Below are 288,358 nucleotides of genomic sequence, written 5' to 3' on the forward strand. Positions count from 1 at the left end.
CATTATAACCATGACAGTGTTATAGCCGTTTGAGGAGGTCAGATCAGTAATGAAGTCTACTGCAATATAGGACCAAGGCCTTCTGGGAATGGGGAGGGGTTCTAGAAGTCCTGTGGGGAGTTTACGAGGTGTGCGAGTTTGTGCATAAACTTGACATAATTGGTGAAATCGGTGGCCAGGGTTGGCCACCAGAATCATTGTCTGACCGAAGCACTGGTGCGGTTGATGCCAGGGTGTCTGGAACTAGGTGAAGTGTGAATCCATTGAATAACTTGGGTGCACTGGTTTTCAGGCACAAAGAGTTTGTATGGGCAGGGCAGTCAGTGTGAATTATGCCAGGTTGTTGGGAGTTCTTGATGTCTGTCATGATATCCCACCTAATTGGTGCAACAATTCTAGAAGGGTCTAGAATGTGGGAGTTGGAAATGTTCACTTGAGCGTTTTTGTAAATATGTGTTAAGACATCAGCCTTGCCATTCTTGCTCCCAGGTGACAGTAAAATTTAATCTTGTGAAGAACAATGACTGTCTTGCTTAACGAGGATTCAAATGTTTGGTGGAACGGATGTTTTCTAAGTTCTTGTGATCAGTGAGTACAGTGAATGGGAATTTGGCCCCGTCTAACCAGTGTCTCCATCCTTCTAATGTGGATTTGATGGATGTGAGCAGAAGTGAATTGGTTCTTGAGTGTTTGAAAGGCTGTATTAGCGGTGTGAGTTCACTGCAAAGTCTTGGGTATGCCTTTTAGCATATAAGTCAGAGGACTGGCAACAGAGGTGTAGTTGCATATGAATCGCCTGTAGAAGTTATTGAATCCTAAGAAATGCTGTAATTATTTGATATTTTGAGGTTGTGGCCACTGCTGGATGGCATTGACTTTGGCTTGCTCCATTTCTACACCACTAGGTTTGTGAACATAAACCAGGAAAGTGATGGAATTTTTATAGAATTCTCTTCTCTTTTTTTTTTTGCTTTGGCATACAGTTGTTGAGAGATGAGACATTCCATGTGTTCCTGTTCACAATTGGAATATATGAGAATGTAGATGATGACACAGATGCAGATGAGGTTATAGGCATTCCTTAGGGTCAAGCTTGGTAAGAATCTTGGCGGATCTCAATTGTTCTAGATCTGCTTCTACAAGGGGGAAGGGGAAGGTTTTTTTTGAGTGAATAATCAATGCATGATCTGAAGCATCCATCCTTTTTCTCTTCAAAGAAAAACTCTGCTGCAGCAAGGGAGGTGGAGGGTGTGAATAAGTTAGACTTGAGCGCATCCTCAATGTATTTCTCCATAGCCTTATTTTTAGGTGTAGACAAGGTGTATACTTTGCTATTGGGTGGGTTAGTGCCTGGTAGTAGGTCAACGGTGCAGTCCCATGGTCGGTGAAGAGGAAGCTGTGAAGCTTTGGTTTACTGAAGCCTTCTGAGAAATCTTGATAACACTTTGGGAGGATAGCAGAGTGGTTGAGTTTGGGACTGCAGTTTTACAGAGCTTTGAAGACAATGAGTGAAACACTGACTTGACCATTGGAGGAGTTCTCTTTCAGACCAAGAGATGTCAGGATTGTTGAGGGCTAACCAAGGATAGCCAAGAACGATGGGGTTTCTAGGAGACTGAACGATATAAAACTGTAACTGTTCTTTGTGCAGTAATCCCACTTGCAGTTAAATGGCAGCAGTGATGGCTTGAATTAGGCAGATTCCAATGGGTTTTCATCAATAGCGGTAATATGGATGGGGGTTGACAGGATAAAGTAGGAATCTTGGGGACATCCCAGCTGAAGATTTTCCAAACGGCTACATATGGCACGCGCGTGCACTGCTCACATAGGGATGATCACATAAGGCATAGGGATGATCACTTGCCCCATGAACCGTCCGGTACGAATACGCGAGAGAAATGGAAAGCTCACAGGAGGTGAGCCAGGAACCATTTATCTAGCCTGCCAGGAACCATTTATCTAGCCTGCGAGGAGTGTGTTCCTGTTATTCCACTGACCAGTTTAGATTTAGTCTGGTGGTGACATGAGTCATCACATCCAGAAACTCCTCATTTGTGACATCCCGGACCAGAAAAAGCCAGTGAATGGGCTTCTGGATTCAGCCTGAGAGCATCAGAACTGGCAAGAGAGGATTGGGAAAGGGAAAGACCCATCCCAAGCTCCTCAGCCAGATCCATCTGAGAGCCCCATGGCTTCAGATGCTGCGCTGCCTCGGCACACAGATCATGTGTGTCATATAACAATCACATGGAAGCACACAATTTCTGAATCACTTTCCTGCACTTTTCCTGACAACAATGAAACTGATGACATGTTCTCTAAGTAGTCTCTAAGTAGTCTCTCGTGTAGCCAGACCTTCAGACTGATGGCAGAAGGTCTGCTCTCTATCGCAGCTTTCATTGATCAAGGACTGCCCAAGAATACGTTTGACATGTAATGCAAATCAATCACAGTTTGAAACTGCAACAATGGAACCGCAAACTTCCCATACGTTTGAAAATCCAGCGTTTATTTGATCCTGGTAAGCACACGTTGTCACAGTTGTAAACACAACGGCTTTCTTCTTGCGTGAGGGACTTTGGCTTCATGGCATTTGTTTCCAGGCGGACCGTTAAAGAACGCAACACACATATCTCCCGGACATCCTCTAGAATACAACCAACCAGATGACGACTTCGAAACTCCTGAAGTTTCCAGATAAGTGTGCCATATGCATCAGACGTTCTGCCAACGGTCCATGAGCGTGACGTCTGAGGCTGAGACTACCCCCTAGTAGCCGGCATGCAGTTACCTGACGTTACCTGACTGCAGTAGCCAATCAAGATTGGCGTATAGCACACGTGCTTCAGACACCAGTTCACGAGGAGCGTCATCTTATCGATGCAGTGTTAAGTTCCACTTTGAAAAGGAACAGATACCTAATGAGGGGGGGGGGGGGGGTCGACACTTTGGACTCTGACTCATACTATAAGCAGGGTTGCCAGGTTTTCACAACAAAACCCACCCAACTGTTCCTCAAAACTGGCCCAAAGGCATTTCAGGGGGGTCCCATGGTAGAAATCGTGTTATTTGGGTCTACTCAACCCGCGGACATGAAAAACAACTCGCGGTAACAGCGTAAAAATAGCCCAATTCCACAGGGAAACTGCAGACTTCGCAACACTGACTATAAGCACTATGCCGTTACTCTAAAGAATTGCATTCTTTTATCAAGAAATACAAAACTAATATTAATGTCTATAGGGGAATTTTGTACAGCAGAGATGTGCCAGTTAAGGACAGCTATTAAGCAGCAGTCTCGTTAGATGCAGACAGCTGGCAGAGAATGTGCTTTATAACTAACCATTCCAAGGACACAGCTGGGACAAATGAAAGAAGGAATTCTTTCCCATGAATTAGCTCTATTTTGCATGCTGGATAAGAGCAGGATAAACAAGCACACAGTTTCATAACAGAGCTCATTAATAGCACCCCGACTGATTTGAGGCATTCAGAAATACACAAAGCAGAACTTGAAATAACTAAAATGAGATAAATATTGTTTACTTATGATCCTCTTTGTCTATTTATTACTATTTATGTCTACTTCAGCTAAAACAAAACTCAGCAAAAAGAAGAAAAAAAAAACACCTAGGCATAACTATTACATATATAAAATACTAGAAATTAAACAAACCTGTAATTGTATACCTGTATAGCAAACAAAATCGGCTAACAAATATCTGTTGTCATTAAATGTAAGATAATCTGTAAGAAGCCCTAAAAGTGGCTTTTCAACAGGCTAAAATAAATGATAAAGAATTAATATTATAAACTTAAGTTACACACAACAACAGGGTACAAAACTAATTGCAAATTAACTCTTATCAAACGTCCCATGCATGTTAAAATTTATAAGCAGCAGGAGTGTGACAAGAAAAACCAAAACGCGTCTCTAAACGAGCAAAATAGAAAGAAACGTTACAGCGGAGTAAACGCTTATGTAAGAAAGTATGGAGAATGCACTGACCATCATTCACTCACCCATGTTGCGTTCTCTCCGTTAGAGGGGCGTTAGTGAAAGTTCGGCGAGTGTTTGGGGTGGAAAGAGTTTCGCTCAGCTGAAAAAATGTGTCGCTCCAGGTCGGGACCATTGCTACTGTGACGTCACTAGTTTGGGGTACCAGCACGGGGCCACTCTTTCTTCCACCAGCACAAATTAACTTTGTACTTCTAGTACCAATCAGTCATTAGAAACATATGAGTGATAAACCGTGTTACTATCGCAGTGTACACTACACACTGTGTAGGCTACACTTAAATGTAATATGACTTAGCCTATTCACTACATGTTCCATATTGAAAGGAAACAATGAAGGGAAAATGCGGATTTTTCTTCTTCTTCATTAGTAAAGAAAATTTACATTATATGCATACTAAACAGGCGCAATTTTGTAGCATTGCATGTTGTCGTAAACTTTGATACTGAACTTGGGTGGAGAGCCATAGGCTACAACAGAATATAAATTGCGGATGCTCAGAGAAAACCACCATGGCAACCAGAAAGCAGGCTGGGAACTCTATTCAGTTTCAGCCATTTGGCATTATGCCAGCAAAGCCTCACTAAGTGGGCAAACAGAGAAGCTCCAAATTTCTCAGATCCTGATGCCTGTGGAGAAAATGTCGACACTTTTGCAAAGCTACATGTGGGTTTTTTTAAAGCACTTTTCATGTTTTAATTTTTTTTTTTTTTAATAGCTAATTTTGCTATTTGCTGTTTTGAGTGCCAGAGTTTACCAATGGCTTTTTTTTTTTTTTTTTTTTTTTTAAGGACAATAACAGACAGTTTCTAGGTCAGGAGACCGATAGTTAGTTCTTGACCAGTGTTGGGTAAGTTACTCTAAAAAAAGTAATTAATTGCTAGCTAGTAATGACATTTTCAACTGAGTATATTATTGTACTAATTAAAAAGTATTTACTAATTACTATCTAAATCCCATACAAACTTCATCAGTTGAGCAATACAAGGATAAACATGAAACTGCTCTTTTAATTATTTCAAATAAATAATATCAAACTTCATAAATTATTCTTGAACTGACCAAAGTTTTTAAAGGGAGGTTATATCAAAAATATACATTTTAACATTAGATTGAATTTTGAGGATAAATCCACTATTGTTTAATATAGAATTGTTCTAGTCTATACAGTATTTAATGCAATTACATCAGAAATAACTGTAATTAAATTACAGAACAATTAAGAGTAACCCCTTACTCTACTTTTTCAAAGGAAGAGTAATTAAATTACATTAAATAATTACTTAGTAATGAATTACACCTAACACTGTTTTTGGATAAGTTAAGAAGTTCTTGATTAATTTAAGAACCTAGTTCTTAACTAATGATTAACATGAAGCCTTTGCCTTGCTTAGTTGGGGACACTTGACATTTGATATTCAACAGTGTTTTGATCTGCCTGAATAGAGTGCCCCAGGGATGGCGCGTTTTTGTAGGCCAACCAGGAAGTTAGCGGCGCACGGGGCCTCGACTGAAAGCCTATTCATTTTTCCCATAGACTTTTGGAAAATCGCAGAAAATAAGCTCTGTGTTTAAAGGGTTATGACACTTACACATTTTGTCTATCAAGATAATCTTTACAAGTTAACACAACATTTATAGATTTTCAAGCCTAAATAAAGTCGTCAGATATAAAAGGCTAACAGTAGGCTATAAACGAACTACAGCACACCATGGTCACGGATCAACGTCGTCACCACCAAGCTTCCTCAAACTTTATTTAGAAAACAACTCTATTTAAAAACATGCTCACTGATTATAATCTGTGCTGTGTATGAATACTTATCCACTTTTTCATGACAAATGCTGTCCAAATGTCCTGTTTGTCATGATGACGTCTAAAGTCCCCGCCAAAGGAAGTAGTCCCTTTTAGCAATTTGTTAGCAACCGCCGATTTGAAGACACAGTAAAAGTTTAAAAAATCACAAGTGGGTTATAACTGGTGTGTTTTATGTCATAGATCAAAACGTGAAAGTATTTAGAGGCTTTGTTAACCACAGACCTTATTTCAGGCGATTTACCAAAAACCCATTCAAAAAACCCATAGACTTTACGGCGTTGGAACCGGAAGTCCTAAAATGCTAACTCGCTTGCGGGTTTTGCCTACAAAAACGTGTCATCCCTGGGGCACTCTATTGACACTATTGTATGCGAACTGAATTGAGCTGGATGATGACATTACTGTTCACTCCAGTGCTTATATAGATAAATTAACTAAACTAATAACTATTGATGCTTACAACCGAATGAATCAATACTGAATTTACTTAAGATGGACAATGACACTATTTTCTTTAAGAGCTGTTATGCAGCCAAAATGATATACCAGTTATCACTGTAAAGCTGCTTTGACACAATCCGCATTGTAAAAAGCGCTATATAAATAAAGGTGACAATGAAGTACAGTAAAGTTCTTGACAAAAATAATGAGCAAAACCTTAACCTCACTAAAAAAAACAAAAAACATTTTAATTGTTTTAATTGATTTCAGAAGCAACCACATGTAAAAAAAAATACTGACTTATGTGATGTTTGTAGCTACAAAATCAGAGGCTCTTCCCTCAAAATCTATTCAAACGTGGTCAGAGGAAACAGCAAAAACAGCAATCTTTTTTTATTTGGTCTCCCAAGATGGATGTTAAAAACAAGTGTAAATGGGCAAAAGATCTGTTGTTTGTTTTTTATTTGAAGAACTGTCCGATACGAGTATCATCTCTAAAACACAACAAGCATTAAATACACCATACAAACTGCCACGCCCACACATATTTAAATGCAATACATTTATTAATCAATCAAATCAAAAATCAAAAAATGACATCTTTGCATTAAAAAAGAGAATTCTGCATGTAAAAACTGCACCAGAGAATAAGCAGCACTCTCTCAAGTGCTCATCTGAGATGCAAAAAGAAGAGACAGACAAAACACATTAACCAAAGACTGTGGGGGAGGCAATGACCTAGTTAGGGAGAAATGACTACATCAGAAGAACGGCACTGAAACCCAAGCAGTGTCTCCATCATCGTTTACGTATATGAGAAACTTAAAGAAAACAGAACCGTGTCATCTGTGGATACCACTACATATAGACAAATGTACAGATACCTCAAAAGAAAGTTAATGTAAATGACTTTTACTGATCATGTCTGAATATTTGAACTGAATTGGATATTTATTAAATGCAGTACAGTCAGTACAACATAATCCAAACAGTCTCTGATCAGTTCAGAAAACAGGTTCATCATCCTGTGATGTCATGTCAGGCATACTATTGATGGAGTCTGATCATCCTACAGGTTTAGTGGTATAACAGGCCAGTACTTGGGCTGCTTTTTGTCACAGTTGCGATCAAAGGTGAGCTGCATGGCTGTTTCCATCCCCTGAATCTTTGCTGCATCTTTACCATAAAGCTTCTTCATTTCTGAGGTCCTCCTCTCTCCTGGACGCTCTGAAGGAGGCAGGCTGCTGCGCCAGGAAACTCTGTGTAAGTCTTGGTCAGCCAGTACATAAGAGTCATGCTGCTCTGCCTCCATCTGCTGTTGTTTCTCTACATAGCAGAGAAAGAAGTATTGTCATGACTAGGAACATCATTTAAATGGCTAGTTCACCCAAAAATGACATTTCTGTAATCATTTACTCACCCTCAATTTGTTCTAAAACCTGTATAAATTTCTTTATTCTGCTGAACAAAAAGAAAGATATTTTGAAGAATGTTTTTAAACAAACAGTTGTGGGGCACCATTGACTTCCATAGTATTTTTGTTTTCCATACTATGGAAGTCTATGATGCCCCACAACTGTCCTGTTACAAACAGAACAAAGAAATTTATACAGTTCATAAATGATGACAGAATTTTCATTTTTGGCTGAACTATCCCTTTAAGGCTTAACTCCTGACATTGTAGATTTTATATCAGACATTAAGTGGCAACCATATATAGTACCAAAATCATAAAGTAAACAAAAATGCGATAAAAAAAAAAAAACAACAACACTGAAACTTCCTGAAATAGGAATAATAATAGGAAAACTGGCAACTTAGCAAAACTGGCAGCCAGTAATTGTGGCTGGCACAAACCATACTTATTTTAGGTGAACCCTTATTTAATGTGGACTAGTCTGTATGTTTATTTACCTTTTGTTTATCATTTCTGAGAATGAGGACATGTCACAAAACATGTTGGAATCAGCCTCTGTCAGTTCATCTCAATTGATTTTTTTGTTTTGTTTTGAGTGATTACCTCTATGAATTAAATTATTTTAAGACTTCTATTACGTCCACTTTTGAAGTTCACAAAGGCCTCCTTGTGACCACCATCCTCCTGCTTTAGACCTCATTAGCTGTATTTCCATCCAAACATGAAGCGAATATTTTAAGTTAAAAAAAAGAAGCCAAATTAGCTGTGTTTCCATCAAGTTGTTAGAGCAATTACGGTGGCATTGGTAACCTAGTAACAGTAAATGAAACACTGTGACCGAGTGTTCGTGAAGGGTTCGCCTAAACACTTATGAATAAGAAAACAATAAACAAAAGCCATCCAGACAAGTAACTTTTTTACTTGGACAAGCAAATGGCAGAATTTTCTTGTCTTAAGGACAAGCACATAACAAGGCTTAAAACTTAAAGGGTTAGTTCACCCAAAAATGAAATTTCTGTCATTAAGTACTCACCCTCATGTCATTCCAAACCCATAAGACCTTTGTTCATCTTCAGAACACAAATCAAGATATTTTTGATGAAATCCATGATGTTTTTTATCCCCCATAGAAAGCAACATAATTACTGTAATTTAAGGTCCAGAAAAGTAGTAAAGACATTGTTAAAATAGTCAACGTGACTACATTGTTTCAACCTTAATGTTATGAAGAGATGAGAATACTTTTTGTGCACAAAAACAAAACAAAAATAATTACTTTATTCAACAAATTTGTCTCTCCCGTCATTCTCCTACGCTCTCTACGTTTAGCACTTACAGGTTCTATGGCTCAGTATACCATCAGTTCAGTATTCAACAATGAATAATCTCACAATTATTGCAATGAATTATTAGGGCACATCTCTCCTTTAAGCAGGCTTAGTGAGTAAAACAGATGGCCAGTGTGCAGAGACTGCATGACAGTGGGGACATTCTGGTATAATGAACCTGGCACAACACTACAGTTCCTCTCAAGCTCTCATCCATTAGTCACTCACATAAAAGAAACATCTAAGCAAAGCAAATTTGAGAAGAGAAGACTTTGGGTTGTCTGTATCTTCAATCTGTTTTTCTAATATTTTGCAATATTTTCTAATTTTTCACAAATGTTGCTGCATCTTGACCAGGTCACTCTTGTAAAGGAGATTTTTTTTTATTTATTTTTTTTTAACTCAATGAGTTTTCAACCTTGGTAAATAAATGATAAAGGATATCCTTTGTAATGCAACCTTGAGATCCTCAAAGGAACCACATAAACATTAATTATTATTATTCAATAATGTAGCTCAAAAGAGAGGACCTATAGTCAGTTTTAATAAAAGTTTCCACATATGCTGTTAAACACTTACTGAGCTCCTGCCTGTGTCGCTCTGTCTGGGCAAAGTATTGTCGCAGCTCTTCCGAGATGTCCATGTTGCTGACATCACACTCTATCTGGCTCTCATCTGAACTCTCCTCCATCATCTCACGGTCTGAATCAGTGGCCTCATTCTCCCTTTTTTCTTCTCTACCTGTCACTCCATCTCTGTGATTGTTCCTCCATCTCTCATCTGCATGCCAGTCTGAGTAGCGCTGCATGGCAGGGGGGTACATGGAATACAGTGCCTGGAAGTAGCCAAACTCCAATGCCTTCCTGTATGCCCGCTTGTGCCTCTGGTGCCAGTGCATGGCCTGCTGGTAGTGCTGCCAATAGCGGGCATAAACTGGATGGGCATACCACACCTCCCCATCACCCTGACTGGCCTGTAACATCACAAATGCGGTTCATGTTGACTTCTTAGGAGTATATAGAGTTATTGGAATGGTCACAATGTGTTAAATTTAGAATCAATCATACAGTCTTGAATGACTGTATAATATTGATGAAATTCTGAAAAACTTTACAATAAGGTCTCATTTGGTAAAATTGGTTAATCCATTAACTAGCATGAACTAACAATAAACAATATATTTTTGCAGCACTTAACTTTTGTTAATGTTAGTTAAACGTTCATGTTAGTTCACAGTGCATTAACTAATGTTAACAGCCCATATAACTTACAACTTTTAATAATGTATAAGTAAGTGCTGAGATTAACTTTAGGTTAATAAATGTTGTATAAGTACCTGAGATACTAGTAACACAGAAGTGTAAGACGTACCATTATGAAGCGGCGACTAGTTAATAGAATCTATTTCTGTGTACCTGTTAGAGAGAAAGGTTTATTTCAATCACGAGTAAACATCTATATATTCATATGCAGCAGTGGAGAGGAAGTGAATAATTTAGCGATAATACATGTAAATGAAGTAGGTTATCTAGTAATTTCACAGAAAGGAGCAGGAGTACTCTTTAAACAACAACATGCGTACTATAACCAATAATTAAACGTATTACACATTAAAACGACAGCATAGTTTAGTAGCACTTCTCACCACTCATACCGTCCCCTAACATGAGCGTCAGTAGAATCAGAGATTGTTTTAAGGAGGAGATGGCAGTCTGTCGCGCAACAACTCGACCACGTGCCCCTTGTAAGCCAATCATATTATAAGACGCTGGTGCCATCGAAGAGTTTTACTACAGTCATCGATCGCTGGCAGAGAGTAACAGAAAACTATTCAATTGTACAGGCAATAATCTCCTCTCATGTCATGTGTAATATTGTGTAGTCCATCTAGAAAATGTATTTATTTTTCTTTTTGTTAAAACTCTTTATATATGGTTTTATAGTTAATGTATACAATAAAAACACATTGGCAGAGTGTGGATAGTGCCTAAATAATTCATAAATCATACTGAGGCATCTCCTTTACTGACTTCCACTGAAACAGAACAGCATCTGGTTTCCTGTTTGGATCTCGCTGTGCATTGCTGAGCAAGATTAAAGGCTCCCGTGTGTGGCAGTGGCTCTGGTAACATCTATCGTTCTTCCAGTAGGTGTAGAAGAAAAACAACTGACAAATTAAGAGACATTTTAATGTAAGTGCAAATAAGACATCTACAGGTGGGCATGTGTGCGCGCTCGCGAAGCCGGAAGATCAGTCATAATGACGTAGATCGCAGATTCGTAGCCGAATTGGGCCGTTCAAGATGGCGGAGTATCTTGCGTCCATTTTTGGTACAGAAAAAGACAAGTAAGCGATATTGAATTATTTTGTTCCAGCAGTGCAATATTAATTAATTTGTAATATAACACACCTATATGAACTGTCTGCTGAGTGTTTACACATATTGAACACAAAACAACCAGTTTTTGTGTGAGATATAAAGCATCCGCAGTGCTCATGCTGCAGGTTAAAGCAGTGAAATCAGACACTGGCGCCAATTTCATAAATCGTTCTTTAAATAAATACCTGATGTACAAACAACATTCATTGAATGGGGAAAAAAATGGTTTATGAAGGGTTTCAATAATTGGGATTGAAATATGAATATATGTGGCTTTTATAGTGGTAGAATCTGACATTGTCTGATCTTTTGTCACCTTTATGTCATTGTCCATACATACGTACGTGTCACAGTTTAAAACAGTCTGTCCCTTTTCTTTTTTCCAGGGTCAATTGCTCATTTTATTTCAAAATTGGAGCTTGTCGTCATGGAGATCGGTGCTCTAGATTACACAATAAACCAACTTTCAGTCAGGTATGTTTACACCTCAAACTTTACTTTTTTGTATTAGTTTTCACCTCTGTAGAATTGTCTTTGTTATGTTTAAAGTGAAACAATACTTTATTTGTTTCCAGTGTAGAACGTTAGTATGAAAGAAATATATATTTGAACTTACATGTTACATTTACATTACATTAAATATGTAAATGAATTAAAAATTTCTAGCCGTTTCTAGCCATAGAGGATCTAGGCGATTGCCATGGGGCCACCAGCTGGAGGAGGCCCCAGTGATCACCTCAACCACTTTTAATTTTAGCAAAAATTCACTTGCTAAGTACATTTAAGCAGCTGAATATTGTTATTAAATAGTTTTATAGTTTTTAAATATAATTTTTTAAAAAAATGGTTTTGTTCACAGAATTATAAAGAAAGGTTTGCTAAATGCATATTTGTGTAACAAAAGGCATTAGTAGCCTATGTGATTTGTTTTTTTATTAATTTAATTTACAGACCCCCGGTTTCACAGACGTGCCTTAAAGGGAAAGTTCACCCAAAAATGAAGATTTGATGTTTATCTGCTTACCCCCAGCGCATCCAAGATGTAGGTGACTTTGATTTTCATTTTTTGGTGAACTATCCCTTTAAGCTAGTCCTAGACTAAAATGCATGTTTGAGCTGTTTCAACTGAAAGCATTTTGCACTGACATATCTTAAAATATGCCAGTGTTATTGTTTTGTCTCAAGATGCACACCAGTAAAGTTTTTTTCTAGGGTAAGTTTATAAAAGCTACTTACTTGTCCTAATTGAACTAAGACCTAATCCTGGCTTAATCTAAGCTCTGTCTATGAAACCGGGCCTTAGAATGTCAAGTAATATTACAAAACAATAATTTAATATTGGGCTAATTTGAGTGTTACAATATTGCATGTTTACATTTCATTGAAAAATAATAGGCTACTTTTGCATTACTGAAAGTGAAAAAAACCAATGGGGATCTTGCCTAGCGTGTGAAAATGTTCAGAAACGGCCCTGCTCACAGTAATTTCTTGGCACACTTTTGATGCAAACTTCAGTTTAACTGAAAGTAGCCCTGTATTTGCATGTTCAGTTCTACATGTATGTTGCACTTGATATTTGATATAGTGCTGCATTGTAATGTAACTGACACATAATCAATTTTACTTTGCAGACTGCCTTTCAGTCACGCAACACTATTTGGTGTACAGAGTAATTTGTAGTTCATAATTCATTCATGGTTTCAGAAGCATTCAGGACTGTTTTGTCTTAAAGCACCTGAGATCTGATCTATGAGTGTTGTAGTTTGTCAGACTTACCAAAGGAAGTGCATCTTTCCTTAATAATAAGATGACTATATCATCTAAATGGTCTGCTTTTTACCAGGCTTTTTTTGCCACAACAATTCCTCTCCAGTACACTGGTTGTAGTCAGCAGGAAGTTTTCTGTTTTTTGTTTTTTGGGGGTGAATAGTGGTCCTTCCAAATTTCAGTCCATTGGATGCGCAAAGACAACTGCCTCAGCCGTTTGCATGTGCAGCTCTTTTTTTAAATAGCCAATTTGGAATTATTTATATACATATTTTAATTTTTCCCTTTGCAGACCATCTTGATTCAAAACATCTACCGTAACCCCCAAAACAGTGCACAGACGGCCGACGCCTCTCGCTGTAAGTCCCGCTTTTCCATGAGATAATGCTAGCTTGTGGGGTAAGCAAGAAATCCCCATTTTAATCACAGACAACTGAGATAAAACTCTTGCAGTTTTCATGGAGAGGCAGCCTCAGCACTGATCCTCTGGACCACTACTGTACTTTAGTACTTTACACACATAAGTAAAACCTTATTGAAAACCTCAGTGCTATTTCTATCAAACAGTAATTGTGTTGGGTTTGTTGTTTTATAAAAAGACCCTTAATCTGCAGTTGTCCAGGCAAGTGTTTGATGCCCCATTTCCACCGACATGTTTCCTGGACTGACATGATTCCCATTCTTGAACCGTTCTACACATTTCCACCAAAGAAAATGCAGTTCCCTTTATAGTTCAGAAGAAGTATGACACTCATCATCATGGGCAAGCATATATACAGTGTTTCCTATTAATTACCTAGACTGTGGAAGCCCTGCCATAGTCTAAGCTATAAAACTTCATTATATTATATTCAAATTGTTTTTGCTTCCTAAAAACACTAGTGTAAGTGTAATGTGGACTGAGACACTATATCTCAACTACAAAGAGGTTTGAGTCCATTAAGTCCAGGTACAAATCAATCCAAATACTTTTTACTCTTTTTACTTAACATTTCTCTCAAAAAGTGCACCAGATTGATGTATTTAACTTTAAAATGTACAATATTTTCTTTCTGTGGGCCCCCAGAGAGACCATATTTTTTTCAGGAAGTCATTTATAATTAAAGGATTAGTTCACTTCAAAGTGAAAATATCCATATTTAACAAGTTAGTAAGTAAAATATCTAGCTTCCGCCAGACTGCCTTCCGTATTCAACTTATGAAGAAAGTGTAAATGTCTCACAGTTCAAAATGCTTACACTATGTCCTACGGCTTCTTTTTTCAAATTACGAAGAAAAAGTAACTGACGTTGCGTAAGCATTTTGAACTCCGAAATGTTACTTTTTTTTCTTCCCAAATTGAATATGGAAGGCGGTCATTTATTAATATAACTCCAGTTGTGTTCTTCAGAAAGAAGAAAGTCATATACATCTAGGATGGCTTGAGGGTGAGTAAAGCTTGGGCTAATTTTCATTTTAAAGTGAACTAATCTTTTAATGAATTAATTAGTTTGACATAATTTATTACAAAGCAGCTGCTCATTTGTGCATATGCTTATTTTAATGCATATTGTGATTGTCTATTTAACTTTACATTTTTATATTTACATTTTAATAAACAATGTTGGACTTGGACTATATTAATTCCTGGTGTACATGGATGCAAAAAGTTATACACATACTCTTCAGTTGCTGAAGGCATGCGAATACGTATTTTTTTGCCTTTATAAATCCCAATGTGTTCCTCACTTTTGAAGTAGGATGAAATCCATGGAATTTAGGATCAAATCCGATTATACATGTGTTTTATAAATGAAGTCCTAGGAACCAATTACATCAGGGAGCCGCGGGCAGGGCAAATGTTTTTTTCATTAGGTAAAGTTTCCTAAACAAAAACATCAATAAGTTGTCTAGCTACTGCGTTAATGCTTGCGGTATGTAGCAGCTTGTAATTGTGCATGCAATAAACAACAATGTCTGATAGCACAAGCATTCAGCAGTGATTTGCGTAGGCGATGTGTGCTCTACCTGCAATATGTTCTTCTACAGAGATACAAAAAATATTGGAGAGCTTGCAAAAAAAAAAAAAAGAGTAGAGTAGGAGTTATGGACAGAAATGCTGAATGCCCAGGCACATAAAACCCATTACGTCACATTTGATTTGATATGACAGGCTCCCAGATTGCATGAAAACCAGCAACATATTGATTGAAAAGGGGTATAGGAGGTGCTGGGTTTTTGTTGATTCCTGCCTAGTAGAGCTGATTTTTTTTAAATTTAATGTCAAGGTAAGTATGAGTGCAGACTCCAGTGCCACTCATATTAATTTCCCTCCAGAAAAGGACTCAGTACTTTGAAAAAAGCAGATGTCTTGTTTTTGTTTGGGACATTATGATAACTATAATTTAATGATCTGCATGATCTTATTTAAAGCCCTTGTTTAAAATGTTTTAAATAAGCTGTACTTATTTACATTATTGTTTACAGAAGATACTCTTCTGCTTCATCAAAGACCTGAGACCTTTACGTACAGGTTCTCTTGTCATTTCGGATGGATCTCTGACCTGTCCTGCTGACCCCACTCTTCCCAATTCACTTGTTTTCATTAATTGCCTAATTTATAATGTTGATATCCCATGTGGTCTATAGACCTGGATGCTAAACAGTCTTAGAGTTTGTTTTTCAAAAATGCACATTTTGTATTTCAGACTATTGTCCTCATGAACATATACCGTAACCCTCAAAACTCTGCCCAGTCTGCTGATGGTTTACACTGTAAGTTGTCCCCCCACTTGCTTGCAGGAGTCTGCGGCATTGATCATTTCTTTACGACTGGCACATATCAAAAGCATCCATAAAAATGTGCAATTATTTATTCCCTTTTCAGAAAATGCACTTTTCACAAATACTTCTAAAATACTGCGGTTGTTATTCCATGGCCGTATGTTTAGACGTATAATGAAAGTGTATTTAGTTAAGGATTTAGATTTTGCAGACACTTTATATCCCAAAGTATGCAACACACTTAAAAACATTTGCTTGGGAATTTTATGAATAATGTATAACAGTGAAACCTATAATCAGATGTAAAGTTGTTTATCAAGGGAACAAACTTGTCTTTGACCTATATTATGGTTAATTAAAAACTAATAAATACAAAGGCTTACTGTGCCTGACATGGATTTGCTTCCTCTCTGAATTCTCAGTTCCACATGTTAATAAAAATAATAAATAAATGTCATAGTAAATTCAATATCAAGTCTTATGATCAACAGATCATATATTATGTAATTTGTTGGTTTGTGTTTTAACACCATCCAGTTGTTTTATGGTGGGCCAGTTATTTATTTATTCTTTTCTTATTTGCATGATATGGAGGTTATATCAAAATATCTTTCTCTCTGATACACTTTGCTGTGTTCTAATTGTATTTTAAAAATTGTTGCTAGGTGCTGTTAGTGATGTGGAAATGCAGGAACATTATGACGAGTTTTTTGAGGTGAGTTCTCATCATGGGTGAGCTTTTTGGCTTCATTAGACCAGTGGACCTGATTTAGAAATGACTTGATGTTCCAAGGGTCAAAATCCCACACATAAGTAAACAAACACATTTACTATTAATGTGCACATCTAACATCTACTTAATGCGATGTCCCAACAAGGACAAGGCTAATATTTACACTTGGATGAAGCCATTAAAAGCCATGCTGGGTGGGTGATGGAGAATTCCTGGCAACACATGATTTTTTAGTTGTGGAGGTCTGAGTGGTGCATTTTACAGTAGCTCTTACTCAGTTTTTTTTCCCAAAATCTTTTTACATAAAACATTTTTATTTATTTTTTTCTTCAACATTCTTATGTTGTGTTTATAATATATTTTGTATTACTTTGTAATACTTGATAAGAATCAGTAGTTAAATGAAAGCAAGAGTTCACCCAAAAATAAATTGTAATCATTTACTCACACTCATGTCCTTCCAAAACTGGAAAAAAGAAAGACTTTATTTCTTCTTTGGAACAAATATAACTTTTTAAAGAATGTTAGATTTCCTGTTAGAAATCTTTTTTTGTGCTACAAAGAAGAAATTAACTCATACGGGTTTAAACAACATGAGGGAGAGTAAATGGCAGAATTTATTTTTTGAATTAATGATCCCTTGAAGTAGTTACTCCTACATTTTCTAATGCTGATTGTTTATGATTTAAACAGGAAGTCTTTACAGAAATGGAGGAGAAGTATGGAGAGGTCGAGGAGATGAATGTGTGCGATAACCTTGGTGATCATTTGGTTGGAAATGTTTATGTGAAGGTAGACTTGAAAATGTGTTTATTAATGTTTTGTGACATTTTCATGATTTGAAAGGACCACTTTATAGAATATTTAATTTCAGTATTTCAAACAATGGAACTGTAACAGTCTGCGTTCAAATTAGACTAGGAAAGGTTAAACCATTTATTTTGTTTTATTGTCTGAACAGTTTCGGCGGGAAGAGGATGCTGAAAAAGCTGTATTGGACTTGAATAATCGCTGGTTTAATGGCCAGCCGATACATGCAGAGCTTTCTCCAGTTACAGATTTCAGAGAAGCCTGCTGCAGACAATATGAAATGGGGTCAGTGTCTCACAAATTATTTTACTATAATACATCACTTTTTAAGGCATGACTGATTGAATCTTTTTTCTTTTTAAGACTGTGTTTAAGACTGGGGGGTAGTGGTCTGTATTATTTAAATCATAATTAAAGCATTTAAGGGAAACTGGAACTGTAACAAAACTACAATTTTCACATAGCGATCAACTTGAACTTGTATATTTTTAAATATACATTTATCCTGTTGTCATTTTCTCACTTTATGTGCCTAAGTGGGTACCTTAGTGATGTAACCCTAATACTAGTGTTTTCCTCAACATTTAAAGCAAAACTGTCTACATGAATTCCATGAAATGGAGAAAAAAACGTTTTGCTCTAATAACAATGTTTTGTGCTGTACTTCATCTCACCACAGGGAGTGCACTAGAGGCGGTTTCTGTAATTTCATGCACTTGAAACCCATTTCTCGAGAACTGAGGAGAGAGCTTTATGGACGTCGTAGGAAAAGGTACTGAAACCTTTCTTTATCAAAGACCAGACTAGTCCCTTTAATTGTAGTTGGCATTTTTGTTGTAACAGAAATTAATTTTCTTTCCATTAGACATCGTACTCGGTCAAGGTCTCGTGAAAGACGTTCTCATTCACGGGATCGTAGCCGTGGAGGTCGTGAACGTGAGAAGAGGAGATCAAGAGATCGAGAACGTTCTGGAAGATTTTGAGCTATGACACAGTTTTGATGCCTTTTGTTTTGTTGCTTGTCTTCAATCAATGACCAGCACTTGTTTGAAACATCAGATGTCATCTTGTTACATGCTTGAAGCCCTTTTGTTTGTCCCTTTGTGTTTCTTTACATTTTTTTTTAAGTGTACAATTATAAATTTTGTTTCTCAATAAAAGTGATTTTTTTATAAATTGTGTCTGTCACAAGTTTACTGTTTATATGTTTTGGACTGTTAAAAGCTTAGTCATCATTAATCAGTCCTGCAGGTCATCAGTGAAATGTTGTGGGTGTGAAGGGGTGTCACACTGAAGTTCATTATTCATTGGTTATGTGTTTGTCCATAAAATGCAGTGGTATCAGTTTGGAGACAATAGCACTATATCAAGGTCAGGAATTATGTTTGTCTTTGTAGTATAGGTAGGGATAGTGTTGCAATTTTGCAGTAGTCCAGCTTAAGATACTAAAAATCATGAGTGTATTGGGAAAAAAAAAAAAAAAAGGTTATTATTGTATTATCTCAAAAATCATAAAACCTGCTGCCATGATTCTGGTTCACCATGATTCATGGTGACAATAGCTAGAATGCATTTGAATAAAAAAACATGTAACAAGTTTTGTCAATTAATCATTCTCACGTGAGAATGATAAAATGCTTTAAAATGTAAAATATTTGACATTTTAGGTGTTTTCCAACCCAAAGCTACCTTGTGTAATAAGTTGTTTCCAAATGTTTCACTCAAGATGTTTGTATTAAATGTTGGACATGACCCAACTTCTGATAGGAGAGCAAACGACAGACGCCCTCCTTCCAGCCAATCAGATTGAGCGCCAACACATGGCCAATTCCCAAATAAGTGATCAACCCACGTTCATATAAATGACGTGACACAGGTACTTGTGTATGTACAGCTGTTAAAGTGGACGATCGGCGCGCTTATCAGCAAGGTAAATGTGTATTTTAATCGTACAATAGCTGTAGTAGACTTGTGCAATATTCCATCAGCGATGTATTTGTGACAAAGACAGAAAATAAAGATTATATATTTGTGAACATGGTTTAATGTGTATTAAAATTCTGTTTAAATATTTGTATTATTATTATTAGTAGTAGTAGTATGTAAAAATCCCTTGTGCTTAGCAGACCAGGAAATGAGATTTGATATAATAACTGCGAAAATTTCTTTATAAGTAAGCCAGTTCCATCAAAACCGACAGTGTTTTACGAATTCACTAAAAGAGATAGTCTGATGATAAATCACAAAAACGGTCACAATTATTAAAGGTCGAAGTGCACGAGTTTTTTTCTTTTTCTTTTCTTTTTTTTGCAGGTAGCCTGCATGAATGGCTGCCTCGTGCTCGAACAGATTTGTATTTAAAGTATTTTTTTCTGTAAGTCCTATGAGAGTGATTTGTGGAAAGAGAGTATATGCAAGAAACTGTCTGGATTGGGTCTGAAGTGAAAGTTTTTAGTTGAAAGAGTTTCTAGACTCATTTCTTCGAGCACATGGACACTTTAAACTTCCCCATACTCGACGCTCATGCGTCCTAGACTGGGTTGCCAGGTGTGTGACAAAAACAGCCCTGTGACATAAAATGTATTATTTTTTTTATTTTTATTTTTTACATAGTAACAAAAACAATGCATTATTGTTATTAGTATTTACACAATATTTCCATACAGGGAAGGCATGGATTATATTATATACAGAACACCTGTATATATACACCTAAATAATAACTGGTCTTTGAAAATAGGGAAAGGCTGCACATTCGGCAACCCTAGTCCTGTAGTGTCATATTCTGTGATACACATGCAGTAAAATTTTGATCAAGCATAATGGAAGATGTTCGATAATGCTCGATAATGCTAATGTTCAGTAATTTCTGTTTAACATTTTGAGAGAGGAATATTCATATATGGGTGCCAATCCATCTTTGAAAGTGATTCTACACACTCCCTCCCAACCATTCTTTCACGACTTGAGCCTTATGAATCTTGACATTGTCATCCTGAAATATGGCCATGATGTGTGATCCTGCTACCTGTTTGTTAAGAAATGAAAAGCTACACACTCCATCAGTTAGGATTAGAAGAACTGTTGCCAAACATTCAATATGCTAGAAACATATATCCAAACAGCATATTTTTCCTTTTTTTTTCTTTTTGGCCAAGCAGTGTATATGAATATGGCCTGAAACTTAATGCACTTTTGTGTAAATGTGTCAACCTCAAACATTTTTTCAGGACACACAAAGACCATGTTAGCTTGCATGCATTGTATTATGGTCATTTCGCATTAGAGCAGTCAAGCATGCTTTTCATCTTGGAGAGGCTCAAGTTTTAACAGCTGGTGTATTATATGCATGGCTTGTTGGGTGTTATCTATTAATGGTTCTCATATTCTGGAATTACCTGATGGTTAAGCTCTGTGTATTCAAGGGGTCAGGGCTGCGTTTCCCAAAAGCATCATAAGCCTAAGTTGATCGTAGCTCCATTGGTTTCAATGGAGCTACGATCAACTTAAGCTTACGATCCTTTTGGGAAACGCAGCCCAGATTTGTTTGCCATTTTCTGATTTCAAGTTCATGCTATAAACTGTTATCATCATCTGGGGAATTGGAGTGAATCAACATGCGCTGTACAAGGCTGAAATCGTCATGGCATTGTGGTGATGTTGCTTGATTGAATTGATATAGGCCCTGTTTACACTTGGTATTAAGATGCATTTTGGTTGATTGTTTTACAAGTGAATGACGCTAAATACAGGTGTACATGGGGTCTAAAACGTTTTGAGCTTGTCCACATTCGCACTCACAGTGTTCGGTGATGTCTGCCGGCTATTAAAGCAGAAACGAAGCTGCTGCTTTCTGTGTTTTTTTTTTTTTCCTTCGTTTTGCCAATTTAAAATACCCAGTCACATTCATATTTAAATTGTGTGAGCTTATTTCGTCCATTAGATCAGAAGATCTGAAAAAGCCCATACATTTACCTGCCCATAGACCCTCCCTTCAAAGAAATGAGGACAGAAGTGGTTGAAAGTGGACAAAAGATATGGATTAAAACACCAGGTGTAGACGGGAATGTCTTTCTCATCTACTTATGATCCAATCGACCAAAGCACATCTTAATACCAGGTGTAAACAGGGGCATATAGAGTGGTGCAGAAATCACATATTTTTGTAGAGGCCAAAATCCTCAAACGAGTTCCGGTTCCACTGTTCGAAAGTCAATAGTCTTTTTGATTGGGTTTTTGATTAAATGAAATAAGGTGTGGTTAACATAATTTCAAGATATTTTCACATTTTATTCTACAACATAAAATACATCAGCAAAAACCCCTTGTCTTGAAAAAGACAATTGCTAATAAGTGGCTAAATGGGACTACAGAGGTTGTCAGGGAGATTAAATGTCATCACGTTGAACAGGAAAACTAATTTACTGACTAGTCCACTTTCACAGCCTTGTTGTTTTTATAATCGAGCTCTTGTGAACTATTCTTACTCAAATTTTCAGATTATTATAATTTTTTTTTTTAATAAATATTAAAAGAGTTAGGAATAGTAAGGAAGCTTAGTGAAGGTTGCGTTCGTTTATAGACTACGTTTAACTTTTTACTTCTGGTGATTGTATTTAGGTTTCAAAATTTAAAGTTGTGTTCATTTCTGAAGATTATCATGATGAACACAATGTTGGCCACAGAGCTTATTTTCTGCAATAATCTAGAAACCAATGGAAAAATCATATTTGACTTACAAAAATATGTCATCACTGCATCAATCTGTTACTTTCTTGTTAATGCTGTGGACTATGTACTTTATCATGGGTTTTGATGTTTTGGTCATATTCCACAGCCTGGAAGTATGCCAGCTCCAAAGTCTTTGGAAATTTGACTAAATAAATGGGTGATAATGTAGGAACTGTTTTGATTAAGATTAAATTATCACGTCTCCATCATGTATCTTGCATATAATCACATTTATTATAATCATGTTCATTCCCCATGTGAAGATGGCAAAATTGCTTAATCTGCAATATGTAAATTCTATTGTGAACAAATTATCCTGGGTTAAACGTCAAATCTCTTCACAGGGAACTATAGAGAAATCATGCCCTCAGTCCCCTCCAACAAAGAGAACGACACCCCTGCCTGCCCTTTTGCTGGCAAGAAGACAACTGGCAAGAATGGCGTAGAGAACAAGTTGGTTTCGGATGATGTAGACAGACCCCTGCAGCTGAATAGAGAAACTGGGGCCGCCGACCCAAAATGGATTCGTCCTGACCTGCCAAGCAGATGTACTTGGAAACCGGGAATGTCTCATGAAAATTCTCCTCACAAATACTTTCCCAGGTGATGATCACTCACTTTGGGAATCTAACCTAAAATCACAAGATTTTTACTTTAAATCAAGTGACAGGGAGCCTAACAAATTAAGCATTTCTTTTTACTTTTACTCATAAGTTTCCTATTAAGAAATTATTCCTCAGCATGATAAATGTGTTACATAAATGCATCCACTGTAATGGACTTTGCAATGTTCAATAAGCAATATATTTGTTACAGAAAAAAATATATAATTGTGTGTGTGTGTGTGTGTGTGTGTGTGTGTGTGTGGACATTCCATTTACTGTACAAACATTAAGCATTTTTACATTTTTAATAAAACATTGTTTAGTATGTTTTTAAAGCTATTTTGAATATGATGACTCATGGAATGTCCTCATATTTCATGAATACGTCATAGTACCAGTGTAATAACCATGTCATTATACAAATTTGTGTCCTCATAAATAGGGTTTCAATATTCCGGGAATTTTCAAAGCTGGAAACTTTCCATGGGAATTAACAGGAATATATGGAAATTAACGGGAATACATGGAAATTAAAGGGAATATATGGGAGTTAACGGGAATTAATGGGAATAAACAGGGAATTTGCAAAATTGCAGGTTAGCCTTTAACAGGGAACTTAAATGTAGTTGAAAAAAAAGACATCTTGCAACATAATTTTGGTTAAAACAACCTTATTTAATGCAATTTTAGTTTAATTTTTACCCTGCAAATTCCTCACACAGCACACTACTTTACTGCAGGGCTATTGAGGCCACACCCCCTGCATGCACTGTGCATTCCCCCAGTCCATAACATGCACATTTGATTAAAAAATACAGAAAAAAACTGTAATATTGTAAACATAACTACAATTCAAAATAATGGTATACTAACTGATATACATAAAAATATAATTTATTACTGTGATCAAAGCTAAATTTTCAATTTTCAATCATTTCTCCAGTCTTCAGTGTCACATGATCCTTCAGATATCATTCTAACATGCTAACACAACTGTTTCCAACAATGATAATAACAAATAAGTATCAAATCAGCAAAATTAGACTGATTTCTGAAGGATCATGTGACACTGAAATAAATAACACATAACAATTGCTGCAATAAAAATATATTTAATTTACATATATTTACTAAATTATAATTAATTGAATGCGAAAAATAAATAACTGTTATTTCATGTTATGACCAAACAAAATGTTTGTTTTATATGATACATTTATATGATAAATTTTATATAAATATTATAAATTAATGTATAATGTATAAATTTCCAGTGAATTCCCATAAATTCCTGTTAAGTTTCCAAATTGGAATATTTCCAAAATTCCTCAGGTTAAGTTCCCGTGGAAAGTTTGTCCCTTTGCAACCCTACTCATAAATCACAAAAACACGTGCACACACACACACTTTGTGTAACGAAGCGGGACTCATGGTAAGATCCAAATGCAGCGTTTTATTAAATGTAAGCGTGGTCGTACAGGCAGGGTAAATCAGGAGCAAACAGGTACAGCAGAGGGTTAGGCAGAATCGTAGTCAGGGCACAGGCAGTAGATCGAGGCAGGCGGATATCATTCACAGAACAGTATACAAGGCAAGAGTCAGGACAGGCAGCAACGGGTCAATAAATGGGAACAGGCAAGATCAATCACAGGCAGACAGGATACAAGGAAACGCTCAGAATTGTCACAAGGAATCAAGACTTCGCGGTGAGGTGGCGTGTGTGTGAGTCCTTTATAGTCCTGGTAATGAGTATCAGCTGGGTGTGCTGATTAGTGTGGAGTGTGCATGGCTGTATGTAGCAACAGGTGATTGGTGGAGTGAGTGCATGTGATTGACAGGGAGGATTATGGGAAATGGAGTCCGGAGTGAACAGGAACAGACTGTGATCGTGACACTTTGATAGCAAAACAAACATGTGTGTGTTTGTGTGAGTGTGTTCTTGTATACATGATTTATGAGACACAAATGTGTATAATAACATGGGTATTACAATGTAAACATAGTTTATGAGGACACTGGTTGTGTCCTTGTAAACCAAATGGCTTAAAAAACATACAAAAACTGTGTTTTTTTTAAATTCAAAAAATGTAGACAGTTTTCTGTGATGGGTAGGTTTAAGGGTAGGGGTAGTGTAGGGGGATAGAATATACAGTTTGTACAGTTTAAAAACCATTACGTCTATGGAGAGTCCACGTTAACCACATATACCACGTGTGTGTGTGTGTGTGTGTGTGTGTGTGTGTGTGTGTGTGTGAGAGAGAGAGAAATCATTATACTTCTCTATGGATATTTTAGGGAATATATATTTCTTAGGTTTTAGAACAGTGTCCACACAGTTTTAGTCTCATATTATATATTTTAACAGGCTCTAGATTTGAACCAGATGTCAAAGAACTCACAACAGAAATTTGACAGCGTACTCCTTTAAGATTTTTAATTTAGACTGTCACAAATTTACTTTGTTGTGTTTATTTTTTCTTCAAGTGACCTTGAGTTTTGTTTGTTTGTTGTTTGTTTTTTACCATTGGAGGACAAAAGCTGAGAGCATTCTGCCTACCATCCTGGACAGGATTGGAGACACACCCATGGTCCGCATAAACAAGATCTCTAAGACTTTTGGACTAAAGTGTGAAATTTGTAAGTGAATAATTCATATTTTTACTTTTAAATTTGTAAATCAATTACATTAAAAATCAATACCATTTAATCATAGGGGTATTACAAATGACAAACTTAAAAAACTTGGAATCCTTGAAAGACAAGGGAGTATAATCATACACTTGTGTTGTTTCCCCTGCTATGTGGCTTTAATTTTACATAAAACAGTCATAAAGTTTTGTTTGTATATGTGTCTGCAGTGGCCAAGTGTGAGTACTTTAATGCTGGTGGCAGTGTGAAGGACCGTATCAGTCTGCGTATGGTGGAGGATGCAGAAAGGGAAGGCATCCTCAAACCTGGAGACACCATTATAGAGCCCACCTCTGGAAATACAGGTAATCACACAGGGCATTTTATTACTTACAGACTGATGTTCTGTTTTGAGACTTCACGATTTTTCTTTTAACTTCATCTTATGTTACCTTTTTTCATAATTAGGGCCCAAGCGAAAATTCGCGCAGGGCCCTCTTGTTCTTCTAAGGATTATTATTAGGGCCCAAGCGAAAATTCGCGCAGGGCCCTCTTGTTCTTCTAAGGATTATTATTAGGGCCCAAGCGAAAATTCGCGCAGGGCCCTCTTGTTCTTCTAAGGATTATTAGGGCCCAAGCGAAAATTCGCGCAGGGCCCTCTTGTTCTTCTAAGGATTATTAGGGCCCAAGCGAAAATTCGCGCAGGGCCCTCTTGTTCTTCTAAGGATTATTATTAGGGCCCAAGCGAAAATTCGCGCAGGGCCCTCTTGTTCTTCTAAGGATTATTATTAGGGCCCAAGCGAAAATTCGCGCAGGGCCCTCTTGTTCTTCTAAGGATTATTATTATTATTTTTTTTTTTTTTTTTTTTTTTTTTTCCGTCTTCCGGGGCTTTTTGGGGGCCTTAACATGCTCAAAAACTCTTGAAAATTGGCACACACATTGGAATCCGCGGCCATTAGGACGCCGGAGAGGCTGGTACCCGGGCGTGGCAGGGGCTCGACAGCGCCCCCTTGAAAAAAAGTCTGAAAATTTGGTCCATATATTAAACATGCTTGCACGTATTAGTATGAAACTCGGTACACATATAGACCTCATCGGGCCGAACAACTTTCGCGCTCTAAGTTAATCGCCACGCCAACAGGAAGTCAGCTATTAAGGGTTGTTTGAAAAACGCATGCTCTGGAATTTGATATACTCCTCCTAGACGATTAATCCGATCGCCACCAAACTCGGTCAGCATGAAGTCAAGACACTGATGATTAAAAATTGCCAGGGGATTTTTGATATCTCGAACGGTTTGGCCGTGGCGAGGCAACGAATTTATGGCGAGAAAAAGGAAACAGGAAATGTGTTATAACGTCTTAATACATATATTGATCTTTATGAAACTTCACGAGTGTGTTCGTTATAGGAGTCTGATCACATGGATGTGACTATTGTGAGTCAAAGTTATAGCGCCACCAACTGGCAGCAGGAAGTGTATCACTTTTTGAAATGTTTTGAGATCACCCTCTTATTTTTACCTGATTTGCTTCAAACTTCATCAGTGTAATGTCAATACACAGCAGATGTAGACCTATGACAGGATTTTTGATATTTGAAATATTGTTGCCATGGCAACAGGTCAAACTGTAATAATATTCTTGAGTGTTTTTGAGGCTCTTAACATGCTTTAAATTGCATGAAACTCGACACACACATCAATATTGTCAACCAGTAGACATGGACAAAGCCATAGAAATGGGCGTGGTGGAGGGGCTCAGTAGCGCCACCTTTTGACAAAAGTGGGGGTTAGTTTTTCCTACAGTCACCAAACTCGGTACACATATTATTCTCATCAAGCCGGACAATTTTCTAATTTACATTCATTAGCTCCGACCAACAGGAAGTCAGCTATTTTGGTTTGAATGTTAATTTTTTGAAAAAACAGGCTATGAATTTTATACTACTACTCCTACAGGGTTTATCCAATTTACACCAAGCTTTTTTAACTTGTTGCTAACACATTGAAGTTGTTTAATTGCAAACGGATTTTGGATATCTCAAACGGTTTGGCCGTGGCGAGGCAACGAATTTATGGCAAGAAAAGGGAAACAAAGTGTTATAACTTCTGCATACATTAATTGATTTTGATGAAACTTTGGCTTAGCCTTCGTTGTACAAGGCTGATCACATGGATTTGACTATTGTGATTCAAAGTCATAGCGCCACCAACTGGAAGCAGAAAATGTGTCACTTTCAGCATACATTGAGATCACCCTCTTATTTTTACCTGATTTGCTTCAAAATTCATCAGAATAATGTTAAAACTTGGCACATGTAATCCTTTGAAAATGGGAAGGGAGGAGGGGCTCTATAACGGCACCTTGTAGTGCAGTAAATGTGGAGTGAATTTGACATAGTCCTTTGATGTTTAACCGTTTTAAGTGCCTATTGCCCGCTGTGCACAGTTGCCCTGAAGCCACCGGGGTGGCGGTGCCACCGGGCTTGGGCCCGCCATCGCTGCTCGCAGCTATATTTATTTATTTTTTTTTTATTTTTTTTTTTTCCGTCTTCCGGGGCTTTTTGGGGGCCTTAACATGCTCAAAAACTCTTGAAAATTGGCACACACATTGGAATCCGCGGCCATTAGGACGCCGGAGAGGCTGGTACCCGGGCGTGGCAGGGGGCTCGACAGCGCCCCCTTGAAAAAAGTCTGAAAATTTGGTCCATATATTAAACATGCTTGCACGTATTAGTATGAAACTCGGTACACATATAGACCTCATCGGGCCGAACAACTTTCGCGCTCTAAGTTAATCGCCACGCCAACAGGAAGTCAGCTATTAAGGGTTGTTTGAAAAACGCATGCTCTGGAATTTGATATACTCCTCCTAGACGATTAATCCGATCGCCACCAAACTCGGTCAGCATGAAGTCAAGACACTGATGATTAAAAATTGCCAGGGGATTTTTGATATCTCGAACGGTTTGGCCGTGGCGAGGCAACGAATTTATGGCGAGAAAAAGGAAACAGGAAATGTGTTATAACGTCTTAATACATATATTGATCTTTATGAAACTTCACGAGTGTGTTCGTTATAGGAGTCTGATCACATGGATGTGACTATTGTGAGTCAAAGTTATAGCGCCACCAACTGGCAGCAGGAAGTGTATCACTTTTTGAAATGTTTTGAGATCACCCTCTTATTTTTACCTGATTTGCTTCAAACTTCATCAGTGTAATGTCAATACACAGCAGATGTAGACCTATGACAGGATTTTTGATATTTGAAATATTGTTGCCATGGCAACAGGTCAAACTGTAATAATATTCTTGAGTGTTTTTGAGGCTCTTAACATGCTTCAAATTGCATGAAACTCGACACACACACATCAATATTGTCAACCAGTAGACATGGACAAAGCCATAGAAATGGGCGTGGTGGAGGGGCTCAGTAGCGCCACCTTTTGACAAAAGTGGGGGGGTTAGTTTTTCCTACAGTCACCAAACTCGGTACACATATTGTTCTCATCAAGCCGGACAATTTTCTAATTTACATTCATTAGCTCCGACCAACAGGAAGTCAGCTATTTTGGTTTGAATGTTAATTTTTTGAAAAAACAGGCTATGAATTTTATACTACTACTCCTACAGGGTTTATCCAATTTACACCAAGCTTTTTTTAACTTGTTGCGAACACATTGAAGTTGTTTAATTGCAAACGGATTTTGGATATCTCAAACGGTTTGGCCGTGGCGAGGCAACGAATTTATGGCGAGAAAAAGGAAACAGGAAATGTGTTATAACTTCTGCATACATTGATTGATGTTTATGAAACTTCAGGAGTGTGTTGGTTGTAGTAGTCTGATCACATGGATGTAACTATTGTGAGTCAAAGTTATAGCGCCACCAAATGGCAGCAAGAAGTGTATCACTTTTAAAATGCTTTGAGATCACCCTCTTATTTTTACCTGATTTGCTTCAAACTTCATCAGTGTAATGTCAATACACAGCAGATGTAGACCTATGACAGGATTTTTGATATTTGAAATATTGTTGCCATGGCAACAGGTCAAACTGTAATAATATTCTTGAGTGTTTTTGAGGCTCTTAACATGCTTCAAATTGCATGAAACTCGACACACACATCAATATTGTCAACCAGTAGACATGGACAAAGCCATAGAAATGGGCGTGGTGGAGGGGCTCAGTAGCGCCACCTTTTGACAAAAGTGGGGGTTAGTTTTTCCTACAGACACCAAACTCGGTACACATATTATTCTCATCAAGCCGGACAATTTTCTAATTTACATTCATTAGCTCCGACCAACAGGAAGTCAGCTATTTTGGTTTGAATGTTAATTTTTTGAAAAAACAGGCTATGAATTTTATACTACTACTCCTACAGGGTTTATCCAATTTACACCAAGCTTTTTTTAACTTGTTGCTAACACATTGAAGTTGTTTAATTGCAAACGGATTTTGGATATCTCAAACGGTTTGGCCGTGGCGAGGCAACGAATTTATGGCAAGAAAAGGGAAACAAAGTGTTATAACTTCTGCATACATTAATTGATTTTGATGAAACTTTGGCTTAGTCTTCGTTGTACAAGGCTGATCACATGGATTTGAGTATTGTGATTCAAAGTCATAGCGCCACCAACTGGAAGCAGAAAATGTGTCACTTTCAGCATACATTGAGATCACCCTCTTATTTTTACCTGATTTGCTTCAAAATTCATCAGAATAATGTTAAAACTTGGCACATGTAATCCTTTGAAAATGGGCAGGGAGGAGGGGCTCTATAGCGGCACCTTGTAGTGCAGTAAATGTGGAGTGAATTTGACATAGTCCTTTGATGTTTAACCGTTTTAAGTGCCTATTGCCCGCTGTGCACAGTTGCCCTGAAGCCACCGGGGTGGCGGTGCCACCGGGCTTGGGCCCGCCATCGCTGCTCGCAGCTATATTTATTTATTTTTATTTATTTTTTTTATTTTTTTTCCGTCTTCCGGGGCTTTTTGGGGGCCTTAACATGCTCAAAAACTCTTGAAAATTGGCACACACATTGGAATCCGCGGCCATTAGGACGCCGGAGAGGCTGGTACCCGGGCGTGGCAGGGGGGCTCGACAGCGCCCCCTTGAAAAAAGTCTGAAAATTTGGTCCATATATTAAACATGCTTGCACGTATTAGTATGAAACTCGGTACACATATAGACCTCATCGGGCCGAACAACTTTCGCGCTCTAAGTTAATCGCCACGCCAACAGGAAGTCAGCTATTAAGGGTTGTTTGAAAAACGCATGCTCTGGAATTTGATATACTCCTCCTAGACGATTAATCCGATCGCCACCAAACTCGGTCAGCATGAAGTCAAGACACTGATGATTAAAAATTGCCAGGGGATTTTTGATATCTCGAACGGTTTGGCCGTGGCGAGGCAACGAATTTATGGCGAGAAAAAGGAAACAGGAAATGTGTTATAACGTCTTAATACATATATTGATCTTTATGAAACTTCACGAGTGTGTTCGTTATAGGAGTCTGATCACATGGATGTGACTATTGTGAGTCAAAGTTATAGCGCCACCAACTGGCAGCAGGAAGTGTATCACTTTTTGAAATGTTTTGAGATCACCCTCTTATTTTTACCTGATTTGCTTCAAACTTCATCAGTGTAATGTCAATACACAGCAGATGTAGACCTATGACAGGATTTTTGATATTTGAAATATTGTTGCCATGGCAACAGGTCAAACTTTAATAATATTCTTGAGTGTTTTTGAGGCTCTTAACATGCTTCAAATTGCATGAAACTCGACACACACATCAATATTGTCAACCAGTAGACATGGACAAAGCCATAGAAATGGGCGTGGTGGAGGGGCTCAGTAGCGCCACCTTTTGACAAAAGTGGGGGTTAGTTTTTCCTACAGTCACCAAACTCGGTACACATATTATTCTCATCAAGCCGGACAATTTTCTAATTTACATTCATTAGCTCCGACCAACAGGAAGTCAGCTATTTTGGTTTGAATGTTAATTTTTTGAAAAAAACAGGCTATGAATTTTATACTACTACTCCCACAGGGTTTATCCAATTTACACCAAGCTTTTTTTAACTTGTTGCGAACACATTGAAGTTGTTTAATTGCAAAAGGATTTTGGATATCTCAAACGGTTTGGCCGTGGCGAGGCAACGAATTTATGGCGAGAAAAGGGAAACAGGAAATGTGTTATAACTTCTGCATACATTGATTGATGTTTATGAAACTTCAGGAGTGTGTTGGTTGTAGTAGTCTGATCACATGGATGTAACTATTGTGAGTCAAAGTTATAGCGCCACCAAATGGCAGCAAGAAGTGTATCACTTTTAAAATGCTTTGAGATCACCCTCTTATTTTTACCTGATTTGCTTCAAACTTCATCAGTGTAATGTCAATACACAGCAGATGTAGACCTATGACAGGATTTTTGATATTTGAAATATTGTTGCCATGGCAACAGGTCAAACTGTAATAATATTCTTGAGTGTTTTTGAGGCTCTTAACATGCTTCAAATTGAATGAAACTCGACACACACATCAATATTGTCAACCAGTAGACATGGACAAAGCCATAGAAATGGGCGTGGTGGAGGGGCTCAGTAGCGCCACCTTTTGACAAAAGTGGGGGGTTAGTTTTTCCTACAGTCACCAAACTCGGTACACATATTATTCTCATCAAGCCGGACAATTTTCTAATTTACATTCATTAGCTCCGACCAACAGGAAGTCAGCTATTTTGGTTTGAATGTTAATTTTTTGAAAAAACAGGCTATGAATTTTATACTACTACTCCTACAGGGTTTATCCAATTTACACCAAGCTTTTTTTAACTTGTTGCTAACACATTGAAGTTGTTTAATTGCAAACGGATTTTGGATATCTCAAACGGTTTGGCCGTGGCGAGGCAACGAATTTATGGCAAGAAAAGGGAAACAAAGTGTTATAACTTCTGCATACATTAATTGATTTTGATGAAACTTTGGCTTAGTCTTCGTTGTACAAGGCTGATCACATGGATTTGACTATTGTGATTCAAAGTCATAGCGCCACCAACTGGAAGCAGAAAATGTGTCACTTTCAGCATACATTGAGATCACCCTCTTATTTTTACCTGATTTGCTTCAAAATTCATCAGAATAATGTTAAAACTTGGCACATGTAATCCTTTGAAAATGGGCAGGGAGGAGGGGCTCTATAACGGCACCTTGTAGTGCAGTAAATGTGGAGTGAATTTGACATAGTCCTTTGATGTTTAACCGTTTTAAGTGCCTATTGCCCGCTGTGCACAGTTGCCCTGAAGCCACCGGGGTGGCGGTGCCACCGGGCTTGGGCCCGCCATCGCTGCTCGCAGCTATATTTATTTATTTTTATTTTTTTTATTTATTTTTTTTTTTTTTTCCGTCTTCCGGGGCTTTTTGGGGGCCTTAACATGCTCAAAAACTCTTGAAAATTGGCACACACATTGGAATCCGCGGCCATTAGGACGCCGGAGAGGCTGGTACCCGGGCGTGGCAGGGGGGCTCGACAGCGCCCCCTTGAAAAAAGTCTGAAAATTTGGTCCATATATTAAACATGCTTGCACGTATTAGTATGAAACTCGGTACACATATAGACCTCATCGGGCCGAACAACTTTCGCGCTCTAAGTTAATCGCCACGCCAACAGGAAGTCAGCTATTAAGGGTTGTTTGAAAAACGCATGCTCTGGAATTTGATATACTCCTCCTAGACGATTAATCCGATCGCCACCAAACTCGGTCAGCATGAAGTCAAGACACTGATGATTAAAAATTGCCAGGGGATTTTTGATATCTCGAACGGTTTGGCCGTGGCGAGGCAACGAATTTATGGCGAGAAAAAGGAAACAGGAAATGTGTTATAACGTCTTAATACATATATTGATCTTTATGAAACTTCACGAGTGTGTTCGTTATAGGAGTCTGATCACATGGATGTGACTATTGTGAGTCAAAGTTATAGCGCCACCAACTGGCAGCAGGAAGTGTATCACTTTTTGAAATGTTTTGAGATCACCCTCTTATTTTTACCTGATTTGCTTCAAACTTCATCAGTGTAATGTCAATACACAGCAGATGTAGACCTATGACAGGATTTTTGATATTTGAAATATTGTTGCCATGGCAACAGGTCAAACTTTAATAATATTCTTGAGTGTTTTTGAGGCTCTTAACATGCTTCAAATTGCATGAAACTCGACACACACATCAATATTGTCAACCAGTAGACATGGACAAAGCCATAGAAATGGGCGTGGTGGAGGGGCTCAGTAGCGCCACCTTTTGACAAAAGTGGGGGTTTTAGTTTTTCCTACAGTCACCAAACTCGGTACACATATTATTCTCATCAAGCCGGACAATTTTCTAATTTACATTCATTAGCTCCGACCAACAGGAAGTCAGCTATTTTGGTTTGAATGTTAATTTTTTGAAAAAACAGGCTATGAATTTTATACTACTACTCCTACAGGGTTTATCCAATTTACACCAAGCTTTTTTTAACTTGTTGCGAACACATTGAAGTTGTTTAATTGCAAACGGATTTTGGATATCTCAAACGGTTTGGCCGTGGCGAGGCAACGAATTTATGGCGAGAAAAGGGAAACAGGAAATGTGTTATAACTTCTGCATACATTGATTGATGTTTATGAAACTTCAGGAGTGTGTTGGTTGTAGTAGTCTGATCACATGGATGTAACTATTGTGAGTCAAAGTTATAGCGCCACCAAATGGCAGCAAGAAGTGTATCACTTTTAAAATGCTTTGAGATCACCCTCTTATTTTTACCTGATTTGCTTCAAACTTCATCAGTGTAATGTCAATACACAGCAGATGTAGACCTATGACAGGATTTTTGATATTTGAAATATTGTTGCCATGGCAACAGGTCAAACTGTAATAATATTCTTGAGTGTTTTTGAGGCTCTTAACATGCTTCAAATTGCATGAAACTCGACACACACATCAATATTGTCAACCAGTAGACATGGACAAAGCCATAGAAATGGGCGTGGTGGAGGGGCTCAGTAGCGCCACCTTTTGACAAAAGTGGGGGGCTTAGTTTTTCCTACAGTCACCAAACTCGGTACACATATTATTCTCATCAAGCCGGACAATTTTCTAATTTACATTCATTAGCTCCGACCAACAGGAAGTCAGCTATTTTGGTTTGAATGTTAATTTTTTGAAAAAACAGGCTATGAATTTTATACTACTACTCCTACAGGGTTTATCCAATTTACACCAAGCTTTTTTTAACTTGTTGCTAACACATTGAAGTTGTTTAATTGCAAACGGATTTTGGATATCTCAAACGGTTTGGCCGTGGCGAGGCAACGAATTTATGGCAAGAAAAGGGAAACAAAGTGTTATAACTTCTGCATACATTAATTGATTTTGATGAAACTTTGGCTTAGTCTTCGTTGTACAAGGCTGATCACATGGATTTGACTATTGTGATTCAAAGTCATAGCGCCACCAACTGGAAGCAGAAAATGTCACTTTCAGCATACATTGAGATCACCCTCTTATTTTTACCTGATTTGCTTCAAAATTCATCAGAATAATGTTAAAACTTGGCACATGTAATCCTTTGAAAATGGGCAGGGAGGAAGGGGTCTATAGCGGCACCTTGTAGTGCAGTAAATGTGGAGTGAATTTGACATAGTCCTTTGATGTTTAACCGTTTTAAGTGCCTATTGCCCGCTGTGCACAGTTGCCCTGAAGCCACCGGGGTGGCGGTGCCACCGGGCTTGGGCCCGCCATCGCTGCTCGCAGCTATATTTTCTATTGCATTGCTCAATGTAACAGTATGTATGTTTTCAAAATCTTCAACATTTGTTCGAACTCTAGTTCATAAATATGGTTAAAATATGAGAATTTTTATTTTGCTTCAGTCTTGGTGTCCATTGTAATGGACATGAAAAAAAGTCTAATAAAAATGAGTTGGTACAAATTTTGTTTTTTTTAGACTCATTTCTAAACTGCAGAAGAGAAAATATTAAGTGGGTGAAAAACTTTGCTCAGTAAAAAAAAAAAAAACAGAAGAAGGAATTCAGGTCTGAATTTATGTGCAAATATTTGCATTCTATGCAGGTATTGGTCTTGCACTGGCTGCAGCAGTGAAGGGTTATCGCTGCATAATTGTTATGCCTGAGAAAATGAGCATGGAAAAGGTAAGATTTATTCCAATTTAAATTAGTTTTCTCCGCCCACCAAGAATGTTAAATGTGATGAAGTTAAACAAGAGTCTCATTATAGGTTGACGTGTTGAGAGCTTTAGGTGCTGAGATAGTCCGAACTCCCACCAGTGCGCGGTTTGACTCCCCAGAATCCCATGTGGGTGTGGCTTGGCGCTTGAAGAATGAAATTCCTAACTCCCACATCCTGGATCAGTACCGCAATCCCAGCAACCCCCTGGCTCATTATGACACCACTGCTGAGGAGATTCTGGAGCAGTGTGATGGTAGTAATTGCATAATTTCCCTTGCATTTTCTTCGGGACTTAATATGGTATTGGCAGTGGGGGGTGGTTTGGGAGGGGGGGATTCGCGGAGGATTTGCCGCAGAGGCCCCTGAAAGCGCGGGGCCCGGTGCATCAGTGGGATGGCTCTGTAAGTGCATAGTTAAAGGTGCCCTAGAATCAGAATTTGAATTTACCTCGGCATAGTTGAATAACAAGAGTTCAGTACATGGAAAAGACATACAGTGAGTTTCAAACTCCATTGTTTCCTCCTTCTTATGTAAATCTCATTTGTTTAAAAGACTTCCGGAAAACACTTGGATCTCAACATAACACCGACTGTTACGTAACAGTCGGGATCATTAATATGTATGACCCCAATATTTGCATGATGCCAGCCCATTCGACGCATTAGACAAGGAAAGGCAGTATTAACGTCTGGATCTGTGCACGGACAAGGTAAGCAAGCAAGAACAACAGCGAAAAATGGCAGATGTAGCAATAATAACTGACATGATCCATGATAGCATGATATTTTTAGTGATATTTGTAAATTGTCTTTCTAAATGTTTCATTAGCATGTTGCTAATACTGTTAAATGTGATTAAAGTTACCATTGTTTCTTACTGTATTCACGGAGACGAGAGTCGCTATTTTCATTTTTAAACACACGTGCAGTCTGTATAATTCATAAACACAACTTCATTCTTTATAAATCTCTCCAACAATGTAGAATTAGACGTTAGATCCATTTGAGCGTTATATTAGCTGTGTGAACTTTGTACACTGTAATATAGTCGAGAGCTAGTGGGGCAGAGGAAACGCATCTCTTAAAGGGGCCATGCTGAAAAAATCAGTGCATATTTAATGATGCCCCAAAATAGGCAGTTAAAAAAATTAATTAAAAAAAATCTATGGGTATTTTGAGCTGAAACTTCAGACACGTTCAGGGGACACCTAGGACTTATATTACATCTTGTAAAAAAACAATCTAGGGCACCTTTAATTAATATTACTCAGTAGTCAGTACTTAAATGTATAATTAATTACAGTGAAACAAGAAGACTTTAAAATGGTTTAACCGCATTTAAAAAAGTGTAACTGACGTTTTGTTCTTCTTCGGAACATTAAAGATACTTTTAATAAAATCTGATAGATTTCTGTCCCTACACTGAACGTCCATTCACCCAAAACTATGATGACTAAACGTTCATAAAGAGATTGTAAAAGAAATAGATATGAATCGAATGTTTTAATCCAAGTCTTTTGAAGAGACACAATCGCTTGATCAACAGATTTAATTTAGGCTTTTATTCATGTACATAGAGCACTCAAATTTGATAAACGAAAGCTCAGCCGTACTTGCTTGACGCTTCTCATCAGAAGACTTGGATTCAACCGCTCGATTCATATGGATTCATTTTACAATCTCTTTATATCACTCAGATTTCATTAAAAATATATTCATTTGTGTTTCTACGATGAATGAAAGTCTTATGGGTTTGGAATAACATGAGAGTGAGTAACTGAGGTGAACTGTACCTTTAACTCTCTACCCGCCTTACCTGTGTCAACAGGAAAAGTAGATATGCTGGTGGCAGGAGCTGGCACAGGTGGCACCATTACTGGCGTTGCTCGCAAATTGAAGGAGAAATGCCCAAATATTAAGGTAGACACTGATTGTCCCTGAGACCTGATGCACAGCAATTTTTTTTTAAGTTCACCTGTTTTGTAACAAAAATACTAGTACTAGTTTATTTTAAAATGTCAAGAAGCCATAAAAAGAATAACTGGAAGAGTAAACCACATCATGGGAATACCACTGAGTCTGCATGCATAAGAAATCATATAAATTGCAGCTGTAAAAGTCATTAAGGCATAAAGTAACAAGACAACACTGAATGTGCGTCTTCACTCGCCTGAAGTCTGTCTGTGTTTTGCCAGATTGTTGCCGTGGACCCAGAGGGCTCGATCCTCGCTGTACCTGATGAGCTGAACCGGACTGATAAAACCCAGTATGAGGTGGAGGGCATCGGATATGACTTTATACCCACCGTCCTGGACAGATCTGTGAGTGACTCTACATAAGTGTTAGATTATGTAGTGTTATTCGAATATAAGTCTAATGTCCTTTAAAAATTAATGTATTTGTCAATGATAGAGCTCTTCAACTGGTAATCCTACAAGATCTTGACTTTATTTTAGTTAAATCTCTGCACTGCTGCATACGTTAAAGCATTCTATGTGCAAAACCTAATGATGAGATCAACAGTGAGTGAATCATGATCCGTATTTGAGTTGTAGTGAGCATATTTAACCTCAGGCCATTGTTTAGTTACACACATCCAAACATGAACCAGCCCTGTTATAGGTGCACATATTCAATCATGTCATATCAGATGTGGTTATGTATAACTTGGAAAAATATATAGAGATGAGGTACTGCAGTTGATAGTGGAACATTAAGAAAAAATTAAACCAATGATGAAAGCTCATCCTTCAAATTTAGACTTGCTGGTAAAACTTTACAACAAGGTTCCATTTGTTAACATTAATTAACATGAACTAACAATGAAAAATACTTCAATAGCATTTTTAATCTTAGTCAATGTTAAATTTAACATTTACTAATACACTTAAAATCAAAAGTAGTATTTGTTAATAATATTTATTGGACCTGAGCTGAAATTAACTAACAAATGAGCTAACATGAAATTTTTTTTTTTTTTAACAAAGATTAATAAATACTGTAACAAATGCTCATTGTTAGTTCAAATAGCTCAATGTTTATTAATGCATTAAAGGTGCCCTAGAATCAAAAATTGAATTTACCTTGGCATAGTTGAATAACAAGAGTTCAGTACATGGAAAAGACATACATTGAGTTTCAAACTCCATTGCTTCCTCCTTCTTATGTAAATCTAATTTGTTTAAAAGACCTTCGAAAAACAGGCGAATCTCAACATAACACCGACCGTTACTTAAACAGTCAGGATCATTAATATGTACGACCCCAATATTTGCATATGCCAGCCCATGTTCAAGGCATTACACGAGGGCAGCCAGTATTAATGTCTGGATCTGTGCACAGCTGAATCATCAGACTAGGTAAGCAAGCAAGAACATAGCGAAAAATGGCAGATGGAGCAATAATAACTGACATGATCCATGATTACATGATATTTCTAGTGATATTTGTGAATTGTCTTTCTAAATGTTTCGTTAGCATGTTGCTAATGTACTGTTAAATGTGGTTAAAATTACCATTGTTTATTACTGTATTCACAGAGACAAGAGAACCGTTGCTATTTTCATTTTTAAACACTTGCAGTCTGTATAATGCACAAACACAACTTCATTCTTTATAAATCTCTCCAACAGTGTGTAATGTTAGCTTTAGCCATGGAGCACTGTCAAACTCATTCAGAATCAAATGTAAACATCCAAATAAATACTATACTCACATGATCCGACGCATGCATGCAGTATGCATGACGAACATCTTGTAAAGATCCATTTGAGGGTTATATTAGCTGTGTTACTGAACTTTGTAAATGCACTGTATTATAGTCGAGAGCTCGGGGGGCAGGGAGCGCGTTTTTTAAAGGGGCTGTGTGCTGAATCGGTGCATAGTTAATGATGCCCCAAAATAGGCTGTTAAAAAATTTAATTAAAAAAAATCTATGGGGTATTTTGAGCTGAAACTTCACATACATTCAGGGGACACCTTAGACTTATATTACATCTTGTAAAAACGTTAAATAATGGAACCTAATTTTGTAAAGTGTTATTTCCAAACATTTGCTTTAGTTTTCTCTGCTTCAAGTGCATAGCGTTCGTTATGAAAGGGAAAAAAAAAGAAAGAAAGAAAGAAAGGTGAGTGTCAGGTGCCACTGAACGTACATATACATGTAAACATCATGACTATTTGGTTCATACTGCTGTGAGTCAGCAGTCTCAATCCTGAACATCAAGTCAGGTTCTGCTTTAACCATTGATTATCTGCACAAATGTCTGACAATTGCACTGGCAACATTTTTGCCAGAATACTTTTAAGATGAGTAGAGGCACTCACTAAAATGAAGCTTGAAATATTTTATAAAGAAGAAAAATAGATATTAATTTATTATGAATGTATTTTTATGTAAATTTTTACAGTTTTACACAGTTTATAAATAAAGTTTAACTTTTTTTCAAAGTAAAGTTTAACAAAAGCTACTTAGTTAGTTATTGAATCTATCTATCAATATATATCTATCTGTGTGTGTATATATATAATATTTGTTGCTATTCTGTCCTTTTACCAGTAGATAGCAGTAGTAGTATAGGGTTGGTTTACAGCATCCTATTTGGTGGGAAGCAGTCATGTACAAATTATGCAGGTCTACATTGAAACCTCTGTGTGTTTATTTCAGTTGGTTGACAAATGGTACAAATCCAAAGACGAGGAATCATTCGCCATGGCCCGAATGCTTATAAGAGACGAAGGGCTGTTATGTGGTAAACACATTATCTTTTATTAAATTGCACCTTTTATATAAATGTCTATGAATTTTTCAACATGTTAAATTGTGGCTTAATGTTTATGAGAAGTAATATCATTAATGTAGTAGGTATATGCTACATTGTTTATCAGTCTAAGGCTCTGTTTCTGTTGTCAGGTGGTAGCTCAGGCACTGCCATGGCAGCTGCAGTAAAGTTTGCCAAAGAGCTGAAGGAGGGCCAGCGCTGTGTGGTGATTCTACCAGACTCGATTCGAAACTACATGTATGGAGAAGTCTGAGAAATTAACAAGATTTAGCTGCAAGCTTATTCAGTTTCAGTTTGTTTCTTCCAGGGAACACAAACTGATAAATTTGACCTTAAAGGATTAGTTCACTTTAAAACAAACATTACCCCAAGCTTTACTCACTCTCAAGCCATCCTAGGTGTATATGACTTTCTTCTTTCTGAAGAACACTATCTGAGTTATATTAATAAATAGATGGCATAAACGTTTTTAACTGCAAGAGGCTTTTCACTTTCTTCATAAGTTAGTCGTCGTCATCGGCTGGTTTATTAGAAGCAGAGACCGTTTGTTAGCAGTAAGAAGAAACCTCATTGCTTTACTGGATGATGCACTTTCTGCTGTCTCAGAACATGACATCTTTATGTCGGCCAGACGGCCACCATAGCTTCTCCGAAAGCGAGGGGTACGAGGGTGAGTTTGTGTTCATCAGAAAGAAGAAAGTCATATACACCTAGAATGGCTTGAGGGCGAGTAAATCATGGGGTAATTTTCATTTTAAAGTGAACTAATCCTTTAAATGCACTCTAAGTTGTTTTAGTTAAAAGCATCTGCCAAATTGTGTGTGTGTGTGTGTGTATGTTCAGTTTTTGATATGAATGCAAATTATTTTGTGTTTGAAATTTACTCTAAAGGTCCAAGTTCTTGAGTGATAAGTGGATGTTCCAGAAGGGCTTTCTGAGGGTGGAGGACATCATGGTGAATAAACCTTGGTGAGGAGAGAATTGTTTTGTCAATTTAAGATTTAGTGGAGTGTATAGGTGAGACTAGGGCTATTTGTCATACTTTTTATTTGTTGAATATTCGTTAGGGTATATTTATTTATTTTCTAAATTGAAGTAAATTTCTCTTTAGGCATATAAATTGTCTAGATATTGTACATTTCCACAATCATTGCCACAGAAAAAAACATATACATATTGACCTTTTTCGACAACATGTCATAAAAACAGAAAATGTCCTGATCATTGTTGTCAAAAAAGGTCAATATGTATATCTTTTATCACACTATATGGGATAAGTTGTTTAAGTGCATTTTAATTTATTAAATAGTAAAATGATTATTAAAAACACAAAATAATTAATGTAACAGCAAAATATGTACAATTTAAAAACATCAGACCATTAAATTGAATAACAAATATTGATATTACTAAATGTGTAACATTTTAAACACAACTTGCCCTTGTCCTGTGAACACTTTTTAACTTTTGAGTTAAAATCTGTCTCATCTATAGAGACAGAGTGCAAGGTGTCATAATCTGAAAACCACGCCCACCGGGGGGGGAAACAATCCAACCGTCTCCATTGACTTTGTATTGCGTGAAGCTGCCTCCTTGTCATTTCTGACTTATAACAAAAAAACAGAAAAAAGTGGGTACAGGCAATTGAGAGAGAGTGTGACATGTTATATTACACTTAGAACTACGTCCACTGGAGGGGAGCGTAATCAGCTATAGGAAATATAATATATGACATTTGGATATTTGACTTATCAGTGATTAAATGTTTACTGCACATGTAGGCATACTGAGTGTCGGGATCCCAAAATGTATCCATTCTTCCTGCTGATGCTTCACTTCTTATTGCCTGTATCCACTTTTTTTTCTCCTTAAAGGCTGGCTTTTATGGTTCGGTAGCTTATAAAACTTAGTTCTGGTTTCTTAGCTTGGTTGCCTCACACCTTGTCTCATATCAGCTTTTAGACATTGTTCTTTTTTTAGTTATAAACACAGTTCACACACTTTTTTTGAGATATTGGGGATATGACAACTTCTCTGTGTGAAAACTAGCACCATTTTTCACTATTTTAAATGTATACTTTATTTATGAACATTTATACAAAGTTTAGGTATTTGGAACCTGGACAGACTCTCATTTGTTATTGGTTCTGTGTTCATTCTTCATTTTTCTTCATAAATTTCTTTCAGGTGGTGGAATTTGAAATTGCAAAGTCTAAACCTCTCTGCTCCTCTTACTGTGCTGCCCACAGTCACATGCCAAAAAACTATTAAAATCTTGAAAGAAAAGGGCTTTGACCAGGCACCTGTCGTAAATGAAGCTGGGTGAGTGAAAATGCCACAAAGAACATTCTAATTTGTCAGAATAAATTCATATTAAAATGGTGACAACTGCACCATATTTTTCATCAGTACCTATTGTATTAAAACATTTGTCAATGTAAATGACGCTGGTTAAAACTGTGTATGGCTTCCTCTCTGCAGGTTGATTCTGGGTATGGTGACCTTGGGAAACATGCTTGCTTCTGTACTTGCAGGAAAGGTCAAGCCCTCTGACCCTGTCAGCAAAGTGCTCTACAAACAGTTCAAGCAGGTGGGACTAGTGCAGCACTTTTAGAAAGGATGGTTTTTGCTCACTCAATCCATCTGTCATTACTTAACTATGTTTTAGATTCGTCTAACTGACAATATGGGAAAGCTGTCTCGGATCTTGGAAACTGATCACTTTGCCCTGGTGGTCCATGAGCAGATTCAATGTGAGTGTTTCTCATGGACAGACATATTGAGTAATAATTCTTCATTGACTGGATAATGTGCTCTTATGTATTTTATTTTTTTATTTTATTTTTACAAAACCGCATTAGCTATGCATTCAGTGTAACCCAGATGTTAGAAATTCTGATTTACGCTGCTTAAACTTTTGACTTTACATTAGTCTTCTTGTCAGGATTTGCAGACAACTCAAATACAGAACAACCAGGGAAATTCAAAAAGATATTAGACAAATAAAAGGCAATACAAAAAAACTGGGCAAAGACAGACCAAGACATTAGTCAACCCTTACGCAAAGAAAATATATATGAATGATCAATACATTTACTGATTTAACATTATATTTGAAAATATACAAAATTATATGGGAACCTGTATATGTACAATAAAGGATAAAACTTTATGAATATTAAATGTAATGCTATTTTTGTCTTAATTTCTAAATATTTTGTATGTATCAATATATGGTCAATGCATATTTTGCAGTATATTGAAAAATATAAGCACTAGTTTTCCATATATGGAAATGTATTATGTAATATATCGCATTATATTTTGAAGTATATTCCCATATAATTTTGTTCTGTAAGAGTAACTAGTAATATATGATTCCTCCTGTTGTGACCCCTTTAAAGGATTTTTCCTCCATGTAAAAATGCTTTTGGCTTTTTGCTTTGACATAGAATCGTGAATGCCGCCAAAGGCATTTTTTTTTACCTTGTATCTATGGTGTCTTGTCCTCCTGATCCCATATAACCACTGAGAGGATGATGAGTTGTTGTTTTTTTTTTTTTTTATTGCTTCTCTTTTTTTCTTATATTTTTTTTCTCCAAGATCTCACAGATGGATCCTCTACTCAAAAGCAAATGGTGTTTGGAGTGGTGACAGCCATTGATCTTCTCAACTTTGTGACCGCTCGAGAGAAAAGAGAGAGATCTATGTCTGAATCAACAGATGAATCCTGAAGGCATTTGAGCACTTCCTGCCTCAAACTGAATGTGATGCACTACAAAGAATCATACTTTAAAGTTATAGATAACGTATAGTTATTACATCTAAAACTTGGGCAGTAGGGTTGGGTGGAACTGCTTTTTACAATCACGTTTTTTGTTTGTCTTTTTTGCATAGCCAATAATTATTTACAGGTTTACAAATGTGTGTTTACAAATTTACAGTGATGTTAAAAGGCATCAGAACAGGGTTTAAAATAAAATAAAAAGCCAATGTTTGATAAATTTACTAAATTTACTGGCCAAAAATAGTTTGTACTAGCCATGGCTGTGTATTTTGCATTGTTGTTATTCAATATATGTTTAAATTACTATGACAATGGAATTTTTGTGCTTTGTTTTCCTTGCATAGTTCAAACACTGCTGACAAAAAATGTCCTTTGACTTGTCATGTTGCAGTTCCTAATAAAAGTATTGGCCAACCCCCCAACCCACCTGCAGAATCTGTGAAAATGTGACTTGTTATTTTATCAAAATAACAGAGATCATACAAAATGCATGTTATTTTTTATGTAGTACTGTCCTGAGTAAGATATTTTACATGAAAGATATTTACATATAGTCCACAAGACAAAAAAGAAAAAGAAAAAGCTGAATTTATTAAAATAACCCCATTTAAAAGTTTGGGAACCATTGGTTCTTAATACTATGTGTGGTTACCTGGATGATCTATGACTGTTTGTTTGTTTTGTGATGGTTGTTCATGAGTTCCTTGTTTGTTCTGAGCAGTTAAACTGAGCTCTGTTCTTCAGAAAAATACTCCAGGTCCTGCAGATTCTTCAGTTTTCAAGGATTTTTTGCATATTTTAACCCTTTCCAGCAGTGGCTGTATGATTTTGCGATTCATCTTTTTACACTGACAATTGAGGGACTCAAACACAACTATTAAAAAATGTTCAAACATTCACTGATGCTCCAGAAAGAAACACGATGCATTAAGAGTCAAGGGGTGAAAACTTTTGAACAGGATAAAGATGTCCAAATTTTTATTTTGTTGAAATATCTTCTTTCTTTTTTTTTTTTCATTTAGTACTGCCCTTCGGAAGCAACAGAAGATACTTGCATGTTTCCCGGAAGACAAATTAAGTACAATTTACCTTGATCTTCAAAAAGTTATTTACAAAAAGTTAGGTCTTAATGCATTGTTTCCTTCTGGAGCATCACTGAATGTTTGAACCTTTTTTAATAGTTGTGTTTGAGTCCAAATTGTCCTCAAAACAGATGGATCTCAGAATTATACAGTCACTGCTGGAAAGGGTGCAAATATAAAAAAAAAAAAAAAATCCTTGAAAACTGAAGAATCTGCAGGGCCTGGAGGATTTTTCTGAAGAACAGAGCTCAGTCTAACTGCCTAGGACAAACAAGGAACTCATGAACAACCATCACAAAATAATAATAAAAAAAAAAAAATTGCAGATCATCCAGGTAACCACATAGTATTAAGAACCAAACTTTTAAATGGGGTCATTTTAATAAATTCATCTATTTGTCTTGTGGATTATATGTAAACATCTTTTATGTAAAATATCTTACTCAGAACAGTACTAAATAAAAAATAAAAAGCCTTTTGTATGATCTCTGTTATTTTATTAAAATTATTCACATTTTCACAGATTCTGCAAGTGGTTCCCATACTTTTTCATGCAACTATAAAATAATGAACATCTGATAGCCAATGCGAATGTGAAGGGGGCATTTTGGACTTCTAATTCATCAATATTAGTCTCCAAGCCAGCAGAGTGACAAAGTCAATTGAATCTTGTTTAAGAGTTGACAAGGTTGGTACTGCAAGGCAAACTCCGAACAAAGCAATGAGAGCATTCAGTTCAGTTATTTCCACTGTAATGATAAAGTTTCAAAAATATTGTTCCAATAATTTTAAAGTGAAGGGCAAAGCCAAAACATATGAATCAGGTTTGCTGGAGTTTGGAATATATCAACAAACAATGGATGAAGGCCATAAACAGCATCTTGATTTTTTTTTTTTTTTTTTTTTGAAGATATATGATGCATGTAAGATACAGATGTTTGCATCTTCTCTCCAGGCCTGACATAAAATATCCTTTCACCTCAAGCTCTTGTAATAGTTCTGTTCATGATACAGTCCACTGAGAAAAGCTTCAGACAAAAGCTGCTGACTGAGCTGAAACCTGGCCAAAGATTAAACCACCCATCCGGTGGCCTGGTTGCCCATCCTCACTCCATTGGCCAATGCACCCCTCCCATGGCTGGGTTCTGTTTGCCAAGGCTGTTGAGTATGTGGTATGGAAACAGGGCCTTGCTGGTTTACAGTTAAGCCTCACCAGCGTGCCAGGTGAAAGCCCCTGGGGATTACCCTAATGCTGCCCCACAGACCAGAGGGGAAGTCATCACATCTAGGATCAGAATTATGGGTTCAAAGCTGCTCTGGTCGGACAGATAGTACATGAGTTAAATATTCCACACCTAAAGCCTTTGTTAAGCCATTCCACTGTACATGTATATGTGTGTCAGTGCACTTACTATATGCAGTATTGAATCATTTCCATGATAAACACAAAATCATGTAATAATTTGTGTAGTTTGCATTATTTCAATTTTTACTACTATTTTCTCTACAGTATTATCCAGAAAGGAATAGTTTGCCCAAAAATGAAAATTCTGTCATCATTTACTCACGACTCATGCCACTGAAAACTTGTATGATTTTCCTTCTTCTGCATAACACAAAAGAAGATATTATAAACAATGTTTCAGCTTCTTTTGTCCATCGTCAAAGGGATCCAAATATTTCTCCAAAAAGGAGCGTAAAAAATAATCCATACAAATCTGAATTTGAAGTGTTTATTCAATCTGAAATCACTCATAAACTCATGCATGTAGAGACCAGATCAAATATAATGACACTTCACTGTAGTAATGATATGAGCTAGTGACACAAACCATTTTCACAAACAGCTCTTATTTTGATCTGTTTTGCAGTGCATGTGATATTCATCTTGTTTGTTTGCCCATGGTTCTGAATGCTTAACCCTATAAAGCCTGCGGTATCATATTTGATACATATATTTATAAGGCCTCTAAATTATCAATGGTCAAAAGAATCCTTGATGAAAATACAATCTGTTGTATACAATCTGCTACATGCCTTTTGTCGCCTTTTACCATAATTGTAAACGGTACTTTTTGCAGAGAAATTCTTAACTTTTATATTCTTAGTGTTATTTCAAGATGAACACTGAACTGAAGCAACTTAGATTTACTTGATTATCCATACATTTATATATATATATATATATATATATATATATATATATATATATATATATATATATATATATATATATATATAAATGTTATACAAATATGATACACCAGGCATTTAAGGAATGTTTATTTGTACATCTCTCAATCATGTATTGCTTAATAAAGAGCTTTGTTCACAAAACTAAGCTTTAATTATCATCTTTCTAAGATATATTATTGGGAGTTATAGACTGACAACTGGATTTTATGTGAATAGTCTGTTATAAACATTAATTTACATTAAAGAACTTTATCTTTTTGGCCATATAAATATCAGCAACTGCACCCAATTATTACAAGAAATTTTTTTTTATTTATTACACAAAATATATTGTCTAACAGTACAATAAACTGTTCTATTTTTTTTTTTTTTTTTAAAGATTTTTTTCATTATTATTTGAAGGTTTAAAAACATGTTTAGTTTCATTCTGCAGAGCATGGGAATTGCAGTCATTCACTACATTCCCTCCACTAATCTCTCTCTTTACTAACTGTAGTGCACATGCATTTCAGGATGTTATGTAATTTGTGTTCTGTAACATTTTAGCATTGGTTTCCATAGAATTTTGCAGAATAACAACTTTTAAAATTAACTTTTTTTAGTGAAGCTTCAGTTTTGAGGATGAAACATCTGGTGAATCAAGTGGCCATAACACACCATTAGTAAAGTTCTGCAGCCACTCCACTTCATCTGTTTGGTCTGGTTTGTTTTGGCAGGCACTTATTTTCCGGTGATAGCTGGCCACCAGGCTACTGCCGGGAGCCATTCAGGGCTAGACTGTCATTCTCAGGTCAGTGTGCACCCCACCGATTCTGCTGACAGCACTGTTCCCACCATGAGATAATGCCATTCCAGAGGGATCCACTTGTAAGCCCCTCTTTCTGAAGCACAGGTATATAACCAGGAGGTTTTCTCCATTGAGCACGGCACACATCATTTGGGGATCTTTGTCTACTGTACCAGTTTCTAAAAGCCTCCTACTCTCCTTCAGTCCTCAATCTTCTCCTTCGAAAATTTCCTCAACATCAGGAGCAAATAGTCACAGTCAGGCTCAATCGCTGAGATTTGCTAGTCCACTTTTAGCTAATTGAAGTTGAGAGTTTCCAAGCCTGACATTATGGATATTGCCATCCAACACCCCTGGATCAGACGCACCATGGGCTACCCCACCCGGCTCTTCGATCAGTTCTTTGGAGAAGGCCTGTTCGACTATGACCTCTTCCCCTTCGCTGCCTCAACTATCAGCCCTTACTATCGACACTCACTCTTCCGCAACTTCCTGGACTCCTCCAACTCAGGCATCTCTGAGGTATGAATTGCTTTATTGCAAATTGAGAAGATTTTAAATTGTATAATGCCACTGTTAATGCTAAAAGCCCAATACAGGTTTGATTATCATATAGAATTTACAGTATTAGTATCACCTCAAAGTGAGGTATATGGTGAACTTGAAACTTCTTACCTGAAAATACATTTCAAGACTTTTTCCTTACAGACTCCAGGAATTAAATAACAAATAAGACTAATAAAAAAAAAATCTGGAAATATTCACAGAAGACCAAAACAGAATCAGGCTAAAATTTAGAAATGAACAAAACTGATGAATACAAAAAAATCTGTAGAAAAATGGATAATGTTCTACAACAAAATTACCAGTACCTTTTCCGGACATTTCCTTCATCCCAAAAACACTACACAATGCATAATTCAAAATACAGGTAAAATACCAGTGAAAAATAAATGCAGAAAGTCCCTTCATATTTATATGGTACATTGTGCCATATCTTACGGACTCAAGCGAGTGAGGAATTAAGTTACATAGTGGCATGCTAAAGTACTGAGAAATTATTAAGAGACACAAGGCCTTTCATATTCATATTCCAGCATCCCTCCACCAACCCAGCTCCTGGGGGGATACGGGGGAGTACTTTGGGTTTGGGCCAAATTCCAATCTTGGAGCCCTCCCCTTTAGACAGCGTGCCAAATCTGATTATATGTAAGTGTGAACTTGTGAAACTGCAATTGACACCACATCAATGTAACCACTGCTTGACCATATTTTTTTTCCAGGTGAGGTCTGACAGAGACAAATTCACAGTGTACCTGGATGTGAAACACTTCTCTCCTGATGAGCTCAATGTCAAGGTGACAGATGACTATGTGGAGATCCAGGGCAAGCATGGAGAAAGACAGGTGAGGTCATAACTCTTATGACAGGACAGGGAATGTATTCTTCTCTCCTCAAAAGAGGTTAGCAATTAGAAACTCACAATTAAATTAAATTAACCATCCAAATGTGAAAGAAAGTTGGTAGTTGTAGTAGTGAATCATTATTTAATCCAACTCTAAAGTTTAATGCTTCATTTACAATTATTTAGCTTGTATTCAAAATGTTCAGTGTGCGGTGAACTATGAACACTATAATACTAGTATACATGGGCGGCATTAGGGGGGGGGGGGGGGGGGGCATAATTTTTCCCGATGTGAGCCGTCAGCTCGTCCACTACAATTTGGAGCGGTTAATATATATATATATATAATTTCTCGGGTAGGCTACAGCTCCATCGCTCCTTCTCGCGCACAGTTGAGCGCGAGCTTTTCAAAGATAGCCTACTCCGAGTCCTTTGCCCGTGAGCGCGGAAAGACCGTGGTCACAAAAAACGCGGCCACTATTCAGAGAGTCAAAGCTAGTCCACCGTCTAGTAAACGTTTCTGAAAACACATGATAAACATCAGATACAGGAGACATGCAGTACTGAACATTGGACGGTCCATGCATGTGGATTTGGATAAAACAGTTAATCGCTTTGATGCCGTGCCCGAACGCCGTTTATCCCTTCACAGTGGCGTATATCGGACGGTGCATGCAGGGCTATTAAATTCTTCTTATTATTATTATGCTACTTTTATTATTCAGATAATATTGTAATTAATTTTCCCCACAATATCATAGCGCATCACCGCATAACCGATGCGCTGTGAGTGAGGATAAAAGATTAGTTGGATACTCCTCATTTAAAAAACAACTAGTTTATTTTCGTAAAATTTTACATTTTTTTCCTCACTATGGACCACAAGAGAAATATTAAGAAAATAAATTAATAGTCTCTAAGAGGATATGCGCCGACAGATGCCAAAAGCTCAGTTTTTACCACAGTCTATGGTTTTTACTTACAGTTTCTGTACCAGCCGCGGCTCTGTATGGGCAGGTGGGGCAGAGCCTTACCAAAATATTAATCCTAAAATATAGGCCTACCCCTATGTACACTGAATTAATAATACATTATAAATGTGTTCAGCATTCTGCAACAAATAATTTTCAGATTTTCTAGACTACTTTAAGTCATAAAGTGAGCTGGATATATTAAATTGTAGCGCATGGATTCGACAGGCATGTATTCATAATACTAAGCGGGGAAGCCCCATCCCAGCTCTACAGCGCCACACAACTGTCCTATGTAAATCTGTGGTGAAAAATGGAATTGCAGCACCCTCTCATAGAGAGCCATAGTGGCAGATTTCTGGCTGCCCCGCTTCCACGTTAAACACACCTCACGTACACCTCGCTCCAGACCAAGACGATATCAGTCCGCTTCATATATGTATCTGCATCAGGTCAGTAACTGTTTGGCATGTCTGTTCTTCCTATGTGGAGTAGCGTATAACATTAATGAGGGTATAAACCCTTTAATTTAAACATGCTCATTTCTCGAATTCCTACATAACTATTCTAAAACAATATTCTAAAAACAAAAGCAATAAATACAATTCAAAGATTTTGTGTGTTGTGTGTACTAAAGTCTGTCAATCATCATTAGAGCGCCACCCTCAGTCTGAATAACGCAAGGACATTCGAATTCTGCCAAAAGTGTGTCTGATGTGTTCAGCGATTAGAATATAAAGCTTGCAAAATGTTTATAATAAAGTAGCGTTAACAGTTAACACCCAGAATCTGCCCTACCTACACTCTTAGAAGAAAAGGTTCTATATAGAACCTTAAAAGGTTCTATCAGGCGCTACGTATTTGGAACCCCTAAAAGGTTCTATACAGAACCCTTTTTAAGGGTTCAATGAAAAGAACCCTTTAGGGTTCTTTATTGCCAGGAAAAAAGGTTCTATATAGAACCTTTTATATAAAAGGGTTCATTTTATTGATTTAGTTTTTAATTTATTTTAATTAAATCTTATGAATTATATAATTTATATAATTTATTATATATTACTTTATCACTAGAAAAACTTAAATACCTATAGGCATAACACAACAAAATAATATGTAATCATTTAAGACATTTTTATTAGCATTTACAATGACACAAGCAATATAAAACAATGCAATTCATAGAGCGATAGTTAGTAGACTTAACATAAATAAATGTTTCTAAAAAAATGAACTAAAAGACTAGCTAGTAGATTTTTTTTTTAAATTCATGAACGTTAAATGATAACTTAACATTCAGATAAGCATTTAAACAATAAAAACAAATGACCCATGGCAGCAAATTCAGTACTGAGAAGGGCTAAATAGTGCTGAATGAAAGAAACTGGCATTTGGATGCTCCATATTGAACAAAAAGTAGACAGCCAACAGATACTTTTGACATCTCTGTGTTTTCAATTAGGGGCACGTCCATTTTGATGCAGACTCTCTTTGCGTTCAGGGGGCTTGACATCCTAAGATGGAGATGCAGGTCAGAAAAACATTTATTAGACTTATGGAGAGTACAGTACAACAGAAAACAGAAAGGAATCTCTCACAATTACATCTTAAAACTTACTTGAATCATACAGGTGTGTTATTTTCATCTTATTGAAGTAATGCTGCACTCCAGAGTCCATTTCTGCAGTGAGAGTGCAAACAGAAATATTTATTTATTATTATTAATTATTGCATTAAACATGGAAAATAGAAAACAAATATAAGCCACTTCAGTTTAGCAGATTTACAGGTTTCCCAAAGTTGGTACTGTGAGTAAAAATAATGTACATTTTTGTGTCATTGGTTTGCAGTTGAAGGTCTTTTCTTCATCTTCCTAATGCATCTTCAAGAACCAAATACAGTGTTTAGCATAAATTAGGCCTTCAATTAATTCAGAAAAAAAAGTGTGCTATAACTGCAAACACCAAATACTCACAGCTATATCCACAGAAGAAACATTTTCATCAGCTCCTCTCTTTGTTCTTCGGGGTTTCTCTTGAATTCATGTTTATAACAGTCTGGGTGTACAATGATTTGACTGCTCCTGAAACATCGTTTTCTAATACAATCTACAGTACAAAGAAAAGTGTATTAGGATATAACATGAACTCTCGCCACCTTTATTGAACAGCCCGCAACCGTTTTTTAACAGAGATTTTAGGAATTCATTTAAGAAATGACAAACCTCCTGGCGGAGAATAGCGCAGGCCCCGACAGCACCGTAAACCACATTTTTTCTTTTTGATTCTTGAAAAAAAAAAAAAAACCATGTAAGGTGTGTAAAAATATCAGGAATTTAGGCAAATGTCATTAAAATAACGTAAGAGATATTATTTTCTCACTTACCAATTTAATCGTCGTCCTCTCGAGCGCTGAGCTCAAACGGACGTCCGTAACGGTTGAAGTTTAAAATGCTGCGTTCACGCGCATTCTAATTACTCGCGCACGACTCGCGCGGCTGAAATCCGACACTGCGCGTGCAGACAGTTCAGAACTGATCAGCGCATACGCATGCAAGTTATTTGCTGTTTATGTCGAAGATCATTTAATGCATTTGTTTGGAGGGTTGAGTTGTAAGAATTGACTTTCAGAATCTAAGTCATTCCTACAGGATTTTCTTTAACCAGCAGATGGCAGAATTCTGCCCCTAGCGCCTAGATCCAGAAACAATTAGATTTTTTTTTTTCATTACAGGATAATGCGGCAATTATTATTTTCTAATAAACCTATTAAACTTGAAAATGTATATAAGTTTGTTTTCTTCAGAATGAAAGGTGTGCCTAAGTAAAATTGAAGTAAAAACGCAAATATAATGTTCAATTGTGTAATAATTTAAATAAAGCACTAATAATGTATATAAAGCACATTTAGCCCAAAGAACCCTTTGGTTCTTTCTCCTTATATAGAACCTTTTTGGCAGAAAGGGTTCTATAAAGTTGGTTAAAGAACCCTAGGGTTCTATGTAGAACCCCAAAGAACCTTTTTTTCTAAGAGTGTATATTTATGGCAAGGAGCCGCTACTGTTCTCTAGTGAGACTTCATCCGCATAACTCTCACGCAAAGTTTGCTCATTGTTTGTGTGATATCAACTGGCTCGGCTTCATGGTTTAAAATCGTAATACCTATTATCAATATTGCGACGTGACATTTTTCTTTATCATCAGTTGCTCGCAAAATGATGAACTCTGATTCCAGATATCGTCCGCGTCATTTCCCGTGATAATACAATTAAGTGAATTATTAAATAAATAAGTTAAAAAAAGAACAAGCAAACTTAAACTTGTTTGCTTAAAACTTCCGCGAATAATTTGCTGATGCAGGTAGGCCTACAAAAAGATGTTTAGGCTACCTGCAAAAAAATAAAAAATAAAAACATTCTTGCCCCCCTTAACTCGAGAGTCAAATGTCGCCCATGCTAGTGCCTATGTATGTGTGTGTTCAACAGTCTGGAAGAATTAAATAGTGCATATGCAGTAGCCAATAATAAATTCTACAAATTGTCAGTGGATCAGTCAGAATTTGTCAAAAAATAAGACTGCTCTCTAAAAATCGCAACTAGCATTATATGTATAACATAACATCTGGATCAACATCTGGAACAACTATAGGAGTGAGTGTAATTAAACTATTGACTTATGAACTATTCTCAGACGTTAATGCATGGGGGAAAATAATTCATGATTTCATGAAATCACATTGTCCAAAATAAATAAGTCATACTGAGGCAGACTAATGCAGTTCTAGTAAAATGGTTTAAAGCAAAATAAATAATTTAAAAGTAATGGAGCAAGTTAAATTTTTATATGTAATAAATATGTATATAATATGAAATCTTGGATTATTTCAGCTTTTATGAGATCATTATTTGAAAGCATCAGCCATTCCAAGCACATTCATGTTTGTATCACTCTGTTTTTCCACCTCTTCTCCTCCCCTTTTCTTTCCCAGATGTGTTTTTTTCAGTTCCTTTTCTATTTTTATCTCCATCCTCCCATCCCCATAGCCAGTTTTTCAGCATGGTGGGTTTATTCATGTTTTAGAAGCCTTAAGGGAGGCACAGATGAGGAAAAAGTGAGCAGATCTCTCAGAATGCTTGTGTCAGATTGACATCACTTCTGCGTCATAGCCTGCCACCCTATTTGGAGTCCCAAAAGCCAGTAAATGGCTTGTGGGTAATCTTTTCAAGGCCTTTCTGGTGGAGTGTGTGCTACAATGCCTTAACCCTAAAGCTGTTGTTCTGTCTGACCTAATCAACAGCAGACGGTAAAGTCTGGTGACTACTGTTTCAGTAGTGCTTGTTGAACATATATATACATGAGGATTATATATATATATATATATATATATATATATATGTGTGTATGTCAGGTTGGGTGGGTGGTGGAAGGAGCGAGGACTCAATTGCAGGAAGAAGAGAAGGGCTTTATTTATAATACAAAATAAAACAAAATACAACAACAAAAACTACCCCGTGGGGGAAAACAGACATGACAAAAACTTGACTAGGCTTGACTTGACTTGACTACAAGAGGAAAACATACGATAAAGAACGACAACGAACCAGCACAGGACTGCAAACACAAGGAGAATAAATAGGAGAGCAAACAAGGCAGGAAATGAGGGAGGACAGGTGGGGCAAATCAACCAATAATCAGGTAACAACGTGGGCGGGGTCAAGACAATAGACATGAGAGCACATGGCACAAAGAAACATGACAAGCCATTGAAGACAAATCACAAGCCATGTGCTTACACAAGACGAGACATGAACACGTGACTATGAAAACTCATAAGCCACGTGTTCACACAAAACAAGACAACATGGAAGCATGCAGCCCGTGAAACACAGACTGCGTGCTAACACAACACAAGACAAAAACACAACATGAAAGCACGCGGCAGATGGAAATTACCGCGTGCTACACAAAACATGAGACAAGAGCGCACGGCAAGTGAAAGTACACACAAACCGTGCGCTCACAATAAAGACAGGACTGGGAGCGCGAGTGTCCGAATCCCAACACGAAACCGAAACCAAACTAGACACGAGTGCCGGGATCCGAACGCCACGCTCCCAACATGAAACAAGGCACGCAGACAAGAGAGCGCACAGCCCCGAGAACACTCGAGACCGTACGCTCACACAAAAACACGACAAGAACGGGAGTGTCAGAGCTCTGTCACAAAACCAAGAAATAAACAAGACTGAAGTGACAGAACCCTGACAATATATATATCCTCATGGTCCAATTTTAAGTCTTTCCTGGAAATATCTCTAATCATTTAAACTCAAATGAATACAGCTTTACTCCAACAGAACAGGCACCTCTTCACACATAGTAATACATGTTTACTCAGGTCATCTCTAATGAGGTAAAGTGTTAATAATATCTGTGCATGATGGGTTTATGAATATGGTGGCCTTTTCTGACATTTTTCTCTGTTTCTGTTGGTTGACTCCTCAGGATGATCACGGCTACATCTCCCGTGAATTCCACCGTCGCTACCGTCTGCCTTCCAATGTGGACCAGTCTGCCATCACCTGCACACTGTCTGCTGATGGCCTGCTCACTCTTTGTGGACCCAAGACTGGTGGCATAGACGCTGGCCATGGAGACCGCACCATTCCTGTTACCCGCGAGGACAAGAGCAACTCAGGCTCCTCCTCCTAGACGGGCCGCACCCCACAGCCAGGTGGTGGTTTGGAGGTGTGAGTGGGGCTCACAGGGGGTCTAGGCTTTAATTTCAGAGGGCATCTAAAGGTGGATTTAAACAAATCCTTTATTTGTTTCAAATTAAACAAGCCCTTCCTCCCACTTCCACTTCAAAGGGTGTCAGTGTATATCTGACCTAATACCTTCTTTCATTAGACTACACTAGCTAAAAATCTCCATAATCCACTATGATTGTTTTCATTTTTTTCATTACATGCTACTCACACAGGGAATGGATCAGGATGATTGGCTGGGGGTCTTAAAGAAAGAGGTGAAAAGGTTTCTTCACTCAACCCTCTACCCTTCTCTCTAGTCAGATGTTACGCGACAAGCAGTCATTGTCACACTGGCGATATATTAGGAGAGTAATTATTATTTAAAAGCATAATCCTTTACTGTATAGGATCAATTGGAGAACTAAATGCTCTGAGGAAGGTTAACAAGGGGAGGTGGAGAGCTTGGTTAAAATCGCCCTGTTTGAAGATTTCTGATCCGAGAGAGATTCCATCACTGGCACCAGTCAGACCTCCGCTTCCTCTCTTTCCTGTGTCAAGACCTCTTTTCTAGATCTCTCTTGTCATTGACTCTTTCCTGTTTTGTAGGTTTTAGCCCTGTTCTACTGATTACAGACTCCCAAGTGATTAAAAAAATAAAGTTGTACCATTAACCATTAGACATACCATGTTTGTCTTTTTTTTATGCTATATAATACAAGTCACACTATACATAAATAGTAAGTAAATGTCTAGCCTTTGACTAGCCGATTTAGAATTGTACTATTGTGGAGAAGTTGAATGACGCATAATATATGTAAATAACTTCACATTCTTAATGAACTGGCGAGAAAGGATCCAAAATGTTCTTTCTCTCTCTTAAACCCTTTGCCATCAGCTCTTTGTCATAAGAGCTACTGATTGATTTTCTATTGACTACTGGATTCCTTCAATTGGGACTACAGTAAAAAAAATGTTTTTAGTGTAAAACTGTGTTGCCAGTAGAATAAATCTTTAAATATAGAACATGCATGGTAACCTATAAATGGTAACTAATCTTATCTAAAATAACTTGAGGATAATTTAGATACCACGGCAGGTTACCACTTTTTAATGAACTGGTAATATGCAGGCAAATAATGCAAGCATACTTTTTTTAAAAAAAATAAGTGATAAAACATTTGAAAATCTGATTTGGGGAAAACAAATATGAAGACATCACAGACAGATGTATAAGTAGACTCATAGCCCCATACATGAATTAGTATTCCACTATTAAAAACAATAAATTTCTGCATAATAAATGTCATGTTCTAACTAAATCACAGTACGAACCACAACTAAAGTAGTCTTCAATTCTTAATACTTTTGGGAACAAATACAACAAGACATCCATCATAGTAAAATGTTTAATTAATGTATAATAATATATATATATATATATATATATATATACACACACACATACATATCACTTTCTGGACATTAACTAAGCAACTACAATCATGATCATGCAATATGACGTCTCAATAAAACTATTTGCCTCTATACAAACACACATCTAGCTAAACCAGATCTAGAGAGTTTATTAGTCAGGTCCAGTCGCTCTTAAGCACTGCTCCATTGTGGCAAATACTAAATTATACGTTATTAATGATTAAAATCAGGGTCACTTCACTGAGGGGGATCCTGAGGCAGAGACTGAGATTGTGGACTTATCTGCAGTCGAGTCTCTAGAAGCTTTGTGTCTGGTTCTACAATGGAGGAAGAAGAGGAGAGAGAAAATTGAGAATGCAGAGGGTTCTGCGAGCAGGCGGAGTGACTGATGGGATTTCTCTGATGCTGTGGGGGAAGAGGTTGAGTGAAAAAGCTCTGTGAATCCAGGCCTGTTTTTTTTTTCAGTTGAACATAAGAAGTAGAGGCCACTGGGAGAAGCTGCTGCTGGCTCTGATGCCACTGAAAGGGAACCATCCTAAAATACAAAGATACAGAGGTTATAAGTATTTGATTTTAGCTGTTTGAAATTTACAAATAAATTTGTAATAGCTGAAAGTACACTTGAGAAAAAGTAATACACTTACTGAAAGGGTAGCTACTTACAGTATTACAAAAATAATCTACTTTAAAAGAATACTTAAGTGCAAACTGAATATAATGTTTTTGGACACTTAATTTCATATTATTTCCAATGATAGGAAAATGTATTATAGTTTACATTTATATTAAACGCAATTAGTTGAACTTAATAGTGCTTTTTTTGACTCACTTAAGAAGGACTTAAGTACATCTTTATATCTTTTCATAATTCTATCGTCTTTGAAATATAAGTGTACTGCTGAATGTACTGACAAGCATTTGTGGTAAACTAAAATATGATTTTGATTTCTACTGAAACTTGTATGTCACGCATTTAAGTATATTTATATATATTACTCATTGCTAATGATATTAACTTCAAATGTAATACTGAATAACACTACTATACAATTAAAATTAGAATCCAATGCAATTAATCACTTCTCTTTTTGTAAATCATTAATCAATTAATTATTTTCACCTTTTATTTTCTAAAAAATTCTCCTGGACACCATTGTGGAGCTTCACTCGAGAGCATGGAAGGCTTGTTAAAACCGCCAATGTACTACCGCTTTGGGCACTGTCATCTAGGATCCACATGTGTCGCACAGGCCCCTCAAGTTTATTCCAACTCTGGCCCTTAATACAGACATTCTTTCTCAAATGAGTTGGGAAAGCCTTCACACCTTAATAAAAAGAGGAAATATTGTTTAATTTATGTTGTTTACTTTTACAATGATAGAATTTGCTATGTGCACAATGTACTGTTTCCCTGACCTTGTATAAGAGAGGTATCTGAAGATCTCCTTCCCTCCTGAAAGCTGGGTAAGGGCAGACAACTCTGGTGCCCAAGGGTGGATGAGTGAGTGCTGGAATTCCCTACTAATATCTGTGAACATGGATGTAATCCCTGAGTCATGCGGCCATTGGTTCCAGTGCCCATCTCTAATGGGGTACAGAGGGCAGTGAAAGAAGAACTAGCAGAAGCAGAGGAAGAGGACCTGAGGCAGCAGTTTGAGGTGGCCCCATCTACATGATCTATGACTATACCTGAAGAAAAAGACAGGGAATACTAATAAAATAGAGCCAGACAAAATTTAATATCAATGTGTCACAGTTTGTTTGGCCAGCATAAATGGACTAATCATAATGAATGAAAATATCTATCCCTTACTTGGTAAGCAGGAAAAGTTATGTGAGGCATCTGAGGGAGTGTGTCTCTGTGACTTTCTGGACCCCACAGAAGGATTGATCGTTGGTTGATTGTCCTCCTCCTCCTTTTTTAGATCCCCAGGCTGTGACTCTTGATATCCTGTAGTCTCTAGCTGGCAGGTAGCAGAAGCTGAGCATGTGTACTCCAGTGTGCTAAGATCATCCTCCAGAGGCAACACTGCTGAAGGATTTTGCCCCGGTACTTTCAGCCACTCAGTTCCCAGTTTGTTTTGTTGCAGTGCTTGACGCTTCATCACTCTTTCTAACAGCAGGCAGTAGATAGCAGAAAAGTGGTTGAAGCTACTGTTCTGAAGAGACTGAATACAGAGGCATGTTTTAGTCAATAAAGTGATTCACGGTAAGTACATTTACAAGCGTATACATATTATAATCAAGCTACTGTATAGTGTCCAGCTACAGTCTTCATCTGTCTGTCCCAGTACAAATGACACAATAAATGTGTAACCCAATATTTGAAGAATTAAATACATGCATCACGTCATAACTGTCTTCAGAGCAAATGCACAACGCCGAGGTATTTTAGTCCAATTAATGTGTATGCATGCAGGACAAAGCCAAGCTTATCAAGGTCTCTGAGTCTGACTTCACAAAAATCAGACTGGTACTAAAACGTTACATGATATTTTACAAAGACAAAATATTGTTTTAGTCAGACTGATATTGAAGTGCAGCCAGAAACATTTAGGAATTAGAATTGTTTTAATGGCATGTTAAACAGAATTTTCTGAAATTTTCAAGAGGATATTCCTCAGATCTTTCTGTGCTTTTGTAAATAAGTCTGGGTTATCATTTAGACCAGGGCTGTGTCGAAAATCACCTCTATACCCTTAAACAGGGCACTATTTGAGGGGACAGCCATTTGTAGTGGTGTCCGAAACCATAGCTGATGTTATCGTGTGCACTCATTCAATCCCATAATGCAACACAGTAACGGGTGTACAACTGATGTACACTCAATGGCTAGAGAATTCTTCAGATTCTTCAGGTGTGTTTGATAAGGGTTGGAGCTGAACTCTGCTGGATGATGAGTGTGTCTCAATCAGTACCCTAGTTCAGTACGCAGGGCACTGATCAGGGAGTCTGCCATTGTATCGCAAAATCCTACCAGGGCATCGATGCTCACTATGTTTCCTTAACAGAAGTTCTGAAGCACAGAACATAAATCACGTGAGCAAATTCACTGCACATAATGACGTGATACATGTAAAAAAACAAAAAAAAAAAACATAATTTAATTATATTTCAGCATAAACATATATCTCTAGGCAGGTAATGAACATAATCTAGCTAACATTTAGAATTTATTTATGGACGAAATTTTGCACATATATGTAACAAGCTAAGTATTTATCATAATGTACTTTAAATAACATAAAAAAATTATGTCAAAAAGATATCAGTTCTGTTGTTCATAAATACCAGTAATGATGTTGTACAATGATGACACTGTCATGTCGCCGGAAACAGAGTCATCAGTGTCCCAATGTGTGCTGAGCCAGGGTCCTTACTGTCCTTACTAGTGCCTGAATTAATGTCCACAATATACTGATTCATGACTGAGAAAAATAGGGAGCTGATTGAGACACACCCGGTAACTCTCCAGGAGCAGGGTTGAAGACCCCTGATTTAAACTTAAAGGAATAGTCAGTTCTATCATAATTTACTCACCTTCATCATTTCATTTCAAACCTGTATAACTTTCTTCCTGTGTACATAAAAGAAAATTTTAAGAAATGTCTCAGTGTGTTTTTTTCACCATATAATGGAAGTAAATAGTACTTCCATTTGGTTACCAGCATTCCTCAAAATATCTTCTTTTGTGTTCCACAGAACATGAAGGTGAGTAATGATGACAGAATGTTCTTTTTAGGGTGAACTATCCCTTTGGCTTTTTCCCACACAGGCCTTGATCTCTGGACTCCTCACCTCTATTGTTCTCTTCCTGTCAATGCCCACTGTCTGCATAATACTCAGAACTGCTTCATTGTAAGTCCCTTGTTGGAGATGAGCCTCAAGGCAGGAAAAGGGAAAAGAGGAATGGCAGATAGCAGAGGGATCAGCCTGCATCCAACGATGCTGTTTGATTTGAGCCACACTGAATCTCTTGGCAGGGTCAACAGCCAACATCCTCCGTATAAGGCTTTCACAGTCTGTGGAACAATGGACAGCAAGGATGAAAGAAGGGCTAAAGACACCAGATTTCATGAATACACAGGTAAGACGACCATGAGAATGGTGTTAGGAGGAACCTTTTATATTGAGGCATACCCTGTGACATGAAGAAGGGCACTCTGAAGCGTCCATCAGTGACTCTTCTTCTTAAGGCAAGGAGAGTGGTGCCGTCAAAAGGTAGTGTGCCACAAACCAATACATACAACAATACTCCCAGACTCTAAGAAGCAGTAGGGAGACACAATTCAGATGTTTCCTTAATGTCAAAGAGAACATTCTGGAAATTGGAGGAGGGTCAGAACAGTTATACAAAAGCTGATTATACAAAATCTTACCCAGATATCCAAGGGTGGTCCCTCATATTTCTTTCCCTCAAAGACTTCTGGGGCGGCATAGGGAGGACTCCCACACCAGGTAGACAAAGATTTACCAGGCAGATAAAAGTTCCCAAAACCAAAGTCTAAAGAAATACAAAATATATACAGTACATTTGCCTTTAGGTGTATCTAAATATGGGCACTTTTAGTAACAATAAAGGTGATGATACACGGGACAACTTTTTGAGCAATATTGCTGGGCAGTGTTGCCGAACGATGATGCTTGGGCACTTTCCTATTGAGAATTTCGATCTAAAGTACTATCCAGATAGAAATTTGTTGCCCATTTTCAATGGGAAAGTGCCAAAGCATCATTGCTCGGTGACACTACCCGGCAACATTGCTCAAAAAGTTGCACCGTGGGGCGGGCCGTATATCATCACCGTATGGTCTCTCACAACAATTTTCACACTCTCATTAGTGCAGTGGTTCTCAAACCTGGTTCGTTAAGTGATGTATTGATGCTAATGGCATTAGTGGTGCCCTTTGAACTGAATATGTACGCTCCTTTTGTATATTGAAATCTTACTTATGTGAGATGGGGGGTGAAGGAACAGGATTGAGAACCACTGCATTAGTGTAATCTGTACATGACACTAAACATTTTTGGGATAAATTGTCAGCCATAGTTTGCATTCCCAAAGACACAGTTAAATGGTTAATTGTTCACCCAAAAATGAAGCGTCAGCGTTAGTTCAGGCAGGCCTCGTAGTCAAGCTCCGCTATCAGCTGATTCTCAAATTCCAACCCCACTCATATCAGCTGATCCAATTTCTATGGACTCCATTGGCAACTCTAAAATAAGGCGCATTACTTAAACGCAGCTTCCGTCTCTCTGCCTGCTTGGCTGCTTCCACTGCACGCTGCTTGCAACCCACCTCCTCCATAATCTTGTGTATAACTTAATCAGTGTCATTCTGTTGTCACTGATGCATGCTCTGTTCTCAATAGGGGGATTTTCTGCTGCTCTCCCAGTTAAAAAATGGGAGGTTGTCCCCAGAAGCTGCTGCTGTTCCCGGTCTTGGCTTTCATGGAGCTCATGAAAGGACGGGGAATTTAGAACAGAGTCATACCGTTCAATTACACACATTGTAACTTTAGCAAATATGCCAATAAAAAATTGACTAAATTTTGTCTCTTGTGATTTTTGACTTAAGTGTAGGGGTGTAACGGTACACGTATTTGTACCGAACCGTTTCGGTACAGGACTTTCAGTACGGTGCACCTGTGTACCGAAGCATTACATTGCAACCAATATTCACCACCAATAACCGCAATAAGCTCTGCGTTTTGTTACTTTCGATAAGAAACAAAGTGTCATCCTTCAAATTCTGTCCACGAAATCATGAAGTTTAAACAGAAAATGCCATTTTGACGTACTTTGATGTGGGGTGACAGATCACTGTACAGGCGCCTCAGTTCAACCGGCAGCGCGAGCGCGAAGCGCAAGTGAATGTGTTCATCTCTTCCTCCTTAATACTAGTTACAGAATAAACATGAAAGAACATCTGAAGGTATGTTGCAAGATTCAGTACAATTTACTGAAACGGTCATATCTCATGTAATCGCTCATTCAGTGTTTCAACGGTGGAAAGACATCAATGAAAGCTTCCGTATTCAACAATATGTCATGATGCATTTACCTCAGAAAAGCCATTCAGTGTTCACAGCTTGTTAGTTCGCTAGAGAAATGAACTCTTTCGCTTAATATATGCACTGTATTAGCCAATATATTCATTATTTTACTTAAATCTTTTAGTGATATCCTGATTAGGCTATTTAATGTATGTTTAAATAAATCTGATGTTAAAATAACAGCCACTGTGTAGAAATGATTATATTTCAACAACGAATTGGAGTAAAAATATTTAGAAGTTAATGCAAAAACTGCCTTAGGTGCAGCTTACAGGTTTGCATACAATTTGTTATTTGAGTGTTGATTATTTTATCTAAAAATAAAAAGCAATTGAATTTAGGCTAATAGTTTGGGCTTCTTTCAAGTTAGGGCTCCCTACATAGTTTATAGCATTAGCAGAGATCCTTTTTTTTAATCCGTAAGAAACTTTTAGTTTTAATTTAATTTAATATATTTAAAGACAAAAACACAATTTGTTCAGTAAACCTCTGTTTAATAATAAAAAAAAGCAATTTTATGTTTAGTTTTCTCTCCACCTGCTGTACCGAAAACTGTACCGAACCGTGACTTCAAAACCGAGGTACGTACCGAACCGTGAGTTTTGTGTACCGTTACACCCCTACTTAAGTGGTCCTGACTGAAATGAAAATGATGTCATTAATGACTCACCCTCATGTCGTTCCAAACCCATAAGACCTCCGTTCATCTTCGGAACACAGTTTAAGATATTTTAGATTTAGTCCAAGAGCTTTCTGTCCCTCCATTGAAAGTTTTTGTACGGTATACTGTCCATGTCCAGAAAGGTAATAAAAACATCATCAAAGTAGTCCATGTGACATCAGTAGGTTAGTTAGAATACAATGCTGAATAAAGTCGTAGTTTTTATTATTTTTGGACCAAAATGTATTTTCGATGCTTCAAAAACTTCTAACTAACCTACTGATGTCACATGGATTACTTTGATGACATTTTTATTACCTTTCTGGACATGGACAGTCTACCTTACATACATTTTCAATGGAGGGACAGAAAGCTCTCAGAATAAATCTAAAATATCTTAAACTGTATTCCGAAGATTACGGTCTTACGGGTTTGGAACGACATGAGGGTGAGTCATTAATGACATAATTTTCATTTTTGGGCGAACTAACTCTTTAATTACTTTTTTAACACATTTTGCATATTTTTGATAAAATTACAGCTTTAATTTGGAAATGGCTGATATCTACTGTATTTTCATCACTCATCACTTTCAACTCGCTTTTCCATGATATGGTCGTCTCCTTGGTTACCATATACACCAACATATAGTTATTGGCTGTGGTGAAAATGCCACAACTCATTGACTCATTTTTTTTCTTACCTGCCAGTTTTATATTCATGTTACTGTCCAGGAGTAAATTTTCTGCTTTCAGGTCTCTGTGTACAATGTGATGGTTGTGACAATATTCTACAGCATCAAGGAGTTGCCAGAACTTACTACGAGCTTCTGCTTCACTTAGATGACCAACTGAGGTAAGATAATCTTTGAAAGAGAAAGATAATAGCAGTATAAGTTACCAGCATGAAAGGCAATGACATAAAGAGCCTAAAAAAATACAGATTTGTAGGTAATTAAAATATTTTCTTCAGGCTCACCAAACATCTCTCCATTTTTTGCATACTCTGTCACAATATACAGCATGTCTTTGGTCTCCATAACCTACGTGATACACACAAATTCTTCACACTAGTAACAAGCAACCATAAAAAAGTCATTAAATGCATTTTTTTATTTGATATAGATTTTTATAAATAAAATGATGAATCAAAATTAAAGGTAGATCTTGGAGTCATGCCACAGTAGGCAGTACACGTGTTTGTTTGTTTTTTTGGTGTGTTTTTTTAGAACATGGCTCATTGTTTTTCTTTTTCTTTCTGTTTTGCTTTCTTACAATGTCATGCATCTATATGGACTTGGAACAGCAATATTAAATAATTATTGAGAAAGCAGTTGTATCATGAACTTTCCATTGTGAGGTCATTATTTTCCCCCTTCCACATACTCCTGAGAGAGCAGCCATGGGAAAGTCATGGTGCATTAGAATAAACTCACTGTAAACTGGCTTTCAGCCAGCTTAGTGAAGTGAAAAGTCAAAGGTTATACAGATATTAGCTGGTAGATATCAGCAGTTGAGATTTAGGAAAATATAAGAAATATTTAACTCTAATTTAACTGAAGTAAACATGGATAACTGACGAAGGTCTATCAACACTTTGTGTTGTAATCAACCCAATGACTGAAAAACACAAGCCTACCTGGTAAAGCTTGATTATGTATGGGTGCTTCAAAAGCTTCATAATCTGAACCTCCCGGTTAATCTTCTCTAAATCAGATTCATCCAGTCGAGTTTTATCAATGATTTTAATGGCAACCTGTTAAAGTACATCCAGAGAATACGCTTGTTTATTAAAGAGGTTTCCAGAGGTAAATTTATTACACTTGTGATAAAAAATAATTGAAATAAATAAAAACGTATTTTAGCATAAAATAAAATTAGCAATAATCCCCTTTTTAATTTATGCTAAGTAATGTAATTGTACAAGTGAAACGACTTTGTTAAATGATATCAAAAAACCACAACATACCTCTGTTTGGGTGACTTTGTGTCTAGCTAATTTTACCACAGCAAAGTTTCCTTTGCCTAATGTCTTGATGATCTCGTAGAAACCCACTTGCAGTGGTCTCCCGGACTGCCTCGCTGCCTTTTCCTCCGACAAAATCACCATTGTGATAAAGGAGGACTGAAACAGTTATCAAGATCAGGTAAACTGTTATCACATCATTTCCTAAGTATAGCTATATCACACGCATTACATACTGAAATAAAAAGTGTTTACTTTACATACTTGACCTGAACAATGTGCGTCATTCAAGCGTAGCCAATCATAGAGAACTGCCAAACCAAACAGACAAATTAGCTTTTAAAACGTGCATTTCATGTGTTGATAAATAATAATAATAATAATAATAATAATAATAATAATAATAATAATGAATGAAAATAACAATTGTTCTTTGTTTCATATTCACAGCCAGAAAGAAAAACGTGATTCCTTTTGGCTGAATTAATTACCTCTTGGAGCTCCAAGATTAATCCATTTTTAAGTTATCTTCGTATGCTAAAAATAAACAATGAAATCAGTAAACCTTTTGATTAAATTAATAATTGAATCATTTTCTTGTTTATCTCACGAGTAACCTAGTCAGTTGGAGTAGTCGTCTCGCGCTGTCATCTCTCCAACAACCGGTACACGTTTCGACCATGCATATTCCCTCCAGAGTTCGGGTCGGTGAGATCGGTTCAGCCTCCGCCTCATGCAAACATACCATTGCAAACTCATTCTTACTTTATTAACGTCACTTTTGCGTCAGAGAGCTGATACGAAATTTCATGTTGCCCAGCAACTTAACACAGCATGCGTTGTGCACTGGATTGCAAGTTGCCAGACAGTTACTTCGATTAACGGGGTGTAACACTATCGTCCCTCCTAGGGAAGTGTTTACAAAGTAGTCTACTAGTTCAGTGCTCAATTATTTGTCAAAATAATTAGCCTTCTCCCTAATCTGCCCTATTTACTGAGAGTTTCAGACTACGCCATGATACCTACGCCCTTACAAAAAAGTTTATTCAAGTGTGCTAGTGCACTTCTTATAAACTAAAGATAAAGTATAGCCTACTTGCAGTCTACTTTTTTATGTACTTCTCAGAAATATACTTTATGTACTTAGAAATATATTTAACATTACACTTAAGTACATTTCAGTGTTTTGAAAATCAGTTTTTGGTCATATAATCTACAACGTTGCTCTCAGTCACATGCCACTTCTCTTGTGATCTCAAAAAGGTTATTGGAGTGTATGGTATTAATGACATCACCACAGCTCTTTTCTGACTTACTAGTGTACATAGGAATTTACAACAAATTTACTTAAAGTACAAGTATAAAAATTAACAACTAAATAGGAACAGTATACTTAACACAAAATAAGTGCAAAATATATAAATAGTAAACTAATGTTAAGTTCACTTAAAGAAAATTTAATGTAGCCTAAAACTACTAAACTAGTAGTTTATACTTCAAAATTTACTTTCATAAACTAAAAAATGTGCTACAAGTATTTAACTAAACTATAGTACATAGTTGTATACCTAAGTTCACTTGTAGTACAGTTGCTGTACAAACTAAAAATGTAGTTAACTAGTTGTGAGAAGCAGCAATAAAATAATTTAAATATATATGTAAAAAAGTGAAACAGTTGACAGTAAATGTGTCAGTTCTGATGATCAAAATATTCTCTTTTTTATCCCATTTAAATTAATTTACTAATTGTCAAAATTTAATTTATACTACAATTAACTAATATATTCTGTCACTATGTGCTAAAATCAATAAAATTATGAAAATCAAAAGTCTTTCAAAATGTAATGAAATCTTATGGGTGACAGTTTTGACAAACAGTTGCTTATTTATATAGCAGTGTTTAGTTATTAACTTAGTTGATACAACTTTAGAAGACAACAGCAAAGTGATATATTTAATACATTTAGAAGTCTAGCACAATAAAAATAGATTTTAAGAAGAAAACAATTTTCACAACTCCATTGCTCAAATGATTCAGAGTACAGAAGAACTGTAATTCAAGTAATTCAAGTACATCTGCTTATATGAGTGAACACAGTACCACTTTTTTTTTTTTTTGGATTTACTGGGTGGACTCTTACTTGGGCATGGGAGTGACTTCATACACCTCACAGGGGCAGGAAAAATTTGACGCAAGTAGAAAACTGTTGGGTGTCCCCCAATGAACTAGTCACTTTTGTGCACTAAAATTGGACATTGCGGGCGGTAAGACACTCATATTGTGTGCGGGTTGCCGGAGAATAAAATGATTTGTGGGACTTCCACAAAATAGATATCAAAAAATAAAATACCTAAAAACAAATTAATTGTTATTTATCTTTTATACAAAAGTAAAAAGAACTACAAAAATATAAAATAAAACAGGTGCAAGCACAGGCGGAGTGTGTGTAAGGCTAAAAAAGGCTTTGCCTTCCCCTGCTGCTTCTGATTACTTTTAGAGGGAAAAGCCCATAACTGCAGGTCTAGGATCAGTTTTCTCCAGAATAGCATATTGGCGAAACAGATTTGGCAAGCTATCCAGTGGATATCTGTATTTGCACTCAAAGGTTTCTATTTACAACATGTTACAACATTGAGCAAAGAGGCTTTGTTTAGTGCTTGGGGGCCTAACTTGAAACTATTTAACGGAAATTTCATGGATACTGAAAAAAAAATAATAATAAATAAATAAAATATATATATACTGTTACCTGCAGGCTTTTGCGTGACAAAACATCTAAAATCTAAACATCTAAAAATGCGATAAAATGACGAAGTTCGTAGTAGCCTACCCCTATCTAAAAAGGAAGAACCTCAGTTTGTGATTTACACTAGCAGCAACACCCAGCCTCCTAGTGTCTTTCTACCCTTACTGGATTGGAGCATCCAAACCCAAACAGGACATACATACATTTACACCAGCCTGCGTCCTCGTCCTGCAGTCTCACACTCACGTCTAAGTGCGCATTCAGAATATCACTCCCCAATTCTCTCAGATTCCTCCTAAAGGCTGACTCACCAATTTTTAGCTGTGTTCTTGGCACAACTAACAAATTATTATTTGCGAGGTGGAGCTGTCATGGATCGAACTTGTTGGTCGAGCACATCCCACAGATGCTCAATTGAATTGAGACCAGGGAAATTTGGAGGCCAGGGCAACACCTTGAACTCTTCATTATGTTCCTCAAACCATTCCTGAACAATGTGTGCAGTGTGGCATTATCCTGCTGAAAGAAGCCACTTCCACCAGGGAACACTACTGTCATGAAGGGGTGTACCTGGTCTGCAGCAATGTTTAGGTAGGTGGCACACCTCAAATTGGCATCCACATGAATGCCCATTGTAGGTGCTTTCAGTGGTGGACAGGGGTCATAGGCACTCTGATTGGTCCGTGGCTATGCAACCCCATAAACATCAAAGTTCACTGCTCTGTGTATTGTGACACATTCCTCCCACAACCATCATTACAATTTTGTGTGACTTGTGCCACAGTAGATCTTCTGTTGGCTTAGACCAGACGCGTTAGCCTTTGATGTCCTCGTGCATCGATGAGACTTGGGAGTCCAATACCCTGTCACTGGTTTGTGGTTTGTCCCTCCTTGGGCCACGGTTGGAAAAACTCTCACCACTGCTGACCAGGGGCAACCCACAAGCCTTGCTGTTTCAGAGATACTCTGACCCAGTTGCCTTGCCATATCAACATGGCCTTTGTCAAAGTCAAACAGATCTTTATTCCTGCCCATTTCTCCTGCATCCAACAAAACATTGATTACGAGAACTGATTGTTTGCTTACCATCTAATCTACCTAGTACTTAATATGTGGCCTTGTTATGAGATGATCAACGATATTCTCTTCATGTGTGACTATGTTTTGGCTCATCAGTGTACAGCCACATAAAGATAGCACAGGGTTAGTTGTACAGTATATAGTGGGTTGTTGAGTGTGTGATTATCGTGTACTATGTTTACAACTGGCTAAGCTGTTTTGTTACTATATTTGATACAACAAAACATCTGATTAACCTAATTAATCAACATGGATGCATAATAACCTCAAAAACCATTTCCAAAAATTCCATTTACGTTTTTTGCTGAACAATCCTAAAATGTCAAAAGAGACCAATGAGACATGAATTTGCATGATAAAAGCAGAATACATACGTCAATGAAAGGGGCTTTCTCATCAAGCTTTCACTAAAGGGCTTTTATCTCATGATTTAGTTATTGTGTGTCATTTACTCCACTACTGCATAAAGTGACTACTGTACAAACAAATATCTTCAGGAAAAGACTGCTAATGGACTTACTGGACTTCATTATGAGTTGATTACAGTCAGTTTAAAACATGAAACATTACATAGATTACATTCATGTTATGAACCTGTTTTTTTTTTTTTTAATCCTTTGAATCATATTTATTCAACGGTTTTTGAGTGACATGATAAAGTCTGTTTATTATTTTAAGTAATAGCCAAGATGCATTCAGAGAGAGATCATTTTTGAGCCTGTATGTACCCATCCTCTCCCATTCACAAATGCTTCCTAAGCGAACAACAGTATGTAACAAAAGTATGTCCAAATTCACAGTACTCATAAAAGAGTAGGCAATAAGCAACCAGATGACCTACAAAATCAAACGAGATTCTGAAGTGTGCATACAATATTCAAATAAGCACCTAAGAAAGGCCTGTGAATTCAGACATACTGCTTTTGTCACATTCTATTTTTATAGAGACGTATATTGAATACAGCCCTCATGTTTTTGCCTGTTTAGCTGACTGACGTCAGCTTTTATCTCATCAAATGACCTCATTTCCTCATTCTGTTATCATAATCAGCCATTCAGCTTTAATGATTGGTCACAAAATTATATACACAACAGGATTATGTAATTTATAAAGCAACACACGTTGTAGGTTGTGAGAATGTAATAAAGTAAAGAGAAAGACATCGTGAAAACCTGGCTGATGGTCTTTTTTGATGCATTTCTCTGAGATGGACAAAGGAATATCTTACTAATTGGCTTCACTGACAAACACTTTTACAGCAGAACAAATCATCAGAGTAAAAAAAACCTTCTAAAATCTTTTAATTGTATAACCTGAAACATACTGTTGCAAAATAAATATACAGATGAACAGTAAGGGTTAAAGGAGAAATAACTCAAAATAATAACTCAACTAGAACATTCTATTTGTCAAACATTGGGGGAAAATTTCAACCTAAAGTACAACCGTAAAAAGCTCTGCATTTAACTTTTTAGATACACTGGGCACAATTATGTCTAACATTATTGCTGCTGACTTCCAAAGGGCTATACTTCAATTGGTTCTGTGACATCTGACCCCTATCTGCTGATTATTCTGCTGCTGTCCTAACAGTGATAGAAAATTTATAATTCCACGTATGCTGGACAACAGAGATGGCTGATGGTGCTAGAAAGGGCAGCACACTTTATACAATGAATGAAATTATCATCAAATCAAAGTGATGTAAAGGGCACAAAGAGTATGCCAGCATGTGGCACAGCTTCTCTGGCATTAAAAGTGTATTTTTTTACACTTCTCTTGGGTCTAAGTAAAAGATGACTAAACTAATCTGTTTATATATATATATATATATATATATATATATATATATATATATATATATATATATATATATATATATATATATATATATATATAAACAAACTAAACTGTCAAATGAAAAATAATTCTTTGTGTACAAAAAAGTTTAACACTTGCTTCCGCTTAGTTTGGAACTGTCTTCTTACATTTCTTTAGATGATTATGCCTAGAACATGGCAAAGACTCAGAACTAGAACAAAATTTGTGGTTTGCTGGACCTAGTTTAAACCTAGACATCTCAATATTTAAGGAAGTATGAAAGCCTGGGCTTCACTGCTCCTTCTCTGTGACTTTAGTCTGGGTGTTGGTAAAGCTAGCCAGATCTTCAAGTGTTTCCTGGGCTGTTTGTTTGAGAGCGGAGTGGCAGCTTGAAGCTAGATGGTGGATACGATGGAGTGGGAAAGAGCTGAGAAAATCAGTGGTCACATGTGACATGATGTCTCTCTCTAGCAGTAAAGACTGTAGGAGCCTCAATGACTGCAGACACACTTCTGGGTCAGGGTCTGTGGGAGAGGGAGAGAGTGTGTTTCTTTATATGTCATGGGGTTAGAATCTGTAATTCCCAAACTTTTTTGTCAGCTGAACCTCTTAGACACAAAATACACTAGATGGACAAAAGTATTGGTACACCTGACCATTACATTAACAGGGATTTAATGACATTGCATTCTTAATATATAGACATTAATATGGAGTTGGTCCCCCCCTTTGCAGCTATAACAACTTCCACTCTTCTGGGAAGGATTTCCACAAGATTTTGGAGTGTTTTTTTGTTTTGTTTTTTTTTTGTGTGGAATTTTTACACATTCATCTAATAGATCATTAGTGAGGTCAGGCAATGATGTTGGACAAGGAGGCCTGGCTTGTAATCTCCGTTCCAGTTCATCTTAAAGGTGTTAGATGGGTTTGAGGTCAGGGCTCCGTGCAGGCCAGTCAAGTTCTTCCACACCAAACTCATCTAATCATGAGTTTATGGACCTTGCTTTATGCACTGGGGCACAGTCATACTGGAATACAAAAGGGCCTCACCAATTTGTTCCCAAGTTGGAAGCATAACATTGTCATCGTCTTTGTATGCTGAAGCATTAATATTTCACTTCACTGGAAGTAATGGGCCTTGCCCAACCCCTGAAAAACAGACCCATACCATTATCACTTCTCCACCAAACTTTACAGCTGGCACAATGCAGTCAGGTAGGTAACATTCTCCTGGCATTCACCAAACCCAGACTCGTCTATCAGACATAAATAGAGAAGCGGGATTTGTCACTCCACAGAACAGCTCCAGAGTTCAGTGGCAGCGTGCTTTACACCACTCCATCCGTCATTTGCATTGTACTTGGTGATGTGAGGCTTGCATGCAGCTTCTCAGCAATGGAAAACCATTCCATGAGGCTCCTGCCACAGTTTTTGTGCTGATATTAATGCCAGTGGAAGATTGGAACACTTCAGCTATAGAATCAGCAGATTATTGACTTTTACGCACAATGCGCCTCAGCACTCGGGGACTTTGCATGGTCTTCTGCTTCGTAACTTCAGAACAACCCATTTTTTCCACAAATGTTTGTAAATGCAGACTGCATGGCTAGATGCTTGATTTTATACACCTGTGACAATCAGTCTGATTGAAACACCTGAATTCAAGAATTAATACTTTTGTCCATATAGTGTATTTGGGTCACTGACAAATGAGGTTTTTAAAAGAAAACAAAAAAACATAATGGAGATAGAATTAATTTAAAGTTTTATTAAGTGTTAACAAGTGTCAAACAATGCTAACAGGCTGATTTCTAAAAGGACAATTAAACATTTTATATTAAGTTAAAGTTTTTAAAATATTACAACATTTTCCATGTTTTATAGCGATTGTACCGAATGACCTGATGTTTCGGGACATGCATATGAGCAATTGAAAACATGAATTTTTCAGATAGTTAAGGACCATGTGGTCCTTTGCGGGTATTTGAATGATGTCACATCCTGTCACATGATATTGACCGCATGACTTGATCCAAAATGGTCCCTTTATATTGGTTACTCCGAATGAAAATTTATTTTTCAGGACGTTCTTTCTCATAATAAAGCAACGACTTCTACACATAATTTTAATACCATTTTGAACTATGTTGATATATGATGTTATAAAATCATGTCATAATAAAAAATATATACTTTTATTACATTTTACGATATTTTAATCACAAATGAAATGGTTGTATTGGCCTTTGGATGGTTAAACCGAATGACCTTTTGACATTTCAAATACTGGAAAAATGTTGCAAAATTCTATCCAAAAAATTGTCCAAAAATACAGTGAACTTAGAACACATTGCTTTCCCAAAATGCATGTTAAACTCGCTGTACAAACAGAGATGGCATTTGTGAGAAGGCAAGGTGTAATCAAGGAATTTTGATTTCAGTTTTATTTTGACTAATTTTGGATTTATTTTTTTCGTCAACTCCCAAACCCCGCAGTTCCCTTCCAAACACCCATTTGGGAAACCCTGGTCTACACAAACAGCATTGTGATGGTGTCTGACTGGGATTATATTCGAGAGGCATCAGGAACTCACAAACATATACATACAAACCTTCCAGAAGGGTGCACAGAAGAGGTAGAAGTCCATGACTCTCACTTATAAGCTTCAGTCCATTCACACTGATAGTGATGTTATATAAAGCCATTAGCATCAATCTGCACACAAAAATATAAAGTTAAATACTTCAGGAAGAAACACATACATCGACTTACTTCTAATAAACCTGCATGTGAAAGTAAGACTGCATATTGGGTCAATTACATGTGTCCACAATACGGAATAGGAAAAATCTTTTAAAAATCTAGTTAAAACGTTTTTATTCATGACATGAAAAAATGTCATGTGGTGTAACCATCATGTAAAAAAAGTCACATTTTCCTTACACCCTGAAGAGTCTACAACTTGATCATTATTTTCACAAATAAATAATTTATATCACAAATTTCGGATGTGTATTTTAAAGTTGTGACATACACTTTGAGTTTTGGAAATACTCCTGGTTTCATTAGTCCCAGTAGCCGCATCAGAGTACCCAACAGGATGTGGGCAGAAGAGGATAGGAAGTCTCGTCCACAAGATACAGCAGCTACATCTAAAACCAATGAATAGATGAAATTACCATTTCTCATGTTCTTGAGATGGTAATATATAAATATGTCATGACAGTTAGATGGAACTAGTATTTAGAACAAACTCTGTGCCCTCACTGGTAACAACACCAGCCAGCGCCAGAACGAAATGATGCTCATGTGAGTTGTAACTCTGTTGTGGCTTTGCATCTTCATCCAGAGACTTGATGAAAGACTCCAAGGTTTGACCTGCTATGCTCAGGAAGGGCTCCAGTTTACCCTGTGGACAACAACCCGGATTCAATTTTACTGGAAGTCATCACTTAATAGTGTCCACTCTCAAAATGGTACAAACTTACATCAGTCAATATGTCTCTGATCGCTTCCTCCCTTTGGGATGCACTCCAGAGCAGGGTGCAAGATGCAGCACCCAACTCAGTACAAAAGTCTTTCTGTTGTTGCAGCTGCTCTCTGCACTCCCATAACTGCTGCTTTAGAACCAGCTTCTCCTACAATTGTACAAATGTAAATCTACAACCTTCTTGACTGCAAAGGTCCCAAAAATATTTCTGGTATATTTTCAGAAAATAACAAATGAATATATTAAAATATATATGGGTCATTGATGAATAAGGTTCTTAAAAGTAAAAAAAAAAAACAAAACAAAAAAACCCTAATGGACATATAACTAATTTTTAATTGTTATTAAGTGTTAACAATGAGATTATGTGGTTTTTATAATCAATTAACACTGCTTTTGTCATTTTTACAAGGACAAAATTTGACACCAAAAAGTGTATTCGGTTTAACCAAAATTTCAATTATACCGAATGACGATATCTTCAAACAGTGCAAACAGGCTGATATCTAGCTAGCAAAAGGACAATCAAACATTTTATATTTATTTAGTTTTTAAAATATTACATTTTCTATGTTTTATAGCGATTGTACCGAATGACCTGTTTTGGGACATGAGTATATGCAAGTGAAAATGTGAATTTTTCAAATAGTTAAAAGAGAGTTGGTTACTTTGCTTCACGACCATGTGGTCCTTTGCAGGCGTCTGAATGATGTCACATCCTGTCACATGATATTGACCACATGACTTGATCCAAAATGGTCCCTTTATATTGGTTACTCCAAATGACATCAATGAAATTAATTTTTCCGGACATTCTTTCTCATTACAAAGCAATGACTTCTACACATAATTTTAATACCATTTTGCACTGTGTTTATATATGATGTTATAAAATCATGCAAGAATAAAAAATATATACATTTATTACATTTTAAGATATTTTAATCACAAATTAAATGGCTGTATTGGCCTTTGGATGATTAAACCGAATGACTTTTGATCCTTCATAATCTTTAAAATACCTTTATATGTGGAAAAATATAATTAAAACCTTTTGGATTCAATAAAAGACATCTAGTTGTACTACCTTACATACTTTGGATATCACACATTTGTTTTTTATTATTATTAAGGCATTTGGACAAAAAAATTACCAGTCACGTAATTGACCCAAATATTAATTTGATTAAATAAAATAAATATAAATAATTGAAATTAATTTCATAATACTAGAAGTTTCAATGACTCAATGTTCTTCAGGGTTTACACTTTTTATTACAAATTAATTTACACAAATTTTCTAGTTTTTTTTTTTTTTTTCTCACAAATTTCTAAGCAATTTCTACCTGAAAACATTTTAGAGTTTAACATAAATGTATATACATTGGGTTAGGGTTTCCGTTTCCATTTTCAACACACACACACACACATACACACACACACACACACACACACACACACACACACACACACACACACACACACACACACACACACACACACTTTGTTTTAACTTATTTTAAAGTTGATTTTGTCTTATTTTAGATAATTGTAAGCTGCCCTTTAGTCCCTTTGGAAGTGTTATGAGGCCCTCTAGTGGGTCCCAGCACTCTGGTTGAGAGCCACTGCACTAGTTAATAGATATACAGTATATTAATGAAAAAAAAATTGTGCAGATACTTTCCAACAATCTTCCTATAAATCATAAGATTTCTTTTCAATGTGATCTCATACATTTCGTCTTTTTAGTACCTGTCTCTCTCTTTGACAGTCGCTGAGTGCAGCTTCTAGTCTGGAGCGGATGTGCAGACAATCGTCTCTCTGTTGCTGCTGCTCACGTTCACTGCGCTCTTTAACTATAGAACAATCAAGAACTTTTTAATAAGTCAACAGTCAGAATGAACAGATAACAGCATTAGATTAACCATTTAGTATTGTTATAAATGCTGTTAAACAGGGCTGTGCACCATTCAGAACTGAATTGAGACAGTCTTAAACTTTGGTTTAGTTTCAGAATTTGCACTAAATTTGAATTGATACAGGGAAAAGGATGCCTAATTGCAATTTGAATTTGAATCCAAGTAGTTGAAATGAATGGAATAATAACTGGAATTTTTAACTAGGATAGTTAAAAATTAGAAGAGATTGTCTTTGCAAAGACTAACTTTGATTGCTGGCTTAGAGCTATGTTCATATTGCTACTGTAACTTCTGTGAGCCATTGAATGAAAGTGAGGCTGAGGAATAGACATCGTTTCACTGGGTTGTGCTGTCATATAATGTGTTTTTGGATTGTTCTGCTGATGAAACACTACAAAAATATCTTTCAAAAAAAAAAAAAAAAAAAAAAAAAACTCCAGACAACAAGAGTTATGGAAAATTAAAAGTGATCTGTGAGCTTTATACAGCGGATGCCATTGAAAACACAGCAAGTCTATCCCTCACAGCCTCACTTTCATACCTGTCATGGTGCTGCACTTAACAGTGGAAGAATGCTTGAATGTTTTTTCAGAATGCATTAACTGTTCCTCTTCCTGTTGTTCCAATTCAAATTTCAATTCAACTTCCTATGTGGCCAATTTCATTCAAATTCCAGCTCTTGAATTAAAAGCTTAAGTTCAGCTGAATCTACAGATGTCTATAGTACAAAGCACATATGTTTCCATATTAGTGCATATTCTTTTGTCTTAACTGAGCACAGATACTATAAAGAGTTTTTGCTTACATGCGTCCAGAGACCTTCCTTTTTGAATAGTTTCAATAAAGTCACTATTGATTACTTTTGGCATAAACTCTCGTAGTGTTCTGACTTCTGCCTCCAATTTCTCCAAGTCTCGCTTTCTGACTCGAACGAAGCAATCTGATCCCACATCCTTTAAACACACAGAATCATGTTTGTTTACTGTTAGAGGTAGACAAACGTTACAGGGCAAGTTTGACATTGGACAGGGCCACCTGCTGTATGCACGGTACCAAATTACCCCTGAAGTGTATTTTGTGTATTACTGAACGTGTGTTAATGGTAGAACACTGACATCTTGTGGTAATGCGCATACTTGTTTTAGTCTTGATCCTAGTTTATAACAGAACAGTTGGTCTTGAAAAGCGATTATAATGTTTTTGTGTTGACAACATATATTTGAAAAGTCTTGATATGGTTACAGGAGTATAGAAATATCAAACAAATATTTAATTAGCTAACTAACGTAGCTAGCTAAACACACTAAGCACAGAAGCTTCCACTTAACTTAAACTAATTTGTCAACAACAAGCTTGAACTTGTAAAAATAGTAAAGTTACCTCTCCTGCAGATGACAAAGCCGAAACAATAACTGTATTGCTTGTTTTCATTTCAAAAAGTGCAAATTTGATAACGTTGGACGAAAGACCTCTGACCTATTAAAATGTTTAAAATATGTCTTTAGCGCCCTCCGCTGGTCATCTCCTTGTCACCCATCCCCCAAATCGAGAACAGACATTGGCGCCTCCGAGAACTTTTTAATAGTGTTGCCAGATGGGCAGAGTAAAAATCAGTCGCCGTGATTTTGCCAAGACATGTTCGTAGATCAACATATTTTCAACAACATTCCTGTCCAAAAATATACTTCTAACCCTATCCCCACCCCTAAACCACATTATTCTATCCATAACGCCTCCCTAAAATCAGAGGGAAATGACATCACTGTTGTAAGCCTAAACGTGAGATAAACTGTAAACTTGTCTCTTAAATCGGACTGGTCGATTGAAATGTTGTTCCAGGATCAACATAATTGTTCCAGTGAACTTGGTGTTGTGTTACCCTATGATTTTTACCTGTAACGGTTTATTTGTATGGTCCAGGCAGACTAACGATATAGTCAAATTAAAAAACATGTTTGACTTGCATGAAACCAGATAATTTAGATGTTATCATATATAAATCATGCTATTCAATTTACATTTAGGCCACCTCGCGTTAGTATATTACTTTTATCAATTATTACCGCCATGTATTCAATGTTCGGTGAAACGCGTCTTTTGGTTTCAAATTCAAACCGAGTTCCTGAACATGAGAGTCCATGACGGGTTTTCCCACACGTCATTATATTGTCTGGGTCAAACCGGATCCCCAGCCCCAGAAGAACTCCAGCACGGGATTTCCAAGCAACCACTCAAGATACACTTTGAGAGAGTGAGCTCTGCTCACTCGCAGTTTAGTCTCACTGCCTCCTTTGTGTGTGTGTGGACGGTGCTATTTGAGCACATAACGCCTTGCTCAGCTGTTGGGCGTTCATAAGCCAAATAATTCGGGTTTTCCGCGACACAGGAGAACTGCCGGAGCATGTCTATAGAACTGGAGCCCGGTTTCTCTAACGACGAGGTGCTGAACGTACGTTACCCGCTTCACCGCGCGTGCAGGGATGGAGACGTCGGCGCACTGTGCTCGCTGCTTCAGCACTCCACCAACCAGGCGGACCTGGTTGCCGAAGACTCATTTTACGGCTGGACCCCCATCCATTGGGCAGCACACTTCGGGAAGGTAATACAAATACATTATTCTTATAGATGTATGTTTTCTTCTGCAGTTCTTTTCCAAGTAAATGTTGTTACTTGTAGATGTGTATGCGCGATGATTTAGGGAATAACAAGGGTGTAACATCATTACTTAGGCGTGCTGTCATCAAGAACTGAACTACAGCATGTCCACATACAAAGAAAACTCAAATTCGTTAACAAACATCTCATCAATAAGAAATGGGTTGCCGTATCCGCTGGACGATAAGGCCATCGGCAGAAAACAGGTCATATTCGCAGCGGCTGAGTGCAAACTCGTATGCTGGGGGCAGAGATTAATCACTTAATACATGTTTGAACTGAGAGTGAGAGCATTATGATTTCTGTCCGAGATGAAGCAGACTACAGCGTCAGTGGCACTTACGTCGTCTATCTAAAGTGTGTATGGTGTTACGGATAAACCTCGCTAGTTAAGTTGAATAGAATAAATCAAGTCGAGTATAGACATTACTGGCTCTTTCTTTGTTTCTGGATCACATTACTTGGAAAAATCAACTTGCATGGACAGTGGCCAACGAAGCAGCAACATCAGGCGCCAGCACGCACTGGCGCGAGCTCACTGATTCATTCATTGGCTGAGTGAAGACCAATAAAACATCACGCGCCAAAACCGCGAATTTAAAATACAAACTGTTTTTGCGAGTTGTTGTTTTGTTGACACAGATATCACTAGTATCGAGAGAAATTATTGCTTGACAGCTTTGATATTTTTTTAAGATTTCGGTGCCTTTAGAATTATTGAATTCATTTAAACAAGATGATTAAGACTGTACAATAAACGTCAGTAAATGTCCAATGACTGTCTCTGATCAACGTGTCATTATTATGCCTAAAGTGTCTAGTTTACAAATGCAAACCAAAATGACTTCATCAGCAAAAAGAAATGCAGCAAAATCCAAATTCACTGAGGAGTGGAAGTGTTTAGTGACATTCTGTCAAATGTCTACAATTAATCTTGATGTTATTTCAAATACATTATCTCATTATTTTTCAACGCCAGCATTCATTATGGAAAAAAGGAAAAGCCTTAGTGCTTTTTAGCATTATTCCTAATGGAAGTTTCCACAGAATGCAAAGAACAAGTCCTGTGAAATGTACTGTGTTTTCCACACTTCAACACATTTGTCACTGTTTTTTGTTTGTCATTAGAATTGTCAAATTCTAATTCAGCTTTAGTACATTTCTAGTTTCTCTGCGATGACCATTCTATACTTATGTTCACCTCTGATAGTTTTTTTCCCCCCCACCTCTTAGTATATTTTTCAGTGGTGTGTTGTCATAAATTTTAGTTGTTTTTATCCTCTCCCTCCTCCCTTTTTCAAAATCACCAAATATTAGATGAGGAGAGGAGTGTAAGTGTTTCTGCTTCTAACATCTGCTGATTATGCACATTTCACAGATATTTTGGCCATGACACAGTTTCAAACAGTGGTGGGATTCGAAAATGATTAAAGGATTTACTATATTTTTCCATGTGTTTGAGAGTCTGATTAATGTCAAGAAGGGAGAACAGAGCCAGAGAACAGGGTAATGAGTTGCCCCATTGTAAATGGTTTTGTCTGCATTGTCTTTTGAAGTAATAAATAGATGGACATCAACTGATAAAAGATAAAGCAGTCTTTTACAATGTGAGTTCACCCTTTACATTTCTCTCCCAATCCCATATAGAATGCAGAAAGGGAAAGGAAACATACAAGCAATAAAATTAGAAAGAATTAATAATGTGAATGACACACAACACACCTGATGAAAGATGAAGCAGTCTTTTACAATGTGAATTTGCCCTTTTCATTTCTGTGAAAAAAATGTTTTTTTTGCAATGCAATTAGTTTGAACTTAAAGTTAGCTGATTAGGCAAAAAACTAAACATGACCTTCAAGTGAAAACATCAAAATAATCAAACATATTTAATTATTTTCAAATCAATAATGGAATTAGATTAGTTAGAGCTTAATATAATCCTACCTTTTAACCTGACTCTCCCATACAGACACAACACAGAAAGAGAAAAAGAGCAAAGACAGGAAATAATCAAGATTTGTGCAGTCAGAAAATTAAAGGGAAAGATGCACACATTTACAGATAAGCATATCAGGTATACATTTGAACATTTTGTGTAATTCTAAATATGATAAATTTAGGCTATAATACAGTAAACTTCCCATGTTGAAGCTGCAACACAGCTGCTGGCCCCTAAAAGCAAAGCTGGGAACATGAGCCTCAAATAGCTGGTCAGAGAGATCAGCGGTCTGGCTCAAACTATTTGATTCAGATGGGACTAGTCTTCATGGAGGACTTTAGAGAAATTTGTGTTTCACAGGTGTACTTTGTGATTTTAATCCTGTCCGAATCTGCCATGTCTGTGCTTTTCTCAACACAACCTCAGTAAAAATTCCAGGGCAAATTACCTTCTTTTTTTCGGCAAACTCAACGGTCTTCTGAGAAATCTAATCCCGTTTGAATGTGAATGTCTGTGATTGCCGATTGTATTATTTATTAATTTTATTTTTTTGTATTTTTATTCTTTTCTGTCACAAACAGCTGGAATGTGTTATAAGGCTGGTGCAGGTGGGATGTGAAGTTAATGCACTGACGACACGGTTCGCCCAGACCCCAGCTCACATTGCTGCATTTGGAGGACATCCAGAATGCCTGCTGTGGCTTTTACACACTGGGGCTGAAATAAACAGACAGGTTGGTCCACGTACAATAATAATAATACTATACTATACTGACTTGACGCTCTTAAATGTGGAATGACAGATCACTGTAGTGCCTCAGTTTAAGCAGCAGCGCATATCACACATTAACCGATCGTCTCTTCCTCTTTACTACTAGTTACAGCACAAAATAAACATGAGTGAAAATCTGAATGTATGTTAAAAGAAACAGGACAACTGTATCAAGTGTTTCTACATCACTCAGTGTCAAAAAGATGTCAAAACACAACAGCTTGTAAACAGTTTGTCATGTAATGTTACATTTACCTCTGGTAAATGTCCATAGCTCATTAGTCAGCTAGAAAAAAATGAACTCTAGAGAGGAGCATTTTGAAAATATATGCATTATTGCATATTCGTTATATTTTTACTTAACCTGCTGTCTTCATTAATGTATTTTTGAATAAATCTGTCATAAAAACAAGTTATTACAGCCACATTTTTTAATTTCAAGATCAAATTAGAGTAGAAACATAATTAAAACATTAAAATGTTGATATAAAAACTGTCTTGTTTGCAGTTTAAATGATTATATTCCACTCCTGTTTTTATTTGAGGGTTTATTATTGAATACATTTAATTCATTATTAAATAAACTTTTGGTTTTCAGCTAAATTAAAAGTAATTTCGATTTCAGTGTTTTGGTAAAAATAAATTGTTTTTTTTGTTACTGTCTTCCTCAGTCAGTTAATTAATCTGTGAGCCCTTTCATCTTATCAGTTGCCCTAACTTATCATCCCTACTTCCACTTCCTTCATTTCTGTATCCTCTCTCCAGTGTCCTGGTGCACAAATCTCTGCTAAACTGATCCTATTGCTAGGGATGATCCTGTCTGTGATGGACAGATCTTTGAATGGTGACGTCTTTCCCCAAGGGTTGAACACTGTAGTCTGTGATTTAGCCCAAAGGGCATTGGAGGTTACTCACCCTTTAACAACAGATGAAGGCCAGCAGACTAAGAAAAAAAGGAGACATGCATATCAGATTGTCATTTTTGGTAATAAGTTTTCATTTGTTAACATTAGTTGACTACTACTATTATTTGACACAAACTTACAATGAACAATAATTCTACAGCATTTATTAATCATATTTAATGTTAATCTCAACATTTACCAATACAGTTTTATGGTCAAAAATTGTTTCTGTTAGCAGTAATAAATGCACCGTGAACCATTGTGAACATGAAAATTTTAATTAACTAACATTAACAAAGGTTAATAAATGCTGTAAAATGTATTGCTCACTGTTAGTTCATGTTAGTTAATGCATTAACTAATGTTAATAAATGAGACCTTAAGTCTGAAGTTTTAAAGTATAGGTTCAGGTGTTTTGCATTAGAAATTGATTAGAGCTGCACGATTATTTGTTAAAAGATTGTGATCTTGATTCAAACACCCACTCAATCAAATTCTTATATGACAATGATTTGACTATGTATATTGAATCTTTGACAAGTATGATCACAGCGAAACATTCAAATCTACATTTGCACTGCCGCTGACCCAGAGAGAGCAGTTGTCATGATAAAACAGCTTCACAAACAGTCTTTTCAACCACACAATATCTTTATTTTATCTTTATTTTGTTGTTAAGCGAAGAGTTCCCTTCACAATTTGGAACTGGTTTGGTTATAGAAAATCAGATGTGGAACAAACTACGGTAATCACTATAAACAAATGTTCAGTGAATGAGCCGTATGTCGTTCAGTGAATGAGCCGTATGTCATTCACGCCATCATCACCCGGGTTTTGATAGCGCGCGAGTGCAGGTGAGACCTGAACATGTCAAGTTGCTACTGTTTAAACTAAACTCATTTAAACCTTGCCAGTTGCCACTTTAAACATTCAACTGTAAGATGCAAAAGAGAACTTGCGCGCGCTGTGAGGAGATTTGTGTGTACTCATAGACTGTAAAAAAAGATGGGCGACGCCGCTTCCTTCCATTGTAATGAATGGCCAAAATGGCTGACGATGGGCGCTGACATGTTACGCAAAAACGTCATTAAAAAAAAAGGTTTGCAACCTGGGCATGCGCAGATGGTATCGTCCGTGGAACCGGAGGCGGAGCCGCTGTATCAAACTTCCGCCCAGACGACATCATTCATGTATTTTAAATAGACTATAAAAATTATACACAATTTAAAATTCTACCTATAAAATAATAGGCTATTCTGTTTCTAGAGCAATAATATTTTTGAGACAGCAAATTCAGTAGATAAACTCAATATAATATGCCACTAGAAACAACTCTAAATCGTCAGAAATGGTCTTGCCATTTTAAATCAAGTTCAACTAACGTTACAGGAGATCGACTGTAATTAGAGTAAGCTATCATTAGTTTTGTCCTGCTAATTATTATTTTATACCCATAAAAATAACAAGTAACTGCCAGATAACGATCACCTGCTTTTTCCCGACATGGTTAACATTAGGTGTGTTATCTTAACTAATAACATTTATTAATTAGCTTATAACGCCCATATTTGATGTTACAGAAAAAGGTTCAGTGATCCGTCAGATCCTGTAGGTCGGTTAGTACAGTATACTGCTGAACAACTCATTTTGTTGGTGTTAAATAATCAATCTCCCCTCGAAGCTCCGACAGTCCTCAGACAAGCTGTCAAACAACTTCGAATCATGATGACACGCCCCGTTTTTATAGCATCAAATTGCTAGCTAAAATCGAAATCATCACAAAAACGAACAATTGAATATATATATCAGCATGATAACAACTACCTTAAATGACCAAAACCATCTTTCAGAAAGTTTTATTTGAAGCAGAATTTATTTTTAAGTTTTCACTGAAGTCTCATTCGACTGCATTGAGAGGGCGGGGTTTATGACCTGTACTGCATCCAGCCTCCAGGGGGCAATCAAAGAGCCCGCAGCTTCACTTTTCAGGACGTATGAGACACACCTGTGTGTACTCATCCGAAGCGCGTACACGGAGAGCTGCGTCAGATATATTTTGTAAACTATCTGGATTGTTACTTTTTGATACAGTTAGGGCTGTTACGGTCAGCATGACAATCGCGCCACCGCGGTTGTGTGACATTATATATATATATATGAGGTCGCGTTAACTGTTTTTGTTTTTTAACAATGGCGGAAAAAATATAAAGGCCGTCCGTCATTTTGAAAGATTACTGAGGCTGATGTAGCTTGTAAATGTAATTCCCACCCCTGCCCAGTAGGTGGTGAGCGTGCTCCAGTGTGGCAGCAGAGCGCGAGTTCAGTCTCCAGAATAAAATGATGCGTTTGATTACAAGCACTCAGTTTAGGTATATTTTATAATAATAAAGTTATTATACTTATACTTAAATAATTTAGTTTCTAATCGTTTTGTTCGTTTTGTTTTACATGGTTTGTTTTGGTATTTTTCTTGCTGACTTATGACTATCAAGTTTATGGTGTGTGTGATATATATATATATATATATATATATATATATATATATATATATATATATATATTATCGTCATTGGTATCGTTATCGCAATAAGTACCTGAAGTTATCGTGATAATTTTTTTAGGCCATATCGCCCATCCCTATCGTGCAGCTCTAAAAGTGATTACTGGACCATTCCAATAAGCAGCCAATCAATCAGGCATCCCAAATCAGTCTCAACTTAATTTTGCTTGACTTGCATTTACTATAATTTTGTTTAATGGGTTAGTTCACCCAAAATTGAAAATTCTGTCATTAATTACTCACCCTCATGTTGTTCTACACCCCTAAGACCTTCGTTCATTTTCGGAACACATTAAGATATTTTTTGATGAAATCCTATGGCTCAGTGAGGCCTTTATTGAGAGCAAAGCCACTGAACCTCTCAAGGTCCATAAAGGTACTAAAAACATTTAAAACAGTTCATGTGAGTACAGTGGTTCTACCTTAATATAATAAAGTGACAAGAATACTTTTTGTGCGCCAAAAAAACTAAATAACACATTTTCAACTAGGACTGCACGATTAATCGCATGAGATTGTCATGCGTGTCTCATCAGTAAAGCCGGTTCTGTGATTAGCTGTAAATCTCCTTCACCTGCTTTCAAATGGAGCGGCACTTTATATACAGAGCCGTAGTTCGCGGACAAGCTACGCAATATCGTGTTCATAATCGAAGGCGATTCATCTGCGATTATGAACGCGATATTGCGTAGCTTGTCCGCGAACTACGGCTCTGTATATTAAGTGCTGCTCCATTTGAAAGCAGGTGATGGACATTTACCGCTAATCACAGAACCGGCTTTACTGATGAGACACGCATGACAATCGCATGCGATTAATCGTGCAGCCCTATTTTCAACAATATCTAGTGATGGCCAATTTCAAAACACTGCTTCTGAGCTTTACGAATTGAATCAGTGGTTCAGAGTGGCAATGTCATGTGATTTCAGCAGTTTAGCCGTTTGATAGGAGATCTGAATCACTTATTCGAAACAAAAGATTCATAAAGCTCTTTTGTTTTTTTTTAGGTGCACAAAAAGTATTCTCATCGCTTTATAATAATGTTTAATTTGGATTTGTCTAAGCAAGTTTTATTTACTCTTATAAAAGAAGTTCCCATTGACCGACATTATATGGCTGACAGATGGCAACGGTTGGAGTTAAAAATGATAATTTGTGTTCTACTGAAGAAACAAAGTCACCTACATCTTGGATGTGCTGGGGGTAAGCAGATAAACATCAAATTTTCATTTTTTGGGTGAACTATCACTTTAAAGGGTTAGTTCACCCCAAACTGAAAATTATGTCATTAATTCCATGTAATTTGTAATTTAGTTCCAAACCCGTAAGACCTGTAGACCCGTAAGACCTCCGTTCATCTTCATCTTCAGAACACAGTTTAAGATATTTTAGATTTAGTCTGAGAGCTTTCTGTCCCTCCATTGAAAGTGTATGTACGGTATACTGTCCATGTCCAGAAAGGTAATAAAAACATCATCAAAGTAGTCCATGTGACATTAGTGGGTATGTTAGTATTTGTTGAAGCATCGAAAATACATTTTGGTCCAAAAATAACAAAAAAATTTATTCAGCATTGTCTTCTCTTCCGGGTCTGTTGTCAATCCGCGTTCATGACTCCGCAGTGACGCTGCTTGTGCCAGTGTTGCTGCTGTGTAGGAGCTTCTTCCATCACTCTTAGTTCTTCGTCCGTGTATTCGGGTTCAAATAAATATGGCTGAGGAAAAAAATGCAAATCTTCCTCTGTGTCGAAATCCTTAGACATGTTTGCGAAGGTTGTTTTGTTTACAGTGTGCGTCTCCCTCAGACTGTAAACAAAGCTCGGGCGCACCGGATAACACGTCAGTAGCGTCTTACGTCAGCAGCGTCACTGCGGAGTCGTGAATGCGGATTGACAACAGACACGGAAGAGAAGACAATGCTGAATAAAGTCGTAGTTTTTGTTATTTTTGGACCAAAATGTATTTTCGATGCTTCAAAAACTTCTAACTAACCCAATGATGTCACATGGACTTCTTTGATGTTTTTATTACCTTTCTGGACATGGACAGTCTACCGTACATACATTTTCAATGGAGGGACAGAAAGCTCTCCGACTAAATCTAAAATATCTTAAACTGTGTTCCGAAGATGAACGGAGGTCTTACGGGTTTGGAACGACATGAGGGTGAGTCATTAATGACATAATTTTCATTTTTGGGTGAACTAACCCTTTAATAGTGACCTCTCTTAACACCGAATACATTTAATCAGACAAAAATGCACAGAGACTTAGGGGGCTGTCCATCCTGTATTATTGCATTGATTCAAGAGGAAGTGAATGAGAGAGATCCCTGTTGTTTTACTGCTTCTGCAGTAATTGTGTAGTTTGACCTACATTATGTGGTATTATCTGGGTTATTTAGGAGCAAATTATCATCTGAGCTTCAGTTTACCGCCTTAAGGGGGAGCTGTTGTGTTAGGGTGAAGAGTTCAATGTCTTTCTTATGACTCACTGGCTGAGTGTTCTGTTAGATTCTCTTCTTTAGATTTATATCTTCCAGAGCTGCAAACGTAGACTTTAAACAGCATTGTTAATCCACATTGTTTTCAACCATGCTGATATCAGGCTTTCAGGCTGTACCCTGAAAGCCTGATTTCAGCCTGATATTAAAGCTTTTGAATGATATTAAATTGATGTGATATTAAATTGATGTACAGATTGAAGTCAGCCTGTCTGTTGCATGGTAAGTGTGAAGAACTGTTCAATTAATGTTGTGAAAGCCTGTCAAAATGTTGCATTTCCCATATGGTTTCAGGACTATGTGGGTGAAGCTCCCATTCACAAAGCAGCACGGGCCGGTAACATGGAGTGTATTAATGCCTTGTTGGTCCAGGGAGCCAAACCAGGGTAAGTCACTGTCTTATTGTGTTTTTTTGTTTTTTGTTATTTTATTTTTTTTATGGTTTATTATGTGAATTTATGAGGTGCTTTTTATGTGATATCACAGTGTGAAAGGGAATCTCCATAAATAAAAAAGCTCTGTCATAGAGTCTGCATTTTGATTTTGACCCTTGAAAGAACCTGATTGGCTTTAAAAAAAAAAAAGGTTTAAAATCCTTGGAAGATATGTATTAATTTAGTCCTGAAAGATCATTTGACTTTATGCCACAATCGGAAGAATGTAAATGCAAATATTATTGCAAGAATTATTTTGCACACAAAATTAGTAATTGTCACCATTGTAATGCAGGGTCTATACTTATACATTTGCGGAATAAATGTTATTTGTTATAGGCATTTCCCACAAAAGTGGGAAAAAAATGGAAAAGATTCCTAGAGTTTTCTTGGTGGCAGATGTACAACTATTTAAATATTAATTCAATTAATGAAAGAGTTCACCCCAAAATGAAAATTGTCTTCATTTACTCACCCTTATGTCATTCCAAACCCATAAGACTTCTGTTCATCTTCAAAACACAAATGAAGGTATTTAATAATGTTATTTAATTTGTCCATCCATTGAAAGTCTGCACAACCAAAACTTAAGTAAAAAGTAATAAAAAGAGACATTGTAAAGTAATCCATGTTTGTTGGTAAATATGGTAAACAGAAGCTCGACTGTTCTTGATGCCCCAGAACAAACTTCATTCTTTTTTTATGGAAGCTTGAACGTGTTTGTGTGACACTTAAGAACAAGCCTTCTCATGCTTCAAGTAAGCATGATTGAGCTTCTATTTACATTTGTGCTTTATGTATTTTCTTTGATCAATGTTTAAATGTAAATAAAATAAATCAAATCTGTTGATCATATTCAAGGATCATGTCTCTTCATTAGACTTAAATTAAATTGGTTTATTCATAGGGATACTTTTTGATAAGTCGAAGTTTTGGTTGTGACTATCATTGGATGGACAAAAAATATGAGAATATATAAAAGCATCTTCATTTGTGTTCTGAAGATTGACGGCAGTTTTATGGGATTGGAACGACATGAGGGTGAGTAAATGACAGAATAGGGCTGGGTATCGTTCAAAAATGTTCGATACCGAGACGATACCGAAACCTTGACTTCGATACCGATACCTAAACGATACCTTTTTCGATACAAATTTTATAAAATCTGTTTAAACAAGATTACATAACCTCAAAAAAATCTTTGGTTTTATATTTTAACTTTGTTGACCTTTTTTCAGACTCAGAGACTCATCTCCTGAGCCACTGCGGGGAATAATAAAAAAGCACAAATTAACAAAATTGACCACAATAAACACAATAAATCAGTGCAAATAGTTTTAATAAAGTTTAGTTTTCAATGCAAACATTCAGTATGTGAGGCTCTTTTTAAATCACTCAGCAAATGTTCTTCTTCAAAAAATTAATTATTATTAACAAGATCAAAGCGGAAGTAAGAGTGACGCAAGTTTGTTGCGTCTTACCGTGAAATAAGAGTTCTGTGTCTTTATTAAAATCAACACATTAATGATTCATCTCTCATCCACCCGCAATTAATTTGAATGTTATTTTTTTATTACTTGGCCCGACCCGCAGATTATCCGCAGTATCAGGAGGACGCGGATACCCCTTTTTCAGCAGAATTGTTCGCGTTCTGGAGCCAGAGGCAGAGCCTGTGCTCGTGCAGGCGAACGAACCTGTCACGAACCGGTCGCGTGTTTCCATAGACTTGAGGGACGAAAGCTGTAAAGCTGCTGTGTGTTGTACCTGTCCATAACTAGTCTAAAAACATTGCGCGTTCCGCTGTTTCTGCAGGCAGTGCTACACTTTTGTTTTCTGTTAACAGTATCTGTAGTGAACCGGCTGCTCACATAAACAGCCGTTTCTCACCCGTCCATTCGGAGATAAACTGAAAACGAAACCGTTGATTCACTCGCCCCGTCGTACATAGGGTCTCTCTCACGCGTATAGTTTTATATATTTAGATATAAATAATAATGTAGCGCAACGTTACTTGCTCCTCAACGAGACAGCGAAAGCATTTCTCCGCCCCTCTCCTCGGCTCCATTCTGAGGTACCGAAATTTGGTACCGAATGACAAGACACTTTTCGATACTCGATAGTATCGAGGCAGTTCGATCGGTACCTAAAAAGTATCGAGTTCGGTACCCAGCCCTATGACAGAATTTTCACTTTTAGGTGAACTATCCCTTTAAATGTACTGCTCTGTTTTATTGGATACAGCTACAGTCAGCAGTAGGCCAGCAGAGCTCTTTTAATGGAGTTTTTCTTACTTTAATTAATGTGTCTACCTAAACCTGTTGTCCTCTTTTAGCTTAAAGGTGAATGTTTGTGTTTAGTGATTCAATTTGAGGCTAAGATGAAATTCACACAAAACAAATGCACATTTCCTCATATCACCCCCCCAGCAGATCAGAGGTCTTTTACTAATCTTGGCATAGAACGTGTCATGAGCTGCAATTTGGAAATATTCTATATGAGAAGTAAAGGATCCATTCTTTTTTACTTTCAAATGGTATTACTCTTGTCTTGTTTAGCCAATATGTTACACTGACAGTATGCAGATTCTCATATTGGCTGTGCTGAATTACTGGAGACCTCTTGCAAGGCAATTACATTTTGTTTTAGTGAATGAGAGTTCTTAAAGTAAATACTGGTCTTTTAAAAAAAATAATATTAAAAAAAGGATTTTTTTTTTGTTTGTTTTTTTTTTTTTTTTGAGAATGCTCATTTATGAGGGTTGAAAGATGGGTGGATGTTTGAGTAATTATGCATTTGTTTTTAAATAACTTTTGTTGGTAACCGTAAAAAAGCATGTTGCCTTGTGTTTGTGTGTTTAATGACATGTAATGTTTATTATACTGTCTTAAAGAAATTACTTTTCTCTCCAGATTATCTTAAAACTAAAGTTTAATTGAGTTCTCTTTAAAGAGATATTTCACCCAAAGATGAAAATTCTGTCATCATTTACTCCCCCTCAAGATGTTCCAAACCTGTATGAATTTCTTTGCTTTGCTGTACACAAAGGAAGATATTTGGAAGAATCTGCTTGGTTACAAACATTCATCCAAATATCTTCCTTTGTGTACAGCAGAACACAGAAATGTATACAGACTTGGAACATCTTGAGGGGGAGTAAATGATGACAGAATTTTTTTATTTTTGGGTGAATTGTCGCCTTAAGTCTTACAAACAATTCTAATGCGTTAATGGCACACTCAAACAGGTACTGTTCATAGATACATCAGTCAGTCAGTCAGTCATTATATACCAGCACATGCCACAGAAAAGATTACAAACTTGCATTAACAATCTGACAAGCATTAGTAATAAACAGGCAAATCTCTCTATTGTGAAATAAGTTCTTATGTTTTCTAGTTTGCCTGTCCTTTCAAATTAAATCATTTTCTCTTGAGTAAAAATTTGGCAGTGATTTAAGTCTGTCATATTTAGCATCAAGGACCTTCCTGTAGACCAGACTGAGAGGAGTGAATTTAGCTGGATCCGGGTTAGATATCCTTGGCAAGTTGGTGTGAAAACTGGTTTGGCACGTTGTAAAGTTTTTCTCATTTTTCAAAACCCAACCACAAAATTATACAGTTGTGTAGTTTGTGGCAAAATTGAAGCACTGCTTTTCTTAAGTATAGACATTTAAAATAAAAATAATAATAGTAATAATTACAACCACTGAAATTAATTACGTGATAAACCTTGTAAAGCTCAATTCTAAAAAGATTATTTCTTCAAAACAACATGTTTATACATGTTTTTGAAAAGCAAAACCCAAAATAATCTAAATTCTCAAAATATGTCAAATTGTAGACACATTTGCTAACATACCAAAAGCAGTTTGAAGTTTGATTTATCTGTTGATTTTCTTTGTCGAAGACAGCATTGTCTGTAATGGATTTCTTTGTTTGCTTTTATGTTTTAAATGGCCCAGTTCTTCAAAACTTATTAGAGTTTCAGTCGAAACACTTATTGATATATATTGTGATAATTGTCCTTATAACCGTAAATAAGACTGGTTGGAATAATTGTCCATAGAATTGTCTATAGCATCAATATGTAGCATAGCAGTGCTTCATTTTGTTGTAATTGAGGTTTTAACTCTTTCTTACTACAGAGCCAAAGTGAGTGACACCATTTACCAAACAAAAAAGTTTTCAAGCTGTTACATCAAAATGTGTTATCACTCTGCCTGTCAAAGTCAATGTATTAAATGGTTAAAGGGTTAGTTCACCAAAAAAAAAATCAAAATTCTGTCATTAATTACTCACCCTCATGTCGTTTCACACCCGTAAGACCTTCATTCATCTTCGGAACACAAATTAAGATACTTTTGATAAAATCTCGATGGCCTGCATTGACAGCAAATTAATTTAGATAAAGATATATTTAAAATGGTTCATGTGACTACAGTGGTTCAACCTCAGTGTTATGAAGCGACAATAATACTTTTTGTGTGCCAAAAAAAACAAAATAACGACTTTATTCAACAATATCTAGTGATGGGTGATTTCAGAACACTGCTTTGTGAAGCTTCGAAGATTTACAAATCTTTTGTTTTGAATCAGTGGTTCGGAGCAGTTACGTCATTTCAGTAAAAAAAAAAAAGTATTTCGAAACTTCAATGGTTCACGTGACTTTGATATGCGCTTCATGAAGCAGTGTTTTGAAATCACCCATCACTAGATATTGTTGAATAAAGTCATTATTTTGTTTTGTTTTTTTGGTGCACAAAAAGTATTCTCGTCGCTTCATAACATTAATGTTTAACCACTGTTGTCAAATGAACTGTTTTAAATATGATAGTGTAAATTAACTTTCTGTCAATAATAATAATATTTATCAAAAATATCTTAATTTGTGTTCCGAAGATGAATGAAGGTTTTACGGGTGTGGAACGACATGAGGGTGAGTAACTAATGACAGAATTTTCATTTTTGGGTGAACTAACAGTTTAAGTCTAAAGAGATTAAATCTGTTAAACACCATTAAATTGTATTTAGCAAAAACTACAATTTTCCCAATTTGATATAAAAATGGTTCAAGAGCATTGTTGTAGGTTTTATTATTAAAACACAGAAAGCCCATAGTTGGGATCATGAGTATTAGAAAAGTTTATTAGTAAATTCAGAGACTTCCTCAACGGTAAATTCATTTATGAATAAAATCCAAACTTGGAACAAAAAAATAAATTTTCTGCCACTGCAAGTTGTAATACAGTTGTATAGTATACAGTTATATAGTTCAGTAAGCCAGAAAGATGAACTGAATGCATTAAAACTGAATAAAAGATTAACTGTGATTATTTGAATGTGACAGCCTTAGTTGTGTCCCAACTGACTTTAATATATAGGCCATGGATTTTTTTTAAAAATGTTTGTGTCCATCTTTCTAATGAGCATATAACCCTCAGAAAATGCAAGAGTTCTAGGAAGTGGAACTTACTTTCAGTCAGATCTGCATAAAATCAGTCCTTAAGAAAGATGGTCTAAGGTTAACAGTAGCTAGTGCAGCAGAACACAGGATACTTAAAAGCAAGGATGTGTCAACACTTTATATAGATAAGTTTCATGAATGTCTGCTTGTTTTCTATGCCTCTTAGATGTGTACTTTCTCATTTGTTTGAAATATCTGTTACCTTTCTGATTAAAGTAGCATGTTTGCAAAAAAAATATTGAAGATACATTGTGAACCGTTACAGAGAAGGAAAATCCCTACACATCTCAATGTTTTGCAGTGGTTGAATTTGAACATGACTTGATTTTCTCAAGTAAAGCCCAGAAAAAGGGGGGAAGCATTCCAAAAACTGCTGCCACACGTTCTTCAGCGAACACCCTTACATTGAGTGTTCTCACTATCGCTTCCTTCAGTATCTACACACTGGCAATCTGTCGAGGTATTTCTTGTGGTGATTGGTTTTGATTCTAGGAGAAAAGTCATGATAGCATTTAGACCTGCATGCTTTGCCTAGACAGCAATATCTTGTTACTTATTCTGCAAGATTTTTTACTTTCTTTCTTTATTTGTTCTCAACTAACAAGACTAAGGGGAGGCTCAATAATAAATGGTAATCATACAGCAAAAAGCTTGAATTTAGCTTGAATAGGAGTACATTTGTAAGCAAAAGTAGCAAGCTATGTTAAGATTACAAAACAAAGAATGTTTTAAAACGTTAAATGCTTCCTTGAGCAAATATACTCAAGTGTAGGACCACTTCATTTTCAGTGCCAGACAATTAATTGTAGCGATGTGTCTTTCATGCCAAGCCAGTCTTTATTAAGAACTTCATTCTATGTGCAGACCACCTTCTTATTGACTATTAGAGGGTTTAGCATAAAATCCTATTACCATTGTGTTTCCAAGTAAATGCTTGTCATTTTATTTGTAATGAATTTAAAGGCATAATTTGACAACTTTTGTATTTTGTATTTTTTGTATTTTTTTTAAAGATTTAGATCAATGATTTAACAAATACTGATGATGGAAAAAACTAAGTATTTTAAATGAACAAGTACATTTTTGGCAATCAGGCAGCTTCTGTAAATGAGTGTGATGAAGGTTAAAGATTAAAAGCAAACCATATTCAGGGCTCCAGACTAACATTTGAGAGCAGTGGCACTTGTGGCGATGTTTTGCATTAATAAGTGCAGTTACTAATAATAATACGTTTGTTTATTGGTCATTTTAAAGGGTTATTTCACCCAAAAATGAAAATTCTGTCATTAATTACTCGCCCTCATATTGTTCCAAACCCGTAAGACTTGTTCATCTTCGGAACACAAATTAAGATTTTTTTGATAATCTGAGAGCTCTATTGCATCATGTTGTCTATTGTGTCAAAGAGCTCTTGGATTTCATCAAAAATATCTTAATTTGTGTTGCGAAGATGAACTAAGGTCTTAAGGGTGTGGAACAACATGAGGGTGAGTATTTTCATTTTTGGGTGATCTAAACCAAGTTAGTTAACTGAAGCACTGAGCTTGAATCGATATGCAGATAAAATGAACTTTTATTAACAACAGTAACATGCAAAAACCTAAAATATTGTACTCTTATTAAATGTACAATTGTTGTTTTACAGTATCATAGCCCACATTCACACAGCATCAGAATACGGTTGTCAGTCCTGTATTTGAGTCCTTAATATAGTTACGTTCACACGCAGTATGGATATTTATGGGAGTGACAACCGCATTCTATAACCGAACTTGCACCCGTAAATTTTCAGGACTCACAACCGCATTCCCAGAAATTCCGCGTTCTGTAAACGGAACAGGACTGGACAACTAGTTGTCTGTCACGTTGTACAGTGCAAGAGAGCCTCTCTTTTAAGGTGTTTTGTGTGTGGTTTTGTTTTCGGTAACTTACAGCGACAGAGATATAAGCTGTGCATCATCTTAAGGTGTTAGATTCAGTCACTGTTCTCCATCGGAGCGGCTCCCGTCAGTTTTGTTTCTTTTCCAAATTCAAATGCCGTGTAATACGCAAGACGTCGCAGAGGACGTGACATGCAAGTGCAGTGGTTAAAGACTCCAGCTAGGGCGTGACGTGTTTACATGCTGCTATTGGTAATAAAGTTTGAATGGATAAACTCGTGGTTCAATTGGTCTCTTGTGTCAAAAGTGATGAGACTTTTCAGTTTTATGGACGTCACCATCTTTAATATTACATTGGTCATTGTCATTATGGTTACTAGTAAGAGAATACGGGCTCTCGCTGCACGTTCATACAGTCAGTGTTCCAGACGCTACTAAGTTGCTGTGTGAACGGGACATTTCGAGACTCATACCTGTAAATAAATGCGGTTGTCAATCCCAAAAACTGACAGTGTGAACGTGGCCATAATGAACTGACCGACAGCTTCAGTGATTATAAAAGAAGCCCTCTTTACTTACTTTCTGTCACAATTTGAAGAAAAGTTTTTGCTTTTCATGAGATTTTGTGACTTTTCCTACTTTTCCATATATTAGAGAGTGGAAATGGCTAATAAGCCAAAAAGTGCTCCTCAGCTGCCATCTACTGGTTATCATGGTAGTTTCATGTCTGTTTTAAAAATAAAAGTGCATGTTTGCCTCAAAAGGTTGTACGAACCCTGAGATGAATAATGTGAAAAAAAAAAAAAACCCATTACATCCAAACACGCTACATTAAATCCATGGTGAATGTTGGTGATTTGTGAACTGAATCGCTTTAACTTTGTTCATGGCACAGTATTTCTCCTGGTTTCCACGTCAGCGCAGTTTGATCTGATATGTGTGGTTTATAACAGAGAATTCTGTGGCGAATGCTTTCCACTAGATCTAGCAGCGTTATTAATATTGCGGTGGATTCAAATGCTTTCTCACTGGTTCTCCCAGCGCTGTACTCTCAAAAGGTTGTACGAACCCTGAGATGAATAATGTGGGGGGAAAAAAAATGTAATGGTGTTGCATGCGTGATCGAGATCATTCTGCGAGTAAACCTGTTCTGAGCTTGTGTCTTGCTGTCTATTGTTGCTCAGAGCTGATAAACGGTTCATGCAGCACAACTCAAAACGGTTTCGTTTCATTTGCCGTTTTATGTTTCTCGTATGCAACTTAAAAGCCAGCTCTTATCACTTGGGCAACATGGTGGTTGCACCAGTGTGACCTCTGACCAAATTTGGTCACACCGACAGGAAAAAAGGTCGCAGTCTGGAGCCCTGATATTAAAGGGTTAGTTCACCCAAAAATGAAAATAATGGAATTTATTACTCAACCTCATGTCGTTCTCCACCCCTAAGACCTTTGTTCATCTTCGGAACAAAAATTAAGATATTTTTGATTAAATCTGATAGCTCAGTGAGGCCTGCATAGACAGCAATGGTATTTCCTCTCTCAAGATCCATAAAGATACTAAAAACCTATTTAAATCAGTTCATGTGAGTACAGTGGTTCTACCTTAATATTATAAAGTGACAAAAATATTTTTGTACGCCAAAAAAAAAAAAACTAACCCTTTAAATTGTTTTAGAAATAACTTTCTTTGTCACAACTCCAACATTTCAGTATAATAGCAAATATTCAATAGCAAAAGGTAATTTGCTATTAAACTATTAAACTAATAATTGTAAATAAATGCATTAAACGATACATAATATCTGCAAACAAACAAAATATCTGCAAGTAAGCATTTGAAAGAAGCTTTCTGTCAGCCTAGTGTACAGAAGTCTATATAGTATTGTAGAAAGTCTGGTATTGTTACATTTTTATTTAATTGATACTGAAGTACCAGTACTTTTGACTTTTCTACTTTGGACATAGAAATGGTTATTTTTAACTCCAGTTCAGTGAATTCCTATCCTTAAGAATTGTCTGGCATTGTCTGATGTTTTGATTAATGTTTCCAGAAGATTAAAAGATTCAGTCTGACATACTTGGAAGCATTTAATATTTTATTTGATAGTAAAGGGATGTTTAGGCTGGAATGTGTGAATGCAAGCCAATCATATAACTTTGAAAAATTGTCTTAACTTGTCTTCCTCATATTCTGAGGCATTGCCATATATTTTTGTCCACTTGTTTTTCATGTAAAACTATTTTAATATACAAAGGGAGAGACAGATAGGTGAAACCGAATTCATAAATGAACCAACTGCTACCCAAGTGTCATTCCTTCTCATTACTTTGTGCAGACATTGAAAAAAGACTAAAATGGTCACGAGTGTGTTAGATTTGGGTGTGGTTTTCCAAATGCCAATTAAAACATGTTCAAGACAAAAAGGAATTAAAGGGATAGTTCACCCAAAATTGAAAATTCTGTCATCATTTACTCGCCCTAAAGTAGTTCAAAAACCTGTATGAATTTCCTTGTTCTGCTGAACACAAAGAAAGATATTTGGAAGAATGTCAGTAACTAGTGATCGACCGATGTATCGGTTTACCGATGTTTTTCCCGATATTTAAGCATTTTTCCATAATCGGGTATCGGTTTTGTAATATCGGATTCGCCGATTTACTGCGCCATCTTGTGGCCGTTTTGAGACTACCTCCGTCTGAGGAGATCAGTCAACAACAACTCAGTGCACAGGTAAAGTATATGTTCTACTTGGTTTGCTTTAATTAATCAACTTTATTTAACATAACAGACATGCACAAATGAGATCTGAGACATAAATTCCTGATATAGTTAATTTATGCAGCTTGTTTCTAAACAATTGAGACGAACTCATTGAGTCACGTAGTGTAATTCGTCATGTCCTGCCCCAATAAAGACGCAACTTTACATGAATTAAATAAAACAGACGTGAATGAGTGCATGTTGAAAATAAAAGCGCTGAATTTAATTCTCTATCTGTTGTATTTGCTCACCATTAGTCTAGAAGAAAAAGTTCGTTCATATTTCTTAGCAACTGACGGATGATCAGGAGGCTTAAGCACGGCCACTGAATGAAACTTTTGACAAGATTATCTTGTTTAAACACCATAGATTATATTATAATTTACTACATAACAATTATTTCGCTAATACACATATAAATATAGCCTACCACTTTGTGGAAATTAATTATTTATTATCTCCATGCGCGATCGCGGTTGATTAAGTTATAGTCAAACAGCACTTTGTCAGTTGGCATTTCATGATTTAACGTTAGATTAAATTTAGATCATAAAATGCCAACTGACAAGTGCTGTTTAACTTTATTAGATTATATAATCATTTGATTTACTACATAACCATTATTTAGTTAATACAAATCTAAATAAATGCAGCTCTGTGGAAATTATTTAGTATCTCCACACGCGATCGCAGTTGAGTAGCCCAATTTATAGTTTTGTATAAATGCATAGATAAGTTACAGCACTTTGTCAGAAAGCATTTCATGATCTAGACCGACAAAACATAATAATTAATAACACTAGTTGGAAAATGCAATGATGTATGCTGTTTTGTTTGTTACTTTCCTGACAATGTTATATATTCCAGCTAATATTATTCAGTAAAGTTTTTTTTTTTTTTTTTTGTATGCAAGGAGGGAGTGATTGTTATAAATAAAATGGTTTGTTCAGCTCATTTGTGTTGTAATATTTGTCAAAAACAGAAGTATAACAGTAAATAAATATCGGTTCTGCATATCGGTTATCGGGTACATAAACATGCAAATAATCGGTATCGGTTATAAAAAATCAATATCGGTCGATCACTATCAGTAACCAAACAGATCTCGCCCCCTATTGACTACCATAGTATTTATTTTTTCCTACTGTGGTAGTCAATGGGGGGGCGAGATCTGTTTGGTTACTGACATTCTTCCAAATATCATCCTTTGTGTTCATCAGAACAAAGAAATTCATACAGGTTTTGAACTACTTGAGAGTGAGTAAATGATGACACAATTTTCATTTTTTGGGTGAACTATCCCTTTAAAAGGATCATTGTAACACCATTCAAAGGCTTTGAATATCACATATGATATTCAAAGGTATTTTTGAATATCAGTGTCACACAGACTGGGCTTAATCTTATGTCCATTTGGCAAAATGGCAAACATTTGACTTTAAAACAACGTAGAATGTAATCTGATTAATATTACTGTCTAAATATCCTTTATTCATTTAACATGTTGGTTCATGTCTGAATTCTCATTTAAGTGCACGCACTGCATTTGGAGATAAATATGCTCTGAACATTTCTGTAACTTTCTAATGAACTATGGTCCATTTGTTCTGGTTTTAGCTACCTCTTGAAACAAACATTGACTGCCTTTGGTACTTTTGCCTTTGGTACTTTTGGTACATTACAATACTCCAAATCATCATGTTAATATTAAACTTGTATCATATTGTCATATTTTGTTCACAAAAATTATAATGTAATGTAAGAGGCAGATATTTTAAGACAAAAAAAATGGTTTCAGAACAATATTATTTCCTGTTGCAGTGTGTGAAATAATTAACTTTTTGGGCCTTTCCAAAATTAGCTTATAGAATAAAAGGGAAAGTATTTGCAGCCTTAATTTAAAAAAATGGAAGCATAACATTAGCTTAACAGTGCTAATCGGACAATTCCAGATCCGACTAATCATCTTTTTTTTTACTCACTGTGCAGCTTGAGGAATGCGAATGGTTTGACTGCAGCTGACCTGGCCCAAGCTCAAGGCTTCCATGATTGTGCTCAGCTCCTCTCTAATGCACACAACCAGCGAAATCAGCTAAATGGATTTGCCCACAATGGGACTGACCACACGCATATCCAGGGCCGCAGTCTTCTGAATGGGACAGCCAACAGGAAAAGATTTCTTGATTGCACAGAGCCAAACCATGTGAAAAAGGCAAAAACTGAGAGTATGTAAAAAAAAAAAAAAAAAAAAAATTGCGTGCAAAACATCAATTGTAAATCAAGGAAAAACCGATATTTTTTAACTATATTGTATGCTTTCCTTTCAGGCATGAATTTCTCAGTGAAGAAAAACAATGGAATTGGAGAGGAGCTTGAGAGTATGAATGTGGAATCAACTGCTGAAAACCAATCAGGTGGGACTGGACCTTCTCCACCAATGTCTATTGACCTTGAACATCATGAAGACATTGTTTCTTTGAGGAACCCCTCTCCCACCCAAAAAATGTTGGAGCCCACATCCATGACTTCTGTTCCTGGCCCCTGGCTATGGACAAACTCTTATGCTTATTTATGATGGTCAAGTTATCAGCAGGTTTCCCCAGGCTTATCAACAAGCTGTCAGAGCAAATGACTGGGATAATATATTCTTATTTGATGTATTCAGGCTTCTGAAATACCTGCAATATAATAGTATTTGGGATGAGATGTCAATTTTTCCAAATCTAAAAGAGCTTTAAGTATGCACACACAGGGAGTTTGACTTTTATAATAGAAGTTTCCCAGTACTTGCAAAGACAAAACAGCTAGAATAATACAGAAAGACACGTACAGAAGAGTTGCTAGTTTTCTTGGCTTTATTTCCATGAACTTTTGCCATATACTCTGTATATGGTCATTCTAAATCAATTTTGTAAAAGTTGTTGATTAGTTAACTGTTATCTTAAATACAAGCTTGTGTGTAATAGTTAATTATATATATATATATTTTCTGAAACTTCCAGCAATATATTTCACAATGAAAGCATTTACTGATTATTATTAGGATATTTCATAGAGATGATGTCCTATTTATAAATGAAAGAATGCATAGTGCAATCTTTTATGTTAATTGTGCTTCCATTTTCTGGCTGTTTATTCAATAATTTTAAATATTCACATATTCAAAGATTTCAGATGTAATCTGCTTGAATTCTGTTGAATTGTTACAAAGGTTTTAAAAAAAAAAACATTTAAGGCACCTTTATGTTATGACTTTTTTTATTTTTTTTATTTGATAGTTATGATTTCTCGGAGTAAAAGAAAAGCATTCTGGAGTTTCTCTCTGCTGACTTTTGCAGCTAGGTGTTCCAGTGCACTCCAAAAAAAAAAAAAAAAAAGAAGCTGCCCCTCTTTCCCTTGTGACTATTTGGAAGAGAACAGTCGGCTTAATGATTTATCTTCTTAAATCATTTTTTCTAGGGATGTCCGATCAAGTTTTTTGTGCCCCCAAACTGTTAAAACGGAGTACCGATCCGATACTTGTGTTTTCCTAGTGCTTGGTGTACACTTCAAATACATTCAAGTTATTCAAATCAATACATGTATACAGGGACGTATAGAGTTTTGAAGGGGCTCAAATTTAAAAAGGGGCATCTATCACTATGGAGTATTGTATTTTAAATGCACAATTAGCAGAATAATTGCAACAATAAGAAAAAAAGTGGATATAAGGTTAGAAAGCATAAAGCTCGCTGCGTCAGAATGCCAATCGGTCAGTCAGGCAAGACGCAACCCATAGCAATGTGTTATGTCAATGATGTCTCATACAATCTGACGGCTTCTTTTCCTTTTAATGGCAGTTGACAAACCCACTTGAAGGTGCATACCACCACCTACTGCATGACAACCAAAATAAAGGATCGGGCTTAGGATAGCCGATATCCATCAGTAAAAAAAATAAATCGGCTCAGGACATCCCTAACTATTACATACTGTACACTTTAAATATGAGCAAAAAAGTGCTCATACTGAAAATAAATATTTTTTCAACTACAATGTATTAGTAAAATGTTTTTGTTTCTCTGTTCTGACCCAAGCTCATGTGTAATCAAGACCATTTGTTCATCATCTCTTTCTGACGCATGTTTTGTTTTGAATGACAGATGAAGCCATAGCGACAGGTTTGAGGAATGGTCATGAGCAGCAGAACATTTTCACTGTCAACAGCTTCGCCACAAACGGGCAATGCTATCAGTCCCCTTTCAATCCAGTTGAATCAAGAAACGACATGTGTGGCTCACTGCATCTCAACGGTAGCCCAAGCAGCTGCGTATCTCACCGGCCTGCATGGGATGCGTTTCTGCCTGATTCCGGTGAACATCTTCGCTATGGACACTACCATGGCTTTGGAGATACAGCAGAAGACCTGGAAGATGCAAGCAGCGGTCACGAGCACACTACAACCGTGAAAGTAGAGCAGCACTATGACCAAGAGGTTCTCAGTGCTGTGCAGCTGTTCCATGGATCATAAAAGTGAAAATTATATCCGTCCATTTGATTTAGAAATGGTCACGTTGGTGGCAGCACTATCCGCCTTAATTAAACTAATTAAATCTTGCACCTTAATGCAGGCTATAAAAGATTTTGTTGTTTTTGATAAAGGGGAAAATCTTTCTACCAAAGGGGAGACATTGTATTGCATTTTGTATCTGACCTAATGAATTTATTTTATTATACGTATGTGTTTGAACTCAGCCTAGCTATCTTTTTTTCCCCTTTAATGCAAGTTTAGAATGTACAAGGAGGTGATTTTTATGTGGATTTATTGTGAGTGTGTAGTTTTGTGCCAATGAAAAACAGCTTTTTGGAAAAGGAGAATTTTGTATATAGTTTTTGATTTCACCCTGAGACGCAAAGCTGACATGTTGACTGTAAAACAGTGTTTTTTTTTTTAAAAAGAAAGCTGAAAGATGTATGACATTTCTTTGTTTATATTTCTACCCTGTGTTCTGATTAAAAAAAAAAACTGTAAAACACAAAAGAAGACCCTTTCATTGCCACCGCCTATTAAACTGCAGAAAATATATTTTAAGGTAGGCCCAGAGATGAGAAGCTCACCTTGCCATATTTTGCTGTTTTTCTTGTGAGAAAGCTTTCTTTTTCTTACTAATACTACTTTAATGCACTTTGACCTTGACCCTCGTTTTATCTCTGACATGCATTTTGTACAAAATGCTCTCAGAAAAGCACGTATACTTTGAAAGTGAAAATTTCCTATGCGAAAGCCCATTAAGTTAATTAAAAAACTGCTATAAATTAATTTGTTAAAATAAAATGTGAACTTATTCCTTAAATATTAACGTATCATATATTTTAAAAGTTTTGTTTTGAAATACATCGTGCTGTATCTGAAATAAAGACTGGTCGTCGCGAATAACAAAAGGTGAAATTTGATTAGCAAACTGTTCCCATGGGAAGCTGATACGCCCACCTCGGTTTCCTGCCTCACGTGTTTGGACACAAGGGTGTCACCTGTCGTCTACGTCGACCTTTACTGCGATGCCTACAACGTCATTAGCGCTCCGCCTTCGACAGATGGATCTTCGATTTTATACTTTGTAAAAGGGGGAAACATTTGTAATAACATGTGGTTGAGCTTATATAATGAATATAACATAATACATTTATCTAATTAAATTACAAATATTGCATTTGTAGATTATTTAAATGGTACAAGTTTCTTTTGAACTACAATCTCTACACTATTAACGAAGGTCTATAAACGGTTAATGATGTACCACTCCCACACATAGGAAAGTGGTATCGTCTGCAATTCCGTGTTGAAATCCTCCAAGCTGAGCCAAAAAGCAAATTTGAGTCGAGGACCTTTCAAGTGGAGAAAAGGCACATATTATTGGAACAGTTATATCACAATTTTTTTTTTATCTTACACTTGTACAGTTTAAACAATGTCTACTCCAGCACGAAGGCGACTCATGAGGGATTTTAAAAGGTGAATATTGAAAGAAAAATATAAGAGGAGCTGTTGTTTACTGCGCCCGGATGTACCTTATAAAGACCGGATAATGAGGAGAAATATTTAGATGGGAACTATTTTGATAGATTGTAGGAAATGTAAAAAAAAAAAAAAAAGTTCATTTTCATATCCGACATTCATTTTTTTAGTAGAAATGAAGAGCTGTAACGTTAGTCTTAGAAAGGAACTAATTTGTTTTGTGTTTATTTGGACCTTAGTTTCCAAAAACTGGCCTGACTCCCTTGTTTGTTTTGATACAAACCCAACAGACTTCAAGAGGATCCTCCGGCCGGTGTTAGCGGTGCACCGTCAGAAAACAATATCATGGTATGGAATGCAGTGATATTTGGGTAAGTACTTATTGTGAAAAGGTTTGTGCTGTGAACTAAACCAAGTGTATTACCTTTTTAGATTCACGTTTCTTTGTTCTGAAATGCGAGCATTTTTATGTCATTCATGAACACTTCTCCAAATGGCATAAACGAAGACCGTCCTTTTATAAAGTTCACAAATTTTGTGCTTGTCACTTGAGCATTTGTTGTTATCCACCTGTGCCTGTTTTCACATTCTGAAACTGAAAGCAAATGATGACGTGTCGTGGTGACATTATTGTGGTTTTCCAAATGTTCCCAATTTAAATGTTTTTTTGTTTTTTTTCCAGACCAGAAGGAACTCCCTTTGAAGATGGTAAATATAAACATGCACTTCTTAAAATGCATAATTTCTAGTAATTCAAGTCATGAATATGATGCCGTGTATTTTCTATTCATGTTTTTACGTTTTTGTTGTTGTTGTTTTAGGTACATTTAAATTGACAGTAGAATTCACAGAAGAATACCCAAACAAACCACCCACAGTTAGATTCATCTCAAAAATGTTTCATCCTAATGGTAAGGTTTAGTTTTTTTTTTAAAGTTTATATTTTCCAATTTGGACTTTATAATGCATGATTGCGAGTTTATGTCTTGCAATTCGGCTTTATAACTCACAATTCAGACTTTTTATCTCTCAGAATTGTGAAGAAAAAAAGCCAGAATTGTTCAAAGTCGCAATTACCTTCTTTATTTATTATTCTGTGGCGGCAAGAAAACCTCCATAATATAGCAGATTAATTCCGCCACACTACGAAGGCTACCGTCTCCTTGACGTGATTTAACCACCCCTTTCTCTTTCAATGATACTTATAGTATATGCAGATGGAAGCATATGTCTTGACATCCTACAAAACCGTTGGAGTCCAACTTACGACGTGTCATCAATTCTTACCTCAATCCAGGTAAAACATTGTTGTGTTGATGCTTTTTACCATAATAAGCATCAACGCAAATCAAAATACAGCTTGATCAGCTGTTTTTCTGTTGACTTTCCCCAGTCTTTGCTTGATGAACCAAACCCCAACAGTCCAGCTAACAGCCAAGCAGCTCAACTTTACCAAGAGAACAAACGGGAGTATGAGAAGCGTGTGTCCGCTATTGTCGAGCAGAGCTGGAGGGACAGCTGACCTTACACTGCAGAACACAGGACTTTGTGTGGTTATAGTTTAGTTGAGTGAATTGTGAGGAAGTTTTTTTTTTTTTTATCTTTCTTTTTCCTCTCTCTGTATCCCACACAACTCTCATACTGTTAAAATGCACTTTACTCAAAATCCATCCCTTTTTCCCTTTGAGAAATTGTGCTCAGCCAATATCACCTGGTCATTTTCTGTCCAAAAAGTGACTATACATTGTGTTAGCCTGGACTATATGATGATATATGCAAGGGCCATGTTTTTTTTTCCAAGAAGAGGAATCGAACACCTCTGAACGGACACGGTGCCGGCCTGCCATCATTGAATTGTCCATGCCTCAATCGGAAATGACCTTCAAGTGATCCTGCTATGCTGTTTTTGTGTGTTGTTACATGCCTGGAAGTGTGTGTGTGTGTGTTTTTTTTTTTTTTTTTTTTATTCCGTGTGTTATTGAATGCCTCTTATGTACTATATTATAATAATACACTTTGAATTTTGTGTACAGGATCTGTGTATGATCAGTGTCTGTATATTTTTAATTTGCTTGTTTTTTTATGGTCAAAAAAAAACAAAACAAAAGAAAGAACTATAAATACATTGAGAGAGAATGAAGAGTAAGGCATAATAGGGATATTTTGCAATGTTTAAAAAGCAGGAAGTAGTAAATTATTCAAAGACGTTATTGTGTGTGAAAGCTTTTTATAACTCTCTTCTCATACATTAGCCACATGCTGCATGTGACTAACAAAGAGTGGTTATTCACAAAAACAATACAACCTACCACATGACTAGACTTATTCAGTTTTCAAATGAAAAATCCATATTTCAATTAAATGCTTTTTGGAAAAAAAAAAAAAAAAGATTTCTGCCTCTGAAAGAGGAGATTAACCACTTGGATGATACTTCCCTAAGCGATTATCTGATAGGTGTCTCCAGATGAAACAGAAAATAAAGCATAAATCTGATCAGTTCTTATGAGGTCAGCCATTATGGGTTTCCTATTATATACCCTCTCCTTTTTTGCTTTTTCCAAGGCCTTGTCCATGGTTTTCTCTGTGTCTCCCCTACATTTTGGACAGTACCACTTTCCTTTGGGTTTGTGATTAAGCCCAACACATGAAAAATGGAACCATTCAATTGGACATTCATCATTATCACAACCAATCATCTCTCCAAATGACATCTCTCCAAGCAGTAAGTAAGCTCATTCGGATCAATAGGTAAATCTGTAGTTGAAGGCTGTCTGTCAGCTTTGGCTTTGGACCGTTTTTTCTTCTTTGAGGTTTTGTTCCGCTTCTCCCTGGCAATGCCACCGGTGATCCCTTCATCATGGTGAACTGTGGCAATGTTCTCCCGAGTTTCATTATTGTTTTTCTGACATCTGGAGCCCCGTTTGTTAGCCCCAGAAAGCCTATCTATGGAACCAAGGGATTCTTCTCTTGGTTTCTCCTCCTCCCTTCTCTTGCTGGGAATAATGGAAGATGTGGTAGTAGCCGTCACACTTTCATGGGATTCATGTCAGGCTTCGATTCTCCACCATCTCCACCATCTGACTAGCGAGTTGGATCTTCTCATCGCCCAGCTCCTGACTTCGGATAAGGGCTCTTTGGATAAAATGCAGCAAACGCCTTTGCTGGATGGGGTCTTCTTCCAGGCCATGTTTCTCATAGGCCTCATCTAACTCTTTGAGGAGCTCTGGAATTATACAAAATATTTATTGTGAATACATTTTAATATTTAAACTTATATTTACTATTCTGAAGGTGTGTTCACATTAGTGAAACTTCACAGGCAAAAATGGTCCATTGTCTATTATTGTAAATAGTGCAGTGATGTATGAAGCACAACTCACACAGAAGCCTCTTTTAAACCAAGCAGCTTTCTGTTGGTCAGCACTGCAAATAAAGAGAGAATATTTGACAAACAATGGTAAATAATGTCAAAATAATATGTCAAAAACACCTTAAGAATATTAAAAATCAGGTGTTTTTGAATGGTAAGATTTTTTAAATGTTTTTAAAAGGAGTCTCTTCTGCTCACCAAGGCTTCAATTATTTGATCCAAAATACAGCAAAAACAGTAATATTGTGAACATTTTTAATAACCGTTTTCTATTTGAATATATTTTAAAACACATTTTATTTCTGTGTTGGCAAAGCTGAATTTTCAGCATCATTACTCCAGTTTTCAGTGTCACATGATCCTTCAGAAATCATTCTGATATGCTGAAAGTTTTTTGTAACATTATCACTACCATTCAAAAGTTTGGGGTCAGTAAGTAGGGTTTTTTTTGTTTGTTTGGGTTTTTTTTGGAAAGAAATTAAATGAACACTTTTATTCAGAAAGGATGCATTGAATTGATCAAAAGTTGCAATCAAAAGTATAATGTTGCAAAAGCTTATTAGCTAAAAACTAATATATATATATATATATATAACTCTCCTCTTTTTTTTTTTATGGATTAGCTACTAACGAGGGTCTACCACTTTGATCGAATAAATATTTTTAATGAACCTCAGCAAACATTTCTAGTGTTTCTTAGGTGTTTTATTCCCACAGTGCTGGCTCATTTCATTTAATGTGACTCCTAGTTCAAATTAAGTCCTGATTTCTCACACAAAAAACAAAAAAAAAAACAAAACAAAAACAATCATCTCAAAGTTCTAATCTTCGATGAAGGTCTGTCCATTGAAAAAGAAAAAAACAAAACAAAATTATACAACCTGATGAAAACATGGAGTGCGTTGAAATATGTTGCGATGAAAAAACATTGAGTGCGTTGAAATATATGTTTGTTCCTCACATTGTCCATTTCTTGTTGAGCTTAAAACCCTATGGTTTCTCAACCAGTCTATGGTTTTGTTAACCACCAAAAAAAACACATGAGTTCTCAAACACCCCAAAACTCTCTCTTCTTCTCCCAAATTTTTCCTTATATCCCCCTTATGAGCCTCTCTAGCGCACTCTAATGTCTCGTAGTATAACTACATCATTCCTTCTTACAAGGATGTGTACACAACTGTTACAGATATTTCACTCTGTTACATACCCCCTCCCATGTTTAAAAATTTGTCACATCCGTGACAAATTTTCAAGTTCTGCACATGATATATATCAAAGACTGTAGGTTCAGAAAGAAAAGAAACCCGATAGTTCACAGATCCTAACTTCTTTACTATTTTTGCAGGCCCCTTCCACCTAGGAGATAATTTGGCCATGAAAGCATCATCTGCCTTAGATAACGGATGAGATCGCACCCATACCACATCTCCTTCACGGAATTCTTGGTTCCTTCTTCTCTGGTTGTAATACCTTCTTTGATGCTGTTGTGCTTTCTCCACATTAGCTTTAACCAGATCAATTAGCTGAGCATGCCGTTCCAGAGTACTGTAACTTTTGTGATCTGGATCTGGTGGATGTTGAATTGCTCGTTCCAGTGGCCCTTTCAACCTCCTTCCAAGAGCGATTTCCGCTGGTGAGAATCCAGTGGTTTCTTGCCAAGCTGAATTCAGTGCAAAGCGAAATTCCGGAATCCACTGATCCCACCTTCGGTGGTTTTCTTTTACATAGGAAGCTAACATTGTTTTAAGATTCCTATTTACTTGTTCTGTCAAATTACTTTGAGGATGGTAAGCTGTTGTTAACCTTTGAATGACTTTCCATTGTTTGCAGACAGCTGTGAGGAGATTCGATGTGAACTGCCTTCCACGGTCTGAGACCAGGTAAGTGGGTGTTCCCCAGCGAGTGAAAATCTCTTCAATAAGAATTCGAGCAATGGTAGGAGCTTTTGATGCTCTAAGCGGGAATAATTCCACCCATTTAGAGAAATAGTCCACGACTACTAACAGGTACTCATGTTGCTTTGTGCTTCTGGGAAACGGACCCATTATGTCAATCCCCATCATGTATCCAGGCTCTACTACCGGAACACTCTGCAGCATCCCTGCCGTTTTAGTTGTAGATGGTTTGTATTGTTGACATACAGTACATACCTTGCAATACTGCCAGACATCAGTTCTTATGCTGGGCCAATACACAAACTCAAGCAGTCTCATTAGGGTCTTAAAGCTTCCTAAATGGCCACTCAGTGGATTGTCATGAGCATATGATAAAAAAGTATTTCTGAAAACAGCTGGAATCACTATTTGCATTTTTTGTCCTTTCTTTCCGTCAGGAACACTCCTAAGCACTACTCCATTTTTGCAAACATAGTGAACTCGCATTGCATCATCACTTTTCCTCTGCAGATTTTGGGAAATCAAATCCTGGATCTCCTTGTCATCTTTCTGAGCTTTACTAATCTCCTCAAGGTTAACAGGTAAATTGTAGTCAGCTGAATTCTTTCTTTGTGCTGTATTTAAAAACATTGGCTCGGTTTCTGTATTGTACTGTCTCGACAGAGCATCAGGTACCACATTGCACTGTCCCTTACGGTAACTTACAATGAAATGAAACCCCTGGAGCCGTATAGTCCATCTTATTAACCTAGAAGATGGCTTTGGATGTTGGAATGCCCAGACCAATGCAGCATGATCAGTCACCACCTCAAAAGATGTGCCCTCCAGGTAATGTCGCCATTTTTCTACAGCCCATACAACTGCGAGACACTCTTTTTCCGATGTAGAATATGCTTTCTCTGCTCCCTTCAAAAGTCGGGAGGCATATGCCACCACTCGTTCTTGTCCTCCTTCTTCTTGAGTTAAAACGGCTCCCAACCCATTCTCACTGGCGTCTGTCTGAACTTTGAAAGCACGGTTGACATCAGGTGAGATTAAAACCGGAGCACTGATGAGATCTTGTTTGATTGTCTCAAAGGCTCGTTGGCAGTCTTCAGACCAGATCCATTTTACCCCTTTTTTCTTTAGAGCATGAAGGGGAGCAGCTTTCTCAGAAAAATTTTCAATAAACCTATGGTACCAACCTGATAGACCCAGAAATCTCTGGACCTCTTTGACTGATGCAGGTACCGGAAATGATTGAACAGCCGATATTTTCTCAGGATCGGTCTTAACTCCTTCTGCAGAAATGACATGCCCTAGAAAAGTCAGTGATGGCTTGATGAAATTGCACTTCTTCAAGTTAAGAGACAACCCCGCCTTCTTAAGACAAGAAAACACTTTCTGGAGGTGTTCGATGTGAGTTGACATGGAAGAAGAGTAAACCACAATATCATCAATGTAGACCAGACAGAATTTGTTTTTGTGCTCCCTTAGCACCTGTTCCATAAGCCTTTGAAAAGATGCTGCTGAGTTTTTAAGGCCGAAGGGTAGACATAAAAATTCATATAGCCCTGAAGATGTACAAAAAGCCGTTTTCTCAACACTGGAATGTTCCATCTCCATTTGCCAATACCCACTTTTAAGATCCAAAGTACTGAAAACTTTGGCTCCATTCATTGATTCCAGTATATCAACAATTTGTGGCATCGGATAGGCATCCAGGTGAGTCTTTGCATTCAGTCCTCTGTAATCTACACAGAGCCTCTTGTTCCCATCCTTCTTGTCCACCACTACCACTGGTGCTGCCCATGGAGAGGTAGAAGGCTGTATGATTTTCTTTTCAAGCAACTCTTTCACTTGCCCTTCTATGAAATCATTCTTAGAAGCAGAGACTTTGTATGGTTTTTTTCTTACAGGTTGCTGGTCAGTTGTGATGATCTGGTGTTGTATCAAGCTGGTTCGTCCTAAATTTTGTGTACATACTGTTGGCCACTTTACCATGAGGTATTTAAGCTGTGCTTGTATCTCAGGAGTTGTCTCAGCATGTCTTACTGCTTCATCAATGAGATGATGGTCTTCTTCAGTTATGAAAGTATCTTCCTCGGTCTCTGGGATAGCCATGAAAAAATGGTTGGTGGATGGCTCATCATGGAAAGAAAAAGGGATTATGCTTTTCTTTCGTGTCACCTCAGGAAGATGAAAGTGCAAAGTGTTAAAATCCAACACCATTTTTGATTTTTTTAAAAAGTCAAGACCCAGGATTACTGATACTGCTAAATCCTTATCTTCCATCACAAAAAAATCCACTTCAATCTGTTCTTCTTTGATCTCACACGTCAATCTCACCTTTCCGATAGCTTTTTGACATTGTCCATTTGCTAAAATAAAGTTCTGATTAATTGGAGTAAACTGATCATTTTTTGTCCTTGCTCAGTTCCTTCCAGATCTTTCTCTGGACAATCGAAAAAGTGCTACCGGTATCAATTATGGCGTCAATGTTAGTGCGGTTGATGGTCACCAGCAGTTGAAGAGCTCTGTACCCTTGGCTAGCATTATGATGATCTACCAACATCAGTTGATTTTCTCTCTTTGACTTTGCTGCAGGTAATTTGCTGTTTTTCCCCTCACTGTTGACTAAACTCCAATGGTTTTTAGCTCCCATCCAGTCCTTTTCTATCTGCGTCCCCAAACAAACTAATTCATCAACTGTCTTGGCAGAGCTTCTCAGTAAACTGGCTAATCTTGGGTTGCAGTTTCTGAGAATTGCATTCACAATATCTGTTTCATTCATTTTCTGGTTGTTTCTCATACAAAGAGCTCTGTAGTGATAGGCAAAATCTCGAATGCTCTCCTTATTTTGTTGTCTCCTGTTTATGAGCCTCTGTGCAGCCACTTCTTTAAAATCCTCATTTAAAAATGCAAACAAAAACTTATCCTTAAAGCATTTCCATGTACCTACATTCTTTTTTTCGGCACTCCACCAATCTTTTGCTGTCCCTTTTAGTACCGCAGCCAGTGACGCCAGCAGTTCTTTATCAGGTAATGGTCGAAGATTAACATACTCCTCAACTCTCTCAATAAATACAACTGGATCATCATCACTTGCATTGGTGAAGCTGGGAAAGTCTAATTTAACCGGCGGATTGTAAGGTGCTGGTATTGTAGGCAGAGACATATACTGTTGACTCGAAGAAGACTGCTTTTGCATACTTGTAGTTCTCTGACCAATCGTAGTTGCAGAAATAGGAGTAGATGAAAGTGGGTTTAGAGCTTGTATCCTCTGATCTAGTTGTTTATCTCTTCTTTTTAGACAATCAACCATGCTCTGACCTAAATCAGCTATCTTACTGTCTATTTGTGTTTTAATTCGATCAGTTTCTCTTTGGATATGATAGTTAATTTTATCCTCTAGTTTTTTCATCATGTCTATCACTGTTTCTTGACTTACACAATCACTCAACCGATGTTCAATGTCACTAAGGTGTTCTTCAACATTGGTTAAACGTTGCTCTGTGACCATTCCATTTGAATACACCTGCTCCTCCTCATATTCAACTAGTGGTGGCGGAGGTGGAAGTGCATTAAAATCATCTGGTTCACCAGGCTGGTCTTGCATTGCAGATTTCTCTTTTTCTTCTTCTGAATCAATATAAAGTCCACTAAAAGTATCAATCATTTCACACACTGGATCTCTCATCTGAATGAATGCTTCTTCAGAGAAATCCACAACAGATGCGATCTCATCCCTATCCATTTTAAGCTATTATGTTTGCTATAAATTCATTAATTTGATCCTTTCTTAAATTTATTCAGTGAGACACCCTCTAAATTTAAGTATCTCTTAATCAGAGTCCATGTTCGGGCGCCATTTTGTAACTCTCCTCTTTTTTTTTTTTTTTTATGGATTAGCTACTAACGAGGGTCTACCACTTTGATCGAATAAATATTTTTAATGAACCTCAGCAAACATTTCTAGTGTTTCTTAGGTGTTTTATTCCCACAGTGCTGGCTCATTTCATTTAATGTGACTCCTAGTTCAAATTAAGTCCTGATTTCTCACATAAAAAACAAAAAAAAACAAAACAAACAAACAATCATCTCAAAGTTCTAATCTTCGATGAAGGTCTGTCCATTGAAAAAGAAAAAAACAAAACAAAATTATACAACCTGATGAAAACATGGAGTGCGTTGAAATATGTTGCGATGAAAAAACATTGAGTGCGTTGAAATACATGTTTGTTCCTCACATTGTCCATTTCTTGTTGAGCTTAAAACCCTATGGTTTCTCAACCAGTCTATGGTTTTGTTAACCACCAAAAAAAACACATGAGTTCTCAAACACCCCAAAACTCTCTCTTCTTCTCCCAAATTTTTCCTTATATCCCCCTTATGAGCCTCTCTAGCGCACTCTAATGTCTCGTAGTATAACTACATCATTCCTTCTTACAAGGATGTGTACACAACGGTTACAGATATTTCACTCTGTTACAATATATATATATATATATATAGCAAGTTCAGGGATAGTTCAACCAAACATGAAAAATTCTCATCATCACCTGAAATGATGACGACTTTGAAATGAAGAAATGAAATGAAGACTTATCAAAAAGCTCAAAGGCATCATAAAATAAATACATGTAAACAAAAGACTATCATATAAAACAATTGTATCTTCACAAGACTTGGATACAACTCAAATCATATGGATTTATTTTTAAGTACCTTTGTGACCATTTAGATTTTAATAGAGGAACAAAAACCTCTTGGGTTTCATTAAAAATATCCTAAACTGTGCTTTAAAGATTATTAACCTCGACGTTGAACATTCAGTATGAAATCTGGCTACACTGGCAGGTAAACACCAATCCCTGTTTATTGAAAACGGCAAATGAAATCACACAGCTAAGCATCAAAAAACAGAGATCCGCCCATGTAATATTCAAAAACCAATCACACTCTATGAACTCGCCCAAATGCGACCAAAATGGGCGGATTCAATATGAACTGACAGTTTCTTCCCGCCAACTGCAGCCCTTTCAAGCCCGAAATGTTGCTTTACATTTATATCTACATGCTTAAATCCAATCCAAAAGCAAAGGAGGTGGAGTATGCGTGCTACTGTAATAAAAAACAGTGTTACACGCGCATTTCAAGATACGCACTTCATCTGACAACATCCAAATGAACACATGCACGAAATACTCCCAGCGACTATGAAAGGAGTATGACCCCCGAAATTTGTTTTAAAACACAAGAGCATCTGAAAATACAGCCGACAGTGGGGTACATGTGTGTCGAGAATAGGCGTTACAGGCTGCAAGTGACTAAAAAGTGCAAGCAATTCGATTTTCTGGTAAATAATTTTTCCTTTATTTTTTTAATCGCAGAATGGATTTAACTATCGGAGACTTTCGTTTTTCTGTAAGTATAAATATGACCACACCAGCTAGTTGAATATGACAAATTCCTCAAGATCTGACAAAACAAACACGAGACCAAGGACTGACTCAAAACGACCGACAACAAAGTAATAAAAAAATGAAGAGGCCGGTCTCCATTTTTCCGAAATTGTTGCGATTTATGGTACGAACGTGTAGCCTACATCAAATGTACATTAGCCTACAACGTAATCTTAATAATGGCAAGTGAATGCAAACGCATCACTGACTTTAAGATGCTTTTGTTTCGCCCAGCATTATTCCCACAATTGCAACAACACACAGTAGAATTTATTGGGGGAAAAGAGTGAAACGTTACCTTGGTATTTGGAGTCCATTTCTCTCATAAGAGACACGTTTCTATGTAGGTCGAAAGGCAAAGACTCAACCAAGTCCAAGTACTCTCCCACATAGTGATGTGTAGTGGGTCCCAGCTGGCAGTATTCAGCATTTTAACTACGACTTTGTACTTTAAAGGAACACTCCACTTTTTTTGAAAATAGGCTCATTTTCCAACTCCCCTAGAGTTAAACAGTTGAGTTTTACCGTTTTCGAATCCATTCAGCCGATCTCCGGTTCTGGCGGTACCACTTTTAGCATAGCTTAGCATAGTTCATTGAATCTGATTAGACCGTTAGCATCGCGCTTAAAAATGACCAAAGAGTTTTGATATTTTTCCTATTTAAAACTTGAATCTTCTGTAGTTAAATCGTGTACTAAGACCGACGGAAAATAAAAAGTTGCGATTTTCTAGGCTGATATGGCTAGGAACTATACTCTCATTCCGGCGTAATAATCAAGGAACTTTGCTGCCGTTCCATGGCTGCAGCAGTGCAATGATATGCAGCGCCTGTGAGCCCCTGCTTGCACAGGGAACGTGCCTTGCAACCATGGAGACGTATGGGAAGCCAAACACACCAAAAGTGGTACGAGGCAACGGGGTGTTACAAAGCTCGCGCCGCGCTGACATGTCATCTGCGCGGATCAATGGACCGAGCCGCGCGACCGACTCGTCAGCGCAGCGCGGACGTGTTTTCTAGCGCCACCCAATGGGCAGCGCGGCGCGAGCTAATCTCATCCAATAGTATCCAGCTGCAGACCCGCAGCACCAGTTTCAGAACCGCAGTTTCATGATGTCTACAGTATTTAACAACAATACTTTTAAATAAAGTCATTTTTCTGTTCATATAGGCCTAATAAGATATCATGATGTACAAAGAGGAGTTTTAATTACCAAGTTAATCGATAATGCAAACTATGTTTTGTTAAGGCATGAACTAATTTGTATAAACTGTGAACAAATACTTTTAACCATATAATTTTGAAAATATATTAATAAATGTGTAACCATATAGTAAAATGTCTCCCTTGACTGTATGTGATATTATTTCCTTATGTTCATGTTGTGAACTTCTGACAAATAGTATAAAGACACAGAGGCATTTAATGTCAAAATATAAGCCTACATGTATTTAATAATTCCAAATCATTCCAAGTGAAACATGCATTTAAGCCAATGAGACATCAGAAGGTGTATATGGTGAGTGTATGATATTTCTGTCATGATGTGGTGAACGAATTTATATTTATATATTTTATGTATTTGTGTTTTAAGATGATTATTTGTTTTTTGCTTGTTTTTATTTTATTATGAGCAGTTTAAATATGTTTTAATCCTATTATTTTAGAAATGTTTTATATCCTATTTGTTTTCATCACGTTTTACTTGTTCAAGGCTTTTTTTTTTAAATGGTTATTTTTATTTGACATTAAATAGCCTACGTTACATAATGTAAGTAGCTATTATGTGTAACAATTTGAACACGAAGGAAAAATACGATCAAATACAGTCAAATGTTACACATGTATTAATATGTTTGAATTAATAATAAAAAAAAATCTTCTCAAACTCTGTGTCATTGTATCAGCCTATTTAAAACGTGGAGAAAATAATCTAAAAATAAAAACGGCGTAGTTGTAGCCTATTCTCGCAGTAGCCTATACACGACTGTGTTTGTATCCATTCATTGACATTAAGCATATAGGCTGTTTTAAAATTTTGCTCTTTGTACATCATGATATCTTATGCATATTAGGCCTATATGAACAGAAAAATGACTTTATTTAAAAGTATTGTTGTTAAATACTGTAGACATCATGAAACTGCGGTTCTGAAACTGGTGCTGCGGGTCTGCAGCTGGATACTATTGGATGAGACTAGCTCGCGCCGCGCTGCCCATTGGGTGGCGCTAGAAAACACGTCCGCGCTGCGCTGACGAGTCGGTCGCGCGGCTCGGTCCATTGATCCGCGCAGATGACATGTCAGCGCGGCGCGAGCTTTGTAACACCCCGCTGCCTCGTACCACTTTTGGTGTGTTTGGCTTCCCATAGAGACGTTTGTGAGAGACGCTGCGTAATATCATTGCGCAGTTTGTGGGGGGAAATCCTTAAATGGCCCAAAACAAAACTCATCTGAGCGGTCAAAATATACCCCCCTTGGCAAACTGTTTAGACCACCCCTGTTAGTTAAAACAAACATCGGATCACCGTGCATAACATTCATACTTGACTCCAACGTGGAGATTCTCCGTGTAGTTTCAAACACTTGGGATGAATAAATCACATGCGCATGCGTCAGTACGGCAAAAGACTCCCAGTGTAATGAATATGTGCTGTTTGGGCTGCCGCTTATTATTGAATTCCTATGCTTTTCACAGTTGTGAGGTCACCCCATTTGGGATTTTAATTTGACTTGACTCCTTCCACTTTAGTGTGGATTTCAGGATCAACTAAAAACGACTGAAAAGAACATTAAAACATCTTCTGGTTGTACAACTGAACTCAGCAAGGGTCGCGCACATAAGATAACTGAAACCTTTCTTTACCCAAATATGCCTTGTGTTACATTATGCGGTATGTTGTGAACGACTAGCCATTTTCGATTGATGTGTATCTTGCCAATGACAGCCAACGGGTGGATCCTGACAGCTCCTCCTCTCTGGACGCCCAGCTCCCTCTCTCTGAATGTAATCTGGGTGTAATGCGGAGCTGGAATATGGAATCCAAAGACTGCCAAAATTAAAAATAAATAAATACATAAATAAAAATACAAAGAAATGTTAAAAAAGTATAAATAAATAAATAAACATAGAAAAGCAAAAATAAATAATTATTTATACATTTATTTCCTTATTTATGTGTATATTATTTTTTCCACATTTGTTTATTTTTCTTTTATTTATTTATACATTTATTCATTTCGATTTTTATTTATTTCCACATTTATTTATTTATGTATTTATTTCCATATTTGTTCATTTCCACATTTATTCATTTCTACATTTCTTTATTTCTACATTTCTTTATTTCTATTTCTTCTTAATTTTTTTTGTCCGTAGGGTAATGAGGAGGGCGTGGTTTACCTCAGACATAGCAATCGAGCTCAGAGTAGGTGAGAGCGAAACGTTGAGACCACAGTGACACCTTGTGGTGTGCCCAAAATACAAGAAGGCCAAGTACACACTGTAAGTTTTAGGAGTGACAACCGCATTTAAATGCGGGAGTGAATCCCCTAAATTATCGTTACATGTGTGTACGGAACACGACTCACTCTCGAAAATGCGATGATTGACAGCTTGGAAACCATAGCGACGTTCTAGCGTCTTCGTGTTTGGTATCCGTTTTCGTGACCAAAGTAATATTAAAGTGACAAAACACTTGTTATTTTCAGCACTTAACTAAACACACTAACACAGTCGACCGAGGTGTTGTGTTTTGTTTATGCTTGTATAGCCAGTTTCACACAGCGTGCGGCATTCATTCTGTATTGCCATGGTCACTCATTATAAGCTTTTTGGGCTTGTTGTTTAAGCACATCTCATAAAGCAAACGGGTTTATGGAGTTATTAAATTGAGCAGACATGAATCGCAATGTTCAGCATAAAGCATTTGGATAGGCTTGAGCTTTCCCTGAGATTCGCCGCTCATAAAAGAGAGACACACGTTACACAGGTGCACGTAAATATCATTAACAACTAGTTGTTCAGTTCGGTTCCGTACACACTGCATAGAATTTCTGTAAATGCAGTTGTCACTACCTGTATTTTTCGGGAGTTAATATGGTTGTAGAATGTGGTTGTCACTCCCGTATGTCACCTCCTGTGTGTACAGAACGCGATTTAGCTGCAGTGTGTACGTGGCCGAAGTGTAGTCTGACGTTGATACTGGGATGAATAATTTGCATGGTAGTATGGGCAAAATCTTGATATCACCCTAACTGTACTGTGTGACATGGATAGGCTACTCTTTATTTTGGACATGGCCGCAGAACATCGTCTGGTTTGCATTTGTAAAATGTCCTGCACTGGCAAACATGAACAGCAACATCTTCAGCAGATCTGACAACAGGGACTCTGATATGGAAGCGCTTGTTATTTCCCATTATTAATCATTTGAATGAATGGGCTTGTTTCGGACACCGGAAAGGATCTAACCAGTGCACATATAGGCTACAGTGAAGTCGACACAAGCAAAAAACGTTGAGATCATATTCAGGGCTCATCTGATTTTTTGTATAGTATACTTTATTAGTATGACATTTAGTGAGTTTGTTTTTTTAAAATCACTGTCTTAGTACATTAAGCCATGTTAAGCGTCTTCTTATAATGGTTTTCTATGGGTGGAAAAGGCTTAACATGCTATTAAACGCTTTTTTGTACATAAGCCACGTTAAGTGTTTTTCACATTAAGCGTTTTAGAGTGTCCCCACGAGGGAAGACGCCATGCGACAAAATGTTCTACTGTAACTGATGCATCGCTCTATTGTGGATCTTCGAAATATGCACAGTATTTTAACCATTTGTCACATGTTGTGCATATAAAAGTAGGAAATTGTATTTGTGGTTTCGTTTAATGTATTGATCAATATGCTTGCGTCGACTTCACTGTAGCCTATACGTGCGCTGGTTCGATCCTTTCCGTGTTCTGACCGGTGTCCGAATCTCAATCAAATGCAAGCCCATTCATTCAAATGATTATTAATGGAAAATAACAAGCGCTTCCATATCAGAGTCCCTGTTATCAGATCTGCCGAAGATGTTGCTGTTCATGTTTGCCAACGTAGGACATTTTACAAATCCAGACCAGACAATGTTCTACGGCCATGTTCGAAATAAAGAGTAGCCTATCCATGTCACACAGTACAGTTAGGGTGATATTACTTAACCCATTACTTAACCTGTGATATAAGATTTTGGCCATACTACCCATCCAAATCATTCATCCCAGTATCAACATCAGTAGGCTACACTATTTCAGGCACACCACAAGGAGTCACTGTGGCCTCAACGCTTCACTCTCGCCTACTCTGAGCTTGAGGTAAACCACGCCCTCCTCATTACCCTACGAACAAAGAAATGTAAGAAAATACATAAATGTAAAAATAAAGAAATGTAAATAAAAAATGTAGAAATGAATAAATGTGGAAATGAACAAATATGGAAATAAATACATAAATAAATAATTGAAATAATTGAAAAATCGAAATGAATAAATGTATAAATAAATAAAAGAAAAAAGTAATAAATGTGGAAAATAATATATACATAAATTAGGAAATAAATGTATAAATAATATATAATAAATAACATATATGTATAGGCTATATATATATATATATATATATATATATATATATATATATACATTTTTTTTTCTTTGTATATTTATTTATACATTTATTTATTTTTCATTTTGGCAGACTTAGGATTCCATACTGGAAGGTCAAACCCATAATCATTGGCTCTGCAGTAAGTGCCACTTGTTTGGGGAGGTGCTTTTTGCGTCACACACTGACTCCTCCCACTTAAAAATACAGTCCCATCACAAATACATTCCAAATACATTCACGAGGAGAAAGTTACTAAATTTGTGTTACAATCTGTTAGTTGGATTGGTGGAGCATATTCGAGAGCTTTGCCGTAATAACATAGTTTTTCATGTTATTGTCTTCACTGTCCTTTGCCCCGGTATGATTTTCAGTGCGCGGCCATCTTGAACCCACTGAAAACAGTCGAAAGAGAGATCCGTGTGTCGGCGTGACAGTTTGCTGATGTCTATGAGATGATTGATGGAGCCTCACCAGTAGTACACCGACGGAGCTGGACTTTCACTGTGATGACACTGAAAATAAACTGATCGTGTTGACATATCGAGGAATTGGGAAAGAATATGTCATCAGTCTAATTGGGAAAGCGCGCTTAAATGTCTAGAGATAAATTATACGTAATCGCATTGTCGCAATCTTTTAACCACCACCTGGACTCTGTTCAAATGTTTTGTGTAATATTTATGTAGTAGAATGAAAATGAGGCTGCCTTTAGCTTTCATTTCAAATGTGAAACGGTTTAATTCTGGCTTTAGAATCAGGCATGGGATTCATAACCAAGTTATAAAAACGTCATTGCTGTCCAGTTGTAATATTTGCAGCGGGGCGGAGAGAAAGTGGATCAAACCAGTGGGCTATGACACCGGTGTAATGATTTACAACAGTCTGACCAAGCAGAAAGAACCTCTGGTTTTGGCACAAGAAAAAATTGCCTCCTGGTAAGGCATACAGTGGACCATTACGTTAACTGAGATTTTCTTACATGTTACAGAAGTTATTTTTTCTACAACATTTTTCTTTTGTCACTTCCAGGTATAGCTGTGGACCCACTGTTTATGACCATGCCCATCTCGGCCATGCGTGGTAAGTTTCTCTGCTTGATGACTAGTAACGTTACCAGAGTAGTTGCAGTTACGTTGAAAGAAACATAATTTAAGTTGTTGCAGTGTTATTTTAATATCATTGATATACTGTTTTAGTTTTTACTAACATTTTCCGTTTACTTATAAATTTGAGTACATTTTAGTTTTAGCAATTTAGTTGTTTTTATAATTTTTATTAGTCTTTCTTTTTAACATGTCTATAGTTTTTTTTTTTAATTTTTATATTATTATATAATTATTTTGATATATTAAGTAGAACAAATGAAAATGAGAGATGTTGCCTTGACAGCTACTTGAAAAAAATAATTTTAAGTTCTTTTATATTTTATTTCAGTTAACGTTTATTTTATTTCAAGTATCAAAAATGTTTTTATTTATGGTTTTAGTTTTAGTTTACTATAATAACCCTGGGTTGTTGCTTGGTCAGCAATAAATACATTTCTCTGCCTGCCTTTTCAGCCTGTTTTCTTCTTTTTCTTACTTGCATGCAGCTCATATGTCAGATTTGACATTCTGCAAAGGATCTTATCCAAACTTTTTGGAATCAACATCATCCATGTAATGGTCATCACTGACATTGATGATAAAATCATACAAAGAAGCCTTGAGGTAAGTGTCTTATGTGGAAGGATGTGTATATTTGGCCATTTTAAGACATGTAGAAAGTTATTTTGGTTTCATTTCTTTTGCAGGAGAACATCTCACCCACCGTCCTTGCAAGAATGCACGAGGAAGAGTTTAAGAAGGACATGCAAGCACTGCGAGTAAATCACTTTTTTTTGTGATGATTTGACTAAAATGACTAAAACATTAATAAATATTTGACTGGTATTTGTTCATTTGTCCAGGTTCTTTCTCCAGCAGTATACATGAGGGTGACAGACAACATACCCCAGATTGTAGCTTTCATAGATCGCATTATCAGAAACGGACATGCCTATGTCACAAATCAAGGTACCTCTCTCTCTCTTTTTTTTAATTGACAGTAGGTCAAGTCTTTTCCTTCCATGTGAAGAGAAGATTAGACTGAATATCCAGTATGATTTGTTGACCCAGGGAATGTCTACTTCAACACTCAGTCCATTGGTAGCCGTTATGGAAAGCTTGTGAATCTTGGAGGCATTGTTGGGGAGCAAGGTATGTTTGTGACATCTGTTTTTTTGTTTTGTTTTCATCAATAAAAGTAAATGTGGGTAGTATTCTCAATTTTTAAGCACACATGATTTGTCATTATAATTTTTTTCTTTGTTATCAGGCTAACAAACCTACTGGTAATATTTACAAATATTACTGATAATAGTTGATCTGTAGATAAGAGAAGATAATTGATATGCTGTAAGACACCATGATCTAAATCATATAGAGTATTTTATAGTTTCTTGTATTTTAGGGGTTCAGGATAAAAGGGATCAAAGGGATTTTGCTCTGTGGAAAGCATCCAAACCACATGAACCTCACTGGGATTCACCTTGGGGGCAAGGAAGACCTGGGTGGCACATTGAATGTTCTACAATTGCTAGGTAAATGCTCTGCCTTAAGGCTGGCCCAAACTAAACGATTTTTAAAATCGTATCAGATTTTAGTAAGTGGAAGCTGTTAAGAAAAAAGACAAAATCATGACAACAAAAACATTTGGAATGTGACAAAAACATTTAAACCATTAGTGTGTTAATTTTCCTGTTGTTAAATAGGACATTTAAAGGAATGAATAATTATTATATAGGATATTATTTTCCTATTGTATTAAATTTATCACCAAGTTGAACATGTGAAGTGCATTTCCATGTTTGTAGGAACACAGAACTCACTCCTCCACCATGAATAAATCTTAATCCAATGAAGATAACAAAATGGTATCTAAAATACAATAATAATGTTCATACAATAAAAATAAATCTTAGTAATATCATAAGATATCCCCTTCAGCCAATAAAATTAAAATGGGCTTGACATTTTTGGCAAAAAGGAAGTGAAGGAGACATTAGCGCATGTTGGGTCACATGCTGTCAAGGCACCATAGTGAGTTCATTTTAGAGTAGAAAATATATATAAATTCCATTAAAAAAAAAAAAAAGTAATCATTTTACATCCAAAGTTTTCTACTGATGATAGTGACTGCAGTGTATCAAAAAATTAGGTCATCGTAAGAAATTAAAAAAGTTGAGGATCAAGGAGGATAGAAGAAGTGAGGGTGATGACAGAGATAAATATAAGTCATGCATTTTTGTGGAAGTCAAGCATTTGGGTATATTATCCTATGCCAGTTTGGAAGATGTGATCCATACTACAACCAAAGGTCAGATACCATTGCCTATTGGCCTCACTACACTGACAAGCAGAGATGCTCCAAGAATTAAAACGGGTCTAAATTAACTAAACGGGTCTAAATTAAGTTCTATGTGGAAAGTATGGAAAGGGGTATCTTGTTGAGGAGTCTTGTTGATTTATCACTTGTACTTTGATTTGGAAAAGAAACAATGTTTTTCAAGATTTTCTTTTAATTCTTTCTGAAACATTTAGACATTGTTTCACTTTTTTCCAGGCAGTTACATCTGAATTTGTTTTTGACTTTTTTTTTTTTTTTTTTTTTTTTACATTTGAGTTCCAAATTAAATATAGTAGCACAAGACAAAAGACATTTTCATTACTTTTCAGATAGTGAAAATGCATTTGAATATGTGTGAAGTTTCAGACAATTCGCCAAAAATAATTTCATTTATAACTGACAAAGTTGGTTATAAATGACAGCACCCTAAAAAAAAGGTTAAAGGTCAGATGTAGAAAACTAATTTTGGAAAATTATTTTAGTTTTTAATATATATTAAATAAATAAATAAATAAAAATTATTTTTAATTTAAATATACTTTTTTTTGACAATCCGTTACATTTGGATATACATCACAATACATAAGAAAATATCTGTCATTACTTCCACTTCATTTGGACTTTAAGAGAATTAAAGTTTTCAGTTGAGGAGTAGTTTGAATAATTTACTTTTACACAATATAAATTTATTAAATTTATTATTCTAAGAAAGGTAAAATACAAACATTGTATTTTACATTTAACTGTACAAAATTATGCTTATTTTTAGAATAATATTATGCAAGCATGCCCCCTCCCCCTTCAAAAAAAGAAAAAAAGTGTCAAGCTTCTGAATGGTTGATTCACTAGGAATGGATGGGGTTTGTAGCAGAATTACAAAATCATATTTTCATATAAAATGGTACACTGTTTTCTTGTCGGTAGCTCAGTGTTTGGAAGTCAGTTGGACATCCACTCTGGAGGGATTGACCTTGCCTTCCCTCATCATGAGAATGAGATTGCCCAGTCTGAGGCATATCATCAGTGTGAACAATGGGGAAACTACTTCCTGCACTCCGGTAATGCCCTCAGTCTTCTGGTTTAAGAAGTAGCATTGGGTAGTAATATTTTAACAAGCATACTGTATTTTGTTGCATAGGTTATGTGACATTTTAGCTTTACTGCTCAGAGTATCTGTTTAATGAAAACTTTTTCCAGGGCACCTTCATTTGAAAGGAAGTGTAGAGAAGATGTCAAAATCCTTGAAAAATTATATAACTATAAAGGTAACATTATAATAATAAAATTGTAAATTATGTGTTCTGTATGTGTTTAATAGATAATAGCATCTTTTAAAACGAACTCTCTTCATGATCTAGGATTTTCTGGCAACTTACACTGCTAATGAGTTTCGACTCTTTTGCCTTCTGACCAAATACAGATCAGGTATGTGAAAGAAACTCCTGAAGGATATACTCCTACAATTTTGCATCTAGTAGAGACAGATATTCTACTTTTGCTGTACATTTTCTGTGGGTCTTTCCAGCAATTGACTATAGTGATGCCAGCATGAATGAAGCCCGATCTACCTTGTCCACCATCTCTGCCTTCTGCCACAATGTGCAGGCCTACATGCAGGGACACCTACAGTGCCAGCCTATAGATGAGGGAATTCTCTGGGAGAGGTAAAGACAGACCACCCTCAGGCTCTGATATACATTTTGAAGAGTAGAATGACATGAATAAGGCCAGGTTCAGGAACTTTTCCTGTGTGTTTTCTGTCTTTTCATCTTTGTGTTCTGGATGTGATCCAAATTAATTTGCTTTACACTCATTTAAAAAAAAAAGCGCTCAACTGGTTTGACAGATAAACACATCCCTAAATTTATAGTTACTTCAGATGCTGTCACTATGGTTGTAAGTGTTAAGGCCTTTCCACACCAATAACTATAACAATAAAGATATAGTTCTAAAAATTGTTATCAAAGTAAAAGAATAGCAGAGTCCAAACCACCACTATAATGATAACGGCACAGAGAAACAACATTGCTGTGATCACTTTCAGAACGATTTTGTTCCAGTTGATGAATGATAAAATCATTGACAGCCAGTCAGAATCAGATGACACAACTACAGCTTGTGCTTAAAATAATCAGAATGTTATTGACCCCTGATGTGGATGCTAATATAGTTACTATATAGTTATCGTTCTTGGTGTGAAAGGGCCTTTATTCAGAGCTATCGCCAGAATAGAAAAAAGGGCTTTACTGTCATTCAGACAGTAACTGAGTTGCTCCTGTAAGCTGTTGTATGAACAGAACAATTTAGAATCTCACCTGCTAGTTAAAGGGATAGTTCACCCAAAAATGAAAATTTGATGTTTATCTGCTTACCCCCAGTGCATCCAAGATGTAGGTGACATTTTTTCTTCAGTCGATCATAAATTATGATTTTTAACTGCACCCACTGCCCTCTGTCATTCAAATAATGGCGGTTGATGGGAACTTCATCTATAGGAGTGAATAAACCTTGCTTAGACAAATCCAACTGAAACCTTGCGGCTCGTGATGACACATTAATGTCCTAAGACACGAAACGATCGGTTTGTGAGAGAAACCGAAAAGTATTTCTATAATTTTTACCAAACTGGTAAAATGTTAACAAACTGATGATGAAAAAGCCTTTGTCTCCCGACTCATTTTTGTTTTCACTGTCTTTGTTTGGTCAAGGTTGTGTGCTACACAGACCAGTGTTCGGAAAGTACTTTCTGATGATTTTGACACCCCAAAAGCTGTGGATGCCATTATGAGCCTCATTCACCATGGCAACTGTCAGCTTCAGCCTGTTACTAAGGTAACATCATAGGGTAGGTCACTGAGGCCTCACATTCTTTATATCCTTATTATAAAATATTATATTAAACCTAAATTCATATTTATTAGTCAATAACTAATTTTGCTGTCTTTTTGTGTCTGAAGGTTCATGGCCCTAGGAGTCCTGTTGTATTCGGAGCTATGCTGTCCTATGTCAGGGAAATCATGGGTGTTTTTGGAGTTGATCTACTGGACACAAAGGTGAGAGATCAAACATTAAAGCTAAAATATTTTTTTTTTCACACTTTCCTAGTAATGTTCATTGATGTACAGAGTCAGAACTACCTGCTTGACCAAACAATGGCACATGAGTGAAGTATTTGTGAAACCCATTGGGAATAATAGATGGAAGGAAGGAAATAAAACTAATCATTTACATTCATATAAATATACATTAAAATCAATTTATATTAGTATCAAGTAATAAGATGCAAAGCAATCATCAGACTGTGCCTGTGACCACTAACCATATTTAATAGTTGGCAATATATTACATATTGGTTGAGAATATTATTGGTTGCAGAATACTTTGGCTTTCTATAATCATTTTTGTTTTTGGATTTTTTTTTTTAATGTTTGGACCTAGAAAATATATCAGGGTCTGATGGGGGGGGGGGGGGGGGGGTAATGCAAAGCAATGCGTTTGTGTAAGAAAAATATCCATATTTAACAAGTTATAAAGTAAAATGCATCCTAACGTAGTCATTCAGCTTACGAAAAAAGCTTGGCTGACGCAACATCTGCTAGATATATAACTTTTTAAACATGGATAAATATGGACTGTGATTGTGTTCATCTGAAAGAAGAAAGTCATATACACCTTGGATGGCTTGAGGGTGAGTAAAACTTGGGGTAATTTTCATTTGAAAGTGAACTAATCCTTTAAATATGTCCCTGGTGCAGAAGAAATTTGACGAAAATGCCAGAGTTCTGCAATCTTGCAAATGCTTGCATTATAAACAAAAAATTGCACATACAATATAAGTAAGAAGTTGATTGTGCATTGTAATCAGCTTCATTGATTATAACAGGAGTTTTTGTGAGATTGCAGAACTTGTCAGTGATCTTGCGTCAGTAACCTAAACGAATAGTTTCCCCAAAAATGTAAATTCTGTCATCAATTACTCACCCTCATGCTGTTCCAATGGAATGAGGGAGTGGGCCCCCCTATAGCACAGAACAGGCCCCCGGTCTGACCGGGGCCCTTAGAATCGTCCTAATCTTCCCCCTGTTATGGCGCCCCTGAGAACAAACCTCATTGATTCTCTTCTTTTTTTTTTTGTGGCATGTGATCAGGCCAAAATAACAAACAGAAATCTTTTAACTGAATATATAACTCTTTCCTAAACCAAAACAAAAAGCAAAATAAACACATGGCTTTACTTGGCTTTTTCATAAATAGGAGAAAACGTGTTATAAAAGAGATTGGCACCCTGCTCCCTAAACCTATGCATCTCTGTACCCTGGATCTAAACCTACCCATCTCCACCCCCTGGATCTGTAGCCAACTCCTCCCATTTTACATATCCCTAAATCTACCCATCTCTGCCCCCTGGATCTGTAGCCAACTCCTCCCATTTTACATATCCCTAAATCTACCCATCTCTGCCCCCTGGATCTCATGTTCTGCAGTGAGGGGCTACTAATATAATCAGCAAGCCTGTCAAACACTGATGAGCACAGAGAACACAAGGAAACAAATATACGTGCACTGCACACACATATACACTCCCACACAATAATATAGACCTATTATACTTAGAAACAAAGTTATGTCCCAGAATGTAACACCTAGTGTTTAGTTTATTTTGTACTCTAGTAGATGCCTTGTATTTATTTGATAACTCACATTATTTTCAACATTATTTCCTTTGACCAAAAACATCTTTTCATCTGAGCCAAGACATACAGTACATTAATGATTTTCTTCCTTGTAGACATTGACATCGTTTTTCTTTTCTTTATTGCAACACTTTCAATACTTTTACACTGTGTCCCTTAGGAAGTCCATGATTCCTCTGGAGTTTTGAATAATGTGGTGGAGGAGTTGGTGCATTTTCGGAGTGAGGTTCGTAAATTTGCTCTTTCTGTGCGAGACCAAGCTCCACAAGACCCCCAGCCTGGCAGTGAAATTCAGAAAAGTCATCCACAACCAGACAGAGTACCCTTGCTGAAGGCCTGTGATGCCATAAGGAATAATCTAATACCCCTTGGAGTCCACATAAAGGTAAGAATTCTTCCTGTTAGACTAAGTGCAGCAGAGCCTTTAAAGAAAAACTCTTATAAGAACATCCAACGCCTTCTGTCAAAGCATTTATAATAAAAATTTATAACAAAAGCATAATATTTTTATTTTGGTTTCAGGATAGAAGCACGATCTCCACTTGGGAAATTACAAGAAGAGGAGAGACAAGGAAGAATTAATCACTTACTGAACCTTTATCTGTTGGAACTTTGACATGCTGTTTGTAACATCTCAGTGGTGACTGTTCAAGCTTTTCCTTCAAAGAAATTACAGTTCAACTAAAGACACTTGCAAAAAAAAAAAAATCACAATTATTACTCCTGTTGTGCAATTAAAGTTTAAACAAAACCAGTTATCATAACCACATATTGAATCTGATGATAAAGATTGTAAATGTTAATAATAAAAACAACTCTATTCATAGTTTATCCTCAAGTAGCAAGTACCCTTTCTCAACCATTCTTATACTGAAATAACTGAAGTGAAGGATACTTATTGAACTCCACTGGCTGATAATCAGAATGGAATATGGTACACTAACCATAACAATGTTAGGGCAAAGTTATTCATATTAGGGACTTGATGTTTGATTGGTGGAAGACTTGTGTCCAGTGTCTATTTTCACAACAGATCTCATGGTTTTTCTGGAAGGATTTGTCATTTGATATTAGAAGACATTCTGTAGTGGCTTTCTTAAGACCTCTGTACGTTCATTGAAATTATACCACTGTTTTAGCAAGGCTGAACTATCATAATGTATGAATATGTTACAATACTGTTTGGAAGCAACAACAGTGTTTTTATTGCTCATTTGTCAACATGGTAAGCAGTAGCCTATAACATTTAAAACTGCTTATGGAAAAACGAAATGGACTACTGTCATAAGTTTCCTCCTTAAATGGGGAAGAATAAGAGTAAAATATTTCAGAATAACAAGACTGGGATTATTTACTATAAACTCAAAGCAGTTGCTCTAATGTCATACACCTAAATAGACATAAATAACATGGGGACAATATAGATTAATTCAAATTATAAATAAAAAATCTGTCTTTTTCTCTTCTGTGTGACGACATTTGCAGTTTAAATCGGGAGTCGGGACTTTTTTGCATTGTGCCATTGGTCTTGAGTTTCCTGTTTCGTCATTGTTAGCAGTGATCTTTAAGTGCTCTTCTACATGGACCGTGTATTTAAGCACGAACAGCACCATTTCAAAACACTTAAATAGCTCGGAAGACCTGGTGAGAATCTGGTCCTTAATATTTTTCTACAGTTCAAGCCAAAAGAGATTACCACCACCAGACAGTAAGAGGAAACTTGGACGGCACGCTTTTGTTATGGAAGGCGGAGTTGGAATTCTAATATAATTTTGAGTGTCCTCACCGTTAAAATGCCTCCACCTGGGAAAATGAGAAAGCCCGTTATTAAAATGGTCGTCTTAGGAGACATGAATGTAGGGAAAACGTCCCTGCTGCACAGGTACATAGAAAGAAACTTCAAGGACACTTTAAGCACAATTGGTGGAGCATTTTTCTTGAAGCAGTGGGGTCCATACAACATCTCCATCTGGGATACAGCGGGTAAGATGAATATTATTTATAGTGATCACCTATTTAATTTGAATTTAAATATGAACAAAAGACTAACATGAATGAGTAAAATACACACACAAACACACACAAACATATATATATAATATATATATATATATATATATATATATATATATATATATATATATATATATATATATATATATAATGTATGTAGGGGAGAGTGGGGTAAGATGAGCCAGTAGGTGAACCTGGACCTGTATCTTGTCAACAGTACCATTTTATTGTCATGTGACCATATATTTTAGAACCACATAGACTCCCCGTCTCTATCATCAGACTGAAAGGGAGAAGCACATGGGAGGAGTGAAAGTTGCTTATTTACTTAGTTTTTGGCTTGTCAGAGTAAAATTTTAACATAACAGATGTTTCATCAAAGCAAATTTGTCCAGGTCTAAAACTATTTATGATGCATATTGGTGATTTAGCAACGTATGAAACCATGCAAGTCATTTAGCTAAATGTTATTCTGAATTGGTAAGCTAGCTAGCTTTTCCTAAAATAGCAGCTATGGGGCAAAGAGAGCCAAATGCTGTGGGGTAAATTGAGCCAGCGTTTTAACTTACCCCACCATAAGGCACTGTATTTAAGTTAAATCTGAAGTATAAACAGGTGTCATTTCAATGTAATATTAAGCAAATGGTTTAGTTTATCTTTATTTTCAAGTTTATTTGATAGGAACAGTGTACAAGTACTCCAAAAACTTCTCTGATACGAACCAGACGATGTTTAATCAAATATATCTTTCCACCTGTAGTCTCTAATGGCCTAACATGGTTGACATTGCAGAAAAACTACCATGTCAAAAACCTTTTGACTAAAATGTTTATTACTTTCAGTTTTAGTTTTTATTTAATTTTACTCAACAGACTCTCTGTTTAGTCTGTTTATGGGTAGGTTACAGTTTTGATGTTCAACATATTGTTTCAGAAATGCAAACAATTAAAGATACTGAAATTTCAACTTCATCTGGTTGGTTTTATGTTGTTTAATTTAGCTTTAAAAAAAGAAATATTTGTAAAATATTTTTACAAAGAATTTGTTAAAGGAAATTAAATAAGTCAATTAATCAAATTATTAAATTAGTTTTTTTTAAAATAGGTACATTATCTTTAAAATTTCACATGGGTTTGATTCAGATTCAGTTAGATGGTCAGTTTACACCCACCTGACCTAAACTGGGGTAAATTGAGCCAGAGAAACACTTTTTTTTATAAGAAGCCATATTTTTAGAACCCTTTGTCATAGATGTATTCTGATCACTTAAAATGATAGGAAACATCATAAAATGACTTAAAATTATATATATATATATATATATATATATATATATATATATATATATATATATATATATATATATATATATATATATAAAAAATACACACATAAAAAAAGTATATATATATATATACCACCCAATGTAAAATCTTTTTTTTTAATGTTTCTGTAATGCTTAATTTGTGTATTTAAATGTAATACGATTTGTACCACATGAGTTGATCCAGATGTGATTGCGATGAAATCAAGTGACAAGCCTTACTAGTCTTGTGTTAGTTCCTGATCCATATGCTGCCACGATCCTGCAATATTGATTCTTTTTATCAATCTAAATAAATAAATGATCTCATTGATCTGCCAAATTGTAGCGGGGGAATCTTTGTTCTTTGTTGTATTTTTAAATCTTTTGCTACTTTCTAAAAGCAGCATGTGAGTGAGTGATAAAAAAAGGGAAAGACTTGCTCTGACATTGCATCAATGACTGCAGTTACCTCATTTTATTTTCAGGATTTCGCAATCTTACAAGTTTCCAAAATGAATGTGGAATTTTTTTCCACAGAAGTTTAGTAGTCATTGATAGCCTTTCCTGCAATATCAATGTGCTCATTTACTGAATGGAAGCAACAGATCTATGTTATGTTCCATTAAAACATTTAAGAATGGGTTAAAAAAAAATAAAAAATAAAATAAACAGATGTTTTAAAGATTAAGTCAAAAGGAAATTTGACCTTTTTGTCTTTAGTATAAACAAGTCAATGAGGGTTACACGTTTCTGCAACTGTGATAGTAATGCTCAGCTGATGGCTTTACATCCTGTCAGAACTGGCTGCTGTTTCATAGACACTCCATTGTTAGACATGTTGCTTGTAGCTCATTGATTTTTGAGGTTGTTTTCACATATTGCACATATAATTTTAACTTATGGTGGAAAACAAACAAAGAAAAAATTCTTTACAAAATGTTGACATTTAAAAACAATGAGAAAATATGAATATGTATTACAAGAGTATTCTCTTTTTCACCATATATAATATAATATACATATTTAACCCCTTTGTGTGCACTGTAAAACTGTAAAAACCAAAATGACATCAGTAATGCACTTTACAATGGAAGTCTAAGAGGCAAGGCGTTTAAAAGCAGAAATGTGAAGCTTGTGTTTTTGCTGAAGCGCTTACAGTAAAGAGGTAGTTTCCTCAAAAATGAAAGTTCTGTCATCATTTTACTCAACCTCATGTTTTCCAAACCCCAATAATTTTCTTTATTGCGTGAAACACAAAAATTAGACAATGACATTAGGTGTAATGTTCATACTGCTCTTTTTTTCATTACAATGAAAGCGAATGGTCTTCTGAAGTCATAGCTGAAGCGATAGCTTTGAGTGAGGAACGGAAATTTCACAGCTGAATCTGCACTCTGTCAAAAATTCCAATGACTGACCCCATAAATGATCAGAAAAAATCTTGACAGGGTTGAAAAAAGAACATTATTTGATTTAATTGTTAGTAGTATTGCTAAATGAACCGACCCAGATGTATTTACCTCATTGATGAAGGAAGGAGGGAAAAGAATAGGTTACCAAAACATGACCATTTGGTCATTTTTCACTTTTTTTTTTTCCCCCATGTAATACAAAGACAAATTTTAAAGAGTAACAAATTGGACTGACAGTTTACAGACTCAGCTATCCTGTCACAACAGTTCAAGTTGACAGTTCATTGGAAGGCAAGATTACTAAATAATGTACTTATCTTATGTGTGTGTGTGTATTCATTTATTCATATAGAAATATATATTATGCTACTCTTGGACTGTATGTGATTTATTCATCTGTGTATTTCTGTGCTTCTGATTTCATCAGGTCGTGAACAGTTCCATGGTCTGGGCTCCATGTATTGTCGTGGCGCTGCAGCCATCATTCTTACGTATGATGTCACAAACTGGCAGAGCTTTGTAGAGCTTGAAGATCGCTTCCTCTCTCTCACCGACTCTGCCAATAATGATAGCATATTTGCCATAGTGGGCAACAAAGCAGACCTCACTGACCCTCAAGCCCAAGTTATGACCCCAGAGGAAGTCAGGGCTGAAGAGGGAAGTGTACTTCCCCCTCCATCCTGCCTCACACCCCCAGACTTTCCTTTGTACAAACAGGTGAATCAGGATGATGCCATAGCACTTTACAACCGCATAATTCACTATAAGGCACTAGAGGGCATCAGTCCACCAGCAGAGAAGATGTGCTTCGAGACAAGTGCTAAGACTGGGTTTAATGTAGATTTTATGTTCGAGACACTCTTTGATCTGGTGTTGCCATCCATCATTCAAAAACGCTCCCAAAATGAGTCGCCCACATTGTGTTTGGAGGACTGTAATGAAGAAGGGAGGAGGAGCAAAGGGGACTGTTGCACATGAGAATAATTGCTGAAGAGTGTTTGGAGTCATACATGAACATCCATTGGTTTGTGGAGACTGTTACTTGATCTGTTACAGAACTGTTTACTCTTCAGTAAATCTGGTAACAGTGGCTCGTTGGTCACTGTGTGTGTGTAAGTGTGTGTGAAGAGAGTGAGCGAGAAGGAGAGAGAGAGTGTCAACCCTTTCCCTCAGCTGATCCAGCGCTTCAATTCAATTCATATTTATTTGTATAGCGCTTTTCACGATACATATCGTTTCAAAACAGCTTTACAGAGAACACATGTCAACATTACAATTTAGAGAATCTGGTATCTGAGGTGACTGTCCAATGTATGTGGTTTCAGAAATGTACATACAGCTATGGAAAAAATTAAGAGACCACTCCAAGTTCAATTTTAATTGAATTGAATTTTTTCCATAGCTGTATAATCATGCAGTTAGCTAACAAAGTAATAATTTAGGCAATTTAATTTACCGTCACTGTTAGCAGTTTAATTGATGATAGAAGCAATGAGCTCCTGGAAATAATGAATTACATATTAACAATAATTAGGATATATAGAAATTTGGGAATGTGCATGTTGATCCTGATGTTGCATCATCTGAAGTCCTCGCAGGTGCCGTCTCTTCAAAGGTGGCCATCTGAGGTCTTTTTAAGAGGCTGGATCTAAACTGAAGCTGATGTACTCTCTAGTCACCACGGGACGGGTGTCCCGAGGCAAAACAGAAAAGCAAATGGAGGATAATTAGCGTAGCTGCTGTTCATAACATACATTAAGCAAAGATAGTCATGTGCAAGTGATCCGATATGAGATGCATTATGTGAATACTTGGCTAAAGAGATGTGTCTTTAATCTAGATTTAAACTGGGTGATTAAGTGAGGAAGGCTATTCCAGAGTTTAGGAGCCAAATGTGAAAATGCTCTCCCTCCTTTAGTGGACTTATATATCCTAGGGACAACCAGAAGTCCAGAGTTTTGTGATCTTAAAGATCGTGAAGGATTGTAATGCAATAGAAGGTCAGTTAAGTACACAGGAGCTAAACCATATAGAGCCTTATAGGTCAGTAACAATACTTAGAGATGATAAAATTGGTGTTATATGATCATATTTTCTTGACCTGGTAAGAACAGCTGCATTTTGGACTAATCGTAGCTTGTTTATTGAGGAAGCAGGACAACCAGCTAATAATGCACTACAGTAATTAGTCGAGACGTCATGAAAGCATGAACTAACTTCTGCATCAGAAATAGATAACATATTCTGTATCTTTGCAATGTTCTGATGTTTCACAAACATGCTCTGAATCACAACATCAGAATCAATCAGATTACTGCACAAATCAAACAGAATTACATCACTCATTGACAAACCAAAACACAACAGAGTAAAATGCAATGCTATTCGGCCCTAAAGAGATAGTACAGTATGGCAGAGTATCTGTACACCGTGTCAGATAAGAAACTCAGAAGCACGTTAACCAGATACAGACTCAGCGGACACAAGCTGATGATAGAGACGGGCAGACACAGAAAAGCATGGCTGTCCCCGGAGCAGAGATTGTGTTCACACTGTGATCTGAATCAGATGGAAACAGAACTGCACATCCTAACAGAATGCTCCAAATACACGGACATACGGACAGTGTTCTATGATAAAATACAGCAGATCCATCCGACATTTAAAACTCTTTCAAACCAGGAGAAACTGCCATATCTGTTAGGAGAATGCAAGAACTGCTTTGTGTTTGCTGCTCAATATGTGTCTGCCTGTCACCACAGAAACGAAAACACTCAATCTGCCCTGATCTGTTGTTTCCAGCACATGTAGATTATATTAAACTGTATTCCGTATATTACTTAGATGTACATTTTGCTTCTGTAAATCTAATTCCTCATCTTTTTTTCTAGTTTATATACTTACATACATTAGTGATTCATTTTGCACTACATGCTTAATACTTTTATATTTTATTACTATTCTTTTTTTCTTTTTTTTTTTTTTTTACTGTTAATATGCACTATTTGTAAGCAGCCCAGCTGCTATTGCTTTGGCAATACAAATTGTCATGCCAATAAAGCACACTTGAATTGAGTCTCTTTATATCTTTGAGATAATCTTGTTTTTCATAGATAGAGCACAAGGACTTTGAACTTAAGATACTTAGTGTTTTGGCCCTCAAGTTGTTCATGTTCTCCTGAACACGATAAATAGTCTGCCTTTTTACAAAGGTGTGTCAAAGGTAACCAATTATTACATTGTTTACAGTACCAAAAATACTTTTTTATATTTGTAAAAATTATTTTATTTGAATGAACACTGTTAAATTGTTAAAAAATTGGTATTTATATTATTTTTATTAAATAAAGTAAGTAAATTATTGTCATTTACTAAAGGTTTATGAATGTTATCAATTATCACTTAACAACAGAGAGTGCTTTGAAGTTGTTAATAGGTTTGTTTTTCACTTTCACTCTTTTCAACTTTAGTCTGCTGTCATTACACAATTATGTGCACTCATTTAAAACTGGGTCATCTTTGTTTTTTTGTGCAATAATGTTACTACAATGTGTCCCTGCTAGAGGTCGCATTACACTGAGAAAATGCTAAAGGTTAAAAAGCATACATGTTTGCATGGCGTGCTTATGTGTAATAATAGAAGCAAGATTCGAATAAAAGTTGTAGAATAGAATACACTGAATCCTAAACATTCATTGGAAATCGAAATATGGGCTCATTGCATTATGAAACACTAATGGCAATTGTAATCAGTAGGTGCCTTTTAATTATTTTGTGTTGTTTGTCAAGTCACATTCATTTGTTTGTGCCATACTAATGAAACAAGCATATATATACCCTAACCTAACATTTCCAAGAAAGTAGAATTGTTTTGTTGTTTTTATCTGGGTTTGTCTCCTGTTCCTGACCAGATCCATCTGTGATATAACATTTGTTCTGAATTAAACACTCAACTTGCAAAGCGGAGCCTGCAATGTGCATAGATAACGCTTCACTTGCTGATGCAGCAGAGCTCCACATTCTCTTTTCCACAACACCCATCTACAGTGAACTTAGAGAATGCATTTAATAAAGGAAAAAAAAAAAAGAAAAAAAAAAAAGAAATTATGTTGGTTGAATGTGGTAGTTCACTATTAGCTAATCAATAACTATATTTTTCAGACCTCCTAGAAGGCTACTAAGAACTATATATACTTTAATAATTAATGTGAATAATGCATAATTTATAAGTGAAGATTATTGTAATCCACTAGTAATGACTCAAGTGTTACTACACCATTCTAAAGGAATTGCTAATTATTTGGAACAGTGTTCTAAATGAAAAGCTTGATAACTCTCTAGTAATGACTGAAGTCATTGTAAGCTTTTGAGGTTTGTGTACGTTTTTGTAATGTTTTGGATAGGAATTGCTTCTGACAGATTTAGTAACACTTGAGTCATTACTAGTGGGTTACCATGATCTAAAATACTGATCCATCCTGCCAGTAATTCCTTTAGAAGAATGTAGTAATGCTTGAATTAATACTATCCAAAACCATCAAAGTTAAAAAAGTTAATTGTTTATCCTTATCAGAAAGTACACTTCTCATGGGGAAGGGATGGGAAAGAGTCTGTGAAAGAGCCTTGTGTATTTAACACTCTATGCACAATTTTGGGTTAGTGGTAGAGGTGACTCCAAATTTAATATTTAAAAATATTAAATTACAAGCATATCCTCAAAGTGATTTAATTTGCTCCTGTGTCAGGATCCAGATGCCAATGCTCTCTTTCTGTTCTGTGTTTTTGTGCACATGGCGCGGGTTATTTCCTTTGCCATGTGTTCCTTGGTTGAGCAATTGGGTTATGACTTTGTTTGCCATATGCTCTTTGTTTTTGTGAGCAATGGTGTTGGATGTTGTTTTATTCACCATGTGCTCTTGTCAAGTCTTGTGTTGTTTTGTTTGTGCACTTTGCTTGTGATTTGTGCTTATTGGTCATGTGCTTGTTTTGTCATGTTTGTTTGTGCAATGTGCTCTCCTATCTAATGTCTTGACCCCACCCCATTCTTAACCCATTTTTGGTTAATTTGCTTCACCTGTCCTTCCTCATTACCTGCCTTGTTTTCTTCCACAGCAAAGTTTTTGTTTTTTTAACTTATTTGAAATAAAAAAATTTTCAGCCCTGTAAACTGATGAAATATTGCTGCCTTTGAGTTTTTTGTTGAATTTGGATGCATGCTGTTCCAAATTGCCACAGTACACTGACTTCCTATGGTGTACTAATAATTTAGGAGGTTCCTTGCAAGATATTACCAATACTTTTTTCTGTTTATTTAAAATACTGGTATTTATGAGCATTTTGTTGAACATCAGAACCACTTGCCTCAAAACTACATACAGAAGCTTCCGGCACTGGAGATAAACAGTGGCACCTCCACATCCACCAAAACCTACATAGGACAAGCAGTTTGGAGAATGAATGGATGGATGGAGAAATTCCCTTGTAGAAGTCAGTAGTACAGAATTTGCTGAGAGAATCTGGGACCTCAAAACTGAAATGGCATGAGAATTTATGAAAAAAAAAAAAAAAAAAAAAAAAAATATATATATATATATATATATATATATATATATATATATATATATATATATATATATATATATATATATATATGTAAAAATGCACAAAATCAAAAACAAACAAAAAAATATATTTTTACAGGTTATACTGCATACACAGTGATTCATGTGAACAATCATCAGAAGCGAGCCAGGACATTTTCACAGGGGTGAAATAGAAATGTTCATTATTCATACATAAAAAAGCTTGTGTTTGACTATAAAGTACTGGACTGGTTTAGTGCGATCAACACAACAGTATTTTAACCCTTTGATGCACAAGCTATGAAAACCCCTTCTAATGCGCAACATGGGTCAAAAATGACCCGTATTCATTTCCTATGTAATTTCAATCATGGTTGAGCGTTTCTTTGCTGAATCTTTGAAAGAAATGTATTTTATCATTAATTTATTCCAGGTATTCCTTAAATATCTTGTTTTTGATTGACAAAAATCATTATGTTCATTTTTTCTTTCTTACTTTATAAACAAACACAGTTTTTGTCTGTCTACATCAATTTTACACACATGGGTCAAAAATGACCCGTATTCATTTCCTATGTAATTTCAATCATGGTTGAGTGTTTCTTCACTGAATCTTTGAAAGAAATTTATTTTATCATTTATTTATTTCAGGTATTACTTAAATATCTTGTTTTTGATTTTCTACAAATAATTATGTTTATTTTTCTTTCTTACTTTATAAACAAACACAGTTTCTACATAAATTTTACACACATGGGTCAAAAATGACCCGTATTCATTTCCTATGTAATTTCAGTCATGACTGAGTGTTTCTTCGCTGAATCTTTGAAAGAAATGTATTTTGTCATTTATTTATTCCAGGTATTCCTTAAATATCTTGTTTTTGATTTTAACAAATCATTGTGTTTATTTTTTCTTTCTTTTTTTCATAAACAAACACAGGTTTTGTATTTCTACATCAATTTTACACACATGGGTCAAAAATTACCCATATAGAAACCTTTGCAAATTTTCGCAAGAAGGAACATATTTACTGCATACAACTGTTCATCCGCCACACATTTCATGTCTCAACATGGCTGCTTTTGTATATTTGATGGATGAAAGACATATTATATTTCATATAATAGGCTGTATATTATATTTCATAATTTGTATTTTTTGTCATAAACCAATGCTACTGGTCACTTTTTACATCTATCAGTGTTCCTGAAAAGTAACAGTTTTGAACAAGGTTTCTGTCCAACAGTGAAAATATATAATAAGTGTATCGATCAACAGTGATTTTGAATTTCTTTATCTAGAGTGTTAATGGCTGGTCCTCAACAGAACTGAGGTGGATGATGACATCACTGTTAAAAAAGCTGAAAGTGTACTTTGCGAACAGTCAAACGCAATTTAAATGTGTATGTGCAGGGTTGCACATACAGTTACAGAAATCAGGTGGAAATTATAAAAAGTTACAAAAATCTGTATGCTGACCCTCACGTACACATAAAAAGTGAAGTATACGTTGGCCTTTAGAAAGGTAATGACACACACATTCAAAAAAATTCATTCAAAAAGAAAGGAAAAATTAAAATAAGGATTTGGTTATTGAGTAATAGATGGAATAATGAATGATAAAATTAATTTATTGTAATATATGCGATATAGAAAATAACTAATTCGGGTCACTTTTGACTCATGTTGTATTTGTCCAAAACTGTTACATTTCAGGAACGCTGACAGACATAAAGGATGACCAATTGCATTGATTTATGACAAAAAATTAAAAATTATGAAATATATATATATATAATATATTAAATATAATAAGACTTACATCCATCAAATATACAAAAGTAGCCTTGTTAAGATGTGAAATGTGTGGCAGATGAACAGTTGTCTGCAGTAAATATGTTCCTACTTGCAAAAATTTGCAAATCTTAAAGATTTCTATATGGGTCATTTTTGACCCATGTGTGTAAAATTGATGTAGAAACTGTGTTTGTTTATAAAGTAAGAAAGAAAAATAAACATAAATATTTGTAGAAAATCAAAAACAAGATATTTAAGTAATACCTGAAATAAATAAATGATAAAATAAATTTCTTTCAAAGATTCAGAGAAGAAACACTCAGTCATGACTGAAATTACATAGGAAATGAATACGTGTCATTTTTGACCCATGTGTGTAAAATTGATGTAGACAGACAAAAACTGTGTTTGTTTATAAAGTAAGAAAGAAAAATAAACATAAATATTTGTAGAAAATCAAAAACAAGATATTTAAGGAATACCTGGAATAAATGAATGATAAAATACATTTCTTTCAAAGATTCAGCAAAGAAACAGTCAACCATGATTGAAATTACATAGGAAATGAATACGGGTCATTTTTGACCCATGTTGCGCATTAGAAGGGTAGTGATACATAAATGATTTTTATTAAAAAAGTAAGAAAGAAAAAATTAAAATGAGGATTTGTGATGATCAAAAACAAGTTAATTGAGGAATACCTGGAATACTGAATGATTAAAATAATTTCTTGCAAAGATATAGAAAATAAAAACTCAGCCGGGTCATTTTTGACCCATGTTGTGCATCAAAGGGTTAAATTAATTGTACTTGAATTGATTGTAATTGAAGTAGTGGTGGTAGGTCAAGTAATACTGAATGAATTTGACAGTTTTTGTTTTATTCCTCACCTCCTGGCATATTAATAGTAAGGAAGCTCACCTTACAGTTTCAACTTGCTGTGGTCAGCTCATGGTTCTCAACAGTTTTGCAACTGAAAAATTAAACATTGAATGAATGACATTCAATTAGTTGTCAAAATAAATAAACGGCAACAGTTCTATGATACCTAAATTGAACAATAAAGTAAAAAAAAAAAAGTTCTTTTGAATCCCAATGTGTAACAATGCAGTATAATTAGGGCGGTAACACAGTGCACAATTAAATGTGATCCATTTGTATTTGTTCTTTGATTTTCATTGACTTAACACTGTCAAGTGCTCCTCTGAGTTATTGTTTCTCTCAGATCTGTGGCCTGTACGTGTGAGCCTGTATGAGTTCTAAAATCAATATTTACGCAAATACATTAAACATCATAATGAGCACAAATTATGCTTCTAATACCTCAATTAATTGCTAACGTAAAGACTTATGTTGGGCTGAAATGTAATGATTAAACAAAAAGTAAATATGTGAAATTGGGGACCAGTACAAATGTAATTTCTGACAAAGAATCAAAAGTTTTCCTTGTTGCACTATGAATCAAGGATTGGATCATTATGGAAAGTTACACAAATCCATGTGTTATGATTACTATGTAATTGTCTCTGTTAATTCTGTTGAATGTGATGTTTCTGTAGTGGCTCTTTAATCACATTCAGCTGATCCAGAGAAGGTCAGACAACATCTAAAATCTGTAAAACACAGACAATCAAATGCTTGAGAGAATTATTCACTTCAGAAGAACTTCAAAACAAACTATTAGCTCTACTGGCCAGAGATAATATAACTCTGTGATGCATAGTGCCAGCAGTGCCCTTTTTAAACATTAAGAATTTAACTTTGACCTAGGGCTGGGCAGTATGACAATATATATCGTTACCGCGGTATAAAATTGCTATATTGTGTATATCACAGTATGTAAATATATAGCACTATTGACACTTAAGAGTGATGAATTGCATGAATGAGAACATAAAGAGCGGGACGTGCTTGATGTTAAAAAGTGTTATAAGCGCAATATATCCTGAAAAGGAGCTCAGTGTGGTACATGCGCTGACACACAGCGTAAGCTGAACAGACACAGAAAGCCGCATCTTTCAGCATGCGATCGCAAATTCAGTTCTCTTTCATATCTTATTGCACTCAAATGGTTGAAAATAACTTACTGCTCTTGACTGAATAACTTTTTTAGCTTTAATAAGAATACATTTATATTTAATTCATACAGTAAAGACTATGCAATATTTTATTTTTTACATTTGATTACATTTCTGTATTAATTAGAACTACATTTTAAATAAACATTGTACCTGAAAAACTTAATTTGTTTAATTCTTTAAAAAACTTAAATTGTTTAATTGCTATATTGTATTTGTTTTATTGTTTTTAATTTGCTTGCTTTTTCTTATTTTTAATAACAGAAAGTAGATAACATAACACAAAATGACTATAACGTGATATATATATCATCATTATTATCATTATCGTGAAATAAAATTTCTTATATCATGAAATAAGAATTTGGTCATATCGCCCGCCCCTATTTGGGTGTTACTTATAATTAAGTACAGTATGACTGTCCTCTTATGTGTAATTTTTAATTTACAATGAAAGAGGTGATATATATTTACCTTTATCTTTTTTTTTTTTAGAAAGAACAGATGCAAAAAATAAAATTAAAATTAAAATACCTAATTTTATGGTTAGGGAATGACACTTGGGAATGACTATTCTATTATTCTGAAGAAAAAAAAATTAAAATACATGTTTAATTTATTGGGAAAAAAAGCAAATAAAAGCCTAAATGGAATCTGTCATCACATAAAGTGATCATGTCTCTTAAGAAGAGTTAGATTAAACTGCTTGATTCATATTGATTTATTAATTTGATAATTAATTTTATGATGTCTTTTTGAAGGTCAAAGTTTAGATGGAATGGACTTTCAATGCAGGGAGAGATTTCTCTGAGGTTTCATTAAAAATATCTTCATTTCAAAGATGAACAAATGTGGGTTTGGAATGACATGAGGGTGAGTAATTTCAGTTTTGGGTAAACTATCCCTTTTAAAACCATAACAATGTCAAAAATTTCTGATTAATAGAATATTAATATGAACATTTTAATCATTCTACTCACAGAAGTGTCTTCAGCTTATAATGCGAATCATTCTTTAGAGCAAAAAGCAGATTTACGTCTGACATTCCAAAGAAAATTTCCAGTCAGATCCAGTTTGCTCAGGTGCGAGGGGTTTGATCTCAGAGCTGAAGCCAGAGCAGCACAACATTTATGTGTGACACTACAATCCATCAACCTGTAGAAACCAATGACACAACTCAGATAAGCAGAAAATTCACAATCAAAAAGAGAGACTTAATCCATGTCATGATTACCAGGGCTAGTCTAACGTGCAGACCTGGGGTTCATTCTTTGTACCTCGCTTAATGCATCTGAGATAATTTGACAGATGCCAGATCTTCAAATTGTGATAAATGATCTCTGGCTAATTTGGTTTTTCAAACAAATTTGCAGATTTGATTAAAATATCTTACGTTGCCCGAGATTACTGCAGATATATCAATACTCGCAACCATGATCAGCAAAGTAGCGATTGGCTGACAACAAAAAACAGCAACATAATGACATCTTATTAAAAAAGAACATTAAAAACTGGACCTTTATAAAGAAACTGTACATCATGTGTGAAAGACTTCAATAAAATGATTTGGTAATTATTCCCTCACAAATAAATCTCTCAATAGTACACTTATAAGCAAGTAGCAGTGGCTGGAACAGATTTTAAGTATCACCTCCACTTAAAAAGATGCAATCTAATCCTGTTTAAATGAAATAAGATGCTCCTATTCAGGTTTGAGCTTATGGATCAGCAACTCCAGTATGAGCTTTGAAGAACCAAACAATCCTGGATCATGTCAAATCGTCAACAGTAAAATTCAGATAACTGAGTAATCCATGTAAGAAGAACAGGCCCCTGGTTCTACATGCCTTCCCTATTCAACTTAAAGTTTCGTTTTTTCCGTTAAGTAGAATAGGGAAGGCATAGGACATACCGTGTAAGCTTTTTGAAGAATACGGCAATCATTTGTGTTTATAAAGCATATACAGTTGTATTTTTTCCAAAAATGACCAATCGTTTCACTAGATAAGACCCTTATTCCTCGTCTGGGATCGTTTGAAGCCCTTTGAAGCTGCACTGAAACTGTAATTTTGACCTTCAACTGTCTGGAGGCCATTGAAGTCCACTATAAGGAGAATAATCCTGGAATGTTTTCATCAAAAACTTTAATTTCTTTTCGACTGAAGAAAGAAAGACATGAACATCTTGGATGACATGGGGGTGAGTAAATTATCTAGAAAATTTTATTTGAAAGTGGACTAATCCTTTAACTTAATTTCCTAATCACATCTGATTGATATGAAAACAGACTATACTTGCAAAGTATCAACACTAAAATTATGTCAAATATTTACATCAGAATCTAATGAAGATTAAAGGCCCTGACATACTTCGAAGAACAAACTGATGTGACATCATTTCAATCAAAATCAGGTCAAAACGAAGTTTGTTTGTGTTTGTTTTGGGAGTTAACATACGCTACAGTTATTTGACAGGACACTTTTGAGTCTTTTAAGACCATAAGAGTAAAACTGCATCCTTACCACAATGTTTCTAGTTCACATTTAGGTTCCTTCATTCCAACAGAGAGCATTTCCACTCCTTTGTCTTGTAGTTTATTTCCAGACAGATTGAGATGTCTCAGGTGTGAGAGGTTTGATCTCAAAGCTGAAGCCAGAGCAGCACAACCTTTATATGTGACACCACAATCAATTAACCTGTAGAGAACAATGACACTCTTCAGTCTCAGTTCAGGATGTACAGCTCATATAAGCAGGAACTTAACAATCAAAAAGAAAAACTATAAGGAAATATTAACAGGTCCGGTGTATGATGCAGACCCAGTTCTACATGCTTGAGTTAATTTCATAATAAATGTAAGAATATTTAACAAGTACTCCAAAAATCCTCCACACATCTATATGATATGAAAACGTACTGAAAAAAATGTACTTAAAATATCAGTAAGATATGAAATATATACATGTTGATAATTACTTGTATATAAATGTATTTAATTGACTGTTGACACAGGTTACAAATGTCCTGCTATTTTTATATACTATTTTTTATAAGCTATTTTTTTTAATTTAATAATATAATTTACATTGAAATCAATGTTTCATTGGTCAATGTATTTAATTGATATAACTCTCTGTATATATATATATATATATATATATATATATATATATATATATATATATATATATATATATATATATATATATATATCTGAGTAGTGGCCAAAAGTGATATCCAGCCTAGGAAAATTGACATTGTCACCCTTTAATCAAATATACCCGGTGACCGGGAGGGGATGTGTTTGGTTCACTTAGTTTTGTCGAGGCCAGGATCTATTAACTTGTGGGAATGTGATAAGATGTCATGGCCATGAGATATTAATTTGTGGGAGCATGATAATATGTCGTGGCTGCAAGATCATTTTGTCAAGGCAAGGACATATTTATGCTTTGGCCATGTGATGTGAAGCTCTGCGGAATACTGAGAGTCATTAATGAGGCAATTATTTTTTGTAACACAGATTTACCTCTCCTTTTTACACTTTGTACATTTTCTGACATGTGGTTAAAACTCTATAGATGGATCCTACATCCTTGTCAGAACTGCTATTTACTATTAATTCTTTGTGAATATTTCTTAGTGTATGATTCTGAGAGAAATGATTTACCACAGTATCTCAAGATTACAGTGAGGATCCTCTAGTCCATTAGAGAGCAGATTCACTCCCGATGCTCTTAGTTTATTTCCAGACAGATTTAGTTATTTCAGGTTGGAGGGGTTTGATCTCAGAGCTGAAGCCAGAACAGCACAACCCTTATCTGTAATACCACAATCAATCAACCTGTAGAAAACAATGACAAACTTCACTCTCTTAGTTCAGGATACACAGCTCAGATAAGCAGGTATTTTAAAATCAAAATGAGGATGAGGATTTTGACACATTTATATAATCTTACCGCAGTGTTTTCAGGTTACATTGAGGATCCTCCAGTACAGCAGAGATCAGATTCATTCCTATATCTTTTATCTTATTTCCAGTCAGATCCAGAAAATTCAAGTATGAAGGATTTGAACTCAGATCCTGAAGCGAGAGCAGCACAACCTTCTTCTGTGACACCACAATCACTCAACCTGTAGAAAACAATGATTCTCTTCACTCTCTCAGCTCAGGATATACAGCTCAGATAAGCAGGAACTTCACAGTAAAAATAACAAAAAAGGACTTAATCCACTGTACAATCAACAGGTCCAGTCTAAGATCCAGAATTGCACTGTAAACTGGACATAACTGGATTAAGTGGTCTCTCATTTTTCCGCACAGATACTTGATAGTGTTAACTGTGGAAGCTTGTTCCCACCACTAAATACAAATTAAAAAAGGTAATTGCAACTTTGTCTCACAATTCTGATTTTTTTTTCTCAGAATTGTGAGATATAAACTCGCAATTGGGAGTTACAATGTCAGAATTGCAAGATATAAACACAATTGTGCATTATAAACTCACATTTGCGGGATATAAATTTTGCGAAAAAATTGAATTGAGAGATTTAAATTCGTAATTTTGACTTTTCTTTATCTTTTTTTTTTTCCTTTAGTTCATATCTCACAATTCTGACTACTTCTTTCATAAAGTCCAATTCTGAGGGAAAAAAGTTTATATCACGTGCAATTGCGAGTTTATATCACGTGATTCTGAGAAAAAAAGTCAGATTTGCAACATGTAAACTCGCAATTGTGAGAAAAAAGTCAGAATTGTGAGATAAAAAGTCACAATTACCTTTTTTATTTTTGTATTCAGTGACGGAAACAAGCTTCCATAGTTAACTTCAATATTAGCATAATAAATGTCTGATAACTTTTACGTCAGATTATTTTCATGCATTATTCAATCATGTTTATACTATTATAAAGACAGTATGTAAAATAATGTCACACACATTGAAAAGGACCTAATAAAGATTAAAACAGCCTTATATGTAGTTATCTGACAGGACAATTTTTAGACTTTTTAAATTTTTGTTTTTCAAATTAATTTTATTGCATATCATTCATTAATCCCAGTAGGTGGGGAATGAGGATGATTTTTTAAACAAACTTACCAAAGTGATTCCAAGTTACAGTGAGGATTCTTCAGTGCTTCTGAGACCAGCTTTACTCCTGAATCTTGTAGTTTATTTCCAGACAGATTCAGTTCTTTCAGGTGTGAGGGGTTTGATGTCAGAGCTGATGCCAGAGCAGTACAACCTTTGTCTGTGACACCACACCTACACAACCTGTATAAATGAATGAGTGATAAACTGACACCAGCTGAAGAAAATCATGTGAAAACTTTGCTAAATGCAAATGTAATTAATACATACAGTAAAATATATTCTTAGACCTAGTTTACACCAGATATTAATAGGATACTCCACCTAAAAATGAGTTTACTCACCCTTATGCCATCCCAAATGTATGACTTTGATTCTTCTACAAACTGTAGAAGTACTGTATATTTAAGTAAAGTTCAAGTATATTTTTAAGTATACTTTATGTAGTAAGTATACTTATATCAATGTACTAGAAGTATACTTGTAAGTGTTCTCTTTCAATACTACTTTGGGATTAAATTGGCCCACTTTTTTAGTGTATAAAAGTATATTTTTAAGTATACTTTAAATGTAACAGTAGTAATCTTTGAGTACAGAACTAGTTTAAAATTAAGTTTTTCGTTTCATAAAAAAAAGCAAAATTTTTGTCAAACTCTACGTCCAGATCGGATTCAGAACAATGATCAAAATAGATGGAGTATATCAAGTCCATCAACAACGCTTACACTCTAAAAAATGCTGGGTTAAAAATAGGGATGTCCAGATCCGATCACATGATCGGAAATCGGGCCCAATCATGTGGTTTCAGACTCGATCGGAATCGGACATTACCTCCCGATCAGGACTCGGATATATATGTATTAGGGGTGCAACGGTTCTCGGTAAAAAATCGAACCATACGGTTCTCCACTTACGGACCGCACTTGCACTGCGGTCCATCTCGAATGACGACGCATCTATTGGTTAATATGGTTTGTTTAAAATAGCAACGTGGAAAACAGACAGAGTTCAGATAATGTATGTTTCAGTCGATGGATGCACAAAACGTTACAACAACGATAATCAGAAAGCGTGGACAAAGCGAGTGCCGTCTGCTCTAATGTTCATACGCCGTCATCACCCCGGTGTTGATAGCGTGCGAGCGCAGGTGAGACCTGAACAGCACACGTTGCTGTCTGTATTTAAACTAACTCATTTAAGCCTTGCTGTTTTAAACCTTAAAGAACAAGACGCGAAAGAGAACTCGCACGCGCTGTGAGAAGATTTGTGTGCGCTCATCCGAAGCGCGCACACGCTTATTCCAGTCAGAGCGCAAATACTGAGTTCTCTTTCAAGTCTTGCACTTCGGCGGCCACATTCATACAAAAATTATGTCAACATGCCCGTCCTAGCGAGTATCCTAGCAAACATAGTCGGTTATGTCTTAAGTGAACGTATATTAGTCGAGAAAGACAGCGCATGTGGAACAGTAGCTATATACTGGATCGTGCATGTCTTAAAGGGAAAACAACTATTCCTGCTGCCTGTATTTAATGTTAAATCAAACAACAAAAAACAAAGAAATCACTCACTGCTCTTGACTGAATAGTTTTTGTAACTTCAATAATGTTTAATCTTTATTTATTTTATACAGTAAAGATAATATGCAGTGATATTTTATATTTGATTACTATTTGAAAACTGAATACCTGAAAAACCTGAAAAGCACTGTTCCTGGATCTGTTTTTTCGCTCTTCTTTATTCTTTTTTATGTAGGCTATTAAGTATCGGATCGGGACTCGGTATCGGCAGATACTCAAAATCAAATGACTCGGACTCGAGGGCAAAAAAACGTGATCGGGACATCCCTAGTTAAAAACAACTTAAGTTGGGTTGTTTTTAACCCAGCCATTTTTACAGAGTAGCCAGAAAATTCAGTCAGTGGTGGGGAAAGAGTAATTTACCACTGACCACTTGTAGTCATCCATTAAAAAAAACAACAACAAAAAAAACAAAACATGAATGTTAATGACAGGTGTAGAAGGGGTCATAAACATCATTAGAGGACAAACAGTCCAAATCATATAGTATCAAAATATAGAAAATGGCACTGTTAAAGACACTGTTGCTGTTTGCTGCCATTTTTGATCCCTCTCAAATTCAATCCTTTATCACATCTGACAAATTGACCTCTATCACCCAGCTTCCACAAAGACCACTTAAAAACTTCCTTAGCTGGTAACTGCCAGTAATGTGATTTTATGAAAATTCCCCCCTTTTGTTTGGTAAGAAAGAGCATGCTAAAATCATAAATGTTATAACGTGTAGTGATTGTTTACAGATTTACTTACTTAGCTGATCTGGATTCTTTAATCACAGGCAGCAGTTTCTCAAGAACTTCATCTGCTGTATTTTGTCCTCCAATAAACTTTTTTAGATCAAACTCTTCCAACCTCTGCTCCAATGTCAGCAACACAAAAACCAGAGCTGACCACTGTGAAGAAGTGAGTTTGGCTTGACTTATTTTTCCAGATCTCAGATAATCTTGGATTTCCTGCACCAGTGAATCATCATCCAGTTCATTCAGACAGTGGAACAGATTGATGGATCTCTTTGGAGAGGGATTCTCTCTGATCTTCTGTTTGATGTACTGAACTGTTTCCTCTTTGTTGTAGGTGCAGCTTGTTGTCTGTGTCAGTAGTTCTTGTAAGAGTGTCTGATTGGACTCCATTGAGAGACCCAGCAGGAAACGCAAGAAAAGTTCCAGGTGTCCATTCTTACTCTGTAAAGCCTCATCCACCGCTTTTTGATGCAGCCCAGATAATGAATTACTTTTCATCCAGTTTAAAACCTTAGATAAGATATTTTGCTCTGTGGTTTGATCGAACACATTTATGTAGTCTGTAAAGGAGATGTGTGCATATAGAGCTGTGAGATGTTCCTGAATGCTCAGATGAACAAAGCAGAAGACTTTCCCAAGATACAAGCCAAACTCCTCTCTGAAGATCTGAGTGCACAGTCCTGAGTACACTGACGCTTCTCTCACATTAATACTACACTCTCTCAGGTCTTCCTCATAGAAGATCAAGTTGCCTTTCACAAGCTGCTGGAAAGCTAGTTTCCCTAGTTTGAAAATCATGTCTTCATCTTCCGCTTTCTTCTCATAGTCCTTCTCATGTTTAATGTTTGTCTGAAGGATCAGGAAGTATGTGTACATCTGAGTGACAGTCTTGGGGATCTTTCCTTTCCATGATTTCCTCAACATTCCCTCAAGAACAGTGGCCGAGATCCAGCAGAACACTGGGATGTGGCACATGATGTAGAGGCTCCTTGATGACTTCAGGTGTGTGTTGATTCTATTGGCCAGACTCTGTTCACTGATTCTCTTCCTGAAGTATTCCTCCTTCTGTGGGTCATTGAAGCCTCGCACCTCTGTAACCCGATCAACACACTCAGAGGGGATGAGATCAGCTGCTGCTGGTCTTGAGGTGATCCAGATGAGAGCAGAGGGAAGCAGATTGCCCTTCATGAGGTTTGTCACCAGCACATCCAGTGTGGCTGATTCACTTACTTCACACAACCTCACATTGCTCTGAAAATCCAGAGACAGACGACACTCATCCAGACCATCAAAAATGAAGAAAACTTTATATTCATCACTACATATTTGCATTCCCTTTACTTCAGTAAACAAAACCTGAAGAAGATCTAAAAGACAAAGTTTTTTGTCCTTCATCAGGTTGAGCTCTCTAAAAGGAAGTGGAAATGTGAACTGGACATCCTGATTTGCTTTCCCTTTAGCCCAGTCCACAATGAACTTCTGCACAGAAACTGTTTTTCCAATGCCAGCAACTCCCTTTGTCAGCACAGTTCTGATGTGTTTGTCTTGTCCAGGTAAAGGTTTAAAGATGTCATTGCATTTGATTGGTGTGTCATCTGTTGCTGCTCTCCTGGACTGTGTCTCAATCTGCCTCACCTCATGCTCATTATTGATCCCTCCATTTTCACTCTCTGTGATGTAGAGCTCTGTGTAGATCTCATTAAGGAGTGTTTGGCTTCCATCTTTTGCTGTTCCTTCATACAGACACTGAAACTTCTTCATTAGATTTGATTTGAATGTGCTTTGGACCTGGCTGAATTAAAAGAACACAAACTTTAAAATTGCTGGTTTACAGCATTGTAGGAATGTGGAGTAGATTGTATAGTTTTACATTTTGGATTTATTATTACTTGTTATATGTTGAATTTATGTTTTTAAAAAAAGATGCCACAGAGTGTGACATCATACCACTTAAGTTGCAGTGTCTAAAGAAATTGTGCATGCTCAAAGTCTAGTATGACCACTTCATAACACAATATCATATTTCTTTGACTCAAAAGGGATTGTTATGATCCATTAATTAGGTTGACTGGAATCGGAAAAACTTCCCATTATACTCAGTGTATTTTGTAATTTCGAAAGAGGAAAGGCATCTACACTTATATTAGTTATTGTCTCACCCTTATGTCTAGGTTATTGCAGTCATTTGGATCCAGTTTGTATCCAGACCAGATGGTAGAACTGTACCATAGAATTGTATCTGTCTGTAGATTTAGAAAAAAATGTCATACCTTAGATGAGTTGATGTCTGTCTTCCTTTAAATTGTATTGCCTTGTCCATAGACTGGTTGATCTTCATGGACACACAGCTGGACTGTGGTGGGTTTGATCTCTCCATGTGCAATAGACTTAGAATAAAGTACAATATCATAGAGATATCAGAAATATAGACAAGAATTCAAATAGTTGATTTAACATATAAATGTAACATATAGGGGAATCTATCTATCCATCTATCTATCTGAACAGACATACAGACAAACTGCTAAATCTGAATCTGAAATCAAAAAAAGTTCAGTAGCACAGACAAAACCAACAAGTATATAAAAAAAACTCTACAGCATAACCTATTCGTGCTGCATTGCAAGCTGGGTGCTGTCCTGGTTCATATGCACTGTAGAAATACAGTATGATATTGTTTGTTTACAGTAATTTGTGTACATTTTACTGTAAACTTACAGTAAAACAAATCTTTATTTACAGTACAATTGAAAAAGCTATCCATCTGTCTACCCGTCTGTCCTGTTGATACCTCAGATCAGCTGATGTGTGTCTTCCCTTAAATTGTATTGGCTTGCCCATAGACTGGTCGCTTTTCATGGACACACAGCTGGACTCCCGTGGGTTTGATCTCTCCCTGTGCAATAGACTTACAATAAACAATATCATAGAGACATTAGAAAATGAGATAAGAATTCATATAGTGGATTTAACATGTAGATAAACTTTACATATGGAATCAATCAATCAATCTATCTATCTATCTATCTATCTATCTATCTATCTATCTATCTATCTATCTATCTATCTATCTATCTATCCGTCCGTCCGTCCGTCCGTCCATTCTGTTGATTCTGACTGAAATGTACCTCAGATCAGCTGATGTGTGTCTTCCCTTAAATTGTATCGGCTTACCCATAGACTGGTCGCTCTTCATGGACACACAGCTGGACTCCCCTGGGTTTGATCTCTCTCTGTGCAAAAGACTTACAAAAAAAAAAAAAAATTTCATAGAGACATTAGAAAATTAGAAAAGAATTCATATAGTGGATTTAACATGTAGATAAACTTTACATATCAATCAATCTATCTATCTGTCCGTCCGTCTATCCTGTTGATTTTGACAAAAATGTACCTCAGATCAGCTGATGTGTGTCTTCCCTTAAATTGTATTGGCTTGCCCATAGACTGGTCGCTGTTCATGGACATACAGCTGGACTCCCGTGGGTTTGATCTCTCCCTGTGCAATAGACTTACAATAAACAATATCATACAGAAATTAGAAAATGAAACAAGAATTCATATAGTGGATTTAACATGTAGATAAACTTTGCATATAGAATCTATCTATCTATCTATCTATCTATCTATCTATCTATCTATCCATCCATCCATCCATCCATCCATCCATCCAACCGTCCATCTATCCTGTTGATTTTGACAGAAATGTACCTCAGATCAGCTGATGTGTGTCTTCCCTTAAATTGTATTGGCTTGCCCATAGACTGGTCGCTCTTCATGGACACACAGCTGGACTCTTGTGGGTTTGATCTCTCCCTGTGCAATAGAGGCTAGAATTCATATAGCCGAATTAACATGTAGATAAACTTACAGTATTTATCGGAACAACCTAGACAATCGAGAATGAAGCGGCATGTTTGGCAGACCAGTTAGTATATCTTTTCCAGGACGTGTGGGAACACTGTAACTGTCTATTTGTATCACACTTAAATCACCAAAACAGTCACTACAAAGATCCATACCTACATTGTTAAAAAGCATACATTGCATTTTCATTAAGATCATATGAAGATGTACCTGCATCCTGGAGGAAAATGTCTGTCGCTGAATGTTTGTGTGTTCTCCATGAATAGAGCTGCATTTGTAAATCTAATGAGGCACACACACACACACACACACACACACACACACACACACACACACACACACACACACACACACACACACACACACACAAATCTTTAAACTTTTGTGTCCTTATGAATACTAATTGAATGTAGCAATCATAAAGACAACATAATAATGGTTTTAATACAGCTGCCTATCTTGCCACTTTATAGTAACCCTATAGGAGCAGTTATCAAGAGCAGGGTGGGGGGAAAAGTGGGACTGAGTACTAGGCGGCCCAAAGCTGGGGGGCCAACAACACCACCATACTGAGGGACTTATATAAGGCTATCAAGATTCAAATCTTCATTGATGTTCTAAAAAAGCAAGATGCATTAAGAGCCAGAGAGGTTGTAAATTGAACAAATGCAGTTAAGCTAAAGTGTGTATTATAAGTAGATCAAATTGTTTCGTTACCTCATGTTTAACTTAGTTTTTCCCATTAAGTAGGTGGGCTACACATTAAATCCTTCATACGCAAATAACAGTAGGCCTGTTATAAAAACGGTATTATAATTTTTTTTATAAAAAATTATAGCCTATGCTAATTTTTTTCCAATCAAAAGAAAATGGTGTAAAATGGCCTAGCCTAGTCTACTTTCACTTCATTCTGGCCGCAAGGTTGCATTCCTGTTAGCATTTAATGCAGGAGAGTAATGATGACTACAGCTAGTAGGCTAATTAAAAATGGATTGGGCTATTTAAAAGACACATTTTGGGAGTGGTTAGGCATATCAAGACCTTATGGCATCTTTTAGACAAAGTAAGCCTAATATTTGCTCATTTCAAAGTCAAAACGTGAATATTAGCTAATAATAACGTTAAAATGAGAGTCTGACTGTCCATTTCATTTTATTGCACGTTGAGTTGTATTGTCGACATAAAACAATCTAAGTTAGCCTACTCATTGCAGTGATTTTAGCAATCTTTCAAGTTATAACTTATAGGCTATAATTAAATGCACACAATTACCATGCTGTAGCTAGCCTATGTTTTTCTGTAGATATAGCTACTAAACGCATAAACATTTACAAAAACGTTTACAGGCTATACATTTAGATACAATTTGCATTTTTGTAAAAATGATAATTATCGCAGGTGATTACGTCTCAGGTTTGGAGACACAAATGAATATAATTTTATTTTGAATTAACTTAAAGCTATGCACTTCGCTCTATGCGGGAGTGTGTCTTTTACTGCCGCCACTGATAACAGCAGCGACGATAAATAAAGTTAACGCCACATTCTTGGCATTCAGGTCTCATGAACAAAATGAAAACTCCTGCTAGACAACTCAAAAAATGTGGTTAGCACATTACCCGTGTATATAGTAGGCTACGCGTCGTTGTTTGTAAGCAGATTTTTCCACAACTCTGTTACTTTAGTTATCCTCCCAGCGTCATGGGTAGTGCGCACACTTCAAAAAAACCCGTGCCGCTTCTGCGTTTATAGTAGCCTACAGTAGCTATATGACCATAAACCACGTCAGAAAGGTGTGTTTAAATGACCCCAATCCTTTACGGCGTAAGAAAACGGCGTTTGCGTTTAGTTTAACAACCCGGGAGTAAGCCGCTTTCTTCATTCAAACTCAATCTGATGCTAACAGGCAAAATTGTTCTTCTGATTTGACGTTTCATTCTCATAGTTGTAGCTGTCTGTTTAACCGCTACATTAGCTGGCTGCATTTTGCTTGGATACATGAGGAATGCCACGGGACAGAACCGCACTAATATTAGAGACACCGCGCCCTCCAAAAGTTTGGAAACGCCCTAGACAAGTGGGGTTTTGGACAATACTGGCATGAATCCTTTTTAATTTGTGATAATTTTGCACTGATAACTGGGACTACACAAACTACGAAAACATATTTTATTACATAAACAGTTTATACAAAATATCCACCATTAGCAGCTATCTGACCTAATTGGCAATCAATTGTTGAAGCTATTAAGGTGTGCTGACCCAAAAATCTTTTACAAACCTAGGTCAAGTTTAAACCAGTAACCAGGCATCACAGCTGGCAAAGGAGCATGTCTGACTTTGACATGTATATTTTGCCATTATTATGTAATCAAAATGAAAATTATTATTGCTGGTCTTTAATGATATGTAAGTTACTTTAATGTATTTGCACCAAAATAAGAAAAAAAAAAAAAAGAAAGAAAAAAAGATAAGGATTTATGCTGATATCTAAATACATGCTGATGTCTAAAACCACACTTTGCCAGGAGTGTTTCCAAACTTTTGGAGGGCAGTGTATGCGTAAGAATAATGGTCACTCATAACATAACAGCTAGAGCCCTTTTAATGTAGCCTATATAACTATAAAGTGTGTGACTGTGAGATGTAAACTATGAGGTATACAAATATGTAGCCTACCGCCCTTGCACATAAAGATGACTCAGTATGATGCCATAAAGCACTTTACCAGGCCACCAGCAGAGAAGAAGTGCTTTTGAGAAACTGAGACAGTGCTAAGACTGGGTATACAGCTTGAGGGCAAAAAGAAACTAAGTCCAAACACTCTTCAGCAAATATGCTCATGTGCAAGAGCCCCCGTCCATTTTACTCTCTTTTTTCCATCTTTATTATATTATCGAAATATAATGTGAGCAACATATAACCTAATCAACCTTTTTAGCCTACAAATAAAGGTGATGATACACGGGGCAACTTTTTGAGCAATGTTGCCGGGCAATGTTGCCGAGCAACGTTGCTTGGGCACTTTCCCACTGAGAATGAGCAACAAATGTATATCTGGATACGTTAGATCGGTCGTGGGCAATTTTTTGATATCCTCCAATCAGAATGTTAGCAGCCGATCACATGACCGGTTCGGAGATTTCAGAAAAAAATTCAAACAAGATGGCGGCCTCTCAGCGGCAGTGGAGCGGAGAAAAGGAGTGTGAACCTTTATCTTTTTACGCTAGTAAGTTGTCATGCGTCAACCCAAAACAGGGAATTTACCTCATATATTGCTTAAAATACCAACAACTGTCCGAAAGTAATGTATGTATGCTGTAATGAAGCTATTGAATGATTTCAGTTAAATACTAAAAAGACGGAAATATTTCTAAAGTCTCTAGCAGCGTAGGCTGTAGGGCGTTTGACATTTGAATAGTTTTTGATGCGATCGACGTGGGTTCGAATCCGCCTTTTGCCGAACTCGCTCTTCTCCCTTTTCCTGTCACAAATCAATTCGGAAAGGCATTTATTTTTAATAAAAATGAAGAAAATATTTGAAAAGTTGAAATAAAGTGCCTAACAAGTTTATAATAAAGTATTTATTGAGTTAGCAATAGATTTGCTCCTCTCTGATTAGTTGCTGCCAACTGTCTGTTGCCCTAATTAGTTGCCCTGTGTCTCAGGTTGCCCGTTGACGGCAACATTGCCCAGCAACATTGCTCAAAAAGTTGCCCCGTGTATCATCACCTTAAGTGTCAAAGATCACAGTTTATAGTACCAACCACACTACACCAACTAATTATATTATGAAAATTAGTGTATTTAGGCCTACGTGATTTTGAATGTGTTTTTTTTTTTGTCTGCTAAATTTCTTTTCGTAATTTGTTCAGTTATTTCCATCGTTTACAGTCTGCTGCTTGTTTTCTGCAAAAATGTTACTATGATGTTCCACCACTAGATGTCGCTTTATACTTTGTAATACGACTAAAGCACGTTTGCACGTTTTACAGAATAAAATCTCTGTTAAAAAAAGCAGCACCAGTTGGAGAATAGGACACATTGAATCCTACAAATTCATTATAAATGGAAATATGGGCTGCTTGAATTATGACACAGTGAAGACTTAATAACCAGCGCTAACAACTTTAAGTAAAAAAAAAAAAAAATAGTTTTAAGACTTCTGTAGATAAGGTCAAACAGATTTAATTAATTAGTTCAAAGGGATAGTTCACCCAAAAATGAAGTGATGTAAGTGATTAATTTTTGTAAATTTTCATGTTTGATTGAACTATTCATTTGAATCAATTAATTTATTGTCCACATTGCAAAGGAATTCTATTCAGCAATGGTGATTGGTGTATCTGGTCAACTCTAACAGCATGAAGAAAAGTACATCATTGCTTTTGAAATAGGTTTTCCACTGCTTTTTCTCTTTTCTGCCAAAACCTGATTATAACAGACATACCTGTCAACCGGTTAACCTTGTACAGTACCTTATAATTAGTTTGGACAATAAAAATGTCATCCACAAAACTATCCAATATTAGTCCAGTCTTTTTATTAAATTCAGCTACAATGGCAACAATAAGTTTGTGAAACCTTTGAAAATATCTGGATTTCTGCATTGATTATAAAATGTGGTCTGACCTTCATCTACAATAAGTCACAATTACAGACAAACAAAATCTGGCTAAACTAATAATACACAAACAATTTCCAAAAATTTGTTCAAGACATTGAGTCTTCATTGACAGGGCTGGACAAAGTGTTATGTGTGTTATGACTTCTCCGACAGCTAGTTGCCCTTTAAATAAAAGCGCATAAAGCCTGGTTGCTGACAAATATGGTCTTCTCAAGAAAGATTCAGGCATGTCTAACATTTGCCCACAAACACTTGGATGTTCCACTGTGCTTCTGGAAAACCGTTCTGTGGATTAGTTGAAAAAAGAAAGAAAGAAAGAAAGAAAGAAACAAACAAACAAACAAACAAACAAACAAACAAACAAACAAACAAACAAACAAAAAACTGTTTTTAGAGCAGGGGACTCCAACCCAGGTTTCAGGTCCAACACATCTGTCTGTAATTTGACTTGGGTTGGAGCTAAACTCTATAGGACAATAGCTCTTCAGGAGCAGGGTTGGGGACCCCTGGTTTCAAGGAAAAAGGGCACTGTACACCAATACCAAAGCCTCATCCAAACTGTGATGCATGGTGGAAGGAGCATTATGGTTTAGCACTGCTTTAGGATGTCCCTAAATGATGACCTACAAGTTACTATATTCAAGGGTTCACTACTTTTTCCTACATTGCACTTTGAATGATTAGCTAAATGTATTCAACAAAAATGTGTAAAGTAAAATTGTTTGTGTGTGTTATTACATTTTATGAGTAATCGATGAAGCTCAATTAGTTTTATCACAGTATCACAATCCATTTCTCAAACAGACAGACAGATTTTATGTCTTTCTTAAAGTCATCTGAATAATTTTTTTTTTGACTGTTTTGTAGGCTGAAATCTAGCAATGGATACACTGTAAGATGGCTAACCCTGAGTGACCTTTCACTGTCTCAAGGTGGCACCTGTTTACAAACAGAACGCTAAAGCTTCTTTACTCTGAGGATTTCATGACCTATCCTCTTTAAGTTGGCCTTTGCATGAAGCTCACCAGCAGTCCTGCTTTAAGCTTCTGAACGAAGACACTAAAAGAAGAAATAAGCCCTCAGTCATCTCTGGGCTCAATGATTGAAAATAAAGTAAAAAGCTATAGGATAATAATAATTTGTGGTAATTTATGCCAGACTACAACACAAGAAAAAAAGACCCTATAATTCTTCTTCTCATACTGTATGCTTTCTTCTTCTTCTTTTTTTTTTTTTTTGATGGTGTTGATGTCACTGAACTCTTCATTAAATATAAACTTTCAAAATTCAGTTTTTCCTCATGAAAATTTAAAGCACAGTCAAATGCCCAATGGCTGTATCCAGTATTTTACTTTGGTGTGATAATTGCATTTAAAGAAAGGGTATGGTCCAGGACATAAAGTGGCATATTTTTTATCCTTATTAGCACCAGATTTGACAGAAGAAGTTCCAATTATAGTGACCTAAAGGCTGCTATCAGGCTGTTTGTCATGCAAGTTCAGTGTACACAATCGCAGAGAACAAAATTAATTAGTGAACAGACCATGTACACTGTCAGTGTTTATCTTTGATGATTAATGGGTAGTAATGTCATATACATTATAGTGCCACAAATATCAGGTTTAAACAGTTCTTTAAGCAACAACTGAAAGCCAAAATATATTAACCCTAACTTTTCTGAGAATGCAAAATTGTGGTGTTGATTATTTTCTGGGTTTGTCTCTTTCTCCTGCAGATTTATCGATATAAAATTTGCCCTGAACTAAATGCAAACACACACACACACACACACACACACACACACACACACACACACACACACACACACACACACACACACACACAAGCACACTCACACACATACTTTCCTCATGTTACAGATATCAAATCATAAGCAATCCCCATGAGAATGTGCATAGAGTAGGCCACTTTTCACCTGCTGATGCTGCAGAGCTCCATATTCTCTTTCCTACAACACCCACCATGGCCATCTAACAGCCTTGGCTTCACATATTTAATTCATTTGCTTGTGAAAAGAAGAATTTGTTTTCAGATGTATAATCAGTTTTTTGTTATATTGTTTAATAAAATAAAATAATGAAATAAAATAATTAAGGAATCCTCATAGAGCTGTCCTTTTGGCCTCCCTTTCGATTCTCACCCAAGTTAAACAAGTCAAACATATTCATCCCTTCTTTCATTTTATTGTTTTTTTTTTTTTTTTTTTTTGGTGACATAATGAACTGAAATCATTAAACTAAAGTGTCAGATAAATGCATCTGACAGTTACAATATATTATTTTGAATATAAAGGACATTAAACACAGGGCAGTAATTCTAAGCAAATTCATAAATATAATATATATATATATATATATATATATATATATATATATATATATATATATATATATATTTAACCTCCTGAGACCCAACATTTTTTTTTTGTTTTTAATTTAGCATTTTTTTCACATCATTATATTGTTTAGAGCATAAGAAACAAATGAAAAATTAACATTTTTTAAAAATTATATTTTATTCATATGTTATGATATGTCCTCTGTAGTGGACACCAGGACTAAGTTGTTTAAAAAATAAAATGACATGAAATGACATTTATAGGCAAAAACAATGGGATTTTTTTTAATCACCTATCAATTTTTAGACTTCAATATTGTTTTTAACCAAACTATGTATAAAGATGATTCTCAACTATGTTATGAAACATATAATGGAATTAATTGATATACCATTTTACTTTATGCAATATGAGGGTAAAATGGCAATACATCGGTTTTCCCATTCAATACAATGTATCTATACAGTGTATCTAATTTGCATATTAATCTGTTCTTGGAGCAACATGCAATGAAAAAAGAAGTGTAATAATGGGAGCAATAATTGGCAACATTTTCATAATAATATCTAATAATTAATAGGAATATTGACATATAATTTCTTTCCCTATTCACTTGTTGTATCTCCTAAAATGCCTGATAAACATGATTTAAGTCCTGGTGTCCTCTACAGTGGACATGTATGAAATCAATGTTCTGTTTCATAACAGAAAGTCATATTTTGATTTGAAACCCCATAACATTTTCCTGAGATGTTGATTTATAATAAACAATTTGAAAATTAATCCAATTTAAATAAATTTTAAATTTAATCTCAAAATATTATCATATTTCCATTAGCACTCTTATTTTCATTTTCAGTCATAATTAAAGACCAAGAAGTTGTTGTTGTAATGGCGAAACCTCTAAAATCTGGTATCTCTGCAAAGCCCTGAATGTGCTCTTTACAGGACATCCAGACTTAAAACTGTGACATGTATGATTTCAGAGAAAATCACTAAAATATAATGTCCACTACAGAGGACATATATATATATATATATATATATATATATATATATATATATATATATATATATATATATATATATATATATATATATTAAATATTAATTAAAATGTTATTTTTTTCCTCAGTCCTGGGCCACAAACTACTAACAGCTCTGTTGACAGTTTATAAGATATCTGCATATTCTCATATCTCAGGGCTAAAGAATAAGTTCATTGTTTATTCTTATCAGAAACATGGGAGGTTTTAAAGGAAAACATTGAGTACACAACAGGTTTACAACTTCGTTTTATTTTTAATTTTTTGTACTGCAATAATACAAGTTAACTTATAGGTATGCTGATAGTTTACAGGTTAAATACTTGTATCACATTTTATAGTTTATGAAAGTACACTTTGAAGTATACCCTAAGTACACTACTAGTTTAGTAGTTGTATATGGCAGTTATTAACTTACTTAACATACTTAACATTAGTGTTATTTTGAGTTTATTTCTAAAGGGACATTTAGTATATTTCTGAAAATTACATAAAAAGTAGACTGAAAGTATACATACACTACCATTCAAAAGTGTGGGATCAGTAAGATTTTTAATGTTTTAAAAGAAGTTTCGTCTGCTCACCAAGGCTGCATTTATTTAATTAAAAATAAAATAAAAAGCGTAATATTGTGAAATATTATTACAATTTAAAATAATTGTTTTCTATTTGAATATATTTTACAAAGTAATTTATTCCTGTGATGGCAAAGCTGAATTTTCAGCATCATTACTCCAGTCTTCAGTGTCACATGATCCTTCAGATATCATTCGAATATGCTGATTTACTGCTCAAGAAACATTTAATGTGTACAATTGTACAAAATATTTGTGTACAATATATTTTTTTTCAGGATTATTTGATGAATAGAAAGTTCAAAAGAACAGTGTTTATTTAAAATATAATCTTTTGTAACATTATAAATATATTTACTATCACTTTTGATCGATTTAATGGCTCCTTGGTGAATAAAAGTATTAATTTCTTTTCAAAAAAATACAAATAGAAATTCTTACTGACCCCAAACTTTGGAACAGTAGTGTTAATAATGTTACAAAAGCTTTGTATTTTAGATAAATGCTGTTCTTTTAAACTTTCTATTCATCAAGGAATCCTGAAAAAAAGTACACAACCGTTTTCAACATTGATAATAATCATAAATGTTTCTTGAGCAGCAAATCAGCATATTCAAATGATTTCTGAAGGATCATGTGACACTGAAGACTGGAGTAATTATGCTGAAAATTAAGCTTTGCCATCACAGGAATAAATTACTTTGTAAAATAGATTCAAATAGAAAAGTTATTTTAAATTGTAGTAATATTTCACAATATTACTGTTATTACTGTATTTTTAATTAAATAAATGTGAGCAGATGAAACTTCTTTTAAAATCATTAAAAATCTTACCGATCCCAAACTTTTGAACGGTAGTGTATATTTTTTTTGTTTGTTTAAAATAAGTATATTAATAGCACATTTGAATAAACTTCTTTTTGTAAACAATAACAAATTCCCAAAAAAAAAAAAAGAGTCCATTTTATAATAACACAATAAGCCCCCAAAAGCTGTGGTTTAAAGTGACCATTGTAAGACATGATGCATAGCAGAACCTCCTGTTTTAAAATCACTGCAAACCATGGCTTCATGGCCTTATTCCTTTTATAAAATGATTACTATTTAACTGGCAAGGCTTCATAATATAAAAACACAAATGTATGCTACAAAAATGTAAGAATTTATTGATAACAAATAATAAGTTACACATAGACACAGCAAGAAATATGTAGCATTGACTTTGGATAATTCTGTAAGGAAATTTGAATGTGTGTGTTTGTATAGATGGCTTGCTGCTTAAGTTTTTGGGGGATATTTTTTTAAAGCAGAATTCAAATTTGCTTTACAAATAAGAGAGAAAACAAAAGTTATTAATGTGTTATTACATGCTCTACATAACATGCAATTAATTTAAAGGGATCCACTACAGTAAAAAAAATAACTTCCATATTCAGATCATCGACATTGGTGAAGTAAAGCGAGTAAAACAATTATTTAAAGGCTTATACCTAATCCACCACCCCAGTTAAAATATAAAATTTTGTTTTTCTATTCACACCTGATATTTGCATAATGCGCACCGCCTCCGACAGGTGTATATAAATAGGAAGCAGATGCAATCGCACTCTGTTTTTCGCTGAGGAGACAACTGGTGTCCACGCAGCAGCGATGGTACAGAAACTGTGACGACGGGACGTCCGTCTCCATTCCCTCCTTCAGGGAACGAAGGTTACATACGTAACCGAGACGTTCCCTTTCAGTCGGTCACGTTCAACGTATGTCAGTAGTGACCGACGAATTGGAATCCCAACTAAGCGCCAAAGTTACGAAACCCCTTCCAGTGCCCAGAGCAAGCTCGGCCGCCCATGGCACCAGCTGGGATGGTGAAGGGGGCGAGCTTACGCCGAGAGAGTCTACTGCTGTTCCACCGAATACCCACTAAGTAAACTAGACTACACTGGGAAAGCGAATGTCACTCCGCAATGTCTGAGCCGAAGGGGGAGGTGGAGGAACTTGACAGGGTTCGCCAAGTGGGGAACACGACTGGAGTCAAAATATGCACGCATCTGGCCCAGGGGGGCGGGAATGGCATTGCAAGCCGACACTTAGAGCGGGTTCAACGCGTCTACCGGCTAGTGGAAGCGAGTACACGGGAAGATACCGGCTCTACACGTAGGCTATAGAATCTAGCGAACGTGTTAGGTGTCACCCAGCCCGCAGCTCTACAGATATCTGTCAGCGAGGTGCCATGAGCCAGCGCCCAGGAAGAGGCCACCCCTTTGATGGAGTGGGCTCTCAACCCGAGCGGGCAAGGCACGCCCTTGGATTCGTACGCCAAGGCGATGGCATCCACTATCCAGTGGGTAGACCAGCGTAGACCACCTTGACAGTTGATGTACGCAACGGCCGCAGTGCTGTCCGAGCGGACCAGTACGTGCTTGTCTGACAGCAGCTCCTTGAAGCGGCCCAGTGCAAGACGTACTGCTAGCAACTCCAAGCAATTGATATGCAAATGCAGTTGAGGCCCCGTCCACAGACCCGATGCTGCATGCCCGTTGTACGTGGCCCCCCATCCGGTGGCGGAGGCATCTGTGGAGACCACAGCGTGCCTGGACACCTGTTCCAGGGGCACTCCTGCCCGCAGGAACGAGGGGTCCGACCGCTGGATGAGGGTGCGTCGGCAGCTCGGTGTCATGGGGACACGGAGCATACCGCGCTGCCACGCCCATCTCAGGACCCGGCCGCAGAGCCAGTGTTGAAGCGGCCTCATATGGAGCAATCCGAGCGGCGTTACCGTGGCTGCAGATGCCATATGCCCCAGGAGCCTCTGAAATAGTTTCAGTGGGGCCGCTGTCCTGCGCTTGAGCGTGCTCAGGCAGGTCAATACCGACTGGACGCGTTCCTCGGTGAGGCGCGCAGTCCGGACGACCGAGTCTAGCTCGAGACCGAGATAAGAGATCCTCTGCCCGGGGGAGAGTTTGCTCTTGTCCCAGTTGATCCGAAGCCCCAACCGGCTGAGGTGAGCTAAAACCATATCCCTGTGTTTGCACAACTGCGCTCGTGAGCTGGCCAGGATCAACCAGTCGTCGAGGTAGTTGAGAATACGAATGCCTTGTTCCTTGAGGGGAACAATGGCCGCCTCCGCAACCTTCGTGAAGACGTGGGGCGACAGGGCCAGCCCGAAGGGTAGGACTTTGTACTGATATGCTTGACCCTTGAACGCAAACCGTAGGAAGGGTCTGTGGCGAGGCAGAATCGAGACATGAAAGTACGTGTCCTTCAGGCTGCAAACCAATCCTGGGGACGGACGTATTCGAAAATGCGCTTCTGCGTAAGCATCTTGAACGGCAACTTGTGAAGGTACCGGTTCAAGATGCGCAGATCCAGGATTGGCCGTAGCCCACTGCCCTTCTTTGGTACAATGAAGTAGGGGCTGTAGAACCCCGACTTCATAACGGCTGGAGGGACCGGCTCGATTGCATCCTTCGCCAGGAGGACAGCAATCTCCGCCCGGAGAACAGGTGCATTGTCCAGTAACACCTGAGTGTAGTGGACACCCCTGAAAACCGGGGGACGCCGGGCAAACTGAATCGCATAGCCGAGTCTGATGGTGTGAATGAGCCAGCTGGACGGGCTGGGGGGCGCCTTCCACGCTTCCAGACACCAAGCCAGCGGGACCAAAGGCACCACAGACGCACCGGGGGTGGGGCAGCGAGGCAGAGTACGGGGACCCGACTCGGACGGCATGGGAGTGGCCCGGAGTGTGGTCGGACTCTGCGAGGCAGCAGTGCGTATGGGAGACGGCGCACGGGGCATGGCCTGCACCATCACACTGCCACCTGCTGGCGAAGTAAGAGGGGGCTGCGAGTGGCAAGGCCTTTGTGGGGCGTCACACACTGACAGACGCGCCCTCTTGTGACCTGGAGGTTGGGGAAACTGCTCTTTTTGTGAAAAAGTGGGTACCGCTGGTCTCCGGAGAGCCAGCTGCGGTAGACAGACAACATTCACAAATTCCCCCCGGCCCTCCTCCGGGGGTGGGAGAGGTGATGGAACTCTCTCCCGAAGAGCAGGATCCTTTCCCTCCAGGTCTGGGCCTCAGCCTGCTTCTGTGCGGCGGAGAACTGTTGGGCGAAGCTCTCCACCGCGTCGCCGAAAAGGCCGGCCGGCCGGGGACACAGGGGAGTCCAGGAACCGATGTTTGTCGGTTTCCCTCATGTCCGTCAGGGTCAGCCAGAGGTGGCGCTGCAGGACTACAAGCGTAGACATTGCATGACCAACAGAACGTGCTATCACCTTCGTCGCTCGGAGGGCAAGGTCGGTGGCAGCGCACAGCTCCCCTAGCAGCTGTTGGTCAAGCCCTCCCTGGGGCATTTCCGATAGCGCTTTTGCTTGGTACACCTGCAAAAGGGCCATGGCATGCAGGGCGGATGCAGCTTGTCCACAGGCTCTGTAAGCTTTCTCCATGAGTCCTGAGGAGAATTTACAGGCCCGGGACGGGAGACGCGGTTCACCGCGCCAGCCGGTGGCCGTTGGACACAGCTGCATCGCAACAGACCGCTCGACTGGGGGAATCCGATCGTGTCCCCTAGCCTCTCCACCATCCAGGGAGGTGAAGGTGGATGAGGGACCAGTTCTCGCACGAGCGCTATACGGCGTTCGCCAGAATCTGGTCACCTCATCGTGCACCTCCGAGAAGAATGGCATCGGGGCGGGCTGCTGGGGTTGACCAGTGTGACCGACCCCGAGGCACCAATCATCGAGCCGAGAGGGCCCAGGACAGGGTTGAGGGTTCCACACGAGCCCGACACTCTCGGCCGCCCGGGAAAGCACAGCCATCAACTCGGGAACGGGCTCAAGGGAGGGCGGCAGCGGAGCCGAGTCTTCATCTCCCGAGGATTCGGGCTCACCTTCCGATGCTGAGATCGGCATCTGATCCACAGCAGGCGCACCAAAGGTAATGGCTGGACAGTCCGTAGAGGGCCCAGTGGAAACCGATGGCGGCACGACGGGTTGCAGTACTGATGAGGCGGCAGGGGCCCGAGGAGCGGTGCTCGGCGGGGAAGCCCTGACGGTGATCCTCAGGTCACCCTGCCTATACTCCGCTGAACCGTCATTCCGGCTGGAGCCGGAAAAAACAGCCGAATGGGGCATAGGGGAGGGGACCCCCACTCCCTGAGATTTAAGGAACGAGAGTCTAGACCTCAGCACTGCGATAGTCATGTTCCCGCAATGAGAACATGAGCTATCCACAAAAGCTGCTTCAGCGTGCTGAACGCCCAAACACGTGATGCAGCGATTGTGCCCATCAGCAGGGACCAGGGAACGACCGCACCAAGTAACGCACAGACGAAATGACATCTTTGTAAAGACGCAGGGTTCGTCTGTGAAGCTCTTTCAGAAGGGGAAATTACAGCTCTCTCGTGCTGAAGCACGCAGGGAGTGTCACGATGTGTTCGAGTACACCACTCCCCGAACACAATGCAGGAACCGGCCCAAATCGCAACCGTACAGCGCACTTTAAATGGGACAAGGGTTGCTGTGAAAACAGCAGTTTAGAGCTCAATGCTCAGGCTCCTGAAGAAGCTCGCGACCTCGCTGCTGTGCTGTCAAGCCAACAGAAAGTGCTGTACCACTTCAAAGGCTGTAGAACACTCTGACTTTTGTTCAGTCTTGAAAAGCTGAAGAGACCAACCGGTTAGCTCCGAAGCGAAAGACAGAGTGCGATTGCATCTTCTTCCTATTTATATTCACCTTTTGGAGGCGGTGCACATTATGCAAATATCGCACGCCAATTCCATTGGCTTGTTTTAGTTCACTCGAAGCTGATAGGGCTCTCTAGCGATATCCCAATTCGTCGGTCACTACTGGCGTACGTCGAACGTGACCGACTGAAAGGGAACAGTTAATTTTACTTTATTCATTAATATTTAAATAATTTGAATTTAATATATTTAGATTTATTTAGTTTTTTTTTCTTTGTGTAAGGCTGCTGCTGCTATTTAAGTAATGTTGTTTAAGAGGTCTTGTTTGTCATAATAGTAGTCAGATATCCAGGCTAAATATAAACATAAACATATATAAACAAGAATGATTCCTAAAATAAATGCTGGATTCTGGAATGCTGGAAGTTTTTGTTACAAATGAAATGTTAATAAATGTTCCTCTTTAATATATTTAATTTGTAATTAGTAAAAGTAATAGTATTCATAGAATTTCTGTGCAATAATAGATCATGCATCTATTTAAAATACATGTCAGTATAAGTAATGCAACAAAGTAGGACCATGTAAATACAAAAAGACATGTTGTCACACTGTTTTTTAAATGTTTTCATTTTCTTGGCCCCACATCAGCTCACCCCATCACAATAGAGGCCTGCAGTCTTGCCTAAGTAGATTTGTTGTGGATAAGCTTTGATCAATGGGCTTTATTTACTTTATTTCAATGTTGTGTAAGATTAGAGACCCCTAATGCCTCAAAACACATGCTATTGTGTGACGCAAAAACATCAGATCAGATCAACAAACAACAGCACAACAGAATCTGAGGAAAATACAACATGACAGCAATCATTCATCTGAAGCTCATTTAATCCATAGGATTGTTTGCATGCGCGTGTGACAGAGAGTATTAACAATAGACAGCTGCTCTTTTCAGAATTGGGGTATAAAGGCCACAGATCTTTCCTAGGTAGATCAGTCATGCTGTTAGTATACCATAATCTTCTTTAAGGGACAGATTATGAAACCAACCACAGAGCCGCATCCAGAAGCCAGTGAACTCCTGCTGGATAAATGGGTACTGGTACAATGAGTTGTACCATTGTATTGTATTATTGTACCACTGTATCATTGTATTATAAATTCAATGCCATGTTTGGCAAATAGCCTCCAGTTGTATCTAGATGTTAAATCCCAGGATTACACACACATTCATAATAATAACAATGAAATCCACAGACTGAAGTGTTGTGCTGCTATTATATTATTATTTTATGAGTTAGCTGCAAAGAACAAAACGCTCATTCTTGTCAAGGAAGAACTATTCAGAAAAGTGTTATGCAACAGTTATAGCAAGACATTGAGGTTTTTAAAACATATCTCAGTGGTCTTTGATGTGACACCATTTCCTGGGAGCAGAAAAGCAGCAGAGTCATAAGATATTATTATTAGGTAGCCCATAATTAAAATTAATATGGCTATCCTTTAATATTTCCTACTCAAGTAAGCTGCTGGATAAGATTTGGTAGCCTACACTTATATCACAAATGCTCATTAGGTTATTTATGAAATGCAGACTAATACAACAAAACTAAAGAAGTTGGTACAGGCATTTATATGCTCAACTGAGAATAGAAATATTAAGACCACACAAACATTGGTCTGTGGTATATGTGTAGCTACAGCTACAAACTTGTTGGTCTCACAGCAATGCTTGCATAATCTAACTGCAAAGGTCAATTTTAAACTTGAACTATAAACCATGATTCAAGGAGTTCAATGGATGATAGGCTATTTATATTCTTGTATTGTTGCAAATGACCAAGAGGTGGCGTATTTTTACTTCTACGTGCTGCCCAGTTAATTTTTTTCTGGAGCAGATTAATTTCTGCCATTCCAGAAAGTTCCTAGTCTCCCTAAAGTAAGGCTGTAATATCAAACCCAAAGAGAAGTCTATTTAACAAACCACCTTTTCGTTGGTTTCAAACTAAATTATTCCACGCTGAAAATCCACGAATGCGAGAAAAAAAAAAAAAAAAAAAACCCACAACTAGATGGAATGTTTTAATCCAAACCTCTATGTTTCTATATTTTACGATATGTATCGCACACGCTAGTTCGCAGGCACTGTTGCTGGACAGGGACACCCGAGTGTGTAAAAATAGACCATCATGCGTTATGTAACACGCAGCACGCGCACTACCACTTCACGCTTGTTTACAAGTTAAAATGGACTCCATGCCTCGAACTTAATAAATGACATGCGTTTTCTCACTCCCTCAAGTACGTATTTTCACCGCCTGACACATTTTTAAAATTAACATTGGGTCTGACTAAATTATAATTCTGAAATCTTCAGCTGTTCTGTCGCCATCGCATTATGATGTTTAGAAAGACTCGTTTATCGAATGTGTTTGAATGTGTCTGTAGGTTTGATTCATTTCCAGGTTAAAACATGTCGATTGGACGGCCTATATTATGCTTATATTCGAAACTAGTTTATCTGCTACATAAAATCACGTTTTACTGTTAACCAGGCGCAAAGTCTCTGCAGCACCGAAGTGCGTATGTACAGTAGATGTGTCATCCACACAACGCTGTTTGTTTTAGGAGGAGGGGAGAACAGCTTGTGTGAAGGGGGATTTGCCTATACTACGTCACGGATTTGTCAAAGTACTGTCAATCTTTTCGCCTGGCCAATGAATCCAATGAGAAACTCCTTCGTTGGCTTGGCAAGTACGCCTCTTAAAGATCGCGCCGCCTTATATGACTGTTTTTTCTTCACTGTTCCAAGATGGGCTGTGTATAACGTCACATGTTTTTTTCTTAAGCTCAGTCATTCTAAGTGAGGAGTTATTTGCTCTGAACAAACAGACGTCGCATGGTGGAACAGCGCTGAAATTTCAATTTCTCGGATATTTAAGTTTAAATCTCTTTTACTACGGATGGATAACTAGTTCTAGAAACTTAAGTAAATAAATTGTAAACGCAAGTATGGCAAGTCCGCCTCTTAAAGGGGGATCCTCGTTATCAAATGACAACAACATTCATTCAAACAACATCAAAAAATGTGGATACCTCAAGAAGCAAAAACATGGACATCGGCGCTATTTTGTTTTGAAAGATCAGAGTGACGGACTCCCTGCGCGGCTGGAGTACTATGAGAATGAAAAGAAATGGAAAAACAAGTCCGCTGCAAAAAGAGTAATTTTTCTCGACTCTTGTTTGAGCATAAACAAGCGCGCTGACGCGAAACACAGATATTTGATAGCCCTCTACACCAAGGACGAGTATTTTGCTGTTGCTGCGGAGAATGAGCAAGAACAGGAGAGTTGGCATGGAGATTTAACTGATTTATTAAGTAAGGGAAAAATGTGTGACAGCTCCGTTTCTAGTTCGGCATCATCTCTGGTGGGCTTCGACGAGGGAAATTACGGCATGATTACACCGGTGAATGCTGCGTATAAGGAGGTATGGCAAGTTAATCTTAAAGCAAAGGGACTTGGGCAGAGCAGAAATATCACTGGAGTTTACAGGCTGTGCTTATCAAGTCGGACAATTAGCTTTGTGAAACTTAACTCAGAGGTGGCATCTGTGACTCTGCAGTTGATGAATATACGCAGATGTGGGCACTCTGATAGCTTTTTCTTCATTGAGGTTGGAAGATCTGCCTCTACTGGACCTGGAGAGCTGTGGATGCAAGCAGACGATTCTGTGGTGGCACAAAATATACATGAGACCATTTTAGAAGCTATGAAAGCGATGAAAGAGCTGTCAGAGTTCAGACCACGCAGCAAAAGCCAGTCGTCGGGATCAAATCCCATATCTGTACCCACTCGGCGGAACCTAAACAATTTACCCCCTAGTCAGACAGGGCTGGTGAGGAGGTCAAGGACGGACAGTACAGCAGCCACATCTCCTGTCACCAAGTTTTCTTCTTGTCGAATACGGACAGCAAGCGAAGGGGAAGGTACCATGACCAGGCCAGTCTCCATATCAATATCTGAGAATGGAAGCCCGATGACTGTCGGCCGGAACCACATAAGCAGATCTAACACGGTGTCTGTGGGCTGCCGGACATCAGAACCATCACTGCTTCATCACAGCAGGTCCATGTCAACGACAATGTCCCACTCGCCTCCATCTGCTGTAAGCCCTCTAAGTTTGTCCTCAATTAGCATGAATGGTTCCATCTCATCCACAGTACACAGACCCTCCAGCTGCAGTGGTTCTGTTTCTGGGTCACCAAATGATACTGGCTTCCTCTCGTGTGACGATTACAGTTCTAGCCCAGGGGATGTGAGGTACAACCTAGTAAACAGGAGTGACACACCTTCTTCTCTTTCCAGCACACCACCCTCAAGAGAAGCCAGTGAGCCCCATGGTTATATGGTGATGGACAGGCCATCCAACTCTCAGAACAAGATGTGGCCAAATAGCAGAGATATGTTGGAGGTGGAGACATACAGGAAGAGGACGTATTCTCTGACAACCCCACGACAACAGGTAGCATACTCCCAGCTATCCTCAGCGTCACTTGATGAATACATGCTGATGAGGGCTGCAAACAGCCACTCTGGACGGAGCACAAATTCTGCATCTCCTAAGGTCTCATACCCAGAAGATTATGGGAACATTGACATTGGCTCTAACAGTAATGTGGCTGATGATGGCTACATGCCCATGACACCAGGCATGGCACCTCAGTATGCCAAAAATGAGCACTACATGCCCATGAGTCCCATGAGTGTTTCAGCACCCAAGCAGATCATTAACCCAAGGTCACATCCTCAGCCCACAGGCAGTGGCTGCACTACTAACTCACCCAGCAGTGGATCTCTAGAGGATAGCGGGTACATGAAGATGTGGTCTGGATCCAAGTTTTCACTGGAAAGCTCTGATGGGAGAGCAGTGAATGGAGAATACATGAATATGTCACCGACTGACACATATGTCTCGCCCACACCACCAGATTTTTTCCTGGGTCAATGTGAAACAACTCAACGATCCTCCCCATCTCTAAGACAGGCACCTAAACGGGCAGAGGATGACCAGTATGTTTTGATGAGTCCCCAGAGCCAAAATCCAATAGAAGAGGCCAACAGGGTTTCTGCCCTGCCCCTTCTCCGTCGCCCTGATGGCATGGCACAGAGAGCAAGAGTCAACAGACCCAATAGGTTATCTTTAGACACTCTGAGGATGCTTCCCAGCATGACTGAACATCCTCTCCCTTGTGAGCCTAAAAGCCCTGGTGAGTACATCAACATAGACTTTGCTGCTGCTACACAGTGCTCTTCTCCCTCTATGGTTTCTGTGGAAAACCAGGCCTCGCTGTCCAACCTCAGACAGGGATCCCCCCTTTCAGACTACATGAATCTCAATCCGAATTCACACTCTCATAAACTGAGAGAAGCACTCAGCAGTCCCCTGGATAGAATGCCAGAGCTGGCTGAATGCCCATGCCCAGCTGATGAGGGGGCTTATTTCCTCAATGAACGAAGAAACTCACCATGCCCATCTGGCACAGGTAAAGACAATTACACTGAGATGAGTTTCAACAATGGTCCCATTTCACCTCCATTCCTGTCTGAGAATGATAAGAGTGCTTCAGTCAGCCCCACTAGCAGGATTCAAAGGCTGAACCTGAGCGACCAGGGAGTGTCAAAAGGAATTGGTGCTTTCTTGTTGGCTGCCTCCTCTGTAGACCCAAACGGAGGAGCAAAGGTGATCCGAGCAGACCCTCAGGGCCGGAGACGGCATAGCTCTGAGACTTTTTCATCCACCACCACAGTTGCACCTGTCTTTCCTTCTTTTGCACACAATGTTAAGCGACACAGCTCTGCCTCAGTTGAGAACGTCTCTGTCCGAAGCAGTGAAGGTTCTGATGAGGAGTACGGGTCTCCCATGTGCAGAGAGACTTCAGCTGGTTACCAGAATGGACTTAACTACATCGCCTTAAACCTCATGGAGAAACAAGAGATGGGCAATTGTGAAAACCTTGTGGGCTTCAAGACTGGTGGTTGCTGTAAATCTGGAATAAATGGATTACATGCAACTCCATATGTGTGTCTGGGATTCAAAGAGACTGCAACCACTGTACAAGGTGAGTTCAGATGACGTGATGGGCTGTTATGATTGAAAAGAAGACTGGCATAAACTGGTAATAGATGAAAAGTTGATGCAGCATTCCAAATTAAAATTCTTTATATATATATTGCAATTAGCAACTACACACACACACACACACACACACATATATATATATATATATATATATATATATATATATATACACACACACACACACACACACACACATAGGCCATGTTTCTATTAGCATAAAATGTTTTTTGTGTGTTTATTATAACTGTAAATGTGTATATTTTAGGATATTTAGGACAACTGCATTGAAATTATACTCACACAGTGCATAAAATAATTAAACAAAACACTAGGGCGGAACGATATAAGTATGTAACTCAAAATATTTATTGAGGTTTGCACCTCTGGCTATTTGTGACATTATATGGGGCGTTTATGGCGTCGATAAGGTGTTTTTCATTCAGAGGAATTCCAGAGAAATTTGAAGCATGAGAGACGTGACTATCTGAGTGCCCGCGCGCGGTAAACAACCCAACTGCGCAGGCACTATGACGCTGCAGTAAAGAGAGGTGCGCGCACACTTGTTTATTTACCCCAAACTAGATCTAACCTGGCTTTTTACAGACTGAAGTGCGTTAGTGGTTAAACATTGAAATAAGGTTTGTAGGCTTGTGTATAACGGAGCTATTAAATAGAGCTGTTAAAAGGGGATGGAGCATGATGCACTGAGGAGAGAGAAATGTTGTTTTGAGGCTCATTTGGCTCACATGCGCAGCAGTGTTTTCGTTCAAGAAGACTATAGCCTGGTCGGTCCTTTCCAAGAAACTAATCTCAGTTTACTTTGGGTGCTCTAATTCAGATCTGTTATCATTCACATTGTATTCTTAATTCTGTTATGCCCTTTTTATTCAGTCAAACCTCATGGAACCTCATGACATTTCCCATTAACAGGGACACTTATATAAGGTTAAGAATTATTCCCATGTCAGATACTCCTCACACATGACATAGGCCCTATTTCCTGCAAAAGTGCATGTGTTAATTTGCTTACTTGAATCATATGTAGGCGTGTGTGAGATCAAACAACTGTCACAAGCTGGAAAAATATGCTGCTCTTAATAAAGTGCTGTGCCTGGGGCTTATTCCTGTGCACTGTTTTTGCAGCACACAAAGATTGAACATACCATGTTCTGAGACACGTACTGCAACATCATCTGGTTCCCCCATATTTCCATAACACCTCAATTGGAGGCAGTGTTGTGGGCCAAAATTATCCCCACTGGTTAAAAGGCTGTTCATGGCTGGTAGTTTTCATTGCAGGCAGCCTGCAGTGTAAACATCAGGCATAGGAGGGATAGTGGACAGCACAGTGAGTTTAACTCTTTATTGTCTTGAGTATTGAGCCTTGAGAAAACATTGGGCAGGAGGGGGTGGGGTAAGAGCTTGTTTGCATTTTGTCTCTGAAATGAACATGTGCAGCCATGTCTATGGGTTGGCTGAGCAGAGGAGGGAGGGCCTGATGGAGGCTTAAGCCATGTGCTTCAATCAGGAGGAAAAACAAGCCAGGTGGTTGTTCGTGGGTCGTTGTCAGGTAACGATGATGTTTCACGCTTGGAATGCCTGACTGGGCAAAGGTTGCTGGGAGAGGCGAATACTCACTTTTTTCATTTCACCTTCAGCTTTAGTATTGGTCTCTCTCTCTCTCTCTACTCACTGCCAGGCCACACAATAGCATACAGTGTGCTGACAAGAACCTGTTTTTAAATCAAAGTGGCAGGTGCTGACAAACATAATGATTCTTTCATTTCTGTTTGTCTACTAACTCTGAAGCAGTTATGAGTTTGTTTGGTTACACTTTATTTTGCAGTGCCGTAGTTACATTGTAATTACTCTAATAAGTACTGAGTACTATTAATCAACTACATGTGCTTACTATAGAGTTAAAGTTAGGGTTAGGGTTTGGTTTAGGGTTAGTTACTTATAATTATGTATAATTTACTGTTAGTACTATAGTAAGTACATGTAGTAACGTTTAACTACAGCACTGTAAAATAAAATGTTACCATTTTTATGTGGAAAAAATTTCAAACAGCTCCGGTGAAAACATAGTGTATTAATTAAAAATTGGTATCATAGTTAGTAATGAAAGAGAAATCACATATAGAAAGAGAACAGGTGCCTCATTTCACAAAATTACCTTTCAAAAAAGCATCCTGCTGTGATATCACATTTGTGTACTGATAGTGTTTTGATTCTCTGTTGGATTTATCAGTAAAAATGTACCTGAGCACAGGAAATTTTACTAGGGCTCACAGTGAAATTGGCTTGGTTAATAGGTACACTGTAGGTGATTGTCTATCTCCTCTAATGGGTTTATTATGTTGCCCTTGCATGTACATTACTGTGCAGAATTACTAAATGTGAATGGCAATAAATGGAAAGAGTATTTCCACAAAAGAACAACAGGAAAAGAACATGCACATGCTTGTTCATTCACACACACATACAGTATACTCAGACATCCTAGTATGGCATGGCATTTACAGTTGACCTTTTAGTATGATACTACCAGTTAATGAGATGTTGACATTTTTAACAGACCTTTGAAAATAAACATCAGAAGAAAATTAAACATTGTTCAAGAATTCACAAATTCATCTGTCAATAGGGATTCTTTGCAATACAAAATGCTATACAAAATAAATTTTGCTAAAGGAGACTTATCTTGACTAAGTCCTCAAGAAGTTGTTTTCAGACATTTATTTCATAAGAAACTTTATCACTTTACTTTAAGCTTTTATATACTGTATACTTTATATACTGTATACCTTTTAATGCAACTTATAATGCATTGTATGGTCTCATGAATTATTGTAACAGTTATAATATCATAATAATACTTATCTATTCATTTTTAGTTACACCTTTAGAAAGCATAATGACAAACAACCAGTTTCAGATGTCACAAGGAATCTGCAAATATTTTTATGCGTTGGTTACAATTATTTATTAAAAAATATAATGCATTACTATGTACATTATGAATACCTTTATAATACATTATACACAAAGTAAGTAAAGTGTTACTGAAACTTTTTTTCTCTCTTTTGCCCACTCACGCTCTCCTTCTCTTTGGAATCATACTCCTTGAGGAGTTTGTGTGCATTTGCATGTGTGGCAGATGGCTGAGCAGAGAAGGGTGTGGGGCTGTGTGTGTGTGTGTGTGTGTGTGTGTGTGTGTGTGCGCATGCACCTGCCGCTCCACTCACTGCAGGTCTGTTATCAGGCATGGCAGCAGCACAGACAATACACTAATGACAGCAGGCCATCTGCTTCTGCCCCAGGACAGTGGCTAGTGCTTGTCCCTTCAGCCAGAGCGGGGCGGGGGTGGGGGAATGGAGAGCTAGAGAAACACTGATAGAGAGATAAAGATCAGCAGCAGTTTGTAGAGGGAAAAGAAAATATGAAAGTGTTTTGTTTTTAAATTCAGACAAACCTGCACATTTTAAGTACTGATGCACCAAAATTATTTTTTTACAGAATCACTGAAACCAAAATAGCACTTTATGCTATTCTAGGTGTCTTGTTCTCAGGTAAATTATACTAGTCGTAGTGAAGTTCTTCAGCAACAAGCTGCCTCTCGATATTTCAGCCAAACAAATTTTACATATTGCTACTCTAGCATCATTTTTGGTCACAGGGAAGTGCATCCACCCTGCTGACATGTTTACCTGTTGTAGCTTATCCACATTGTGTACAAAAAAACACTGCCACAGTCAAAGTGTGTCATCTGAGAAGAGCTAATTAAACATTACTGTTTTTTGTTTGTTTGTTTTTTTTGGTTGTTTTGGCTGAATATTTTTGGTTGCTGAAATTTTGTTGCATCGCTAATTTTAAGGTGTGAAATGGTACAGTTTATATTTCAGGCTGACCGAATGTGTATGAACAGCAGAAAAGATCACACTTGCACATAAACGTTTTTGTGTAACTTCAGCACAAGGACAGCGAGTGTGCATTTCAGAGAATTTAGTTACTATTATACTATTTCGAAACTAGACTCTCTCTGTCTCTCTCTCTCCCTCACATTCCTGGTGCCAGGTTATAGAATAATTTCACAGTATGTTGTTGTTACTTTCTCATCCCACATTTAGCTACTTAAAGAAACTGTTATTTACAACTTTACAGCTTAATATCACTATGTAAACACCAGTCAGTTACCATAGAAAGTATTTATTTTTTATTTATCAAAAATGATAAAGCATGTATTATAACAATACACTAACAGAAGAAGGCTAGAATGCCTACTCTTTCTGTTCACTTCCTTTATGATTTATTTCTTTATTTCTTTAAATGCTGTATGCTAGTGAAGAGAGTTTTCCAATATATTGACTAGTTGTGTTGTTCTAAACTGAATATTTGGCCAGACATTTCTTTTTTTTTCTTTTTTTTTTTTTATTAGGGGGTGCTTAATGTCAGCTCCCAAGACTTTGCAACTCTAATCTGAGCTCTAACTTTAACCACGCTGAGATTTAAGCAACAAAAATTGTTAACCCAAGCAGTTCTCTCAGATTCTCCACCTCTGCAGAGCTGGCTAAACTAGGCCGGGATGTTCCCGCCTGAGATAGCCATGTCAACACTGTCAATGTTACCCACATTTAGCCAGGAGCGAGAGGAGATTACTCTTAGGGGAGAGTGGGGGATTAGACATTGTTCAGCGGCTTGTTTTGAGGCGGATGAAAGGAGCATTGACTGAGACATAGACAGTCATTCATGCAGGTTCACAACAACCATGTCCTCATGCAGACGTCACAGCATTTCCGGGATGGTTTTGCACAGCCTCATTAGTTTTTGGGTCTCTGACGATTATAGGCCTAGATTTTAACCCATTGCAGTGGAAAGTTTTTTAACCCTTATTAAATCCACAGCTTAGACACTTTCTTAGAGGACTCAGTTGCTCTCTTGTTCCACAGTTGGAGGTGCTGTGACATCTCTATCCAGTGATGTGCAAGCTAGCAGAGATGCTATGTCATGCGTGTATTAAATCAGCATTGCGTGACTATGTCCCTGTTCCAAGCATCACTCACTGCTGCCTAGAGCTTTCAGCATTACACACTGCATTATAGGCTGCTGACATGGTTGTTGGTACCGTTATCACGCAAACCCTAAATCTCATCATCTGAATAAAAAGGGAGGGTCACCATCCAATTCATCTACTTGCATGCAAGCCTGAGCCTTTTGGTCTTTAATGGCATCCTTGCAACTTATTAGCCCTGAAACATTTTGGAATTTATGTAAATTGCTCAGGATTAAATGAACCAAAGTTTTAAGCTTTTAAGGATTAATTCACTTTCAAATGAAAATTACCCAAGCTTTACTCACCCTCAAGCCATCCTAGGTGTATATGATTGTCTTCTTTCTGATGAACATGATCAGAGATATTTTAATAAATATCCTGACGCATCCAAGCTTTATACTGGCAGTGAACAGGGTTCACGAATATGAGCTGAAGACAGTGCATCCATCCACATCCATCCATCATAAACGTGTACTCCACATGGCTCGGGGGCTTCCTTCTGAAGCAAAGCAATGCGTTTGTGTAAGGAAAGTATTCATATTTAGCAAGTTATGAAGTAAAATATCTAGCTTCTGCCAGTCCGCCTTCCATATTTGAGTTACGAGGAAAGTATAAACTGGCGTTGTGTCAGTTACACTTTTTCCGTAAGTTGAATAGGGAAGGTGTAGGACGTCTTGAACTGCAAGTGTTTTACACTTTCTTCGTACATTGTATACGGAAGGTGGTCTAGCGGAAGCTAGATATTTTACTTCATAACTTGTTAAATATGTTTGGTAAATAGTTTTTTTTTACACAAATGCATCACTTCATTTCAGAAGGCCTTTATTAACCCCCCAGAGTCAGGTGGAGTACACGTTTATGATGGATGGATGGATGGATGGATGGATGGATGGATGTGGATGGATGCAGTTTCTTCAGCTCATACCCTCTTCATTGCCATTATAAAACTCAGATGCGTTACAATATTTATTAAAATATCTCAGATTGTGTTCATAAGAAAGGAGAAAGTCATATCCACCTAATGACTTGAGGTAATTTGAAAGTGAACTAATCCTTTAGCTATTGTTCTTTCAGGCAATTACATAAGAATACCCACAGACAGTGCTTGGTTGATGCCTTACATTCAACTTTAAAATGCAGTTATTTATACTGTTTGCTACAATTTGAATTCAAATTAAATTCAAATTCAGGAACTGAACTGGAATAAAAAAAGCATTCTCATTTCAGTGTTGAATGGTGCACAACCCTGCTGCATTGACAAAGTTGCATCTTGACCTCACAGTTACTTTCATTTACAAGTGACTTTATTTCATTAACTTTTTTAACAAGTCAGGAAATCTGGAAATTTAACATTTTAGTCTTTTATCTAACAGATTCCACCACTCTATCCTTGGCTATATGAACTCACTCCACATTGTCTTGAAGTATATTAAACATTCCTGAAGAAGAGTACAGTCCACTTGAGAAGTCCACGTTATTGAAGGATTATTTACTAATGTTCTATTTTGCTTCAAGAAACAAACATTAAATGTTACACAAATATTTTTGCTTCCGCCATTATCACTGGCTGCATTTTATCTCCCATTCTCCATCTCCTTTCATGTAAAATAAGAGTCTGAAGTGCTTTGCCATCATTTTAACCATTATGTAATTCATACCCTTCAGGATCACCCCAGACCTAGCAAAGAAAGACCCTGAGATTTCCCCCATTTCTTTGGTCTGTGACTATAATTCCAATGAGATTATCAGGGAATTATATCAGGATTAGCCCATCTGTGGACAGTAGATGATTAAGACTGCTGCTAGCGCCATCCCTCCTGACATGGTACACTTTCCCTTGCTTATCTGAGAGAGGTTTAAATATGACTGTGCATCATGGGTTAATCCCTCATGCTAGTCAGGAACTGTTGTTAAAAACTGTCATAAAAAGGGAGGTGCATTTAATATCATGATCTGACATCCAAATAAGATATGAGAAGTCTTTTTTTTCTGTGTATGCATGTTGTTTTATTTTAGAAAACACAAGTGTCAGAAGGTATTTTGTATTGAGCGAAGAAAGAAAAAGATCTTTGTTGTGAGTTGGGGCATTAATTGTGTTTTGACTGCTGTAACACAGTTTTTTTAATGGGTTCAATTCATAAATTGGATTTATAAACGTTTAAGGTGCTTTATGGTTTGACTTCAGAGGTTCTACTTATAGTAAATTTTTTCCTCAACACACTTTTCATTCTCTGCATTGCTTGTGGTTATATTTTTTGTTCAAATAGAGCTTTAAAGATTTCTTTTTTTCTCTCTCTTACTTTCAGATTGAGCAAGAAGCAGAGTGCTGGTACTGAGGGAAAGTGGAAGCTCAACCAGTAACTAGACTTGACTGGTCTGGACTGGACTATGCTGCTGTAAACGAACTGTGACCTTTGCACCTCATCCTAATGCTGAACGTCAGGCGGCTGGGTTGTGATTATTCTAGTGAGGCCACTTTAACATGCTACTCCTGTTTCTACCATCTGTACCATTTTTTTAGGATCTGCAAAGCTGCTGCTCTGTTGGTAACAAGAGTCATGAAACATACATGCCACTTGCATGTTTGAACTTTTATTAATGTTGTTGATGTGAACACTTTGTTTTGGGTTTGTTTGAATTCAGAACATTGATTGGAATATAGTTTACCCTGAAATCTGTAATCTTCATTTACCTGACATATATAACTGTAAGGTACTTATTGCCCTATCCTATGAATAGCTACAATTGTGGCATTTTAGTCAGTTTAAATGATGTCTTAAAGATTTCCATAAGTCATTTCTCAGGAAAAGACTTGTACTGATGTACGCAATTTAGAAGAGATAAAGAATTCTTATTTTTTCCTCCAAAATTGAATGTTCTCACATGACCAATCCAAAGCCTTACTCTCTCTGTCGGCAAAATTGCGACTACTTATCTGGACCTAAACAATGAGAAAATATCAAAATATGTAATATTTATTGTATTCACTCTATTTTTCTAAATATCTAGTTTATTAAACAATTACATAGTAAGTTGCTATATAAGAGTTTTGATATGCAGAGTGTCTTACCACTTAATCAGAGGTGGTTATTGCACATGATATTTAATAACTACTCAAGAGCATATTATATTTATGACCAAATATGGTCGACCTTTTGCTCCTGTTTCCTCAGATTCATTGTCCCTTTCTCACCTTGTTGCGTAAATCATGGCCATTCCCTGTTCCTCTGCCTCAAGAATTGCATTCAACAGTAATATAATATATGATATAACAATAACTATTTCCCATTTGCGTAGAAATATCATGGATAAAGACACATGCACTGCACTAGATGGTATCGATGCACAGAAATTTTGACCACAGAAAATGCCATAAGACACCACCATTGGCTAAAGCAGAAAGAGTAAAATGAAAGTTTGAGTAATCAATTAATAAATATCATTAATAGAACTGATTTTTTTACAGACAGAGGCTAATTTAAAATGAGAACTCAGTTTTTTAGATTTGTGTGTTCAGAATTTGGACAAGAATTTCTGTTCCTTTCTGTGCATCTCTACTTGACAACAGTTTAATAGTTAGTGACTGTCTTAATCCGCTCACATTGGCTCTCTGTTGATAATATCGCAGTGATGTCTCATTCAACTAGATTGTAACACATGACGTGTCTGAATGTAGAACACAAAACCTTCTTATACAGTATGAGTGAACAGATTAGTGGGGCAGAAAAAATGATCACAACAGGAGTAATTTTAACCATTGTCTGCTTTTCCCTGAATACAAAAATGTGATCTGCTTAACATTTTCATGACATTTAAAATACTTCTCCTCCTACTACGCAATAGTGTCTTATATAAAAATACTAAGCAAATAAACTGCTAAGCAAATAACAAAATGCAAAATACTACGCATTGCATTGGTGAAACGTGATTTGTTTAAAACTTAATAAATCCCTTATCTAAAAACACATGTATAGCACTGATGTAGACGTGTCGATGCTTTTTTTTTAATTTTATGTTTAAAGTCCTAAAAAAGAGTGACACATGACACAATGCCACTTTATTGTGTAATTTCTTGAGGTAATGGTACTCATTCTACTTGATTCTTAGGAAGGTCTTGCTTCTTGGATAGCATTCATTCACCCTTTGTATATGCAATACTTACAAATCAGATTAGTTTACAAAGTGGAACCAAATGTATAAATATTATGTTAATATATTTGTTAAAATATTTTACAGAGATTTGAATTTATGCTGTTTGTACATTTCTTTCTGCCAACTTTTAAAGCTTGTTTTATTTTGCTTTATGAAAAAAATATATATATATTCAACAGTGTTCTTGAAGAGTCTAAGTATAAAAATAAATATCTATTGTTTGTATGTATGAAAGGGTAAATATATTTTCAATATTTGCCAGGTTTAATTGAACAAGCTGTGTCTTCCATTGTACAAATGTCACATACTGTTCATTGTTATGCTGTTGAGAAATCATTTAAAATATCCTAGATGAATATTGCTTTTGTTTGTGTTGCAAAAGATAGTCACATGCAATAATACAAATAAATATTGTTATTTAAGGAAAATAAAATAACAGTTTTATTTTTTATTTCTTATCTCATTTCTACAAAACATGTGAAATAATAATAATAAAAAAAACTAATAGAACATTTAATGATGCAAACGTATTATATAAACACAGTATTTTTCAATTATTCCCACCTCTTTACTGACACTGTGTCCGTAAGCTTGAGGGCAATAGAGGAAGGAACACGCAGTTCATTCATAAACAAGTCGACAGATTACTTCCTGCTGAATGAGCAGGACAGAGGCAAGTGTTTTCCTGTTCATATCATGATTCCCAGGCTCTCATTGATAGAACAGGATGCTAATGAATCACTATATTTCAGTCTCTGCCAGCTCCACATGCCTCCTTTCCTACCTATGTCTTCAGGAAGCTAATAGAGTTGTAAGACATCCTTCTTCTTTTCACTTTACGTTATACAGTATCTGGATCATTCCTTAGAGTATAGTTTTTGAGCTCTTTAAACTAATTATACAGTTATTCAGCTGCTGTGATTTATGAAAGTATTTCTGGAAAGTGAATACTTAACTTTCAGGATTATGCTCTAGCATTTTATTAATCATAGATTATTTATGGTAGAAACATTAACAGGATGGACCCAAAAGGGTTGGAATTAAAAAGTTAAAAGTTAGCTATGTGTGACCCTGGCTGTAGTAGCCATCAATAAATTGTATGGGTTAAAATGATCAATTTTTCTTTTATGCAAAAATCATTAGGATATTAAGAAAAAAACATGTTCCATGAAGATATTTTGTAAATTTCCTACCGTAAATATATCAAAAAATTATTTTTGTGAGTGGATGTGCATTGCTAAGGACTTCATTTGTACAACTTTAAAGGCGATTTTCACAATATTTTTATTTTTTTGCTCCCTCAGATTTCAGATTTGCTCTCAGTCAATGGAAAGCTTATTTATTCAGCTTTCAGATGATGTATAAATCTTAATTTAAAAAAAGTGAGCCTTATGACCCTTATGGTTTTGTGGTCCAGGGTCACATATAGCTCAGTGAGGGATTGGCATTGGGGGACCTGCTTGAATGAGGGTGTTAGTTTTTGAATACCATAATTTGTGTAAATTTATTAAACAATTTGGTTTGTTCTGTAATTTCATCAAACAAACTATTTTAGTCAAACCAACCAACAACACAAAACATACTAACAGAGTAATGTTTGTGCTGTTTGATTTCCCACTATTAAACTTCATGGTAAATTGTGCTATTAAAGGTCTGGCTTTTGTTTTTGAGATTTTGCAAATGCAAAATGATACTGGGAATACTGAGGGGGGGAAATGAGATGATTACCAGTTAAAAAGGTATTCCCAGGTTTTCTAAAAAAATAAAAAATAAATAAAAAATCACTTAATCATGATTGCAAAATAAATAATACGATTTCCATCTTCAACTATGCATTTTATGCAGTGTTGTATTAAGACACAGGTTATGAAAATACTCATGCACATAATACATTTTTCTTATGATGCACACATACCACTGTAAATACTTAAGACGCTGATTTAGTTAGATCATTTCAGAAAATCAGTGTGTCCTGACTCATGCACAGGGGTAGACCAAACACCTTGAAAAAAACAAACAAAACAAAACAAAATTTGCATTCGCACAATGAAGCACAAGGGCAGCAGGACCTCTGTTAGATCACAGTGACTAGAGAGAAGAGGCAAGGGCACTGCGTTATGCAATAATCCATGTCAGTGTGTAGAGAACACACTGTGCCGGAACTGCAATTTCCCCTGCCTCTCTCCTAGGGCCTGTTTCTGAAATATTTGCAAAAGATCTCCCACATAGAGACAAAATGAATATGAAAATCAAAATCATTTAAATTTGCAGTGTTGCTAAGAAAATGCTGTGTGGACACTTTGATCAGCAGAGTCGCAGTCTGCATGATTTGCTTTCTTCTCTCAAACCAGTTAAACATAAACCCTGCCCTGCAGCCGTTTTCACTGGTCAACTCAATTATGCAGTCACCTGTCAAGAAGAGTTCAGAAAAAAATGGATATGTCCAATGATCAGTGACTGGATCCGATCATGACAAACAGTAATCTATCTGTCAGGATGACCAAAACTAAACTCTTACAATTCAATGCAAATTGGTGCATTCAGAACCATTATTGTTTTTTTCAACTATTGTCTTAAAAATTGTCCTGCTTTGTTTTGTCAGTTTAAATTTGTTCATAGACCTCAACACTTGACGCAAACCTCGGGAATGACAATCAACAAATGTAAAAAGATGAGCTCACAATGAAATCAAAATTGACAATTATTGTTTTATGGAATATTGCAGTATTTGTAATAAATTTATCCGTGCACATCATCATTTTGTTTTGCAGCAACATCTCTTCTCTGATGACATGTTTACCATCGCAAGGGCAGGACAACCTGTAACTCACATGAGAAAACAGCAAAATCAAACCACAACCAGTATTCCAAACAATTCCCCATGGACAAAATCAAGTTCCGCCCTACATTTTTTTTTCTTGTTCAAGGAGCTGTTTCACTTGAATATACATCAGGGAAGTAAAGACTATCGCAACTTCCATTTCATGCCAACTTTAGCATCGCAACACAACAACAATAATGGCAAAACGACAATAAATTTAAACCAAGAGTCAGCAAATAGAAAAACATTAATCTTGTAACAGTAACCACATCATTTATTCATGCTGCAATGCATGTTGCGGGATCTCACAAACCCTTAACATTTCAGCAATATATATTGTTCAAATTACAATTCTTCATTCAGACACATGTGTTTGACTATTAGGACAACAGGGGAAAATCACCCACTTTGCATACAACAGCAAATTGTATTTTGAGACCATGTTTAATATTTAATGTGTTTCCAGTAAAGTAGATCTGAAAATGCTGAATGGGACAGAGTTACCACATCACTTTCTCATGTACCATGTTAAATATCATCTGGTTTTCCAGTAAAAAAAGAAAAGAAAAGAAATAGTCTTAGAACACAATGAGAAGTAAATTTGTGTAAGATAACACAAGGACTTGTTTTCAAAGAACATATGTTTTCTCTGGGACAGTACTGGCAGTAAATGGGAAATTACTGGGATTCCCCAGATGTCAGACAGGCTATCACCTGTCTTTCTAGGACAATAAGCCAGTGGTGCATGGGATAGCCTGTACACTGCCTGAATAATGATGTGGTGGGATGGAAAAGAGAGTAGGGTTGAACTACTAAAGCTAAAAAAACAAGGGGTGAGGCCACAGAAAGTCCCCATGTCTGAATGAAATCATGGGGTACAGAAAATTAGGTAAAATCATTTGATATTTAGAATAGCGGGATGTGTTAGTGAGGATATGGATAATAAAGAGGAGGATGAAGGATATAAATGCATGTATCTTCATATTCTGCTTGTGTTTAGTCTACAACAAGATATTACTTAGATATTCTCACATGCACAGTCTCAGTCCTGTTTTACTCACCTAATAAAAGCTATTCATCTTCATTACAAACAACATACCTACAAACTAAACAAAATGTTTTATAATTGATATCTGCCGTCCTGAACATCAAACATGTCCAGAGTATACATGCACATTTGTGCAACCACATGAACACAAACACCACGGCAATCAAAAGAGTAACCATTACGCAACTAGAACATTGCTCTGTTTATGAAGGACCCATTAGTAGTCATGGTGGCAAACAAGCACACACATCTATCCATTATGCAAACACACATTATTTCCAGACAACATGGCTTATTATACTACCCTCAGGGAAACTGCTTTAGTTCCAGTATTTTTATATTCAGTTGACATGGAACTCAGCATTAGCATCTTAAACATTAAAGTTAAAGAGTAAATATTTTCTGAATGAATAAGCACTGAAAAAAATGACAAAGAAAGCCAAGAAGACAACAAATAACATTCATGATTATTTTTATTTATCCATCAAAACTGATATCTATTGAATACACTGAAAACAACAGCAAGTACTACAATAATATGACCAGAATGCAATGCAGTGTCTGTTTGTGCCAATACCAACAATTAATTATTGATTAAGTCACATTTATTTATATAGTGCTTTAAACAATACAGAATGTTTCAAAGCAGCTTCACAGTAATATACAGGAAAATAATGTTCAGTGATGCAAACTTCATTAAATATGAGACCAATTCAATTTCTGCTGTAAATCAGCTCTACAAAAAATGTCATTATTCAGCTCAAGTCAGTTCAATGTTGACCCAAGTCAGTTTAAAAACGGTATCGATATTGCAAAATGAGTTAATTATGCATCTAAGTTGACTGTAATTTAACGAGTTCGTTTACCTATATAATCTTTAGGGTATTAGGTTAGCTAATTCGGCTTGCTGTCCACTGAGGGGGGGTTCCACTCGATGAAGCATCTTCAACTCGTGCTCTGATACACCCCCCCCCAGTGAATAAATATAGGATATGAGTCAGAGGGCAAGGTACCTGAAATGAAGGTGGAGTTTGGGGACTGAAGAGAGGTAAGCAGCTGCTTACTGTATATACTCTGGCTGTTGATTGGAAGATTAGATGGGCTCGCTCCTCCCTAAATTACGTTTAGGAACTTTCAATAATTGTATTGGAGTTATACCTGTACATGGTTCACATTTATGATTACCTGTTGTACAGCCAGAGTATAAAATTTGAAACTGTAGTTGCTTGAAATTCCCTGGGACATTTCTCATGGCAGTTTTCTTTTAATAGTACATATGAATATATGCTTCAGTTGTGATGCTTTTACATGGTGCATTTATAGAGCCATTACAGCAGGGTAATTTTACAAGTCTTGACACTAACAGAACAGAGGTAATGGGTGAGAACAGATAATAGTGTTTGACAGCATGTTAATCTAATTGCTGGTAATACCCTGAGTTGTTCCAATGACTGCAGGACATTTAGAATTTTAAAATGCATTTGGATGGATCCACTTAATGGCTTCATCCAACACACATGCATTTCCCCTCTTTTCCTTGGGGACTCGTTGAGCAGCAGAAATATATGTGTTTTATTTGAGAATTTGGTTTATTTTATTATAAAATTACCAACAAAACCTGATTCAACATGAAAGGGGAGATGCTGGCATTATCAGTATAAAAAAAAACAAAAAATAACAACAACAACAACAACAACAACCTTGCACTCTGGGAGTCCCTTTGGACCGTCACATGCAACAGATCATGTAAACAAACTGCAGCGCACGTGCATGTCAGGAACCGCAGCTGATGGCGTGTAACCTGATCTTTCCTTTCCACTCCACTCCCTACTTCTATTCTCTATCTATCTAAACTATAAATTAACTTTATAACATTCCGTTGGAAGCAAGCAACATGTTTTAAGAAACCATGAATGGGCTTAGTGCTAATCGCACACGAGAACAGAACACAGACAGTGGCGAGTAATCGCGAGCTTGTAAACAAGTCCACGTGCTTGCTGCTGCTGCAGGGCTAGAGCCACGCCCCCTCTTCAAAGTCTGTTTGAAGCTTTCTGAAATCACTTGTATGGGCTAAATATATAAAACTCATTTGTTATTTATTTTTTTTTTCTGTGAATTAAAAAATATAGCGAAAGTAAAAGAGCATATTTGTTGCAGAATATGTAAAATATATCTGTAATAGAATGTTTTTTTTTTTTCAAATATAAAATTCTAATTCTTTTTACATTTATGATTTTTTACAATTTACCCAATTTTACCCTATACCAGAAATGTGAGAAATAAGTAACAATTTGTCTTTTAACAAAATGAAATATTAGAGATGTGAGGAAGTTGATGCACTTCTTACTCCAGTGAATATTTCTGTCATTTTTTGTAAAGGCACATATACTTTGACTATAGACTTGGCTATAAAAAAAAGCAATTTAACATTTCCATCCTCATTTAACACACCTTTAGTTTTTATGCCCAAAAGCTGGGCATGAATTTAAACCTTTTAAATTTGAATTAACTAAAAAAAAAAAACAACAACATTATGTTAAACTAAAAATATATGTTTAAAATGAAGGTAAATAAATGTTATATAACCACTTGACTTGAAAAATTGAGTACAATCAAAAAGCCATTTTTTTTTTACAGTGTGTATTACATAAAATAGAGGTAATTCTAATTCGATTTCTCTTTTGCCTCAAGCACAATGCTACTAAGCTGTGACCTATTTGTCTACGATGAGAACAAACTCTGTTAAGGAGGAGGAAAGATTTATCAGTTATTTTATTTATTTCTTCATAGTTCATTTTCCCTAATTGAAATAAAAGAGTTTTCTTCTGGGCAGACAGAAAAACAAACATATTTTGTCAATTATTATTTTGTTATAGAATATCTCAGAATGTAAAAGATTGAATTTACAATATATGGAGAATGTACAAGAATGTAAATATGCTTTCCACGTTATTTGACACTTTTTGGCCTAATTTTTGTTTCGAAGAACCTTGAAAGCATTACACCAAAATCTGGTTGTAAGTATTTGTTTTGCCTTATTTTAGGTCATTATTACATCCTTGTCACCTATTCTCTAAATCCTTAGTAAACAAGCTCTGATTCCTCTTAAGAATGAATTTAAATGACAGTTTAAATGGAAAGATCATGTGTGGCCTCTGGCAGGGAAAATCATTTGGTTGAAGTACATATGCTGTCAAGCCTGTAACGTCCACAGTGTAGGCATATTGCTTACTGTACAGTAGTGTACACCATTTTTAGTTTAACTCTTTTAATTGATGCTTTTCAAAGCTTTGCAAAGGTCAAAAGCAGAGGAAGGGTTACATATAGGGTTACTTAAAATATTATTTTTAAAGTACAAAAGGGAAAGGTTTCCAAATCATGTAAAATTGTTCTGTTTTGCCAAGCATTGTAAATGTAATTTGTATAAACTTATTTGAATAAACTGCAACAGGTCATGCATCCAATGAAAATAACTGGGTTTTCCAGTTCATTAGTAAGCCTTTTAGCAATTATTAAATAAAGAAAGAGCATTTGACTGTAATGATGATAAGGACACTTTTGCAGGATTAAGACAAAAATAGCACAACTAAGAACAAGGTTCAACACCTTGGGGGGGTTGACCCTTCCCCCTCGGAAGAAATCTGGTTCCTAATTCTGCTTTATCATAGACAGGGGTGAGAAATCTGGCAGTGCAGTAAATGAAAAAATAGTTTTGTAAATGTTGGAGACGACAACTTTAGAGACTTTTATTTCCAAAATTTGACCAATCTCTTGCTTAAGAGGTTCATGAGGAAAGTGAGAAAATCTGTTTCTTATGGATTCAGAGTCTGAAGATACTGAAATATTTCGGAAGATTACATTTTTCTGATAGATATAAAAAAGTTAGAGAAGTATTATCATGGAAAAGGTCATTAATATTTAAAATGCCCCTTCAAAACCATTAAGCGAAAGCTCCATCTGAAATGGAAGATTAAAAAGGATTTTTATATATAGGAGACAGACCCGACATTGCCTGAAAGCCAAAGCCAATTTTTAGGCTATGTAGTACTAAAGGGTTAGAAAAATAATGGAAAATTTTAATAAGTAACGAAGAACATAACAAAGCATGTAAAGAGACTCGGCTACAAGAATCACATTCCATTTTAAACCTTGGAATCCTTTGACAAAGATCACAGTGTGACCGACTCCAATATAAAATGTTATGAATGTTTGCCGCCCAGTAATAAAATAACAAATAAGGAGCGTATACAACATTTTAAAGGTTTTTAATGGACTGACACTTCTATAAACTATAAAAATACAGTCAGAAATGTCTCTGGTTACTCACGTAACCTTGATGAGGAATTGGACATTGCATCAGTAGCTGATATGAGGAACACCTTTCTCCAAAATTCAATAATGCTAGTGTAAAACACTGGTCAATGCACTCAGCCATAATTGATGGTGCGCTCTCTGTCCATATAATGTGGTGCTAAATGCCAATTCCTCAGAATCCTTTGACCAAAGACAAAGAGCATTAGTAATGTGGCCAGCTTACGCTACCTGTATGTCTTGTATTAAGGTAAGCTGGCCAGTATTAAGTGAAGACCATCCTGCCACCAGGTAAATGTCCAGGATGGACACATAATTTGCCCATGCCCAGGAGGAACCCATTCCTCTGGTAGATTGGGCTCCTATTCTAATAGAGTAGTTCAAGCTCTGAGAGACATAATCCATGAGAGCTTCAGTGTAAGTTCTACCAGGAAGACTCTAATGCCATGTCATTCATTCATACTAATAGGTCTGGCCAATTGCTGCTTTACACCTGGAGTACATAAGCACTGTTCATCCAGCGGGGTTAGGCGCTGTCCCTGCCTTCATCTTCAGGCAGGATCAGCCGAATCTGCATCCCCCAGGATTCGGACTAAGGATGGGGCCTACACCAAAGAACTTTTCTATACAACTTAACATGAATCATTGTAGCTCACTACCATCTGTTAATACTTTACAGAATAAATAGCATGTAAGCGTTCACCTGTCCTCTGAGTCTTTCTGCTTGAAATAAAATGACCAGTTTATAGCAGAAAGCTGTCACACAAAGTGAGAGCAAGTGTACAGGAAAAGGTGAACAGACCTTTTTTCAGTATTTTTTCAACTTTACTTAATGTGGTAATTTTTTTTGGACATATAACATGTCTTTCTTCTCTGTCCTGAACTGAAAAGGGGGTTTAAGGCAGATCAAGCGCTGAACCGGCATTTGTCAGAGCTAGCTCACAGAGAACGGTGGGCGACAGGCTTCCACTGGTGCATCATGTAAAAATCCAAGGGCACTCTCAGAGCAACATTTGAAGCAATGCGCCTTTGAGAGCAATTTGCTCAATTAAGATCCTTGCTGAAAAGTCTATCATTGCTTGTCACCAGTATAAGGTATGTTTTGCATGCTGGGACCAAATCATTCAAATATGCTGATTAAGATACCTTTTGATTCATAGCAGAAAAGTGTTGTGCTGCTCAATCAAGTGTAGAAGCGGCAACGTGTGATCTGCCGAAATGAGTCATCAGTATTTCCATTCTTACTTCCGTAACTTAATGTAAAAATTAGTATAATCCCCACCTATGGTCTTCGTTGGCTGCACGGGAACAACATCTACTTTGACTCTCCCTCAAACACTGTAGCTGTACGCAACACTGTTTGTGTTGTGTACATGTTCTCTGCAAAAGCAAATTCTCTTTGTAAACACTTCCAAAGAATGAGGATGTGAAGAGTCAGTGGTTAAAATGATCACAGCGATACAACAGCAGTATAACCTTTTGATGGTTGCTTCTCAAATCTCTGTGAGGTCTAAATATGATTTACAAAATACTTATTAAGATGGGACAGCTCCTCAGAATCACAACCTGTAAGTATGATTAATAACTGATGTATATGTAGTTTACATTGTGTAGGTCTTCGGCTAATCGGCTAACTCACATTATCTGTCTTACTGAAATAGTTCTGCTAATCAGCTGTGTATGGAGGACCAAACCTGCAGAAATTAAAAATGAATAAATGAAAATGAATGAATAAATAAATATATAGATGAATAAATAGATAAATAGGTAAATAAATGTGATAATAGGAAAATAAATTAATGAATAAATGACAAATAAATATAATTCATTTTTAATAAAATTCATTTTTTAAATTTAATTGATTGTTTTCTGCGTTTATACATACATTTTTAAAACTTTTTTTAATGTATTTTTATATTTATATATTATTTTTACATTTATTTGTAGATTTATTTATGTATGTATGCATTCATTTATTTTTAGATTTATTTATTTATTGATTCATTTATTTTTACTTTTCCGTGTGTAACATGGAAATGAGGAAGGCGGTCGTTCTGTAGCTTCAGTGCATCATTGGTTAAGAGCTCACGCACAGAATAGTCAGGCCAGCTAAACGATAGAGATCGGAGTTTGCAACGAAAATGGCGGCAGTCGTAGAGTTATAAGTTATTTTCACCTATTGTTATTCGCGTTATGCCGAAATATGTAAACTATTTTCCAGAAATAAAAACACAAAGCTGAAGCTACTTATGTGATCCCCCACAGCATCATCGTCATCGAGTCTGGAACCGTCGACGTCAGACGCTAGGTCGATGACGCCTAGAGTCAGACACTCAATGGACGATTGGTTAGATTATTAATAGCTATAACTTTAGCAAAATGACAAATAACGTTAATGCAGTAAATGTTTTAAATTGGGAGCACGGAGAAAACTTCATACGACGATCAGATGGTCTCATATCGACATTGTTAACGTGGGTAGACGATATGAAGAAGTGGCCAGAGGAAACCATGGGACTGTCAGGAGTTGATGGAGCAGCATGTAGAGGGTGTAGGTGAAGAATACTGTAATTATTTTAAATCAGCTTTGTAAAACACGAGATAACTTTGTGATTTGTTTTAGAAAATGTATAATTTAATACAAGTTGTATAAAATCAGTTGTAAGAGTGTTTGTTGTTATCAGGAAGCTAGAGAACTTTTACTGACCTTCATGTAATGTTTCACCATTTAATTTTCATATGCAATAAACCAAGATGGAATTTATTTGCAAACTTGACATGACTTACTCCATTTAAATCAGTAGACTTCATTCCTTCCAGTTTTAAGGGGAATCTACAGAGCTTACATTATATGGTTTTATAAGAAATTACTGACAGCTAACATCTGGCTACATTGTAAAGATTAAAACAAAACTTCACAAAAGATAACATTATCATATTGTAAAGGTTTATAGAAATAACTTTGCAGATAAGTAACATAGTAAAGGTTTATAAAATTAACTACATACACTATTTACACCGATTAATTAAATCAAAACAACAGCACAGACAGAAGTGGAACGCACCTACAAATCAACACTTATTCCTCCTCTACATCAGAAATCATGCCCACATGACCACTTGGCGATGGTGATTTCTTCAGAGAGTCTCTCTTGGTGAATGCTGGAATGACGAGTTTCACCTTCCTTTCATAGTGGAAATCAGTAATGGCGAAGCCTCTGTCTGCATTTACTTCAGTGCCTGGACAAAGGTATTCCAGGAATTCTGAATTTGCAGTTATGAATTTATCACAACACCAGGATTTGAAACACCAAACCTTTAAGCAAGATCACCCTGCAATAAATTAAGACACAGCTTCATCAGTAATCAGGAGCTGATCCAAAGTGTGTAGCTGGAAGCTGTTGGTGTATGTATTGGTAAGGTGCTCGGCGACTGAATGAAACGCATCCGATGTCAACCCTGTGTGCTGACAAAGAAGGTTGTTTCTCAGCAGAGTTGTGTACAATGGCGCTGGCTCAACGCATTGCATTCTCATATCAGACGTAGGTGGCTTCAGGTTGAGATGTGTTTTGATGTGTAGTTGTGGTCAGAGACAGATGGATCCTCCTGTTGTGTTTCTGCATCACAGTTCAGGGCATGTGGATGTGAGCATCTTCACGGTTGTCTACATCACTGATGCTCATCGATGCATCTGTGGAAATAGTATAACCAAACACATTTTTACATTAGTAATAATACATCATGAGAATGAATATACAATGCCACTCATACTTGAACAGAACAGTGTGAGAGAGAGATGCATTAAAAACGAGACAGTATATACACAACAACTCTAGTATTGATGCGTACATCAATATCAATATGAGAGATGTTGCTAGATTGCCTGCTATCATCTGCAATCTCTGTAATTTACAGGAATAATGTAAGCTACTGTAGCAAATTAGCTCAAAATAAATATGAATAATTAATCATAACTAGTTATAATTAATTATTAATATTTTAATCAGTCAATAAAATTAACTTAATGTAATAAAATTAATATTACAATCAATTAACCTGTTGTTCAATGAACACACAGTGTTAATTGTTTATTAACTAAGAAATGTTCATTTCCAGGTTATGGGAAATAACAATCTTATTCTACTAAAAGCCTGTAGTCAGGACCGACATGAATAGGGACTCCCGTACATGAGCGCAAAACACGGACAACCTTACGTGTGACATGAACAAGACTTTATTAACTAGACTAAACACTTAAACTACTCTAACATTCACACACATACATGCATACAGTTTACCAAGAGAGAGAGAGAAAGCAGAGTACAGGAAGCAAGAAGTTACAGCATTGTTGGACATTCAGCAGATCAACAGCCTTGAGCAAACCATCAGTTTAGTTTTAACAGGCCCTTCTTTAAAAGGGGTAAGGATACTCAATGTATCCGATAATGAGACTAAGTTTGATACTTGCATGTCTCTCCAAGTTGAATTAAAACTGTCCTGATGCAATTTGTGGAGGCTCCTGTTGAATCTTTGCTGATATTTTCTTGACGAAAGAGAACCGGCTGGATTCAGAGGATCTTTGGTGAATGGAAGGTCTAGGCCGAGGCCTGGCACAAGCTTGGGGTTCCTTAGAAGCTTCTAGCTTCTTAAAGCATCATCTTGACGTCAGCATTCATCAGTAAAAGAGAAGAAGAGGAGGAAGAGCAGGAAGAGAGGGGGTTCCTTGTGATCAGTGAATATAAGGGGTGAAGATGTCACACCCTCTTGAGGTGTCTGAGCCAATAAGGAGTTGCCCCCTCGGAGGGAAGTTTTACGAGTCTTTGTTCTGTAGCAAGATATTAGCATAAGACACTGGATTGGATGTTTGAGAGAAGAACCCTCTAGATTCTTATAATACTAATGTGTCACAGAGTTAGTAACATGTAACATAAATTACCAAATAGGAAATGAAAGTTGGAGTCCGTAGATACCAAGCATGCTGCCAATGTGATCTCAGTTAACTATACATTTGCAACTATGGAACATTAATACCAAAATAGTTCAAAAGAGAGAATTAATACATAGAATAAAGCCTATAAAAGGAAAGTCATGAGATGGGAAACTTGGATACATGTTTATACATTTCCCAAGTGGTTATATAGAGAATACGTAGGATTAAGAGAGTTTATTTGTCCTTCTCAGGAAGGATGAGTCACTAGTCTCTACAGCATTCTTATGGATCATAAAAGTACCATATAACTGTAACAGGACACCTAGTTGTGCCTGTGTGCTAGCTACACTTGGGATGTTGGTTGCAGTTTTAGGGGGATGAGTTCAGAGAACTTTGATAGTGAGAGTGAGTTTATGGGTAATTCATTGAATACCATGAATAATTGTGTGGCTGATTGGTCCAGACGCTACATCCCCCCCTTTCGATCGTTGTTGTTCTTTCTATGGACAACAGCGAACGACGTTGAAGGTGTAGAGAGATCAGACACACCACTGGCACACAAGGCTGGAAGGCTGTGATGGGCTCTGGTTGTATGTGTCTCTTGGAGTGGTGGTCGTTCCATTGCGGTTGATGTAGACAGTAGACAAGCTCAGGTCTCTGAGCTGGTGTTGTGTGAGTGGTCAGAAGCTTCTACTTCTGAGTACTCCTCAGGTAAGAACTGTTCAAGGAGCTATCTTACTAGCGTTAGAAGCTCCTGCAGGTCCGATGCAGGCGTGTCCAGTCGTCCTTGTGCTGCCTGCTGTTGGAGATCCCGCTGTGTCTGCAGGAAGAGGATGCTCCCATCCCTGGCTTCTCCCTGTGGTAGGTCTGGTACCTGGGTCTGTCTGAATTAATCCTTCTCCTTCTGCAGCTGCAGAGGATTTCAGGAAATTGGCTGATAAGGTGTCAAGCAGAAGGCTTTGGCTTCCCCCTCTGTACCTCTGTGCTTGGCTGGGGGAGGTTCTTCTGCTGACTCCATGCAGTGAAGTGAGATGTTTCTCCTGCAGTGGTTCTGTTTGCTGCAGGTAAGAGAGTCTCAGTTCTCTTTTTTTCTGTGTCTCTATTCTGTCAGGGTCCTTGTGTCTGTCCCGAGCCTCCATCTCTAGCTGGTCTATGTGGCTTTTAGCATGCATCAGCTCCTTGTGAGTCTCTGTGATCTGGAGTTTGAGGTAGTTCACCTCCTGTTTCAAAACAGCGAGGATGTGGGCCAAGAAGAAGTTGACTTCAGTCAGATCATTGTGATCACACCTCTGGTTTGAATCATCTGCCTTTACTTCTCTTCCATCTTTGTCCAGTTGCTTTTGGCTCTGGTGCCGTAATTGCTCAGCAGCACTGGTTAGGAGGGTGTTCCTCACGACACATAGCCAGTCCTTTTGGTCTGCCATCTGGGCAGTTAGGCTGAGCATCTGCAACATTTAGGCACGCTTGTGGTGAGAGTAAGGGCAAGAGACTACTGCAAGATCAAACAGAATTTAGGGCTAAAGGCACAGTGAGCAGCCAGGTGTATAAAATACAGCTAGCTTTAATAAATGACTTAAGATGGTTCTTGTGGTCAGATTATTTCTTAGTATTTCTTACTGATGGCTCACAACAGGCTTGACCTCCGAACAAATGGAAAAGAGAAAGAGAGAGGAAGAGGAGAGCTTTCCTATTAGATTGTGCTTATTAGTGGTGCTCAAAATTATGCCATAGCAATCATTCGGATTCCTTTGTAACTGGCTCATAAAATTGAAGCAACTGTTGTAAATAAACAAAATCAAGAAGGAGAGTATGTCTAGTTGCTTATGGTTATATTGGGAAATTAAACCACACAAGACTAAACAGGAAAATGTAAATAAATCACATAGATGAAAGAAATACTAGTAAAAACAAATAGCTGACTGCTATTATAATTAAAATCAATAAAATATTTAAAGAAGTGATTAAAACAGCAGAATGACCTGGTATTGGGAATAGTCAATAGCACTAGTGATTAACAATTAGATTAGCTTTGGAAATCACTGTATAGTTGGTCACAGCTGCAGCGTGTTCAGGACCACACCATGTGTGTGTCCCTCCCAGAAGTTTAGTCAACGTGCTATTGAAAAATCTCAATAAATCCTAGAATTCTTCTTTAGTTAAACAGTTTACATGTAATTAAATTTAGATTTAATTACCCTAGTAACTGCAGATTTAGCTGAACAGTGTTCAGAGAGAAATGCACCTAAGTGCAGGTGAAATTAGCTGAGAAGAATTAAAGGTAAAGAAAGAGAGAAATCAGAAAACCAGGAATATGGTTAAGGGAAATTGGTTTAGATCAGTTCACACTGCATACACACAAGCTATAGTTAAAGGCTTCACGTAAATGATGCTAACCACTAACTGTAGAAGCTATTAGTTAGCTTAGCCTGAGGTGCAGGGCTGCTAGGTGAGGTTAGCTTAGCCACCTAGCTTGGTTTGTTTACAATATGGCATCACAGGGTGATGAGTTAGCACTTCCTGTGACAAGTCGTTGTCATGGGAACCAATGCACATTTGGGCAATTCAAACAGTTTATTGAGACTGTCTGCTCATTTCAAACAAGTTATGTATAGAGTTAAAATGTGACGCTTATACTTTCAGATTTTCAAAAACTTGATATTACATTCAGTAAAATGCAAATATGTTTTGGCATTTGCAAATTTTACTCATGTAAACTCTTCTCTCTACTTTAAACAACGTCTTGTACTTGTTTAAAGGGTAATTACACAGTTTGCTGTAAGTCAAAGCTTGTTTAAGCATATATAGTTAAGTCCGTCTTGTGCATGAATACTGATATTCCTTTCAGCGAGTGAAACACAGTTTTGGTCAAAAGGTAGCTATGCTTGTAGGTGCAGGCAAAGTTTAGATGAATGACATCAATCTTAACTATAACAGGGGAGCATTACCCAAATCTACATTTATATAACACTGTACTGAGATTCATTCATCAGAAACAGGTTAAGCAATACTGCAATTGGTATTTCTCCAACCAAAGCAGAATAATCAATTCTGGTACAGTTTACATGCCGCTGAGCTGAGATTCCTTCGTCAACACAGGCTTACGCTCTAATACTGAGATTAGGATTTCTTCGCTAAAATCAGATTAACTTTACACTGATACCATTTGAACATATGCTAAAATGTGTCAAGAGTAGACTCTTTCAGTTACAGTAGAGATGTCAATTCAAGCCATCACTTTATCAGCATCTAACAAGCCAGCAATTAGTGACCAAAATGCGCATCGTCTGACATATTCTGACTGGAATTATCAAATGCACACTTTTAAATTGACAGTGGTTTAAGCTCATAACCTTTGTTTATTCATGCCCGCATTCTCCACCATTTGTAGCAAATTAGCTCAAAATAAATATGAATAATTAATCATAACTAGTTATAATTAATTATTAATATTTTAATCAGTCAATAAAATTAACTTAATGTAATAAAATTAATATTACAATCAATTAACCTGTTGTTCAATGAACACACAGTGTTAATTGTTTATTAACTAAGAAATGTTCATTTCCAGGTTATGGGAAATAACAATCTTATTCTACTAAAAGCCTGTAGTCAGGACCGACATGAATAGGGACTCCCGTACATGAGCGCAAAACACGGACAACCTTACGTGTGACATGAACAAGACTTTATTAACTAGACTAAACACTTAAACTACTCTAACATTCACACACATACATGCATACAGTTTACCAAGAGAGAGAGAGAAAGCAGAGTACAGGAAGCAAGAAGTTACAGCATTGTTGGACATTCAGCAGATCAACAGCCTTGAGCAAACCATCAGTTTAGTTTTAACAGGCCCTTCTTTAAAAGGGGTAAGGATACTCAATGTATCCGATAATGAGACTAAGTTTGATACTTGCATGTCTCTCCAAGTTGAATTAAAACTGTCCTGATGCAATTTGTGGAGGCTCCTGTTGAATCTTTGCTGATATTTTCTTGACGAAAGAGAACCGGCTGGATTCAGAGGATCTTTGGTGAATGGAAGGTCTAGGCCGAGGCCTGGCACAAGCTTGGGGTTCCTTAGAAGCTTCTAGCTTCTTAAAGCATCATCTTGACGTCAGCATTCATCAGTAAAAGAGAAGAAGAGGAGGAAGAGCAGGAAGAGAGGGGGTTCCTTGTGATCAGTGAATATAAGGGGTGAAGATGTCACACCCTCTTGAGGTGTCTGAGCCAATAAGGAGTTGCCCCCTCGGAGGGAAGTTTTACGAGTCTTTGTTCTGTAGCAAGATATTAGCATAAGACACTGGATTGGATGTTTGAGAGAAGAACCCTCTAGATTCTTATAATACTAATGTGTCACAGAGTTAGTAACATGTAACATAAATTACCAAATAGGAAATGAAAGTTGGAGTCCGTAGATACCAAGCATGCTGCCAATGTGATCTCAGTTAACTATACATTTGCAACTATGGAACATTAATACCAAAATAGTTCAAAAGAGAGAATTAATACATAGAATAAAGCCTATAAAAGGAAAGTCATGAGATGGGAAACTTGGATACATGTTTATACATTTCCCAAGTGGTTATATAGAGAATACGTAGGATTAAGAGAGTTTATTTGTCCTTCTCAGGAAGGATGAGTCACTAGTCTCTACAGCATTCTTATGGATCATAAAAGTACCATATAACTGTAACAGGACACCTAGTTGTGCCTGTGTGCTAGCTACACTTGGGATGTTGGTTGCAGTTTTAGGGGGATGAGTTCAGAGAACTTTGATAGTGAGAGTGAGTTTATGGGTAATTCATTGAATACCATGAATAATTGTGTGGCTGATTGGTCCAGACGCTACACTACTGTAAGACTACTGTACCATAGTACTACAGTAAATGTTCTATCGTAAATATGAAATATACAGGTGACAATGGTAATAGTGCAAGATTCATTGTGTTTTGTGAATATTACGGATCTCAAATTCATAGAACGGACTTCACAAATCTATCGTTAGGTTAACAAGCACATGGCTAGCTAAGTTAGCTTACCTGAATCTGACAACCTGTTCAGCATCTGGCGTGACTTCTTTACGGGAACATCGTAGCCGAGACATTTCTCGGGTAAGGGTGTTCGTCAGTTAGCTTCCCGTCCATGAAATGTGGGCACTTCAAGTTTAGCGCCTTCAGCCATTGCCTCAGGTGCTCCTCCTCGTCTTAAGGCGGTGGGTGTTGAATTGTAAAGTGCAGCGCAACACTCCGACCGCTTAATATAATCTACCGTTACAGTTATAGGATTACGGCTAGAGACTAGCATTAGGTCCCTCTCAACCAGAAGTAAGATAACTAAACGAACGCAATGGTGTCACCCTTGTTGTCGTGAAAATAACGCGCAATAAAAAAAAAATAAAGCTACAACCTGTCACTACACAGCCAGAGTAATCGAGCAAGCGCTTCAATCAATGATGAACCAATGGTAAGCAAGACCAACCCACCTAATTATCATACATGACAAAGAAATGTAAAAATAAATACGAAGATAAATTTAAAAAGTTGAAATAAATAAATGTTACAATAAATAAATCTGGAAATAAATACATATTGGAATAAATAAATATAAAAATAAATGAATGCATAAAATAAGTAAATATAAAATAAATGGAAAAAATAAATAAAATAATAAATAAATAAAATTAGAAATAATTAAAACATAAAAGCAGAAAATAATAAAGTAAGGGGGGAAAATGAATTTTATTAAAAATGAATAATATTTATTTTATCATGTTGTTTATTCACTAATTTATTTTCCTATTATCACATTATTTATATATTTATTAATTTATATATTCATTAATTTATTCATTTATTTATTCATTTATTCATTTTTAATTTCTGCAGGTTTGGTCCTACATACAGTCACGCTCGGACTGAAATGGTAAAATCGACTCCATCATTAGTGTGTACAATCGCGGAGCTTTAGGAAGCCTTCTGAGCTGAAGTTGAGTTATGGTAATGAACGTTTCGTTTCCGACACATGCTGTAAGCGGTCGACCAATCACAACAGTCAGGGTCATTTGGCCAATTGGAGCTGAGTAGGCTCTTGCAAAGGAGCGGTTTAGAGAGACTAAATCTTCGTATGAGTCGTTTGAGAATCTTTGAAAAATGCTGTGATGTCCAATGTATATTATGAAAAAATGAAAGTGTTTTTTGACATTTGATGCATGCAAACCTGTTGTAGGAGACCTCCAAAACAAAACTGAGAACCTTTAAAATAACATAATAGGGGCACTTAAATAACAGAGGTCAAGTGAGAACGACCAGGATAGTTAAGGCTTATCACCATGTAGAGTTCACTGGGTAAGTCGCTACTTTACTCAGAACAGTCTCAATTCTTTGTGGCATGGGTTTAACAAGGTGCTGGAAACATTCCAATATACAATGTGGCAGAAAAAGCTACTTATTTTAGTTGCTCAGACAGAGCTATGTTGGGTGAGTAACGTGGGCCTCTATAACCTTCAAAGTGTTCAATTGCTAAAGAGATGTCTATAGTTAACTTCCTGGGTTTTTGAGGATGGATGTTTTGATCACCAGGAACAGAAAAGTATTTGTGTTCCCATTGACCAGTTTGACAAACCAAGTACTATGCAGGCATGTTATACATTAGTATGTGGAATTAAAACCTGCATGTCAGTTGCTATAGTGGATTTGCAAAGAAGTTTATTGGCAATTTATTTTTAAAAATTAAATTTAGGCAATATCATTGTGACATATCTTAAAAGGTCCTCTTTTCATATTTTACATGTAATGATTTAAAAAATATCACTAAGGCTCTGGGCAGTTTTGTAGTTTGTAAGTAGCTGTACTTGTACTTTCTGTCGCAACCATGTTATGTAATCTCCACCACACAAATTGTATAGAAGTTGTTTAGGATTTGTAGATAATTTTTTCCTTTATTTTAATGTCAATAGCAACACTATAGGAAAAACCAAATGGCATGAGTGAAACGTTGTTATACCTCAAAAAGATTTCTGCGTTAGAGTTGATTGCAACAAAGATGAAAAAGATGAAAAAAAATCAGATCTAATTTCAGCAGTTGTGACTTTTATTAAACACAAACTCAAAACAAAATACTAGAAATATTAGTGACGAGAGCAGACAAATGAACTGAACAAAACACAAAACACATTGACATTAATGCAAATTGCTGTATAATAAAACAATACAAGAATCAATGTAAGATGCATCTGGAAAAAATGCACTACAACTGGACTTTTGTGGCTTTGTCTCACTTCAATAAATGTTCCTTATCTTATCTTATCTGACTGTCTGTGTGGTTAAATGTTTATAAATATTTGTATGTGTATGAATATGTGCTCTGATCATATATTGTGGAATTCAACACTTCTGTGCAAACTGTCTGAACTGATTGACCCATGGTATAAGTTTTCTTAATCAGATAGATAAGGTTTTATCATTTCTTGCTGTGAGGTCTGTATTTTGTTAGGGTTGTCTTAAGTAGTTTACTGGTAAAAAAAAAAAAAATAATCAGCAATGAGAATGTAAGGTCAGTGTTTACTGCAGTGTAATATATTTTTGCATTATCAATTCTGATTTGTGATAAAATTTACATATCTGAGTTTACATGAGTGGCATGGTGAAAAGTGATCTGCAAATAAAAATGACATCTTTATAGATATTTTGTCAAGGTTCAAGGTCAAATATTGAGTTTTTTTCTCAATATTTCCAAGAATTTTTTATTAAACTATATTTATGAAATAATAAATATTCTACTACTAAAAATCATATATGTGGGTTTTCATGAACTTAAATGCCTTAGATCCCATTAAAATACATTATCTAAAGCGTAAAGGGCAAAAATTACTCATCTGTATTGAGATAGAAGATTTACTGCTATTTTGTGATCTTTATCTCTTTCAAATAACTTTCAAAGCATAGAAAACACAAATTATCTCTTAATGCTTTTGCAACAAACACATCATGGGACATAGTGTTTAATTATCAGTGAAAGATATTTTGGTAATAGAATTGGCACACACTCTTTCTGCATGTCTCATGTGTGCTCTCAATGTCCCGTTACCATGTTTTTATGGACTTTGCTAGCACTGAAATTAGTAGATGAATGCTTACTGAAAATATAGCTCACAGAGTACTTGTGGCTGTCTTCTCAAAGAAAGCAGGGTAACACAAACAACTGTGAGATAATTTACATTGCCCTAGGGATGCATTATATAATTTACGACTGACATGTTCACTTGTACTCCAGATGGTTCTTGAAGTCAAGGGAAGTTGTGGGCCATTTCACCTTTAGCATTCGAGGTGTGTAAGAAGACTATCTCTGTCATCTGAAATTATACCAAGAGCTAATGTGACTAAAATGTGGAGTCAAATGAAATTACTGTATAAAACCTGTCTATTAAAGCTCACAAAAAGGATGACGGTCAAAGGTTCTCACAGCATGAGGTACTGATTTGCTCCAAATCCCAGTCCCAATCCCATGTATTTCATAATCCAATGTGAATTATGTCTGCATGTGAGATTTATATTTTGTAATCATTGTGGGGTTGTGTCTGAAGTGATTCAAGGTGGATTCAAGCATGGATTACTTGTTGTTTGCATTGCTATGGTTATAAAAAATAACTCTTTATAATTGATTGAAGTTGTTTAGACATGTTTCCGTAGCAAGCTAAATTTAAACTTTAATTTACACATTTGATGTGAAATTTTGGCAGTCCAAAACTGGTTACATCCATAGAATCACTGTTCATCTTTATTCATTATTGGCCGCACAGATTTGTTGTGCTGCTCACATACAGCGTTGACCAATACTGAGCCGGCGTTCTGACGTAGAACCCGGAAGCGCTGCACTGTGTTTAGTAAGTCAGCAGCATAGGAGACTGTCAGGGAATTGTTGAATAAAGTCATTATTTTTGTCTTGTTTTTGCACACAAAAAGTATTCTCGTCGCTTCATAACATTAAAGTTGAGCCTCTGAATATTTTAACAATGTCTTTACCTTTCTGGGCCTTGAAAGGTGCAATGATGTTGCTGCCTATGTATGGTTCAGAAACCTCTCGGATTTCACCAAAAATATTTTTTATAATTTGTGTTCTGAAGATAAATGAAGGTCTTAAAGGTTTGGAAGGACATGAGGGCACTTAATGACAGAAATTTCATTTTTGGGCGCTTTAAGTAAAATGGATGAAGAATTAATTAATGGTATGTGTTTTTCTGAATGTTAAAATAGAAAAAAACAAAGAAAAAAAAATCATTGATGGATGAGATGCCTTCTTGGGTCAACATATTTTGTTGATCCTGGAGCAACATTCCTGTCCAAGAATTTAGTCCTAACCATATCCATACCCCTAAACATAACCCTACCCATAAGTTATCCCTAAATCAGAAGGAAATGATTATTGAATAACCTTTAGAAGCACCTATTAAATCTGATTGGTTTATTGTAACGTTGTTCCAGAATAATCCAAGATGTTAATCTTTTTTGTGTGTGTGTTGTATGAGAAAAACTGTGGTATCCAAGCCATGCATTCAATCTTCCACAAACCTACAGAGAGATGGAAAGAGTGAGAAAAAGATGGCACAAAAACAAGAGGATATGTTACATAGATCTGCTTGAGAGAGAGAGTTAGTGTGTCCCTTGCTTTGGCTTGCTAAGCAGGGAACAGTACAACAAGTAATGAGGCTGAGACATAATGAAGAGCCTAACAGCACACAAACCTAAATCAACACAAGTGTTCTGCTCTCTGGTTGTTTATATCAGTTTTTATCATCTTATTTTTTCCCTATACATTAGTTTTCACCACAAGGAAAAATAGCTGAAAACATTTAATCTCATTTAGAATATGGAAGGATTCCCCCAAAAGACTGGAATCAAAAGGATTTCACATAATGCCAGCTTTCCCCTGCTCACTGTGCTGAAAGTCTTGGAAATTCATTTAGGAAATTAGAAAGATTCCATACAACAGACAGACTGACATCAAACAGAAGGGGTTTTCCAGACACGTGTTAATGTGGATTGCTGGTCTCTTGGCACAGTAATCCACCAAACTTGTTTATTACAGCTGAAGTGACACTGCAAATTTTAGTGACCTTTTTCTTTCACAAAACAACCAAAAACACATTATCATCATCTTTGTGGGTTTTGTGTGTATATGATGAGAGCAGATCTAAGCCAACACATTGTTACAGAGGTCAGGAAATGGTGGACTTTCTCCTGAGAGATATAAGAGATTCTCACTGCTGTTCTGCTGTGAGCTGAACCCTGTCATCCATAATTTACACTCTTCTCTCCCCCTCACCTCTCTCCCCTTCCCCTCTTGCCCTCCCCTCCTGTCTATCTGTCTATTCTGAGCCTGGAGAAAACCGGAACAAGACAGGGGAACACAGTGTACTGTGCAAGCACAACGCGCACGCACACTTGTTTTTTCTATGATGATGGGTACTTTCCATTGACTTCTATTGTTTTTATAATGAGCTAAAGGTACTTTTTATCTCATACATTTAAACCTAACCTTCACAAAAAGAATTTTTACAATTACAAAGTATTTTTACTTATTATGTTTAGTAAACCACGCTACTATCCTAAATGTCCACCTAACGTAGATAAAATATTATCCACTCACACACACCACTTTTATTCATCCATGTATCTTCTCTCTCTCCTTCTTATTGATATATTGATGTTGTTTGGCAACAGATCTAAACAAATCATAATAATACTGTGAGGTAATGTGAATTTATGAAGACAATGACAGTATTAAGACCTTTGCCACAAAGATTTAAAGGTAGTCATAAGAAAAAGATCACATCAATGAAGGTGCTCTACTCTAAGGACTGGTGTTTTTCACAATGCTCCACCCGCGCCTCCCTGGTGCAAGCCCAGGCACAGGAGGCTTGAGAACATGTTTACCACCAGCATTAATAAAACACAGAAATAAGGACTGCCTGTAATAAACTCTAACTGAAACTGATTTGGTGGTTTATTACCTTATTGATGTGCCTATGAACTATCTGTACCTGTTACGGTACATAGCGCATCATTGACTGGCTCTCTTACTGGTTGTCAGTGTGAGCATGAGTCCGTCTTATAAAGTTTCTAGTGCCACGATCCTCTGTAATCAAATATTAATCTGAGTGAAGTGTAATGGAAATTATAGCTCATCTGGGTTGTTTACAGAACACAAACTTCAATGAGATTTTTGCTCACGCATGTGAGCAAGATACATTTTAAAAGCTTAGCAGATGTTGTTACTGAGATCAAATCCTGGTATGATTTGTTTCAGTTTAGATTTAGATTTAGACTTGTTCAGAAATCTTCATTTTGGAACTGATGGTGCATGTGGGTTGTTGAGTTGAGCTTCCTGACCGCATATTCATGATACAGATTACCTACGGAACTTGAGTTCATGTATTGCAAAGGCTGGCCCACACTAAAATATTTAATTAATAATAAAGTCTTATCAGATTTTCAAAATGTGAGAGACCACAAACATGATGATAAAAAAAATAATAGATTAAACAGTTTTGTTCCTATAGTGTACAGTGCCACAATGTGACCGAGACAGCACACCACACACTAACAGATTCCATTCACAAACAATCAGAGTCCTGACTGTGTACACAGGAAATCTCACAAAATCTCTTGTGGTCAAATGTGACTTTAGAGCAAACAAACTTGACGGACAATTGACAAGAAGAAATGCCGATAATAGTGTTTCGACTGCTTTTTTTGCAGAAAATTTGTGTCAGCTTGCTTTCTGAATTGGCATCTTTTTCAATTTGAATTGGTCAATCTACAGAGTGCATGCGTGTTTGTCGTCAGGGTTCCCCTCACACGACAGGATTTCTGATCATAAATATTCAACATGTTGGATATTTTTACGATTTGACATTGGTGCGGCCCCAATGTTCTTCCGAGCAAATCACTCTTAACACAATTGGGCCCAAAATAAGCCTAGTTATCTTGTAGTGTGTGGGTGCCTTAAGGAAACAATATTTATCAGTACATTTTTCCATGTCAAAGCAACACACACTAGTTGTGTTTATAAATGAAGGTGTAGTCAATTTCTGAAAAATGTTGTAATTTTCTGTCCGTTGTCAGTAGTGAACTAATGTACAAACCACTGCTCACACAAAGTCCACATTTTATTTTATCAATATGGCAAAGGTCACAAACTTGAACCCAATGTGAAATCCACCTGGGGATATTCTTTGCCATGGGAAAGCCATTACCATACCCGTGTGTGTTACAGGTTACAGGTTGAAACATCAGCCACACAGAGGTTGCTACCAAACTAAGCAGCTTTGTATTTGTCAATGCTGTGAATTTGCATGTCAAAGTTCAATGACAAAATTCATGTCAAAATTTCTGATTGCATGGATTCCTGTTAAGATGACTGCATTTTGCCTATGGAATTTTACTGGATGAATGTAAATATGATTTTCAACAGATCATTTGAGTAAATGATTCAATGACTTTATCATAAGGTAGGACACACCAAACCATCAGTGCAAAAAAGTTGTGCTTTAACACACCACACAGATTGCAGCCGATGGCCAACTAGCAAGTACATTCAGCTAAAGACCTAAAGGCCTGATAAAGTATTTGTTATTAAAGCATCAACATTCACAAACAGTTAGTTTTAGCCGAAAAGCAAGGTGCTGCATGCATGGTTTGGTATGGCAGAATGCACGCAAAGAGTGCTCCCATTATAATGACTAAAAAGCTGACATCTCAGTTCATTGCGATCTCACAAAGCTCTGTTGTAAGTACATAATGAATATATGAACAATGAATCTTTCATCATGTCTACACTTTGTGTCTTATAATAATAGGATTCGTGAGCGCACAAATTTCAGCACTGCATAAAAACTGTTTTCAGCGGTGAGAGGATTCTAAAATAAACACCTCTGATTGCGTTGCGTCTCAGAAATCAACAGATATGTCTATGATTGGCTACATTGCTCAACATTGCAAACACGTGTTATAAATAGAATCTCCCATATGCTTGCGATTTTAAATCTTTTTATTTTATATTATTTGTTCTTGTTGCTTTTGTGCAATATTTGAATAACAATTTATTCGTTTTCAGATATTTTATGTTTTGATATTTCTATTTTGCGCGGGTCCCGTGAATCATTTTATTCTTCCACAACCTGCACACATGAACGTCTTGCGGCCACACGCGCCCATCATATCTTGTCTTGCACCACACTCTGTTGCATTGGGTCTCGCGGGAGTCCCGCGAGAGTGCAGGTCTCTACATTCATCTCCTGTGTGAGAGAACATAACTCTGTCATACCAGTAGGTGGAAGTAGTCTGTTTTTGTCATTCAAATAGGGAAACTGGAAGAACTAGAACTGTGGATTGTTAAGAAAAATCATCCTCCTGCCCCCCACCTGAAACTATAATTTTCTCTGACCATGTGCGTTTGCCTGGGTTGTGCCCACACAGAAGCCACCATTGAAGAGCCTTAACTGACCTCACTGTGACTCCTTGAGTTTTAGGACTCTTTGTAGAAGGATAGCCCTCTTGCTCAATGCTGGTCAGCTGCACTTCTCCCCCTCCACTCAGGCAGTGCCATGGAACAAGAAGCAGCAGCCTTTCGTTCTGGACACTGGCAATGGCAAATTCAGTGCATGCGTTCCTCCCGCTACCCGGACCAACCCTCCCCAGTGGCATTTGCTGAGTCTGGTTTCTGACCTCTGTCACGGGCTTGTGACCTTGTCTCTTTTAGCGTGCCCAGGGAGGAACGTGACGATGCCATGTCTCCGGCAGCGTCTGAAGACTGGAAGGCTAGCCACATGGAGGATTTTGATTCACACCGCAGTGACACTGGTAAGCCCTCCGGACACACAGATTATACTGTGGGTGGCTAGTAGTCATGCTAGACAGGCACCTGTGGTTAACCTTGACAGATAAGAAGGATGCAGAGATGGCCGTCCTCCTGAATGCCCCAGTGAGCCCCTCTGGGCTGTTTGTCCACTTAGTTGAATCCCTCATGGAGTGATTAACTGAAACATAGAAGCAGTCAAGGGCCATAAAACATTTTATGCTGAAGCGTGCCGGAGAGCCTACTGCTTCACGCTCGCTCTTATCGTCCACTCAGTGCTCCTCCTTTAGACTGCAGGCGACGTCCACTCCAAAACCTTTCTCTCATCCAGAGTCTTTTGTGTGGCCCAAGGACTCTTGGCCTGACTTCCTTGAACATCACGAGCAAGTTCATGATAGTCTGCGAGTGCTCCGGTTGGCTAGCATAGCAATAGAGTTCAGACTCATGCCCAGAAATGGCATACTTTGCATTTCTGCAGGTTGATTGTATGCCTCAAATACAAATGTGGTTGATAAGCTGATCTTTGTGGTTGCACAGTTCTTCGCTAAAGGAGCCTTAAGCAGCCAATCTTCCAAATAATTCACAACACGTACTCCACTCAGATGAAGAGTTCATACACTAGGTGAATGTGCGCAAAGCTAAAGACAGACCGAATGGGAGGACTGGTAAACTGGTAGGGCACGCCTTCAAAGGAAAATCTCAGAAAGCAGCTGTGTTGAGGGGATATCTGGATATGGAAATAGGCATCTTTTAGATCCATAGACATTGCGCAGTAGCTTCGGAGATTCATGCTACGTTGGCTGAATCGTGCCCTAGCAAAGCATTTGTTCAAAATGGTCAAAATGAAATGGATCCTCTCGCAGTGCGAGTACAGTGCGCAGAATCAGATTACTACAATTTACTTTTTTTTACTTACTTTTTTTTTTTTAATTATCACAACTTCTCTATCAATGTTTTTTTTTTTTTTATATATAAGATTTTTTCAATGTGTGGCGTTTGTTGAAAGACAGTATTAAATATTTATTTACAGAAATATTGTGGTTTGCACTGTCCCTTCAAACAAGCTTAAAGATCTCTTTGAGGAACTGTAACACAGAACAACATGTTGAAGGTTTCATTCAAGTTCAAGTTGAGGTCAGAAAGTCAAAACAGCTTTCAGTCATATGACACATAGATTAAAGGAAATGAAAGTCAAATCCCTCAAAATGAGCATCATCTCTTTTATTTCCCGTCAGCTTAGAGCCTGAACCAGAGAGGCTAAAAGGTAAAAGTCAAATGTATTTGTATAGCGCTTTAAAGTCAAAGATTTAAAGTCATTCTGTCATGTCTATGATGCCTTAATGCCACTTGGCACAGGCTGTGAATTGTAGTTGTTGGGCATCAACACAGAATGGTAGGAATAGAACATCCTTCTAGGTCAAAGTTGAATCTAGAAGGCCCTGGTTCGGTACCTTTGGGATATAATGCCATGGTTGAAAAGAAAGGGAAAAGCAATGACATTACTGCAAATGCCATTCACCTAATATGTAAAGTGTTTTCAGTTCAGCTAGACCTGACTAATGCAGCATGACTATGAATTGAAGAATAAAAAGTGTATGCTAGGCTAAAAAGAGGAGTCTTTAGCCTTTACTAACACTGAAAGTGTGTGTCTGAGTCCTAGGAAGACTATTCCAAAGTTTAGGAGACATGCAGGAAAAGCATCTGCCTCCTTTTGTGGATTTTGAAATTTTGGGTACCATCAACAGGCCAGAATTTTTTGAGTGTAATGACTTTGATGTATTATAGCAAGATAAAAAAATTACATAAATACTATGGAGCTAGATCATTCAAGGCTTTGTAAGTAATTAGCAGAATTTTAAAATTCAAAAGAACATTTAGAGATGATAAAATTTGAAGTATCAAGTATCAGAAACATACAGTATGTGGTGCAGTTTAGCAATGTTTTTAAGGTGTAGTAAGGCTATCCTACAAATATTATCAATGTCACTATAAAAGGATGGTCACCGTGATTTTGCCAAGTAAAAACATGTTCCTGGATCAACATCTTTGTTGATCCTGGAACAACATTCCAATCAACCAATCAGATTTGAGGGACAAGTTTACCGCTTATGTCAAGTTTAGGCTTGCAACCAGGGTTAGGTGCTTCTACATCAATGTTATTCACCTATCTTTCCCCTCAGATTTTAGGGATAAGTTATGGGTAGGAATAGGGTTAAGACTAAATTTTCAGAAATATGTTGATCCAGGAACATGTCTTACTTGGCAAAATCACAGTGACCATCAAGGGATAGATTGCTATCAAACATAGTACCCAGTTTTGTAAGGTGACAATGTAACTGTACAACCATCAAGTGGCTGATTATATTATAGCATCTTTTTTTTTTTGCTTAGAGGTGTTTATTTCAATAAAGAGGAAGATCCATTTTGATATTTTGTTTGTTCTGAAAAACATTGTACTCTGTATTTCTTATGCATTGTGATCTGTAAAGCTCCTGCCATGAGTTATTTCCGAGATGTAGTGGGTGAACACCACATATTTGACATACTAAAGATATCCCTAAAGGCATGGAGATACTGAAGACAGTATGGAGCAATAATTTTAAAAGAAAAACACTACCATAAGCTACTGGTTTCTATGACCAAATACCAACCCTGCACTGTAATTTGCCTGTCTTTAAGATCATAAATAAAAAAACATTTATATGGAAGACTGAACCCTGTCTTAAATGCATCCATAAAGGTTCCTTACCTCCTGTGTTTACTCTAAAGACAGAAAATAGACATTTTGCTGATGTAACATTTGATTTTTTTGAGTTTGGGTTTTTGTTTGAGTTGAGTTTTCAGTTCAGTTCCTTGCATTAGTTCATGTTTCCTTTGTCCCTGTTCATTAGTTGCCATGGTTGTTCGATTTGTTACACTTATTAATGATCTTGTTTAATCCCCAGTGTTTCACGGTGTATATATAAGCCTTTATTAGGGCCCAAGCACCAATGGTGTGAGGACCCTATTGGAATTGCTCAGCCAATTATTCTTCTTCTCCAAAATGAATCGCATTTTTGATGGCCTAAACCAGGGGTCGGCAACCCAAAATGTTCAAAGAGCCATATTGGACCAAAAAAACAAAAAACAAATCTGTCTGGAGCCGCAAAAAATTAAAAGCCTTATATAAGCCTTATATGAAGGAAACACAGGCTGTAAGTGTATATTAGCTATATTAGACTACTATCAAAATGACTCAGTAGGCTACAAATACATAGTGAGGTATTCCCGAGGTAAGTTATACATTTAAAATCTGCTGAAAGCTACAGAAAAAAAGAAGCAAATGGATCGGTGCAATTCACAGAAACAGCTGGACTCCAGCAGAGAAACGTGGATTTGCAGTTATCATTTTGTGTCAAATTGTTGGATTTTGAGGTAAAATGATTCCATTTGTATTGTATTGTTATATATTATGTTGACAAATCAGCTATTAAATATTTCCCATCTTATATTTTGCATATTTAGGGCCCGAGCACCGATGGTGTGAGGACCCTATTGGAATTGCTCAGCCAATTCTTCTTCTTCTCCAAAATGAATCGCATTTTTGAGGGCCTAAACGTTCTCAAAAACTCATGAAACTTTGCACACACGTCAGAAGTGGTGAAAATTTACGTCTGATATGGGTTTCAGAATTAGGTGTGGCAAAATGGCTCGATAGCGCCACCTACAAAATTTCAATTAAGCGCCCTTCGTGCTACATTTCACGTACAGTTATGAAATTCGGTAGACAGATGTAACAGCCCAATACCTACAAAAAAGCCCCTGGGTGAAAAGTTTGTAAACCCAACAGGAAGTGAGATATTTTTAATTTTCTCTACAAAATTTTGGCAGTTTTTGCCATTTCCACATGCTTTACTTTAATGAACTCCTCCTAGAGCTTTAATCAGATCAACATCATATTTGGTCAGTCTAATCTAAAGGCCTTTGACACGTTAAATTGCGAAGATCTAGAGTTTTCGCTGAAGGTCTTGTTCGTGGCGGCCTGGCAAAGTTCAATGTTTCGCCATGAAACAGGAAGTTGTTGTAACTGGGGCATACAATGTCTGATCTGCCCAAAAACTTCACATGTTTTATTAGAGTCCTGACCTGATGAAATCTATATGACAATATTCAGTTACAGTCATAGCGCCACCTGGGGGCAACAGGAAATGACATGTTTTACACTGTGATTAACTCCTCATAGAGATTAAACCAGATTAACATCATATATGGCCAGTCTAATCTAAAGGCCTTTGTGATGTTAAATTGCGAAGATCTAGAGTTTTCACTGAAGGGCGTGTCCGTGGCGGCCTGACAAAGTTTGATGTTTTCGCCATGAAAAAGGAAGTTGTTGTAACTCAGACAAACAATGTCCGATCTGCTCCAAACTTCACATGTTTTATTAGAGTCCTAACCTGAGGACATCTTCATAACAATATTCAGTTACAATCATAGCACCACCTGCAGTCAACAGGAAATTACATGTTTTACTCTGTGATTAACTCCTCATAGAGATTTAACCAGATACACATCAAATGTTATCAGTCTAATCTTAAGACCTTAGCAATGATAAATTTCAAAGATCTTGAGTTTTCGCTGAAGGGCGTGTCCGTGGCAGCATGACAAATTCATGACTTTTGCCATGAACGATGAAGCCGTTGTAACTCTGACATACTATGTCTGATCTGCTCCAAACTTCACATGTGTGATAAGAGTCCTGGCCTAAAGACATCTATATGAAAATATTCAGTTAGCCATAGCGCCACCTCCTGGCAACAGGAAATGGCATGCTTTACACTGTAATTCACTACTAGATTCACATTTCATTATGCCACGAAGTACCAAACATGCTAGAAACACGTTAAATCATGCAACACTTAGCTAAGTGCTAATTTATGCGATTAACGCCACTAAAGAAACAGGAAGTTGTTGTAACTCAGGCATACAATGTCCAATCTGCTCCAAACTTCACATGTTCGATAAAAGTCCTGGCCTGAAGACATTAACATAGCAATATATCCAGTTACGGTCAAAGCGCCATCTGTTGACAGCAGGAAGTGTGGCATTTCGAAAATGACTTTGGCATAATTCTCCTGTATTCACTCGCTTACATGCATGATGCCCACTGTTCACTGTTTTCCTAAGGCCAACGGGTGGCGGTGAGAGGGCCCTTTCATCGCTGCTTGCAGCTTTAATTTCAGTTGTTCTTGCTCTGTTATTTTCTATGTTCGCTGGTTGTTCTGTTTGTGTTATGAGAAGTTCTGAGCATTTTGATTTTAAAGACTGCTGCGCATAGAACCTGCTTTTTTTTATTATTGTTTCCTTCAATCACACCCTCACAGCTAAGTTATAGTAGTTCATCAGACTGGACATAGAACGTCAGATGAAGTAAACCATTGCCCTTTAAGTATCAGGAGGTTGTCAAATGTAACAGTCATTAATAATTGCCATATTGGTCTCTGTTACTCTGAAAACGTTTGTATTGACCTGACACCAGCCTGGATGTGTTCAATATGTAACTGATCACAGTAAGTACATGAAAAAATAGACACTTATAAATCATTGGGTTAAAAATTGTTATTGTGGTTTCTAAATAACAATTGTTTGGTTCATTAAAAAAACAAAATACACTTAATATTTAATTAAATTTGTGTAAAAAATGCACAAATTCATGTTTTGATTATTTGTGAGGGTTTTAAGTACTGTCCTGTTTTATCTTAACATGTTAGATAAAGTGGACGTGGAACTGGAACATGCTGGTTATTTATGGTCATTATATATATTTTCATTAAAATACGGTGTTCATAATTACCACAAAGAAATGGTTAAATATTGTTTTAGTATATATTTACATTTTATTAGTATTTATTTACATATATTTACATTTAGGAGGGTTGTGAGACAACCCCCCCCCCCCCCCAGTGTTTCATCTACCAAATCTTCCATACCTAATAATACCTAAGTACCTAATAGCATACCTAATTTTGCATACAGTAGTTCACCCTTGTGGAATCCTACTTTACACTTTTTTTAATAACACTCCATTTCAATTTCATTCCATAAATGCACACATTGTCAATCTGAGATGATATATGTGTTATTTGTTAAATTAACAGTAAATTTAAATTAATAATTTAAAACCAATCTTCTTATTTAGCAGCCTATGAGGTCAACCATTAGAGTCCCCACTGACCACCTGCAGCTCACTCTCTGCATCTCCTATCTGTAAACAAGCCTGCCTTGTTTTCTTGACCGCTCACAAATCACTGTTTGCACATTTTATCCTGCAATTACTATGTTACCTCAGTTCAACCCGACTGCATGTTGATATTCAGCTGTTTTTTGCTGCATGTTTTCACTGTTAAAAGCCTCTTAGTGTGAATTGGCCCAATTGAGAAGGAAAGCAGGACAATGTGTTATAAAAGCGTAACCATAAGCTGTTTCAGTCAGTTGCTGTGGCTGAGCCAACAAAGGCTATTTTCAGTTTGAAAATGATCTGTACCACCACACACACACTTAACTCTGAAAACTAATAAATATTGAAGACATATTGATCACTTTGCACTTTCAATATCAAGAATACAGACATTTTGAAAAGCAAGGATGCAATATGAACATACTGTATACTTTGACTTCACAGACAACCAAATCAATGATATATATTGTCAATATGTGGATATAAATAAACCTTAAATAAATACTTATGGACTTACAAAAGCTGCAAATGATAACTTCACGATCATTTGAAAGTGACCTATAACATCCTATGAAATGAAATTAATCTAAATTTAAATTATCTCATGGATGTGGCTGTTGTGGCTCATGGTCATACCAGCTGGCTACAGTAAATGTGGCATATTCAAATGATTTTGACGAAGTTGTTTTTTTACATTTACACACTTAAAAATGTACATTGCCTGCTATGCACAATTGTTCTAAAGCCACCGGGGTGGCAGTGAAGCCGCGGCTTGTGCCCGTCATCGCTGCTTGCAGCTATATTTGATCATTATTTTCCTGTTTATCACTATAAAGCTGCTTTGAAACAATCTGTATTATAAAAGTGCTCTATAAAAGGTGACTTCACTTGACTTGACACACATTTACACGCGCACATACACACAGATATATTGCAATTTTTTAAGGTTGCATACTTTTCCACATGTATGAAGTCATTTATTACTGTAGTGTTGTTATTTATTGTGTTGTTGTGCTTATTAATATGGCTATTACACATCTTCCAGACGTGATATTTTAAAGGCACATGGGTGGGGGACCCAAAAGAAGGATTCTGCTAATCTCTGTTTCTGAGAAGCCAATATGCAAGCTAATAAGCAAAAGTGAGAATTGTTCCCCATACTAAAGTTTTACTGAGGTTTCTACTAAAACATACAAAGCAGACTGCTATAGACCTTATTCAGAGCAGTGTCATGACAGGTATGAAAGTGAGGCTGTGAGGGATAGACGTTCCTTGTTTTCAATGGCATCTGCTGCAAAGCTCATGTTGTCTGAGGTTTTTTTGTCAGCAGAACAATCCAAAAACACATTAAATAACAGTACAACCCACTAAAGAGATGTATGTTTATCCCTCATAGTCTTGCTTTCATTCCCGTTAAAAATCAAAGATGGTGCTGCTGTGAAGAAGGTCTATTGTTTATAAGCCTTACTCAGCTCTGAATTACCTTGTAGCAGATTAGCTTTCTATGTTTATTGCAATGTTATGTAATAGATTGCTTTCTATCTACTGCTCTGTATCTCTGAGGAACATGTGAGCATAGATGCGGAAATTATAGCCACTACTGTGACCTCCGCTGCAGCCTGGAACTTCAGAGGTTTGTGCAAAAGCATTTGTTCAAATCTGTGCACCGACCTGATTTCAGTTATAGACTGAGGGGTGGAGGAGATACTTAGACTCTCTCAGATGCAATGTGATTTATCTCCTAGTCACTGTATAGTGCTATTTTATCCTTTCTCCCACTTATGTGCACACCTGACATATATAAGCAATGATCCTGGAAATATATGATCAGCATTCCAAAAATTAACATGACTGAGTATGTTTCCACTGGGACATCCATCCTTTTCTGCATTTCACACATCTGCCATCGTCAGAAGTAAACATTTATCAATCAAAATTAAAAAATCTATAGCCTGCAGTTGAGATAAGAAAGACAAATTTGTGTTAAGAAATCTCAAAATATTGCCTGTAATTGAGGCAGTTAAAAATGTGGTTACTTTCTTGAGATTGGTTAGGTACAATACAGTGCCTTCCACTAATATTGGCACCCTTGGCAAAGGCGGCTGTGAAAATTAATCTGCATTGTTTATCCTTTTGATCTTTCATTAAAAAAATTCACAAAATTCTAACCTTTCATATAAGTAAAACAATTGAAAATGAGGGAAAAATCTCATTATCAAATAATTTTTTTTCTCTAGTTTACGTTGGCCACAATTATTGGCACCCAATTATTGCAACATCCTTTTCTAAGGTAGATGAGTTTGGAGAATGCCTGACAAGAGATCAGAGACCATTCCTTCAAGCAGAATCTCTCCAGATCCTTCAGATTCCCAGCTCCATGTTGGTGCTTCTTCTCTTCAGCTCACTCCACTCATTTTCTTTAGTTTGAGTCTAAAACTGCAAAAATATCAAAATCAAAAATCTGAACTAGTTGAGTTTGAGTTTGATCTCAAAAAATGAGCTAAGAGTTTGTTTGGGCGCAGTACCAGGCTTTTTCACTAGATGACATCCATTCCAGACTCCATTGATGACCATATAAGGACTTTCCATATATGGCTTGAGTTATCTGAACTGTACATTTCCATAATTAGCATACAATATATGAAGTAGACATCCTATTCAGAAGTAGTATGGGCAGTTTGGTAGTATTTGATTTGAATTTGACCCCTAATAAACATAAAAGATGTGGAAAGAACACAGGTGTGTGTTGTAGCACTCCACCACATCACAAATGGAGGATCTAGTGGTTTTTCTTTATATTTATTAAATTTTCAGACCTTTTTTTCACAAAAGAGAATGGATGTTATATTTTGAACTCTTGAAAAGGTTACGAGAGAGGGGAACTGTGTCATCATAGAAACGCTATAGGAATGAAATACACACTACACCAGTGTTTCCCGACCCTGCTCCTGGTGGTACACTGACAGTGCACATTTTCTCCCTTATCTGACCCATATATTTCTGGTTTTGGAGTCTCTACTAATGGGCTGATGAGTTGATTCAGGTGTGTTTGATTAGGAAGAGATAGAAAATGTGTAGTGTTGGTGTGCCTCCAGGAATAGGGTTGGAAAACACTGCACTACACTATACTAAGATGAGAGCATGTGGGACTCTGGAGTAGAGCTGAAGTCTAGGTCTTAAAACCTCACAAATGTGTGAGGCAAGGACCAGCCTGCCACATCACACACATCTTGAAGAGACACCCCTGACAATAAAGTACTTACAACCATACTCCTAGTAGAATGAGCTCTGACAGGCATAGGTGAAGGCTGACAAAAGGCCTCGTATGAGGTCTCATACGAGACCAGAGGTCTCAACTACCCACTTATTCATCCTCTGCTTCGATGCTGGGGAACCACAGGTGACCCAAAGCACAGAAACAACTGGTCAGTTTTACACCACAGGGCAGCTCTGTGGACATAATCATCTAACGCTGTGACTGGACGTAGCAGATTCAATCTTCCCTGGTCCGATATCCAAAAAGGGGGACGATTGAAAGCCTGCAACACTATAGATTGTGCCACATGAGTGGGGACCTTAGGACTATACCCTGGTCTAGGGTAAAAGAAAGCCTTCACCATGCCTGGTGCAAACTTTAAACACAAAGGGGCAACTGACAGGGCCTGAAGACCTCCAAATATCTTAAGAGTTGTTAAAACCAGAAGAAACATCAACCTGGTCTCATAGGAGAGACGTACCCATGGGCACGTTTTGGCGAGACACAAAATTACGTACCGACGAGTACGTCTCGCTGCAGTTTCCGACAGAAACGAATGCTAGAGGCCGGTAAAACGTCGATCGTTTTCACACGCGGTTTTGATGACAGCCGGGGTCAGATTATCGATTCGTAAAGACTCGTTTTGGCGTCTCCTCGTGACCAGAGTGCCCGATTTGTAAACGAACGTACTTTGGACTTTCCGGCTCAATGCGTTTCGCTTTTTTTGGCTGTAACCAAGCTATAGTGTCGGTGGGAAGTTATTTTAAAACGCAACGGAGCGCAAATGTCAAATCGAGAACCGTGGCAATTCGTCTAAAAAGCAACATCATAAAAACGTACCTATTATCTGCTCCGGCAAAAAAAAAAAAAAAAAAAAAGAACACGCTTTTAGCGCCGCTCAGTGGACATTTCAGAGCGAAACTGCAGCGATATGTACTCATTGGTACGTATTTTGCGACTCGTGAAAACATACCCACAGATATGTTTTCGTCATAAGACCAGGTTGCGAAACATAGTTATCAATGTGAGAAACTTTTGTGGAATTCAATAGGTTCGAAGGGGGCCACAGCAAAGATTTCTAGGACAATGGCCAAATCCCAGGCCAGTACCCTGTGTGTTGCAGGCCTCAGCCTCGAGGTACCATGGAGGAAACAATATACACAAACGGGTTTCTCTCCAATGACTCACCACCCAAAGGTGCGTGGTTATCAGCTATGGCCGCCACATACACCTTTAAAGTGAGGGTGATAACCCTGCAGAGAACCAATCTTGCAGGAATCCACAAGTCTGGCTGGGGATGATGGATCTTGCCCCCTGCCTGAGATAGCAGAAGGTCCCTCCTGACCAGAATCTCCCAAGGAGAAAAGTCGAGGAGGGACACAAGGCTCAAGAACCATACTTGAGATGGTCAGGATGGGGGCCTTGTCCCAGTGAACTCTCTCCAGAACTCCCGAGAGCCTCAGCCATGTCTGTACCCGAGTGGGGCTGGATGACTGAGGGAAAACCATAGTGGACAGTGTAGCGTATCTTGAGATGCAAATAGATCCACTTCCGCCTGGCCACACTGCCTCCATATGAGCTCCACCACCTTGGGGTGAAGTTTCCATTACCTGTGCCTCAGCCCCTACCTCAACACATTAGTCTGCTCCCTGAGTTTGATGCCCAGGGATATAAGCTGCTCTCAGGCAGTTTTCCCTGAGCCCAAAGGAGGATCTGGTGTGCCAGCTTGTAGAGTGGGCGCAACCACAGACCCCCCAATGATTTATAAAGGTGACCACCGATGTCTTGTCAGACTGGATAAGAACATGGTAACCCCTGAGGTCTGGGAGAAAATGCTTCAGTGCTAGAAGGATACACATCATCTCCAAGCAGTTTATGTGACAAGAGAGATGATGAACTCTCCACAGGGGAAAACCCCTTGGTCTTGAGCCACTACTGCAAAGGTTTCATGTTCAGCAGGCCAAAAGGTATCACGTTGGATGCAGCTACCATCAGACCTAACAGTCTCTGAAACTGTTTTACTGTGAGTGACTGGTCTAGCTTTATTATGTCCGTGGCTGCGAGGATCGAATCAATACGAGCAGGTGACAGACGTGTCTGAATCGTCATTGAATCCCACACCACACCCAGAACCTGAGGAACTTCCTGTATTGTGGAAGATCTATCATGACAAACCAGTCCTCGGATCTGATTTGTGACACGATTTGTTTTAACATCAGCATTTTGAACTTGAACGTCTTTACAGAATGATTTCGATGGCGCAGATCTAAAATCTGACACAAGCCCCCATTCTTTTTTTTGAACTATTAAATACTGGCTGTAAAACCCCCTCAGGTTTTCCACTCCTTATCGGGTGGAAGGACAAGTTGTATGCCCTCCTTCCCCAACAGAGCTTTTACCTACAGTTCCTTAGCCAGAGCCTGCTCTGGGCCTACCACTGTGGGCAGGACCCCATTGAAACAATAGTCTGCATGACCAACACTATCTCACGACCAATTTGTACGTATTTTACGAGGTGTCTTAACCCCAGTGACGGGTAGGTTCAGGGGTGGGGTTTGGTGTAGGGCACTCGAATGAATTCTTACAAATTTGTCAACTTGTAAAATATGTATTATTTAGCAAAAAACGTATGAATTTGTACAAATTAGCCACCTCATAAAATACGTACGAATTGCCGTGAGATCGGGTTGGCATGACCCATTGTAAGACATCTGGCAGAAGTTCCCACACTGCCAAAAAATCTACTAATGGATTATGAGTCTGGAAATATTCTTGTTGCAAATGATTAAATTACTTCCCCTCTGTAATTTGTATTAAAAATCAGTCACCAAATATGAAAACTAGAGTTTATAAGATTTCAAATGATATATAATTTTTCAATATAACTTTATTGAAAATACTAAGTTTATACTAAGATATTATTGTTGTTTAAAATATTTAATGTCACTGGTGGGACAGTGACAGTTAAGGGGATAAAAGACTATACAAAATGTTACAGTAAAAACTTGTTGGTTAAAGGTATAAAAAAATACTATAAAAAAACCTATAACAATAAAATAACAGGACATTTCATGTAATTGTACCATAAAATATTGTTAACTGTACAGTTTTTGAGAATACAGGTCCTTATCTTAAAATCTTATAATTCATATTGAAAAAACATATTGACATGTCTATAATTCTCTGTGTGACACTTCACATTTGATTGTACTTCATTTAAATAGCATTTCTTATTAACACTAAAGACAGTTAAAAGCATTTCTTATCAGTTATGCACAGTAGGGTTTTACAGTGTGTGTTACCATGGTGGTGTTTGTATAACACTGTGCACCTTCTATATTTTACTTTTTAACTCAGCTTGTGGAACAACTACTTGTGTCGAACTTTGATTCCTCATGCGGCTTTATCTTTTACCACCTGTGTTATTATAGTAGTTGTTAGTATATGTTAAAGGTACTAGGTTTTAGTACCAGCATGGTCACACCACTCTAATTCAATGGAAAAAAGCTTTTTTATTATTTAATTAGTAGTTTAAACTAACATTACTAAAATGTACAGGTTATTCTGTAAAGTTATTTACATTTTTTGCAGTATTTTTACAGAATTATTCTGGCATGAGGGGTAAAAAATATAAACTTATATATTGGAACTAGCCAAAGCGCTCTTAAGAGCAGGTGAGGGTCATTCTAAATTTGGGAAAGAAGGTCAAACAACTTAGCAGATGTTGGAATAAGACTAACACATAGAGATGTGTGTGCATGTATCATGCATAAACCCTCGGGCTGTGCAATGATACTCTGTTTACATGGAAGACATTTCAGTCTCAGTTTAGAGGAAAGAGGTCACTGCATAAATCGCTGTGAAACAGGTACAGCAATGCCCAGCCTTTAAAGGTATACATCTTCCCTGGAACACAGAGTTTGTTTTGAAGAATGTTTCAACAGCTATTGTATATACAATGAAAGCCAGTGACTTTCACTGTATGGACAAAATGAGACATTTTTCAAAATATATTACTTTGTGTTCAACAAGAAGAAACAAATGCATACAGATTTAAGACAACATGATGACTGAATTGTAATTTTTGAGCAACCTACACCATTATATAAAGGATACCTCACGCACAAATAGAAGAGAATTCCACAACAGCATCATTGTGGGATTAGTGGTAGGGAAGGAGACACGGAGGAAGACAAATATAAAGAAAATAACTTAAAATGAGTATGTCAAGTAAACTTTGCTCCCTTATTGCAGGTTGGAGACTTCAGAATAGCAATTTCTAAATAGCCTCTTACTTGCCACCCCCTGGCCTCTAACAACTGACTGTAACTTCTGTAAAGTGTTGTCGGCTGTGGTTCAGTACTGCTGAAGTCATTTGATGTGCAGTGCATTGAGTAATCCTATGAAGATTAAAACAGCAATAGCCTCACAGACAACAGCTGGGAATATGTGTATGCGTGTGTGTAAAAGCGAGAGAGAGAGAGAGAGAGAGAGAGAGAGAGGGACATGGTGATTTTGTCACATCAGCTGACCTGAAGTATCCCTGACAACAGAGCATTGTCAATGCGCTAAACCACTTCTTAACCCCCCCCCCACAGGTTTGTTTTGCTATCAAACATTCTATCCTCCTACACTACCCCTACTCCTAAACCTACCATCACAGAAAACATTCTGCAATTTGTAAAATTTTTAATAAAACATTGTTTAGTATGTTTTGAAAGCTATTTTAAATGTAAGAACTCATGAAATGTCCTCATATTTCATGTTTACATTGTAATATCAGTGTAATAACCATGTCATTATAAAAATTAGTGTCCTCATAAATCACACACACACACACACATTGTTCAGTTCCACTTGAAAATGGACTCACCACAAATGCTGACATCACTTGTTTACCATTTTGCAGCTCAGCACACTATCTCTAGCTCAGTTACCTCCAGCACACACATGTACATATCTGCACAATCACACGTGTGGAGTTTTATGTAATGAACTGTTTTTTACTGAGTGATATGCCTCATTGTCATGCATGTAATTGTGTTTGATGTGATCTGAAGTGTCTAGCCAGTGGTAGCACTGATGTTGTCATTCTGAGGGATGGAATAAATGAGATTGGTAGATCAGGAGGGTTGGCGGGGGAGGCACTGTCCCTTCAATGGATTTTCTACTGCTGCAGGACTGATGTAAACAAGCCGGGGTGGCCATGACACAGTTCCAGCAGTGCAGTTTCATCTCTGTGTTTATTAGGGAAAGTGCTCCCCTCTAGTGGTCAATATATAAAATACAAATGTAAAATTCCACACTGCTGGTCTGTTGACATATTTGCATTCTGCCTACCTCAGCCCCTCTATTCCAGTGTCTGAGGTCATGGGTTCATGTTTGCACATGCCATTATGCTTGGATTATTTTAAGGCACATGATTTTTTGTTTTTCTCTTAAAAGTTATTCCCTGAGCTAAAAAGGATTCCTAAAAATACTGAGTGCATAAAGAAAAAAAAATATCTTTTTGAATTTTAGGTAACACTTTACAATAACGTTTGTTAACATTAATTAATACATTAACTAACATGAACTAAAAGTGAGCAATGTATTACTTACAGCATTCATTAATCTTTGTTAATGTTAATAATAATAGAGCTCATTTTTTGTACATGTTAGTTCACAGTACATTAACTGTTAACAAATAAAACTTGATTTTAAAAATGTATTAATAAATGTTGAAATGATCATAATCTAAGATTAATACATGCTGTAGAAGTATTGTGATTGTTAATTCATGTTAACTAATATAGTTACTCTTAATTAAGTTTTTAATGGAGCACAACTCTGGTACTTAATTCAGGAGTAAATGCTGTAATGTTTTAAATGCTGTAAATGCTCTGTAAACATATTGATCAACAAAATCTTTTGCAAAAAAAGTATTTATGGTTCAACAAATAATAGAGCAAACACTGTTTGAATAAACGTGTGAGACTTGATGCACGTTCCACACACCAATTGAATCCAGATGATATAGCAGTTTAGGTACACTTTGGGTCTGGCTTCTATATAGATATAAATAGATGTAAATATGGTCCTCTTCTTTTTCTAATGTAAATTAAATTAAATTTACAATGGCCTTCTTAACTATTTTATAATTTATGGTTATCAAAAGAAATTTTCAATGAAGTAACCAAAAATCATTTTCTATATATACAGTATATTACTACAGCTCTGTTGTGTCGCTTAGGGTCCCCTCGGTAGAAATCATGGGGGTCAGTAGCTCTGAGCCCCCTGTTCCCAGTCTCACTTCCAACTCCCAACCCCACTAGCAATAGCCCTGTTTTTTGTTATATGTAAGGATTGGAACTAAACCCCGTAGAAAAGCGGCCCTTCAGGAGCAAGACTGGACACCCCTGTTTTATAATCAGGAATGTGTACACACTCTAAACTCCCCAAATCCTATAAGATACCATCTCAAAACAGAATTTAGAGTAGAGGAAAGAAACCCAAAATTTCTGAGTTATCTTGAAAAAAGAAAAAAAAAAAAACCTTAGCAGACCGTATGCTTACAATAGGTGTGTTTTGGGTGAAGAATAGTTGCCATCTCCTACTGTCACAGTATTTGTCATGGCTTAGTAATTCCATAATATTTACATTCCTACAGACTAATGTCCAGATTACTAGAACATTCCAACCTTATTTAGTATATTTGTCTGTTTAGAAAACTATTGATAGACATGTACTTGGGCTTGAGGTTCTGAAGCCACTGCTGGCAAAGCAGTACACGGCATGCAAAGAACAACAAGAGTAACCTGTTTTGGATTCCTGTATTTTTAGCAAGAAGTGATACAGTTATACAGTTACTCTCACTCTTTCGGGCGGTTTCACGGACAAGGCTTAAAATGTGTGTTTGAGCTGTTATATGAAATCAGCTTGCACTGACATATTTCATTGTTTTGTCTCAAGATGCACACCAATAATATTGTTTTTCCTTAAGGCACACTTATAAAAGCTGCTTAAATGTCCTAGGTCTAATCCTGGCTTAATCTAAGTCTTCTTTGTGAAACCTGGCTTTAGTGTTTTAGATACAAAGTTTAGCTCTCTAGTTTTATGAAAACAAAAGCATCAGATCACGAAAAAGATGTGGGTACAGTAGCTTTGCTCCATTTGAAAAACACCAATAAAACTGTCATTGTTTGATAGTGTGCATGTGTGAGAGGGCTTTGATATGGAATGTGGGATTAAGGAGGCATCCCACTAGGCGACTCATACAGCTTGATTGTGCTCAGGGGTATCTCACCTCTCTCTGATTCCTATCATGAGAAGCTTGTCGAAAAAACATCAAGATCGTTGTGCAAGCATAAACTATTGTAATGGACTGGATTATGATGCAATTCAATAAAGGCATGCATAATTGGTTTAGGTCATTAGTTAAAATAGACCTTCCTTCCAGGCATGTACATCTTGCCACAGTAAGTCAGTTAATAGCCCAGATATTCTATCATACCACTACACCAGGGGTGGTGAACTCCAGACCTGGGGAGCCACAGTCCTGCAGAGCTGAGCTCAAACCAACTCGCCTGCCTGTAGCTTAGTAAGCCTTCAGACCTTGATTAGCTTGTTCAGCTGTGTTTGATTGGGGTTGAAGCAAAACTCTGCAGGACTGTGGCTCTCCAGGACCGATGTTTGCCACCATTGCACTACACTAAAAAATAGTTTGTTCAATGAACTTAATTAAATTAAGTAATACTTTTAAGAAATACTTTGTTACACAATTAGTTTAAGTTGGCACACTATGGAAAAACAAGTTCCCTTTTAATACTACACTTGTACTGTGTTCTATGCCGTTAGGCTAGACGCATACAGGGAAAACTCCTTTTCTAAGCCCTGCCATACGACTTCAGCTCTTGCTGGTTGCGCTTACACTTCGGCAGGACAGATGGCATCTGCCCTACACTCTATGGATGTACTCCAGGTGTACCAGGCGAAACTCTTATGCACCATGGATGACGGTGGTCACAACCTGGCCCTGCGTGCCACCAAGACAATGGCCCAGGCTATCAGTTGTTCGATGGCCAGTTTAGTGGTACTGAAGTGTCACTTGTGGCTCAACTTGACGGAAATCAAGGACACGGACAAGACCGTCTTCCTTGTTTCTCCGGTCTCCCCCCACTGGCCTCTTTGGCCCTGCCATGATGGGTTCACCGAGTGCTTCACTGCCGCGCAAAAGTCATCCCAGGCAATGCGACACTTTTGCCAAAGCATTCCAGCTCCTCTGCTTCGAGTCGCCCCAAACCTGTGCCGACTCAGCAGCCTTCCAAAACCACGCCTTCTGCTGCTCAGCCCATTCCATGGCCTGAGCCCCGGCATCGCTCGCACTCTGCTAAGCACTACCCCCTTCCGAAGCGCCAAGGACCCAGGCCCAAGATTGTGCTGGACCCTGTGCCTCAGAAGTCGTCCTGATGTTGCAGACAGGAAGAGGAGGGGGCTAAGTCTCACTGTGGCCGGACCACCCCCAAACTGCCTCATCTATGTTTTGCGTCACCCCGTTCAGTTCCGTGTGCTGGAAAAAAGTTGTTGCATGCACAGGGCCTGTTCAAGCGCCCTTACAACCTACCACTGTGATAGTGGACACAATAAAAAACATACTCAAAAAGAGAGCAAATTTCCTCTTCTGTTCCTCACGAGCACTGTAGTTCCTTACAGCAACCAGTTGCTCGAGCCAATTCAACCCCTTGGGGTTGCAGGCCATCCCCGGAGTGTCAAAATGGGTGTTGAATATAATAAAACAAGTTTATTTACTCCAGTTCGCTCAGAGGGCCCCGTTATTCAATGCCGTGGTCCCCATCTCTGTGTCGAGTGAGGATGCCCACGTCCTTCGCTCAGATGTAAACACGATGCTGGCAAAAGGAGCCATAGTAGTGGTTCCCCCAGCTTAGAGTGAATCTGACTTCTACAGCAGTTATTTTCTCGTCCCCAAGAAGGACGGTGGTCTCAGACCCATCCTCGACCTCAGACATTTGAACCGGGCCCTGATGAAGCGCTTGTTCAGAATGATCACTTTGAAATTCTCTCTCAGATATGCCCAGGGGACTGGTTATTTTTTCTGGATCTGAACGATGCTTATTTTCACATCCAGATAGCCCTCCATCACAGGCGCTTCTTGAGATTTGCCTTTGAAGGGGTGGCATATCAATATACGGTCCTTCCGTTCGGGCTGTCCCTGGCTCCCCGCACTTTCATGAAGTGTAAAGATGGGGCTCTTTCCCCTCTAAGACAGATGGGAATCTGCATACTGAATTACCTGGCTCATTCTAGCCCATTTAGAAGCCGAGCTAGTGTTACAAAGGTCCCTCCTCCTCAACCATCTAGAGTAGAGGTCCCCAAACTACAGCCAACCCCCACATTTGGACCGGCCCTCTGAACAATGCCAGAGACATATTTTGAAAATTTAATTTTAAAATTTTAATCATATCTGTATTTGATTATAAAGGTTGGCTTTCAAACTAAAATTTCCCTCAGTTATTATTAACATAGCATAGCCTAATTATTTGTTAGATTCACCCACCAATAGAATCGCACATTCAACAAACGTTTCATTGAGATTGAGCAGGTGCGCGCGAGCCAGCAGGAAAATTCAAAGAGACAACAAAATGGCCAAAAGGTTGGGAAAGAGAAAAGTTGATTCAGAATGCATGCAGGGTATTTGACCAAAAATGGACAAGAGATTATTTTTTGTTCAATGCAAAGAAACGGCTGTTTGTCTCATCTGTCAAGAAACTCTGTCTGTGTTCAAAGAATACAGTCTGCGCTGACACTATGAAACCTGCCACAGAGACAAGTATGCAAGCTTGCAAGGCCAAATGAGAGCTGACAAAGTGTCGAAGCTAAAAAGTGGACTATCAGCTCAGCAGAATACATTTGTACGCTAAACCCAGTGAAACCAGTCATCCGTTCAATTTAGCTTTCAGCTAAACTGATTGCAATTAGCGGTAGGCCATTCAGTGATGGTGAGTTCATCAAGAAATGTATAAATGCTGTTGCGGAGGAGGTGTGCCCTGATAAAACATACATCTTAAATGCGGTGAGTCTGTCCACAAGTACAATCATCAGACGAATTGATTAAGTATATGCCCAACTTAAAGGAACACTCCACTTTTTTTGAAAATAGGCTCATTTTCCAACTCCCCTAGAGTTAAACAGTTGAGTTTTCGAATCCATTCAGCCGATCTCCGGTTCTGGCGGTACCACTTTTAGCATAGCTTAGCATAGTTCATTGAATCTGATTAGACCGTTAGCATCGCGCTTAAAAGTGACCAAAGAGTTTTGATATTTTTCCTATTTAAAACTTGACTCTTCTGTAGTTAAATCGTGTACTAAGACCGACAGAAAATGAAAAGTTGCGATTTTCTAGGCTGATATGGCTAGGAACTATACTCTCATTCCGGCGTAATAATCAAGGAACTTTGCTGCCGTATCATGGCTGCAGCAGGCGCAATGATATTACGCAGCATCTCTCACATACGTCTCCATGGTTGCAAGGCACGTTCCCTGTGCAAGCAGGGGCTCACGGGCGCTACGTAATATCATTGCACTGCTGCAGCCATGGAACGGCAGCAAAGTTCCTTGATTATTACGCCTGAATGAGAGTATAGTTCCTAGCCATATCAGCCTAGAAAATCGCAACTTTTTATTTTCCGTCGGTCTTAGTACACGATGTAACTACAGAAGAGTCAAGTTTTAAATAGGAAAAATATCAAAACTCTTTGGTCATTTTTAAGCGCGATGCTAACGGTCTAATCAGATTCAATGAACTATGCTAAGCTATGCTAAAAGTGGTACCGCCAGAACCGGAGATCGGCTGAATGGATTCGAAAACGGTAAAACTCAACTGTTTAACTCTAGGGGAGCTGAAAAATGAGCCTATTTTCAAAAAAGTGGAGTGTTCCTTTAAGGAAGAATTTGATTTTTTTGCATTAGCACTGGATGAGAGCAATAACAGATTCACAGATGCATCCAAAATGGGCTGGGGGCACATCAACTGCCAAGAAATTATGGTGGTCTGTCGAGCTCTTCAAGCTTTCCTGGGCAGAGGTCGACCTCTTCACCTCCGAAGGCAATTATCACTGCGTGCATAAACAAAAAACACCCACGACTGGCCCAGTCTCCTCCTTTATGTTTTTCCCCCGATCACTCTGATCCCCCAGGTCATCAAGCGAATCAGGGAGGGCAAACACAGGGTCCTCTTAGTGGCCCCAATTTGGAGAAATCAGCACTGGTTCTCAGAGCTGTCCCAACTCCTCTCAACACCACCATGGCCAATAGAGTGCCCCAGGGATGACGCGTTTTTGTAGGCAAAACCCGGAAGCGAGGTAGCATTTTAGGACTTCCGGTTCCAACGCCGTAAAGTCTATGGGTTTTTTGAATGGGTTTTTGCTAAATCGCCTGAAATAAGGTCTGTTTGTAACAATGCCTCTAAATACTTTCACGTTTTGATCTATGACATAAAACACACCAGTTATAACCCGCTTGTGATTTTTTAAAACTTTTACTGTGTCTTAAAATCGGCGGTTGCTAACAAATTGCTAAAAGGGACTTCTTCCTTTGGCGGGGACTTTAGACAGGACATTTGGACAGCATTTCTCATGAAAAAGTGGATAAGTATTAATAACAGCGCAGATCATAATCAGCGAGCTTGTTTTTAAATAACGTTGTTTTCTAAATAAAGTTTGAGGAAGCTTGTTGGTGTGACGTTGATCCGCGACCATGGTGTGCTGTAGTCCCTTTATAGCCTACTGTTTATAGCCTTTTATATCTGACGACTTTATTTAGGCTTCAAAATCTATACATGTTGTGTTAACTTGTAAAGATTATCTTGATAGACAAAACGTGTACGTGTCATTACCCTTTGTTAAACACAGAGCTCCATCTACAAGGCACCTCTACACTCTTAAATGGTCTGTCTTCGCTGCTCGGTGTACAGCCCGTGGTAAAGATCCATTTACATGTGACATTTCTTTGATATTTTCCTTTCTTCGAGAGTTATTAGATAAGGGTCACACACCCTCCGCTCTTAAGGCCGCAGCCATAGCAGCTTCTCATGCTTCTATAGCTGGGCAGTTGTGGGCAAGAACAAACTCATTGTTCGTTTTTTGAAGAGGTCTAGGAGACTGAACCCTCCTTGCCCCTCCTGTCCCTACGTGGGACCTGTCCACGGTTCTAAGGGGCCTTAAAGGGCCTCAGTTCAAACCACTACAGTCTGCTGACTTGCTTCCCTTGTCACTCAAGGCCACCTTGCTACTAGCTTTGGCATCGATCAATTGAGTGGGAGAATTACAGGCACTCTCTGTGAGCCCCTCAAGTCTTGAATTCGGGCCTAATGAGTCCAAAATCGTCCTGAAACCAAGACATGGTTATGTTCCTAAGGTTCTCTCCACTGCATTCAGAGCTCAGGTGGTCATTCTCTCCGCACTTCTTCCTTCTCAGGATGATCAAGAGTTGAACTTGCGCTGCCCAGTTTGGGCTCTAAGAACCCACATTGACCATTCCACCTCATTTAGACAGTCAGAACAACTCTTTGTATGCTTTGGTGGCCACACCAAAGGTCTTCCCGTCACGAAGCCAAGGCTATCCCGATGGATAGTTGATGCGATAGTGTTCGCTTATACCTCCTTAGGCCTCCAATGTCCTATCAGGGTTAGAGCACACTCCAAAAGAGGAATGGCCTCTTCTTGGGCCTGGTCCAGTGGTGTATCCATTGCAGAGATTTGTGCGGCGGCTGGCTGGGCCTCGCCGTCCACTTTTATAACCTAGACGTTCCTGCATTACAGACGCAGATACTTTCTGCATGATCTACCACCTCGAAGCTACACAGGGGACCTCTTCTATGACCCGACTATGACTGGGCCATTGATTTAAGCTTCATTCTTCCTCTACATGACCTCAGCCCTCCTTGAGCACAGAGGCTGTATGAATTTCATGGAATGACTTTTATAACACTTTTTTGACCCCGAACTGAGTCTGGGTCACTAGCATAGTTTTCTGTGTATTTGGTTCTAAGCCCTGTTAGTGCTTATAGCACGGCGTGATTGTATTGTTCCCATATCCGTCTAGCCTAACGACATACGATGCAGTACAGGTGTAGTATGGAAAGGGAACGTACTCAGTTACTAAAGTAACCTTGGTTCACTTAGATACGGAATGAGTACTGCGTACTTTGCCGTGCTATTTGCAGCACAACTCATGTCGTCGCTTCAGTCAAATTAAATCAGTCTGCCTAGGTGAGATGCCCGCTTATATAGCTAGATGCCCCACTCCTTATGGCGGGCTCTGGCGCACTTGCTCACCATAGGCTCACTCTGCCATGCCGTCATTGGTTCGTTTCAATACAACTATACGAACCAATGGCCATGCAGTTTCACTGCGTGATTGAAAAAGGCTTCAGAAATCAGCTTCAGAAGGAGTTTTCCCAGTATGCATCTAGCCTAGCGCCATACGACGCAGTACTCATTCCATATCTAAGGGAACCGAGGTTGCATTAGTAACTGAGTACATTTAAACAAATACGTTTTTTGTTGAGCCAGCTTAATAGTTTTAAGTTCCTATGTCATATTAATTAGACATGTCTTTAGCATATTAACATGCGCTGTTGCTGGTTATTATGACACAGGAGCTTAAGCCCTGAACCGCATGGTGGGGAAAAAAAAAGAGAAAACTTGTCTGATTACTTCAACATAAGTCATTATTTCGAGATATTAAGTTGTTATTTCGAGATATTAAAGGGTCATGAAACCCCAAAACACTTTTTTTGAGATGTAAACAGATATGTATAGGCTGCACATCATTGAAAACACTAAAGGTACTCATTAATGTTATTCATAAGTGACAAATAGTTATTTTTGCATTTTTCAGAGCGATTTCTGTCTTGAAAAGCTGAGTTGGAGCAACATCACAAAATCTGACGTCATCGTGTACTTTCGAACATGCTGACGTAGATTCTCGACATATATATTCATGATATAAAGCTCATTCAATCCAATCACTGCGCTGTAGTATGCATAAGATTATAATTGCGGTATTATGCATGAAGAAGTGTCACTTCTCGCACCTCGGTCTCTTGTCATTCAGAGACATATCGTTGGTGTTCGTTTCCTCAGTGCTTCAACACAATGTGTTTTCCTGAGACACGACCAGAGCAGAGGTTTGTGTGCATGTGGATTGTTTTGCTGTAATCTACCAGCACAAATGGAAAATATGTTCGCGTGAGATCGCATTACAGTGGAGAATTCAAATGTCACAAAAGTGCTGTTCATTCACTTCTGCCTGCTCTAGCTGCGTTCAAATACGCAAGCCGTAGGCTGTTTACCTCAGCACATGAACACATGAAAATACGATTGTTTTTGATATACAGGCGGAGCGCGCATATGATCGGTTTCAGTGTGGAGCTCCGCGATGAGTTTAATAACACTAGCCACGTAGCACACAACTCATACAGAATAAAGTATCTGTGTTTAAAGTTTTTATTTCACACATTCTCCTGCACCAAACATTAACCAGCACGGTGTAGTTATGCACACATATTTCGTCTTCTTCAAATGAATTATATGTGCAAACTGGACACTGATACAGTGGTGTAGCCTATGTGAACGCGATGACACAATTATTCTAAAAGACTTATTTTGAGACTGCAGTGCTCGTAAATGTAATCAAAGTAGTTGTTATTATAGCCCTATTAAATATTCTTTCGCATTTCTCCCTTGTGCTTGGGAGTTTGTTATCATTCTCCCCGTGATCATATATTAATATTCATTACTCTGTATAATGAGTGTGTTGTCTGTGCTTCATTGGTTGTTCTCTCCCCTCTTCCCCCCCTCTAGACTCCCACTTTTCCAGAGCTTTACACGCCCATTTTCACAGACTTTTTGAAACTCAGAGATGTGAACGACCAGGGTAAAACAGGGGGGTTTCATGACCATTTAATAAAAGATGCACACATTTCAGCATTTGCACTGGCGCAACAGTAGCGTGTTGGCTCGCATTCCCACCTTTTACTGCAATCGCTGCGGTTTTGAATCCGCCTTTTGACTCTTCTCTATTTCCCATCATATATCACATCAGAAAGGCATTTATTTTAAATAAAAATTTAAATAATGTTCTAAAAGTGGAAATAACCTGCCTAACGATTCTCCCAATAAGGCAGCATCCATTTAATAATTTTATATAATCATTTGCACTCAATGATATTATTGCATCCTTAATGTACAAAAATACAGAGGTGCAAATAGTATCTGCCAATGCAATGTACAGCAAATTCCCATGATAAACCTCTGGGATTTTGGAGCACCAACCTGTAACAGTAGGTCAACATAACTACAACGCGTTCTTTAATTGATTCCCTGACTTATTTTGCCCTCTAGTGGCCAATATCGAAAGAGAAAATGCTGCTATCTTCACTTGGTGTACTGTAAATAGAATGTATCACTATTTTCACTTCGTGTAAATAACATCTACATCTATTTGCACTGTAAATGATTATATTTATTAAAATTATTAAATGGATGCTGCCTTATTGGGAGAATAAAAACCCACCCAACACTTTCCCCTAACCCTATCCAATAAATACTTTTAATATTATTAAACACTCGTTAGGCAGGTTATTTCCACTTTTTTTTTAATTTTTATTGAAAATAAATGCCTTTCTGCCTTTCTCAATACAGATGTTGAACCATGCACATCGTTTATTAAACTTGATATACAATAATGAGTTATTATGTTGAAATAACAAGATATTATGCTGAAATAACGAGATATTATGTCAAAATAACAACTATATTTAATATCTCGAAATATCTCGAAATAATGACTTATGTTGTAATAACGACTTATTATGTTAAAATAATGACTTAACATCTTGAAATAACGAGATTTATGTTGAAACAACGACTTAATATCTCAAAATAATGACTTAATATCTCGAAATAACGACTTTTGTCATAATAACAACTTAATATCTTGAAATAACGTACTCGGTTACTAACGTAACCTCGGTTCCCTGAGATACGGAACGAGTACTGCGTATGGGGAAAGGTCTCCCTTTTTCCCCGCTGCTGAAGCCTTTTTCAATAACGCAGTGTAACTGCATCGTCATTGGTTCACTCATAGACAAGTTGTTGAACCAATGACGACGTGGCATAGCTGCGCGGCCTATGGCGACAAAACGCGTGCGAATATTCCCGCCAAAATGGGCGGGGTTACGGGCTATATAAGCAGGCGTTTCGCCATAGGATTTCAGTGTAATCGACTGAAGCGACTGGGGTTGTGTGAGGCGGAACTCACTAGAGGCCGCTAAATCACACTGAAAGAACCCGAGCTTGCAAGGTAGGGACATCGAGATGATAGAATCTGACAAAAGTGGACGGCGAAGACCAGCCGGCCGCCTCACAGATGTCTTGAATGGAAACTCCGTTGGACCAAGCCCACGAGGAAGACATTCCTCTAGTGGAGTGGGCCCTGACTCCTATGGGGCAGTCTGCACCCAGAGAGGAGTAGCACAGGTTAATAGCGTCCACTATCCAACGGGAGAGGCGCTGTTTTGAGACCGGAGACCCCTTGGTGCGGCCACCAAAACAGACAAAGAGCTGATCCGACTACCTGAAAGGCTGCGATCGCTGCACATAGGTCCTCGATGCCCTAACTGGGCAGAGTAGCTCCAGCTCTCGTTCGTCCGCTGAGGGAGGAAGAGCAGAAAGCGAGATGACCTGAGCTCTAAACAGGGTTGAGAGCACCTTAGGAACGTAGCCATGCCTAGGTTTGAGAACAACCTTCGAGTCTCCTGGCCCAAATTCAAGGCATGCAGGGCTCACAGAGAGGGCCTGCAAATCGCCAACGCGCTTAACCGATGCTAGTGCTAACAGCAGAGCAGTCTTCAGCGTTAAGGGTCTGAGATCGGCTGAACCCATTGGCTCTGAGGACCAGAGAGAGGTCCCAAGTGGGAACGGTGAGGGGGCGAGGAGGATTCAATCGCCTAGCGCCCCTCAGGAAACAGATCACAAGGCCGTTACGTCCCACTGATTGGCCAGCAATGGGAGCATGGAAAGCTGCAATAGCTGCTACGTAAACCTTAAGAGTAGAAGGGGTGCGGCCCATTGCTAAGCGTTCTTGGAGGAAAGACAGTATGGAGGATACGTCACTCTCCACAGGGTCTATGTTGCGTGAAGAACACCAATCAACAAAGACCGCCCATTTCTGGTCGTAGAGGCGTCTCGTGGACGGAGCTCTAGCCTGAGAAATGGTATTTAGAACATCCCCGGGGAGGCTGGACGGCTCCCATCGAGGGACCAGAGGTGCAGAGCCCAAAGCTCCGGCTGTGGGTGCCAGATTGTTCTGTTTGCCTGAGAGAGGAGGTCCCGTCTCAGGGGAATAGGCCACGGGGCTCTCAGGGAGAGCTTGAACAGCTCTGAGGACCAAACCTGGTTCCTCCAGAGCGGGGCTACCAGAAGGACTCTGTGTTGGTCTTCTCTGATGCGCCTGATAACCTGAGGGATCAGTGCGATCGGAGGAAAGGAGCGTGCTGGGCCATGTATGGGCCAGAGCATCGACTTCCTTCGAGAAGAATGTTGGGCAATGAGAGTTGTCTTCTGAGGCGTAGAGGTCTATCTCTGCCTTCCCGAAGAACTCCCAAATCTTGAGGACTACTTGGGGGTGGAGCATCCACTCGTCAGAGGGGACGTTGCTCCGTGACAACATGTCTGCGCCCAGATTGTTCCTGCCAGGAACATGAGTCGCTCTGAGCGACTGAAGCCTCGGAAGAGCCCATTCCAGGAGACGTTTCGCCAGAGCGCATAAGCGGCTGGACGAGAGACCGCCCTGGTGGTTTAAGTATGACACCACCGTCATACTGTCCGACCGGACTAGAACATGACGTCCTGTCAAGTGAGTCTGAAAAGACTGAAGGGCCTTCATCACTGCTAGCATCTCTAGGCAGTTGATGTGAAGATGGCTTTCCTCGTGACTCCACGAGCCGAAGGCCAGTCTGCCCTCGCACACAGCGCCCCAACCCGAGTTGGAAGCATCCGTTGAGAGCACCGTCCTTCGTGAGACCGCCTGTAAGGGCACTCCGCGCTTGAACCACATGGGGTCCATCCAAGGTTTCAGGGCTAGAAGACAGGCCTGATTGACCATGAGACATAAGCGGCCGTGCCGCCAGGCGCTGGGAGGAACCCGGAACTTCAACCAGTACTGAAGAGGCCGCATCCGAAGAAGGCCGAGCTGCAGCACTGGGGAGGCGGAAGCCATCAGCCCTAGTAGCCTCTGGAAAAACTTCAGAGGAAGACAGGCTTTGTTTTTGATTGAGGTCGCGAGCTGCTGAATCGCTAGAGCACGCTCCAGCGAGACTACTGCCGACATACGGACTGAGTCGAAAACTGCCCCCAGAAACGAAATTCGCTGGGTAGGGCACAACGAGCTCTTGGCTAGGTTGACCCTGAGACCCAGACATTGTAAATGGCTGAGGAGCACGGATCTGTGGTGTTCCAGCTCGACTCGCGAACGGGCAAGGATGAGCCAGTCGTCGAGATAATTCAGGACCCGGATACCCATCTGCCTCAGAGGGGAAAGTGCCGCGTCCATGCACTTGGTGAAAGTGCGAGGAGCCAGAGACAGCCTGAAGGGCAGGACCGTATATTGGTACGCCACCCCCTCGTATGCGAATCTCAAGAATCGTCTGTGACGGGGGGCTATCTGGATGTGAAAGTATGCATACTTCAGGTCCAGAGAGCAGAACCACTCCTCGGGGCAAATGTGCGCGAGGATCTGATTCAGCGTCAGCATTTTGAACTTCCGTCTCATGAGGGAGTGATTCAAAAGTCTGAGATCTAGAATGGGTCTGAGACCACCATCCTTCTTGGGGACCAGAAAATAGCGGCTGTAAAAGCCTGACTCGCTCTCTGTCGGGGAAACTATTATCACAGCTCCCTTCTTAAGCAAAGTCATAACTTCGGCCCGGAGGACATGTGCTTCGTCTGGATTGACCAAGGTTTGAAGCACCCCGCCGAAGCGAGGGGGCCGTCTTGCAAACTGGAGCGAGTAGCCCTGGGTTACGATCCCCATAACCCAATCCGACACATCGGGGATGGCCCTCCAGGCCTCGGCCCGAGTGGCGAGGGGTTGAATGATATCGGATGATGGACCGCCGTTGAGGGGGTCGTACACCGAGAGGGGTGGAAGAGGAAATTTGCTCTTTTTGAGATGAGGTAAAATATTGTTCGCCGTGAAAACGTCGTTTGGGGTGGGCGCAACAGGAGTGGGCCCATCTATCACTTGGAGCATGTTTCCCACGCCCGGAATTAAATGAGGCGGAGGGGAAATTACTCGTGGGAGTTTTTGGGGCTGTCCGGTCGCAACGGGACGATCCCCCATCCTCTTCCTTCCTGACGAATCAGGATGACTTCGGAGGCACCGGATCCAGCACAATCTTGGGCCGGGGTCCCTGGCGTCTCGGGAAGGGAGGGCGCTTCGCAGGGCGTGAGCGCTGACGATGCTCCTGGGGCGGCGCCGCCTGTGTTACGGGTGGGGCTGGCTTGTTCTGCTGAGCCGGCACAGTCTTGGGGCGGCTGGACGCGGAAGCAGAGCTGGAGCGCTTCGGCAAGAAAGGTCGGTGGCGCTGCAAAGATCTTTGAAAGCCGGCGCGTCGATCCCAGACTCGTCCAGGGAGCAGAGGAGTTTGGCCTGGAAGACCTGAAATATGGCCATAGTATGAAGCGCGGAGGCAGCCTGGCCCGCCGAGGTGTAAGCCCGTCCAGCCAAAGTACAAGTGGTCCGACAGGGCTTGGAAGGAAGGGCCCTCTTAGTCTTCCATCCCACAGCCGCCGGAGGGCAGAGGTGAGCAGCCACCGCTTCGTCTAGGGGTGGCAGGTGCTCGTAACCCTTTTCTTCAGCGCCGTCGACGGTGGTGAGGGCGGAGCGGTGCGTCGTGTGAAGGCGGGCGGAATACGGAGCGCGCCACGACTTCGTGAGCTCCTCGTGGACCTCGGGAAAGAAGGGCGCTGAGCGCTGGCGAGGTGCTTGGCGGCGGCCTGGCAGGAACCATTCGTCCAGGCGGCTGCGAGACGGCTCCTCTGGAGGGGCCCATTCGAGGTCCAGCTCTTCCACGGCTCTGGACAGGACACGGAAAAGCTCGGCATCCATGCCCTGGCCGTGCTCAACGGGTTCCAAGGGAGGCGGAGCAGTGTCTTCCGGCTCGCCAGCCCATGCTTCTACTTCGGAAGCCGCAAGTGACATGGAGTCATCCTGCTTGTCGTCTGTTCCTCCAAATGAGACGAGGTCACTTGCTTCGGCAGAGGGACGCTGCTCAGGGCGGGAGAACAGGACGGGAGATGGTTCCCTCGGAGGAGAAAGCGAGGCACGCGGGGGCTGGGCCGGCGTGAGCTCGTCTGACTCCGGGCGCTGAGTCGCTCTACCCCGCTGTCTCTTCCTGGCTGGTTCGCGGGAGGAAGAAGACGGGAGGGCGCAAGCGGCGAGATCGCCTTCCGTGAAGAAGGCGACCCGCGAGCGCAGGGAACTGAGTCCCCAGCAAGCGCGCCGTCCGCATGGGGCTTGCCCAGGCAGGCGACGCACTCGGCGTGACCGTCGCTATCGTGCAGGGGGGCCCTGCACGTAGCACATGAGTGACGGGGCATCGTGAGACGCCGGTGCCGTGAAAACGGCAGTTGGGTGGCTCTTTTAGAGCGGCGAGGACCGCGGAAGCTCTTTTAGGAGCGGTGAAAACCGCTAAAATCGCTCTTTTAGAGCGGCGTTAAGCCGCGGGTGAAGTGGGGACACACAGGCAGGGGACACACAGGAAGCGGCCGGGAGCGGGAAGCGGTGGCTCAACGACGGCGCTGAGGCTGCAGTCAGTGAGGGCGCCGGCGCTGTCCTCAACCGGCGAGTCCAGGCGAGTCCGCTGCGGGAGCCTCTTCAGACGGCAGCGAGAGCTGTCAGGAAAGCGGCGAGCTTCTTCGGCTTCAGGCGGAGATCAGCGAAGAGATGTAGAGGTCGTCGCTGAAGGAGAAAACACTGAAATCCTATGGTGAAACGCCTGCTTATATAGCCCGTAACCCCGCCCATTTCGGCGGGAATATTCGCGCGCTTTGTCGCCATAGGCCACGCAGCTATGCCGCGTCGTCATTGGTTCAACAACTTGTCTATGAGTGAACCAATGACGATGCAGTTACACTGCGTTATTGAAAAAGGCTTCAGCAGCGGGGAAAAAGGGAGACCTTTCCCCATACGCAGTACGAGTGAAGTATCGAAAGGGAACGACTGTTTATAAGAGAGATACGTTTTTTTTTTTTTTTTTTTTCTCCCCACCATAACTTTTCTTTTCCACCCCCCACCATGCAGGTCAGGGCTTTATCATTGAATAAACTTTTTTTGAGTGTAGTTTCAGTCTTTATTATAGACAATGAGCGAAAAAGACAACACTGGTCTCAAAACTGCCATAAGTTTAGTCATTACTGAGAGAAGTACAACAACCCTAACCCACTCTTCAGCACTATGGCAACCACAAAATTCAAAAACAAATAAAGTCTTCTAAATGCTCAACACATTAAACACAAAAATCTCCTTTCCTTTATTGAAAAACACATTAAATAACATTTAATATCTAAACTTACTTTCCTAATGCAGACCCCCGCAAAGCATGCTGGGAACTACAGATACACTGTCTAACTAACCCTCTACAGGCAACGGAAAGTTTTCTTAAGCCCTATGTTTAGTAAATTTTTCTTTAAATGATTACAACCAGTTACAAAGCTCAAGAAAGTACCAAATAACAGTCCAGTAAGGTGTTGGAGTCAAGCTCCATTAAGAGGTGGGACGTCCTGTTCTGACACATGGTCACAGGAGCACATGGTGTGAGAAGAAGGCAATATTATTTGCTTTAGTAATCTTATTTAAAACGACACAAACTGTACATAAAAATATGTGTGTGCGATGAAGGTGTAGAGAAGCCTTTTGTCAGGTTTTATGATTTTTTTTTTTATTTTGCATGTTCAGAAATTCAGTTTTTCTTTTCGTTGCCTCAGGGCAACGTTGTGCGATAAGGGGTACTTTTTGAGGAGGTTTTAGACCTCTCATTGGCTACAATGTATTATAAGAAGGGAAGATGCAAGGTTCCTGGGTATGCAGGAACACCCAAAGTGATGTGTAAAAATTGTAACATACACCACTATGTCACAGCAGAGAAGAAGTGGTTTTTGAAGTTTCGTACAGAGTGAAATCTTATCACACAAAGTACATTATATGGCATAACACACTACATGATACAGACCTATGCATGTATCAAATTCAATATATCAATGTCTTTCAAGTGTTTTTCCCTTTTTACTTAATGATTTCTTGAATTATTATTTTTTTTTTAAGTTTGATTTTGATGATAATTTTCTCTATGGCTCTGTACCATTGTCGCACAACGTTGCCCTGAGGCAACGAAAAAATATTTTGGGGTGGGGGAAATTTTTTTTTTTTTAACGATAAAATGTTCTGAAATGAACCAAAAAATTATGTGGAATATTTTTTTTTCATGTGCCATCAACATGTGTGCAGTAGAGGGCTAATTATCAAAATCAAATTTATATGATGCGTTGTGACGGAGCTAGAAGGGAGCAGATGAAGATGATGGCAACATGCATTTCATAAGGCTCTTTGGAGCAGCCACAGTACATATTCCTTGGCTATAGATCTACATTTTGGAGGCTTGTATTATGCTCATGGTTGTTTGACATCTGCTTTTGTGTTGGCATATTATGTTTGTATATTGGTTTAACCACAGCATCATCATGTCTTATCAAGTCTCCATATTTGCTCTGCAACATCAGCAACATCCCAAACTGCAGGTGAAAATACATCAGTCATGTAAAAAGATAAGTGCCCCTCCACCCATGGAATTGGCCAAGCAAACCATGGGAGCAAAATGTACATTGTGAGTGCCATGGTTTATAGTTGACACACATTCATACCCAGAGGTGCAGTTAATGATATCAACAACATGTGAAACACATTGGCTCAGCTCCACATCACCCAGCAACCAATAGGCAGGCTGAAAGGTTTGTTCAGACATTGAAACAAACACTGAATACCTCCAGGGGTTCATTTACTCTTCAGAGACAGCTTGAAACATCATTGCTGACATTTTGCAACACACCACACCCAACAACAAAGGACTCCCCCTTCCCTCTTGGTTTTGAGGCACAGCTGTGCACGTCTATGCCTTTAAACCCAGTGTGACAGCTGCTGTGCGACTCACATAAAACTACCAGTTTCTCCACTGAGCTGGTCGTTTAAAGCCTAGACAGTTTCTTGTCAGTGTCACTGTGCTTGGGCAAGAGAGCGATAGCCATCAGGCAAAGTGACTGCTTAAGGTAATCCAGTATCGCACACTCTGGGTGTTGAAGCTTCTCAGGAATGGAGATGCCATGCCAACCAACTATAATCCATTCTGAATCAAACAACTGAAACTCAGGTGACACAACCATCTTATACTGTCATTGTGCCAACTGCTGTACAGACTTCTTAATAATCTGTAATATTATTGACTTGAATGCACTGACACTATGGATGAGAACTGAATTAAGCTGGATGATGACATCACTGTTTTCTCCAGAGCTGCTTTCTAGATTAATTGAACTCATTCCATAATTAATGAACTGAATCAACACTGAACTGATTTCAACTGAATAATGACTATTGTCTTTTTTGAGCTGTTTAACAGCAGAATTGAATTCTGTTTGCCTCACTGAATCGTTATTTCCCTGTTGATCACTGTAAAGCTGCTATATAAACAAAGGTGACTTGACTTGACTTCTGTGAGTGTCACTTCTACCACACCATCACAAAAAGAGCAACATGTTCATATAGTGACTAACAAGTAGAGTCTCAAACAGGGAAGTGAAATTAACTATTGGATTCAGATGTGCCTTCTGAGAATGCATCCTCAGAAGGCAGCATTTTTAAGCTTTCGGACGCAGCCACAATGCACCTGACATTCTACCAGAGTAGGACAGACGAAATCTGGCCAGAGTAATCAAACATCGGGACTGTCTGACATTATAGGATTATTCTGTGATCAGGAAACCTGATTGACTGACTGAACTGTAAATAGTTATGTTAGTGAGCCTATTTTGATATGGGGCAGCAAACTAGGTCAAGGCAAATGGCAACCTTCTACCTCTAGAGTAGTTAAAAAAAATAACATCTTTATTGCTGAGAATGCATTGTGTTATTGCTTCTTGATTATGAGAAGAGGAAATGTTATCCACTCTCCAAACTTTTTTTCTTCATTTAGCTGCACTTCTGCTTGTCTGTCTTAAAATTATGTTTCATCATAATGTTAAAACATCTGTATCAGACCCGATCCAGGGTCAGGGTGCAAAATAAATTAGGAGGTTTGAAACAAGACAAGACATACACACAAATATATATTTTTAGGAAAGAAAAAAACACCATTGTCACCAAAAAGGAAACAAACTGGCTTCAGGGTTGGATCCAAAATAACTAACCAAATGAAAACTAACTTTGCCCAAATCATTAACTTACCTAGCAACGAAAATGTAAAAAAGGACAAAGTTTAACTTATAAAAAAAGAGAACAAAGTATAGGCTAGTGAATGTCACCACCAAGATAGTAACACCAGTAATTTATTATTATTATCCTTGTAGAGACATTATTTTGGGTCTCCATGAGGAAAAAAAACTTTCATACTAAATTATGTTTTTTGAAAGGTAAATGCAGAAAGTTTTCTATGAGGGTGGTGTTCAAGGTTAGGTGATAGAATATAGTTTGTAGGCTACAATATTAAAATAAATGTTTATGGACAGTCTTCATAAAATATGGAAATCCAATAATTTCAAGACCCTCAAGGCAGCAAGCCTATGTAAGGCGTAGCTTAATTATACTGTGTAAAAAAATCGTGATGTTAAGACTACATTTTGTTTGTAATCATGACAATGTCAAACTCTATACATACTAGCTATGTTTTTTAAAACACTGGATCTCAAGATCCTAGTTTTATGCCTCGCTTGTTCAGGTTATATAATGTACAATAGGTGGCGGTAAAGTCCTAAAGGAGTGAGTGTACATTAAACCAGGAGAAGAAGCAACTTCCTTGAGTTACATCAAATAACTTCCTGATAGTCGCTGTAGTTGGAATTTATAAGATTCGCTGAATGCGTAATGTAACATTGCATGAACGATAAGCTAATTAAATTGAAGATGACTTGAACTGAATCTCGTTCCAGAAGTAACTTACAAGTCTTCGTTTAACGTTACAGGTTAACAACATTTTATTTATTTATTTATTTATTTTTGTATATTATAATGTCTGCTATGTAAATATTGTGTTTATTTGCAAAAACAATGCGTTTCGCAAACTATAGCAGAACTCATTTAATAATCTAACATTTTAACGTTCTGATATTCTACCATTCACGCAAAGTATAACATATCTTAAACAACCACTGCAACATCGAAAATAAAGTATTGCAACGCAACACATAATAGATATTTTAATAAATAATTAAAAGAAATTATATCAGTAAAAGTGGTATGTGTATCTAACTGTACAATAGGCTGCTATGTCTAGCTCTAGGCAAACGGTCACATTTTGAGATTCTGTATAAATTAATTTGATTTATGTTCAGTTGTATAATGTTCTGTTCATGATCTTAGGTTAGAAGGTTACATTATTGCTCCTCAAGGTAAATTTATATACGTTTATAGGCTCTTCACATGCTTCAAATATTTTTACTAGCTGTAGCAAAAACCACATGAATCAAAACCCCCTTAGATAATCTCTGCTATTGCTTTTTTTCTCAAAGGTATCTTCTGCAATGATGGAAGGAGCCTCAAAAAGTGATACCACACCACAAGCCTCTGTTGCTGCACAAGTTCCGTTCATCCACCTCTGCACAGTTCTGGAGAAGATTCAAAAGACTAAACTACGACCAGACAAAGGCAAAATCCTAAAGGAGTTTATAGATTCATGGAGGAATTTTCACACAGCACTTCACAAGGACAATTCCAACACCACAGATTCATTTTACGCAGCAATGCGTCTCATTGTGCCTCCATTTGAGCGAGAGAGAATGGCTTACGGTATAAAAGAGAACATGCTTGCCAAACTGTATATTGAGGTTTTAGGCTTACCTAAAAATGGACCTGAGGCAAACAAACTTCTAAATTACAGAGCTCCAACCACATCTCAAGGAGAAGCAGGTGACTTTGCCCTTACAGCCTACTTTGTCCTGAAAAAAAGGTGCACAAGTCAGGGGAATTTAAGCATTAAGGAAGTCAATGACTTCTTGGATTCTGTAGCTATCAACAATGCCAGCAAACAGAAGGATCAAGTGAAGAAAAGCCTTTTGCATCTAATAACTCAGAGCTCAGCTTTGGAACAGAAGTGGCTCATTCGAATGATCCTCAAGGATATGAAACTTGGCATTAGCAAGGAGACAATTCTTCAGGTTTTCCATCCAGATGCAACAGAACTCTACAATGTCACCACAGATCTGAATAAAGTGTGCCTACAACTTCATGATCCATCTGTGTCCCTCAGTGAGGTCTCCATTGATCTGTTTTCTGCATTTAAACCAATGCTGGCTGCTGTTGCCAACATCAGACAGATAGAGAAGCAAATGGGCAACCGGCCATTCTATATTGAGACAAAGCTCGATGGTGAACGCATTCAGCTGCACAAAGCTGGAGATGTTTACAAATATTATACAAGGAACTCTTATGAGTACACGCAGCAGTTTGGAGCTTCTCCACTAGAGGGCTCCCTCACGCCATACATTCACAATGTCTTCAAACCTCATGTGGTGAACTGCATACTGGATGGAGAGATGATGGCTTATAACCCTAAAACTGAGACCTTCATGCAGAAGGGCAGTAAGTTTGATATTAAAAAGCTGATGGATGACTCTGAGTTGCAAACCTGTTTTTGTGTATTTGATGTCTTGTTAGTGAACAATCAGAAGTTTGGAAATGAACCTCTCAAGAAGCGCTACGAAACTCTTGAGACTGTCTTCACCCCCATCAAAGGCCGTATACAGCAGGTCACCAAATCTGAAGGCAAAACCATGCAAGAAGTAGTGAATTTCCTCAATGAAGCCATTGACAATCTGGAAGAGGGGATTATGATTAAGGATCCCATGTCCATCTACAAACCGGATAAACGTGGTGAAGGATGGCTGAAAATTAAGCCTGAATATGTGGACGGTCTGATGGATGAACTCGATCTGCTGATAGTGGGAGGCTACTGGGGTAAAGGCAGGAGAAGCGGGATGCTCTCTCATTTTCTCTGTGCGGTAGCAGAGGTGCCAAGTCCTGGGGAGAAGCCTACAGTATTCCACACCCTCTGCCGCATTGGATCAGGCTACACTATGAAAGAACTGTACGATCTTGGTCTGAAGTTAGCCAAACATTGGAAAGTTTACAACAAAAATAATCCTCCAGCAGCCATTTTGTGTGGAACAGAAAAACCAGAGGTTTACATAGAACCACGCAACTCAGTCATCATACAGGTCAAAGCGGCAGAGATCGTTTCTAGTGATATGTATAAAACCAACTGCACATTGCGTTTCCCCAGAATAGAAAGAATCAGAGAAGACAAAGAGTGGCATCAGTGCATGACCTTGACCGACCTGAGTCAGTTCCGCTCCAGGGCTTCTGGTAAGCTGGCATCCAGACATCTGCACATCCAAGAGGACCAACCTGAAAAAAAGAAGCGCAAATTTGTAGCCAAGCCCAAGAAGACCATCGGAGTCATTAGCCACTTTAAATCTCAGGATTTATCAGCAGTCGCCAAAGAGACGGATATGTTTGAAGATGTTGAGTTTTGCGTGATAAATGGCGATGACGAATATTCCAAGGCAGATCTTGAGAAAGGTGTGGCCCGTTGTGGAGGCATTGTTGTGCAAAACCCTGGAAAAGACACGTATTGTGTGATTGCAGCTGTGCAGAACATGAGAGTCAAGAACCTCATTTCTTCAGACCAGCATGATGTGGTGTGGGCTGCTTGGCTTGTGGAGTGTCTGGAAAATAAGCAGGTTATACCATGGCAACCACGTCACATGATCCATATGTCACCCTCCACAAGGGACCACTTCGCTAAAGAGTATGATCAGTATGGGGACAGTTATTATGTTGACACAGATGAACAGCAGCTGTTGGAAGTCTTTGAAAGGATTGGCCCCACACAAGCTAAATGTCCGTCTGTGGCTCGGATAGAAGCAGAGAATTCCTGGGATGACTTGCCCACTAGCATTTTTAGGCCTTACAGTGCATACTTTGACCGGTGTGCTGACTTAGGAGATCCGAAATCCATTATCCGGGGTACATGTTTGGACACACGTGCCTTAGAATTCCGATTTCATGGTGGTACAGTTGTGGAAAAACTGAAGGAAGGAATCTCACATGTCATAGCAGAAGGTGAGAGAAGGGCTTTGGACTTAAAGACACTGAGACGACTTTATACTAAGAAGTTTAAAATTGTTCGGGAATCTTGGGTGACCGATTCCATCAAAGCAGGCCACGTAGAAGATGAGATCGACTACCTTATATAATGATGACAGCTACTACACAAAATGTTAAAACACTGAAAGCTTACAGCATTTTAATAGGTATCATAACCATTACTGTTGCATTAAAGGAAACTATTATAAAAATAAACTAATGATGGGACTGGAAGCATCACAGTTTGAATTATGAGAAGTTTGGTATCTGCAAGAGTGTCATTTTGCTGCTGAAAAATGTGTATATCGGTGCCTTTTAAAGTTTGTTAAATGGATCTGATTTAAAGCAATATGTAACACTGAGAAAAAGCACTGAGAAAAAGTTTACAGATGAAAACAAGAATAAACTTTTTTGGAGATAAATTATTATGTGTTTTATTCTAAATAAAAATGAAGTATGACATCATAGAATGTACTGTATTAAATGGGGTGGTGATAACCTAATGCTTAGGAATCTTGACCTTTAAATTACATTGATGTTACTGTTGCTTCAGATGGAAATTATAAGCAAAATAACGTGTAATTAAATTTCATTCTTAAAGAAGCATTCAGATTTTTAATTGAACCTGTCAAAAGTGTTTTTCTTGTACATTAACTTGACTTGTTACAGTCAGACAAATTGAGCTTCTGTCAAGCTTGAAGTTCCATTTGAACAGCTTGTCAAGCACACTGAATTTATTGTGCGAGACCTGTAGCTTTCTAATTGTTTGGAATGTGAGTTACTGTAATGCTTCCAGAGATCTAATTTCCAGAGTGCAGGCTTCACACACAAACACAATCAACTTCATGTTTAGGTATTGTAAAGATAGATTTGCATTTGTGTAATATGGATATTACATTAGGTAATTGGTGTGAGTTTGTGAAGAAGTGTGAGTGACAAAGCTATAGGGTGAGTTATAAGTTGTGAAAACCACATTTAGTACAGGAAGGTACTTTGCTGTGGAAATTTATGTTGCAGAGCCATTCTAATGACAAAAAATAGTTCAAAGACAATATTGTGTTTTAGGAAGGGAAATTGTTTACTGTTCAACAGATGTGTAAAATTTTTGTAACATTGTGGTATATGTATAATCTTAAGGCCCATTCACAAGCACGATAACAATAAAAATCTTTCTAAATATAAAGGAATAACAGAGTCCATACCACAACTTTAATGGCACAAGAGAAACATTGTTGGAATCACTTTTTTTTTTTTTTTTATACAGCTGATGAACAACATGAACAATAAAAACAATGACAGCCAATCAGAATTCATCCTGCTTTAAAGAGCTCAGGCATTTAAAGCAGCAAACTGCATAACTGCAGGGTGCATTTAGAATAAACAGTACAATAAAGTCTGTTGGTGTGGATGCTAATGTAGTTACATTTACAGTTATTCTTGTTGTGAACCGGCTTTTGCTGTCTCTGTTATTGATGCTCTTTGACTTATAATTTAGACAAGAATCACTTGTCATATTGGGCTGATATTTCTAATTTAGCATTATCTTTAATATTAATCTAAACAAACAGACAAAATGTACACATACAGAAGTCATAACACACCTGTATGTTTATAAATAAACAAACAACAATATAAAGTTTTCAAAGTACTTTGTACCCCTAGTTGGGAATTCCTGGTTTATGTTAGCCATAAACATTAACAAATATTAAAAGCATTGGTTCACTCAAAAAACTACATTACTGGTGTGCATCTTGAGACAAAACAATGACATTGACGTGTTAAGATTTGTCAGTGCAAGTTTCTTTCAGTTAAAACAACTCAAACATGCATTTTAGTGTAGGACTTGGCTTAAAGGATTACTTCACTTCAGAATTAAAATGTCCTGATAATTTACTCTACCCCATGTTATCCAAGATGTTTGTCTTTCTTTCTTCAGTTGAAAAGAAATTAAGGTTTTTGAGGAAAACATTCCAGAATTTTTCTCCATACACTGGACTTCAACAGTTACCAACAGGATGAAGGTCCAAATTGCAGTTTCAGTGCAGCTTCAAAGGGCTCTATGCGATCCTAACCAAGGAATAAGGGTCTTATCTAGCAAAACGATCTGCCATTTTCTAAAAAAAAAAACAAAACAAAAAAAAAAACATACATTTTAACCACAAATGCTCATCTTGCACTAGCCCTGCGATGCGCCACGCATTGCGTAATCACATTGGAAAGCTCACACGTGACATAGGTGGAAGTACCGAGCAAGTGTTTACAAAGCAAACATACAAAAAAGTCAAAACAGCCTTTACAAAAAAAGGGTTAAAACAATGATGTTGGCCGATTTTGTTGAAAGAGAAAATGAGATGGAGTTTTTCGCCCTACCGCGGTACTTCCGCCTACGTCATGCGTGACCTTTCCAACATGATTACGTAATGCGTGTCGCATCGCAGAGCTAGTGGAAGACGAGCATTTGTGGTTTAAAAGTATATCATTGTTATTATTATTTTTTTTTTAATGACCAATCATTTTGCTATAGACAACACCCTTATTCCTCAGATGGGATCGTGTAGAGCGCTTTGAAGCTGCATTGACATTGAAATTTGGACCTTCAACCTGTTGGTAACTGTTGAAGTCCACTATATGGCGGAAAATCCTGGAATGTTTTCCTCAAAAACCTTAATTCCAATTCAGTCAGTCACGTTCGACGTCTCGCTTGGGAGCCCAATCACCTCCAAGGATACAAAACAAGCCAATGGGAATTGGCCTGTGAGATTTACATGCCGGGCCCCTCCCCCGGCATCCGGGTATAAATAGGGCTGGCATACTCACCTTCATTCATACTTTTGCTTTGGAGCCGATCAGATTGGATCTTCCATTCACCTCTTCAAGAGTGAATTTCTTCAAAAAAGAGCAAACAGCAATTATAATTGCTACAGGACAGTTCCTGAAAAACAGCAATTTTAATTGCTATCAACTGTTTGTTCCGGTGGCTGCTCGTGTATCTCCAGCTGGTGGGAAGGCATGCTCAGCGGTGGGTGTGACGGCGCGCTGTGCACAGGACGGTGCTGCACTCATACCTGGGTGCTTCGGCTGGTGAGGTATACTGAAAGAGCAAGCACGGGCGATCAGCGTCTTTTTCAAAATGTCTTTTCGTACGTGTGTTTCTGGATGTGGTCGTTTCCTGACCTCCTCTGACGGCCACGACCACTGTCTCACGTGTCTGGGTAGACCGCACGCTGAGTCAGTCGTGGATGGTACGAGGGCATGTCCATGTTGGTGTTGAGATCGCGTCTCTCCTTCTTTAACACGGAAGTGAGAGGCCCCTCTGTCACTACCCCAGCGCCGGCGGCTGTAGCGGCCGCCGGTCCGGTTAGTGCTCTGGGAGATCTGAGGATCACAGTGGGAGCCACTTCGTCGGGTCCGTCCCCACGAACCTCCCACTCCTCCACAACACCATGTGCCGTCGAGCTGCCGCCTGCTGTCGCGGGGCCCTCTTCGGGGGTGCCCCACGTCACGTTCGGCGCTCCGGAGGAGGATCGGATGTCGATCGCTGCATTGGGGAGTGGGCTGAACGGTTCAGAGACCGACGATGACTCCGAGCTTCCGCCCTCTGGGATGGTTGCTCAGTCGGAGGCGGACTCTGAGCTAACAGCCATGCTTGCCAGGGCCGCCGCGGGCATCGGCCTCGAGTGGAACCCTCCACCATGTCCCGAGCGCTCGTGGTTGGATGACTGGTTTCTGGGGTCGGGGCGCAGCACTCAGCCACTTCCTGCCCCAGTGCCGTTCTTCCCGGAGGTGCATGAGGAGCTCCAGAAGACCTGGTTGGCACCTAACACTGCCAGACTACGGTCCTCTGCCTCCTCCACTCTCATTACACTCGATGGTGGAGCCGCCAAGGGGTACGTGGACATCCCGCAGGTGGAACGTGCGAAAGCGGGTAAGACCACGGGCGCTCTCGCTGCCAAGGCTTACTCCGCTGCTGGACAGGCGGCTTCTGCCCTGCACGCCATGGCCATCTTGCAGGTCCATCAGGCGAAAGCTCTGAAAGCTCGGACTGCTTCATATGAGACTGCTTCAGCACTGGCTTCACGACCGAGTCCCGAGGTGGGCATGGCACCGTGGCTCACTCCGTGTGGTTATCACACCGAGTTGTCGCTGCACATTCATCCCGTGGTCGGACCTTGCTTTTCTACGGGCCGGTGTGCCCCTAGTAAAAGTGTCCAGGCATGTTGTTTTCACAACAGATGTCTCCACCACTGGCTGGGGTGCCATATGCAGTGGCCAGTCGGCGTCGGGCTCCTGGAGAGGACCCCATCGCCATTGGCATATCAACTGCCTCGAGTTGCTGGCAGTACTCCTTGCGCTGTGCCGGTTTCGACCGTTGCTGCAGGTCAAGCATGTACTGGTCCGGACGGACAACACATCGACGGTAGCGTACATCAACCACCAGGGTGGTCTACGCTCCCGCCGCATGTCGCAACTCGCCCGCCATCTCCTCCTGTGGAGTCAGCGCCGACTCAGGTCGCTGCGCGCCTCCTACATCCCGGGCGAGCTCAATCGTGCGGCCGACGCGCTCTCACGACAGCTCACGCTCCCGGGGGGAATGGAGACTCCACCCCCAGGCGGTCCAGCTGATATGGAGCCGGTTCGGGGAAGCCCAGGTGGACCTGTTCGCTTCTCTGGAATCCGCCCATTGCCAGTTATTTTATTCGCTGACCGAGGGGACCCTCGGCACGGATGCACTGGCACACAGCTGGCCCCGGGGCCTACGCAAATATGCGTTTCCCCCAGTGAGCCTCTTTGACACTGTGCAAGGTCAGGGAGGACGAGGAGCAGGTCTTGCTAGACCTGGTTCCTGGAACTCATGCTCCTCGCGACAGCCCATCCCTGGCGCATCCCCCTGAGGAAGGACCTCCTTTTGGTTGGTGTTGTGCTTTCCTTCCTTCAAGAGGGTTTGGAACGGAGGCTGTCCCCTTCCACCCTGAAGGTCTATGTGGCCGCCATCGCAGCGCATCACGATGTACTTGATGGCAAGTCACTAGGAAAGCACGACCTGATCATCAGGTTCCTCAGAGGCGCCAGGAGGTTAAATCCTCCTAGGCCTCGCCTCATTCCTTCCTGGGACCTCTTTGTTGCCCTCTCGGGCCTCCGGAGAGCACCCTCCGAGCCCACTCCCTTCAGGGACCAGGTGGTGAACCTGCAAGCACTGCCCCCGGAGGAGGCAGACCCAGCCCTGGCGTTGCTGTGTCCCGTTCGTGCTCTGCGCGTTTACGTGGACCGCACGCAGAGCTTCAGAAGCTCTGAGCAGCTCTTTGTCTGTTTTGGAGGTCAGCAGAAGGGAAAGGCTGTCTCCAAACAGAGGTTGGCCCACTGGATAGTGGATGCCATCGCCTTGGCGTACCAGTCCCAAGGCGAGCCGTGCCCCCTCGGGTTGCGAGCTCACTCCACTCGGGGTGTTGCTTCTTCCTGGGCGTTGGCGCATGGCGCCTCTGTTGCAGACATTTGCAGAGCTGCAGGCTGGGCGACACTGAACACATTCGCGAGGTATTATAACCTCAGAGTGGAACTGGTGTCCACCCGTGTGCTTTCTACTCGTAGATAGCCATGGGTGTTCGCTTGCTGTGCCATTTCCTTCGGGAGAGGGAATGCGAGCACTTTTTCCGCTCCTCAGTTCAGTTCCCCGTAACGGCGAACCCTGTGGAGTTCCTCCTGCATCCTGCGGCGGCCAGACGTGGCGGAGGCGTCCGGCGCTAGGTCCAGTACTCGTGTGTATGCCCGGTTGGTCTGCCCTTGTACTGGGCTAGATGCCCATATGCTGTGATTCCCCTCGGGTAATCCCATATGTGTTTGTCCACGGTAAGGTTTCCCTGACGGTAAACCTGTGTCTTTCCCTGGGCGGCTTCGCTTTGCCCCGTCTCTGATTGCTAGTCATTCCTCCCGAAAGGTAGAACCTACATCAGAGATCTTCCATATGCGTTACTGTTCTCAGACCAGTCCATATGTGTCTTCCACACATTACCTCCCTTCGGGCAGGGTGTGGTCTCCGTAGCTTTCCCCTCCTTGGGGAACGCTTTCCTGGCGTTTTTCACATTGCTGGAAAACGGCACTCTTCCCCGTGGGTAAGGAACAGCATCTTCGACCTCGCCACAGTAATGTCCCGTCTTCTCCATCCCACTGGTATGGAAGAAATTCCTGGGCTTACTCTGGGCGCTGGAGGGTTGCGAGTATGGGCCGCACTTGCATTGGCACGCTACAGCCTGCCAGCATCTGCCTCCGTAACACTCGTAACGTGGTTCAGTTGCTATGGCGCTTTCCACGGGACCCCATTACGTCAGTATCGACGTAACGTCGAACGTGACTGACTGAATGGGAACGTCTAGGTTACTACTGTAACCCCCGTTCCCAGCAGAAGGGAACGGAGACGTTACGTTCCCCTGCCATAGCTTTGAATCACCGCTGAGCAGCCAGATACCTATCTCGGCTCCTCAGCAAAAATATGAATGAAGGTGAGTATGCCAGCCCTATTTATACCCGGATGCCGGGGGAGGGGCCCGGCATGTAAATCTCACAGGCCAATTCCCATTGGCTTGTTTTGTATCCTTGGAGGTGATTGGGCTCCCTAGCGAGACCCCATTACGTCAAAATCGACGTAATGTCTCCGTTCCCTCCTTCTGGGAACGGGGGTTACAGTAACCTAGACGTTTCTTTTTGACTGAAAAAAGAAAGACATAAACATCTTGGGTGACATGGGGGTGAGTAAATTATCAGGAAACTTTAATTCAGAAGTGAACTAATCCTCTAAGCCTGTGAAACTGGGCAGCAGTGTTTTAATGGCAGTGGGCTGGATTTCCCGAAACTTTCTTAACACTATGTCATTCTTAAATTATACCTTAAGCTATACCTTAATGTTAATTCATGTTTCCCGAAACATTCTTATTAAGGTATACCTTTAGAGTCTTTGTAGCGCGTAGAGACAACGTTATCGGGAAATTCAGCCATGGTCATCATTTAAATTGAGGGATGTTACCTCATTAATTAAAAAGGTACAGAATGGTATAGAGATAAACCAATAGTAAACAAACCATACCCTGGCAAAGTGTTTGATTTCAAATAAAGACAAACTCTTATAAGAAAGTACTGAGAAAAAGATATTTTTGTGGTTGTCAAAGTTAAAATTAATTTCTCTTTTTGTGTGTGTATATTTTGTTTTTCACACACACATATCCTGAGCTTTGATTGTGAAATCACCCTGCTGTGCTGATGTTGGGAGAGTGATGCACACTACCCCAAGAAAATCTTCTTGTTACAGGGTTTGGGCAAGAAAAACAAGGACATTGGAAGACAATATGAATCTGACCGAAGATGTGTCCCAGAGTGCCTGCTAGGTGGGGTGCCCACTGTTGAAAGCTTCCTGTATGGAAAAGGTCAGGGAATTATCATGGGTTTATATCATTCTGCAGTTGCTTTGACTGCAATTATAGAAGTTGGTCACTGATATTGTTTATGGATACAGGCTTCGCAATATAACTATTTAAATTAGCGTTTTGGTAAGATTAATTGACCTTTGATTTGTGTTTTTGTTATTTATGATGTCCATATTCTGTTCTTCAAGAGGACAGCAGCTCAAGTTTTCTTACTGATGGCTATTCTCTCTTTGAGCAGTGAAGTCTTAGTCAGTTAGCAGCAGTAATTGGATGTTTATACTTGGTAGAAAAGAGAGGATTCATTATCCTGGGGCTTGCTGGAAATAAAGTGGTGGGAAATGGCAGCATGCATTTGACAGAAATGCACCCACCCCCACCCCCCCACCCCCGCTGAGAGCCAGAAGACTTTACTCAAAAATGGTAGATTTGCTTTGCAAATGAGTGTGCCTTCCCTCTGGTGGAATGTTAGAGCCACTGGTCCAGGATCCACTTGAAAATTCTGCATGTCCAATGCTTCAAAATCTTTTTACAGTACAAAGAAAGAAGGCCTGAAAGTCTGCAGAGACTTTTTTTTTTTTTTTTTAATCGGAATGGGATTTTAATCACTGATTGTTAGTGTTTTCATGGAAGATACTAAAAAGATGTCAAAAGCAATTAGTTTTTAATTGAACTGAGTATTGGACTGTTGCTTTATCATATATGGAGTGACAAAACATATTTTTTTAGCCAACCCTCATTACCCTCCATTCTAATTTCTCCTGAATTAATTGGTGTGCTTGGACACTGCATGCCATGTGTATATCCAACTGGCTTAATGCACCTCTGAGTCCTGCCAGTTTTTTTTTTTTTTTTTTTTTTTTTTTTTTTTATAAATATAATTTTATCCTTTTGTCTGGAGCCATTGGCCTTTTTCAGAGAAAACAGTAATGATTGGTTGATATTGAGATGAAAATAGTTATTATTTGACAAAAAATAAAATAAAATAATGATGATGATGACAAATTATTGTTGTTGGTATAATAATGATCACTTCATAATGAAGATGAAATAGAATAGGAAACAAATAACATAGTGAGAAAGTACTGGTGGAAATTCAGCCATCATGACATTACATTCTTACACATGAGTCATACTGTATAATTTGAGAGCCTGGTGAATTATAGCCTTGCTTAGTGTGTTTGCTTAGCTTGAATACTATTGTTGTTTTAATGCCATGATCTCAGCACCCATATGCACACCCGCTGTGGAAGTGACTTTTTCTAATGTATGAATGGATTTTGCAGGTCTCCGATTCCCAGCCTAACATCCTCTCAATGATGTGTGCTCATATTCAGGTAAGGCATTCAGTTAGAGTATTTTTCTCTTGTCTGTTTCCTGTCTTGGGAAAAGGTAGGATAAATCCACATACTGAGGGATTATATGTTGTCTTTGACCTGCTTCTGAATCTTCGCTTTGAAGTGATGAGACATTTCGAAAAAGCTTGTGGAGAAAAGAGAGGATTTACCTTGCACCTCTGTAAGGGCATGTTATGATCTAAATGACTTTGTATGAAATTCTTGTTCAGAATGATCTGCATTGATTAAAGGTACAGTGATGTCCTTTCCCTCTCTTTATCCTAATGGCATATTTTGTGTACAGGCAAGATGTATGTACATATGTAAAAAAGTATATAAAAAATAGATACCAGACTAAAAGATTCTTTTGAAGAGACATTTCTTCAATCGCTCATTTCTGGTTTAATGTATCTGATTACAGTTTAATTACAGTAAATAAAGCCTCAGAGTACTGTACATCATGCTGTTTTTCTTTTTTTCTCACAATCCTATTGATTTTGCTCATATTGAATAAGCTCTAAGGTGTTTCCAGAAATGATGTCTGATCAAATGTAATGATAACTGTGAATATAGAATGGGGATGCATCCCCTAAAGTTGTTTTTCCTCAAGTCAGTTAGTTTGGTTTCTGTAACACAGGAAACCTAGTAATTATAAGAGTTTCAGTTTGAATCTGTGGTTTCCTGCAGCTGATGTAGACAAAACACCTCTGACCTTGTCTATGGATATTGTGCCCTTCAGATTCCATCCTCAGAGGTTTGCTGAAAGATGGCACCTCCACTCTCAACACTCCTAACCTCTTCACTGTAGCCTAACACCAATTGTGTATGAATTTATCAAAAACAGTACAAAACATGTTGCAGTAAATCGATTTAATTGCAATATACAGACTTTCAGAATCATTTGTAATTGGAAACTGTTGTGATATTACTCATTGTCATATAATAAAACCACTGCAACCGATGGCATAAATAGGGCAAAACCTGATGCATGGCAAAGTATGTTGAAAGCAGTTGTTTGTGTGTGGCCGTATGTCCTGTAACTGACAAATACTGCTGGATTGAGGAAGAGGAAAATGCCTGTAATTGTTACTTTAAAGTGAAATCCAGGTCCTAATTGTAGCTTGACTAATAATAGTTAATGACCAGAAATAACAAATAATAGTGGAGTCAAACAAGAAGCATTGTGTTCACAAGAAGCATTTTGAGAAGGCAGAGTGTTTTCGCTGTGCATCCTGTTTTCTTCCCTACTTCCTTCCTTTTATAGATCCTTTTCTGTTTTTTGAGACTGAATACAGACATAGACTGGTATATGTTACTGAATTATTGAATTCTTAACATCTGGAAAGCATTCAAACCATGCATTAACGCACAGAGATACCTGTTCATTTTTATTGCATATTATTTTAATAATTTGTGTCAGGTCAATACACATTAGACACACACATACAATATATATATATATATATATATATATATATATATATATATATATATATATATATATATATATATATATATATATATATATATATATATATATATATATAATATATTGTATGTGTGTGTCTAATGTGTATTGACCTGACACAAATTATTAAAATAATATATATATATATATATATATATATATATATATAATATATTGTATGTGTGTGTCTAATGTGTATTGACCTGACACAAATTATTAAAATATATATATATATATATATATATATATATATATTATTGCTGTAACGGAGGGGACTCACAGGCAGGGATCCAAATGCAGCGTTTATTAGAAGTAAGAGTGGTCGTACAGGCAGGGTCAAAACAGGAACAAACAGGAGCAGTGAGGAACAGGCAGAGTCGTAGTCAAGGGACAGGCAAAGATCAGGACAGGCAGCAACGAGTCAAAAACAAGAAACAGGCAGGAACGATAACAAGCAGGCAGACAGGATAGAAACGCTCAGAAATGATACAATGGTAATCAAGACCTCGCGGTGAGGTGGTGTGAGTGAAAGTCCTTTATAGTCCTGTTAATGTACTGCAGCTGGGTGTGGTGATTAGTGATAGTGATTGGTGGAGAGGATTATGGGTAATGTAGTCCGGGAACTGACAGGAACAGACGTGATCATAACATAACGCCCCCCTCCCGGAAGGCGCGTCCTCGCGGCGTAAAAGGAACAGCTAGGGAGGGGGGGTGGGTGCATTGGGGACCTGCATGCAGAAAGGAACAGGGTCCCCAATGCAGGTCCAGGAACTCGGGCAGCCACGGAGGGTCAGGTGCCACGGGCAGCCACGGAGGGTCAGGAGCCACGGGCAGCCACGGAGGGTCAGGAGCCACGGGCAGCCACGGAGGGTCAGGAGCCACGGGCAGCCACGGAGGGTCAGGTGGCTTGAGCAGCCACGGCAGGTCAGGTGCCACGGGAGGCCACGGCAGGTCAGGTGGCTCGGGCGGCCACGGCGGGTCAGGTGCCACAGGAAGCCACGGCAGGTCAAATGGCTTGGGTAGCCACGGCAGGTCAGGAGCCACAGGCAGCCCTAGCAGTTCAGAGGCCGCTGATGACCGCGGCCGTGCAGGGTCCCCACCCACAAGCTCCCCACCCTTAGGTATACTGCCCCCCCCAAAAAAGTTCTTGGGGATTTCAACGGGGACCGTGGCGGGTCTGTGGGCAAGGAGATCGGGCGGCGCCGGCAGGGCAAGGCGTTTGGGCGGCGCCAGCAAGGCAAGAAGCACAGGTGGCGCCGGCAGGGCAAGGAGCACAGGTGGCGCAGGCAGGGCAAGGAGCACAGGTGGCGCCGGCAGGGCAAGGAGCACAGGTGGCGCCGGCAGAGCGAGGAGCTTGGGTGTAAGAAGGGGAAGAATAGAAGGAGCCTTCCTCTTCCTCCTCCTCCTCCTCTTCCGAGGATGAGGCGATGGTTCACCGGTTGGAGCGTGTTCAGGAGCAGACTCACTGGCTGAAGCGGGTTCTGGAGCGGACTCAATGGCTGGAACGCCCCCCACATCCTTGAGCACTGCAGGGGCGGCCATCTTGCCCGTGGGCACTGGCAAAGCAGCCATCTTGTCCAGCGCGTCCAGGGCGCTTGAGAGCGTTGCAACCGGCGAACTTGAGAGCGTTGCAACCGGCGAACTTGAGAGCGTTGCAACCGGCGAACTTGAGAGCGTTGCAACCGGCGAACTTGAGAGCGTTGCAACCGGCGAACTTGAGAGCGTTGCAACCGGCGAACTTGAGAGCGTTGCAACCGGCGAACTTGAGAGCGTTGCAACCGGCGAACTTGAGAGCGTTGCAACCGGCGAACTTGAGAGCGTTGCAACCGGCGAACTTGAGAGCGTTGCAACCGGCGAACTTGAGAGCGTTGCAACCGGCGAACTTGAGAGCGTTGCAACCGGCGAACTTGAGAGCGTTGCAACCGGCGAACTTGAGAGCGTTGCAACCGGCGAACTTGAGAGCGTTGCAACCGGCGAACTTGAGAGCGTTGCAACCGGCGAACTTGAGAGCGTTGCAACCGGCGAACTTGAGAGCGTTGCAACCGGCGAACTTGAGAGCGAAGCGGCCGCCGGGCTTGAGTGCGAAGCGGCCGCCGGGCTTGAGTGCGAAGCGGCCGCCGGGCTTGAGAGCGAAGCGGTCGCCGGGCTTGAGTGCGAAGCGGCCAGTTGATGCCTTGGAATGCCAGCCACTCGCGCTGAAATCAGCGGTGGATCGGTTACACTGGAAAGCAACCCTCTCCGCTCCCGGACTGATCTAGAGACCTGACGTGACTCTGGGCGATCAGCGGCGACGTGACTTTGCTCTGGGCGATCAGCGAAGGCGTGACGTTGCTCTGGGCGATCAGCGAAGGCGTGACGTTGCTCTGGGCGATCAGCGAAGGCGTGACGTTGCTCTGGGCGATCAGCGAAGGCGTGACGTTGCTCTGGGCGATCAGCGAAGGCGTGACGTTGCTCTGGGCGATCAGCGAAGGCGTGACGTTGCTCTGGGCGATCAGCGAAGGCGTGACGTTGCTCTGGGCGATCAGCGAAGGCGTGACGTTGCTCTGGGCGATCAGCGAAGACTTGACTTGATGTTGTTGTGGTAGTAACCGCCATTTTGTGAGTGTCTATAGGCACGGCGGCCATTACATGACACAGCGAGGTGTCGAAATCCTCAGCAACACCCACAGTAAAGGGAGACCCAACAGTCAACAATGCATAGTCCATAAAGCTGCTAAGTGATGAACGCGGTCCCTCTCGACTTAATTTATTCTGGAGAGGTTGGTTGACGCCATCACAAAAAAAGTCAATCAGTGCACAGTCCGGAAGATCAGAGAGGTAAGCAATGTTTAGATACTCCTGCACATATTCCTCCAACGATCGTGTGCCTTGCGAACTCCACAATAGCAATAGATTAATGTCCATACCGTAATGAGATCCTCTGGGAAAGCTGCTGGATCTTGGTGGCGGCGAAGTCTTCTGTAACGGAGGGGACTCACAGGCAGGGATCCAAATGCAGCGTTTATTAGAAGTAAGAGTGGTCGTACAGGCAGGGTCAAAACAGGAACAAACAGGAGCAGTGAGGAACAGGCAGAGTCGTAGTCAAGGGACAGGCAAAGATCAGGACAGGCAGCAACGGGTCAAAAACAAGAAACAGGCAGGAACGATAACAAGCAGGCAGACAGGATAGAAACGCTCAGAAATGATACAATGGTAATCAAGACCTCGCGGTGAGGTGGTGTGAGTGAAAGTCCTTTATAGTCCTGTTAATGTACTGCAGCTGGGTGTGGTGATTAGTGATAGTGATTGGTGGAGAGGATTATGGGTAATGTAGTCCGGGAACTGACAGGAACAGACGGTGATCATAACAATTGCCTTTAGCATTCCACTTGGCCCACTTGAGTGGTGCCTGAACTGGCAAGAGCTGGTATGAAAGGCAAGCATGCTAACAAGAAAGCTAAAGAACTGTGTAAAAACGTACAGTATTTGTAAATGCCACTGGGTAATATATATTATATTTGTTTAATTGCTGTATTTAAAGTAAAAAAAACAAATGCAACTGCATCCTGTTTGCACCTATTGTATGCATGTATAATCATTCACAGTATTCTGATTTATTTATACTATGCATTTCATGTCTTTGATCCATTTCATGGACATAAGGGTAAATTACAGAACTTTCATTTTTGGGTGAACTATCCCTTTTATTTATCTATATAAATGTTTCATTCACAGTAACTGCCATTCATAATGCTATTACTATTAAACTTTTGATTTGCATCTCTTTTTGTTCAGTTTAATACATTTGTCTATTATTTAATCCAACTGGACTTAATGATTAATCAATGGATCATTTGGTACATCTATAGATTTCTATAGATACAGATTCCATAGGCATAGTTTCTAGATGATGACCACAATTTTCAAAGTGTGTCTGGTCCTGGTAAACACTGCATTGTGAACCAAATGTCCCAACAAGGATGGTAATTTTAGACCTTGTTTGGACATTTTTTTGGTCCTCATGAGGAAAACAGCTTATAAATCATACAGAATGGTCTTTTTTGAAAATCTAAAACAACCAGTGTGTGCGTGTATGTGTGCGTGTATGTGTGTGTGTGTCTGTGTGTGTGTGTGTGAGAAAGAGATACAGATACAAACTTAGAGGGATTTTAAATTTGTGAACACAGCAGGACAGAGAAGGGAAAAGAAACTATAATACTCTGTATCTGTTTTATGAGGACTTTCCTAAGACATAATGATTTTTATACTGTATAAATGGTATATTCTATCCCCTACCCTTAAACCTACTCATCACAGAAAACTTTCTGCATTTTTACATTTTATAAAAATACAATTTTGTATGATTTATATGTTGTTTTCCTCATGGGGACCAAAAAAAAAAAAAAAAAGAAACACTTATTTGTGTTGTGAAAAAGGATACTTTGTGATTTTGTGTATCTTACTAACATAATTGAAAATATGCTGAAATGTTATTGAGAAAAGGTGCACTTTTTTTTGATCTGTTGTGATATTAGTACTAAGAGTTTTGAAATGTACCAGTTGCTTGTGAAAATTGCACCAAAGCAATTAAAAAAACAACAACTGTAAACCATGAGTAGGCTTAATTCAACTAGGACATGTAAAGGGATAGTTCCCCCAAAAATGAAAATTCTGTCATTACATAATTACTCACCCGCATGTCGTTCCAAACCCATAAGACTTGTTCATCTTCAAAGCACAAATGAAAATCTTTGATGAAATCTGAGCTTTCTGTTCCCCCATGGACAGCTACGCAACTGACACTTCGACACTTAAAAAAGTTCATAAAGAGATCAGAAAACTAATCCATATGAATTGTTTAGTCCAAATTTTCTGAAGAGACACAACAAATATTCAAGCAAGTTCGGATGAGCTGTTTATGTTCGCTGATCGATGTTTATATGTGAACAAAAGTCTAAATTAAATCTGTTCATCATAAAGTGATTGAGTCTCCTCAGAAAATTTGGACTAAACCACTAAATTCATATTCCGATCTCTTTATGAACTTTTTGAAGTGTCAAAGTGTCAAACCGTTGCGTAGTTGTCTATGGAGGGACAGAAAGCTCTCAGATTTCATCAAAAAGATCTTCATTTGCGCTTTGAAGATGAACAAGTCTTACGGGTTTGGAACAACATGAGGGTGAGTAATTAATGACAGAATTTTCATTTTTGGGTGACCTATCCCTTTAAGTAGCTTTTATTAAAAAAAATACTGCTGTGCATCTTGAGACAAAACAATGGCACTGACATATTTTAAGGTATGTCAGTGCAAGTTGCTTTCAGTTAGCTCAAACATACATTTTAGTCTAGGACTAGGTTTAAGCCTTTATATTCATTTTGTTGTTATGCATTACAAAAGTGGTCTACCTTTTTTGTAAACAATTGATCACATTGTGTTTTGTCATACCTGAGAATGTGCTTCATGTGGTAACATTTGGTTTTACAGTGTAAAATGTGCAGCTGTTCAACCTGTTGATGTAAACGTATTATACAGTAGATTCTAACATGATGATTACGATCTTGTACATCAACCATGCTATCTCTTGCAATGATTTATCAGTTCAGCCTCTATGAACAGTTTGCAAATTGGCCGGGTCGCTATGATGATGGATCAATCACATTACATGAGCTGACGCAAATGACCCTGCTCTCTTTCAAGAACTCTTTCAAAACGAACATGGCGGCAACTTAACATTTGGCCAAAATGACTGTGGATCATTTCGCGAGAAAAGATCCCACCTTGTCGGACCGAAGAGGCAAAATTCGGCGTGTTAAATCGAGGAGTCCTTGCGCTTTTCACCAGAAAGCCCGGAATCAGAGCGAGCGGCCAGACAGTGGCTTTTCCGTGTTGTAGCGACTCTGCGCAAAAGGGGAGAGCGGAACCCATGACAGACGAGCAGGGAGAGACATGTTGCTACAGATAGCTGGGTTTTTCTCCGGTGAAGCACGGGGAGAGGGGATTCGACAATGAAAGCAGTAATCCCCCTTAACACAGCAACTGATCGGGAATTGCAGTTAATCGCGGAGGTGAGCCATGACCGCTCGTTAGTCATCGTTTAGTGGTCAAAACTCAAGACAGACCTCCCGTCAATGACTATTGTGGCAGAAAAGCCCCCACGGTGGAGTCAGCCAGCGCTGCGCTTTCCCAAAATATGACCAGCGGTGCTCGGAAGTGGCGGCAGCGAGATGACGGCTTAAAAATTTGGTGTGCTCCCCGCGAGAACGAGAAGCCATTCACCGACTCCGAGAGGGCCCAGCGATGGCGATTGTCCTTAGCGTCCCTCTTATTTCTAACCGTTCTGCTTTCTGATCATCTGTGGTTCTGCGCCGAGGCCAAACTGACAAGGACCCGAGACAAGTTAGCATCAATGGACATGAGCGCAAACCACAGACCCGACCTCCCTTCAACACACAGCAGCCTCAGAAGAAACGAAGATGCTATTTTTGTAGTCAATTCTACCAAACCTTTGTGGCAACTAGAAACTTGCCACCCGGATAGTTTGTCTGAAAACTGCTTCACTTTTGTCGACGCTGACCACTTGTGCAGGGGCCTTTCGGAAACGGAGGGGACTCGGTGGAAGAACATAAGCGATTTGTACCTTTCCTTTTGTAATTCTTACTCTCTTATGGATTTGCTTTACGGATCATTAAGTCCGGACAATTTGAACTGCAGCCTTGACGTGATCATTGACGGCGACCAAAACAGATGCAGTCTCTGCGTTCAGGCATACCAGCGTTATGACCTGCACGCGCAGGAGAAATATGAGGAATTTGAGATGATGGCAGATAAATACGAGACGGATGTGTACTCAGTAAGGACGTGCATGGAAGAATGCAAGGTAGGGTTTTATTATCTGGATTCCTCGCTTTTCATTCAGTAGAATTGGGTCTTCGCTCTCAGTCGTCATGGTAACTGGTGACAGTAACATGGTGATGTTTTACTGGGGGAAAAGTGCATTTCATATTGTACTCTATTTTTTCCGCATTTCGCATCAGTTGGTGATGCCAACTTTGCATTTCGAGCGGGGTGGCAATCAGACAGGCTTTTAAACTTTTCCCTTCCTCGTGCCTCCATTTATCCCTTGCTGTGCAGTGTGATTAACGCAAAACCCATTGTTCTGGTCTAATCTAACGGAGGAAATTAAATGTTGCTGCTGATCCAAGGTTACTGTGTCAATGCACAAACGCTGCAAAGCCAATCTTTCAACGTGTGTGCGTCATTCTATAGCGCGCAGGTGCGTCTCTCTGAACTGAATATATAGAGCTGCTCCGCCAGGTGTTCATTCATGTCCACCACACTGAGTACATTTCAATAACGTTAATAGGGCACCGGTGCTTTCTCAGATAATCTATCACAAGTGTCTTTTCCCTCTCTCATTGGTCTTGTTTGCACAGCATTCTGCGCGCGCTGCAACAGGGTGCCCTCTTAACCGCCATAAACTTGACATTAAGGTTAATTTTCGAGCTCCCGCTGTCATCTTAAATGGATTACTCCAAGGCGACGAAAAAAATGGCACACTGTAATATAGCTCCTGTTGCTGATACGGAAGCGATCTTGCCGTAGGCCTATTCTTTACGTTTGTGTTGCTGGGTGTAATTAATGGTCAAACATTTACCGAGAGCTTGTAAGTTGTAGTTTAAACGAAGGAGTCACCGATAAGCTGGTGAATAAGTGGGTGGCGTGATTTGCTTATTCACTGGTTCATTTGGCAAAGGGTTCGACTCTTGAAGTCTGTGCTGCTGTGATGCTTGCTGTCCGCTGTCCGTGGTGCTGAAACACGCTTAGTCGTGTTACTGACCGACTACAGTATAACGAAGGTCACAGGCCTTTTGATGCAGGGGGCATATTTAATTATTACACAAGCATTTTGAATTTTTCTATATCATTATGTCAATGACGTTTGCATCTGTGACAGCTGCTGCACTCCAAAAGTCATTCACTTCTGTATTTCTAAAGTTGCTCATGTAATTATGATAAAGAATGTGTGGGCTGTTTTAAACTATTAGACCATAATAATAATAATGTAGACAGTATCAACACATTTTGATAAAGGCTATACTGTAAACCCTAACGTTCAAATGATTAATTGGTTTGAGTAGGACAAACTCAAATTAAATGTTCAATCAAATGAGCTTTTATGAGTATATAGAACTTTCTTTTTCTTTTGAGTTCACGAAACTGACACATTTTAAGTAATCTGAATTGTTTCATTGTTTTGAGATTTATGAACTTGTTTCTTTTAATTTAGACAAACTTAAATTTACATGTAACTAGGCTGGGATTTCTATTTCATAAATGTTCAATATTGCCATACTCTTTCAGCAATTGCTATGCTATGTTAATGTTATCAAAGCATTGTGTTACCATTTGCATTTGCTGAATTAGCTAGTTATAGCTAGCTAAATTTCCACAAATAAAAATTTAATTGTAGATTTATATAGAATACATCTAAAATTATGTATGGCGACAAATAGCACCAATGCACTTTGGGCGACCCGAGTTTGAGTCCCGGCTCGCGGACCTTTCTCAACCCCCCTCCCACTTTGCTTCCTGTCTGGTTATTTAAAATATAAGTTAAGATTACATAATCATTTTAAGTTTAATGTATGAATTAACTTACTCTTTTTACTCTTTTTTAAATTAAGTTAAGAGCAATTAAAATGTACAAGTACAAAACTGAAATCTGCCAGTTCTGCTTGCTTAAACTTTGAATTTCTTAACTTAAAAAAATTTGATGTGATTACCTCAATTGTTTTGAGTTTTGTCAACTTATTCAGGTTTACAGTGTAACAGAGAGGCTGTGTGCTTATTTCAACCTGTTGACAAGTAACATTTGAACATTGGACAACTTATACTGCCACCTGTGTGTGCTGTTTTTTTTTTGTTTTTGTTTTACCTTCTCCATGTCTCACCAAAGTGACAGCCACAGAATTACTATTCAAAAACCTCCCATATGATTAATCTCTCTGCAACAGCCTCTATACTGAACAATTATTTCTATTAAATGCTTGCAAAGTATTGTTTGAGGATACAAGTTCTGGCCAGTAACCACAAATTAGTCTTTTGTTTTGGCATTGTTTTTCTTCTGTGCACATTCTGGCTTGGCTGAAGATATTGAGCCATTATAGTGCATTTATGTTGAATGCATTTTAAACAAATCAATGGCTTTTGAAATGGAAATGTGGTAGAATGTTTTGACTGTTCTGTTTGTCACACTTAAACAACAGACGTTTTTAAGCGTTAACATAACTGTCGAACCACGTTACCGTTGCCTGATAAACTACTAGCGAGTGTGAATGAGGGCCGTAATGCAGAGGGAGGTGGCAGGAGTCAGTCAGAGCCTCTGGCAAGCAGCTGCAAGGGATAGCCAGTCCCAGCTGTGATTAAGCAGCGAGCGATAGAGACAGAAAGAAAGACAGAGCGAGACTGAGAGGATGGGTAATCACTGTGACACGGCGTCTCTGACAGCCGGATCAGCCTTCAGGTTGATTTAATTCGGCATCTTCCTTGCACTTCATCGGAGTGTGGAAGACACTGTGTGTGTGTTTGTATTGTGTGTAAATGTGCTAAAGTTTCAGTACAATTGCTATGTATATAATAGGCATTATAAATAGGTAACAAACGGATGAACAGAGGGAGGGGGTAGTGATTAGAGAAATAAACTAAGAAGGTTTTACTCAATAGTGTGCTATTCCTAGCTTCTGTATTGAGCTCTGCACAGTTGCACTGGTGTTACAGCTAGGCTATTCTGTGACAAAGCAATCACTGATAACATGGACCACATTTAGTGTCCCGATGAACAAAAGTGGACAGTACTTTCTTCAAAGGTCAAATGCATTTACTGTTAGCACATATTCTTTTTTTTCACTACAGTGTGTTCACTTAGGTGAAGTAATCAATTAAACATTAAATATGTTAAGTACGAATTAGTACAAGAAGTTTGTTTTATTACTTGCCTTTTCCACGCACTGTGAAATAATTAGATACTAGGAGTAAACATCTACTGTTTCTTGCCATAGCAAATTAAAAATGTGCTGGCCTCATTACATTTCAACTGGAAATGTGGATGAAAACCTCCTAATATAGGATGTGAATGTTTGATGTAGATCTTTGCTTTTGTCTGACTGGATCTTATGGGCAATGGAAGGGCTTGTGGTATGGAATAGCTATTTGGATGAAACCCTATTTACTGAGAATAGATAAGACAAGTCTTGCATTCCTCTAAGAGTATAGATAATGTTGGTACATTTGGCAGGGCTTGATCCCGCAAGGGTTTAGCACAGTTACTTGTTTATCTCTTCTAAAGTTATCTCAGTTTTGGGTCATGTCTTTATCACCCTTCTGTCTCGCACACTTTTCTTTTCTCTCTACATTGCAATTCAATATGACCTGTCATTAATATATTGGTCTCTCCTCACATAGATTTTCACATTTCACATTGTTTATATCCTCCATCCAGTATTGATGAATTAAAGAAATAGTTCACCCTTTTATTCACCCTCATGTTGTTACATGAAGAATATTTTGATGAATGTTGACAAAATCAAATGCAGATTTTTAGGGTGGACTATTCCTTTATCAGAGTGCTTTGCTATAACTCATTTGTCTCAACCAACTGTAACTGGATTCGGGATTTGCTTGTCACCGAGGAGTGGGATCAGAGAATCTAAAATGCAAATGATACAAAACAGAAGCCTTTATGTTGTTATCATGTTTATGAAGGGATGTTTTTCCTCCCTGCTTTCCTTGTCTTTTTATTTTTAGAAAAAGCGGACAGTGTCTCATTAATGCTATCACTGCTCACTGTGTATGGAAGAGCCACTGCACTCCTGTTATTTAAACAGCGCTTTTATTAGTGTTGGCCAACAGAAGATGACTATCAGAAGGCTGTTTCTGGGAGTGGTTTTCTTTAGCCAAATCCTGGCATGAAACACCAAAACTGATATAAAACCAGAGTTACAGAAGACAGGATGATCAAATTTACCCATGTGTGAAAAATGTAAGATATAATCTTTTTGTCATATGCCACTTATAGGATATTTATTTGTGCCCAATTATCTGTACGTGAAATGTTGAGGATGGCATTCCCTCCTTGAAAAATAAATAGCAATTGTGTAGTTTCACAGATAATTAAGACAACTTTATGTCCGAACATGGTGTTGTTTTCAATGCTAGGTTCTGGTAAACTGAACTCTTAAGAAAGTTAGACGCTACTTACAACTTTCTGATCACGTAACCTAATAATCAGATGTTTTAAATAGCAGTATTTTAAATAATAAAACAATTGATGCTAAAGAGAGGCACATAATTTATTAGTTATTATAATACACATTCTTAATACCTAAAAGCTTAATAAAGAGACAAAGGCCTTTTAGTCTTTACATTTGATCTTTTGCAGTCAGGTCATTTTAAAATCTTTTAATATTAAAATAACCAGGATGTTTTGTTCTATCCCTCATTCCCACATGAATACATTTGTACATTCTGAAAAAAAAAACAAAAACAAAAAAACAAACAAACAAACAAAAAAAATGGTTTGGTGTTTAAAACTTGTAGAACTTGTGCTTTTTTTTGGCATAAATGTTTCTTGTCTTTAGGTCCAGAGTTGGTGAATAAGAATATGGACAGAAGCTTCTGAGAGCAGAAATGAGATGTTTTTGAAAATAGATATTTTTGTACATACAATAAAGAAAGAAAGGGAGAAAGAGAGATTGTGATTGTGTGTTTTGCAGTCTTTAAGGTAATTGCAAATTGCCAGACACACAGGATTCAGCAACTTCCCATTCATTTCAAGCTTTGCATAATCGGGCTCTTTTTTTAATCATCCTAATGGGTGGCATCCAGCTTATCAGGCTGAATAGTTATCACCCATTCTAAAGATACACCTCACCATGGTGTTTGCAACCTTTTGCTCGTGGTCAAGTATAGTGTAGTATAATTAATTTAATAGTATGATTTATATTTACCCCATCAATTTTTATTTATTTATTTATTTTTTAATAACAGTAACCAGGACTATTGTTTTGGCAGTAGTCACACACAGTATTTGAGCTCTTTACATGTAATAGCTAGTGTACTGCATTAATAGATATGCCATTTAGATGAACTCTTAGGCTGGAGATCAGACCTCCTGCCACTCCTATTCATTAAAATAAAGCAGCGGTTTGGATGGGATTAGAGTGATGGGTGGAGCCAAGAGGTTGAAGCTGTGGCTGGGGTCAGGTCTCCATGGTAGCATTAGAATGCTGAGCATGTTTGCTTATTCATAAAAGCCTGCCGTGGGTTGCTGCTGCTGCTGCGGCCTTCTAGTGAGGGACACAACCGCAGCCAAGGTCAGTGTCCCAGAGCTCCATTACTTCACTGCCACTGCAAAGGGGTCTGTAATAATGTGCTAGACCAACATGCACATGCTTACACCAATAGAGACACACACGTATATATGAAGAGTTTCGTTGCAAAACGAGATAAATCCGTTTTTAACATTTTTGTCAAAACATGTTTATTATTATGTTATCATGTTATTATTTTGTTTTATGGTGCTACTTAGCTGTATTTTTTAAGTTATGAAGGTTTAAATCAAAACAAACCAACTGCAGTTGAATTGATATTAATTGGAATACACAACCAAAAAACAAGATTTTTGAAAAATTAAAAAAATGGATTTATCTCGTTTTGCAACGAAACTCTTCATATATACACACACACATTTTTGATAGACTTAGAAATAGATATTTACTCTAGTAATCCATGTTCTGTTGATAAAATTATGTCTTCAAATAAATGCATCTTGGGTCTAGTGATGAAGGTCAGAACACCTCTGTATGGGTCATCATTGCCTTTGAGGATAGGTTGCCAAGGAGACTGTACAGCGGCTTAATGAGTGTCAACGTGAGTTTGACGTCATTCAACAATAAGAGTCTTAGAGACTTCATACAGATTCATCTACTTTATTCCCCAAGGAAGGACTATAAAGTACCTCAGAGAAGCCTCACTTCCATTTGTCCATCCCAGACTGTGGTTACTCATTGGGTATCCACCGTGATCTCATTCCAAACCTATATGACTTTATTTCTTATGGAGAACATAAAACAACATATTTTAAAGAATGTTCAACTGTTTTTGTCCATATAATAAAAGTCAGTGGGGTCCAAAATAAACGCTGGCCACTTTAACTTTATAAAGCCTCTAAATTATTAACATGATGGAAACTTTTCTGAAAAACTTGTTGTACACAATCTTCTACATGCCGTCTGCACTCTGATTGATAGTTCATACTTATTTTAGTCAGGTCATGGTATAGGTGTCTTTTTGCTATGAAAGTTTCATTCATTTTTTTAAGTAAATATAAGAATACCTTATATAATAACTTTTATATATTTCAAGATAAGCAATTTGTGTTTACTTTATTATCCATACATCATTTTTAGACAAATAATGTAAGTATCAAATATGATTCAACAGGCTTTTAAAGAAAACTTTATTTGTACATCTCTTAATCATCATTGTATTGCATTCGTTTTATGATTTCCCCCCACAATAAAAACTACAGATATTTGATCTTAAATTAAATTAAATTAAATTAATTATTAAATAAGCATTTAAATATAATTTTGCTAAGGCTAATAAAACAATAAGACATGTGTTTTTTCCTCCTCAACTGTAAGCTCCATGTTCTTCTTATAAACTACTACTAAACATGGGACATAACAGCCTGATGTATCAATTTTATACATAATATATGCAAACCTTTTTTAGTTTTTAGATTTTTTAAAAATATTGTGTATAAAGTTTCAATAAATGGTTCCATATAAAAAAAAAATAATAATAAAAAAATAAAATAAAAAGATTTTACTGACTATTATCACAGGGTAATAATACTTACCCTACTTACCGTATACTTAACTTTACTGGGTTAACTGGTCAAAAAACAGATTCATCTCATATACAATAGAGCTACATTGCCCTGTAAAACCTCATGCTCTTTTAAAGATTTTTTATTTTTTTTCACATCCTGAACTCTTCAAGGTCCCCCATTGTGAAGTACAGGTACATACAGAAGTAAAGAAAAGGCACATTAAAACATCATTGTTCACAATGTTGTGAAAGCTATAACCAACGAGCGTGCTGTACATTTCCTGAATAGGTGACATTGACATGATGTAGTATCGGTGACTATACTACAAGCTGTAACAGCAGCCTCTATGCATTTTTTAGATCTTTGGCGGCTTGACAAACTCCAACAGAGCTCTCATTTATTGGAAAATGATCGATTTCACATTTTCCATCCACTACACAGTGTTTAAAGAGGTGACTCATAGAACCTCACTGCATGATCATCCAGCTGGGGCTAAAACAGGGTGAGATATATTTAAGTCTACTTAACTATTACAGTGGCTTGCTCTTTAATGGAAAGCTCAATATAGGTTTTCAGACCACGTGTTTTGTCTAGAGACTAAGGAAAAGGTGTGGAAGACAAAGCCAGTTTGGTACAGTGTGATAATTCCTGGATCAATGCAGCATCTATGAGATTATTTAAGAGCAAATGTGTGCCCATGTGCATTGCAACTGTCCTCAGAGGGCATTAATGGAAAGCTTATTTTTTGAATGGAAAGATTAAAGAGTGCAAAGGAGAGATGAGAGATGTGTTACAAACAGCTAGATGGGGCACAACAGAACTAAAAATGTGATCAGAAAGTGGCATGAGGGGAGATGGATCTGTGCTTGCTCTAATTAAACAGATTTTAGGGTAGGAATGTAGATATTTCCTTAATGGCACAGTTGCTTGTTTTAGTTGAATGGAGCAGTGGTCACTGTGTTAGATTTGTGAAAGCCATCTGTATTTCTCAGTCTTGGCTCCCTAGAAGGCATTTTATTTGGTGCACACATGCTTTGAATGAAACAACATATATGGCGCCTCCTGGGTAAACATGATTCACGCTCCTCCCTCCATTGATCTTCTCACCGACAGGAGACACCCATAAAGATGATGTCAACCAGTCTGGGAATCTGTTGGCCTTGCACTAATCAAGTAGTTAATCAATAGTCAACCTTAATACTGGATGTTTCTAGTGTATTGGGGTGTGAATTTTTTAAGGGTTATACCATGTCCTATCCAGATGCGACACCACTACGAGATGCGACAAAATTAATCAAAAATCACAGCCAATCAGAAGAGTTTATGGGTGGAGTCTCTATGCAAGCGTACTGCACTCGCAACAAAATGAATAAGTAAAATTCATAAATATTACACAATTTTAATATTATTAAAACTACATATTGGGTGACTGAAACAATCCTTGTCATAGAATACACTTGTTTGTTAACATTGAGCATGCTGTTGCAGCTGGTTAAGACAAAAACTCTGATTAACAAGGAAAAGATTCCTTTTATTGGGTGTCGCAGCATTGTGTCGTGTCTAGTTAGGGCATGGTGTGAAAGGTATTACAATGGAGTTTTAGGAAGTGAAACGTCAGGGACACTACAGTGAACATGAAAAGGAAAGAAAATGCATTTATAGTAATGCACTTACAACAGAACCCTAAAGGACAGAGGGTTTGACTGTGAAGATTGTATTATCCTTGTATTATTAGTAAATTATTTGCATTAATTCTTAACTTCATTTAATCTATACTGTTGGTATTTTTGAGACTACTTTTCAGTGGAGAAATGTATTTAATTCCCATATGTGGAGTCAATAGTGGTTTATGAATAGCTCATCCTGTCCATTCCACGTCACTTCCTGCAATTATCTAGCCTGACTTCGTCATACTCATATTCTAGGCAGAATGTGAGTCTGATACTGCTCCATTGCACTTGAATTATGGGGCGTGTCTTAACCGAACAAGTAAAAAAAAACAAAAAACTCTGCACTCAATTGGATAGACCTACAACCAATCAGAGCAACGCAGTAAGTGATGTATGTTGAACTTGTACTTAAACTTTTGCAGAATCCCGTTGGAAGGACGGCAAACACATCTTTTCCATCAACAAATGCCTTGATTGCGGTTCTTTGTTCGTCTTTTAAAATTAATGCGCTATCGATTTCTTTTATTACAGACATGATAGCGGAATATAAACATCTTACTTCTCCAGCTGCAGTCATCGTTGGTGAAAACCAATTCAACCCAAGCGCTCTTTGATGACGTGGGTGGTTACATAACCGCAGATAGCCTGTCCTTCATCGATTAAAGCCCGCCCTGGCAATTTGATTGGCTCGGCCTTCTGGGAAATTAAATTATTAAAGAAATTATCCAGATTTATTTTAAACATTTTGAAAACTGGACGCATCCTAATTATCTTTCTATAAGAATTTAATTAGAATTAATGCATCAAAATTCATAGTGGGCCTACATTAAAAACAGCATGACAAAGGTGATAAGGATTTTTGAAGTTAGCATCCATGTTTTATTTTTCAGCTAATGTTTCATGAAAATCTCCACCATTTTGATTGCATCAGTCAAATTCAAAAGACAGAAAAACATTTTAATTAAGTATAGATGTTATGCATGTGCAGGCAGATAGATGAAGACAAAGATGAGTAAAGTTCCAACATGAACTTTAACACAAATGTGCCAAACAAGAAGAAGAAGAAGAAGAAGAAAAAAAAAAAAACAGTAATCATATGCATGACCAGACAATGAGTGCAAATAGCAAACTCAAACAAGATAATTTATCAAACACAGCTGAAACCAAAACAAACTTATAACAGTGACCATGGTAACAAAGAAGTGGCGGGAAAGAAGACGAAGGAAGCCAGGAACTAAAGAATTACAAACTAAAAGTAAATGAACAAAATCTGAACATAATGGTGACAACTGAACTCAGTACTTACAACTCAAGTATAAATAAATATGGACAGTTGTTTTTAAAGAGAAAAATTTATTGCAGTAACTATTCTTTAACTTATCTATAAATGTTCTGTACTTTTAACTGTAGACCAAAAATAAAATTTCAATGGTCATTCAAAATGAAGTGTGATAATCCCACTGAACAATGTTTCTCATCATGATCACCAATATAGAAAACCACCGTCTTACATAAGAGAAGCTACCTGGATCTCATATCAAAGGTCTAATCTTAAGAAATCATGGCTTCTGCTGTGTTCTTTCAAGTCATTTTTTTTACAGAGGGTTTAGAGCCTCTAATGGGTGGTATTGTGGAGATCAATGAGAAAATATGTGACAGACGTGGAACAGGTCCATATTTGTTTACTGATTTATGAAAGGTAATAACAGATCATGCACCTCCAGTACAGACTCTTAAACAGGTTAACAGGATATTGCTGGTAATGCTGAGGAAAGTTATGGGTTATTTGCACACATTTCTCATAGGTACATCTAAATGATTTCAGTTGTGATTAGCCTAACCACTGCTTCAAACAGACTAATTATATAGACATTTAGAGACAGAGTGGGAGCCAGAAACCAGCCATGAGTATCTGTGCACCTGGGTTATGTTGCACCTGACAATTCTTTGTAGATAGAAGCAATGTTGTAAAGCGGTGCATTTCAGGTCTAATTTGTCACAGCTGATGTTTCAAACTCATTTGTTTCATGTAACTGTCAGTGAGAATCATTTTGATTTCCTTTTTAGTATATCAGGTAATGTAGAAAAGAGAAGAAAGTTGTATGTGTTGTATGCAGTGTTGGGCACGTTACTTTAAAAAAGTAATTAGTTATAGTTACTAGTTCTCACAAATAGTAACGCAGTTAGAAAAAAAAAAAAAAAAACTTAAATATGTCAAATAACACGAATGCCCCCAATATTAAAAATAAGTCTAAAAATAAATTATTCTTGATCCGACTCGTGACTCATGATCCGCTCTTGCTTATGAAATTTCTCTGTATGTGTTGGTAGCCATTATAGAAAGTGTAGTTTCATATTTATGTTTAAATAGTCCTATGTTATGTTTTAAGTTAATTTACTTGATTATGAAAAGTTAACAGCATGAGTAAGATGCATCATAAGATTCGCAATATATCGGGAGTCATGGAGTGGGTCAGACATGATTTTGACCACTTCATTAAGTTTTGTTTTATAGAAAGCCTTTCTTTAAAGTGAATTTTGTTTTGTAAAAATTGTATCTTAATTTTAATCAATGTTTCATCAACCAATTGCCTGGATTTAATAAATAAGAAGCAAATATAGCAGGCAATATAATCATGGATGCGCGGACGCGATCACCAGCGCGTGAACTGGAGCGCGTCTTATAGGCTAAATGAACCGAAACTCAGCGTATAGGCTGCTTGCCTCGCAGACATTAGAAATATATCTATAGAAAGCTTGAAATATCTAAAAACGAAAAGAAATAGGCTACTCTGATTATGTAGTCTAATCTGAATGAAATGTGCATTCTCTCTCTTAGGCGCGTCCAGTATGAGGAGATGATGAGAGTCAGTAATGTCAACATCTTCGCAGCCGACACTGATTCAGAAAACATTACTTTATTAATAAACAATTAAAATGTCTCCTTGTTGTGTTTTATCACATTCATAATTATTACTTTTGCCAGTTCTTTATGGCAAGCTTTATGCGTGCTCTTGAGTCATAGACTATATTACGTAAACGCTCATTATTATGGTTTATTCTCTCTGGTGTTTAAATTAAATTAATATAAATGTGATTAGTCAACTAATGGCTTAAAGGATTAGTTCACTTTTAAATAAACTTTTGCTGATAATTTACTCACCCCCATGTCATCCAAGATGTCCATGTACTTCTTTCTTCAGTCGAAAATAAATGAAGGTTTTTGATGAAAACATTCCAGGATTTTTCTCCTTATAATTGGCTTCAATGGGCACCAGACGGTTCAAGGTCCAAATGACAGTTTCAATGCAGCTTCAAAGGGCCTTAAACGATACCAGACGATGAATAAGGGTCTTATCAGTGGTGTATAAAGTACTCGAAAACTAGCTTGGGTGCCAGCCCGAACCCCACCCACAACATTTTTTGGACGGGAAGTTCGATCTGGACTCGATCCATTGTGGAGTAATTATGCTCGGCTCCCAGATGGCCGAGCCAGTCAAATTGCCAGGCCAGGCTTTAATCGATGAAGGACAGGCTATCTGCGGTTACGTAACCACCCACGTCATCAAAGAGCGCTTGGGTTGAATTGGTTTTCACCAACGATTACTGCAGCTGGAGAAGTAAGATTAGATTAAAAATATAAAATTTGATTCCGCTATCATGTCTGTAATAAAAGAAATCGACAGCCCATTAATTTTAAAAGACGAACAAAGAACCGCAATCAAGGCATTTGTCGATGGGAAAGATGTGTTTGCCATCCTTCCAACGGGATTCGGCAAAAGTACAAGTTCAACATACATCACTTACTGCGTTGCTCTGATTGGTTGTAGGTCTATCCAATTGAGTGCAGAGTTTTTTTTTTTTTACTGGTTCGGTTAAGACACGCCTCATAATTCAAGTGCAATGGAGCAGCATCAGACTCACATTCTGCCTAGAATATGAGTATGACGAAGTCAGGCTACTCGAAAACCATACTTGAGTAAAAGTATAGATATCTTACCAGAAAATGACTTTGGTAGAAGTTAAAGTTGCTGTTTAGAATGTTACTTGAGTAAAAGTTTTAAAGTATGTGATATTTTTTGTAATTAAGTACAAAAAGTATTTTTTTGATATTAAATGTACTTAAGTATTGAAAGTAAAAGTACAAGTAAATGTAAAATACAAAAGGAGCAAAAAAATATTATTAAAAATTGTTCTATGCACAGTTTGAGCAGCAAGATTGTGTTCGGTTTTAACTCTCTTACATTTTTTTTCTTTAAATTAAAAAAATGGCTAAATGTTTATTGTAATTTTTATACATAAAAATACTAATATATTAATTAAATCTTTGTTCATGTTAATTCATAGTGCATTATAACTAATGTAAGAGACAACTTTAAAATGTTAAAATGTAAATGTTGAAATTAAAAGTGAACAATACTTTTATTTAATGTTACAAATGTACTCTTATTGTAAAATGTTACTATTTCATATAAAACAGTCATGCTTAAAAAATTTCCATCTTTACACACAAAGGCATAGCATGGGTCTATTATATGTATACTTTCACACATTATTTGGCTCTATTTTAGAAAATTTTATCTAATCAAAATATGTGTTACAGTGCCGATAAAAACAAACTGAATAGGCTACATTTCTGATTTGTTATACTTCTGTCGCTGTATGATGAGAATACAGTTTAAATATGCAACTTCGCTGGATAATGAATGCATAACAGCGAACAAATAGTTATAAACTAATGCAAATGAATGGTAACAATCGTGTTGTTTTTTTTGGTCACATTGTTTTAACCGCTTGAGGTACTACTAATGTTAGCGTCATCTCAGCCTCGACGGCAAACATACTGTTCTCCACTAATGCAGCATTTAGTCAACAAACTAATTACTTTATAGTGATATGAAAACATCCTGTACTGTGGTGTACACTGTATAACATACTGTTTTGTTGTCCGTTTTAAATCGTTTTTAAGTGATCCGCTATGTGCAGCGCGCAGCCTCACATCACGTGTCAAAACAAACTATACGAGGCATCAGTGATAGTTTTTATTTCGCCTCTAGAGGCCGCTCTCGTAATGTCTCGTAATGACAGCGCACTCTTCTCAGCCGCTCCAGCAAAGGACGCAACCCGGAAAATGAAATCAACCACGGTTGTGCGAGCACTTGTTTGCACATGCTTGCTTGTAGTCTATGTTCTTCCGACTTTATTCTGTAGTAAGTAACGAAAATGCTTTGGGAAAATGTATCGGAGTAAAAGTAGACAATTTATTTAGGAAATGTAGTGGAGTAAAAGTTGATATAAAGAAATATAAAAACTCAAGTAAAGTACAGATTCTCCCAAAAAATACTTAAGTACTGTAACGAAGTATTATTACTTTGTTACATTACACCACTGGGTCTTATCTAGCGAAACGATCAGTCATTTAAATAAAAAATAAAAAAAGTTTACGTTTTATTAGCATAAATGCTCGCCTTGCTCTGTTCTGGGATGCGCATTCGTGACGTCACGTAATACGCAATTACGTTAAAAAGGTCATGCTTGACATAGGCGGAAGTACAGAGTCGGTGTTTACAAATTGAATGTGCAAATACTAACCCTGCGTCTCAATCAGCTCCCTAGTTCCCTAGGTCGTGAATTAGTATATCATGAAAGTGAATGTGGCTGATTCCCTGATCAGTGCCGTGACTACTGAACTAGGGAGCTGATTGAGACACACGGTAAGTCAAACGCCGTTTACAAAAAAAGGTAAAACAACTAATGGTTCTTCCATCCTGTGTTGTCAGTGCCATCAGACTGTCATACCCTTCTCCATCAGAACAAAAACACCCCTAAAGGGGGTTGCACACCGGCCGCGCACATTATATACGCGCAAGCTCAATTTTGACTCGACTCCTGATAAAAGAGCTGCACAATGGGAGTGTTTTACATCAACAGGGAAACGTTACATATGCTTTAATATTTCGCACTGAGGTTAGTGTACATGGAAAATGGCACAACAGAGCAAAATGAAAGAAAAGGCTACGTTTATTATACATTTTTAGACTTTATTCAATCTGTTAAAGTGTAAAACTAATGTATCTTGCAGCACAGGGTGAAGTCAGTATGTACATTAACGACGATTTGAGAGAAATATAATATACATTTAATGTAAAACAATGTTCATGGCGCTCTGTGGCGCGGCAGGATTTTGAGTCGTAGCTGGGCACCGCGGACAGGCTCTGAATGTCGCTGCCAGTGTGTACACTCATAGAAAACAATGCGTTCGAATTTTAAAGACGTGGCGTGGTGCTGAGCTTCGCGTCTGGTGTGCGACGCTGTTGCTTAGTAACAGTGGAAATCCATTTTGTCCGGTAATGCAGCGAGATGGAAACAGGGACTCACCGACTGATTCTAATGGCGGGATTGAAATGGTCCAGTCGTGGCAGCATTGAGATTCTTCCTCTGTTGGCAATGGTTGGCATTTGACACATGTGCACCACCACGTCTGCCCGATGCTGGAGAGGTGTGTGTCGCCGCAGCAGTCTCTTCCATCTGCCTAATTTCTTCCTCTGTGTATTCCGGTTCAAAAAGGTAGGGCAGGGTGAAAAACTCATCATGTCCTCGTCCGACATTGTTGTTTTGCCTTTTTTTGTAAATGGCGTTTGACTTAGTATTTGCACGTTCAAGTTGTAAACACTGGTACTTCCACCTATGTCAAGAGTGACCTTTTCAGTGTAATTGTGTATTACGTGACGTCACGAATGCGCATCCGAGAACAGAGCAAGGCGAGCATTTGTGCTTATAAAAACTTTTTTTTTAATGACCGATCATTTCGCTAGATAAGACCCTTATTCATCGTCTGGTATCGTTTAAAGCCCTTTGAAGCTGCATTGAAACTGTCATTTGGACCTTGAACCGTCTGGTGCCCATTGAAGCCCATTATAAGGAGAAAAATCCTGGAATGTTTTCATCAAAAACCTTAATTTCTTTTCGACTGAAGAAAGAAGGACATGGACATCTTGGATGACATGGGGGTGAGTAAATTATCAGCAAAAGTTCATTTAAAAGTGAACTAATCCTTTAAATTAATAACTACTAGTCGACTAGGAAAACTTATTTCACATATTTTCGAACCAGCATGTCACAAAGGGTATTCTGGTTTGAGCTCGCGCTCAGCTCGCATGCTCATAGACACACACACAGAGCATCATTCATTATTATCAGTTTAAAATTATCTTTGTGTATGAGTAACCCCAACACACACCATAGAAAAAACTTTGCAGGTCCTATGGCTGAGAGAGAGCCTACTCGGATGAAAACCGCTTCAGTGAGCTCAATTATAGTAACGCGGCATTTTTTTTTGCCTGTAACGGTAACGGCCTTGTAACAGGAGAAAAAGTAATTTGTTTGATTACTCGTTACTGAAAAAAGTAACAGCGTTAGTAACGCCGTTTATTTATAACGCCATTATTCCCATCACTGGTTGTATGTTACACATTTAAGCAATATCACACAAGTATATTCAGACCAAGACCAAGTGGTAATGTTTCATTTTTTAATAAATAGAGTATTGTTGAATGAACCACTTGAGTGAATACCTTACAGTTTTTTTAATTGCTTTGGTGCAATTTTCACAAGCAACTGGTAATTTTCAAAACTCTTAGTACTAATATCACAACAGATCATCAAAAATCACTTTTTTTCTCAAACGTTTCAGCATATTTTCAATTGTGTTAGTACAATGCACAAAATCACAACGTATCCTTTTCACTACACAAAATAAGTGTTTCATCTATATAAACGTTTAATTCACAGTAACTGCCTTTCATTACTATCAAACTTTTGATTTTCATCTCTTCTCATTCAGTTTAATACATTTGTCTATTATTTAATCCAACTGAACTTAATGATTAATCAATGGATCATTTGGTACAGCTATAGATTTCTATAGATATTGATTCAATAGGCATAGTTTCTATATAACTTGTTTGCATTTTCTGTTATGGATAACCAAATGTAATGAATTCTTTTTACATTTTAAGCAATTTATCTTAGACAATGACCACAATTGTCAAAGTGAGTATGTGGGGTCATGGTAAACCCTGCGTTGTGAACCAAGTGTCCCCACTAGGTCTAAAATTAATGGTATTACCATCCTTGTGGGGACATTTGGTTCACAACACAGGGTTTACCATGATTATTGTTTTTAACAGCTCATAAATCATATGAAATTATAATTTTATAAAATGAAAAAATGCAGAACGTTTTCTGTGATGAGTAGGTTTAGAGATAGGGGATATAATATATAGTTTATACAGTATAAAAATCATCTATCAATGTCTATTGAAAGTCCCCATAAAACATGGAAACCCAACGTGTGTGTGTGTGTGTGTGTGTGTGTGAGTGAGAGAGAGGGGGGGTGGGGGTGTTGAAATTTGTGAACATAGAGCAGGATATAGTGACTGTATAACTGACTGTAAGGACTGACTGTATAACATCAGACTGATTAGTGGCATGGTAGAGAGAGGATGCCTCATTATTGTAACTCACCCTTCATCTGTAAAGATCAACTACAGTATAGATTCAGTCATATGGTACAGTGAGAACATTTACTGTATTGCCAGAACACTCGGTTCTACACAAAACATCATGACTGTGTCATACTTCACACCTTTTGATAACACACTGAATAGATATTATTACAAACATTATGGATTTTATGGTAATTATGTAATTTAGCTAATGTAAGTGCATTTTCTAATATGGCATCTGTAGCCTGTGTAATTATTTCAGCAACAAGGGTGATTTGAAACATGTATCTTGCATTGTTTGCTATTGAATGAACTGAATGTTAAAAGTACTAAACTGAAAGAAGAACATACTGTTGTGTTTCTGTGATTAAACCAAATGTTCTCATTACATATTACAATGATCTTGTGTTTTGAAACAATGATTATGTAGAAATATGTACAATATGTGAAAATAGTACCAAAGCAAATAAAAAAAAAACTGTAATGACTCATAAAAACAGTAGCTTGTCGCCACTTAATAGTAAAACAATGTAACCTGCAGAAAATAGTTAATGAAAATGCTGCTAGACATATGGAAGTAAAATAATGCCTTATGTTTTTGAAACAAAAAGCATCTTGAATTGTAATACTTTAAAAAAAAGTGCATTGCATTAACCATGCTTACATTTTAATTCATTGCATTTTTAGGGCTTACATTTTTATGTGCTGAAATTCAACATGGTCGTATATTTAAGCTGTGAATATTTCAATTCAAAACAGTTCACACACATTTTCATTGTTAAAAATTCAATAATCCATATTCACCTTTCAGATTTCACTTCAAAAATATTCATTCTGTTTAAAAATACAACCTATAATATTCAGCAGGCAATTTTGGTCCATTTTATTTCACGTCCACAAATTCAGTGGTTCAAATTTCAACATTTCACATCCGGGAACTGCAGGAAAAGCAGTAAAGTACTGAGCATAATCTCCATCTGCTGTTAGTCGACCTCACCAGCAGGTGGTGCAAGCGCGTGTTGACGATGAGAAGAGCAAAAGATAGAGCAAGTCATTCATTTAATTCATTAAAATGGAATTACATTAATGGAGCAAGCGGTAAGTGCATGTGTGATGATTATCAGGGTATATGCAGAAAAACCAAATACACAAAAGTGGTGTTTACATTTAATTCAATGTCTTCACTGTTACTTTCACTGTGTAGCCTACATGTAAGCAGCTTTCTCTACAGTGAACGAGATTATAACATCATTCTCTGATGCTGATGTACAATTCAAACATTAAATCTGAGGTAGGCATATAACTTTCCTTAACTTTATACCGCAGCACTGTGCTGCAGTACTGGGGTTCCCTTTCGATACTTCACTCGTACTGCGTATGGGGAAAGGTCTCCCTTTTTCCTTGCTGCTGAAGCCTTTTTCAATAACGCAGTGTAACTGCACCGTCATTGGTTCACTCATAGACAAGTTGTTGAACCAATGGCGGCGCGGCATAGCTGCGCGGCCTATGGCGACAAAGCGCGCGAATACTCCCGCCGAAATGGGCGGGGTATAGGGCTATATAAGCAGGCGTTTCGCCATAGGATTTCAGTGTTTTCTCCTTCAGCGACGACATCTACTTCTCTTCGCTGATCTCCGCCTGAAGCCCCACGCAGACGGCGCGCTCGCTGGAGACTCATGCCCGCACTGCGAGTGTATGAGTCTCGCTTCCCTGCGCTCGCGGGTCGCCTTCTTCACTGAGGGCGATCTCGCCGCTCGCGCCCTCCCGTCTCCTTCCTCCCGCGAGCCGGTGAGGAAAAGACAGCGGGGTAGAGCGACTCAGCGCCAGGAGTTGAGCGAGCTCACGCCGGCCCAGCCCCCGCGTGCCTCGCCCTCTCCTCCCAGGGAACTCTCTCCCGTTCTGTTCTCTCGCCCTGAGCAGCATCCCTCCGCAGAAGCGAGTGACCTCGTCTCATTCGGGGGAACAGACGACGAACAAGACGACTCCATGTCTCTTGCGGCTTCCGAAGCGGAAGGATGGGCTGGCGAGCCGGAAGACCCCGCTCCACCGCCTCCCTTGGAACCCATCGAGCATGGCCAGGGCATGGATGCCGAGCTCTTCCGCATCCTGTCTAGGGCCGTTGAAGAGCTGGACCTCGAGTGGGCCCCTCCAGAGGAGCCGTCTCGCAGCCGCCTGGACGAATGGTTTCTGCCAGGCCGCCGCCAAGCACCTCGCCAGCGTTCAGCGCCCTTCTTTTCTGAGGTCCACGAAGAGCTGACGAAGTCGTGGCACGCTCCTTACTCTGCCTGCCTCCACACTACGCACCGCTCCGCCCTCACCGCCGCCAACGGCGCCGAGGAGAAGGGATATGAGCACTTGCCACCCCTAGATGAAGCGGTGGCTGCTCACCTCTGTCCTCCCGCGGCTGTGGGTTGGAAGACGAAGAGGGCCCTTCCTTCCAAGCCCTGTCGGACCACCTCTACTCTGGCTGGACGGGCTTACACCTCGGCGGGCCAAGCTGCCTCTGCGCTCCACACCATGGCCATATTTCAAGTATTCCAGGCCAAACTCCTCCGCTCTCTGGATGAGTCTGGAATCGACGCGCCAGCCTTCAAAGATCTCCGCAGCGCCACGGATCTTGCCCTGCGAGCTACGAAGGCTGCGGCCCAGGCCATCGGTCGTTCCATGGCTAGCCTGGTCGTGTTGGAGCGCCACCTGTGGCTCAACCTAACGGAGATCAAAGACCTAGACAAGACGGCCTTCTTAGACGCCCCGGTCTCGCCTTCCGGTCTCTTCGGGCCTGCAGTGGATGGCTTCACTGAGCGCTTTACTGCCGCGCAGAAATCGTCTCAGGCTATGAGGCATTTCTTGCTTAAGCGCTGCAGCTCCGCTTCTGCGTCTAGCCGCCCCAGGACTGCGCCGGCTCAGCAGAACAATCCAGCCCCACCTGCAAAACAGGCAGCGCCGCCCCAGGAGCATCGCCAGCGCTCGCGCCCTGCGAAGCGCCCTCCCTTCCCGAGGCGCCAGGGACCCCGGCCCAGGATTGTGCTGGACCCGGTGCCTCCGAAGTCGTCCTGATTCGTCGGACAGGAAGAGGATGGGGGACCGTCCCGTTACGACCGGACCACCCCAAAAGCTCCCACGAGTAATTTCCCCTCCGCCTCGTTTATTTCCGGGCGTGGGAAACATACTCCAAGTGACAGCTGGGCCCACACCTGTTGCGCCCACCCCAAACGCCGTTTTCGCGGCGAACAAATTTTTACCTCATCACAAAAAGAGCAAATTTCCTCTTCCACCCCTCGCGGTGTACGACCCTCTCAACGGCGGTCTGTCACCCAACATTATTCAACCCCTAGCCACTCGGGCCGAGGCCTGGCAGGCCATCCCCGATGTGTCAGAATGGGTCATGGGGTTCGTAAACCAGGGCTACTCGCTCCAGTTTGCACGACGGCCCCCCCGCTTCGCCGAGGTACTTCAAACGTCGGTCAATCCGGACGACGCTCATGTCCTCCGGGCCGAAGTCATGTCGTTGCTGGAAAAAGGAGCTGTGGAAACGGTTCCTCCGTCAGAGAGCGAGACAGGCTTTTACAGCCGCTACTTTCTGGTCCCCAAAAAGGATGGCGGTCTCAGACCCATCCTAGACCTCAGGCTTTTGAATCACTCCCTCATGAGACGGAAGTTCAAAATGCTGACGCTGAAGCAGATCCTCGCGCACATTTGCCCCGAGGACTGGTTCTGCTCGCTGGACCTGAAGGATGCGTATTTTCACATCCAGATAGCCCCCCGTCACAGACGATTCTTGAGATTCGCATACGAAGGGGTGGCATACCAATATACGGTCCTGCCCTTCGGGCTGTCTCTGAGCAACATCCCCTCCGACGAGTGGATGCTCCACCCCCAAGTGGTCCTCACGATCTGGGAGCTCTTCGGGAAGGCAGAGGTAGACCTCTTCGCCTCAGAAGACAACTCTCATTGCCCAACATTTTTCTCGAAGGAAGTAGATGCTCTGGCCCACACATGGCCCAGCACGCTCCTTTATGCTTTCCCTCCGATCGCACTGATCCCCCAGGTCATCAGGCGTATCAGAGAAGACCAGCACAGAGTCCTTCTGGTGGCCCCGCTCTGG

The 288,358-nt window shown here is 38.2% G+C and overlaps 14 protein-coding genes and 2 pseudogenes across 32 annotated transcripts in view; 10 read left to right on the plus strand and 6 right to left on the minus strand.

Moving 5' to 3' along the window:
- Window positions 1-6,725: 6,725 nt before the first annotated feature.
- On the minus strand, window positions 6,726-11,181 carry gemin8 (gem (nuclear organelle) associated protein 8). Of its 3 annotated transcripts, none has more exons than XM_067403233.1 (4): window positions 11,058-11,181; window positions 10,399-10,442; window positions 9,607-10,000; window positions 6,726-7,608 (listed from the first exon to the last, which is right to left on the minus strand). In XM_067403233.1, the coding sequence occupies exons 2-4, from the start codon at window positions 10,399-10,401 to the stop codon at window positions 7,352-7,354; spliced, it is 654 nt and encodes a 217-aa protein (XP_067259334.1). In that variant the 5' UTR covers window positions 10,402-10,442; window positions 11,058-11,181; the 3' UTR covers window positions 6,726-7,351. The 3 variants fall into 3 exon arrangements, with proteins under 3 accessions (XP_067259334.1, XP_067259333.1, XP_067259335.1); XM_067403232.1 differs by lacking the exon at window positions 11,058-11,181 and adding an exon at window positions 10,673-10,738; XM_067403234.1 differs by lacking the exon at window positions 11,058-11,181 and having other exon boundaries at window positions 10,364-10,442.
- On the plus strand, window positions 11,118-18,636 carry LOC137031881 (splicing factor U2AF 35 kDa subunit). Of its 6 annotated transcripts, none has more exons than XM_067403227.1 (8): window positions 11,118-11,219; window positions 11,795-11,882; window positions 15,863-15,929; window positions 16,604-16,653; window positions 17,365-17,463; window positions 17,633-17,766; window positions 18,161-18,253; window positions 18,347-18,636. In XM_067403227.1, coding segments are annotated over exons 1-8 (651 nt in total). In that variant the 5' UTR covers window positions 11,118-11,217; the 3' UTR covers window positions 18,465-18,636. The 6 variants fall into 6 exon arrangements, with proteins under 6 accessions (XP_067259328.1, XP_067259332.1, XP_067259327.1 ...); XM_067403231.1 differs by lacking the exons at window positions 11,118-11,219; window positions 15,863-15,929 and adding exons at window positions 11,227-11,374; window positions 13,468-13,534; XM_067403226.1 differs by lacking the exon at window positions 11,118-11,219 and adding an exon at window positions 11,227-11,374.
- Window positions 18,637-19,298: 662 nt separating this feature from the next.
- On the plus strand, window positions 19,299-47,511 carry cbsa (cystathionine beta-synthase a). Of its 2 annotated transcripts, XM_067403388.1 has the most exons (16): window positions 19,299-19,411; window positions 22,557-22,815; window positions 25,348-25,454; window positions 25,676-25,810; window positions 35,586-35,665; window positions 35,751-35,955; window positions 37,530-37,621; window positions 37,897-38,022; window positions 40,368-40,452; window positions 40,614-40,719; window positions 41,374-41,451; window positions 42,670-42,804; window positions 42,964-43,072; window positions 43,151-43,235; window positions 44,086-45,686; window positions 45,875-47,511. In XM_067403388.1, exons 2-15 carry the CDS (start codon window positions 22,574-22,576, stop codon window positions 44,214-44,216), a joined length of 1,716 nt encoding a protein of 571 aa, XP_067259489.1. In that variant the 5' UTR covers window positions 19,299-19,411; window positions 22,557-22,573; the 3' UTR covers window positions 44,217-45,686; window positions 45,875-47,511. The 2 variants fall into 2 exon arrangements, with proteins under 2 accessions (XP_067259489.1, XP_067259490.1); XM_067403389.1 differs by lacking the exons at window positions 35,586-35,665; window positions 35,751-35,955.
- A 759-nt stretch (window positions 47,512-48,270) lies between these two features.
- cryaa (crystallin, alpha A) lies at window positions 48,271-57,108 on the plus strand. The gene is made up of 4 exons (XM_067404351.1): window positions 48,271-48,337; window positions 48,440-48,856; window positions 49,618-49,740; window positions 56,212-57,108. The coding sequence occupies exons 2-4, from the start codon at window positions 48,665-48,667 to the stop codon at window positions 56,416-56,418; spliced, it is 522 nt and encodes a 173-aa protein (XP_067260452.1). The 5' UTR covers window positions 48,271-48,337; window positions 48,440-48,664; the 3' UTR covers window positions 56,419-57,108.
- An 827-nt stretch (window positions 57,109-57,935) lies between these two features.
- LOC137032566 (serine/threonine-protein kinase SIK1-like) lies at window positions 57,936-67,281 on the minus strand. Of its 4 annotated transcripts, none has more exons than XM_067404350.1 (14): window positions 67,190-67,281; window positions 67,064-67,109; window positions 66,842-66,883; window positions 66,576-66,731; window positions 66,246-66,362; window positions 65,586-65,649; window positions 65,428-65,472; window positions 62,270-62,394; window positions 62,031-62,154; window positions 61,689-61,912; window positions 59,704-60,058; window positions 59,307-59,579; window positions 59,011-59,215; window positions 57,936-58,425 (listed from the first exon to the last, which is right to left on the minus strand). In XM_067404350.1, the coding sequence occupies exons 3-14, from the start codon at window positions 66,857-66,859 to the stop codon at window positions 58,128-58,130; spliced, it is 2,004 nt and encodes a 667-aa protein (XP_067260451.1). In that variant the 5' UTR covers window positions 66,860-66,883; window positions 67,064-67,109; window positions 67,190-67,281; the 3' UTR covers window positions 57,936-58,127. The 4 variants fall into 4 exon arrangements, with proteins under 4 accessions (XP_067260451.1, XP_067260447.1, XP_067260450.1 ...); XM_067404346.1 differs by having other exon boundaries at window positions 65,311-65,472; XM_067404349.1 differs by having other exon boundaries at window positions 65,311-65,472; window positions 66,837-66,883; window positions 67,190-67,236.
- A 5,085-nt stretch (window positions 67,282-72,366) lies between these two features.
- Window positions 72,367-79,206, minus strand: hsf2bp (heat shock transcription factor 2 binding protein). The gene is made up of 8 exons (XM_067405009.1): window positions 79,012-79,206; window positions 78,437-78,584; window positions 77,465-77,568; window positions 75,711-75,860; window positions 75,490-75,631; window positions 75,257-75,374; window positions 74,834-74,937; window positions 72,367-72,745 (listed from the first exon to the last, which is right to left on the minus strand). The coding sequence occupies exons 1-8, from the start codon at window positions 79,060-79,062 to the stop codon at window positions 72,513-72,515; spliced, it is 1,050 nt and encodes a 349-aa protein (XP_067261110.1). The 5' UTR covers window positions 79,063-79,206; the 3' UTR covers window positions 72,367-72,512.
- Window positions 79,207-79,893: 687 nt separating this feature from the next.
- Window positions 79,894-104,447, plus strand: ankrd10a (ankyrin repeat domain 10a). Its single transcript, XM_067403831.1, has 6 exons — window positions 79,894-80,230; window positions 82,807-82,959; window positions 89,258-89,349; window positions 101,491-101,726; window positions 101,829-101,915; window positions 103,644-104,447. Exons 1-6 carry the CDS (start codon window positions 80,033-80,035, stop codon window positions 104,009-104,011), a joined length of 1,134 nt encoding a protein of 377 aa, XP_067259932.1. The 5' UTR covers window positions 79,894-80,032; the 3' UTR covers window positions 104,012-104,447.
- Window positions 104,448-105,340: 893 nt separating this feature from the next.
- LOC137032064 (ubiquitin-conjugating enzyme E2 A-like) lies at window positions 105,341-107,810 on the plus strand. 2 transcript variants are annotated; one of them, XM_067403574.1, is made up of 6 exons: window positions 105,341-105,493; window positions 105,787-105,867; window positions 106,179-106,204; window positions 106,318-106,407; window positions 106,705-106,793; window positions 106,890-107,810. In XM_067403574.1, the coding sequence occupies exons 1-6, from the start codon at window positions 105,450-105,452 to the stop codon at window positions 107,016-107,018; spliced, it is 459 nt and encodes a 152-aa protein (XP_067259675.1). In that variant the 5' UTR covers window positions 105,341-105,449; the 3' UTR covers window positions 107,019-107,810. The 2 variants fall into 2 exon arrangements, with proteins under 2 accessions (XP_067259675.1, XP_067259676.1); XM_067403575.1 differs by having other exon boundaries at window positions 105,358-105,493; window positions 105,736-105,867.
- Window positions 107,811-107,931: 121 nt separating this feature from the next.
- LOC137032333 (inhibitor of growth protein 1-like) lies at window positions 107,932-116,635 on the minus strand (annotated as a pseudogene).
- A 5,441-nt stretch (window positions 116,636-122,076) lies between these two features.
- On the plus strand, window positions 122,077-131,379 carry cars2 (cysteinyl-tRNA synthetase 2, mitochondrial). Of its 2 annotated transcripts, none has more exons than XM_067402991.1 (15): window positions 122,077-122,787; window positions 122,882-122,932; window positions 123,444-123,561; window positions 123,645-123,716; window positions 123,801-123,906; window positions 124,009-124,089; window positions 124,328-124,472; window positions 126,203-126,336; window positions 126,476-126,543; window positions 126,637-126,703; window positions 126,804-126,942; window positions 127,987-128,110; window positions 128,236-128,331; window positions 130,133-130,357; window positions 130,495-131,379. In XM_067402991.1, the coding sequence occupies exons 1-15, from the start codon at window positions 122,543-122,545 to the stop codon at window positions 130,552-130,554; spliced, it is 1,731 nt and encodes a 576-aa protein (XP_067259092.1). In that variant the 5' UTR covers window positions 122,077-122,542; the 3' UTR covers window positions 130,555-131,379. The 2 variants fall into 2 exon arrangements, with proteins under 2 accessions (XP_067259092.1, XP_067259093.1); XM_067402992.1 differs by having other exon boundaries at window positions 124,343-124,472.
- A 156-nt stretch (window positions 131,380-131,535) lies between these two features.
- On the plus strand, window positions 131,536-138,108 carry LOC137032050 (ras-related protein Rab-20-like). Its single transcript, XM_067403544.1, has 2 exons — window positions 131,536-131,955; window positions 135,131-138,108. The coding sequence occupies exons 1-2, from the start codon at window positions 131,766-131,768 to the stop codon at window positions 135,679-135,681; spliced, it is 741 nt and encodes a 246-aa protein (XP_067259645.1). The 5' UTR covers window positions 131,536-131,765; the 3' UTR covers window positions 135,682-138,108.
- Window positions 138,109-138,291: 183 nt separating this feature from the next.
- On the minus strand, window positions 138,292-157,180 carry LOC137032046 (NACHT, LRR and PYD domains-containing protein 3-like; annotated as a pseudogene).
- A 14,784-nt stretch (window positions 157,181-171,964) lies between these two features.
- Window positions 171,965-185,495, plus strand: irs2a (insulin receptor substrate 2a). Of its 2 annotated transcripts, XR_010896651.1 has the most exons (3): window positions 171,965-175,856; window positions 182,595-182,754; window positions 183,236-185,495. XR_010896651.1 is itself a non-coding variant. In XM_067403538.1 (2 exons), the coding sequence occupies exons 1-2, from the start codon at window positions 172,748-172,750 to the stop codon at window positions 183,238-183,240; spliced, it is 3,114 nt and encodes a 1,037-aa protein (XP_067259639.1). In that variant the 5' UTR covers window positions 171,966-172,747; the 3' UTR covers window positions 183,241-185,494. The 2 variants fall into 2 exon arrangements, 1 of the variants encoding a protein (XP_067259639.1); XM_067403538.1 differs by lacking the exon at window positions 182,595-182,754 and having other exon boundaries at window positions 171,966-175,856; window positions 183,236-185,494.
- A 10,659-nt stretch (window positions 185,496-196,154) lies between these two features.
- Window positions 196,155-200,511, minus strand: LOC137032051 (uncharacterized). 3 transcript variants are annotated; one of them, XM_067403547.1, is made up of 2 exons: window positions 198,625-200,511; window positions 196,155-196,952 (listed from the first exon to the last, which is right to left on the minus strand). In XM_067403547.1, exon 1 carries the CDS (start codon window positions 199,643-199,645, stop codon window positions 198,914-198,916), a length of 732 nt encoding a protein of 243 aa, XP_067259648.1. In that variant the 5' UTR covers window positions 199,646-200,511; the 3' UTR covers window positions 196,155-196,952; window positions 198,625-198,913. The 3 variants fall into 3 exon arrangements, with proteins under 3 accessions (XP_067259648.1, XP_067259646.1, XP_067259647.1); XM_067403545.1 differs by having other exon boundaries at window positions 197,730-200,511; XM_067403546.1 differs by having other exon boundaries at window positions 197,726-200,511.
- Window positions 200,512-211,818: 11,307 nt separating this feature from the next.
- Window positions 211,819-250,586, plus strand: lig4 (ligase IV, DNA, ATP-dependent). 3 transcript variants are annotated; one of them, XM_067403539.1, is made up of 2 exons: window positions 211,819-212,053; window positions 247,354-250,586. In XM_067403539.1, exons 1-2 carry the CDS (start codon window positions 211,976-211,978, stop codon window positions 250,096-250,098), a joined length of 2,823 nt encoding a protein of 940 aa, XP_067259640.1. In that variant the 5' UTR covers window positions 211,819-211,975; the 3' UTR covers window positions 250,099-250,586. The 3 variants fall into 3 exon arrangements, with proteins under 3 accessions (XP_067259640.1, XP_067259641.1, XP_067259642.1); XM_067403540.1 differs by lacking the exon at window positions 211,819-212,053 and adding an exon at window positions 246,662-246,807; XM_067403541.1 differs by lacking the exon at window positions 211,819-212,053 and adding an exon at window positions 246,849-247,233.
- A 15,786-nt stretch (window positions 250,587-266,372) lies between these two features.
- The window catches only part of nalf1a (NALCN channel auxiliary factor 1a), a 115,038-nt gene continuing 93,052 nt past the window's right edge, over window positions 266,373-288,358 (plus strand). Inside the window, exon 1 of the mRNA XM_067403542.1 lies at window positions 266,373-267,059. Within this exon, the coding sequence (XP_067259643.1) occupies window positions 266,373-267,059 (687 nt within the window). The remainder of the gene's footprint in view (window positions 267,060-288,358) is intronic.

Source organism: Chanodichthys erythropterus, chromosome 12, assembly GCF_024489055.1.
Source record: "Chanodichthys erythropterus isolate Z2021 chromosome 12, ASM2448905v1, whole genome shotgun sequence".
Taxonomy (NCBI): Eukaryota; Metazoa; Chordata; class Actinopteri; order Cypriniformes; family Xenocyprididae; genus Chanodichthys; species Chanodichthys erythropterus.

Excerpts from the sequence above, each read along its gene's own strand:
- gemin8 (XM_067403233.1), bottom strand. Across the intron at positions 7,609-9,606 it reads GCGACACAGGCAGGAGCTCA|AGAAACAACAGCAGATGGAG; the intron begins GTAAGTGTTTAA and ends TCTGCTATGTAG.
- LOC137031881 (XM_067403231.1), top strand. The coding sequence starts at position 11,331 with ATGGCGGAGTATCTTGCGTCCATTTTTGGTACAGAAAAAGACAA. Across the intron at positions 11,883-13,467 it reads ATAAACCAACTTTCAGTCAG|ACCATCTTGATTCAAAACAT; the intron begins GTATGTTTACAC and ends TTCCCTTTGCAG. Across the intron at positions 18,254-18,346 it reads TATGGACGTCGTAGGAAAAG|ACATCGTACTCGGTCAAGGT; the intron begins GTACTGAAACCT and ends TCTTTCCATTAG.
- cbsa (XM_067403388.1), top strand. The coding sequence starts at position 22,574 with ATGCCCTCAGTCCCCTCCAACAAAGAGAACGACACCCCTGCCTGCCCT. Across the intron at positions 35,956-37,529 it reads GATTCTGGAGCAGTGTGATG|GAAAAGTAGATATGCTGGTG; the intron begins GTAGTAATTGCA and ends CTGTGTCAACAG. Across the intron at positions 41,452-42,669 it reads ATCATGGTGAATAAACCTTG|GTGGTGGAATTTGAAATTGC; the intron begins GTGAGGAGAGAA and ends AATTTCTTTCAG.
- cryaa (XM_067404351.1), top strand. The coding sequence starts at position 48,665 with ATGGATATTGCCATCCAACACCCCTGGATCAGACGCACCATGGGCTAC. Across the intron at positions 48,857-49,617 it reads CCAACTCAGGCATCTCTGAG|GTGAGGTCTGACAGAGACAA; the intron begins GTATGAATTGCT and ends TTTTTTTTCCAG. Across the intron at positions 49,741-56,211 it reads GCAAGCATGGAGAAAGACAG|GATGATCACGGCTACATCTC; the intron begins GTGAGGTCATAA and ends TTGACTCCTCAG.
- LOC137032566 (XM_067404346.1), bottom strand. Across the intron at positions 66,363-66,575 it reads ACAAAGTCACCCAAACAGAG|GTTGCCATTAAAATCATTGA; the intron begins GTATGTTGTGGT and ends GTACTTTAACAG. Across the intron at positions 59,216-59,306 it reads AGATACCTCTCTTATACAAG|GTGTGAAGGCTTTCCCAACT; the intron begins GTCAGGGAAACA and ends CTTTTTATTAAG.
- hsf2bp (XM_067405009.1), bottom strand. The coding sequence starts at position 79,062 with ATGAAAACAAGCAATACAGTTATTGTTTCGGCTTTGTCATCTGCAGGA. Across the intron at positions 74,938-75,256 it reads GTATTTCCAAAACTCAAAGT|ATTGATGCTAATGGCTTTAT; the intron begins GTATGTCACAAC and ends TTTTGTGTGCAG. Across the intron at positions 72,746-74,833 it reads TCTGTGCACCCTTCTGGAAG|ACCCTGACCCAGAAGTGTGT; the intron begins GTTTGTATGTAT and ends CCTCTCCCACAG.
- ankrd10a (XM_067403831.1), top strand. The coding sequence starts at position 80,033 with ATGTCTATAGAACTGGAGCCCGGTTTCTCTAACGACGAGGTGCTGAAC. Across the intron at positions 80,231-82,806 it reads GGGCAGCACACTTCGGGAAG|CTGGAATGTGTTATAAGGCT; the intron begins GTAATACAAATA and ends TGTCACAAACAG. Across the intron at positions 101,727-101,828 it reads GAAAAAGGCAAAAACTGAGA|GCATGAATTTCTCAGTGAAG; the intron begins GTATGTAAAAAA and ends CTTTCCTTTCAG.
- LOC137032064 (XM_067403574.1), top strand. The coding sequence starts at position 105,450 with ATGTCTACTCCAGCACGAAGGCGACTCATGAGGGATTTTAAAAG. Across the intron at positions 105,494-105,786 it reads CTCATGAGGGATTTTAAAAG|ACTTCAAGAGGATCCTCCGG; the intron begins GTGAATATTGAA and ends CAAACCCAACAG. Across the intron at positions 106,794-106,889 it reads CAATTCTTACCTCAATCCAG|TCTTTGCTTGATGAACCAAA; the intron begins GTAAAACATTGT and ends GACTTTCCCCAG.
- cars2 (XM_067402991.1), top strand. The coding sequence starts at position 122,543 with ATGAAAATGAGGCTGCCTTTAGCTTTCATTTCAAATGTGAAACGGTTT. Across the intron at positions 124,090-124,327 it reads AGGCATTGTTGGGGAGCAAG|TTTCTTGTATTTTAGGGGTT; the intron begins GTATGTTTGTGA and ends AGTATTTTATAG. Across the intron at positions 124,473-126,202 it reads GAATGTTCTACAATTGCTAG|CTCAGTGTTTGGAAGTCAGT; the intron begins GTAAATGCTCTG and ends TCTTGTCGGTAG.
- LOC137032050 (XM_067403544.1), top strand. The coding sequence starts at position 131,766 with ATGCCTCCACCTGGGAAAATGAGAAAGCCCGTTATTAAAATGGTCGTC. Across the intron at positions 131,956-135,130 it reads CTCCATCTGGGATACAGCGG|GTCGTGAACAGTTCCATGGT; the intron begins GTAAGATGAATA and ends TGATTTCATCAG.
- irs2a (XM_067403538.1), top strand. The coding sequence starts at position 172,748 with ATGGCAAGTCCGCCTCTTAAAGGGGGATCCTCGTTATCAAATGACAAC.
- LOC137032051 (XM_067403547.1), bottom strand. The coding sequence starts at position 199,645 with ATGTTGCAGATGCTCAGCCTAACTGCCCAGATGGCAGACCAAAAGGAC.
- lig4 (XM_067403539.1), top strand. The coding sequence starts at position 211,976 with ATGCCATGTCTCCGGCAGCGTCTGAAGACTGGAAGGCTAGCCACATGG. Across the intron at positions 212,054-247,353 it reads TTCACACCGCAGTGACACTG|GTATCTTCTGCAATGATGGA; the intron begins GTAAGCCCTCCG and ends TTTTTCTCAAAG.